We start from the raw sequence: 243,793 nt of genomic DNA on the forward strand, positions 1-243,793 counted from the left end.
ATCACTGACGGTTCTGTATTTCCTAGCCGAGATGGGGCACAAGGTGTCCCCTTCGAAGCTTCAATTCTGTGTCCAGCAAGTGGTCTACTTAGGACACTTACTGTCCAAGAGGGGTAGGCAGTTGACACCAGACCGTATCCAGTTAATAGCGAGCCTTCCTCAGCCCAAGACCCAGAAGGAGGTACGTGCTTTTATCGGCCTTACTTCTTATTGCAGACAATGGATTCCTCAGTATGCATTCCTAGCCAAGCCACTGATACAGTTACCGACACAGGAGGCAGCCGCACCGACTGTTCTCCCTTGGACATCTGAACATACACTTAGCTTCAATGAGTTAAAGAAAGCTTTATGTCAAGCTCCAGTTCTAGCTACACCGAACTACAGTAAGCCTTTTACACTTTTCGTTACTGAACGTGAAGGTACAGCATTATCTGTTCTCACACAAGATCAAGCAGGACAATACAAGCCTTGTGCTTATTTTTCGAGCACACTAGATCCCGTAGCCCAGGCTCTGCCTGCGTGCCTCAAGTCAGTTGCAGCCACAGCACTAGCTATCAGACAAAGTGATTCCATAGTATTAGGACACTCCCTGACAGTACAAGTTCCACACTCCGTGGAAGTTCTTTTAAACCGAACACAGACTCAGCACTTGACAATTGCACGTTTAACAGGTTATGAATTAACACTGTTTCAGCCACACATAGAAATCAAACGCTGCAACGTTCTCAATCCTGCTACACTGTTACCATCAGTTACTTCAAATCCTGCCACACATGACTGTATGGAAGTAGTTAACACTATGACTAAGCCAAGACAAGATCTGACCGATATTCCGTTACCAGACCCTGACCTGACACTTTATGTGGATGGTTCATGCATGAGAACAAGTACAGGAGATCTAGTAGCCGCGTATGCAGTGACCACTGACACTGAAGTTATAGAGACACACCGTATTGATACTCTGTCCGCTCAAGCAGCAGAGCTAGTTGCTCTGACACAAGCCTGCATACATGCCAAGAACCTGAAAGTTAACATTTACACAGATTCACGCTACGCATTTGGAGTCGTACACGACTTTGGAGTGCTCTGGCAGGAGAGAGGTTTCATGACTTCTCATGGAACCAAGATTCAGCATGGTCTCCTCATTCAAGCTCTGTTAGATGCAATACATTTACCGACAGCTATCGCCATCATGAAGTGCAAGGCACACACGAAAGTCACTGACATTATTTCTCAAGGTAACGATCTAGCAGACCGCACAGCCAAGCTCACAGCTCAGACTCCAGACATTCCAGTTAACATGACACACACTCCAGATCCGACTACATGTATGACAGTTAAGGACCCTACTCAAGAGGTCATAGATATCCAGTTACATGCTACTCCCGAGGAAATCAAGAAATGGTCCGAACAAGGAGGGGTCCAGACAGATCAAGGATGGGTGACGAAGAGAAAAGCCACATGGTTTCTCCCCGACTCTATGGTTCAAGTCATTATCAATACCGCACATAGTCCAGCACATTTAGGGGAAAAAGCTATGTTAGATAGTATCCAGAACATTTGGTTCAACAAGCATTTACGAGCTGCAGCCAAGCAGAAAGTCCGTACCTGTATGATATGTTGTCAGTTTAATCCAGGTAAAAGTATCCCGGTGGAACAAGGGGGATTCCAGCCTCCTGACCACCCTTTTGAAGTCCTCCAGATGGATTATATTCAGATGGAGCGATGTCGAGGTTTCAAGTATGTTCTTGTAGTTGTATGCGCTTTGTCCAGGTGGACAGAGGCATATCCAGTCCCAGATTATACAGCCGCGACCACTGCCAAGCAGCTGGTTCGTGAGTTCTTCCCCCGTTACGGACTCCCTAGGGTCGTATATTCTGATAACGGCCAGCCATTCTCATCTGAGTTGATGAAACATGTTTCCCTTTTGTTAGGGTACCAGTGGAAGTTCCATTGTGTACGCCATCCTGAAGCAGCAGGTCTCGTAGAGAGACATAACCAGACCCTGAAAATTCGCATCGCCAAAGTATGTAAAGAGAAAGGTGTGGACTGGCTAGTAGCTCTGCCAGTCGCTTTGTTCTATATGCGCATGGTCGCACATTCCAGATCAGGTCTGTCCCCGTACGAGGTCGTATTCGGCCGCCCCCCTAATATGTGGGGTACACCTAGACCCCGAAGTATTACCGATGTTTCAAGTAATATGCTGACAGATTACCTAGCTTCCTTGATGTCTGCCCTCAACTCTTGTCGTTCACAGGTTGCCGCCGCATTTCCCGACAATACCGAGGTGGCACCGCATGAAATCGTTCCCGGATCCATGGTCCTAGTGAGAAATTTTGATCGATCAAGTCCGCTGGAGCCTCGCTGGAAAGAACCCCGACAGGTCCTCCTAACCACCCGTACAGCCGTGAAGTTGGAGGGACGAAAAGGCTGGGTGCATCTTTCGCATATCAAGAAATTTTATGGATTGAAGCCCGTTTCAAAGAACATTTCCGGGCATTTGAAAGACTGCCAAAATATTGTTCTCAAGGACTGTCCCGCAAAAGACAATGATACTGAACCCTCCCTGTTAGAGAAAACTCCGCAGCAGGAGTATAAGTTGAAACTCCGGTCCAGTAAAATAAGTCAGCCAGTTTGATTGTCTAAGTCCTCCCCTAGGTGAAACGGTTAGACTGTTTCTGACATGTATAAAATAGACCCCCATAGTGAGAGAGTTAGTCAAAACTCAATCCGATGTATCGTTTTCCTAAGTTTCATATTGTTTCTCAGCATTATGATTTCCTGTACAAGTTATGCATTTTATCTGTATTTTCCAGTTTCTCATGTAAATAAGTCTACTAATGTTACGGTAGAGCACACGTTTAGTGATCTGCCCCCTCATGAACTCTCTTACCGCCTTGCTATGCGCAATAATTCTTTTATCCGCATGTTACATTACTCACACCAGACCAGCAATGCCACTAATTGTTGGGTATGTGGTCGACTCCCCCCTTTCCAGACACCGAAGGGAGTTCTGCCACTCTTTCCTTATCCGTTTTCACATAATGGTTCGTGTGGAGCATGGTCCACGTTAACGTCATCCTCAACAGATATGTCCCTTCTAAACAGTACCTGTTTTCCAGACAAGCAAGGTCTTTCCCATAGAACCGGGTTAGATCTAGAAAATGAAGTGTATAATTTAGGTAATTATTCTTCGAATTTTATGGTCCTGAATGTTCAGTCTGATACTACTCCAGACTTACCTGCAATTTCAGTACTACCAGTCAAAGGCGAATTATGTGTCCGAAAGAATGGTTCTGCACATGTAGGACATAGTGATTGTACTACTATTGTCAGTTATAGTGACAGTGGGAAATCTATTTTCAAAGCTTCACGTCATTCATATTTTATTTGTGGTCAGACCGCATATGTTCGTCTGCCCCTCGATTGGGAGGGTACATGTTACATTGCCTTCCTACTGCCACCAGTTTTTCTAGCCCCATCTGATTATCATAGAAACACACATCTAGTACACATTAGACATAGAAGGGAGATCGAGTCCCCGATTGTCGATCAAACTGAAACCAATCTAGAACAGTATACAGACTTTAATAAAGGATTCTTCTTCTTTATAGGACCTATCCAGAATAGTAAGCTAATCCGTAGATTAACCAGAACCCTTGAAGCAGTAGTGAATGAGACTACTTCTGCTCTAGGTAACTTAACCGAAGAGCAATCTGCTATGAGATTTGTAGTTTTACAGAATTGTCTCGTCCTTGACGTCATACTGGCCGATAGGGGCGGGGCATGTAGAGTCATCGGATCTAGTTGCTGCATTTTCATTCCAAATAACGCGCCGTCTGTTTATTCAGCTATAACCAGACTTCATAAAATTGCCCATATGTTACACCAGAATCCAGGCACCTGGACATGGTCCGGTTGGCTCTGGAGTATAATTTCCGCCTGGGGATGGAAAGTATTGTAATTTCTAGGTATTGCAGTAGCGATCATATTCAGTTGCTGCCTCTGTATACAATGTGGCCCTGCGATTTGCGGCATTTGTGCTACATCCTGTATTCCTAGTATAATTCCTAGTCCCAAGTCCCGTTCTAAATCCCGTTCAAAAAGAATTCAAGACGAGCAAATGATACTGTATGAAATGATAGATGGTATCATGAATATTGATGTTTCCTGATGGAAACGTAGTGACAAGGAGGGAATGTGGAAAAGTAAATTTTGCCATGTTCTGTGTCCCTACGTGTCCTCCGTCTCATGTTATGTGTGCATGATTAATATGCATATGTTATTCCCCATGTTTGATTAAAGACGCAATTACAGTTGTGTCCATCTCTAGTATGTCAGTCTCCCGTTCTCGTGAATAATACGAGTATTAGGCCTCTGTAAAGTTATGTTGCCACGTTTCACAGTGTGCACGTTAATGCATTGAAAAGTCCCCGTTTCTAGGCCTCAAAAGGGCCTGGACATCAGATTCAGCTTCTGTCTCCTGAACCCTTGTTGAGGAGCGATACAGCCCCCACCTGTATCCTCGACCCTTCACTTACTTCCTGCTTCACAGTGCCCGGTTCAGCCTGGCTCTGCCTTCGAGTCTGCCAAGAGTATGTTATGATTCTAGTTATCAGTCCAGCCCTCCTTCTCTGCATTCCTAAAGCTACTGAATCGCATCAATAGTTTCCGTCATTGTCTAGCCTTTACGGCTCCATGTAAGAGAAATACTGTATTAATGGTCATTTAATATTCTCCATCACGCACTACATGTAGAATAATGTATGCTCCAGTCTTAGTGTCTGTTAGCCTTTCCCCTCCTGACTTCTAGTTTATATCAACATGTTCTCTAAACATCAGATACTAGATAGGGTTTAGGTACATGTCGCCCTGACTCTCCAGACTTCAGTCTCTACTCCTAGCACAGAGTTCATAGCCCCCAGCTTCTCCTAGTAACACGTCATTTGCTAGTTTGCGCGCACCATTAGGTTAGAGGTCCCGGCTCCTTAGGTAGCCCCCTCCATTGTTTCCGCCCCATTCATGACATATTCTGTTACGTTCGCATCACATGTCTATGTATACGCCCTGTTACACCCTCTTTCACCCTTATCTTTCGCGACTGCTACGCGTCACGCCTTCTGCTCCACCCACTGCTACGCCTACTGTATTCGCTGTAATGCTATTGTTTTAGTATATATATGTTGTACATTGTTATTAAAAGTTGCTAGCCATTCGAGAGTCATTCCAGATCCTGCCCCCGGCAGCGCTGCCATTCTGTTCCCGTGCAGGTTGTCCTGTTCCTGTCCTTTATGCTGTATTAAAACCTGCAAACTCCTACTACCTCGAATCTTGACTCTTATTTATTGAGCTATCTGTTATTGCTATGTCCAGACAAACCTAGATCCGGAATTATTTATTTATATACCACAGGGTTCTATTTGTTGTTTGTTTTATGGTTCTATGGCCCTTTTGTATCTCTTTATAGTAATGCCGCGTCCGTCCCTGCCTCCCGTGGTGTGTTCGGAGTGGGGTGTGTGGCGTTGTTAACCCTCCTTTTATGGTTCGGTTGCTTTTCTTCTCGATTGCTGTACCCTCGCTGGTGCTGATACTCCTGTTTTCTCCTGTACTCCCGCCACGGGACGCCTGTGTCGGCGTGTCTTCTTTCTTTCGTTTTTGTATTTCATTTCTTTTTCTCATTGTTCCGCCTTGTCCTCCTCCCCCCCCCCCTTTCCTCCCTCTTCCCCCTCTTTTCCTCGCCCCCGCCCCCCTCCCTCCTTTTTCCTAGAGGTCACTATGACGGGTTAATTTTGATGTAACGTTTATCCGATCCCTCTGTTCTGGCTTAGCTGTGGTTTGGGTGGTGGGCCTGTAACGATGATAATGCTCAAGTGTCGATTATGTCTAAATTATCCTGATCTTCCTGTGTAAATTGTGTTGCCTCTCCTGTATTGCAGCCCCATACCCCCTTATTGTCGCTGAGGCTGGTTCTGGGACTTCGGACGTCTCTAGATTGAAAGTGAGCCTGTCGTACGCCTTATCCCCGTATTATAAAATTAACCTTTTTTGCTCCTGTGTCTTGGCCCTCTGGTTCCTAGGTATATTCTCCCCTTTTTACGATTGTATTGCCTCTGCTTCTTGCTGATTGACTCTGTAATGTTTGCCTTGGAACTTCTGATTGCTTTACGTATTGAGGCCGGCCGATTTGGTTGTAGGCCTAGACTTGTAAATCCTTTTGACGCTAATAAAGGTTTTAAAAAAAAAAAAAAAAAAAAAGTAGTTCCATATCCGCTCACGTTCCAACCTACATATGCAAGTATCTCATCATCCGGAGTATCTTCATAAGAAGTTACTTCCCTAATCATGTCAACTATACCTTTGACTAGGGCGCTAGTCTTGAGGTTGTCCTTTACAGAACGCAGGGGTTGGACTTCTCGTGCGTATATGAATATTGTTCTGTATGCCCACACAGAACCATTGCGGCTGAAAGGCAGAACCAGATAAGGGATACCTTTATCCGTAGTGTGAGGCATAAGGCCACACACCCAACAGTTAGTCGTGTTCATTACTAGTTGGTGTTGGTGCAAAAGCTGAACGAAGGAGTTATTAATGAACTCTAACCTTCTACTGGATTCGTGGTCAGGCAGAGGGTGGAAAGAATGAGAGGAGACAGTAGGAGGAGGTATGGGTGATGCAGTGGGCGCAAATGTTACATGGAAAGAGAATAAAACATAACTTATCAAAAAGATCATTACGCTGGATAGCATAAAAATACACAATATTATAAAACTTTTCTTTGTCATCGTGTTACACAGTCTCTGCTTAAAGTTCATTTGCTTGGCAGGTCTCTCCACATCAGGAAACTCCATCCTCTCTAAGGTGCTGCCCGCGGTGGTAGGTTGATTCTGCTAAAGGATGCTTCCGTCAGTCTAGGGCAACTCCCTTGGACCAGCCAGAACTACCGACCTAACGTCGTCAGCTGCACCCCAAAGACTTTTAATCAACCGCGGCCCTAGCAGCGGAACCCGGATGGCGGTTCGAAAAACAAAAATAAGCAAGTTTCCTAAATGGGAGAGCTGCATTTTCAAAAAGAGTACTTGGGAGGAAAAAAAGATTTTATTTGTCCATAGGTCTTGGTTTCAAATCATAAAAAGGAATCAACTCTTATCAGTTCGTTTTTCTCGGTCTCAGATTGTAACGTCTTTTTCCTGGTACTGTCTGGTCCTGAAACAGGAGTTCAGGCTCCAAAGAGTTCAATCGTTCTGATGGTGGCACAGTCTCTTGAAAAATGTTCTCGCTTTCACATTCAGGGTTAGTTTCTTTTACACGGTCATCGCTGAAAGGTATGACACGTGGCACAGTTGTAAGTTCTGGGTCAGTGACACCCTTCTGGACCCACTGGTCATGTGGCGGAGGTGAAGGGATTCTTTTGCAGTGGACCCCGTGGATCCAGTTGGCCTTCCCCTCCACTCGAACGGCTGACCTCGTGGAAAGAAGGACGAGGTGTGGCCCGGTCCACCTGGGCTGGTCGTTCTTGGTTCTCTGGAAGTTTTTCACGAGTATCCAGGAGCCAGGGAGAATGGAATGGCCTGGAGTCTCAGAGACCGGAAGCAGGGTGTTGTGGACCTGTTGATGCAAAACACGCAATTTAGCCGTCAATTCATACAGGTAATCAAGCAAAATAGAGTGTTGTAGCTCACTGAACTTCGTGGGCCTAGGCACTCCCCATATGTTGGCTGGCCGGCCAAAGACAATTTCATAAGGGCTGAGTTTCACTCGCGAATGCACAGTCATTCTGGTGGATAGGAGTGCTAAGGGTAGAGCGTCAGGCCATTTAAGACCTGTGCTCGCTTGGATTTTGGCCAATTTAAGTTTTAAAGTGCCATTGTAACATTCTACTAATCCAGCTGATTGGGGGTGATTTGCAGCGTGGAACTTCTGCCTAATGCCTAGCCCTTCACACACTCTTTTCATCACACGACCCACAAATTCACTTCCGTTGTCAGACCAGACCATTCTAGGCATTCCGAACCTGGGGAAGTACTCTTTTACAAGGGCTTTTGCTGTGGACAAGGCAGTATTGTCTTTTAGGGGATAGGCTTCTATCCATCTTGAGAAGGCACAAACAACAACGAGCACGTATTTTAAGTTGTTGCACCTCTCCATGTGTATGAAATCTAGCTGCAAAACCTCGAACGGATACGTAGGAGGTGCAAAATGACCAGCTGGAGTTGGGGTTCCCCTACCAGGATTGTGTTTCAGACATACCATGCAATTCTTGACAACATTCTCTGCACACTTGGGAATCCCTGAATTCTTCCACACTGGGGCCAACAACTCGCAAATCCCTTTCACGCTGATATGAGCCATTCCATGAGCCATTGTAACCACTGCAAGCACATATGCATTGGGTAACAACCATCTCTGGTGCTCTGCCAATTCAATCCAACAACCATTTGCATCCATTCTACCAGTACTCTCTCTCCACGTGCTCAACTCTTTCTCTGTGGCCTCAGCTTGGATGGACTTCACACTCTCTATCGTGTCCTCACATATTCCAACATCACCAGTCCATCTTTCAGGGCCTGCAACATACATTCGGCTCATCACATTCTTTGCCGTCTCTCTCGCGATCTCATTAGCAAATGCATTTCCACGACCTACATCATCAGTCACCTTCTTGTGAGCACTACGTTTCACAATCGCCATTTGCAGAGGCAAGGTCAGTGATTCAAGAAGCTCATTCACTAACTGACCATGCTGAATCTTAGCTCCATGCGAAGTCAGGAACCCACGCTCTCTCCACAATCGTCCGAAACTGTGAGCCACGCCAAAAGCATACTGGCTGTCGGTGTAGACATTCACTTCCATTCCTTTAGACAATACACATGCTCTCGTGAGTGCGACTAGTTCTGCAGCTTGAGCTGAACCATGTGGTACTCGTGCAGTTTCGACAACTGTGTGCAAAGTTGTGACACCATATGCTGCAGTCACGTTTCCATTTGGGAGCTTGAAGCATGAACCATCCACCTATAATGTACCATCACATTCAGCAAGAGGGGTGTCAGATAAATCTACTCTCTCTTTTGTCTCTTCCTCTGTTCTGAGAAAACAATCGTGCTGTTCTGAAGCATCTGATTCCTCTGCGATTGGCAACAATGTGGCTAGATTTAAGGTACTGCACCTTTTTATGTGCACATGACTTGCTAACAGCGTTAATTCGTAACTTGACAGTCGAGCACTAGTTAAGTGCTGTATCTTGGTTCTATTTAACAATGTGTCTACTGCATGTGGGACCATCACGATTAGTGTATTATTCATTACTAGACCAGCAGACTGTCGAATAGAAACAGCTGCTGCTGCTGTGGCCCTTAAGCAACTTGGCAATGCTTTAGCTTCCAGATCCAAAGTGGACGAAAAATAGGCGCATGGCCGCTGTCTACCTCCAAATAACTGAGTCAGCACAGACAATGCACAGCCCTCCTTCTCCTGGACATACAATGTGAAAGGCTTACTGTAGTTGGGGGTACCTAACACAGGAGCCGAACATAATGCTGTTCGTAATTCGAGAAAAATTTTCTGACACTCATCAGACCAGGGAATGGGATTGGGTGTATTTTTACACGTTAATGCCACCAAGGGTTTGGCCAATAACGAAAAATTTGGGATCCACTGTCTACAGTAGGATGTAATGCACAAGAAAGCACGCACTTCTCTCTGTGTTCTTGGCACATATAATTTCGCTATTGCCTGAATTCTTTCTGGGGTCAGTTTCCTTCCCTCCTTCGATAAGAGGTGACCTAGGGAGGTCACTTCTTGTCGGCAATATTGAAGCTTGGAAAGTGACACCTTGTGATGTAAATCACACAGATGACGCAATAATGACAAAGTTGCCTTTTTACAAATTTCCTCAGTATCTGCAGCGATGAGCAAATCATCCACATACTGCACAAGAGTAGCACCTGTAGGTAAAACAATCGTATCAAGCTGTGTTTTTAGAGCTTGACTGTATATTGATGGACTTTCACAGTAGCCCTGAGGAGCGCGTTTAAAGCGGAAGCTGCCACCTCCTAAACTGAAGGAAAAAATATCCCTGCTTTCCTCAGCAATCGGGATACTGAAGAAAGCATTCTTCAGGTCAATCACCGAAAACCAGGAGGCAGAGGCTGGAATCATAGTCAATAATGTGGTAATGTCGGGGACAACTGGGAATTGTGGCACAACTATTTTATTCACCTCTCTAAGGTCAATCACAAATCTGTACACAGGTGGCTGAGCAGGGTCAGTTCGTTTTAAAACAGGCAGAACAGGACTATTGCAAACATTGCCTCGAGTTTCTTCAATTACATCTTTTTTAATCAATTCGTAAACGATCGCTAGCAAAGCTTTTTCACCCTCATTAGATATTTTGTATTGGGGAATTCATGGCATTTTGACATTGGACTTTAATGTTACAACATATGGTGGAATTTCTAGAAGACCTACATCATTAGGACCAGTGGCCCAAAGAATATCTGGGAGAAGTGACAATTCTGCTGGAAGTGCATCTCTCGACAAATACATGGGAGAAACTACTTTCTTACCTAGAGTAAGTTGTACTCCTGAAGGAGAACAGTACAACGTCGCATACAATCTTTTCAGCAAATCCAAACCTAACAAATTTTCACCACAACCCGTTGTCAGAATAAGGGGTGCTTCGAATTCGCAGGGACCAACAGAAAGAGACAAAGGGTCAGAAATTGGATTTCTAACTGGGGCGCCAGAAAAACCTACAGAAACGTTCATTTCGCCAGACAAAGGTGCGCCAGGGAGTTTGGAGTGCATAATAGACTCTTTGTAATAACTCTTTGTAGCACCAGTATCCAACAGAAAAGGCTCTGACACACCTGATGTAATCACCTCAACATAAGGTTCACTCTGATCTACTGAAACTGAAACAACTCCCTCTCTTTGTCTAAGGCTGTCCTAGCAATCATTACCTTCCCAATGCTCATCTTCTGTGTAATAATCATCAACGTAGTATTGAGCTGTCCTGTCAGATACGTTATTTTGCTGATCAAATCTGTTCATAGAGTTTTGTGGTGGAAGAGGACGTGTGTTCTGAGGGGCGTTTCCACGCCCTCTACCTCTAGGTGCTTGCTGACTGCCACAACCTTTCACACCAGAAACTCCATTTGCACGTTGTAATAGAATAGGACAATTATACTTGAAATGACCCTCTTGTTTGCAATATAGACACTGGTTGGGGCCTACATATACACGGGGTTGGGTATACTCGACTCTCTGCGAGTTCCTCTGATACTGTTGAGGCTGCTGAAAAGTATTTTGGTAGTGATTCTGACCATTATTATTTTGATTACCACCACCACGTGGCGGATAGGCTTGCTGTAGCAAAACCTTCGTTTTCAGTTCTTTAGTTTTCTTTTCTACTCTATCTTTCTCGTCTTTGTCTCTATTTTCATAATATTGGGCAGTAGCCAATATCTGGGCTGAAGATGAGACTGCCCAGGAACTTTCTGAATCTTTTAATTTTTTACACAATTCTGGAAGCAGATTGTGCACGAATTTATCGACAAACAATCTCTGACCACCTTCTGTGGTCATATCTTGACCGCTGTGGTCAACGAACGTTTCTTCAAATCTGGTGAAGAAATCTGAAACGGTTTCTTCTTTCTTCTGCTTGCATGCAGACAATTTATCCCAATTTACGCGTATTGCAGGCATTATCGTTTTCATGTAATCTACTATTTTACCAGGGAGTTCTGCTATCAAAAGCTCAGGCTTGGCACCACCAACTTGTCGGGCATCTGCAGCAGTAATATTAGCCCATGTGTCACCTAATTCCTGGTCATGATCTATATGACGAATTTTACCCCATAAAGGCTGTGGAACAACATTTCCAAATAACATATCGATGTCGGCTAAATTCATTATACATGACCCAGCAGTTTGCGACAACTCTTTATAGTACCCTGCAGGATTTTTACGCGGATCGGGTAATGTTTGTTTGAGTGCAAAAACTTTAGCTCGCTTCCATGGGACATGTACCCATACACGTTGGAAATGTGGCAGAATAGGTGGGACAGCAGTTGTGTCACCCTATCTCCATTGTGGGGGAACTTCTCTCATAGGGTATTGTCGCACCTTTTTCCTACTAGATGCACTAGGCTCAGATTGTGACTCAGAACTGCTCCCCTTACTCCGATATGATAACAATAGTTCAACTGCTTTCTCCACATCTGGACCTACAATCATACCCTCTCCGAACTTAAACCGCACACGACACATCTCTTGTGGGATGCATTCCTGATCATTGTCTTCTAAATCCTCGCAAAGGAAAACACACATCTGTTCGAAAACATATCTCTGTGTCGCTGCTTCCCATTGATGGAAGACTTCCATGACAGACTCTATATCATATTTTACCGTGTCCATGACCCATTTCCGTGCTAAACTATTCAGTGAATCTCTCTCTTGATAATCAGGCAGTCGACTTCGCAACTGTCTTCTTCCCATGTTAGGGGTCGTAGAAGGCGACCCGAAAAGAGGTAAAAGAAGGTTAGTAACAGTGTTGGCCATTTTCTGCCGAATGGAAGGTGAAACTGAAGGGAGGACGGATGGAAAAACGGGGTGAGATAGGGCAGGGGCAGAGATGGCAGAAGAGGTATCAGGGGAAATAGAGGGGGCACTAGGCAAAATCGTAGAGGGAGTATTAGACGACGTGGAAAATACAGTAGGCAAAATCGTAGAAAACACAGGTGAAACAGAGGTGGTCGGTGGGCCTGGAGAAGGCTGCACCGAAGAAGTAGGAGCCAGCTGAAGAACAGCTGGTGGGTGCTGTGGAGGAGCAGGAGGCGTAGTTTGCGCAACTAAAGGTTGCGGGGGTGCTGTGGCATTCTGCGCATAGGGGGGTGGTGAATTTAAATGCGACATTAATGGGTCTTTTTCACGCTCTTTTGCTGCCTCTTGCTGAAGAGACGGCAAAACTGGATAACACTTATCTATTGCCATTTTACGTTGCCTGTGCAACTGCTCATTCATCTGCTCTTCTTCATTGTCTTTAAACTGCACAGCAGCTTGTATTACTGAAAGTCCCCCTTCTCTCTTATTTTTCTTAGCTAATTTGATTTCCTTTTGCTTGGCTTCTTTACGCCATAGGCGGAAAGAGTCAAACATCGCCGGCCGGGCTTTCTTTTTAAAGAGTTTTACTTCAAGGTTGTCTAAGATTTCGGAATCAAAGCTACCATATTGGGGCCATTTTAGAACACCATCTTTTCTGGTGTATTTAATCCATACTTCATTGTAGGTGATGGGGCCTACCCCGTGTTTCACATATAGCTCGTAAGTTGGAGTTCCAACTGGAGGAACGGGACAAGAGTCCTCCAATTGGGAGTCCCTATTATTACCACCAAGACAAAACAAATTCCCAAGTCTAAGACCAGGCATCTTCGCTCTCTAGTCTAGTTCCAAACTTCAAAGGATTATCGATTACGATATTTCTTGTGAATACATGAGTCCTTCGGTTTTGGTGCTTGCAAGTACCAACACAAAACTTTTTTATCCCAAGGATACCAAAAGTAAGACCAACGAAGGTCTGGGAGACGCTCCACTTATACTTAACTGAAATATCGTTGACGTCACCAGAAGACTCGTCTTAGTGTTTCGCTCTACCAAACTTCAAGGGTCCAAATCAGGGCGATAGCCAGGGCAGCAGTCCTTGTAGCCGTCGGGAAGCGGGGAACCTCGCAGCAAAGACCTTCGGACCACGTCGACATGCAGGGGTCGATGAGGTGGTTGGCCGTCCTCTGGAATTTCCACAAGAAGCTCCTCACGATCTTCTGGCTGACTGGTACCACTGGAATCGCCCCAAACGTTGGGCGCCAGCTGAGGTACTGGGTTTTTAAGAACCGGCACAGAACCGGTAACCCAGCTGTGTCAGGGTACACCCAGAGACCTCGGGTTCCTCCTGATCCAGACCAACAGAAACTCAGAGACTTCTAGGTGAAGTCAAGGATCGATTTATTGGCTGCAACCAAGGTAACAAGTGTCCTAGAATACAACACACGGGGAAGTATATTCTCAGGAGACTGCTCGCCTTTGCAAAATCAGGCGTCTCATACACAATTTTGGGCTTCAGGCAAAACATTCTTGGTTGTAAAGTAAATCGTTAACATATTTTTAGTACAAAGAAAAAGCAGAGTCATGATGACATGTCCATATTTCACTTTGTGCTGCCTACAACAAATCATTTGGCAAGGCCCAACATTTCATCAGATATCACTGGACCCCTAATAAAAACAGGCACCTCCCCACCATAAAGTAAGTGAAGCAAAAGAGTGGAGATAGATGTGAGTCGAGATATGGCAGGTGTGCGTGCTGAAATGGTTTTATGGTTTGTTGAGCCTAGATGCTATCTTGCTCGGCCACTGGGAGGGGAACTGACCTAACGAGTTCGGCCTGGGGCAATGGTTCCAACTTGTACAGGTCATGGAAAAGTCGATTAAGGAGTATGTGTCCTTGTGGAATTGAATTCAGCTGGATTAAGGCCTATGTAAAGGGCAACACATAAATGGGAGCCAAGGGTTTAGAACAAAAATGACGATTTCTAGGTGAAATCGTCACTCGAATATGCTGAAAATATAGGTACATGATGTGCTCGTCATTCTCGGTCTTTTGATACCAAATTCGTCATGTTTCGACGAAGTTTTAATTCTCGAGTCCAGAACGATTATACGAATCCAGATTTTCAGAACCACAGTGTACAGAACGTGGATCAGTTGGCCCGCTCAGAAAGTAAATTCCTTAAGGACTTAATGGGCCTCCCTTACAGCACACCAACTCTTCCTCTTCTTTTGGATATGGGCACCCGTCCTATTAGTGATCAGGCGAGGCTGCGCCCACTCCTCTTGTGGGCACGTATCTGGAGAGTCCCAGACATGTCCAGCTACGCAGAAGGTTTAAAAGAGATCCTCCTAATGACTGGCTGGGCTAAGGTCCATTGGCTAAGGGATGTCAAGCGCCTTCTCATTGACCTGGGCCTTGAAGACGCCTGGATTACTAGAACCGCCCCGCCCAAGTCAATTTTGAAGAAGCTATTTTGGAGTTGGGTGATTGGTGGCAGGAATAGTAATCCCAACTTGTGCAGGTCCAATGTGGAATTTCTCTCGGTCAAGGAGGTGCATTTCTGCGAACCATATTTGGATGCTATCTTAACTACTTGGGACAGGGCTCTATATTTCAAATTTAGGGTAGGCGTACTTCCAGTGGGTAAACGCACTGCCAGTTGGAAGGTCCCGGTGCAGACAACTCCCTTTTGCCCTTGTTGCTTGGACAGAATAGAGACAGTTCCGCACTTATTGTTCGAATGCCCGGCCTATGCAGCCCCTCGCCGCAGATGGCTGAAGCCACTCTGCAGAGAACTCGGGACTAGATCCCATAAGGAGGCCTTAAGAATTTTCAAAACGGACCCTCGGCCCCTGTTTGCAAGTGGACTGGCGAAATTCTTAGGCTGGGCATGGCGCATTAGATTTAACAGACTCTCATACATTGTTTGATATGTATCTTAGATTGTTTTTATGCAATTTCCATGTAATTTGCTGTCTGAATTGTATGTTATTACCTATACACTGGTTTTACTGTCTTTTAACATACATGTTTTGCTCTGCACTGGTTTTTACTGTTTTTTAATATACAAGTATTGCTTTTTATGATATGAATTATATCGAAATAAAGCTATTACTACTGCTATTACTACTGGTTACAGACTCTCTTCCAAGGGAAGACACAGTCATCCAGGATTCACGTGCTTTTAGTCTTCGCACCTCACATATTAACTCTTTCATGTACAACACAGGCAAAATTATGGCATTTCCTCCTTTTTAGGAACACCTAAAAACTCCAGAATGCCCTCCCAACACACATGAAGATTTCAATCTTTTAACAAAAGTCTCAAAGCCACTTTCTCATTAAATTCACTTAATCTATATGCCTGGGAAAATGAATGTTTCCTTGTATAATGTGAGTGGCGCTCGTTTAAAGTGCTGCGATACATCAGGTTGAGTTTACGAAAAAGAAAAAATAATACTGCCAGTATGTGAGAAGTTTGAATGTGATGGAAGCATGTTCGAACGGGGGCAGCTGCAGTTGCACCTTCGTGAGGTTGAAAGGCTGCGCCACACTGCAGGAGCAACAGTGAAATGATTGTGCCACATTTTGGAAGTGAAGGTGAAAAGATATGTTTTGGGCTCGGCTGGTCCCCGGGCTCTAATAGCCAATTCAGAACCTTGGCTCGGCCCTGGTTCGGCTCGTTTTGTCGGCTCGCGCACCTCTACACATGACACATCGCTCCCTGTGTAACCATTGCCACAGCGCCCCCAACAGCTGACAAGCTTTCACCTTGCGCGTGTGTGACATCCGCACCTCTTCATGGTGTTTGTGTGACATTTAACACCTTCATGTGACGCTGCCAGGAGATGATCAATGCAGTCGCGTCCATGTGAGGGGTTCGGATATTGCCACCGTGTGATATTATGGCAGAGAAATGACCTTGAAACACTGCCCAGGCTCCAGGAGGGCTCACGCACGGTCAGGTACATCCCTTCTGTGCGTGCTCAGTACCTTGCATCCTTGGAGCTTTGTTCTGTTCTTTGTTCATAATGGGTAAAAGCCACCAGTGGCTGTGGCTGGTACAAGCACCACTGATGCTGATGCTTTTGTAACATGTCCAGGCAGTGGTGTTTTGTTTAAGCCAATGGCGCGGTGCACTCTGGGGTTTGTGAGCGCCTGTTACACGAACTCTTGACAACTTAGGCTATTAACACTTCAGACGTTGCTACTCAAATGAGTTTTTATTTTAAGGAACGGCTGCAGTTGTACAGAAGGGTCGAGGCAGCAGCAGGTGCCGGGCATTTTAAAGGGGGGTCTCTTCTTAAAAATCAGCAAACGTAAACACCTAACGCTAACTTTAGTGACAACAAAATGCAGGGCGACACAAAATGCATTCCTGGTGAGACCCGGGTCCAAGGCCATATTACGGAGGGGACGGGTCCTCGGCCTCAACTAACTCAGAGAGGGTCCCAGACACGCCCTATGCCCAGCAGTTCACCCCGACACAGCTGTGTCATGTTAAAGACACATGGCCCAGGCATGCAAGGAAGTAACTATCATGGATTAAACAAGTGACAGTAAGCCATTGAGAGGAAAGCTGTCGGGGATGGTGACTGAGCAGAAATTACAGTGATCCCACGCCCCCCCATCTAACTCCCCCAATCTCCTCTTTCCTTCAGTGTAAAACCACCTTCCTCTGGGCCTTCTGGTTGTCAAGGCAACATGTGGGCATGTCATTCTGAAGAAGATTCTATGGAATGTTGGAGTTGAAACTGTAGATGACAGTTGAGGGGTCACTGGAATTACTGCCCCCCCTCCCCTGCAAGCGTCTCTGCTTGTGCTCCTGGAAGGAAGGATGAGGGGCTGAAGCTCCCTGCAGCTGTCACACCAGCCTCAGCTCCGTTCCTCCCCTGTAGGGGGTTGGGAGGGAAGGATGAGAGTCTGAAGCTCCCCGCAGCTCTCACACCAGCCTCAGCTTTGCTCCGTCCCAGAGCCAGAAGATCGGGAAGAGCCTCTCTGTGAAGGGGGCCTGCGGGAAGGAGTAGAGAAGCTCCATGGAGTCAGCATTGTACAGGGACAGCCGCCCCCCCTCATAGTCCAGATACACCCCCAGCTTCAGGGGCTCCTCACGAGGGTACAGAGAGGTCTGAGGGGAGGTGAGAGCCCTGTACCGACCGTCACACCCCTCCACAGCCCAGACTCCCCCCTCAGGTGACCGTGTGATCTCTCCCTTCCTGTTCACAGACTCCGCTGCGACCCCCACCTCCCACCCATACCCCTCCCGCAGCAGCTGCACCTCCCAGTAATGTCTGCCGGAGGTGAACCCCTCGCTCCCCAGCACACAGGGGTCGCAGGTGAATCTCTTGGGGGTGTCCGGCAGGGTCCGTGCTGTGTCCTTCCATCTCACTCGTCTCCCCCCCTCAGACACGAGGAGCCGACGATGAGCTGTGTCAGGATCCAGAGTCACCATCACTGCAGAGAAGAGATTCACAAATAGAGATTTAATGACACAAAGAAAGGCTGTAATTACTGCTTCTGTTTTACATATGACTGATTTACAACACACCTAGAAGGAGCACGCAGCGCTAGAGAGCACAGCACTAGACTGCTGACTACACTAAAGCGCGCATTCATCTAGAACACACACTGCACCAAACAACACAATGCACTACATAGACAGGATATTCAACTACACACTACACTGCACCAGCATATTACATCACACACACTGCGCACATTGCACTACACAAAAAAATTGCAGCAGACAGGACACTGTTCTAGTCCGTACACTGCATTAGATGGTACAGACTGACAGAACTACTGGAAGGTATACTGTACTAGTCGGAAAACTGCATTAGATGACAGAGTAACAGAGCTACTAGAACGTGTACAGTACTACTCAGTGCATTGCATTAGATGGTACAGATTGACAGAGGTACTGGAAAGTATACTGTACTAGCAGTACACTACATTACAAGGCACAGAGTGACAGAAGTATTGGAAGATATACTATACTAGGCATTAAGCTAAATTAGATGGTACAGAGTTACTGAGCTACTCCTAGGTATACAGTACTAGTAAGTACACTGCATTAGATGGAACAGAGTAAGAGAGCTAGTAGAAGGTATACTATACTATTCAGTACACTGCTTCAGATGGCACACAGTGACAGAGCTACTCGAACATATACCGAGATAAGAGTGACCGAGCTAGTGGAAAGTGTACTGTAAGAGCACTACACTGCATTAGATGGTACAGAGTGAAATAGCTACTAGTAGGATTACAGCCCCACTCCAAAGTACTATTCAGTACTCTAAATTAGATGGCATAGAGAGCTACTCCAGGGTATACAGTACTAGTCAGTACACTGCTTTGGATGCTACAGAGTAAGAGACCTGCAAGAAGATATACTGTACTAGTCAGTACACTGCATTAGACGGCACTGAGTGGCACAGCTAATCCAAGTTATGCACTACTACTCAGTACAATGCAATATATGGTACAACGTGACAGAGCTACTAGAAGGTATACTGTACTAATCAGTACACTGCAGAGAGACAGAGTTACTCCAAGGTAAAGAGAAGTACTCAGTACATTGAATTAGATGGTATTGAATGACAGAACTGCTCCAAGGTATACAGTACTAGTCAGTGCACTGAATTAGATTGTACAGAGTGAGTAGAATGTGTACTGTACTAGTCAGTACACTACGTTAGATGGTACAGAGTTACAGAGCTCAGTGGCAGCTCCTCCGTATTGGCGGAGGCGCGTCGCCCCACTGCCTGGCTCAGAGCCAGCAAACGTAAAATAAAACAATGTTCTTGCATCATTTTCTTTTACACTTGCTGGTTCTTAGCCAGCGGTGTTGGGAGGGGCGGGCCGACCAAAACAAAAGAGCGCACTTAGGTTTTCTCCAGCCCAGCTGCATTGAGCTGCCCGGCAGTAGAAACCCCACAGACTACCTGGTCTGAGCAGGGCATCTTAGCCCAGGTATTGGACAGGGAGTCTGTTCCAGGGGCTGCTGGGATTAGCAGGCAAGAAGAGGAGAGGCAGCGTGAGGAGACGGAACGCTAGAGGAGGCAAAAAGTAAGCTGTGAGTTTATTATTATTTTTATATTGTATTCCCACCCTCCCCACCTGGCGATGCCACCAGCGTGACGCCTCCCATGCGACCACAACCGCCCCACCACCCTTTGTTTATGGTGGCTGCCGATGCCAGACCTACTTGAAGGTGTACTGTTCTATTAAGTACACTGCATTAGATGGCACAGAGGGCCAGAGCTACTCGAAGATATACCACACTAGTCAGTACACTGCATTTGAAAGTGCACAGTAGCTACTAGAAGGTATACAGTACTAGTCAGTACACTGTATTATATGGCACAGAGTAACAGAGCTATTTGAAGGTCTTGGTACTAGTCAGTACACTGTCATAGGAGTAGCAGAGCTAGACGAAGGTATATTGTATAAGTCAGTACACCGCATTAGATGGTGCAGAGTGACTAAGCTACTAGAAGGCAATAATACTAGTCAGTACACTAAATTAGATGGTACAGAGTGGTGGAATTACTCCATGGTATACTGTACTAGTCAGTACAGCACATTAGATGGTGCAGAATGACAGCGCTACTAGAAGGCAAAATGTACTAGTTTGGTGACCCAGGTAGAGTCCATCCTTTAGGGATGCTTCGATTGGTTAGCATTGGCAGATGTAGTGAGTGTAGATACAGCTGTGATTCCAGATCGAAGTCCACATCAGGTAAACTCATGCAGTCACCACTCTGCAGATCTTGCTGTTGGTCCCCATCTGTTTTAGATTCCCACAGACTTTGCAGACACTGCCTTTGGGTTTAGCAGTCCAGACACTGGCTCCCTATCCCTAGTAGACCTCAGCCAGGATTTGGGGATCAGAGTTAAGGTTCTGATTAGACGTTGTGTAGACAAGACAAATTTGGTTGTGACGTGAAGGCCAGAAAGACGAGGTCCATCTCTTGGGATGTCCGATCTCAGGTCCGTGTTTTCAGGGCCCCTGTCTAGTCTTAGGAATGTCTAAGAGGGAATAAATATTTCTACCTCAGTCAGTGCTGCTAAGAGAGAGGGTCGTTTTAATCTGATTAACTTCCAGCAGGTGCCGGTCCCAGGTTTTAGCTAAGCTCTAGTTAAGACAAGACTAGTTTTGTGTGGGAGGGTTTTCACTTTGCCCCAAAAATGTATTAAAAAATGCCAGTATTTAGAGAAATAAAGCACCGGACATCATTTGTAGGTTAGAAAGTTACAGTGGGAACAAAGCAAGATTAAAATTTGGGTTTCTGATTATTTACAAACATATTGAGGCCGGTTATCTTGTAGAAATACTACAGGGGCTGAGCCAGAATATCTTACTGAACTCCACCGCCCTATCAGAAGCCACAGCCCAAAGATTCCTATTTGCAGTTTTGTGCCAACACCAATTTGACAAAAAGCTGTAGTTTCTACCTAACTGGTATTCCAAGTTACACAATATTACCACACACAGTATAACCACATGTAGTATAACCACATGTAGTATAACCACATTCAGAATTACCACATGCAGTGTAATGACATGCAGTATAACCACAAGCAGCATAACGCACTCGGCGACTCCAATAACCTAATCCTTGGGGATCTGAATCTTCGCTGGAATGAGACACACAATCCCCTAATCCAATCGTTATCCAGCCTCCTTCATGATAACAACCTGCAACAACATTGCACCGAGGAGACTCATTACAAAGGAGCCACACTGGATGCTATCATCTCACAAAAGAAATCAATCACGATCAACCACATCCTTCCAGTCGACTGGTCAGACCACCACATGATCCTCTTTCATATCAATCACCCCATTACCTCACATAAACCCCCCCAAGACCCCCCAAATGGACGAGAAACCTCTCTCAAATACCCCTGGATATCCTGGATGATCAGTTAAGCTCTCTTCTTCCGGCCAATAAATCGCACCTTTCCACCAATGAGCTCCTCGACTGCTACAACTCCGAGCTAGTGTCCATACTCGACAAACTTGCGCCACTAAAGCTCAAAAGAAGCAGAGTTATCCCTTCCAGAACGTGGTTCAATGCTGACCTCAACGCAGAAAGGAGAACTCTAAGAGCCAAGGAAAGAAAGTGGAGAAACAACCCAACGGCCATCCTTCGTGATCAACTGAAAGCAGCCCGAAGGAAATACAACAACCACATCAAAAACAAAAAATCCAGCTTCTTCCGCGAGGCTCTGGACAAAGCCAAAAATAGACCGAAGGAACTTTACAGCATCATCAGGCAACAAACGTCCAAACCACTGTCTTCTTCTGTGCTAGCGTCCAAAGATCTTTGTGACAATTTCGCCCACTTCTTCAATGAAAAGATCACAAAAATTGAACTTTCACTTGACCCCAACAATTCACACCCCAATAAGACCAGTTCGGCTGCTCCTCAGGCTCTCTCTCCCGGCTCTTTGAGCACCCCCTGGCTTAGCTTTCGCCCCGTCCCAGACGCAGAAATAATCTCGCTGATCTCGTCCTCCAAACCATCAGCTCATATCTCTGACCCCATTCCTCCCTCACTAATCATGAAAATGAAACACTCCCTTGCACCTATATGGGGCAACATCATAAACAGCTCCCTAAAAAACGGAGTGGTCCCTGACTGCCTAAAAATTGGGCAAGTTACCCCCCTGCTGAAAAAAACAGGTCTTGACTCAACAGACCTGAACAACTTCAGACCAATATCTAACCTCCCTCTACTAGCCAAAACATTGGAACGCTGTGTACTCCTGCAACTGACTCATCATCTGGACAACATCAATCTCCTAGACCCCCTCCAGTCTGGCTTCAGACAAGGATGCAGCACAGAAACAGCGATGCTGAACATCATAGACGATATCCACCGATCTCTGGACTCAGACAAATGCTGCCTCCTCATTCTCCTTGACCTTTCTGCGGCATTCGATACGGTGGATCACAAACTCCTCACCAAGGCTCTTCAAGAAAGAGCTGGCCTCGGCGAAGTAGTTCTCAAATGGTTCTCCTCATTCATACACAACCGAACACAAATAATAAAAATCAAGAATTTCACCTCCGAAATCCAACAGGTCAAAAAGGGCGTCCCCCAAGGTTCGGTGCTCTCGCCTCAGCTCTTTAACATCTATATGGAACCACTCTCCAAGCTACTCAGAAAAGCCAACATCCGCTTTCACCTCTACGCGGACGATACACAAATCTATCTGGAAACTTCCTCTCTCACTGACATACATAGACTAAATGATGTCCTGAAAGATGTTCAACAATGGCTGACAAACAATCACTTGAAACTGAATCCAGACAAAACTGAGACACTCCTCATCTCGAACAAGAAAGACAACCCTCAAATCACCGAATGGCTAAAAGCTATCGATGCGCTTAAAGGAAATCTTACTCTAGCCGACTCTGTTAAATCTCTTGGCATCATCATAGACCCCAAACTAAACATGGTAAAACACATCAAGAATGCAGCCAAGGGGGCGTGGCTAGCAGCCGGCTGGAATGGCTGCCTAGCTGAGGAGCTCTGTGGTGAACGAGACCCCATCCCCTTAATCCGCCTATTAATCCGTGATATCTGCTGATTTACCGATTGCTCTGCTAGGCGTCTCCAAGCGGCAGCCCCTGCCGCAACTCCGGTGTTCCTCCGACGCCGGAATCAGCCCGTGCTGGAGTGCCTGCCTGCGGCCTGCTACCATCGAGGCTGCACCGGCCTGGCCTGGAGCACTGTCCGGCCGGAAGTGGAGGACTCTCGGGTGACCAGACCGGAAGTCCCCGCGTCGCAATTTTGACCGTCGCCCGGAGGGGTTTTCCGGCATCGGACGACGGACATCGCCGGTGGCGGCGCTCTACTGAGGTGGGTCGGCCCCCCCCAGAGACCCACCCCCCTCCTCCTCTGGCGTGGGTTGGAACGAGGGGGCCGGTAAAGTACTCCCGAAGGACGGGGACCCGGGGACGTCTTTGACGGCGGGTGGGACCGCCACTGTGACTTCAGGCGGGCACCCGACACACCACCCATCGCCACGCCTGCCATTGCCTGTGCCGCCGGAGGGGGAGAGACACTCACTTGCTGCAGAGTCGGAGCGGCCCTGCCCCTTTCCTGCCGGGCGAGTCCTCCCTCCTGAGGCTCCGACCCCGCTTGCGCTGCTGCTGCCCACGGGACCACGCCAGTGAGGGGACGACTTCCCGGGCATTCACCTGGGATCGAGCGAGTGCCGGTGCGCCCCAGACGGGGGCCACCGACGTGTGGGCCCGGTGGCACGGTTGCCTACATCTACGGCGGACTGGTTCTGGCTGGGAGGGGGTACATTGGACCAGCGAGGTTACCAAGTACTGACTATTGTGTGCACCCTCATCCCCCCGGGACTAAGATCACCCAAGGTGACAGTGGGGCCGCTATGGCATAGTGGCCTGCAAACCACCAGACGACCTACATTGGGGTTCCCCTCTGCCGGCGCCTCCTCTCGCCCCGATCTGTCTCCATTCACAGCACTGACCGGCCTGGGCATTGGAGGTCCCGCCCGCTGAGCCGTTCTTGGAGCCTGCCCCAGACGCCTGATTGGAACGGCCTCCTCGACGGCCCATCGTCCTTGAGCGGCCAAACCTGAGGGGATCGCGACGCATTGGGACTCCAGCCGTAGCTGACACGCCTGTCGGCCCACGAAGGAACGGCGGAATGGCGGGGAAGGGAACGCGACACATCGCTGCCCAGTCACGACTTGAAAAATTCGCGTTCGAGAAGAACCCCTCGCAACACTCTGATGGACGCGCGTCTGTAGGCAGAAGCCCCGAAGGTGACGGAGGGAAAAAGGTGACGCTCGAGGATTTGATGAAGACGCTCACTAATGTCCAAACTACAGTGGGGGCCATCTCCTCGGATGTCGGCTTACTGAGGGCGGACCTTCACAAAATGACCGAGAGGGTGGCGCAGGTTGAAGTGGTCGTGAAGTCCCTGGTTGAGGACACCTCCGAATTGCAGCAGGCCATGGAACGAATGGAAGCGGTCACAAAGAAATTGCAGGACAAGCTGGACGATCAGGAGGGGCGGGCTAGGCGTAACAATGTCCGAATCCTAGGAATTCCGGAGTCGGAGGGCAAACGGGCAATGGACCTTTATATAGAGGACCTTATCAAGACCGAACTGAAACCAAAAGGTCTATCGAACTTCTTCTCAGTGGAGAGAGCGCACAGGGTCCCGGGTGGAACACCGAAACCGGGGGCAGCACCGAGACCTGTCTTGGCCAGGCTGTTTAATTTTCGAGACAGGGATGTCATACTCCAAGCGGCCAGAAATGCCCCGCCCATCAAAATACAAAACTCTACGTTGGCCTTCTTTCCTGACTACACGGCCGAGGTGGCCCGGCGCCGCAAAACTTTCCTTGAGGTAAAAAAGGCCTTACGAGCAAAGGAATTGCCCTACTCGATGCTGTTCCCGGCGAGACTTAGGGTCGTGGATAACCATAAAGCTTGGTTTTTTGATACCCCGGAAGCGGCGTGGGACTGGCTGGATGGTTGGCGTCAGGTGGCAGGAAATGGACGCGCGGGCAGAGGCCAGCGTAATCACCGCTTCGAGAGTGCAGGGACTCCTCCAGCGACGGCCGGAGAAAATCACGACAGGGAGCTGGAGGAAGGACCGGAAGCCGACGAACTGGGCCCTGATGTATAGGTTCCTTCTTAGCACAGTCTTCTCCACAGATGGCCAAATGAGATGGCGAGGCTGCCGTTGATCTATGAACAGGAAGAGCAGAATGTGACTGATGGGGTCACTAGTACCACGGAACACTTACCCCGCAAGCAAGTACATTGGGGGGAAATGGGTGCAGGCACTCTGCTACGTTGGGGGAGCGGGCGGTTTTATGTCCGTATAGCAGGGCGGCAGGGAGGGGGGATGGGTGGGGGGGGTTGTTTACCAAGTTTTATTGTTCTTTTATGAGTCTCATGTTTTTCCTAGGGTTATATGTACACACGACCTCAAGACACTTACTCTGGAACCAGTGTACACTGCTGGGTCCTCCACGCCAACAGGGGCAGGTCTGCCTGGTGCGCCTGGTGTTCTATATGGGCCTCCTGGCCCGACAGGGAGAGGGTTTTGTAACCACTACGTTAGTTAGGTCCCGAGGCCTCAATAGTCGCAGATTCCTGTATGGGCTGGCACAGCACACTAGCACGGGACACTCCCTATGTGGTTTCTACACAGGACTAGGCACTCTTTATCACGGCAGTCAAGGCTTCCCATACTCCATGTTGCGGGTCCCCGGTCCGAATACTATATCCGAAGTTCCAGACACACGAGAGCACCTGCGGTCATGGCTAACCAAGACCTTTTAATGCCTCCCCCACACTCGCAACCACTGGTAACTGCCCCGCTTACTGTCATCTCTTGGAATGTCAATGGGCTGGGCCACAAAATTAAACAGGGCTTGGTCCTCCAATTCCTTAAGAGAAAGGCCCCGACCATAGTTTTGCTCCAGGAGACACATCTGGTGGGAACAACCTGTCAGGCCCTTAACCGCTGGGGATTTAAAATGGTCACACACGCAGAGTTTTCCTTGGGTTCACGTGGGGTTGGTATCCTGGTTTCCAAAACTGCACCCCTACTTATCAAGCACACATGGGCTGATGACCAGGGGCGCTTTGCAGCGATCAGTTGCCAATGGGAGGGACGGCCATATAATATACTGACGGTATACATCCCCCCAGCGTTACATCAAGGAGCCTTCCAAGACCTGGGTAACTTATTGCTTGGACTCCCAGAGGGGGAACTGATTATTGGTGGCGACTTCAATGCGGTGCCGGACGCAGCTGTGGGCCGACAGCCTCCTCGTGAGGCTACCAGAGCGGACCACCTGTTCCGGGAATTCTTAGATGCCCTGGGACTGGTGGATGTATGGAGGCTCAAGCACCCCCGGGATCGACATTACACATTTCTTTCAGGGGTACATGGTAGTCTTTCCCGGCTGGACTACTTACTGACACTAGCCGTTCCCCCAGAAAAGATTGTATCCATAGAACATCTACCGCGGGGGATCTCAGACCATTCCCCAGTGCTAATCACCTACGCAATGCACCCCACCAGACGACAACAAATTTATCCGATCTATCCTGGGTATCTTAGATATCATGCCATTGCTAAAGCGCTCAAAACAGCTACCACAAATTACTTCGAGGACAATGTGGGCTCGGTCGACTCACCGTCGGTACTGTGGGAGGCATACAAAACAGTGGTCCGGGGTCAAGCCATCTCCACTATCACCAGGCATAAAAGGGCACAGAAGGCAACCATAGAATCGCTCGAGACAGCGGTCCAGACCGCGGAGTTGGCACACGCCTCTGAACCCACGGAGGACACAGCACACACGCTGAAGTTAGCTTCCCAAGAATTCAGATCGTACGCAGAAGACATGACAAAGGCAAGGTTAACTGACACATTACACAGGGTCTATGAATTAGGTGATAAGACTGGGAAAATGCTCGCATGGATTGAAAGGAAGGAAAGGGCGAGTAGGTGGATAGCCGCATTGACACTCTCGGACGGTACTTGCACGACCTCTCCCCCTGCCATAGTGGAGGAACTGGCTTCCTACTATGAATCTGTGTATACAGCTCGCGCGGGAGTGTCAGAAGACGACTGCACGCGATTCCTCCATGACATTCCTCTCACCACACTCTCACAGGAAGTTGCGCAATCCCTAGAGGATGATCTGACGGGGGAGGAGTTGGGGGTGGCCCTAGCAGCCCTAAACACTGGAAAGGCGATGGGACCCAACGGTCTGCCGATCGAACTCTATAAGACACTGTCGTCGACCCTTACCCAGCATATGCTTCCCATGTACACTGACTGCTTGGAGCGTGGCTCCCTCTCGCCGGATCAGAGGTTGGCCACTATTGTCACTATACACAAGCCTGGTAAGCCACCGGACCTGGCTTCCTCATACCGGCCGATCTCACTGATGAACGCAGATGCAAAAGTGCTAGCGAAACTCCTGGCCCTGCGTCTACAACCTCACCTCACAACTCTAGTGCACCCAGACCAATCAGGCTTTATGCCTGGGCGTAATACCTCCCTTAATTTGAGGAGACTAAACGGAATACTACACCGCATTCCCCTACTCCGGGAAGATGCCGCAATTCTCTCATTAGACGCTACCATGGCGTTCGATCTGGTGGAGTGGCCGTTCCTTTTTGCGGTGCTCAGGAAGATGGGCTTTGGCCCTAACTTCTGTGGCTGGGTTCGACTACTTTATACAGCACCCTTGGCACAGATCATTGCGAATGGGCACACGTCACGCGTGATCACATTGGGTCGTGGCACCCGCCAGGGCTGCCCCCTGTCCCCACTATTATTCGCCCTCATACTTGAGCCGCTAGCAGTGAGAATCCGTATGGATCCACAGATCCGAGGCATCTCGTGGGGAGAGGGATGGGAAGACCGCATCTCCCTCTATGCGGATGACGTCTTGCTGTATTTGACGTCTCCAACCTCGTCCCTAGCGACGCTAATGGCCGTGCTTAAGACCTATGGTGACGTCTCGGGGTATACCATTAACTGGGCCAAGTCGCTCCTGTATGTATTACGTGGTCCGACGCCCATGCTGCCACATGGCTGCACCTTGCAAACGGTATCCAGAGGGTTTAAATATCTCGAGATATACATCACCCCAGAGGAGACAGTCTTTATGGAAGAAAACCTACTGAAACCTCTACAGAGGCTGAAGTCGGATGTGAAGCACTGGCGTTCCCTTCCCTTGACTCTACTGGGCAGGGCGGCCCTCTTTAAAATGCTCTCACTCCCTAGACTCCTCTATGCATTACAAAACACCCCGTTTCCGGTCCCTCTCACATATTTAAAGTCGATCGATGCTGAGATCGCCGCACTGCTATGGGACGGTAAACCGGCCCGTATAGCGCAGGCTAAATTATCACGCAGTTGGTATGACGGAGGCATTGCCTTGCCGAACGTCAAGCTATACTACTGGGCTGCTCAACTTATGGTGGTGAACCAATGGCTGCACGCCCCGCAACAAGATCCGGCCTACGCCCTTGACAGGACCGTTCTCCCTCCAGACAAACTTCTGAAGGCGCTATACTCAGACAAACGCCGGCACACACTCACGGGCCCCACGGCACACACGATCAAGATTTGGCATGCTGCACAGAGAGCACTGGGATGGGAGGGAGTCCTTACGCTGTCCACACCGTTATGGGATACCCCCAAACTTGGCACACTGTCAAACTCAAAAGGTTTCAGGCAATGGGAGCTAATTGGCATATCGACAATCGGGGACCTATGGATACGGGGGGGGGGTATTTCATTCCCAGCCCTGCGAGAGAAGTATGGAATGGGGGAGAATGAACACTATAGATATGCACAAATTAAACACGCCTTGCAGGGAGCCATCCCTTCTGACTCAATCCTTGCCGCATCATCCCCCCTGGAGGATAGACTCCTCACTGACCACTTAGATAAGAAGGCGATCTCCCTTACATATCGGAAACTTGTCAATAATCTCCCTGACCCCACGGTAGTCCTCCGTAGCAGATGGGAGGTGGATCTGGGGGACATGGCTGATGAGGACTGGTTACATGCACTGGCCTCGCCCAGGGAGACCACCATACCTTCACGACTGAAACTGGTCCAATTAAAAATACTACATAGGGTGTACTATTCCCGTACTCTACTACATAAACTGGGGCGGACCCCGGAACCTAACTGCCTCAGAGGTTGTGGATCCCCTGGGACTTTTTATCATACTTTATGGGATTGCCCCAAAATACAATCTTATTGGGAGGAAGTGTTGTTTGAGATCTCGGAGGCGACGGAGGTTGTGCTCCAGAATGAACCTAAGTGTTGTATACTAAACATTTGGTCTCCTACCGATATGAACAAGGGACTGCAACTCTGGGCGGCACTGGGTATGGCCATTGCAAAGCGTAACATTGCTAGGAGGTGGGGATCTGGTGTGAAACCCTCATGTACTCGATGGTGTGCTGATATGGACTCGGCAATGGTAGCAGAAAGGGCAGTATATGTGCATAGAGGGTGCCCTAAGAAATGGTCGAGGATATGGAAAAATTGGAATGAATATCGAGGGAACCTATGTGAGCCCCCGGAGGAACTGCTTGAACCTGATGATGACCCATAGGGGGTGTGCTACAGTGTCTTTGCTATCGGATGGCCTTCTGTGAGTGGGTTGTTTGGGATATGGCGGGGACGTCTTTGGAATGAGTATGCTAAGGAACGATTTACGTCCCTACGTTCTATACTGGTTAACTTGGAGTACATCTGGAGGAGGGTCGTGGTTGCAATTATGAGATGTGCCGTACTAGGCGGGGGAGGCGCGGGGAGTGCCGGGCAGGGCTAGTGATGTAGCTTATGAAGGGGACTGTCTCCATGATATGATGTTGTGCTTAGGACCCTATAGAAAATGCTTGTATAATGTAACCCTGTAGGATGCTGATATTGAATGGTACAATCCTGATTCTCTATGAGACAAGTTATGGTTGTTTATTATAAAATGAGACGGATTAGGTCAGTGAACACTACTATCCGAAAGTTTTCAGATGTTATTTACACGATTTATGACTCGGCAAGGATGACCGTTACCACTGATTTGATGTTTATATACTTTACGTGTGATAAATAGCGGCCAGCCTCCGGGTTGTGTGCAAGACGCTGTGTATTACTGAAGCTTTAATAAACGTCTTTTAAAAAAAAAAAAAAAAAAAAAAAAAAAAAGAATGCAGCCAAAGGTGCTTTCTTTAACCTCAGACTGTTGAACAAGATCAAACCCTACATTCCTAACAAAGATCTCAAACTGGCCACTCATTCTCTGGTATTGTCAAGGCTAGACTATGGGAACGCAATCCTAACAGGCATCCCGAAATCAAACTTGGCACCGATCAAAACAACACTACATGCTGCAGCTAGAATGATTACCGGCATAAAAAAATCGGATCACATCTCCCCAGCGCTCAAGGAACTCAAATGGCTCCCAGTAGAAATGCGTAGTAACTTCAGAACGGCCTGCCTAACACACAAAGCCCTCCATACCGGCAAACCCGAATACCTGGTAAATAAACTCAAAAAAGCAGGCCAAGCCAGGAATCTGAGAAGCTCTAACTCCTTCCTGCTCATCCTACCCAAAACCAGAAAGAAAAGAACAGCGGACTGCTCCTTCACTGGAAATGCCCCCAAAATCTGGAACTCCACCCCCCCGCACATCAGAACTATTCCTTCTTTTGTGGAATTCAAAAGGCAACTCAAATCCTTGTTCCTGATCCGCTCCCTTGGCTGTGGGTAACCGGGGTCTGCAAGCAACCCCTGAACTATGTGACTACAGTGAATCCCATAACCAAAGTAGCTCGGCAACTCACCCATGTTCCGCTTACAATGTCACTCATTGAATGCTTATACATTACATATGTTATGTTCATGTTTATGTTATGTATATGTTTATACAGATTTTTGTCAGTCTATTACTGTAAAGCGCTCTGCTACCTCCGGGTCTTGACAGCGCTATAGAAAACTTCCTAAATAAATAACGAATAGTTTCTTACCTGTCGGTGTAGTTTTGCAGCTTGAAGATCTTTCTGGATTCACTAAGCTGTGCATATTCTGCAATCTGGTGGTTGGGTCCGGATTCATAGTCTTTTTTCTCTCTTTTTTTTTTTTTGTCGTAGCCCAGGTGGGCGTCGACGTCCCATCATTTGGTGTACCTTCGGTGACGTCGGCGTGCTTCCGGCGGAAGCTACCACCCTTGGGCGCCATCTTCGGATTCTTTTTTTCTGTCTCTTTCTCCTTTTCTGTTTTTGTAGTGAATCCATGGCTTTGTTTGTTAATCCTTTTTTCAACGTAATTCTTTTCACGTATCTTTTCACGTATCTTCTAAGTTTCAACTTTCTTTCTTTCTATGTGTTTCCACCTTCTTCTCCAGCCTCATCTTTCTGGCGGAGGCGGGTGGGTTCGCTAGTGAATCCAGAAAGATCTTCAAGCTGCAAAACTACACCGACAGGTAAGGAACTATTCGTTTTGCAGCGTGAATCTTTCTGGATTCACTATGCTGTGCATAGATTTTGTAGCGGTTTTCCTCACTTTTGTGGCGGTTGGGTGGAAGATGAGCGTTGGTTGTTGAATATATGTTGAAGCACTTTCTGTCCTACTTGTGCTTCTTTGTTCATCTGTACATCCACGCAATAGTGCTTAGTGAAAGTGTGCACTGAAGCCCATGTTGCCGCCAGGCATATGTCCTGGATTGGTGTGTTGGCCAGAAAGGCAATTGTTGCTCCTTTCTTCCTGGTGGAGTGGGCCTGTGCCCCTCCAGTTAGCTCCTGGCCAGCTTGTTTGTGGCAGACTTGTATTGTCTGTGCGATCCATCTCGCTATGGTGTTTTTAGTGACTGGTTTGCCCATGTAACTGTTTGCGAAGGATACGAAGAACTGTTTAGTTTTCCTGTGTTCCTTTGTTCTCTCAATGTAGTACATCACAGCCCTTCTAGCGTCTAGGGTGTGGAGTGACCTCTCTGCGCTTGTAGTGGGGTTTTGGAAGAAGCTAGGTATCTGAATACTCTGGTTCATGTGGAACCTTGACACCACCTTTGGCATGAAGTGTGGGTCTGTTCATCACGACCCTGTCACTGTGTATCTGGATGTAGGGTTCATGCAGTGTGAGTGCCTGCAGTTCGCTCACCCTCTGTAGCGAGGTGATTGCTACCAGAAAGGCCGTCTTCATTGTTAACATTTGCAGTGATGCTTTGTGGATGGGTTCGAAAGGTGCTTTCATGAGCTCCGTCAGTACCACATTTAGGTTCCATGCCGGTGGCGGCATTCTTTTTGGCGGCGCTATTCTTTTAGCTCCTTCCAGGAATCTTTTTACGACTTGGGATGTGAAAAAACTTCTCCCTGTTTCTCCTCTTGTGTATGCCACAATCGCTGCCAGGTGCACCCTCAGCGAGGATGAGCTTAGCTTAGCCTTAATTAGGTGCGTGAGGTACCTTAGCACCGTGGATTCCTTGGTCAGCTTCCTTTGGAGCTGTTTTTTGCAACACCACTGAGTGAATCTTTTCCATTTTTCCCCATAGCACTTGCGTGTGCTGGGCCTTCTTGCCTCTCGCAGCACCCGCAGGGTGCTCTCTGGTAGTTTTAGGTGTGCGAATTCTAAGTCCTCAGGAGCCAGGCTGAGAGGTTGAGGCTCTCTGGTTCTGGGTGTAGGATATCTCCGTTTTCCATGGAGAGTAGGTCTCTTCTTTTTGGGAACTTGTGTGGTGGCCCCTGCGCCATCTCCATTATCTGAGAAAACCAGGTCTGTCTGGCCCATTGTGGTGCCACAAGGATGAGCGTCATGTTGCTCTTCATGCATTTGTTGAGAACCCTCGGGATCAGTGGTATCGGGGGAAAAGCGTAGGCAAATGTTTTCGACCAGCTTATCCATAGGGCATTCCCCTGGGACAGTGTCTCTGGTTGCCTGGATGCAAAGTACTGGCATTTTGCATTCCGGTGTGTTGCAAATAGGTCTATTGTTGGCGTGCCCCATTTCCTGAATAGTCTCTCTGTTTTCTGAGTATTGAGTTCCCACTCGTGGGACGCTGAAGTCTGCCTGCTGAGCCAATCTGCTTCTACATTGTCCTTCCCTGGCAGGTGTATGGCTAGCAGGTCTATTTTTAGTGGTATAGCCCATTTCCAGATCTCCTGTGCCAGGTTTGACAGAGGGAACGACTGAGTTCCCCCCTGTTTGTTTATGTAAAACATTGTTGTGGTGTTGTCCGTTTGTATTAGCACCTTCTGGTTGTACAGGTGCTTCTGGAAAGCCTTGAGGGCTAGCAACACAGTTTTCAGTTCCAGGTAGTTGATGTGCCTGACTGCATCTGTAGAGCTCCACAGACCCCTCACTCTGAGCCTGTTCATGTGCGCGCCCCACCCCTTCTGGGATGTGTCTGTGGTGATGGTCACTGTTGGGTCCGGTGGTGTTAGAGGTTTTCCTTCTGTTATTCTCTCCCTGGTCCACCACCTTATCTCCTCCTGCACCCTGTGCATTACAACCACTAGATCCTCCCAATTTCCTGTAGCTTGTGACCATTGCTGTGGTAGCCACTCTTGGAGTGGTCTCATCTGTAGGCGTACATTGGGGACCAAGTGTATGCATGATGCCATCATCCCCAAGATCTTGCTCACAGTCCTCACTGTCAGAGCTCGCCCCTTCTGGTAGTGACGTTTCTCCCTCAGTAGGCTGAGCGTTCTCTTTTCGCTCGGTAAGACTCTGCATCGGACGGTGTCGATCTGGGCTCCTAGGAAGATCTTCACTTGCTCTGGTTCTATTGAGCATTTGCCCCAGTGTATGGAGAAACCCAGGCTTGCTAGTGTTCTTGTCACCTGTTCTGCATGCTCTTTGCATGTCCTGTAAGAGCTTGCCTTTACAAGCCAGTCGTCGAGGTAGGGGTATACGTGTATCCCCTCTCTTCTTAGGTGTGCGGCCACTGCCGCGAGGCATTTGGTGAACACCCTTAGTGCGGACTTTAGGCCGAAAGCGAGGGTCGTGAATTGGTAGTGATCCTCGTTTACTGTGAACCTTAGCATGTGCTTGTGCTGCCTGTTCATGGGGATGTGCAGGTACGCGTCTTTGAGGTCTATGGTGGACAAGAAGTCCCCTGCCTTTATCTGTGATATGACCTCTTGTAGGGACATCATTTTGAATTTTTGAGTTTTGACGTATTTGTTTAGGAACCATAGGTCCAGGATGGGTCTTAGACTTTCGTCCACTTTTGGCACTAGGAAGTAGTTTGAGTACACTCCCTTGTTCCGTTCTTTGAAAGGGACTCGTTCGATGGCCGCTTTGAGGAGGAGTTCTTTGGCTTCCTCTTGAAGTAGTTGCATCTCTCTTCCCGAGTGCTGTCTTTTCTTTGGTTTTCTGTTTGGTGGCCTCTTTTCCAACTCTATGCAGTATCCGAACTGCATAATATTGAGTATCCACTTGTCTGTTGTTATTTTTCTCCACTCCTGGAGAAAAATTCTCAATCTTCCTCCTACCGGCGTTACATGTTCCTTTGTGTCTTGTCCGTGTAGCCCTCTCCTCTTTGTTTTTCCGTGCTCCTCCCCCGGAGGGTTTGGGTGATGGAGCACCTTCTCCCGTGTGAAGTCACTTAGAGGGTGGTTGTTCACCGCCTCTCCTTCTCTGGCCCCGTCCATTTCCTCTTGACCGAAAGGACTGGCCCCTGCTTTGGTAGTTCCAGCCTTGCCTCTGCTGGCCCTGGTGGCCTTGGTTGTCACTCTGTTGCCACTGGTGGAAACTCTGGTGAGAATCTCCTCGCTGACTTCCACCTCTGTCGTTCGGCCTCCGTGTAGAAGTGCCTCTTCTCATCCCCCTGAACTGCAGGGCCCCCATGGACCTTGCTGTCTCGTTGTCCTTCTTCAATTGTGTGAGCTTCTCATCAACTGGGGCTCCGAACAGTGATTCCCCTTGAAGGGTGTGTTCAGGATGTTGTTCTGGACCTCAGCCTTGAAGCCTGAGATCCTGAGCCAGGCTTGCCTTCTCTCAGTGATGCCTATAGCCATCAGTCTGCTGGATGTTTCTGCCCCATCCAAGGCTGTCTTCAGGCACGAATTGGTGATGCTCTTCCCCTCTTCCACAAGGTGTGATGCCCTCTCACGGTATTGTTCCGGGAGGTGCTTGAGCAACTGTCCCATCTCATCCCAGTGCTAGTATTGATGCCTATTCAGGAGGGCGTTGGAGTTCGCCATCTGCCAGTGTGCTGCGGCGTTCCTCTCAATTTTCCTGCCAGTTAGATCCATCCTCCTGCTTTCTTTGTCAGGTGGGGGTCCAGACGTTGTTGGGACGTTTCCCCTTTTCCTGGCCGTTGCAGCGATTATAGAATCTGCTGTAACGGATCCCTTGATGTAAGCCGGGTCTTGGGAGGAGAATTTGTATTTTTTCTCCGTCCTCGGCGTTACTGATCTGCACGTAGCCGGATCCTTGAAGGCTTCCTTCCCCTGGTCTGTGATACTCTTGAGCATGGGCAGGAACTGACTTCTTGTCTGTATGGGGAGCAATGTCTCGAGCAAGAAGTCTGCTTCTGGCTTCTCCTCCTCCATCTTAACTCCATAAGCTGCTGCCGCCTTTCTGACCACCTCATTGTATGCCCCAATGTCATCGGTGGTGAAGGCCTCGAGGGGTATGTTTCTACCGCCTCCTCTGGGTTTTCGGCCTCGATGTCCTGCCATTCCTGTTCTTGGGCCGTCGAGGAACCTGAGCCGTAGCTTGACTGCTGCTCCCCGTAATCCCCTTCTGTGTAGTAGAGGTCTTCCTCCTCTTCGTGCTCCGAAGGCTCCGGAGTTTTCGGCGGCTCTTCGACGTCGAACTCCTCGAGCTCCTGTACCACAGCGACGCTCGATGTCGGCTTCGAGGGGATCTTGTAACTTCTCATTTTTTCATCGATATTCTTCCTTCTCTGAAGGATGTTCTCCATTTCGGCCTTGAGCCTCTTTCTTTCTCTGCATCTCTGCGGCCTGTTCGTCGTCGAGCGTTTCGGCCGCCCTTTTCGGCGGCGCCGTCGACGTCGAAGCTTTCTTCGGCTCCTTTTCTTTCGACGTCGAAGTCGAAGGCCCTTTTTCGGGGTTCTGCTTTGATGACCTTTGCTTTTCGCTGGTCTTCGGCCTCCGGGAGTCCTTCTCGGAGGATCCGCTGGGCTCTTTTTCGGAGGATGCAGCTTCGGTCGTCGATTTGTTCGGCGCCGGTGCTCCTTTCGAGGCTCTGGGCTCAGACTTTCGAGAGTCTGCCTCTGGTTTCCGAGGCCCTGTGGGAGTTTTCGGGGTCGTAGACTCTCCTACCTTATCAGGCGTTTTCTTATCGGTCTCAGCGACCATGAAGTCATCTGGGCCTTCGGCGATGTTGTCCTCGTCGTCTGTGGAGAGGCCAAGTTCGTAAAGCGTCGGGGCTTGGCCCTTGCCCTGCATTGTGTGGTGAGCCGTCCTCGGTCTTTCTCGAACTCGGAGTGTCTTCGGCTTGAAGACGGAGCAGGCGTTGCAGTCTCTGCTCTCGTGGTCGATAGGCAGGCACAGGTTGCAGACTGGGTGCTGGTCTTTCTGTGCGAACTTGTGGTGGCAGTTCTTGCAGAATTTAAAGGGCGTCTTGTACATCCCTGCGCTCAGGGGGCCCCCTGTGTGCGCATTCCTTTCAAGGACGTCGAAAATTTCGAAATTCTCTCCTTTCTTCGTCGTCTCTTCTCTAAAGGTCCTCTTCTCCCGATCTTCTCAGGTCTTCTCTGTTGAAGATTTGCTATATTTTCTCCTTTCCTCCTGCAAAACTCCTTGAGCTTCACGCGACGATCCAGACCCAACGGCGGAAAAAAGAATCTGAAGATGGCGCCCAAGGGTGGTAGCTTCCGCCGGAAGCACGCCGACGTCACCGAATGTACACCAAATGGTGGGACGTCGACGCCCACCTGGGCTACGACAAAAAAAAAAAAAAAAGGAGAAAAAAGACTACGAATCCGGACCCAACCACCAGATTGCGGAATATGCACAGCATAGTGAATCCAGAAAGATTCACGCTGCAAAACCACGTGTAGTATTACCACATGCAGTATAGCCACATGCAGTATAGCCACATGCAATAAAGCCATGTGCAGTATAGCAATGTGCAGTATAGCCACATACAACATAATTGTGTGCAGTATTATCACATGCAGTATAACCACATGCAGCATAACCATGTGAAGTATTACCACATGCAGTACTAGCACATGCAGTATTACCACATGCGGTACCACTGAACCAGATATTATCGGAGACACATTCCGCTTTGGTTGAATTGGCACAAATTATAGCAGGAAAATGACATGGAATTTGGGTATTATCTTCAGAAATCAGTGCAGCAGTACTCTACTGTCGTCTTTTATTGTGAGTGTGTGTGTGCCTGCATGAGCGCAGATGTGTGTGATGCTGCGGGCCTCGGTGTGGGTGCAAGGTGTGAGTGTAGACTGTTAGGGAATATCTTATAAACTATATGCGTGCACTAGGTCAGTGTAGATGCATTTGTTGGGTCATTGAAGATGCATGCACATGGTCATTGTACGTGCATGTGTTAGGTCAGTGTAGACGGATGTGTGTGTTAGGTCAGTGTAGGAGCATGCACTAGGTCAGTGTAGGTGCATGCGCTAGGTCAGTGTAGGTGCATGTGGTAGATCAGTGTAGGTGCATGCACTAGTTCAGTGTAGACGCATGCGCTAGGTCAGTGTAGGTGCATACGCTAAGTCAGTGTAGACGCATACGCTAGGTCAGTGTAGACGCATGTGCTAGGTCAGTGTAGATGCAGACACTAGGTCAGTGTGGATGTAGACACTAGGTCAGTGTAGGTGCATGTGCTAGGTCAGTGTAGGTGCATGAGCTAGGTCACTGTAGGTGCATGTGCTAGGTCAAGGTAGGTGCATGTGCTAGGTCAGTGTAGGTGCATGTGCTAGGTAAGTGCAGGATTATGTGCTAGGTCATTGTAGGTGCATGTGCTAGGTCAGTGTAGGTGCATGTGCTAGGTCAGTGTAGGTGCAGACACTAGGTCAGTGTGGATGCAGACGCCAGGTCAGTGTAGGTGAATGTGCTAGGTCAGTGTAGGTGCATGAGCTAGGTCACTGTAGGTGCATGTGCTAGGTCAGTGTAGGTGCATGAGCTAGGTCACTGTAGGTGCATGTGCTAGGTCAGTGTAGGTGCATGTGCTAGGTAAGTGCAGGATTATGTGCTAGGTCATTGTAGGTGCATGTGCTAGGTCAGTGTAGGTGCATGTGCTAGGTCAGTGTAGATGCAGACACTAGGTCAGTGTGGATGCAGACGCCAGGTCAGTGTAGGTGAATGTGCTAGGTCAGTGTAGGTGCATGAGCTAGGTCACTGTAGGTGCATGTGCTAGGTCAGTGTAGGTGCATGAGCTAGGTCACTGTAGGTGCATGTGCTAGGTCAGTGTAGGTGCATGTGCTAGGTCAGTGTAGGTGCATGTGCTAGGTCAGTGTAGATGCAGACACTAGGTCAGTGTGGATGCAGACGCCAGGTCAGTGTAGGTGAATGTGCTAGGTCAGTGTAGGTGCATGAGCTAGGTCACTGTAGGTGCATGTGCTAGGTCAGTGTAGGTGCATGTGCTAGGTCAGTGTAGGTGCATGTGCTAGGTCAGTGTAAGATTATGTGCTAGGTCATTGTAGGTGCATGTGCTAGGTCCATGTAGGTGCATGTGCTAGGTCAGTGTAGGTGCATGTGCTAGGTAAGTGTAGGATTATGTCCTAGGTTATTGTAGGTGCATGTGCTAGGTCAGTGTAGATGTACACACTAGGTCAGAGTAGACACATGTGCTTGAAACAAACTAGTCCGCTTTCGTCCACTTTTGGCACTAGGAAGTAGTTTGAGTACACTCCCTTGTTCCGTTCTTTGAAAGGGACTCGTTCGATGGCCGCTTTGAGGAGGAGTTCTTTGGCTTCCTCTTGAAGTAGTTGCAGCTCTCTTCCCGAGTGCTGTCTTTTCTTTGGTTTTCTGTTTGGTGGCCTCTTTTCCAACTCTATGCAGTATCCGAACTGCATAATATTGAGTATCCACTTGTCTGTTGTTATTTTTCTCCACTCCTGGAGAAAAAATCTCAATCTTCCTCCTACCGGCGTTACATGTTCCTTTGTGTCTTGTCCGTGTAGCCCTCTCCTCTTTGTTTTTCCGTGCTCCTCCCCCGGAGGGTTTGGGTGATGGAGCACCTTCTCCCGTGTGAAGTCACTTAGAGGGTGGTTGTTCACCGCCTCTCCTTCTCTGGCCCCGTCCATTTCCTCTTGACCGAAAGGACTGGCCCCTGCTTTGGTAGTTCCAGCCTTGCCTCTGCTGGCCCTGGTGGCCTTGGTTGTCACTCTGTTGCCACTGGTGGAAACTCTGGTGAGAATCTCCTCGCTGACTTCCACCTCTGTCGTTCGGCCTCCGTGTAGAAGTGCCTCTTCTCATCCCCCTGAACTGCAGGGCCCCCATGGACCTTGCTGTCTCGTTGTCCTTCTTCAATTGTGTGAGCTTCTCATCAACTGGGGCTCCGAACAGTGATTCCCCTTGAAGGGTGTGTTCAGGATGTTGTTCTGGACCTCAGCCTTGAAGCCTGAGATCCTGAGCCAGGCTTGCCTTCTCTCAGTGATGCCTATAGCCATCAGTCTGCTGGATGTTTCTGCCCCATCCAAGGCTGTCTTCAGGCACGAATTGGTGATGCTCTTCCCCTCTTCCACAAGGTGTGATGCCCTCTCACGGTATTGTTCCGGGAGGTGCTTGAGCAACTGTCCCATCTCATCCCAGTGCTAGTATTGATGCCTATTCAGGAGGGCGTTGGAGTTCGCCATCTGCCAGTGTGCTGCGGCGTTCCTCTCAATTTTCCTGCCAGTTAGATCCATCCTCCTGCTTTCTTTGTCAGGTGGGGGTCCAGACGTTGTTGGGACGTTTCCCCTTTTCCTGGCCGTTGCAGCGATTATAGAATCTGCTGTAACGGATCCCTTGATGTAAGCCGGGTCTTGGGAGGAGAATTTGTATTTTTTCTCCGTCCTCGGCGTTACTGATCTGCACGTAGCCGGATCCATGAAGGCTTCCTTCCCCTGGTCTGTGATACTCTTGAGCATGGGCAGGAACTGACTTCTTGTCTGTATGGGGAGCAATGTCTCGAGCAAGAAGTCTGCTTCTGGCTTCTCCTCCTCCATCTTAACTCCATAAGCTGCTGCCGCCTTTCTGACCACCTCATTGTATGCCCCAATGTCATCGGTGGTGAAGGCCTCGAGGGGTATGTTTCTACCGCCTCCTCTGGGTTTTCGGCCTCGATGTCCTGCCATTCCTGTTCTTGGGCCGTCGAGGAACCTGAGCCGTAGCTTGACTGCTGCTCCCCGTAATCCCCTTCTGTGTAGTAGAGGTCTTCCTCCTCTTCGTGCTCCGAAGGCTCCGGAGTTTTCGGCGGCTCTTCGACGTCGAACTCCTCGAGCTCCTGTACCACAGCGACGCTCGATGTCGGCTTCGAGGGGATCTTGTAACTTCTCATTTTTTCATCGATATTCTTCCTTCTCTGAAGGATGTTCTCCATTTCGGCCTTGAGCCTCTTTCTTTCTCTGCATCTCTGCGGCCTGTTCGTCGTCGAGCGTTTCGGCCGCCCTTTTCGGCGGCGCCGTCGACGTCGAAGCTTTCTTCGGCTCCTTTTCTTTCGACGTCGAAGTCGAAGGCCCTTTTTCGGGGTTCTGCTTTGATGACCTTTGCTTTTCGCTGGTCTTCGGCCTCCGGGAGTCCTTCTCGGAGGATCCGCTGGGCTCTTTTTCGGAGGATGCAGCTTCGGTCGTCGATTTGTTCGGCGCCGGTGCTCCTTTCGAGGCTCTGGGCTCAGACTTTCGAGAGTCTGCCTCTGGTTTCCGAGGCCCTGTGGGAGTTTTCGGGGTCGTAGACTCTCCTACCTTATCAGGCGTTTTCTTATCGGTCTCAGCGACCATGAAGTCATCTGGGCCTTCGGCGATGTTGTCCTCGTCGTCTGTGGAGAGGCCAAGTTCGTAAAGCGTCGGGGCTTGGCCCTTGCCCTGCATTGTGTGGTGAGCCGTCCTCGGTCTTTCTCGAACTCGGAGTGTCTTCTGCTTGAAGACGGAGCAGGCGTTGCAGTCTCTGCTCTCGTGGTCGATAGGCAGGCACAGGTTGCAGACTGGGTGCTGGTCTTTCTGTGCGAACTTGTGGTGGCAGTTCTTGCAGAATTTAAAGGGCGTCTTGTACATCCCTGCGCTCAGGGGGCCCCCTGTGTGCGCATTCCTTTCAAGGACGTCGAAAATTTCGAAATTCTCTCCTTTCTTCGTCGTCTCTTCTCTAAAGGTCCTCTTCTCCCGATCTTCTCAGGTCTTCTCTGTTGAAGATTTGCTATATTTTCTCCTTTCCTCCTGCAAAACTCCTTGAGCTTCACGCGACGATCCAGACCCAACGGCGGAAAAAAGAATCTGAAGATGGCGCCCAAGGGTGGTAGCTTCCGCCGGAAGCACGCCGACGTCACCGAATGTACACCAAATGGTGGGACGTCGACGCCCACCTGGGCTACGACAAAAAAAAAAAAAAAAGGAGAAAAAAGACTACGAATCCGGACCCAACCACCAGATTGCGGAATATGCACAGCATAGTGAATCCAGAAAGATTCACGCTGCAAAACCACGTGTAGTATTACCACATGCAGTATAGCCACATGCAGTATAGCCACATGCAATAAAGCCATGTGCAGTATAGCAATGTGCAGTATAGCCACATACAACATAATTGTGTGCAGTATTATCACATGCAGTATAACCACATGCAGCATAACCATGTGAAGTATTACCACATGCAGTACTAGCACATGCAGTATTACCACATGCGGTACCACTGAACCAGATATTATCGGAGACACATTCCGCTTTGGTTGAATTGGCACAAATTATAGCAGGAAAATGACATGGAATTTGGGTATTATCTTCAGAAATCAGTGCAGCAGTACTCTACTGTCGTCTTTTATTGTGAGTGTGTGTGTGCCTGCATGAGCGCAGATGTGTGTGATGCTGCGGGCCTCGGTGTGGGTGCAAGGTGTGAGTGTAGACTGTTAGGGAATATCTTATAAACTATATGCGTGCACTAGGTCAGTGTAGATGCATTTGTTGGGTCATTGAAGATGCATGCACATGGTCATTGTACGTGCATGTGTTAGGTCAGTGTAGACGGATGTGTGTGTTAGGTCAGTGTAGGAGCATGCACTAGGTCAGTGTAGGTGCATGCGCTAGGTCAGTGTAGGTGCATGTGGTAGATCAGTGTAGGTGCATGCACTAGTTCAGTGTAGACGCATGCGCTAGGTCAGTGTAGGTGCATACGCTAAGTCAGTGTAGACGCATACGCTAGGTCAGTGTAGACGCATGTGCTAGGTCAGTGTAGATGCAGACACTAGGTCAGTGTGGATGTAGACACTAGGTCAGTGTAGGTGCATGTGCTAGGTCAGTGTAGGTGCATGAGCTAGGTCACTGTAGGTGCATGTGCTAGGTCAAGGTAGGTGCATGTGCTAGGTCAGTGTAGGTGCATGTGCTAGGTAAGTGCAGGATTATGTGCTAGGTCATTGTAGGTGCATGTGCTAGGTCAGTGTAGGTGCATGTGCTAGGTCAGTGTAGGTGCAGACACTAGGTCAGTGTGGATGCAGACGCCAGGTCAGTGTAGGTGAATGTGCTAGGTCAGTGTAGGTGCATGAGCTAGGTCACTGTAGGTGCATGTGCTAGGTCAGTGTAGGTGCATGAGCTAGGTCACTGTAGGTGCATGTGCTAGGTCAGTGTAGGTGCATGTGCTAGGTAAGTGCAGGATTATGTGCTAGGTCATTGTAGGTGCATGTGCTAGGTCAGTGTAGGTGTATGTGCTAGGTCAGTGTAGATGCAGACACTAGGTCAGTGTGGATGCAGACGCCAGGTCAGTGTAGGTGAATGTGCTAGGTCAGTGTAGGTGCATGAGCTAGGTCACTGTAGGTGCATGTGCTAGGTCAGTGTAGGTGCATGAGCTAGGTCACTGTAGGTGCATGTGCTAGGTCAGTGTAGGTGCATGTGCTAGGTCAGTGTAGGTGCATGTGCTAGGTAAGTGCAGGATTATGTGCTAGGTCATTGTAGGTGCATGTGCTAGGTCAGTGTAGGTGCATGTGCTAGGTCAGTGTAGATGCAGACACTAGGTCAGTGTGGATGCAGACGCCAGGTCAGTGTAGGTGAATGTGCTAGGTCAGTGTAGGTGCATGAGCTAGGTCACTGTAGGTGCATGTGCTAGGTCAGTGTAGGTGCATGTGCTAGGTCAGTGTAGGTGCATGTGCTAGGTCAGTGTAAGATTATGTGCTAGGTCATTGTAGGTGCATGTGCTAGGTCCATGTAGGTGCATGTGCTAGGTCAGTGTAGGTGCATGTGCTAGGTAAGTGTAGGATTATGTCCTAGGTTATTGTAGGTGCATGTGCTAGGTCAGTGTAGATGTACACACTAGGTCAGAGTAGACACATGTGCTTGAAACAAACTAGTCCGCTTTCGTCCACTTTTGGCACTAGGAAGTAGTTTGAGTACACTCCCTTGTTCCGTTCTTTGAAAGGGACTCGTTCGATGGCCGCTTTGAGGAGGAGTTCTTTGGCTTCCTCTTGAAGTAGTTGCAGCTCTCTTCCCGAGTGCTGTCTTTTCTTTGGTTTTCTGTTTGGTGGCCTCTTTTCCAACTCTATGCAGTATCCGAACTGCATAATATTGAGTATCCACTTGTCTGTTGTTATTTTTCTCCACTCCTGGAGAAAAAATCTCAATCTTCCTCCTACCGGCGTTACATGTTCCTTTGTGTCTTGTCCGTGTAGCCCTCTCCTCTTTGTTTTTCCGTGCTCCTCCCCCGGAGGGTTTGGGTGATGGAGCACCTTCTCCCGTGTGAAGTCACTTAGAGGGTGGTTGTTCACCGCCTCTCCTTCTCTGGCCCTGTCCATTTCCTCTTGACCGAAAGGACTGGCCCCTGCTTTGGTAGTTCCAGCCTTGCCTCTGCTGGCCCTGGTGGCCTTGGTTGTCACTCTGTTGCCACTGGTGGAAACTCTGGTGAGAATCTCCTCGCTGACTTCCACCTCTGCCCTTCGGCCTCCGTGTAGGAGTGCCTCTTCTCATCCCCCTGAACTGCAGGGCCCCCATGGACCTTGCTGTCTCGTTGTCCTTCTTCAATTGTGTGAGCTTCTCATCAACTGGGGGTGTGTTCAGGATGTTGTTCTGGACCTCAGCCTTGAAGCCTGAGATCCTGAGCCAGGCTTGCCTTCTCTCAGTGATGCCTATAGCCATCAGTCTGCTGGATGTTTCTGCCCCATCCAAGGCTGTCTTCAGGCACGAATTGGCGATGCTCTTCCCCTCTTCCACAAGGTGTGATGCCCTCTCACGGTATTGTTCCGGGAGGTGCTTGAGCAACTGTCCCATCTCATCCCAGTGCTGGTATTGATGCCTATTCAGGAGGGCGTTGGTGTTCGCCATCCGCCAGTGTGCTGCGGCGTTCCTCTCAATTTTCCTGCCAGTTAGATCCATCCTCCTGCTTTCTTTGTCAGGTGGGGGTCCAGACGTTGTTGGGACGTTTGCCCTTTTCCTGGCAGTTGCAGCGATTATAGAATCTGCTGTGACGGATCCCTTGATGTAAGCCGGGTCTTGGGAGGAGAATTTGTATTTTTTCTCCGTCCTCGGCGTTACTGATCTGCACGTAGCCGGATCCTTGAAGGCTTCCTTCCCCTGGTCTGTGATACTCTTGAGCATGGGCAGGAACTGACTTCTTGTCTGTATGGGGAGCAATGTCTCGAGCAGGAAGTCTGCTTCTGGCTTCTCCTCCTCCATCTTAACTCCATAAGCTGCTGCCGCCTTTCTGACCACCTCATTGTATGCCCCAATGTCATCCGGTGGTGAAGGCCTCGAGGGGTATGTTTCTACCACCTCCTCTGGGTTTTCGGCCTCGATGTCCTGCCATTCCTGGTCTTGGGCCGTCGAGGAACCTGAGCCGTAGCTTGACTGCTGCTCCCCGTAATCCCCTTCTGTGTAGTAGAGGTCTTCCTCCTCTTCGTGCTCCAAAGGCTCCGGAGTTTTCGGCGGCTCTTCGACGTCGAACTCCTCGAGCTCCTGTACCACAGCGACGCTCGATGTCGGCTTCGAGGGGATCTTGTAACTTCTCATTTTTTCATCGAAATCCTTCCTTCTCTGAAGGATGTTCTCCATTTCGGCCTTGAGCCTCTTTCTCTTTCTCTGCATCTCTGCAGCCTGTTCGTCGTCGAGCGTTTCAGCCGCCCTTTTCGGCGGCGCCGTCGACGTTGAAGCTTTCTTCGGCTCCTTTTCTTTCGACGTCGAAGTCGAAGGCCCTTTTTCGGGGTTCTGCTTCGATGACCTTTGCTTTTCGCTGGTCTTCGGCCTCCGGGAGTCCTTCTCGGAGGATCCGCTGAGCTCTTTTTCGGAGGATGCAGCTTCGGTCGTCGATTTGTTCGGCGCCGGTGCTCCTTTCGAGGCTCTGGGCTCAGACTTTCGAGAGTCTGCCTCTGGTTTCCGAGGCCCTGTGGGAGTTTTCGGGGTCGTAGACTCTCCTACCTTATCAGGCGTTTTCTTATCGGTCTCAGCGACCATGAAGTCATCTGGGCCTTCGGCGATGTTGTCCTCGTCGTCTGTGGAGAGGCCAAGTTCGTAAAGCGTCGGGGCTTGGCCCTTGCCCTGCATTGTGTGGTGAGCCGTCCTCTGTCTTTCTCGAACTCGGAGTGTCTTCGGCTTGAAGACGAAGCAGGCGTTGCAGTCTCTGCTCTCGTGGTCGATAGGCAGGCAGAGGTTGCAGACTGGGTGCTGGTCTTTCTGTGCGAATTGTGGTGGCAGTTCTTGCAGAATTTAAAGGGCGTCTTGTACATCCCTGCGCTCAGGGGGCCCCCTGTGTGCGCATTCCTCCAAGGACGTCGAAAATTTCGAAATTCTCTCCTTTCTTCGTCGTCTCTTCTCTAAAGGTCCTCTTCTCCCGATCTTCTCAGGTCTTCTCTGTTGAAGATTTGCTATATTTTCTCCTTTCCTCCTCCAAAACTCGTGGAGCTTCACGCGACGATCCAGACCCAACGGCGGAAAAAAGAATCTGAAGATGGCGACCAAGGGTGGTAGCTTCCGCCGGAAGCACGCCGACGTCACCGAAGGTACACCAAATGGTGGGACGTCGACGCCCACCTGGGCTACGACAAAAAAAAAAAAGAGAAAAAAGACTACGGATCCGGACCCAACCACCAGATTGCGGAATATGCACAGCATAGTGAATCCAGAAAGATTCACGCTGCAAAACCACGTGTAGTATTACCACATGCAGTATAGTCACATGCAGTATAGCCACATGCAATAAAGCCATGTGCAGTATAGCCATGTGCAGTATAGCCATGTGCAGTATAGCCACATACAACATAATTGTGTGCAGTATTATCACATGCAGTATAACCACATGCAGCATAACCATGTGAAGTATTACCACATGCAGTAGTAGCACATGCAGTATTACCACATGCGGTACCACTGAACCAGATATTATCGGAGACACATTCCGCTTTGGTTGAATTGGCACAAATTATAGCAGGAAAATGACATGGAATTTGGGTATTATCTGCAGAAATCAGTGCAGCAGTACTCTACTGTCGTCTTTTATTGTGAGTGTGTGTGTGTGCCTGCATGAGCGCAGATGTGTGTGTTGCTGCGGGCCTCGGTGTGGGTGCAAGGTGTGAGTGTAGACTGTTAGGGAATATCTTATAAACTATATGTGTGCACTAGATCAGTGTAGATGCATTTGTTGGGTCATTGAAGATGCATGCACATGGTCATTGTACGTGCATGTGTTAGGTCAGTGTAGACGGATGTGTGTGTTAGGTCAGTGTAGGAGCATGCACTAGGTCAGTGTAGGTGCATGCGCTAGGTCAGTGTAGGTGCATGTGGTAGATCAGTGTAGGTGCATGCGCTAGTTCAGTGTAGACGCATGCGCTAGGTCAGTGTAGACGCATACGCTAGGTCAGTGTAGGTGCATGCGCTAAGTCAGTGTAAACGCATACGCTAGGTCAGTGTAGGTGCATGTGCTAGGTCAGTGTAGATGCAGACACTAGGTCAGTGTGGATGTAGACACTAGGTCAGTGTAGGTGCATGTGCTAGGTCAGTGTAGGTGCATGAGCTAGGTCACTGTAGGTGCATGAGCTAGGTCACTGTAGGTGCATGTGCTAGGTCAGTGTAGGTGCATGTGCTAGGTCAGTGTAGGTGCATGTGCTAGGTAAGTGTAGGATTATGTGCTAGGCCATTGCAGGTGCATGTGCTAGGTCAGTGTAGGCGCATGTGCTAGGTCAGTGTAGATGCAGACACTAGGTCAGTGTGGATACAGACGCCAGGTCAGTGTAGGTGAATGTGCTAGGTCAGTGTAGGTCCACGAGCTAGGTCACTGTAGGTGCCTGTGCTAGGTCAGTGTAGGTGCATGTGCTAGGTCAGTGTAGGTGCATGTGCTATGTCAGTGTAGGTGCATGTGCTAGGTAAGTGTAAGATTATGTGCTAGGTCCATGTAGGTGCATGTGCTAGGTCAGTGTAGATGTACACACTAGGTCAGAGTAGACACATGTGCTTGAAACAAACTAGTCAATGTTCCTATAAGGAGGAAAAACATCCATAGAAAAGGAGAGATAACTTGAGTCGTTCTACTACTCAATGTGCAGATGTGAGTTCTGCAGTTGTAACGGCTCCTTTATTCTCGAGTTACAGTCTTGAGTGACCCACAGACCGATTTTCATGGGGCAATATCCCCGCTCTCAAGTGATTACTACTCCTTGATCTTTCTCGTGGCACTAGATTAATTCAGGACATTGGACTCTTTCTTTCCTAAATAACTTTATTGATTGGTCCTGAAGAAGCGCTTTGGATCTCCTCCAGAGACCGTGAGATAGCACAAAACATGTTGACCTAAAGCATCCAATTAGGGCTATACTACATAACTAGCTACAGAGGGACATAACACCCCTCACAGCAGCACTCATTTCTTTGCATCTTTTTAATAATGACAGTGGGATCACTTCTTTAATAAAATGTCCTATACTCCCTCCAGTCATTTTATAACCACACATTTAGGACTTCACTGCCACTTAACCCCATGCACCCAAACAGCTTTATCAAAAGATGTCCGAAAATTATGTTTGACAAAAAAAATTATGTTTGACAGAAGATGTCCGAAAAAGTGAACCTTCGGGGGACCCGTAGGGCTTTGCAGCGCCGGACCGACGAGGAGCACCAGCCCAATGATGAAGCATGATATTCTTCGGGGCATCATGATAAGGACACACTGTCCCCCACACACAGAGTAGTAGAACGACTCAAGTTATCTCTCTTTTTCTCTGGACGTTTGTCCTCCTTATAGGAACATTGACTCTAGTTTGTTTAAAGTATCTACTTGGGAGCACGTGTCACTGGACCTCCCAATCGCTCCCTGTGTCCCCCCTCTTTGTTTAAATAGTGATACATGTGCTTGGTCATTGTAGTCACTAGAACTCTGGAACACAGAATGTATTATGCGGTAAATACCGAATTCTGAGGTAATTTCCCATTCAATAGTGTAAACCTTAGAATACTTCAATAACTGTGTTGGCCGCAGTTTTCAGTCCTAGCAGTATCATTAATTTAAGGTGTAAAATTACTGCATCTTAAATTCCAATAAACTTAACATGAATGATTTAAACAAAGGAAATGCTGCAGCACATCTACAGAATGAAGAAGTAAAAATCTTGAAAAGTCTGGAAAAGACACAAATCAAGTACCTGTACCCTGACTTGAGTGCACATTACAATTAAATAACATACCATATCCTTATTTACGATACCATGATCCCACCCCATAGCACACCACACCATCCATCCCACATAACATTCCATTCCATACCATACATGCCATACCATTCCATAGCACACCACACCATCCATCCCATCATAATGTTCCATTCCATACCACCATAGCATTCCATAACATACCATACCACTATAACATTCCATACCATACCACACATGCCATAGAATTTCATAGCACACAACACCATACCATACTACCACATCCCATTTTCATGAACAGTAACACACAGAGCTAGTCATCACAATGACATTTACCTTTATAAGTCTTCACCACCTCTGGACACCGAATCTTCACATTATTACACCTGTAATACACACATCATCTTTGTATTAAAGAGCAATGACAGCCACAGGAACAAAGGATGAACATCACATAAGACTTGTATTTCAAATCAGATTCAGTATTAAGAGCAGTGGCTGAGGACTAGTGCTCAGTGTGTGTGACTATTTATACACAACCATTAAGATGAAAGGGGTCACCCTGTATCCCTCGGAACCTGGGTTAATAGTTATAAAGCTACAAGCGGTTCCGTTGGGTAAGTACCACGGGGTACTGGTTCAGAACCCGATTATTTCTTTCTCAATCAATTCTATAAATGTACCACACCTCAGTAAGTTTTAATCAAAAAAGATATTTATTAAATTATTTGTTCTGTTTTTCTAATTTTCTTGCCAATTGTGTAAACAATTCTATACAATAAGATGATACCAATGGGGGATGTCTGACAAATAAAACACAATAACAAATACACAGACAATTCAATGGGTGACTGTGGTGACATATAGTGCAAAGGGATGACCTTTCAAATTCAAACAATAAACAAGACAATAATATAAAATCTCCGTCTTTGTCATGTCTTTCACTTTAGCTAATCCTATTTCTTAAATTAATTGCTGTTGTGAGCCAGGACACGAGGTGGTTGTACGTCGAAGTTTCAACCCAGTATATATATATATATATATATATTACCTACTGGCGGTCGCCAGTAGGTAGTTATAGTTAGGATTGTTTTCCGTAGGAAATCCGCAACATTCTATTGGGAATAACTTTGGCGCCGGTGGACGAATCTTCTCAAAGAAGATGGCCCGCTCCGCTCTGCTCCTTCCCTGAAAGTTTGGGGGAGATTTGTCAAGCGGGGGCCGAGATAAAAGGGGGGTCCCAAAACGTGTTTTCCCCATGTTAATTTCCATAGGGCGGTTGGACTCACTTTTAGCCCGAACGGCTGAATGGATTTCCACCAAACTTGGCAGAATTGTAGGGACTGGTAGCCCGATGTGCTTTTGCTATGTCTCAAGATATGCGCTCCAGTGGATTTTAAGTATATTAGGTTAAAAAAAAAAAATATATCTATAAGCGCGCCCCGGTACGCGCACCGGGGCGCGTACCAGCGCGCGACCCGATTTCGCGAGCGGAAAGCTGATTGGCTCTCGGGTGTCTGTCAACATTCCAAACAGTCCGGAGCGGCCGCCATCTTGTGTCTCGGTAGGATCGAGACACAAGAGGTGGCAAAAACAAAGGGGGAAATGACCAAAAGGGGGCAGAGTAGACACCCCCTGACCCCCTAGGTTTTCTGAGGTGGGCCTAGAAGGATTCTTAAGGGCAAAAAAACGTTTTTTTTTAAAAAAAAAATTAGTGGGGTAAGCGCTGGGTGCACTCACAGGTGCGCGCTCCGGTACGCGTACCCTGAGCGCACCACGGGGAAAAACTGTAAAAAATTAGAGTGAAAATACAACTCTTTTTTGAGAATTGGAGGTAGTTCTGAAAATAACTTTTTTCTTCTTTTTTAAATATTTTTTTATACTTTTATATATTTTTGGGATTTTTTTCAGGGGAAAAACAAAAACAGGGATTCCAAAACTGCTCAACAGGAGCAAAAAATTTTGAAAAATTAGGGACGGGGAGGGCAGCGGTGTTCCTGTCTCTTCATAGCAATGAGTTCAACGCTCTGCTCCCCATAACAGAGCAGTTCATCACAGTCCACGCATAGAAATTTTATGCATGCAAATTAATTAATTAATTGTGGGTTTATATAGCGCTAGAATCGACTCCCGTAGGAGTATCTCCGCGCTTCGACCGCTGGGGAACCCGTCCTGGCTCACCCTGAGAGATGGTCCCTAATGGGTATCTCTAAGATGCAACCAAGCATCCCCGGCGGTCTGGGGGGGCCGTTGTGAATATGAGGCAAGCTAATGCCCAGAGTTGCCGAGTGTGGTCCCTGACTGGAGTAGGCACCGAGGCGAGAATTATCGAGCCCGCTGACCCTGGTCCACGACCCTGCTGCGTCGGGAATCGAACCCTGGTCCCGGGCCGTCCTCTGCTTACGGGTCTGCCGCCTCTAACCAGTGAGCCACACCACTCCACTGACCGGCTGCACGTTAGGGACCATTCTTCCACGTGGTGTTCCTGAAGGTGTTGCTCCACCAGTGGAGGTGCTGCCGCCATCTCTTGGTAAATTCCGTGCCAGGTCCCTGACACTCTCCCTGGCATAGTTATTTGGATGTATTCTCTGGACATGCATAATTAAAGTAGCATTTCCAAAGCTATATTTCCTATTAGGATTGCCTCTGGATAAAATAGAGCCACTTATCTTGCAGGTTACCTTAGCAGCATTAACCTTTTTTTTCCTTCAGGGATGTCAAAACATTTCAAAATGAAGTGGTCCTTTGTTTTGTGGTGAGGAGGGTCCTCAGGCAAAAAACCATCAAAATCATTGCTCGATGACTCCCTTTCAGTCATTGCTGTAGATCAGGAAACTTTGAGAAGCAGATAATGCACAGAACACCTCTTGCTCTCTCCAAGTACAAAGCAATAGTGAGAGAAATGGGTGGGTTTCTCAATATTTGGAAAGAAAAATGTTCTGAACCAATGAAAAGTTTTATTTTAAAGTCACATGGCTTGACGCGCTTACGCTACGCGCTCCGGAGCGCTTCCGGGGGCGCTTACGCGGCGCGAACGTAGGCGCTTCCGGGGGCGCTTACGTTGCGCGATCGTATGCGCTCGGGCGCATCGGTGATGTCATGAGTGATGTCACTGACCATGTCATGAGTGATGTAATATGTGACGTCATCAGCAGTGCATTGCACGCGCAAGTTATAGTGAGTCCAACTAACTATAACGTGGGAATTTCAATGGTTTTATGCAAGTAAAATTTCCAGCTAACTATAACTGGTGTGAAACCTATGGTTTTTTCAGTGAATATATATATATATATATATATATATCTATATATATATATATATATATATATATATATATATATATATATATTTGTAGATACATCATGTAGGGTCTTCTTCAGGACAAAAGAAGAAAGCACGAGTAGTAGTGACTGACCGTTAGATGGTGAGAGACATTCGAGAATACAGTATTTTACGGAGGTGTGGGAAGTAAGCACTCCTTGGCATCAATACATGACGATCTCCAAGGACTGAATACAGCGAATACCTTGACCCCACTAGCCCCTGAAGGCCGATTAGCACATCCAGAGGGGTACACAGCTAAAGTATGAACAGCTGGTTGATTGATGATCCTTGAATAAGAACTCCTTCCAGGCTCAGAGGAGTTAATAGATTGAATCTTGTGAATTCCCAACCACCAAGTCCTGAAGAAGACCCTACTTGATGTATCTACAAACACCCTCGATTGCAATTGGTTGTTATCTGTGGCATTCAGAAATGCTGGCATGGTATTAGTGCATTTTTGGCACTGTCCCTCCTTTGTGTTCTTAGCTCCCTCTCTAGCAATTTCACTCAGAGAACATTTTTGCTGGCCATCACACTGTACAGTATGTGATGGCCCCTTCCTCCTTGTAAGGAGGAGGAAAGCGGGGCAGACCGGAAGTGGACTATGACTGTGCCGCTTCAGTCCAACCGAGAAGCAGGCAGCAGTCTAGTTGTGGACCCTGCAAGAGGGGAGGAGTCGCGAACAGAAGCAGACGCGGGACGCATAAAGCATCCAGAGGAGACGTTGAGGGTCTGCGGTATCTGAGGACGGAGAACCCCGAAGAAGGCGAGAGCGGAGCAGGAGAAGGCGAGAACGGAGAGGAGGAGGACACGAACGGAACGGAGGAGGACAAGAGCGGAGCGGAAGACGGGGGTACCAAGGCGGAGCAAAGAAGACGGAGCCAGGAGAGCATTATCCTCAAGGGGACGAAGGGGAGAGAAGATGCCCCGGGTCCCAATGCCAAGGTCCGAGGCACGGGCCGTGGCTTAAAGCAAGTGCCTATCAGGGGACCATTTGGGTGGGGGGGTGGGGTGGGGACACAGGGAGGTATGGCACTTTAGTGGTGGCAATACGATGCAAAACTCCCCACAAACCCCTCCTGCACTTTATCTCCGGTGGTGGTAGCACAGACTGACCAAAACTAGTATCGGTACTGACCCCAACCGATTTTTGTTTGCTTTCCTCCCTTCCCTCATCTGACGAGCATACCTACTGAAGACCAAGATCCCTCAAATTCAAGAAAGACCCGAAAGAGGAAAAATCTGGCTCCTGACTGATTATTTTTGTTTTGTTATTTTGGCCTGAGCTACATTTGAGAACAATCTCGGAATACAACCCCTGCCCTACCTTTAAGAAGCACAATAAAGGTGGAGCCAATACATAGCCCCTCTCTTGGCCGGGGAGCTCCAAGCTTCCTACCAGGCCGTCAACCCCGCTGGAACAACCGCATACGAGGATGTGAAAAAAGCTATCCTAGAACGGTTAGGATGCGACCAGGAATACTACAGGGCCAAATTCCGTAAAGAAAGGTGAACCACTGGAGATAATCCGCGCGCTCTATATTACAGGATCAGGGATCTGGGAAACCGCTGGCTGACTCCTCATGTGTCCACTGTGGAAGAAGTGACTGAAAAGGTGTTTGTTGGACTTGGCCCATCTGGCAGGTTCGCACCTGAACTTTTTGACTTTTAATATTACATAATGATAGTGATTTCTGGCTTCTGCGCACTTTAGCACTGTGGCCCAGTGTAAAGTGTGTGCGCTCTCTGAGTGCATGGGGCAAGATTGGCCTGCCCTCCCATAGGAATGCATGGGGGATATGAGTGTCCATGGTAGTTCCTGATGAGAGAGGAGTGCAGGGTCGAGTTTGGTATGTGCAAACTCGTGAGATTAAATGCTGCGCGACGGTGTGCGCAGATTTAATGTGTCTAGTGTAGAAGTGCCACTTTTAGAAGTTGGCATTTCTGTGTGCAGTGAATGTGAATTGAATGTCTGGCTAGTGATTGACAGGAGCTGGCTGGTGTGCTTGGCTCCAGGAGTCAGCATGGGTCTGCCCGGTGGTGAATAGGGAGATCTGCATGTTGATGGGAGGGAGGAGTTGCACCCGGGACCTGAATAGGGCTGGACCTGAATAGGGCTGGGCCTTCCCTCCACAATACTGGCACCACCCCCTGTGGTGTGTCTGCTGTCCCTGGCCTGTCCTGTGAATAGAGAGGGGAGCTGAGCACAACAAAGTGCTCCAGTACCAGTTAGATCTGGTTCTCCCCTTGCCTGCACCTTTGGAGACAAAGGAAATGTGTGTATAAAAAGGGGCAGTGACCCCATGTAAAATGTTCTTGTTCTCCTACTTGAATCTACCAGGGGCGTGCTGCTGCTGCTGGGGCCCAGGGGAAGGCTTGCCTCCCTGGGCCTTGCTCTGCCCCTGGATGCCTGGAAGACTTCTGCCTGGGGCTCTTTTGCCCTGGAGGGCTTTCCTGTGTGGGGAGCAGTCTGCTCCATTCCTTTGCCCAAGTCTTGAACTGAGTTCCTTGTGTTCCTAGGAGGGCTGCTTTCGCTTTGAGAAGCACCTGGTTCTTCTTTTTTTTTTATCTAAAGAAAAAACGCGCTGCCGGCGTTCCCCTGGGGCACTGGAGCTTTGCTGCCCTGGGGCTTCACTGCGCTGCTGGAGGGGGAATCCCCAGCGTGGGGACTACCCTGTGATGGCGGTCTTGCGGGTGCCACCTCCCTTCCCTCATCTGACGAGCATACCTACTGAAGACCAAGAGCACGGAGGTCCAAGAACCCTCAAATTCAAGAAAGACCGAAACAGGAAAAATCGGACTCCTGACTGATTATTTTTGTTTTGTTATTTTGGCCTGAGCCACATTTGAGAACAATCTCGGAATACAACCCCTGCCCTACCTTTAAGAAGCACAATAAAGGTGGAGCCAATACATAGCCCCTCTCTTGGCCAGGGAGCTCCAAGCTTCCTACCAGGCCGCCAACCCCGCTGGAACAACCGCATACGAGGATGTGAAAAAAGCCGTCCTAGAACGGTTAGGATGCGACCAGAAATACTACAGGGCCAAATTCCGTAAAGAAAGGCGAACCACTGGGGATAATCCGCGTGCTCTATATTACAGGATCAGGGATCTGGAAAACCGCTGGCTGAGTCCTCATGTGTCCACTGTGGAAGAAGTGACTGAAAAGGTGTTTGTTGGACTTGGCCCATCTGGCAGGTTCACGCCTGAACTTTTTGACTTTTAATATTACATAATGATAGTGATTTCTGGCTCTGGGCACTTTAGCTCTGTGGCCCAGTGTAAAGTGTGTGCACTCTCTGAGTGCATGGGGCGAGATTGGCCTGCCCTCCCATAGGAATGCATGAGGGATATGAGTGTCCATGGTAGTTCCTGATGTGAGAGGACTGCAGGGTCGAGTTTGGTATGTGCGAATTTATGAGATTAAATGCTGCGCGACGGTGTGCGCAGATTTAATGTGTCTAGTGTAGAAGTGCCACTTTTAGAAGTTTGCATTTCTGTGTGCAGTGAATGTGAATTGACTGTCTGGCTTGTGATTGACAGGAGCTGGCTGGTGTGCTTGGCTCCAGGAGGCAGGATGGGTCTTCCCGGTGGTGAATAGGGAGATCTGCATGTTGATGGGAGGGAGGAGTTGCACCTGGGACCTGAATAGGACTGGACCTTAATAGGGCTGGGCCTTCCCTCCACAATACTGGCTCCACCCCCTGTGGTGTGTCTGCTGTCCCTGGCCTCTCCTGTGAATAGAGAGGGGAGCTGAGCACAACAAAGTGCTCCAGTACCAGTTAGAACTGGTTCTCCCCTTGCCTGCACCTTTGGAGACAAAGGAAATGTGTGTATAAAAAGGGGCAGTGACCCCATGTAAAATGTTCTTGTTCTCCTACTTGAATCTACCAGGGGCATGCTGCTGCTGCTGGGGCCCAGGGGAAGGCTTGCCTCCCTGGGCCCTGCCCTGCCCCTGGATGCCTGGAAGACTTCTGCCTGGGGTTCTTCTGCCTTGGCCCTGGAGGGCTTTCCTGTGTGGGGAGCAGTCTGCTCCATTCCTTTGCCCCAGTCTTGAACTGAGTTCCTTGTGTTCCTAGGAGGGCTGCTTTCGCTTTGAGAAGCACCTGGTTTTTATCTAAAGAGAAAACGTGCTGCCGGCGTTCCCTTGGGGCACTGGAGCTTTGCTGCCCCGGGGCTGCACTGTGCTGCTGGAGGGGGAATTCCGAGCGTGGGGACTCCCCTGTGATGGCGGTCTTGCGGGTGCCACCTCGCTTATTTGCCTCCTGATCTCAGGTGCCCACCCAGCATTATTGCCACTAGTTGTATATTTTACGTAGCAGGAGCCTACCCTGCTTTTTAGCCCGATTTGGAGGGAGCCTACCCCTCATTTCGCCTTTTTAAACTAATTAAAACAGAAGCGGGGGCCCACCCCGTGCTTTCACCGCCGCAGCCTGGGTGAAGCACCGGAAGGAGATGTTCGGCCTGCTGCCTGATTGAGGACGGGGCCGACGACACAAGCCAGAGTCTCGCGGGCTCCACTTCCGCTTCTCTCCCTTGCCGGGGAGAAGCCGCACCGAGCCTCGCGGGCCCCACTCTAAGTCCCGGTCCCGAAATGGGGAACCGGGTGAACCAGGGCACTGACGGGCGGGGCTCCCATGAGTAGGGAGAGCCCCGCATGCCACCGCTGACAGAGGACTTCTGCCTCCCCCCCCCAGCCGGTAAGTTCAGCCAGGGAGTCCGGGTGGGGAGAGGCAGAGTGGGAGCGGGACATAAGAGCGTGGCACAAGTTCCTTTTAGTTTTGTACGAGCGGACCCGCCGTTGCGGGCCGCTCCACCGATGCCCATCTTTTGTTTCAAGGGCCCTGTGGGGGTCCTGAGGTCCCGGGGGCCCTGGTCACCCCAGAGCCAGTGCGATTCACCGTTCACGGGGATACCAAGTCATACCCCGTGGCGGAGGGCTTGCTAGACATTTCAAACGATCCCCAAATGCAGAAATTAGGGGTCATTCCATAGTTACCAGAGGCAGTCATTATCGGTAAAGACCACCCCATGTTTGAACACTATTTAGACGAGACAAAAAAAGATATGCTATCTTGGTTACACGAAGCGCCCTTTAGTGACAGTGCCTTGGAGGATAGAACAGGCAAGAACAGGAAAAGTAAAAATGAGAGACCGAGAGCGAAACATCTGTATACCCAGAACCAGAAATCACACCATGCTTTTCCCATCTCCCTGCCAGACCCAGTTGAGGCAGCCCCGATTAGCTTCCGTTCAGCCCAGAGGGATGATAAGACCCTTGTCCATGCCTGGGAGCAGGTACAGGAGCAAGAACCAGATAAGGTAGGACCATATTTTTTTGTTCACAAGGGTTTGCTATATCGATCTGTGAAGGAGGGGGAGCATGTAAAAACACACCTATTAGTGCCCCTTTCTTTTTGTGGCCACGTAATGCAATTAGCCCACAATCACACAGGGTGGACACTATGGGAAAGAAAACACACTGAAATACCTTTTGTGCAGATTTTATTAGCCGGGGTCTATAAGGATGTGGCAAAGCATTGTGCGTCCTGTGTAAGATGTCAATACCCCAACCCCGAAGGGATAAAGAAGGCCCCTCTGTTCCCCTTACCTATCATAAAAGTCCCATTTAAGTGTGTCGGCATGGACTTGGTAGGCCCACTTACTCCCTCCGCTAGAGGCCATAAGTATGCCTTGGTCATCATAGACTATGCTAGCAAATATCCAGAGGTTTTTCCGTTGTCCACAATGACCTCCCCTGCTGAGGCTAGGGATATGGTTTCTTTCTTTTACCGGGTGGGGTTTCCTTCCAAGATACTCACTGACCAAGGAACCCTTTTCATGTCCCGTTTAAAGGCACAGGTGTGTAAGATCCTAGGTATCCGTCAACTCCGAACATCTGTTTACCATCCCCAAACAGATGGCCTTGTGGAGCGCTATAATAAAACCATCAAAGGCATGCTCCGCAAGGTCATCTCCGAGACTGGAAAGGATTGGACCAGAACCTACCCCTTATCCTCTTCGCAATACGGATGCATGAGCAGAAATCAACAGGGTATTCCCCGTTTGAGTTACTGTTCGGGGGAAAACTCCAAACACTGCTTGACATGGCAGCAGAACAATGGGAAGGGGAGGATGAGAAGGGACAACCAATATCCAAATATGCAGCCGGTTTAAATTCCGCTGTATCCAGGATTTGGGGTTTGGTGCACGAGCACATAGAAAAAGCCCAAGCCACCCAAAAAGATATATTATGAGCGAAATAGCAAGTTAAGAGAATTCGCTCCCAGAGAAAATGTTCTTCTCTTACCCCCAACGACGGAGAATAAACTGTTGTCCAAATAGCAGGGTCCATATGTCATTGAAAAAAGAATAACCCCAGTCACATACAGTGTTCTATAGCCTCTGCGGGCCAGGGGCAAGCAAATTTACCATGTTAATCTTCTAAAGAAATGGGAGGATCCCGCTTTGCCCGATAGCACAGGACAACAGGCTCTTATAGTAAATACCGAAGGCCCCTAGAGTTATCCACAGCAGGTACACAGGAAGCCCTAGACTAGAAAGCACCTGTTGGAAACATAATGTCCCCCAACCAGTAGACCCAATTATCTTCCATGCTAGATCACTTCCCTGGTCTCTTCCTCTTCCACCCCTGGGTTGACCTCCATGGTTCAACACAATATCATTTCCCTAGACAAGACTATTTTAATACAGAAGCCATATCGCATTCCAGAAGCAAGGAGGGAGGCAGTAGAGCATAGGTCTTCGAACTGTGGGGCGCGCCCCCTGTGGGGGCGCAGCATCCCCTTGGGGGGGGGGGGGGGGGCGCGCACTCCCCCCCACCCCACCACTTCGCTTCCATTGTTGCTTTCAGCGCGAAATGCCAGTAAGGCTCAAAGTGCTTAACCCCCTGCAGTCGTGTGTCTCAGCTCGAGCTGCTGCGACCAGCTGGGGGCTTGGCTGGGCAGTGTCTGGAGTCTTATCTCCAGCACGCCTAGGCTGTGCCTGCCTGGCTGGATTTCCTCAGCACTCCCAAACTTATTCATTTATATGTTCATTTTTATAAAGCGCAGACATTACCTGAAGCTGTCAGAGCACTGTACAATAGAGCCTGTTACATTACAAAAGAACCGTAGAACACAACAAAACATTGCATAGAAACACAATAGTGGTTTACAATAGAGCCAGTAACGTTACAAAGGAACAGTGGAACATAATAAAACATTACAAAGAAAAACAGGAGACTTAAAATGAAGTTTACGTAGACATAAATTCTGATTAAGCACGCAGGAGAGAGGAATATACAGATAAAATTTAAAAAAATACAATGAGGACCGAACTTCCAAGAGGGGCCTGAGAATGAAAGTATTAGAGAGGGTGGAAATACATGTTTTCCAGGGAGGAAACATTCCTAGCAGGAAACTGTACCAGGAAGGCGATCAAAGGCAGGATTCACACCAGTGGGGCTGGAATCTTGCAAACTATTCAAGAACTGTTAGTCTTTCCTTCTTAGTGTTTTATCATCTGCACCATTTGATTTTCTTAAAGGGAGAATCTTACAAAGAGACATCAAAAATTTCACCGGGTTCCCCTCAATCTGGGAACTTTTTCTCTCTGGATTCTGAGCAGACCTGTCTAGCAGAGCTTTTTTCACTACTGTTATAAAACATTTAATTAACGTTCCCCAGTAAACATGTCACTCCTCATTCTAGAGACAGTTAAGTGTATCGTTTAGCCTACTAGACAGCACATTCTTAATAGTGCATTAGATGCATTGTTTTCAGCATATGATAAGGACTCTTTGGTTTAGCTAGGTGCCATCTTGGAAATAAGGCTTTCCTCTCTAACAGCAACATGTTTTGCATTATGAGCAAATGTTAAATATGTAAAAGCTCAATATTATTGGTCATTTGTTTTTTTTAAATAAAAAGGGCCTCATTTATGAGGTTTTGCCGTAGGGAAGCGCAGCAGGTCTTCCTGTTGTGCTACCCTATGGCAATAGAAAAGGGCAGGAATGCGCCGTATGTATAAGATACAGTGCATTCCTGTCCTTTTCCCCTGCGCTGGCGCACAATGGGCTGCCTGCGCCAATGCAGGCACCTTTGCACCATGGTGCAAGGGTGCCAGCATTGTGGGATGATTATTTTTGTACAGGAAGGGAAACCTCTCTGTACACAAATAATCACAAGAGGCTTTTCCTCTTTCCATGTGTGCTGCAGAATGCAGCATACATAGAAAAATGAAAAACAAGGAGAAAAAGATATTTCTCCCCGTTGTGCCTCCTTTACGTCTGCCCTGGGGAGGCGTAAGCTTTTGGCACTGCCTCAGATTTACGATTTCTCGTAAATCTGAGGAAGTGTCAAAAGGCCATGGATGTTTCTGGGAACGCCCCCAGCAACACTCATTGCACGCCCCTTTAACGTAGAACACTGATATTTATCAGGCAGCATTAAGCCAAAAAAAGTGGCTTAGTGCTGCCTGATAAATATCACGCAGGCTTCTGCGCCACGGAACATCACAAAAAGGTCACTTTATTTAATATTATTTGCCCTATATGACCTGGGCTCTGCAGAAGGGAATGGCCATCAATGATGCAGAGTACAAGCTTCAAGAACATTTTTGTCAGAAGGTGGTGGGGGGCTCGATGTGTAAAAAGGGTTAGATGGGGGGGCTCAGCCGACAAAAGTTTGAAGACATCTGCAGTAGAGAAAGAGGTAACAGCCATGTTGCAGGCAAACATCATAGAACCCTCCACAAGTAACTGGTGTTCACCAATAGTGATAGTACCGAAACCAGATGGGAGTCTGCGTTTCTGTATTGACTTTCATCAGGTGAACTGTGTCACTAAAATTGACTCCTATACGATGCCTTGCATCGATGAACTAATTGAGAAACTAGGGAATGCCAGTTATATGACAACCCTCGACCTTACCATGGGTTATTGGCAAATCCCACTGACCCCTCAAGCCAAAGAGAAAACCGCCTTCTCAACCCCCTCCGGACTCTATCAATTTCAGGTGCTCCCTTTTGGCCTACATGGGGCACCGGCAACGTTTCAGCGCTTAATGGATCGCTTGCTGAGGCACCATACAGTTTATGCAGCCGCCTACTTAGACGACATAGTCATTTTTAGCCCAACATGAACAGACCATTTACGCCTACTTAGACGACATAGTCATTTTTAGCCCAACATGAACAGACCATTTACAACACTTAGCTGCTGTATTTTCAGCCATCCAGGAGGCTGGTCTGAAAATAAACACCCAAAAATCCCTGCTGGTCACCGATACCATACAATATCTTGGGTACACGATAAAAGGGGGTCTGATAAAGCCACAAATGAACAAAATCGAGGCAATCAAGTCCCTTCCTACCCCCAAAACCAAAAGCGACATACGTTCTTTTCTTGGGTTCATCGGGTACTATAGGAGATTCATCCCAAACTTCTCTTCCTTGGCCAGACCCCTAACAGACCTCCTAACCAAAACCTATCCATCCTGAATAGAATCCTGGAAAACGGAACACAAGCACAGCTTTCAAACTCTAAAAGCCGCCATATGTACAGCTTCCGTCTTACACTGCCCTGACTTCCACAAACACTTTGTCCTCCAGACCGATGCTTAAGGTCTAGGTCTGGGTGCCGTGCTACATCAGCCTGGCTCAAGGGGTGATCTCAAGCCTGTTATATATATAAGTAGAATGTTATTCCCCAGTGAAAGCCATTACTCCACCATCGAGAAGGAATGCCTGGCAATCAAATGGGCAGTTGAGGCACCTCAATATTACTTACTAGGATGCCCCTTCACTATACTCACAGACCATGCTCCCTTAACATGGCTTGTGAAACACAAGATTCCAATCAACGCATACTCAGGTGGTTCATGTCTCTGCAACCTTTCTTATTTCAGACCTAGAACATGCCCGGTGCCAGACAAGGCTGTGCGGACTACCTGCCCCGGAATCCCTCCACTGAATGGCCCGACGTCCTTTCCTAGGGGTGGGGGAGATCTGTAAGGAGGAGAAAAGCGGGGCAGACCGGAAGAGAACTATGACTGTTCCGCTTCAGTCAAACCTGGAAGCAGGCAGCGGTCTAGTTGTGGACCCGGCAAGAGGGGAGGAGTCGAGAATGGAAGCAGACGTGAGACACAAAGCATCCAGAGGAGACGTTGAGGGTGTGCGGTATCGGAGGATGGAGAACGGTGCACCCCGAGGAAGGAGAGAGTGGAGCAGGAGAAGGTGAGAATGGAGAGGAGGACTAGAACGAAACGGAGGCGGAGAGCAGAGCGGAAAGAAGGTGGAACCAGGGTGGAGCAGATGAGGCGGTGGGGTGAAAGTAGGAGAAGACGCCCCGGGTCTCAACTCCACGGTCCGAGGGACGGGCCGTGGCTTAAGGCAAGTGCCTCTAAGGCGACCATTTAGGTGGGGGTGGTGGGGTGGGGACACAGGGAGGTAGGGCACTTAAGTGGTGGCGATACGCTGCAAAACTCACCACAAACCCCTCCTGCACTTGATCTCCGGTTGTGGTAGCTCAGACTGACCAAAACTAGTATAGGTACTGACCCCAACCTATTTTTGTTTTCTTTCCTCATCTGACGAGCATACCTACTGAAGACCAAGAGCACGGAGGTCCAAGATCCCTCAAATTCAAGAAAGACCCGAAACAGGAAGAATCTGGCTCCTGACTGATTATTTTTGTTTTGTTATTTTGGCCTGAGCCACATTTGAGAACAATCTCGGAATATAACCCCTGCCCTAGCTTTAAGAAGCACAATAAAAAGAGTAGTTACGCATTCCTGAACCTCGGGTCTTGTGGTCCATCTTCCCATTGGGAACCCTTATATCCGACACTCCTTCTTCTGTAACTTGTTTTGGTTTGCCTGCCCCTGCTGGTGTTTTTGCAGGCCTCCAACTTCCAAGCTCTCAGCACTGGCTACTCCAGCCCCACACTCACACTGAGGTATGCAGACTGGGTTTAAAGTCGTAAATTGAAATAATGGCAGAGCCAAATCACAGGCTGTCTCTTCACAACACAGCAGATGGTCTGCCCTAGTGCTGTGTGACTCATCTCTGCCATCATTTCAATTTACAACACCAAGGTTGTGATTGTTTTTGTTTGGTTACATCTTTTACTGATTTCAGCTGTAATGGGTCTCTGAATGTCCGTGGAGGTTAAGCAGCAGTGTCAGCACTCGCCACTCTCAGGGTTCCTTCCTAAACATTTCTCACTGCTAATTTCGGTGTCACCCTCATTTCTTTTCAATCAATTGCTTTTGAGCGTCTTTGTGAATGGCTCTGATGTGTGCTTCAATTACTGTTTCAGCCTGCAAACCTACGGGGAAGCTCAACATCAGATTCATTTGGAAACAAATGCTCTTTACTAGGCCTGGGAATTTTCTTTGGCACAACAGAGAAGTGAAAATATTGCAAAGATCCACATTTAGCATTGCCTCACCTCCATTAAATGTTGGCAGTTCGCACCAGTTTTTTACAGTTTACATATGTTTGGGCGTGTTCACCAGTTCATATGTGGATGACATTGCTTAAAAAGCATGACATCCGTCCAGCAGAACAGATTCAGGAACAAACTTAGAAATAATTCCTAGAGTGAATGTGTACATAGGTGGATTTTGAAGAATTTCGCCAGCCACTGCTCTTTACTACAGGAAATGTTTTTTTTCTCACAGAATTACACAAATGTATCGATCACATAGGGAGTTGTTTTACTAGCTTTGACCCATTATTTCGTTTTGTGTAAAGTGTCACAACCTCTGCCGCTGATTTAATTTTTTATTATTAGTTTAAAATGTAATTGTGTCCCGTGTAAGGCCTCTCTGATGCTTTGGAATTCGTCCGTTCCTCATTCTGCTGGCACGAGAGCGAGTTAATCGCGCAGTGTCGCATAGTGTGATCTGCATCACATAAGTTAGAATCCCAGATCGCTGACACAAAATCCACTGACTTTGAATGATGCGCTGTTACATTAGGGGGCAGTCACCCTGTTACTTACTACAAAACGGCAAAAATGCAGTATGTCCTTTTCAAAGATACAAGGTGAAGCCGTAAATAGCGCAGGCCTTCTCAGCGCCTATCACTCAGTGCTTTGCATGGGGAAAAGTAAGTGCAGGTACTCATTAAAATGAGCTAGAGGTGTAGTGAGTGGGCGGGGCTAGGGGCGGGGCTAAGGGCAGGACATGATGATACTTCACGAATTATATAATAGTTGCAGCACACAACAAACCACATGATAAATGTGTTTATATAAACAAAGCAGGTTAACTCGTTACACAAAATGAAAGCGAAATGCAATAATAAGTTAACATTTCCTTTTTTTTGCAATAGTTGCACCTTCTTAATGCCATACTGTTAATTGCTGCTGTTTGGCACAAAACCATATATTTTTGAGCAAGTGAGTAGGAAGAAACTGAAAATACTCCCACTTCGAACGAAAGTTCTTACGCACCAAGCAAATCATCATGACCCTCCCCAGAAGATATCTCTAGCTCTTCCATCGATCTATCAATTCATCCTTTCATCCAACCATTTACCTGCTGATGTCCACCATTTACCTTTTACATTCTGTTGTCTATTCAGTTTTTCATCCCTCATTCAGTTGATTGACTCATTCCGTCTGTCCACCCTTCATATCCAAACCTATCCATCCATCCTTAAACCTATCCATTCATCGTTTCACTCATCCAGCTCTTTATCCACCTTTCACTCATCCATCAATCCTTTTGCTCATCTATCCATTAACCCTTTCACTCCTTTATACCATCCACTCTTTCATTCCATCCACCCTTTAACTCAATCCCTCCTTTCACTCATCCATCCTCCCTACTTTCATCCATCCTCCCTCCCTTTCATTCATTCAATATTTCACTTATCCACCCATCATCCGCCCTTTTATCCAATCATTCATCTTCTTTCACCAATCCATCCATTCACTCATCTATCCATTCATCCATCCATCAGCACATCCACCCTTGCTCACTCATCCATCCACTCACTTACTCCCCAAACCTCCCTACTACGTTATTTATGAACCTTTGTCACCGAGCAGACATGTACACACAAAGGGCCACCCATTTTCCTTAAAATACCTCCTGAGAGTGTCTTTATTCTCTCTCTCTCTCTCACTTTTTTCTTACAATAAACAGGCATACAAATGCAGGCAAACGCACAAACAAGCAGACACACAAATGACTTCGGTATGTTAAAAGCCATGTTATAGTCTTCACCATGGCTTTTTTAATTGCCACTGCCAGGGGACTACCATGATTCCTGTGTTTGCACAAATGCAGAGGATAGTGTGAATGTGGTTGACAGCAAATTGCCTAAATGGACCCCATAGCTGCCAAGGTTTCAGATTGCTACGTGTGACATTTTCATATTTTCATTGTAATTATGAGTGACATTTCAATGATATACGTGACACTTTCTCGCTAGCAAATTGAGGGAATATTATAAATATCAGAAATGACACTGATTTGAGTATAACTGCTAATTTTTCAGATTGCTTATGTGTGACATTTTCATAGATTCAGTTGATTTACAAGAGTCAGGCAACAACTAGATGTGTAACACTTAGAGTGGCACTTTCTTGCGACCAAAATCATGGAATGAATTCAATGTAAATAGATAAATATCAGCAATCACACTCGTTTGAGCAACAAGGAAGTCAAACACTGCAGCAGCTGCTTTTGAAGCTATTATTTAATTTCTATAAAAATCAGCACCCTCTACCCCAACCAGCTTCCGGTACGGCTGAACCACATGTAACGAAGGGATCTCTGTGACAAAAACAGCAACTCACTGAGCTATCCACATACAATACAGAACAATACCATATGCTTTTTTGAAGGAGGCACATTAATCCTCTACGCTACTTAATGGTGAGAGTGAAAACTGCCAGTAGAGAAAACTCTGAACTCTTTCCAGCGGGAACAATATTCACATGACTTACCTCTGACTTAGCAAGTCTAACTGTGCTGAGAAAATAACCCCCGCACTCTGCCCCACTCCAACATGCATTTGCTATCACATTTCCTTTCAGGACTTCCCCTCCGGACAAGAAAGCCACTACACTTTTTCGTCTCGCGGTGGTCATTTGTTGGGCGCAGTTTATTAGGGTTACAAGGAAACATGTATATCTTTCACTAGTTATGTCATTATATATTTCCTTGATATTGTCTCTAGGCCCTTCTGGGCAGGTTCTTTTGTAGGTTGGAATTTTCTTGCGATTCATTTGCACGGGAAGGGGGTAGCCATTGTCCCAGAGTTAGGCCGCCTCACTACCTTGTCTGACTTTGTTGTGCCTTGCCATCCGCCGGGGGCTGGGCTGCGAGCGCCGTCTCTGTTTGCTACCCCTTCCTTTGGTAGCCATGTAACCCAGCCGTGACGCATCCCAGTGTCGCTGTCCTTAGGCCACCTCACCCAGCCGTGCGGCATCTGACGGTGAGTGTACCTATACTGGCGCAACGCCCTCTGGTGTGCCTCCGTACCAACCGTTCTCAGAGAACTCCTTCGCCACGCCGTCAGGGAGGCTGCCGTCTTCCTGCGGCTCCCCCCACTACGTCCTGACTTGTTATTGACAACCAGCCAACACAATGGCGCCCCACAGGTTGCTCCAGAACATTGAAACACACGAGAGGTACTAACAGTCTGAAACCAATGAATTTGCTGGAACCTAATAGTGTCCCACTTTATACTAAGACCACAAAGTTGATCTAGAGACATAACATTGTTATCCCAAAAGACATGAGAAGGAGAAGATACAAAGTCTGAGGAGCTAGAAAAAAGTACCCATCAGCCCACTCAAAGGTGGAATCTCGTCATCTGGGTTTGTTTGTGTTAGAGAATGGTGTCCTATAGGCTCCTCCCCAAGGAGAGTTCCCAAGGTTGCCTAATTTTGGACCCAATGATCAAACATTCAACCAACAGATGGCAGTGTGTGAGCGGAAGGGGCAGAAGTTGCAGCGCTCAAAAGAAGAAGGAAGATGATCCATGTGATTTAAAAATACCTACTTTGATGTCATAAGAAACTTTATTAGGTCTGCCCATCAATGTGGTATGATTAAAAAGCAGTATAGTGATAGCATGCAAGGAATTGCTATCCACCATGTATGTTATTTGGTCAACATGTTTCAGCCATAAACGGCTTTCGTCAGGACCTATGATGTGCTACTGCAGCACTTATTTGAAGTAATGTGATCTATACCCACTCTCCAAAAGAAAAATGGTGTATCTTCTCCTATATGTACACACAATGTGGGAAACAAAAACAAGACAGGATTACAAGTATACACATTTGTCGCATATATCTCATATCTCTGTATGAATTCTACATATTTTCTTAAATGATTATCACTCACCCTAGTTGTAGGGAGAGAAAACCTCACCTCACCTGGCAACTGCTCAGGATAGAAGGAGGCCACGCACTGGAAATAAGCGCATAAGTCTGAGATTAACTTCAGAATCAGTCACACAAAATTGAATTTTAAAACTTAAAAGCATTTTCATTAGTGATACAAAGGAGGCAAAAATGGCTAGCCTAGATTCTGATTGCATAAGGACGAAGTAGCGTCTAGCTAGATGAAACCCTGACTTGGCTTAATTACGCTGCCTCGCATAATGACTAGAGCAGCTGAGTAAACAGATGTCAGGGACCTAGGACGCCTTCTCCTATGCTGTGAAGTAGTTATTTGCCAGTCTTAGTTCTCTAAGCCATCTATCTGAATAGAGCCAGACCGCAAACACTCACCTCTCCGTCGTTGCCTCGGGTCGAGAACTGGGCCGAGGGGGAGGTAGTGATTCAGAGTTGTACACGGGATTATGTAGGTGAATAGCGGACCTGAGAGGGAACTGGCAATAGAAATGTTCTGATTGGTTTACTGTGTATCAAAGGTCTGGGCCAATGGCAGCTGGCCCTCGGTTCAGCGATTCGACAGGGGCTGTCCACAGCAGTGCTACAGATTGGTTCAGCAAGGACCAATCAGAGCAGTTAGCTAAAAGTCCACTTTTTGTTAGCGCATAGCGAACTTGAAAGTCTGTGAGTAGCGGACCTTCGAAGAAACTGTTAGATGACTCAAGGAAGTGCCGTACACGACAGTAGTGTAATTAGTTAGGCGAGGGCCAATAGGACCGGTTAACTAAAAGGCCATGATGTTATCAGCGCATAGCGCGTAGCGGGCTAGAGACTGCAAGTAGCGGACCTTAGAGGAAACTCATGAGAGAGACACGCTCTGATTGGTTAAGCGAGGGCCAATAGGACCGGTTAGCTTTAAGGCCATGATGTTGTCAGCGCGCAGCGCGTGGCGGACCTTGGAGGAAACTCCTGAGAAAGATGCTCTGATTGGTTACCTCTTCATGGTCTGGGCCAATAGAAACTGTACCTTAGATAAACAAACGTGTGTCACAGTGTTCCTTAGAGAGACGGACGTTACCAGTCCCTGAAGTAAACAAATCAATAGGAACGAAAACAATGACACATGCTCATACAGTCTCTGGGAACTGATACCTATATATGTTGCTGCACACATGTTTATGTTTAGAGGCACATATAATTGTGAGAAACTAGCGTTGTGAGAGCAGTAGGATCAGTAGTAAGGACATGGTAATTTATGCAAAATAGTGCAACAATCGCCCGTTTCTCAGAATATAGGTGGTCGAGACATAGTTGTTCTAAAATTCAACGACATAGCAGAGAAAGCATAGGTGTGGCGCTAGGTCGCACAGATATGCAGAGTGGTCTAATAGTATTCAAGTGAACCCCTGGTCATATAAACATAGACGGTGGTCTCTCATGTTAGTGGGTGACTGGGGAGATTAAAACAGTTGTGCCACCTGATTTCCAGAGACCTTAGTGGAAAGTGTTGTGAAACACGTGGGGCTACTCTGTTGATCTTGAGAGTTAAATTGCGCATCCAAGAACACAAGAGCACAATTAGGCGCAACAAGCAGGCGACCCGTCTCACCACTCACTTTCTTGATAAAAAACACAATCCTGACTGATAGAGATTACTCCTTTCACTCGACGCTGCACGCTCTACATGTCAGAATAGATTCCATATTGTGTAGCGCCCACATAGCAGCCATGGTGACCCATACTGAATATCTTGCTAGTACCATCTCGGACCATAACCCCCTGCTGGTGGCGATCAGATGGCGGAGGGCAAGATCTGAGATCCCGACCTGGAGGCTACGGCCGGACACTTTAGAGGACCTGGGGTTTGAGGGAACGGTTAGACAGGGTTTGACGCTGTATTTCGATGACAATGAGGGCTCGACTGCAACAAGATCGCTGGAATGGGACGCAATGAAGGTGGTGGTGCGAGGTGTGTGCATGGGTAGCTTCTCGAATGTACGGACGTCCGTCCTGGTGGATTTGGGTAAAGCGGAATGTGTGCTGAGAGACATTGAGCGGAGTAGGCCGGAACGACCGGAGTTGCAAGAACGACTGCTGGAAGCAAGGGAAGTGGTGGCAAGGGAAACAGAGAGATTGAGATGTTATGATTATAAGCTATACCTCACGAAGGTCCATGCGGAGCGGGATAAGGTGGGCACGTTGTTGGCGAGGATTGCTGACCCAGCACCGAGGAGTGGCCCGATTATGTGCATCAGAACCGAAACGGGGGAGGTGGTCCATTCGCCAGCGGCCATTTTGGAGCGTTTTCGGCTGTATTACACGGATCTGTATGATTCTCGGTTGGAGGCGGGTCCCTCGGCCATAAGTGATTACTTAAGCGAGGTACAGCTCCCAGTGCTAGACGAGGAGCCGGCAAAGGATTTGGGGGGTCCGATCTCTCTCATGGAGATCCGAGGGGCCATTAAACAGATGGCCAGGAATAAGACGCCGGGGGTGGATGGACTGCCTATTGAGTTTTATGCGAAATACGTGGATGTACTGGCGCCCAGATTGTTGGCGGTGTACTCGGAGGCGATGGCCCTGGGGCGCCTTCCCGTTTCCATGAGAGAGGCGCTGGTGGTCCCGCTTCTGAAACCGGGTAGGGATGCACTGGAGGTGACGTCGTACAGACCCCTGTCTATGCTGACTGTAGACTACAAAATCTTGAGTCGAGTGTTGGCTACCAGATTGCTCCCGCATATGACCATGTTGGTACACGGTGATCAAGCGGGGTTTATCCCTACTAGAAACACCGCCATTAACACACGTAGGTTGATCGGTATATTGCAGGATGCATTGGGCTCGGACGGCGCGTCAGCTGTTCTGTCAGTGGATATCGAGAAAGCCTTTGACAGCCTTGAGTGGTGTTACCTGGATGCGGTGCTGGAGAGGTTCGGACTCGGTGACGGGTTTGTGCGCTGGACGAAAGTTCTATATTCGTCGGCCACGGCCATGGTGCGGGTGGGGCCACTTATATCGTCCGCTTATCCGGTGCGTAGAGGGACTAGGCAGGGCTGCTCGCTTTCTCCCCTTCTGTTCGCTCTGGCGATGGAACCGCTGGCGGCACGGGCCAGGGCGGGGGACTCCTTTCTGGGAGTCCGGTGCAACGGGACTACTCATTACATCTCCTTATATGCCGACGACCTGTTGCTGTATTTGGAGGACACGGAGGTGGCTTTGCGTGGGGCCATGAGGCTGCTCTCCTCCTTCGGCGAATTGTCGGGGCTTAAAGTGAACTGGGATAAGACCTGTGTTTTCCCGCTGCGAGCGGATGTTCAACGCCCTGCTCTTGCGGTGAACGTGGTATGGGCGGACAGGTGCTTCACATACCTGGGAGTCCGGATCTACCATGATGCGGTGAGCCTACTGGAGGGAAATGTGGGGCGGTGTATCAGGGGATTGCGTGGCTGCATGTCCTTCTGGGCTACCCTCCCTTTGTCAGTGCAAGGACGGGTGGCATTGTTGAAAATGGTGGCACTCCCTCGACTGCTGTATTATTTCAGGACCCTGCCGGTCTGGATCCCGCAGCGGATTTTTCAGGAGCTGCGGTCAATGGTTATTGAGTTCCTTTGGGGGCTTGGCAGACGCAGGGTGGCGTTGCATACCATGATTCGTCCCAAACTTGAGGGAGGGATGGCAGTGCCGGATTTTGAATTATATTACCTGGCAGCCCAACTCCAGATTCTGACACAGAATGTGGCCAGGGAATTTAGGGGTCCTGACCGGGTCCGTGGGATGGGTATCCATAGACACGTCCTCTCCTACATTGTTATGCAACAAGGATTGGCATTGCGGGAGCTTACCTTAGAAGAAAAAACCCTCCGACTCTGTTGGAATAGGAGCCTGAGGCGAGCACGAGCAGTGCGACCGTATGCCCCGGAGATCCCTATAGGGATGCTGACGGCTCTGCCGCATGGGGGAGATTGGTCTCCGCTGGCGGAATGGGAAGAGTTGGGGCTACAGGTGGTGGGCGATCTGTTTGTGGAGGGGGTGTTGGCCCCGTTTGCGGTGCTCCAGGAGCAGTTTGGTCTCCCGGATGGGGATTATCTCCTGCACGCGGCGATATCTGCGGCAATGCAGAAGCACTGGAGGGGGGGACTGACGGAGCCGAGCACGACCATGGCCTGCCAGTATGTGATGATGGCCGCGGGTACAATCAAGGCGGTGACCTGTCTCCAATCGCGGATGTTGAACGATGGGCTGGAACCGCTCGCGGTGCTGGAAGCTAAATGGGAGGACAGTGTGGGCAAGCCTATTCCGGACACGGAGTGGGGCCACATACTGGCTCGGACATGGAAGGGTAGCAGGAATGCCAGGTTCCAACAAATACATTTCTTCCTCTTGCACAGAGCATATCTGACTCCGGGGAAACTCCACCGGCACTTTCAGGTGCGAGACGCGGCATGCCCGAGGTGCTTAGCCCGTGAGGTCGAACTAGACCACATGATGTGGGGTTGCCCGAAGCTGGGTACGTATTGGCCCGAGGTGGGCGCCCTTCTGAATGCGGTTACGGTTAGGGAAGTGGACTTTGACATGGCGGCATGCCTTTTACTATGGTTTCCCCACACAGCAAAAACGAAAGTCACGAGCAAGTTCATTGATTTGGGGCTTATGTTGGCGCAGAGGGAGATCACCTGGCGTTGGAAAACTAAGGAAGGCCCGGCGGTGGGAAGATGGACGAATGAGTTGTTGAAGTGGTCGAGGTGCGAGAGTGTACTGAGATTGCGGCAGGCCACCAAACTGGGGATGGAGAAGAGCTTAGAGGCGGCTAGAGCATGGGAAACGATTGTGCAGGCTTTGTGTGATTACTTGACGGTAGAAACGGAGGAGAGACTCTCGGAGACTGAGTTCCAGGAGACTAGAAGCACGAACATTTGACCAATATTGACGACGCACTACTATGTCCAACGCACATCATCACCGCCCACATCAGCAGCAGTTAGAGGGAGGGAGGGGATAGAGGAGTGCGTAGACTGCCCTGTTAGAGCTGAAATATGGTTGGCGCAGAGTATTCACCGGGTGGGTTGTCATGTTGCTGTAGGAGCGGGACTAGGCTTTGTGGACCTAATGAGCTCGAGTGTTGTTAGTATGGTAGGTACGACCCCTCTAGGGGGTGTTTGGGGGGGGGGGGGGGGGGGAGTTGTTGTTGAGGGAACATAAAATGCGGAAACAGGATTGTGTTGTTGACCAGACGTCCCTATGTACCATATTGGGAGACCTTTCTTGCACATTGCTTTAACGCCGCCCTGCCTCCGGGATGTGGGCTGATGGGCTGTGTACCAATTTAGGACAAATGTGGTACCTCGTATGAGGACGGGGCTGATGGTTGTCATTCCCGATGTTTTGTCTGAAATTCTGCAATAAAAACATACTTTCCAAAAAAAACAGGTCCCTTTTTACTTCCGCCCGAGCCGGACGTGGTGGTGTTTATAGGTGAGGCCACGTGTCAGCTGTGTCAACCGCCTGGCGAACACTTTGCATGCTGGGATGACCCTGGTTGCGAAATTCAATTTTCCTATGAGCTGCTGTATGTCCCTCAGTGTGGCTTTCTCGCGCCCTCATAGGCTCCTGATGTCCTGTCTAAAGTCCTCTATTTTCTCGGGGGGTAGCCTAGATGTCCCGGCGACCGAGTCCAGCTCGATCCCCAGGAATGTGATTTTTGTGGTTGGTCCCTCTGTCTTGTCTTTGGACAGTGGGATCCCTAGCTCGCCTGCTAGCTTAATGAATGCCCTCGGGGTGTCCTTGCACTCAGGGGACGCAGCTGGGCCGGTAAACAGGAAATCGTCTAGGTAATGCAGCTTCCCGCTAGCAGGGTGGCTATCATGTAGCGCCCATTCAATGAATGTGCTGAATAACTCAAAATATGCGCATGACACTGAACATCCCATTGGCATTGATTTGTCATGATAGTATTGTCCCTCCCACTGGAAGCCTAACAGGTGGAAGCTGTCGGGGTGAACCGGGTGTAGGCGGAATGCCAACTAGATGTCTGCCTTTGCCAAGAGAGTCCCGCTGCTTGTTGCCCTTATCAGGTCTATTGCATCATCAATCGTGGAGTAGCTCACCGAACACACCTCCGACTCGATCCCATCGTTTACTGACATGCCATCTGGGAATGATAAGTGGTGGACCAAATCGAAATAGCCCTTGTTCCTTTTTTGGTGCCACCCCTAGTGGTGAAATGACCATCTCCCCGCCTTTTGTGGCTGGGAGGGGGCCCTCGATCCTGCCTAATTGCCTCTCCTTCTCTATCTTTTTAGTTACTACCCCTGGGTGCTGCATTGCTGATTTCAGATTTCTCTCGCAGCTGGGGGGAGGCGGCCTCTGAAGGGGATGGAAAAGCCTTTCTCAAATCCGTGCACCAGTATCTCTGCGTCTGTTTTATTATGGTATCTGTTGGCTAGTGCGCGTAGTCTTTGGGTGTTAATGGGGGACCATGCTAGCGTGGCGATTCCCTGTCTCGCCATCCCCTCACTGACCCCCCGGCCTGCCTCATTGCTTCTTTTTCTCCCTTTTATCCCGCTTCGTGTCATCCTTGCGTCTGCATCCTGCCGCAGGGTGCCCTCCCATTCATGCTGAACATATGTGTTGGAATTTACATGCTGCCCCGTATGTGCATTCGTTCGCTTCAAATTTCCAACATATTGTTGGTGGGCAGCTCGAGTGTGCTCCCCTCCCTGCGCGGACATGTTTGTGTCTTTTGAAAGGCCTCCCTTTCCCTCTTTGAAAGGACCCTCGAAAGGAATGATCGCTCCTCCCCGCCATGACCTGACCTCCCTCGCTACCATCATCTTGTGGATGAAGCCGGACACGTGCTCCTCGTTCCACTTCATCTCTGGATGTGTCTGCATTTTTAGCCTGAACCCTTTATCATACTCTAGCCACGCGCCACCTTGGAACTGCCTCTGTGCGCGGTGTATGTTCGCCTCATAGAGCCATAGGTCGGCTGCGCAGCGTGGGAACTTTTCTACTATGATGCATGCCATGATCCTGAATGCATCCAAGCAATTATCAAAGGTCCTCTCTTTCCGCTCCCTTCTCCTCTCTCTCCGGTCTTCCTCTTTTTTGTCACAGGTTGTCAAGTCAAGCCCTTCTAGCTGTATCTCAAGTAATGAAAAGATGTCTATAAATTCTTTCCGCCATATCCTCTCTTTGACAGCTAATGGAATAAGGCTTGCTAGGCGTGTGTGTATCGGGTACATCTCTCCCTGGGGTATGTATACTAGCTGGCTGGGGATTCCCCCACGCCGCAGAGGGTGCCCAGCCTCCCCCCTTGCTCCTGCCGCGGCCTGTTCTCCTATCCGGCGTTGCCGCGCCAGGCCGGGGTCGAGCAAGTACCATGGCAACCCTAAGGTTTCCCCTTCCCCCTGGGCACTTGTGTCTTCCCCCCCCCTGTAGGGGCCCCTGCCCGCTAACTGCCTGTGCCTTTTCTGGTCATGCACCCTGTGAGAAGTTGGCCCGATATGCAACGTTCGCTATTCTAGCGACCGCTATGTATCGTTCCAACGACCCTTATGGTGTTTGGTTGTAAGTCAACCTATAGCCCAGCTATCCTAGTAGCGTGGATACGAGCAGTCTAAGGCTAAAGACTCGAGAGGGCGCGTTAAGCCAGCTGTTTACCACACATGTACCCCTTGAACACCCAGTGAAAGGACACCACACAAGTGTTATGAAAATAAACAGTATATTTATTAAGAATCACAACAGCCCTGTACTCTTTATGAGGACAGGGTACTAAGCACAAACCAAATCTCTTTAGCAAATACTTCAAGTGCACAATTAAAACAAGTGTCCGAGGACACGGAAAGGTTAAGGCAAGTCGGAAGCGAGGGACACGGGACCCTGGAGTAAGGAGGCTATGCAGGCACCGAAATGCCGAGTTACCTAGCCACGAGGGCTGCGGCTGCACAAGTCTTACAGGCGTCGGGGTCTTCGCTGACGAGCCAGGAGCCGGAAGAAAAGGAGTTGCTGGCCGGCGACCAGTGATGAATAGTTCGTAGAGATCCAAGCCTGGATCGGAGATTGATGAAACCTGAAAGCAGAGGGGACCAAGTTCGTACTACTAGCCAGTAGTCAGAGGGTACCAGGAAGGCACCGGTTGGCCGTCACCTCGACCAGGTGAGTGGGCGACGCTAGGCTCTGCAGTCTCACGGACCAGGAGGCGTTGTCGGCGACCACGGTGGAGGTGCGAGCTGTCCCACGGAGGATGATGCTGTCGGCGTCGCTGGGCCCAGGATGGGGCAACAAGCCTTGGCAGGTCTCAGGGCCACGTGGTGGGCCTAAGATGGCGTCTTGAGTGGACCAGGAGGGTCCGGGGTGCTTCTCGCAAAGATGGAAGCAAGGGCCAGTCTGGAGCAACCAGACCAGCAGTGATGTTTGTCGGTCGTCGTCAAGGAAGGACACAAGCCAGCGGCTAGTGACCAGACAACGTGCTGAGCAGCGAGCAGAAGGGCCCCACGCAGATCGTGGAGATGCTGGGAGACTGCACTTCGGTGCTGGAGCGGCTCAGGGTCGGGGCTTCTCGGACCCCAGAGCACTCACCAGAGAGTTACCTCGATGGTCGTGCTGGTTTTAAGAGCGTGCAGGTTCTGATGATGACCGGTCCCTCGAGGTCTCGTCGCACCCACAGATCACAGCTGAGCTGATGACGTGGGTAGAGGTCAGAGGTGCCAGGGAAGCCGGTTCTCGTCGAGCTGGGCCGTCGGATTTCCTTGAGGAAGGACTTACAGCAAACCGCAGAGTTCTTAGATGGTGCCCGCTGATGCAGGGTGACTACTCCTTAGTCACAAGGGAGAAATCTTGAGAAGAGTCTTGAAGTCCTTTCGTAGAAAGTATTCTTGATTCAAAGATGATCTAATTTGGAAGGGTCCCCGCTCCGGCCTTTATTCTAAAGAAAGGGGTGGGTACATGACTAGGTCCTGCCCTAAGGGTGGGACCAGGAAGGGGGGTAGTTACACCCCTCTCCCCTGCCGGACTTTCCCCAGGCCAGGGCTGTCGCCCCTGGAACTGGTTCTAACCGGCAGATGCGTAGTGAGCACCGGGGTGCCACTCCGCAGTCACCTTCTCGCAAAAGCCCTACCTACCCAGAATACACAAACCCTGTCTGGGACGGTGCGAACACCGCCCTCGACAGGAAACCCTTTGTCCAAGCGCTCCTCGCTGGAAGGACTCCCAGCAGCAGGAGGTCAGACTCGTGTCTGTGGTGGTAGCATCCATTTTGTGGAGCTGAGGCTTTCGTTAACTTTAACCGGGGTTCACAGTTACGTACATGTCGTGTCCCTCTAGAAGGGCGGAATGCTAACCTCGTCGCCAGGGTTGGTGAGAGGGCAGCACCCCGATTCGTATGACACCTTACTCGACATGTCTTGATAACGCGACACCGAAGTTACCGATGTGGTACGCGTTATCCTGGAACAGCCATTGGGTCTTTTCTCCGCAAGCTGCAACCGGCTCGGCTCGGGCCAGAACACAGTTTCACACGAGCCCATGCACTCTGCCTTCAGGATTGTCAAGGCCTGCCATAGGAGTGACTGATAGGAACTCGGGTGTCCATTTTATGGTTAGATATAGAGCTACTATACCTAAAGCAAAGGGTGATTACACGACTTCGCCCCAGCTGTCATGCAGCCAGTTGTGTCAAATTTAGGAGGCCAGCCAGGGGTGGCATAATACATGCTGCAGCCCCTGGCGGCCCTGGGTACACCTATGCCCTGAGTTACAGGGTCTGATAAGGTGGCCCAGTACCAATTGGTAAATGCACCTAGGGTACATATCGTAATTTAGAAAGAGAACAGCCAGGCTGTGGGTCTGATTGGCAGGCCCACAGCCAGAGAAAGTCGTAAACCAGTGAAACAAAAGCAAAAAATCTGGGTGATCATAGGATTGCAGACCCTACTCTCCTAAATGACCCCCCCCCCCAAACGTCGGAACAATAAGCTAACCTTGACCAGGTGAGTCTTCTTGTTCTAAGTGGAAATATCTGGAGAGCCCATCGGCATTGCCATGATCAGTACCAGGTCTATGTTCCACTGTAAAGTCCATCCCCTGTAGGGAAATGGACCACCTAAGCAGTTTGGGGTTTTCACCCTTCATCTGATTTAGCCACAAGAGGGGCTTATGGTCGGTCTGAATCTTGAAGTGAGTGCCAAACAAGTATGGCCTCAGCTTCTTCAGGGCCCAAACCACAGCAAAGGCCTCCCTCTCAATAGCTGACCAATTCTTCTCTCTAGGGGTCAGCCTTCTGCTTATAAAAGCAATGGGCTGGTCTTGACCATCAAAATTCAGTTGAGATAGAACAGCTCCCACACCCAACTCAGAAGCATCTGTTTGGACAATGAATGGTTTGGAGTAGTCCGGACTCTTGAGGATAGGCGCCGTGCACATGGCCTGCTTTAGGTCATCGAATGCTTTTTGACAGCTCGCTGTCCACTGAACCTTTTTTGGCATTTTCTTACTTGTCAGTTCATTTAATGGTGTCACGATGGAACCATAGTTCCTGACAAACTTCCTATAGTAACCAGTCAGGCCCAAGAAAGCTCTAACCTGAGTCTGGGTGGTTGGAGGAGCCCAGTCCCTGATTGACTGTATCTTGCTCTCCAGTGGCTGAACCTGGCCTCCACCTACAAGGTGGCCCAGGTATACAACCTGTGTCTGCCCTATCTGGCACTTGGTGGCCTTGATAGTGAGGCCTGCTGCTTGCAGAGCCTCCAACGCTTTCCGCAGGTGGACCAGGTGATCCTCCCAGGTGGAGCTAAAGACAGCAATATCGTCTAGATACGCCACACAGAAGTCATCCAGCCCAGTAAGGACTTGATTCACCAACCGTTGGAAGGTGGCAGGTGCATTTTTCAGACCAAAGGGCATCACCACGAACTGATAATGCCCACCAGGGGTTGAAAATGCGGTTTTAGGCTTGGCTTCCTCAGCTAACCTGATTTGCCAATACCCAGCTGTTAGGTCAAACGTACTTAAGTAGTTAGCCGAAGCCAATCTGTCGATAAGCTCGTCTGCCCTTGGTATTGGGTGGGCGTCAGTCTTAGTGACTGCATTGAGACCCCTGTAGTCTACGCAAAACCTCATCTCTCTCTTACCAACCTGGGTGTGAGGTTTCGGTACTAGAACTACGGGACTAGCCCAGGGGCTATCCGAGGGTTCAATGACTCCCAGCTCCAACATTTTCTGCACTTCACTTTTGATGCAGTCTCTAACGTGATCAGGCTGCCTGTAGATTTTACTCTTGACGGGCAAGCTGTCACCAGTCTCAACCTCATGGGTGCACCAATCGGTCTGACTGGGTGTTAGAGAAAACAGATGTCGGAACGACTGAAGAACCTGTTTACAGTCGCTCTGTTGATGTTCGGAGAGGCTGCCACAAAAGACAACACCATCTACCGAGCCATCGTCAGGATTCTGAGTGAGCAGGTCGGGGAGAGGGTCACTCTCCTCTTCCTGTCCCTCATCTAGGGCCATGAGCAAACTCATGTCCTTCCTGTCGACATATGCTTTTAGCCTGTTGACATGAAGCACCCTGTGGGGGCTCCGGGGAGTTCCCAGGTCGACCAGGTAGGTGACCTCTCCCTTTTTCTCCAGGATGGTGTGGGGCCCGGACCATTTGTCCTTGAGTGCTGCTGGGGCCACTGGCTCCAACACCCACACCTTCTGTCCGGGCTGATAAACAGTCAAGACAGCCTTTTGGTCACGCCAAGCTTTTTGGAGTTCTTGGCTGGCCTTAAGGTTTTCAGATGCCTTTTCCATGTATTCAGCCATCCGCGAGCGGAGGCCAAGCACATAGTCCACTATGTTGGCTGCAGGCTTTTTGAGAGGTCTCTCCCATCCTTCCTTCACCAAACACAGGGGTCCTCTTACAGGATGCCCGTACAAAAGTTCAAAAGGGCTGTAGCCAACCCCCTTCTGTGGGACTTCTCTGTAGGCGAACAAGAGGCAGGGGATCAGGACGTCCCATCTACGCCGAAGCTTTTCCGGTAGTCCATGAATCATCCCTTTTAGGGTCCTGTTGAATCTCTCAACAAGCCCATTGCATTGTGGATGATAGGGTGTAGTGAACTTGTAGTTGACACCACATTCCTTCCACATAGCAGTTAAGTAGCTCGACATAAAGTTTGCACCTCTGTCGGAGACGACCTCCTTAGGGAAGCCCACTCTGGAGAACACTCCAACTAGGGCTCTTGCCACAACAGGAGCTGTAGTGGTCCTAAGGGGAATAGCTTCAGGATACCTGGTGGCATGATCCACTACCACCAGTATAAACTTGTGCCCTGATGCTGTCGGTGGTTCCATGGGACCGACGATGTCGATCCCCACCCGTTCAAAGGGCACCCCCACCACAGGCATTGGTATAAGGGGGGCCTTTGTCGTGCCACCTGACTTACCACTGGCTTGGCAAGTGACACAGGAGCGGCAAAACTCCTTGGTATCTTCGTTCATGTGAGGCCAGTGAAAGTGCGAGACAAGCCTGTCCCACGTTTTCGTCTGGCCTAAGTGACCTGCTAAGGGAATCTCGTGGGCCAAGGTAAGTAGGAAACCACGCTGAGACAAGGGTACGACCAGCCTCCTGGTCATGCCAGGCTTGGGGTCTCTTGACTCAGTGTACAGGAGTCCATCTTCCCAGTATACCTTGTGGGTACCTGTGGCGTTCCCAGCAGCCTCAGCAGCAGCCTGCTGTCTGAGGGGTTCAAGAGAAGGGCAGTCTAACTGGTCCTTCCCCAGGTCCTCCCTTGAGGGTCCCCCCGAGCCCAAGAATTCAACTTGATCAAGTTCGAACTCCCTAGGCTCAGTTTCCCTCAATTCCTGTAGGTCAGCCTCCTCTGAGACTTGATCCACGACCTGGGGCAAGGGGGAAGGCGCAGCCTTAACCCTACCGCTCTTTTTCTTGGGAGGTGTCTGGTCCGTTGTTCCAGGATCCAGCACCTGTTCAGTGGGGCATTTCCTGACCTGTGACCTAGTCACAGCGAACACATGTGCTGGCAAACCTAACATTTCCATGTGAGTCCGGTGCTCCACTTCTGACCATTGTGATGACTCCAAATCATTGCCCAACAAACAATCCACTGGGAGGTCTGGACTAACTACAACCTTCTTTTGGCCAGTTACCCCTCCCCAGGAGAAAGCTACAATTGCCATACTGTGATTGGTAGTGACATTGCTTGCATTGGTCACCAGGAATTCTGTACCTGGCATGATCTGTCCAGGGTCCACAAAGTTAGGCGTTACCATGGTGACGCTGGCACAAGTGTCCCTATAGGCCTGAGCCATATTTCCATTTATGAAAGGCGTCTGTCGGTATTTGCCCAAAGTATTGGGGCTTACGTCAGGGGACACGTCCACGTCCCCTGTACTGACAAGGACAGCCTGAGTGAGTGTGCCAACTAAGTTGTCACGCCCCTCAGAACCCAGGGTTAACCCTACTAAACCCTTGGGAGGCGCACTACCACTGCTGACTGTACTAGGGGGCACAGGTGCCTTAGGGGCTGCAGTGGCAGGAGTCTGCCCTCCTCCTTTCTTGGTGCACTCACTAAACCAGTGAGATTTACTTTTACAGTACTGGCACCATCTTTTGGATTGGCCTTCTTTCTTCTTTTGGGGAGCCTGACCCCCACCCTCTTTGGGTTGTTGGGGACCTGTCGAAGACTTCTGGTCATTTTGTTCCCCCTTAGAATCTTTACCCTTCTGGTCTGCTTTCTTCTGACCACCTTGATTCTGGCCCTGGTTCTGTTTAACTCTCGTACGAACCCATCTGTCTGCCTTCTTTCCCAATTCTTGGGGAGAGGTCAGATCCGAGTCGACAAGATGCTGATGCAACAACTGGTTCTGACAATTGTTTAAAATTTGTTCTCTCATCATCAAATTATACAATCCTTCGTAATCAGTAACCTTACTGCCCAGCAACCAGCCCTCAAAAGCCTTAGTGGCACAATCGACAAAGTCAGACCAATCTTGAGACTGCGTTTTCTGGGTATCCCTGAACAGCACCCTGTACTGCTCAGTGGTTAGGCCGAACCCTTCAACGAGTGTATGAGCCACAAGATAGCTGCCCACTGACTCTGGGGAACACCCTGCACAGTGCAGGCCCTCTCCAAAGCAGTAATCCATTTGTGGATGTCGTCCCCTTGTTTAAAGGGGGGCACTATCTTCCCAAGGTGTTTTGTATCGAAACTCTTTTCCCTATTACTAGGTACATTGCTGCCACCAGTGGGGACTACCCCACTTAACTGTTGCTCTCTAGCAAAGGCAAGCCTTTCTTTGGCCAGGGCAAGTTCTTCCCTTTCGATCCTCAGATTAGCTGCCCTTTCCTTCGCTTCGTACACTCTCCTCTGAGGGGACGTCATCCCTCTTTGAGAAGAGTTGTGAGAGCCATTGGTTTGAAGGGATCTGCCAGAGCCTCTTGACAGAGATCTGGCTCGTCCATTCCCAATGTTAAGCGGACCTGACAGTAGCGCCGGGGTTCCCCCCGTACCACTATCATGTTTGCTTAAGTTGGACCGTGTTAGTCTGATGACTTCTACCTGTCCCTTATCTGCCTCGTCCCCAGAGAGATCCTCATCCTCATCCTCCTCCCCATCTTCGTTCTCAGTTGCGAGGTGGATGAGGTCAGGATCGTCCCGGGTTCCCTCGAGGGGAGGCATGTCTCCTTCTGGATTAGAAGAGCTACGAAGTTTCTCAGCTCTTCTGGCATCATAAGTCTCCAAGAGACCAATCAGAAAGGACGTTGTGGGGTTAGACCCCTGCTGAATCTTCCTGGAGTGACCCAGCCGTCTTAACTCCTTGAAGCTCAGCACAGTATATCCTGAAGGGATGACCTGTGGAGGGTCAACTGACACAAGGGGAGACCCAGAGTTTCCTCCTTTGTCCGACATACTGTTTCTAGTGTGGTGTAAGTGATGCACCTACCTACACTATGTGTTTACCTACTGTTCCCTTGCTAAGAGTTGTAGCCAAGGTGTGCTAAGCCTTGAGGAGCTACAACAGCTGGTTCAGTAGAACTCAGAGTATTCTAAGCTTTTAGTTATATGTACTAACAGTACTTGTGCGATCTTTCAGCAAGATATTCTTAGGATACGTGTGGTAAAACAACAGCAAGCTCAAATCCCAACCGCTGCTCACCAATGTGAGAAGTTGGCCCGATATGCAACGTTCGCTATTCTAGCGACCGCTATGTATCGTTCCAACGACCCTTATGGTGTTTGGTTGTAAGTCAACCTATAGACCAGCTATCCTAGTAGCGTGGATACGAGCAGTCTAAGGCTAAAGACTCGAGAGGGCGCGTTAAGCCAGCTGTTTACCACACATGTACCCCTTGAACACCCAGTGAAAGGACACCACACAAGTGTTATGAAAATAAACAGTATATTTATTAAGAATCACAACAGCCCTGTACTCTTTATGAGGACAGGGTACTAAGCACAAACCAAATCTCTTTAGCAAATACTTCAAGTGCACAATTAAAACAAGTGTCCGAGGACACGGAAAGGTTAAGGCAAGTCGGAAGCGAGGGACACGGGACCCTGGAGTAAGGAGGCTATGCAGGCACCGAAATGCCGAGTTACCTAGCCACGAGGGCTGCGGCTGCACAAGTCTTACAGGCGTCGGGGTCTTCGCTGACGAGCCAGGAGCCGGAAGAAAAGGAGTTGCTGGCCGGCGACCAGTGATGAATAGTTCGTAGAGATCCAAGCCTGGATCGGAGATTGATGAAACCTGAAAGCAGAGGGGACCAAGTTCGTACTACTAGCCAGTAGTCAGAGGGTACCAGGAAGGCACCGGTTGGCCGTCACCTCGACCAGGTGAGTGGGCGACGCTAGGCTCTGCAGTCTCACGGACCAGGAGGCGTTGTCGGCGACCACGGTGGAGGTGCGAGCTGTCCCACGGAGGATGATGCTGTCGGCGTCGCTGGGCCCAGGATGGGGCAACAAGCCTTGGCAGGTCTCAGGGCCACGTGGTGGGCCTAAGATGGCGTCTTGAGTGGACCAGGAGGGTCCGGGGTGCTTCTCGCAAAGATGGAAGCAAGGGCCAGTCTGGAGCAACCAGACCAGCAGTGATGTTTGTCGGTCGTCGTCAAGGAAGGACACAAGCCAGCGGCTAGTGACCAGACAACGTGCTGAGCAGCGAGCAGAAGGGCCCCACGCAGATCGTGGAGATGCTGGGAGACTGCACTTCGGTGCTGGAGCCGCTCAGGGTCGGGGCTTCTCGGACCCCAGAGCACTCACCAGAGAGTTACCTCGATGGTCGTGCTGGTTTTAAGAGCGTGCAGGTTCTGATGATGACCGGTCCCTCGAGGTCTCGTCGCACCCACAGATCACAGCTGAGCTGATGACGTGGGTAGAGGTCAGAGGTGCCAGGGAAGCCGGTTCTCGTCGAGCTGGGCCGTCGGATTTCCTTGAGGAAGGACTTACAGCAAACCGCAGAGTTCTTAGATGGTGCCCGCTGATGCAGGGTGACTACTCCTTAGTCACAAGGGAGAAATCTTGAGAAGAGTCTTGAAGTCCTTTCGTAGAAAGTATTCTTGATTCAAAGATGATCTAATTTGGAAGGGTCCCCGCTCCGGCCTTTATTCTAAAGAAAGGGGTGGGTACATGACTAGGTCCTGCCCTAAGGGTGGGACCAGGAAGGGGGGTAGTTACACCCCTCTCCCCTGCCGGACTTTCCCCAGGCCAGGGCTGTCGCCCCTGGAACTGGTTCTAACCGGCAGATGCGTAGTGAGCACCGGGGTGCCACTCCGCAGTCACCTTCTCGCAAAAGCCCTACCTACCCAGAATACACAAACCCTGTCTGGGACGGTGCGAACACCGCCCTCGACAGGAAACCCTTTGTCCAAGCGCTCCTCGCTGGAAGGACTCCCAGCAGCAGGAGGTCAGACTCGTGTCTGTGGTGGCAGCATCCATTTTGTGGAGCTGAGGCTTTCGTTAACTTTAACCGGGGTTCACAGTTACGTACATGTCGTGTCCCTCTAGAAGGGCGGAATGCTAACCTCGTCGCCAGGGTTGGTGAGAGGGCAGCACCCCGATTTGTATGACACCTTACTCGACATGTCTTGATAACGCGACACCGAAGTTACCGATGTGGTACGCGTTATCCTGGAACAGCCATTGGGTCTTTTCTCCGCAAGCTGCAACCGGCTCGGCTCGGGCCAGAACACAGTTTCACACGAGCCCATGCACTCTGCCTTCAGGATTGTCAAGGCCTGCCATAGGAGTGACTGATAGGAACTCGGGTGTCCATTTTATGGTTAGATATAGAGCTACTATACCTAAAGCAAAGGGTGATTACACGACTTCGCCCCAGCTGTCATGCAGCCAGTTGTGACAAATTTAGGAGGCCAGCCAGGGGTGGCATAATACATGCTGCAGCCCCTGGCGGCCCTGGGTACACCTATGCCCTGAGTTACAGGGTCTGATAAGGTGGCCCAGTACCAATTGGTAAATGCACCTAGGGTACATATCGTAATTTAGAAAGAGAACAGCCAGGCTGTGGGTCTGATTGGCAGGCCCACAGCCAGAGAAAGTCGTAAACCAGTGAAACAAAAGCAAAAAATCTGGGTGATCATAGGATTGCAGACCCTACTCTCCTACACACCCTGCAACCCCAACCCCTGCAGTTACAGCAGCGACATAGTCCTGCAACATTCTTGAATGATCGCGCTAATATACTCACCGTTAGCTGCAGTGTCCTTGGTCCCCAGGTCTGGTCCTGCCGCCGCCGTGATGGCTGCAGGTACCTGTGGGGCCTTCTTGGGTTTCTCCGCGTCCACGAGCTTCGCTGGTGCCCTTCTTTTCCTCATGGCTGCAGTGCCCTGTCGTCCCGCTGTTGTCCGCTTGTTCCTTCTCCTGCGTCGAGCGCCATGTGAGGCTGCAGCCAATCATTCCCGTGCACTTCTGAGGCCGCCCTTATCCTTCTCAGTAGGTCGTCCTGACCCTTCAGTGTGTTCCCCTTTCTTGGCATTCTCTTGTGCGCTTTGTAAGCAGGGTGCTGTCGCCGCTATTTTGCGCCCCAGGCGTCTGTTCTGGGCGGGGTGCTGCCGCCAATGATCTGCACCAAACTTGTCACCTGTGTTTTCTGTGTGCGGGGTGCTGCCGCCTCCGTATTCACCAACTTGTCCCCCTTGTTTTCTTCTATTGTGGTTGCTATTGGGGTTGCTCGCTCACCCCGCTGCCAGTCTCTTTTTTGCGGGGTGCTGCCGCTCGTTGCCTGCACCAAACTCATGCTCCCCTCAGGCCCCCCCTTTTTTTTTTGGACCTGCCCAGTCTAGCCAGTCTCGGAAGGGGGGGGGGCGGAAAAACCTGGGCGCTCTGTGCCCTGTCCTGCGTTTAGCAGGGGAGTCCCTTGTGTCCTCTTCGGGCAGTTCTATTTACCTCGCGCTACTTCACATGCGCGGGCCGCTGCACTCTGTTCGGCAGCTCCCACGCCCCGCCTGAACTATCCCCGCTGGCTCGGCCGGGTAATCCCAGGACCCAGCGCGAGGTGAGTCTTCCTCCTTGCCCTTAGTGCTGCCGGCTCGGAACTTCGCTATGCTTCTCCCCGCTGCCGGTTGTGAACTCGCGCTCGACGGGTAATGCACCAGTCCGGTCTCCTCAGTTGCTGCCAGGTGGGCACCAGCAGCGGCTCCGCAGCTCGCAGCGGGGTAGGCACCCGCCTGGTCTTCTCCTGCGCTGCCGGGTGGGCTCCGGACGTGCTCCTGATCCACGGGCGGGGTCGGCACCCGCCCGGTCTTCACGTTCGCTGCCAGGTGGGCTCCGGCAGTGCTCCTGAGCCAAGCGGGGTGGGCACCTGCCCGGTCTTCCCCTTTGCTTCTGGGTGGGCTCCGGCAGCGCTCCTGAGCCACGCGACGGGGTAGGCACCCGCCCTGTCTTCACCTTTGCTGCCGGGTGGGCTCCGGCATTGATCCTGAGTCACGTGGCAGGGAGGCACCCGCCCGGTCTTCTCCTGCGCTGCCGTGTGGGCTCCGGCAATGCTTCCGAGCCACTCCGCGGGGTAGGCACCCGCCCGGTAGCCCTTGCTCGCCGCCGACTTGCTCGTTGCCGGGGGGGCTCTGACCCCACTCATCGCTCCCGCCGCCGTGCGGGGGGATATCGGCACGGTGATCTAGACGGCGTTGATGGGTCGTACCCATTTCCGCTGGCCTGCCGTCCACAAGCTCGTAACAAGATCTGCTGCTTACGCCGTGCTGCTCCCTCGCTCCTTGAAGATAGGAGCATACCTGAGGGAGCAGCGCTTTTATGCCCCCCGGCTTGCCATCGTGCTTCGCGCCCCCCCGCCATTGGGGGGTTTGAATCTCGCCTGCACCCCCATTGGCTGAGGGGGGGGGGCCTTAGGGGGCTTCCCCTGCTGTTTGTTTGGAGAACCCTGTTTTCGTGCCAAACTGGGTCCACCGCCCCCTCCTGCCTGGGGGCTCGCGTTGGGTTATGACGCCGGCTCCTGAGCCTCCTTCGGGGGCCCGCCTCTGCAATAAAGGGTGGGGCTTTGTAGTGTCACTGTCAAGCAGGGATGTTAAATACTTTGCACTGCTAATAAATCAGCGAAACTGCTAGTTTAGACAAAACCTAGCGCATTTTCAGCACAGACAGACAACTCTAGTGTGCCCATTTGCATGGCCCTATGCACTGATGGAGCCCCCTAATCCTTTTCATAACAAACATTTTAAATGTCAGCTCAGGCGATTATTAAATGAATATCTGACTTAACCTGCATCTCTTTACAGCTGTCAGAACGCTCTACCAAGAGCTTCTTCAGAGAGTTAGACAGCGAGCCCTGCTGCAGTGTCTCAGCCTGTGCCATCTGCTCCCACTATGAGACTCACGCTGGCGTGGTGAGTCTGGGGCAGAAGTTGGGCTCTGCTGGGCTGGGCACAGCAATAGCACATCATGTCGAGGTCAGGAGGAGGTAAGCAGGCGATCAAGTCTCGAACACCAGCTTCCTCCTTTAACTCCATGCAGCAGGGGAATTTCATAGGTGCACTGGGGCCTGGGTGGCAGGCAGGAAATGTAACATCCTGCCACAGCATTGGCATATAAGAAACAGACCGGCCAATTGAAGCATTTGGCATTAGGAAGGTGGGCCCCTCAGTGTAGAAAGCAATTAGATTAGCGATCCAGGGGCCTCTTCGATCGCATTGTCTGAGCATTAACCCTCAGCTTAAGAGAAAGGACGTGTGCGATTCTGCTGCCCTTTCCTCTGATAACATTTATATGTTCAAAGTGTTACCCAGCACAAACTTTTCACTACCTGAAGTGCTGTGCTATGAAAATTACTTGCGCACACTAGCAGGTAAAATGATTCTCGACCCAGCGCTGTCAAGCACAGCATGACGGCAAGCACCGAACATTATTCAAAAGAGCCCTGCTGGAGCTCAGCTGGGGGGCTGCTGAAGCGGCGCCCTGGCTACCAGAGACACGTCCGACTCCTACTCACCAGCACAGCCAATGAGCCTACCTTTTCATGAGTACCAGTACTCTCCTCGGAAGAAGAGAAGTGCCGGTACTCAGAGTGATAAATTTAAGAAGTGCCGGTACTCAGTACCGGTGAGTACCAACCCATTTATAACACTGCTATCACTCACTGTTGACCTCTGCCTTCTACCGTGGCCTGTACTCCTAGGCCTCTCAGCTAGGTTTGTGCAATATAAATATCACATGCTGTATTTATTGGAGAAACATAATGTGGTTATTGTGAATTGTGTATTAAGTACAAGAAAATCATAATGCCACAGACTGTAATTTGTTTATATAGTTAAAGGCATACTTAGTGTTTGACTATACAAACCAATGAATGGCATCCTTCAGTCACTATTAGAACGGGTGAATTAGAACAGGGGTGGTCCCACCAGTGTCCTACTAATCGTGTATATGCCGCCCCCTTTCCTATCTGCTTTCCCCACTAACGCTTAGACAGGGCTAGAACGCATCCCACAACGGGCAGCAAAGAGCCTTACCAATGTAGAGCCTGCAGACAGGAAGCGCCTGACTTGGAGCGTTGCATGCACCAGTGCAAGAATGGATCTTGCAATAGGTAGTCAAAAGACTGCAGACAGTAAGTGCCTCCCGATCAACGCCCCCACCCACATGTTCTCCACCCCCACCCAGTTGCCAGTTTTAAAAGCACCTTGGCAATTTTAGAGTTCATTTAAAACTAATAAAAAGATGAGGCACTTTGCAGTTGTTTTTAAATATAAAGCCCTTTTATAAAACCAACTCCTTATAGTAAAAAGCAGCCTCCGATATATTCATATTGCTAAAGGCAACATATATTGTATATATGTAACTACAATAGAGTGATCTTAAGAACGCAGTCTAACCCATAAAACAATTGGTTTGTTTTATATTACAGATCTATTACATTTTTTATTCAATTGTTTTTTTGTGGATTCATATATGTATATTCAGCTAATGCTATCCACACAATATGAACAATATTTCTGTAAATGTAAGGTATTTAAGTGCACTGGTGACTTAAGCCCATCTTACCCCACCCGCTCCCTTTACCAACACACACAACACTACCAGGTCTATTCACAGGAGCTTGTGTTACTCTTTTATATGGCTTATGAGTTGATGGGAAAACATCTAAAATTGGCATAAAATGGGAATCTTCAAGGACAGTGATATACACTTAGTACACATACAAAGTACTGTGCGTTCTTTGCCCTATTTTTCCCTGTATCGCTACATCTAAAATTGGCATAAAATGGGAATCTTCAGGGACAGTGATATACACTTAGTACACATAGAAAGTACTGTGCGTTCTTTGCCCTATTTTTCCCTGTATCGCTCTCCCCAGTTTTCATGAGCACACATGTTTTATATCATGCCAGGACTTAGGGCTTCACATATAATGTATTTATGTGGTAAACAAGCATTGAGTCTGGTAGAAATGTATGTAAAAGATCAAAAGCAGGAAAGATAAATAAATATTCTACAGAAGAGAGAGCAAGAGCTAGAACTGAATTTGAAACAAGACTCGCTTGCATGCTCGTGTGCTTAACAGACATCGCAATGAGACTCTTGAGTATTTCTCTCGTTTTAGAACCCTGCGCTGGGAACTGCACTCATGCTTCATGTGTAAACTGCCAAACACGTGAAGCCCGGGTCCTGAAGACCAGTAGGTCCAGTGGTGTGGCTCACTGGTTAGAGGCGGCAGACCCGGAAGCAGAGGACGTCCTGGGACCAGGGTTCAATTCCCGATGCGGCAGGGTCGTGGACCACGGACTCGATAATTCTCGTCTTGGTGCCTACTCTAACCAGGGATCACACTCGGCAACTCTGGGCATTAGCTTGCCTCATCTCCACAACGGCCCCCCACATACGCCGGGGATGCCTGGTTTCACCTTGGAGATACCCAGTAGGGACCATCTCACAGGGAAAGCCAGGACGGGTTCCCCAGCAGTCTACAGCGCTGAGATACCCCATGGGGTGATACATGCGCTTTACAAGACATCATTACATTACATTACATTACCGACACGAGCGGCAGAGACTATTTAAGTCGCTCGCATCAGTGCTCGTGCGCCTGGTCTCGTCACAGCGGAGGCAGCGCTAGCACATACCTGCTTCTCTTTCCGGATCGAGATAACGGCCCAAGCTTCCCGGAACCTTTCACTTGGTCGCATCTGAGCAGCGGGCCCTCGAGACTCCTCAGCTTTCCCCGCTTGGCTGCTCTCAAGAGGTTGGCTCCTGTTGTCTTCATTCCGACTTTTTCTTCCATTCCCGACATCAGCAACTTCCTTTTTCGGCTTCCCCACACATCCGGTGACATTCTAGAACGCATCCTGACCCTGCAAAAAGAAAAGAAAGACAAGTGCAGATAAGTTTTAAGTGCTCACAATCTCTCGAAGGCGTTGTGAGTTATATTTTGCCTTTTCAAGATATAAGAAGTTATAAAAGACGCATTTGTTTATTGAATCTTGTAGAGGTTATCCAAGAGAAGGCAGTGCATATTATGAACATTGAACTTGACAGATACAAGGTTAACAGTCTAAATTGTGGTGCCAAAAGACTAAGACTCTGTGCTTATTTTTCAAGGAACTTTGTTATTTAATCTTTGAGCTTTTATTTTCCGAGAACATTATTATTATTATTTTTTTATGTGCAGAGGTAACCAAAAGATGTTAAACATTCATTAGTTATAATTTTCAATGTCAGGAATTAGAAAGTGAAGTAATGATTTGTTATTCCTTGTAGCTTAAAGAAAGAATCCAAAAGTCAGTGCAAACATATGTACAGAATACAAGAGAGCTAAACAGAGAGCCCTAGATTTAGGTACATATATTAATAATACTAATAGTTAAATGCTTAATGTCATGAAACCTACGTCATAATACCCTGTACATAATTACTTACCTTTCTTACCTGTGTGTTTCTTTAGATTGCATTAGCCAGTGTACCTGACGATACTACCTCTCATACAAATTAACTGAAGCAAGTCTCCTGATATGCAAGAGATTCCAGTCACCTCAGGAGGACTCTCTCTCTCTCTCCCATTCCCCCTTTCCCTTCGGGAGCTTCCTGGGAGACAGAGGGTCAATTCTTCTGGCTCTTGGGGAACTCTTGGGAGGATTGGGCTCACTCGTCGTCATCAAGAGCAAGGAGATTCAGGTGGGTGTCTTACCTGACTGAATCTGACACCAGTCCACCCAATCCCAAAATAATTAATGCTATATTTCAGTCTCTAACCGCTATCCTTCCTACTAAATTCTAATACTATAATCCACTCTATAACACTATACTCCCTCAAAAACAATTTACAACACTTTAATCTACTTCCTAAGATTACTCTTCAATAATATCAGTGTAAAACTCCACTATACAGCGAGACCTATTTGCGTTGCTAATGCTTGTTTTTAATTGCTTTAGGATTTTATTAGTGTTGTGTTCTCACTAGCGGCTGCCCTCTGTGGTGCGGAACTCTGCGGACACACTAATGCAACCACTAATGAAAAAACAGAAAATAATTTCATTAGATCTGTGCTGGAGTTTCCACGAAACGCCCCACTAACACCAATGCGCTTAGATCTAGGCATGAAGAGTGTTGCCTACGCAATTATCCTACGGCCTCTAATTATTTGGATGTGCACATGGGTAAATGAGTCACCACTGCCAATGAAAGAATCGCTACAAGAAATATTATCGCTGGACACCAAAGGTAGTGTCCAGTTACTCAACCACATTAAGAAATGGTTGGGCAAACTTGGCATGAGTGACCTATGGCTATCCCCCGAAAATTATTTTAAAAAATCGGAAAATTTCCTCAAAAATAAATATTTGAGCTAAGTAGAGGACACCTGGTTAATTGGGAATAGTGCAGGGGCATTAACAATCTTATTCCTCAAAATTAAAGACAAAATGCAGCAAGAAAATGTCTTGAACCGAATAGAGCCACCACTCGCAAGATTACTTTATCTAAGATTTAGGTATGGCATCCTTCCAGTTAAAGGTTTGGTTAGTAGCTGGAATGGTGCCGACATCCCACCCAGTTGTCCAGGGTGTAAAGGTGTTCTTGAATCAATTTTCTGTCCCATGTACAAACAAACAAGAAGGACCTGGCTAGTCCCAATCTGTCGAATTCTGGCAGCTAATCGTTTAATAGAATTGTCAGAAATTTGAAAGTGACAGCAAAGAATATCTAGTCTGTGGCCTGTCCAGATATTTGCTCCATGCATGGATGACACGAGGTAGAGCATTAAAGAACACCGAACAAGCACGGACAGGGTAGTGAGTATGCTAAATGCAGGGAAGACTATTCTTCTGCATGGATGAGTAACATTCAAGAGATTGTAACAGAAAGGAACTGTGAAATATATTAGTTTCCCACTATCCCATTTAAAACATCCCAGATATACGTTTTCTTTCTTAATGCATCGACGCACCAACGATCATGATATGATTTTAGCACGGGATGGCTTAACTTATTATGCTGTTATTTTTATGGTTAACTTTATTTATTTTATATACTAGTGATGATAAGATTAATTGTGATTTTATTGTATATATTCTAATTTTCATATGACTTGTTCATAGATGTTTTAAATGAATAAGCACTAGGCACTTAATCAAATATTAGCATAAGCACGATAGCAAACAGAATGCTACCGTAAGGCCTAGAGGTACTTACAAAAAAGAAACAGCCAGCAGGGAATGTTAACATGACTGAAGGACAATGAAAAGGTGTCACATAATGCATCTAATAGCATATTTTCTGAGGAGCACCTGGTGTGGCACTTGTTTCTCTTCCTTCCCCTCCCCACTACCTGTTTGGAAATGTATATACTAAATGTAGTGGTGACGATTGGGGGCTGTGTCAGTCGTATCACCATTTTGTTGGAGACCTTTTGGAGACCTTCTGTTTGCTTGACCACGCTGTGTGGGGCCCGAGCCGGGTCCAAGGATTCCCATTGCTGCCTGTAACGACCCGCCCGCCCTTTCACCACAGAGCGCAGGACTGCCCGGGACCACAATTCCCAAGAGGCAGTGCACTCTCACAGGATCTCGTCAGCCCTTGAAATGGTCAGCGGGGCTACCGCGGTGCGGGACACGCGCGGGTTCACCCGGGCAAAGCCCGGGCCAAGGGCGGGCCCGTCTGTACCCAAATGAGACCGGGCAGGGCCCTTTCTCTTGGCTGTAACAGGGAATATCTGCATAAGAAACAGTAAGACTCTTAATATTATATAAAAACTTTTGGACTTATCGCATCTGTTTTCCCTCTGGAAATTGTTTTGGTTTGATTTTGGGGCCGGACTTGCATTTCTTGTCCATATATTGTGAGCGATACTGCTACCATTCCATCTTTATTAAGCAAACTGCAATCTAAGGTTGTTGTGGGGATATTATAAGAAGAAGGCCTCATTGAACTACTGGACTCCTGTTTTTATCCTACTGAACTATTGACTAGTTGTCTGAACTACAAATTAGCAATGGGTAAAAGGAAGCTAATGAGCCCAAAATCTGGAGGAATTACTAGAACAACCAGTGACACTCAACAAACTTTATTAATCATCTTACAGGGGCAAAGGGGGCGCTAGATAAGCAGATATCCTCAGTGGTAGAATCACTGGAGGCAGGTACATCAACTGCAGCCCCTGATCCCGAACAACCCGAAATTCCAGACCCTGTGAGCCATAAACGGTTGCATCCAGATTCTCCCGCAGGAGATTTTGTCTAGTGATTCTGATTCCCTGCTCCAACCACCACAGAAAAAGCAAAGGAATCCAGTGATAGGGGGGGGGGGGGGGGGGGGGGGGGGGGGAGAGAAAGTTGGTGAACAGTCTACTAGTGAAGGAGAGAAAAAACAATCTAAGCCCATCCCTCCTACGGCAATAAGAAAAGATCATCAAGGGAAGAAAAAAGTGGGAAATAGGAAAGGCTCATACAAGGGGAAGGAAGATAGTAATAGAAGAAATAAAATCCATAATGCCGATTTGAAGACCTTAACAACCCTGGTAGAGAGATTGGACTTACACGTGAGAATTACATTAGACCAATTGGGCGTTAGATTGACACATACTTAAAAACGTATAGAAATGAAAATTAGTCAAGACAAGGACAGGGATTTCTTAGCTAAGGAGAACTGTCCCGTAAATATAGATAACAATACACAAATCAGACAATCTACCATAGTTGACATTAGGTCTAAGGAAACAAATGCCCTAAAGCTGCCTATCCACCCAGACAGAACATCTAATACTGGGAACGCCCATCTCAAACTGGGGCAGGTAACTCCTTAAACACTATAGAGGTAGAGAATGGGTACAGGGATATCATGGATCCAAGAATCCAAGAAATGTAAATAGTTTTAACATTCCCCACCACGCTCCAAAGAGCTCTCGTTCCTTACTACCTTCAGTTCCATCCCAAGTCTTTTACAAATATCCAATAGACTAACATCTTGACCTTCCACCTAAAGTAACCCCCTATGTAGTGATTCTGGCAAACGTGCCCAAAAAGGCCCCATTAGAAAAACATGGGAGATGCGGAGAAATAAGTCACTACACTGGTTGGGAAGGAGGACTGGATTTTCGCAACAGCTTTTTTCTGAATTTAAAATGTCAAGAAGAGGTCAGTGGGTCGGGCCTCGAGAGAAAATATTTCCAGGTGACTGTATTATTTTAACATTCAAAACTCCAGCACTTGTGAATAACATACTTTGGGCAGAAGGTAATAGTTTGCTACTAGAGGGTAGGATTAATCTTTTACCGTTGAGATTTTTTTATCCACCTTGTACTATACCCACGAATACTTATAGCACCAACAGAACAGGCCCCACTCATGGTCAATGGAATAACCCTCAAACACACAATAGGTTTGATGTGTTGTCGGGTCTGGAAGAAATAGACTGTCTAAATCAGGGGTCTCCAAACCAGTCCTGGAGGGCCGGATCTATGCCAGATTTTTAAAATAACTACATGTATCTCAATGGGGATATCCCAAAAATCTGGCATGGATCCGGCCCTCCAGGACCGGTTTGGAGACCCCTGGTCTAAATCTAAAGCCAAACAACACATGAAGCAGAATCAATTTACTGGTGCTGGTCCCTTGTACACTGAAATGTATTTAAACTCTAAACAACTATCACCCACCGGGACAACTTCCTTTGATCTCGAACCCTGGTGTCGGTTAGACAAATTCCTAGTATAGCGAAGGGTAACCCTCCATTATTGTACAATACTACTGCCCCAGAAGACAAAAACCTGGGGAATGAAATTAATCAGGACGATAATGGGAGGCCTAATAGAAATATTCTCCAGAAAGGATCTTCCAGTGAGCCCGGGTTAAACATTGTTTATTGGAACATAGCAGGGCTGCGTTCTAAATTAGTTAACAATGAATGGCATGGCTTCACTGGAAAGTTCAATGTTCTTTGTTTACAGGAGACCTGGGCTACCTCCGCTGTACACCTGGAGGGTTATAAGACCTATTTTTCCCCGCTATTCCCTCGATTTCAGGGAGAGCTAAGGGGGGATTGACAACATTTATCTCCAATCTTGTAGAGTTTAAAGAAATAGTTCCAGTTAAATTGGAACCAAATTTCCAAGTAATCACCCTTGGCATGACTAAACACGATATCTATGTGCTGGTTAACTTTTATAATAACATCTAAAGACCTAAGTTAATCACTGTCTTAAAAGAGATTTGTCATACTCTAATGGAACTTAAATATAAGAACTCTAAAAATATATTTATAACTTGAGGAGGCGATTTTAATCTAACACCGTGTGGCTATAATAATAACAACCTGTGGCGTGGTAGACGAAGACGGGAACAATTTAACACATTTTCCGCATTCGGAAAGTGGGAACAGATTAAATAATATACTTTCTATCTTGGAACTTGGTTTGGCTAACGAACTAGTAGTACCACCGGTCCCACTGACTCGGACTTTCAATGGTAGAGGAGCGAGTACTATCATTGATTTGATATTTGTATCAAGGAATGCTGCGTCTCGCATTCTAAATTTTAAAGCCCATGACAACGTTACTAGCGATCATTTCCCTAATAGCGCTAATCTATTATATCCTAATTAAAACCAGTAGGAGGGAACCGGACAGAATATTAGGACAGAAAACCCTCTCTCTAAGTAGGCTGAACGGGTACTCACTTAAGTGGGACAGAGTTCACCCCCTTCAGATCACAACTGAGGTGATAAATAACTCCCGTAAATCAATAGAGATAGGTTTAGATGCTGCTTCCTCTAATCAAGAAATCGTAGCCAATTTTGAGGCCATAACACGAGCAATAGGAAGCGATCTGAACTGCCAACAGAAAAATAAGGAGACACCTAAAGGATGGTTTAACAGAGCATGCACCAAAGCATACTCGGACTTAAAACTTTCCCTTCATAAAGATGTTAGGGCTAAAAAAAAAAAGAGCTCTTCTTAGAAAAGAATATAACAAGGTTATTAAAAATAGGAAAACTGAATTAAAGAATAAGATATGGGAACAGTTACATAAAAGCTGCAAAGAGAAGGATAGCACGGCTTTTTGGAAATGTGTTACATCTCCTTTTTTATCTGAAGCTAGTGATGTTCCAAATATTGAAATAGCCATAGATGAAAATCTATGGGTGAACACTTCTCGAAGATATTTGGGATCTGTGATAAGAAAAAGAGTTCTCAAAGTTCCAAAAGTTTAGGGGAGCGAGTAAGCCCCCATACTAATTTCTCTGTTTTTCCTATCACCCTTGATATCTCTCTGTTGGAAGTCGAACACGCTTTATTAGCTAGTAAAGGGGGTAAGGCCCCCGGCCAAAACGGGGTACCAGTAGATTTGTTTAAATATAATAAGGACCTCTGGACCCCAATCCTCACAAGGGTTTTGGAAGCCTCCTGTGCAGTGGGCCTTATTGATTCATGGTCCGAATCAATCCTGGTCCTGATATTCAAAAAAGGAGCTCGACAAAGTCCATCCTGCTATCGACCTATCTCTTTGCTAGATTCTTTAGGGAAGATAGCGGGACGGATCATTCTCAACCGTTTACATCAATGGTCTGAGGATAATAATATATTGTCGGATCTACAGTTTGGGTTCGGGGAAAGCATGGGCACCACGGAACAAGCACTAAACTTGACACTACTGATGGGGAAGTATAAATTTGCGAAGGGGGGAAACCTATTTATGGTTTACATGGATCTAACAGCAGCCTTTGACTGCGTAAACCATTCTAAATTATGGACTATCCTAAGTGAGATGGGTATAGGGATCTCTGTGCTAAATTTCCTACGAGAACTATACACAAATGCTACGGCAAGGGTGCGCTTTGGAACAGGTGGGGAACTCACAGCTTCTTCTAACGTGGAGAGAGGGGTAAGACAGGGTTGTGTCCTGGCACCCTTTCTCTTCTCACTTTACACTAATGGCCTGGAACAAGCGATGCTAGAAGGGTGCCACGACCTACTGTGTGTGAAAAATCATCTAATTCCTGCTTTATTATATGCGGACGACGGTGTGATAATAGCAAGAACTCCACTGGAACTCCAGCGCGCCCTCAGTAGGTATCAACGTTACATGGCCGACTTAGATTTAAGGAACAATATTAAGAAAACCTTTGTTATGTCCTATGAAACAACTCACAAGAAAATGAGGAGTGTTTTTATAGTTGGAAAATACTATCACGTATCCATATCTTGGAATTTTAATTGATAACAAGTGTTCTTGGAGACAGGCTATATAGGCCAGGAAATTATTGTTTATAAGGACTACCACTGCGCTAGTTAATTTTTCACACCGGCTGGGCAGGAGGTCACCTGAAGAGATGTTACAAATCTACCGAGCAAAATGTGTAAGCGCAGTGATGTATGGTGCAGGGGTGTGGGCTATGGAAAAGTAGATTCCATTCAAATGGTTGAGAATAGCTTCTTGAGGTTCCTTTTATCGGTGCTGAGAAGCACCTCCACCTTTAGTTGCCATCTGGAATTGGGCCTTTCATATGTCACCGACTTGGTGTGGCATCAAACTTGGACCACCCCCAATTTGGCTTTTAATAGAGAGCTTTTAAACGACTGTATCCCTTGAAAACTCACATAAGATAGGTTGGCTTTTATATGTCAAAAAATTCCTGTTTGACTTGGGTCTGGAAAAGCATTATCATGAGCCCTTATCGATTCAAGAGATTTCAAGGAAAAACATAAAGAAATGATGTTTGTTATACTTGGAGGAGTTGCGACTGACCTCTGAGTCATCCAAAAGTTCAGTCCAACATATCCTCCAAGTACAAACTACTTTAACCATTCAGCCCTACCTGACCTTTAAACTGAGTTCTTATGATAGGTTTGTTCTCATTAGATTAAGAATGAACACATTTCATCGCCTGTTAACTTTCCTTAAAGCTAATGACTGGTCTCACTTGCTATCACCGTGTCCTTGTGACGAAATGTCTAGCCAGTCTACGATGCACGTGGTCCTGTTCTGCAAATTTTATTATGAACCGAGGAAGCTATGGGTAAAACAGTTAATGAAAATCTTGGGTTTGCGACAATGTCGCACTGCTTACCTCGTGATCCAATATCTAGAAGAGGAGTGCTTTGCAAGGAATATTGCTATGTTTTTGAAACTCTGCATAAAGCACAGGTAAAATTTGGATCTGATGTAAATATAGTAAAATGCTGTTCTGGTTTTTGTACACTAATTTCTTTATTCTTGATTAGACCGTATTATGAAATTTGTAATTATGGCTGGTAAATATTGTCATGGATTAGATATTAGCTGTGTTTTTCTAAACCAATCTATTGCTTCGAGAAATGTAATTGTATTTATGTTCTCAAGTGTTTTTAAATGAACTTTTATGGTTTTTGTACTCCTAACAACCGAATAAAGGAATAGGATTGATTGATATGCTTTTATGGCCATTACAATAACATTGAATAAAGATATCTATCTATCTATCTATCTACTTGCTGTTTGTGTGCTGCATAAATACTCTACACATTGCCTCCAAGTTAAGACAGGCTGTTTTTGTGCCAAGCTACCAGGGGGTTAAGCACTGATCAATTCAGTGATTTTTGTGGTTCACTCTGTCAAGGATTGTGGTTGTTGCTTGAGTGGGGCTCTCACTCCCTCAACTAATCACCCAATTTCTTGCAGCTACAATAGAGTGAGACTTAGTGAGACCACAGGAGGAGGTAGAACAGTGAAGGTACTAGAGAGACTACAGCAGGAGGTACAACAGAGCAAACCAAGCAGGAGGCGTTATAACAGTGTGACAACACAGCAGAAGGTACAACTGAGAGAGACCCAATGAGAGGACAGGAAGCATAACTGAACGAGACCTAGAGATCACAGAAGGAGGTACAACAGACCCAGGCCTTGTGAGGCCACCGGAGGGGGTCAGCAGAGCCAGGCCTGATGATAGCACAGGAGGGTACAACAGACTCAGAGCGCATAAGGATTTTAGGAGGCACACAACAGAGCCAGTCCTTGTGAGAGGCATGAAAGGAAATCAGAGCCAGGCCTCATGAGACTAAAGGAAGGTACAACAGAGCATAGCCTCATGAGGCCACAGGAGGGTAAAACAGGGGCATACCTTTTAAGATCAGAGTAGGTGCACCGGAGACAAGCCTGGTCAGACTACAGGGGAGTATAACCAAGACAGGTCTTGAGATCACAGGAAAGGACAGCAGAGCCAGGTCTCAAGAGACAACAGGAGGAATATGATGGAACGAGAACAGTGATACCACAGCTAGGCCTTACAACACCACAGGAGTGAGAGCATAGCCAGGCCTCAAGGCCACAGGAGGGTACAACAGAGACCAGGGCAGGAGACTACAAAAGGGGTAATAACAGAGACAGGGCTCATGGGATCACAGGATGTCTACAAACATCAAGAAGATTTTACAGGAATCTGTCCTTCTCTGGACTGGCCCTTACCCTCCGAATCTCTTTCCATGTAAAACCTCAATTCAATGATCCTGACACATGTTCTATGTTCTACTGCTCTCAGATCACATCACTCCTCAATTGATGAATCCGCGTTTCTAATAAAAGACCAAGCTCCAAATCTGTCCCCTCTCCCTAGTAAATAGTTCAAGCCCACCCTCTCTTTCGTTCACTGACAAGTCAAACAATCTTAAGCGCAGCAGCAGATGTCTGTAGTACTTATGGAAGTGCAACTGTGAGTCTAAATCAAAGCTGGAATAAAAGCATGGGAACCTGCCTCCTTCTCTTATTTTTTTAAAAACCAGGGCTAATTCTTCTTAATACTTTTAACTTTTGTTCTGCGTCTCATTTGCTGGCAGCTGCAAAAATTAGTGAATTAGCAATTTCTGCACTTTTCTAGAATCTCACACCGCCTTAGGTGACACATTTCGCCCAAACCGAAAGACCAGAACTGTTCTCCTTGCAGTGCTAGATGATCTTAGAATGGCTGTGGATGTCAACACAAAAGACATGAAGAACTTATGTTTGTTCGCTATTAAATGTAAGAAACTGGTGGTGCCTACGTGCACAGGGTCGGACCAAACACACTCACTGATGGCTGCTGTAAGTGGCAATGATGATTCAAAGAGTAAGCCATTTTGAGAAAGTGTCATTTTGTGGAAAATTATCATTTTATTAGAATAACTAGCAGCCCATCCCGACGTTGTCCGGGTATGAAATAGAATGTGTGTAATGTGTGTATTTGGCAAGGGCAATTAATTTTAAAATCTCGCGTTAGACAACATTTTTTGTTTCATTAGAATCGGGACGGAGAAGGCCCAGCTGCAGCCCTGGTTGATGTTAGCAGGCGCGTGTAATTGGTGTAGTGATCCGCCGCCTGAGCCCGGCTACAGCCCTGGTTGATGTTGGCAGGCGCGTGCAATGTCGTTGAATGAGAGAGTTATCAGCCGCAGGTAAATCCGTTTAATGAGAGAGTTGAGTGACAGCGAGTAGGAGAGGCTGCAGTAATTGTCCCCGCAGACACGCTCTTTTGCGCGTTCCCCCGCTTGAGGCCCAGATGCAGCCCTGTTTGATGTTAGCAGGCGCGTGTTCCCCCGCTTGAGGCCCAGCTGCAGCCCTGGTTGATGTTATCAGGCGCATGCAATTAGTGTACTGATCCGCCTCTGAGCCCGGCTAGAGCCCTGGTTGATGGTAGCAGGCACGTGTAATTCCGTTGAATGAGAGAGTTCAGTAACAGCGCGCAGGAGAGGCTGCAGTAACGTTACTTACCACGCCTTCAGCTGAACGCGCTTGTCACGCCCCCAGCACACGGCCACAGCAGACGATCTTCTGATTAATGTACGACCCACATGGCGTGAAGGGCGGAACGTAGCACACGCACCCCAGCGTTTCTCACACCCCCAGCGTGCCCCTTGATGCGGCGCAATTGCGTTCACATGGCATGAAGGCTGGACACACGCCCCCAGCGTTTCTCATGCCCCCATCGTTTCTCATGGCCCCATCGTGCCCCTTGATGCTGTGCAGCAACGTAATTGGCGCTTGTATGTACGACTCACATGGCATGAAGGGCGGACACACGCCCCCAGCGTTTGTCACGCCCCCAGCGTTTGTCACGCCCCCAGCACACGCCCACAGCCCACGATATGATGGCCATACCACACGCCCCCAGCGTTAGTCATGCCCCCAGTCCATGCCCACAGCACAACGCAGACACGCCCACAAGGGACTACTTTTGCTGGCACGGTTCTTTTTCCTTTTAAATGCATATGGTGGCCGTCTGCATAGCCTATGTCCTTCTGCTGCAACCGTCATTTCCAATGCGATATTGGGTGTTGTGATTGGTGCTGTGGTTACTGAGATTACCCGCCTCAAAGCTTAGGGCTCTCTCTTTATAATATTAGTATGGATATGGATGGATAATGCTTAATATAGGTATGGTTCAAGTGGCATAACTAGACTCAGCCTGGCTGCATTACGTAAGGGGCTTGTTTAAATGTTGTGCTATTTTATGGTTTTCTATCCTCTTTAGAAAATCTTTAAAATTCAGCTTCAGCCCCTGTATTCCTCTGTATGTGCAAAGCATCTCTCCCCAAGCTTGCTTGGCCGAGGGTCATGCATTGAAACGAGGTTATTGAGCTCAGCCTGTATTTCCACCCTTGTTGTTATAGCTGTGGAACAGTCCACTTTAAGATTAATTTCTCTTGTATGATTTCCTTGCGCAACTAATCATGTGGTTAATGACCAATGAGAATCATTTGGAAGTAGGTGTTGTTTGGGGTGGTTTGGAAACTAATAGTTTGATCGGCTCGCTATGCAAGTAGCATTTTATTTCCACTTTATTGTGTAGTGTGATGCCATAAATCTTTGATGAAATGGCTTGTATTGATTTCTTTAATTCTAACTATTCTTTTCAGGTTGAGCCTAGGCAGTGCACATTCGCTGTCTGTAAGACCTGCAGTATTCTCTACATGGAATATAATGCTTGCCAATGGTTCATTCTCCCGTTGCTCTTTTTTAGTTGCTCCGTATTAGTTGTTGGTTCCAATACATCATTTCCGTTTTTTACTGAGCAGCACCAACCAACTACAGTTTACTTACACTGTAAACTGTTTATGTGGTCCTTTAGGGCCTATTTTTTTATTTCCTGCTAGCCATGGCACCAGTTTCATGTGCCACCATGCGCAGAATTTAGTATGGACTGGTGCTGCGCGTGATGTTTTAGCACGGCGCCCATTTTCATGATTATTTTTTCTTACCAGGAGCCGCCATGCGCGTAAATATTACATGCGCAGGTATACCAACTTATATATTAGCAGGGCGTCCTTTCATATATGTAACATGGGGGGTGCTGCATTTGGCAAGTAGTTTTAATTTGTGGAGCCAAGGTTGCATTCACTATTTCCCCAAATTTTATTTCACTTGAAATCATGCAACTAAGTTTCTTACGTTGAAATGAGGGGTAGGCGCTTTTCTAGTGGAGTGGATGTGGCATACGGCTACGGTGGCCGACTTTGAAGCTGGGAACCAGGTTCGAGTGTGGGGGGAGCTCGAACATCCTGTGATTGTAGACAAACCACAATCTACCGGTGCTGAAATAGGTCATTTTCTGCCGGCCCTTATCAAGGAGGCCTACGTCTTTCCAACGTCACAGTGTTCTTATTGAGTGACGATTTCACCGGACCTTTTTGAAACCATTGGTCACGTTTTCACCGCTACATTTCATGACGATAATTTCACTGTTGACAAAGAATGACTTTCTGGTGACCCTGGATCTTCGGGAAGCGTACTTTCTTGTATCAATAAACCATTCCAGTCAGCAGTTTCTTCGGTTTGCGGTACAAGGTCAACATTTCTAGTTTCAGGCTCTGCTGTTTGGATTCGCCACATCACCAACTCTCTTCCCCAAGGCCCTGGAGGACCTGGAGATGGTGAAATCAGCCCTTCAGCTTCTGGGGTTCATGGTCAACTATAAGAAGTCCAGTCTTCACCCATCACAGGAGACGCTGTTTCTGAGAGTGCTCTTCAACACTCAGTTGGGGAGTGTGTTCCTGCCATCACCAAGAAGGGAGTCCATTCTTAAGAGCATCTGTCATCTAATAGTTATGTTTTAAATGGCTGCCTTAGTGGTCCCCTCCACGTTGTTTTACTTCCCTGGGACAATAATTGGACATTGACCAGACCTTGAACCTATCCCCTAACCTGCTCACACATCAGGACTTTGAACTTGTGGACCTTACCCCAGACTGTGGAGACCAAGTGATTTGGCTGATCCCCTGTGGTGCTACCAGATAGCTAAAGAGGAGATTGGTTCTGGACTGCCCCCCCCTGCCGTCACCTACCCAGCCGGACTTTGGGCAGACTTTCCCTTACCCTATCCCCTTACCCTTCCTTGCTCCATTCACTTGTCCCCTATGTCCTTTAAATGCTTTTCTTGATACTTATGTAACTTTTAACTGATGTAAATTGCAACGTTATTGTTCCTCATGTAAAGCGCTCTGATTCCTTTGGGTGTAGCCAGCACCATATAATAACTCATTAATTAAATATGTTACCATTCAGTACTCTTTCTCTCTTTGTCACTTCCCTAGCTCCTATTCCCTCTCTGCTGAACGCGCAGCTGGGACGCCGTCGCATGCCGGAGTCGTGCCTGAGTCCTGCCAGTCTGCGCCCGTCCGCGCCTGGACGCGCTGGGCGTTGCGGGCAGTCGGGATCCTGGTGAGTTGGTTCTGGCTCTCGTTACCATGCTGGTGTACTCTGGCGATACTCTGCGGGGTATAGGACGCTCAATCGGGAGTTGTACCCTTCCCCCAATACACCCACTAGCGGGCCCCTTTCACTGTTCATGTGGAAGGTGGTCCTTGGATCCCCCTACCCTGAGCTCACACGAAAATCCTGCGGTTTCCCTTAGTAGAAACCTCGCCGGGCACTCCCTCCGCATCTTTAGCCTGAACGCCAGGTCTCTGGTGCTGCATTACCAGGCCGTATTTGACCTGATACAGGAAGAGGCCCCGGACATCGTAGCCATCACCGAGACGTGGTTGAAGGATGACGATGTGGGCATTATCAACTTGGCTTTTCCCTCTGATTTTTCGGTTTTTACCCTTAATCGATCTACCAGAGGAGGGGGTATTGCGTTGGCCTTGCGACCTGGCCTTACTGGTAGTTGGTCTGGTCTGACCATTGCGGGATGTGAAAGTGCGGTGTTTAAAATCTCGGTCACCCCTCAGTTCACACTCTCGGGGATGGTGGTCTATCGCCCCCCTGGGAGTGATGTGGCGTTTAGAGCGGCCCTCCCCGACATGGTTAGCTCCTTGGCAGTAGGCTGCCCCAATTTTTCGATCCTGGGAGACCTCAACTTACACTTTGAGAACCTCACCTCCCCCTCGGTTAGCGGTATTCTCGCTGACCTGGAGGCCCTTCAATTGGTGCAATTGGTCCGACAGCCTACTCATACAGGCGGCCATACCTTAGATCCTTTCTTCACTAATTTGGCAGACGCTGCTGTCTCCGCCGTCACACCTCTTGGCTGGACGGACCACTCTCTGGTTTCCATTTGTACCCCTCTGCCGGGAATGATTGTTGTTCCCCCGGCTAAGATGGTTTTTAGGCGGCAATGGAGTAAACTACGGCTGGAGGACCTACATCGTGCCCTCGCCGAGGAGCCTTTACATCTTCCGCTGCTGGTGGACTCAGGCTATGAGAAGTTCTGCTCCTGGATTTCCAAGGCGCTCGACGCCCTTATTCCACTTACCGCTTGCAAAGTTAGCTCCAGGGACTCCAGCCCATGGTACGATGGCGCCCTACGTTCACTCAAGGGTAGTTGTAGGCGAGCAGAGAGGGCTTGGCGGAAGGCGTACGATACCGGGAAAAAGGCTATTTATCTCGCCTCCGTCAAAGTGTACCATCGGGCTGTTTGCCAAGCTCGGGCAGCTTATTATGCTACTGAATTCGGCAACAGCTCTAACCCCTCTAAAACCATCTTTAAAGTGATGAAGGATCTCCTGGCAAAGCGTGCCTGTACCACTACGACTGGCTCCACCACTCACTGTGAGGCTCTTGCTTGTTTCTTTTTGGAAAAGGTCCAAAACATCTATCGGACGTTCCCTTGTACAGAGCCTCCAGTTGAGACCCCGGTTAACATCTATGGTGATTCCACCCTGCACGTGCTGCCCCCGCTGACATCTGAGGGGTTTGACCTTCTGGCTCTGCAGGTCAAATCAGGGTCCCCCGCTGACCCACTTACTGCGACTCTCTTTAGGGAGCCGTCGTTTGTGGGACGGGCCGTGGTTCACTCCCTGATTAACATCTCTTTGGAATCAGGCACGGTACCTGCTAGCTGGAAGCGGGCAGTGGTCTCTCCCATTTTAAAGAAGCCATCTCTGGATCCAGATAAGCCTGAAAACTATCGGCCCATCTCCTTACTCCCGTGGCCGACCAAAGTGTTGGAGGCCCATGTCAACAAAGTTCTGTCGGCTCACCTTACCCATGCTAACATCTTGGATCCCACCCAGAATGGGTTCCGTGCTGGACACAGCACGGAGACCGCCCTCCTCTCCATGGCTGAACACCTTCGCACGGTGCTGGATGCGGGCCAGACAGCAGCGCTCGTCTTATTGGACTTGAGCGCTGCGTTTGATACTGTCTCGCATCCTATCCTGTTGCATCGCCTGGAGGAGATTGGGCTGGGTGGATCTGCCCTCCAGTGGTTCCGGTCTTTTCTAAACGATCGTTTCTTTAGCGTTGCTGTCCCACCGTTCCAGTCCCAATTCCATCCTTTGAAACAGGGGGTGCCGCAAGGATCCTCGCTGAGTCCCACGTTGTTTAACATCTACGTGAGACCGCTGGCTGAGGTCGTCAAGCAATGGGGCATGACTATGGTCTCATATGCTGACGACACTCAGCTAGCGGTTACGATCAGCGGGGATGCGGACCGGGATGCCCCCAGGTTTCAGAGTGGCCTTAGGGCGGTGGCGAGCTGGATGAAGAACAACTGTCTCCAGCTCAACGCTAAGAAAACTGAGATCATGATCGTAGGCAAGAGATCGGAGCTTTGGGGGGACAGATGGTGGCCTACGGAGCTGGGGCCGGCCCCCGCCCCGGTCACGGAATTAAAGAACTTAGGAGTATGGATGGATCCTTCCCTCAGCTATGTTGGCCATACGAAGAAAATTGCGGCCTGTTGCTTTGGCATCATACGGTCGCTTCGCCCGGTTTTGAAGTTCTTTGACCATCGCACCAGGCAGCTGATAGTCCAGGCTACAGTGTTATCCCGCCTGGACTATGCCAGCTCTCTTCTGGTAGGGTCCAACGTGGCTGAGGTTACCCGCCTCCAACGCGTCCAGAACGCTGGGGCGAGAGCCATTGTTGGCCTTCCCCGTACTTGCTCTGCCTCCAGCACTTTGAGATCACTGCACTGGTTGCCTATCAAAGCCAGAATTCAGTTTAAAGTGCTGTGTATGGCGTTCAAGATTTTGAAGGGAGCAGGTCCCCCCATTCTTGCGGACCTTCTGTCATGGTATGTGCCCACTCGGACCCTGAGATCCTTGGGTCAGGCACTTACTGTGGTTCCCCGATATAGGCTGTGTCGAGCTGGTGGCCGTTCCTTCCGGGTCAGAGCAGCCGAGCTCTGGAACTCCCTTCCTGTAGAGTTGCGACTGTTAGATGATCTGCTAGTTTTTCGTAAAGCCTTGAAAACCGTTTTGTTTTAATAAATTCACTTTTTTTCCCTCTGTTCTGTTTCCTGTGGTGTTGCATCTTTACCTGCCATGCGCCTGGACGCCCCTTAGCTGGGGCAGCAGTGCGCATTACAAATGTATGTAACATAACATAACATAACATCCCCTTGCCTGCTACTCTGCCTAGCCCCCGTTCCTTTGCGCCCTTTGACTAAGCACTCCTTCTCCCCTTGTTGGGGAAAGATCCAATATTTATCCTCTGGAGTCTCAGCGAGCCCGCTGAGAGTCCACTGCGCCAAGGGAGCCACTCACAGCGGAGGTATGGTATGGCACCCCTTGCCAAAGCACTCCCACTCCCCTTTTTGAGGAAGGATCCAGTATGTAGACTTTGGAGTCTCAGAGATCCGCTGAGAGAGTCCACTGCATAAAGGGAGCCTCTCGCAACAAAGATAGGGAAGTGATACCACTTCCCCTGGGATCACAGCTTACTGGACTTTGGACGTTGCTTTGACTCGTCTACCGGTTTGTGTTTCTTCATCGCCCTTCCCCTCCTCTTTCCATGCTGTGTCTCTCACCCTCCCATCCTCTTTCCCGCCTTCATTATCTGTCTACTTCCCCTGCTCCTACCCCTCCTCCCCCTGAATCTCACCCCTTGCCTGCTTTTCACCTTACGTATTTGTACTTATTGTTTATCTCGCCCTTACAAGTAACTATGCTGTCATGCTCTAATAACTGTGTAACCTTTGTAACAATGTAACCTCTAACTATGATCTGATGCTCATGTAAAGCGCTCTGATACCTCCGGGTCTAGCCAGCGCTATATAAAATCTTTAAAATAAATAAAATAAAATAAATAAAAAATAAAAAGTAAAGCGTGCTGATAGATAAGGGTCGAGTTCACGCTATATAAAAACAAGCATTGTCAATGCAATAGATATCGCATTTTTGAGAGTTAGAGCTAATGTTGTTGTAAATGACAATTTGTTTTACCAATGTGTTTTGGTTTGGAGTGTAGTGAATGTTTGAACAGAGACTCAGCTGCAGCACTGCCCAGAGGACTGAGAATGAGGAATTACCGATGGGACCAGAGAAGCAGCTGCAGCACTGTCCAGGGGACTAAGAACGGGGAATTAAAACTGAGAACAGAGACAAGGCTGCATCACTTGCAAAAGGACTTGGAATGGAGGAGTTACAACAGGACCAGAAAAGCAGCTGCAGCACTGTCTAGGGGACTAAGGATGAGGAATTACCGCTGGGAAAAGAAATGCAGCTGTAGCACTGCCTAGAAGACTAAGAATGGGGGAGTTACTGACGGGAACAGAGAAGCAGCTAGCAGCACTGTATAGAGGGCTAAGAATGAGAAATTACTGTTGGGAGCAGAGAGGCAGCTGCAGCACTGCCTAGAAGACTTAGAATGGGGAGTTTCTGACGGGACCAGAGAAGCAGCTAGGAGCATTGTCTTGAGGACTAAGTATGATGAATTACCACTGGGAACAGACACAGCTGCAGCACTGCCTCGAGGAGACCAGATAAGCAGGTAGCTGCACAGTTTAGAGGACTTAAAATGTGGGAATCCCGACGGGACTAGAGAAGCAGCTGCAGTACTGTCTAGAGGACTTAGAATGAGGAATTTCCATTGGGACCAGAGAAGGAACTAGCATCACTACCTAGACAACTTAAAATGAAGAAGTACCAATGGGACAAGAGAAGCAGTTGCAGCACTGTCTAGAGGACTAGGAAGGAAAAATTAACACTGGGAACAGAGACAAGTCTGCAGCACTGTCTAGAGGACTAAGAGTGAGGAATTATTACTGGGACCAGAGAAGCAGCTGCAGCACTGCCTAGAGGACTAAGAATGAAGAGTTACTACTGGGACAAGAGAAGCAGCGGAGCTGCAGCACTGTCTAGAGGACTAAGAAGGAGGAATTATTACTGAGACCGGAGAAGCAGCTGCAGCACTGTCTAGAGGACTAAGAATGAGGAATTACTACTGGGACAAGAGAAGCAGCGGAGCTGCAGCACTGTCTAGAGGACTAAGAATGAGGAATTACCACTGGGACCAGGGAGGCAGCTGCAGCACTGCCTAGAGGTCTAAGAACAACAAATTGCGCATCAAAGGCACTGGACAACCTTATTACAAATCCATCATACCTTGCTGCTCTGCCACAGTTGTGTGCGAAAGTAAACATCCCTATGTGAAGCCAGGCCCCTTTATCAATGATGCTTCTGCTGGAGGCGCTTCCAAATGGGCCGGGCTGCAATTCTTGCTGAAAATAGGGATGACCTGTCCAGACCGAAGCAGCAAGCACATACCATGCATCTAAACAAAACGCACGCAGCAAAGTAAGTGCAGCATACTGTTAATGTAGACTGCATCTTCTGAGCCAATCCTGCGCTTTTCTAATGCAAAGATGGTCTTTGAACCTGATCAGGAGCATAAATTCGATCCCGACATAAATTATCTTCAGATAAGCAGCCATCAATTACTGAGTTTTCTGTGAAATAGAGACACTTTTTTGAATTGCTGGATAGCATTGAGGGTTGTGAAAATGAATTATTAAAATAGGATTAAATAGAACAAATTGCTGTGTTTGAGGAACAGTATTTTCACATTTCAGCGACAAACCATGCCTAATTTAAGTCACTTTCCCGTTTTCAAGATGAGAGCTTTCACAAAAATGAATGTAAATGCCAATGTCAGTTTAAAACAAAAAAACATGAGTCAAAACTGTAGAGGATCCGGTCTTAGCACATATGTGTCTAAAAACACGTCAGGACAGTAACATGTATGCTGCACGTAAAGTAAATTGGTTTCCTGCCGGGAGGATGGATATGGGGCATTATTGCTTATTTTTTGATTTTTTTTGTCGATTGTAGGTCACCACCATTCAGAGGGGGAAACACTGCCAACAATTGCTTAAGTGCCTATATATTGGTGCATTTACTGTGTGCTATATTATCATTGCATGGCTACAAACTTATGAGGTCCACAATGCAAGACATATTGGCTATGCCAATGCTTGTTTAGGAGCAGCAGACACAGAGGGGATCTTACAGAAGCAGCTGGATCCTAACCATGGGGTTGGGCCCTGGATAAGCATGGGGATTGCCAACTCTCTCACTGGGCCCCAATCAGAGCTTCTTACCCTGCCGGAGAAGGGGAGCCCACCCGGGGACCTCTGGAACCCTTTCCTGGGCACTTAGGGACACAGTGGCCAGAAAACGGAGCGCAAGCACACTTGGTGCGGGTTCAAATAGTGGGAGCCCATTGTATCCCTATGCCTTTGAACAGGAGGCCAAAAAACTAGCCCTTGGAGTCACTTCTGATAGTCCTGGGTGCAGGTGTAGATGCAGGGCTTAGAAGCAGGGCTGGCCTTGGGGTTCAAGGCAGGCTCCAGGCAGCAAAGCAGTCCTTCAAGGTCCAGCAGCAGTCTGGCAGAGTGCACAGCAGGTCACAGCAGCAGACAGTCCTCTCAGAGGCCTTCCAGGTACAGGAGCCGTCTGGCAGAGTGCACAGCAAGTCACAGCAGCACAGAGTCCTCTGAGAGTCTTTCCAGGTACAGCAGCAGTCGGGCAGAGTGCACAGTAGGTCACAGCAGCAGATAGTCCTCTCAGAGGCCTTCCAGGTACAACAGCAGACAGGCAGAGTGCACTGCAACTCACAGTAGCACAGAGTCCTCTGAGAGTCTTTCCAGGTACAGCAGTAGTCTGGCAGAGTGCACAGCAGGCCGCAGCAGCAGGTAGTCCTCTGAGAGTCCTTCCAGGTACAGCAGCAGTCCGGCAGAGTGCACAGCAGGTCACAGCAGCAGGCAGTCATCTGAGAGTCCTTCCAGGTCCAGCAGCGGTCTGGTAGAGCGCACAGCAGGTCGCAGCAGCAGGAAGTCCTCTCAGAGTCCTTGAAGGTACAGCAGCAGTCTGGCAGAGCGCGCAGCAGGCCACAGCTGCAGGAAGTCTTCTGAGAGTCCTTCCAGGTACAGCAGCAGTCTGGCAGAGTGCATATCAGGTCACAGCAGCAGGCTGTCCTCTGGGAGTCCTTCCGGGTACAGCAGCAGTCTGGCAGAGTGCACAGCAGGCCGCAGCAGCAGGTAGTCCTCTGAGAGTCCTTCCAGGTACAGCAGCAGTCCGGCAGAGTGCACAGCAGGTCACAGCAGCAGGCAGTCATCTGAGAGTCCTTCCAGGTCCAGCAGCGGTCTGGTAGAGCGCACAGCAGGTCGCAGCAGCAGGAAGTCCTCTCAGAGTCCTTGAAGGTACAGCAGCAGTCTGGCAGAGCGCGCAGCAGGCCACAGCTGCAGGAAGTCTTCTGAGAGTCCTTCCAGGTACAGCAGCAGTCCGGCAGAGTGCATATCAGGTCACAGCAGCAGGCTGTCCTCTGGGAGTCCTTCCGGGTACAGCAGCAGTCTGGCAGAGTGCACAGCAGGTTGCAGCAGCTGGCAGTTCTCAGAGTCCTTCGAGGTGCAGCAGCAGTCTGGCAGAGTGCACAGCAGCTATTAACAACATAAGAGAGCCTACAAATTGTGAATTGTTAAACGACAATGTCTAAAATGAGAAACAACAACACAGTGAAGAATTAATTAATTGAAATGGTCAAAAAACAAGGGTATTTAGTGAAGAAAGAAGTTATTTTCTAAGAGAACCCTCACTCACCCTAGTGGTGACATGCTTCATCATGGGGTTCGGTCATAGATGGGGCAGACTAACCCCACCTATGTGCTTACACGCCTGCGAGTGCAGCGGAGCAGGTATGTGAAAAAGAAGTGGTAGAAGTGATCTGTGGTGAAAAGGTCCTACGGGGGTCCACACACACTAAGGCGTGTCCACACCGTTAGGACTCCAAAGAAATGACAAAAAAAGGGGGATTATACTCTCCTTTTCTTGACTCACGGTTTTACCCGTCTTCAGTGTTCCTGCTAATCGTCAGGGTATATTAGTGCTTCTGAATTCGGCATGCCTCATGGATATGCAGAGGTAAGCATATTTTCACTCCTAGCTCCGTTGTGTGCCGGGAGTCTCGCCGCCTGGAACCTAGTGTGTTCCTCTCTGCAAACCGGACACGCCTTAGTGTGTGTGGACCCCCGTAGGACGTTTTTCCTTTCTTTTGTTTTTCCGGTCCTGATGAAAGCTGAGTCACAATGACATTAACCAGCAGAAACATGTTGACCATTCACATCAAGTCACTGGAATTTTAATATACATTCTAGTAACTTCACTGTTTTTATTGTGAACAACTGGCCTTTAATAAAGTTTGTTGAGGCACAGCTGTGATCTTTTAATACACACCTTTTCACCACAGATCACTTCTACCACTTCTTTTTCACATACCTGCTCCGCTGCACTCGCAGGCGTTTAAGCACATAGGTGGGGTTAGTCTGCCCCATCTATGACCGAACCCCATGATGAAGCATGTCACCACTAGGGTGAGTGAGGGTTCTCTTAGAAAATAACTTCTTTCTTCACTAAATACCCTTGTTTTTTGACCATTTCAATTAATTAATTCTTCACTGTGTTGTTGTTTCTCATTTTAGACATTGTCGTTTAACAATTCACCATTTGTAGGCTCTCTTATGTTGTTAATAGTTATGAATTTTGGGGTAGGAGAGTAGCCAAGTGTTCCCTTCCTCTCTTGTTGTATACACAGAGTGCACAGCAGGTCACAGCAGCAGGCAGTCCTCTCAGCGTCCTTTCAGGTACAGCAGCAGACTGGCAGAGTGCACAGCAGGTCACAGCAGTAGGCAGTCCTCTGAGCGTCCTACCGCAGGTCATCAATAGTCTGGCAGAGTGCACAGCAAGTCACAGCAGCAGGCAGTCCTCGGAGAGTCCTGCCAGGTACAGCAGCAGTCCGGAAGAGTGTCCGGAAGAGTGCACAGCAGGTCACAGCAGGAGGCAGTCCTCGGAGAGTCCTGCCAGGTACATCAGCAGTCTGGCAGAGTGCACAGCAGATCTCAGCAGCAGGCAGTCCTCTGAGAGTCCTTCCATGTCCAGCAGCAGTTTGGCAGAGTACACAGCAGGTCACATCAGCTGGCAGTCCCCTGAGAGTCCTTCCAAGTACAGCAGCGGTCCGGCAGGGTTCACAACAGGTCACAGCCGCTTGCAGTCTTCTGAGAGTCCTTCGAGGTACAGCAGCAGTCTGGCAGAGTGCACCGCAGATCACAGCAGCTGGCAGTCCTCCGAGAGTCCTTCCACAGGTCCAGCAGCAGTCTGACAGAGTGCACAGCAGGTCAAAGCAACAGGCAGTCCTTTGAGAGTCCTTCCACAGATCCAGCAGTGAACTGAGGAGTGGGTATGAAGGTCGGATTTTTATACTCTGGTGCCTTTCTCCTAGGAGGTGTGAGAAGGTTCTGGAAAAGTTCACTGCAGTTCTAGGAACTTCCCTGCCCTGACTAAGCTGGCTGCAGTGACAATGCAGGGTTGTTAGGCCTATTGTGAGAAGACATGGCACAGCCTATTCAGGTGCAAGTGGGGGTGTGCTCAGCTCTGCCTCCCATCAATTCAGTTAATGGCCCATTGAGGCAAAACTAATCCCACTATTGTGTGACTGTCTGGGAGGAATTCACAAAGTCTGTCAGCTAAATCCAGTCACGTGACCCAAGACAAGCTGCATGTACAAAGGGCTGAGGGCAGAATAATGCAGACTCTAAAAGTGCCATTTTTAAAATTGTAATAATCAATTCAACGATAGCCATTAACAAGAATTTATCATTACAATTTCATAGGTACTGAAAATAAAATATCTACCTCCTCTCATTTAGGAATTACAGTTTATTAAATGAATATGAAATGTTATCCAATGGGAGGGGTAGTGAAAAAACAAAACTGGGTGTTTCCACTACCAGGACATGTAGAACTTAAAAGTACATGTCCTACATTTTAATTACACAGCACCCTGCCCTATGGGCTAACTAGGGCCTACCTTAGGGGTGTCATATGTAACAAAAGAGGAATTTAAGGCTTGTCAATGGGGCTAAAATGCCAAGTCAACATAGCAGTGTGACACTGCAATCAGGCTGAAATGGCAGGTTTGAGACACGTTTTAGAGTGCTACGTAGGTGGGTGGCACAATCGGTGCGGCAGGCCCACAGGTAACATTTAATGTATAGGCTCTGGGTATATGGTATACCACTCCACATGGAACTTACAAGTAAATTAAATATGCCAATTGGGTATAAACCAATTTGACAATATTTTAGGGAGAGAGCACAAGCACTTTAACGCTGGTTAGCAGTGGTAAAGTGCACAAAGTCAGCTCTTGACATCACTGCAACACAGGTCACCACTCTGCTGCTACAAACATGTGGCCTCCCTGCAGTATCGCCAAAGTAGGCATCAGCCTCAAGGTGTGACTCTGACTACCAGCCTGTTCCTCTCTGTGTGCTCACATCCAGACCACACAAGATGTCTTCCATCCTCGCTATCAATCCATTCATGATCTCTTGGGCATCCTCTTCTCAGGCACCTAAATGGAAGGCGTGGCTGGACAGGATAGAGATGTATTTCGCAGGCACCAGTGTTCGGAAGAGAGACCTCCAAATTATCACACCCCCTTGTCGGGTCCGGTCGGTCCCCCACTCCATACTGAGTGCTTTGAATTAATATTTTGCACCCCTGGCAAACCCTAAATATGAAGATTTCATACTCTGTCAAATGAGACAGAACCTTGATGGATCAGTGGATACGTTTTATGCCTGGCTAAAAGACCTATCCTGTGTGTGCATATTAACTGATGAAGCTGGGGACACCAGAGCTCAATCCATACAGGATTGTTCATCTATGAAATTAAGGTGCAGAGAATGAGAAAAAGTCACTGCGTGAGATTCTAACAATCTGGCGCTCCATCAAACTCTCCAGCTCCAGGGCCTTCCATATGAAGGTGGCCCTCAGAAAACTTTCAAATTGGAGCCTGTGAACATTACCAGATAAGACACCCAAACAGGCACACAAACCAACCCAGAGCCCCTCATGTGGGCATTGGGGAGGACGTTTACTCCAGGCAGGTGCTTGTCCAGCCCTGGGAAAGAAATGTGCATCCTGCATCAAATTAAGTCAAATAGAGACGGTGTGTTGACAGTGTGTTGATAAGCCACCCTGTAGTGTAGTTCCTATATTCCCAATAGGCTCTGCGCATTGGAATAATATAAACAGCAGTGTAGACGTAGGACTAAGGTCGACTAGGTCTCTACTGACTATATTAGACTTAATTAGTTTTGCCAGCTAGCTCAGAGGTCACTAGAAACTTTCTCGAATGTTCAGGAAAGAGTTAACTCTCCGGATTTAGACAAGAAGGGATTAGTTTCTGACAACCGCATAAACATGACAACTTTGCTCCCTCAGAATAAAGAGTGTATCTCTAGAGTCGTGTGAAAACAATAGACGGTTATTTCACTCAGTCAATCGTGCAAACTTAGTTTCACCAGAGTGCAGAGAAATAGAGAGACGGGCGTTTTCAATAAAAGGTGTTATTTATTGAGCAGTCTTCTTTCTCATGCAAGAGAAATGAATTGCCACAATTGCAATACTTATAAAGTAAAGTGCGTACAGTAAAAGGAGTATTATAAAATAATACTGTAAAAGCATTGATATGGTTTCTTAGCCATATGATACTTTAAAATGGATAAAATATATACATACATAAAAACATTGACTAACGTACTCAACTGGTGCTTCTGAGATACGCCTACCCCGGTGTACCTGACCTAAGCCTAATACGTGGGAAGGAGTAAGTAAGTTGCAGTTTAAGTTAAGTTGGTTTTTTGCCAAGGAATCTGAATCAAGAATTCTCTTAAGGATTTAGTCAGCTCGGTACCATGGTAATAGAATGTAGGAGGTCTTGTATATCTCTCTCAGGACTCGATATCCCAGCAACCCGCAAGGGTGACTGGAAACACCGGAGCTGGAATTTTCTCGGCTGGAGAAAAAGACAACGTCTTTCTCAGTGCGTCAAAAGGGAGGGTCGGATTCCTTCGGCTCTCGCATCAGCTGGGCTTCGGGCAAGTAAATAGCCGCTGTGCTCCAAACCACCGTGTGTTTGCTTAAGGCAACGTTGGTATATTTATACCTGAAAGGTGCCGGATTTGACGCAAGGTTGGACATAAGACCTCACTAAGAACTAACAGTTCTTTCTGGACTCTAGGAGTTCTTGTGCAAATCAAAACAAGAGCAGGGGGATTTCCCGGGCTGCTTGAGGCTTGGTTTGTTTAAAGAACGCGTTGTACTTTCTAGGAGTCTAGGGGAGTAGCCTTGCCGTACTTGGACTGCATGGGCTATTACTAAATATGGATATGATTCTTATGCCTTTATAAGGATATTATTTATTATAACCATACAAGGGCATAAATCGGGAATATCTAATTAGGGTCCTAGATAGAAACACAACACTCACTCCACGTAGTAATGTCCATCATTACTAAAAACTAAGCAATATTAAACATATAACAATGCATGTGTGTTTTCCAACCCACCCCAAAATACATAATTCGCATTTGAAATGGTATATGGTAAGTACACGAAAATGAGTATTGGTACTGTACGCTTGTCAAGCAGTGTCATCATTCAGTTAAATGCATATATATATCAGCTGAATGAATTGCGAAAATTACACATGAAATGGCTCTGTATACAGAAAAGAAGGTCGAGACCATTTCATCACATATTTATACAAATGCTGTACATGTGCTAGAGGCTGAGGTAAAATATTGTCTCTAGAGTTCCTAAAATAGAAGCTCTGTTCTCTAAGAATAGTTCTACTTTAAGCAGAGTACCTTGTGCCAGAAAAAAGGGTAAATATTTTGGAAGTGAAAAAATAATAATTTTGCTTTCAGAGGAAAAAATAGTTCCAAATGTTTTTCAGTAACTTTTGTTTATCAAAACTGAAGGCCGAATTCAGAGTTCAGGGAACGCTGTGTGCTCGTTGTTTTTAAAAGTTATTCTCGTTGTTCACGGGAGAACATCATATCAGACAGGCTTGCAAAAAATTGGTCTACAACATCAGGTGAAAGTTCGACCAAGTTCGAAATTGTGCATATGTGAGAATGATTGCTATCATCGATGTCAGGATCAGCAATGCTCACAGAAGGTTGTACCTGTGTGGTGCTGCTTTCATCTCGTACTCCACCGCCACCTACTCGTAGTGGTGAAGTCTCAACGAATGCCGTCATCAGAATAGGTAGCCGCTGGGGACAACACGATGCATGAGTCGTTACCGGAACTAGCAAGGTATCGATATCCATTGGTACTGCTGATGGTAGTGTAAGACAGATGTCCAACACGCATTCTTCTCCGCATAGCATACATCGAAGCACAGGTAAGATGCAATCTTGCCAGATTGGTCTGAATGAAAGAAACCAAGTTGTACTTAGATCTCTTAGCCGGGCTAATCCGAGGACTTTAGTGATGCGGTCTCAGTAGCGTATAGCTAGGATTGTTTCTCCCATCGTTGCTGGAGTCTTGTCTGTGGCTTGGCTTGCCATATCGGAGCAGAAGGATCAAAAATTAAATTCCTGCTACGAGTCCCAAAAGAAGAGGCAGGCCGCCAAATAACGAATGGACAACATTCGGGCAAATGCCAAAGAGTGCTAACAGTCCCGAAAAAACTGTCTTAAATACATGCGCAATGCCACTGGTATCAGACATGTTTAAGATTTGACTTAACATTTCTACGAAATGGACGGGGCAATTTGTTGATAATAGGGAATGTATCTCTGCCGCTGTCCTTGCAACTTGCAGATCATACGTCTCTTTTGACGAGGTTAAAGGCACAGTTGTCTGTAAAAGAATTGACTTCATTCTGCTTAAAGTATCAATTCGAATAGAAGAGATATTCAAAGAAGGCCATAATGCAGCCTCCATGTCTGGATTGCTGTGTGGATACAATACTTGCATACAGCAAATGATCCTGGAAGTAACAGTTACGAGATAGGGTTTTCCTGGCACCATGCCACAACAGCTGTGGTCACTTATTAGAACATAACTGCTGTTGGAAAGCTGTCTGAAAAATGGCTCTATCTGTTTTGCAGGAGTGCCATTCAGGTGACATGAAAGGTTGTTTGAAGACCCTTCGCAGGCTCCATGCAAGACCATACCTTGACACAGAAGTGTACCACTTAGTGATTTTTCACAATGGTTACCACTAAGGAATATTTCCTTTTTTCCTTCACTATAACAATTGTGTGTGTAAGGTAAGTCCCAGGTTGATTTGATGTATCCTTTACCCAACCTTTCATACTGGCCTGCTGGTATATACTCTTGGCAATATTTAAACTGGAAAGTTGTTATCGGAATTGTAATTGTTCCGTGTATTATCCATTCAATGACAGGTCTTTCTGACATTGTCAATGGTAATCTCTCAAATTTTTCAATGCTCAGAATCGTATAGTCTGCTCCTTTTTGTGCCAAACTGATTTGTTTATCAGTAAGGTTAAAGATAGAGAATAATGACGTTATGTTGATTAGACGGCATGGCACATAGCCTGAACGCAGATTTTGCAACGTCCAGCCAAGCTGTACAATAGAACGCAATTGGGACTGACCATGTTGTAACATTAGCAAGTCCTGCTCTATTATATCAATAGCAGATGATACAATGCTGTCCAGTGAATATATTCTGGAGGACAGATTCATTAACCCATTGTCCACTACAGAAAGTGATTTTTCCAAATTAATACGATCAATTTCTCGTATTTTTTCTGCTGTTTCAATTTGTGTTTCTTTCCAAACTTCGTTGTATGCAGCGTATATACCGGCCGCTATGAAACGTTTTTGACGCTGTTTCCGAGGTCCCAGTATGAAATCTCACAAGTCAGCACCGTCTTTAAGTAAAGTCAAGTGTTGCTTAATTTCAGCCAGTGTGGATTTTTGTAGCCATTCGAGGCATAGTTTCCCTACACTGTATGTTGTAACTATCCCTGGATGTTGTCTCTGAGAGTATCTTGGGTCTGGCCTGTTCTGTTTGAACCCCTGTGTTTTGTTCAGGAATCTATCTTGGCAGTTATTAGTGTCTGTGGGCCAGATCAACCATTTTTTCCAATCAGGATTTGTTCTGTTTTGGTATAAAATATGGGATACGTCTATCTCCACATCTGTAGTGCCATTACTATCAGGTATGGGCTTTGGAATAGACGGTTTATTTAAGTCTTTTATCTTAGCTAGGCCAAGACAAGTAATTTGTTGAATTGTGTCATTCAGAAATATTATTTGTTCTGGGATCATGCAGGCCCTAAATAATGCTTCTAGGCCTTGTACCTGCCAGTCTTTTGAACCCCAGATGGTTTTTGTTTCAATATTGTTTTTCCAAAATTCAAAACCAAATGTAGACATTTTGTCATAACATTTTTCAGAATAAATTAATTTAGTATTTGTCAACATTGTTTTCATTCCTGTCTTATTTAACATTTTGAAATAAAACGTTTCTCGATCACTGTTGTTAAAACCTGAGAAGTATTGGAATTTCTCAAAAAATGTTTTCGAGCTGCCTTTTGGCGGAGTTGGACAATGTTCCCATTGGTTTTAAGTTAAAACATTTCTAGACTGAGCAGTTTTATGCAAATAGTGATCACCAAAATGATTATAACAATATAACTCTTCATAATTTGATGAACCCTGTAAATAATCATGTTCTGTGAATTTAGCTGACATTACTAAGTCTGACATCATAGTATTAATGTTTTCAAAGTCCCAATCATCAGAGAAAGTACTTGGTGTCACAAAGTCACTTAAGGAAACCGTAAACTGGTGTGGATATTTCAAGAGCTCAATCGGGCCATAGATTTCATAATCCGTTTTGTCCCATGCTACCCCACCGGGTATTGGATTGGCTGTGATGTTCACTGATGACAGTTCTCTTTTCTCGATGTGAGAGGATGTGTGAGGCTTTAGGACCAAGTTGATGTTCTGACTTGCTGTGTCCATTGTACTATATTTTCCATCAATAAATCTACCCAAACATAAAACCATGATGAGCCAAAGCAGGAGGAAAAGTACACCTAACACAATCCAAAATTCAATCCATGGTGAAATCAGATATGTTTCTTTTAGTTGGTGAAAAAGTTCAGTCACTTTGTCTTTGAAAGTTTTTGTTGCTGGAGTTTCTTCATGCTCGCTTGGATGTTCAGAAAAGTAATCGAAATTGATGAAGTAGCCAGATGCAGTTCTGTCAATTGTTGGAATTGCTTCAGGATTTTCAATTGCCTTTGGGTCTTTCTTTGTTTCATCAGCATAGTCTGAGGCTACATCGTTGTAGATTGGTGTTTCTTGACGAACTGTTGCAATTTGGGTTTCAAGAAGCACAAGTTCCATGGCTTTGTTGCATAGTCCTTTTTTTATTCACTGCAGGTTTATCAAATGTGATTAGTCTCTCAGTTTGAACCTCTTGGATTGTAGCAAAATTTGGTCTTCTGCTATTTCTTGGGAGTCCACTGGGCCTACTACTTATTATTGGCCACATGATTGTGGTTTTACCAGGTCGATGGATACAACTCGGTTCTCCTTTTTACCAGCAAGGGGCGGTAGTACTACTGAGCTTGTTCCGTTGATAGCTAAGACAGGTACTGCTTTTCTGTAAGAAGGCCCAAATTCCTTCTTCACCGCGATCTTTTCTCTGACCAGATCCCCAATCTTTGGAATCCAGACAGGTCTTGCTGGGACAGGTGGTTTTTCTTCAGTGGCTGTTGGCTTTAACTTTATATTACTCAGACTTCTTCTTGTTTCATTTAAGTCCTGTAAAACAGCCAAATGGTCTTTGATATCAAAGGCTTTTTCTTCTACCACTGAAGTGTGACTATCTAAGTCCTGAATGTGCATTCTAGTACCGAACAATAGTTTGTAGGGAGTGAAACCTTTTAGAGAATTTCTTGGCAGATTGTTAAGACTACGTTGGACACTTGTTAAATGTTTGACCCACTCATCACCCGAACCTAATACCCTCACCGTTATAGATTGCTTTATGTCACGCTTTTTTCTTTCCACTACCGCATTTCCCTCAGGATGGAAGGGAGAAGAGTACCGCAATGCAATGCCCATGCTGGCCATGGCCTCCTTGTAAGCCCGAGAGCTAAACGCAGGACCCTGGTCAGAATGTAGCATGCCAATTGCGTATGTGCCGATAAAGACTCGCAAATCTTTTATAACAGTTCTGGCGTCAGCCGAGCGCTGGAGCCACATCCAAATTAATCTCGTGCAGGATTCCACTGCGACCATGATATATTTATAGTTGCCATCCCTTTGTAAGGGACCACAGTGGTCCAGGTAAACACACGCTAATGGTTTATCTGAGATTAGAAGGGGCGTCTGTGCTGGTCGTTTCACTGTTGATACTTTCATTCTTTGGCATATTTCACATTCTAGAACATAGTTCCTAGTTTGTTTTCTCATGCGCGGCCACCAATATCTCTGTTTTAAGAATGATATTGTGGCAGAAACACCAGCGTGTGCAGAAGCGAGCCTTTGGTGTGCCGCTAAAATTAGTCCTAACCTGTGTTCCATGTTTGGAATTGCCCTATCCCCCACTCCAGGGATTCGAGCAAAAGGAACATTATTTGCATCAGCTATGTATGAGTACTTTACTGGAAAGCCTTTCGGGAGTGTTTTTCTATCATCTTTTACTGAAGCACTGACAGCTTGCATTATATCGCTGTCTATTTTTGTTTTTGACCAGGTGATAGCAGCTACAGAAGCAATTTGCACAGCTGCCTTCGCGGCTTCATCAGCCAATGAATTCCCCGCAACATGAACGCCATCACGTTGATGACTCAGTGTATGTATCACGTGAGTCTTTTGTAGTTCTTTCTGTAAAAGAACTACTTGTTCCCAAAGCGTTTTATGCTTGATTGTGCCACCTTTTGCATCTCTGAAGCCGTTTTGAACCCAGTTCTGCAAGTATTCATTATAAGACTGAACGCAGTAAATTGAATCGCACACTATTAGGCCCTCATTAGGATAGCGGTTTTTCCGCATCCTCCGGGCCGGCGGAAGAGTCCGCCGGCCCGGAGGATGCGGAAAAACTGCTGCGGAGCCTTCACGGACCCCCCGCCAGATTAGGATGGCTGGGGGGTCAGGAAGACCGTCCGCAGCTTTTCGGCCGCGGTCGTTTTCCGACCGCGGTGGAAAAGCTCTAACATGTCTGGCGGTGTCTATCAGACACCGCCAGGCATATTAGGATGTCAGCATTTCTATGCCTTTCCACGGCGGTATTTCCGCCGTGAAAAGGCATACGGACTTTTGTTTGGGGGCCCGTTGCGGGCCCCCAGGGGTGAAGGTGGGGTGGGGGGTGCACATGGGGGGTACCTATGGTACCCCCCTGCATTTGCGTGCACAAAGCGGCAGGCACCTCGAGGTGCCTGCCGCTTTGTGCATGCAGGTGCCTGCCGCTTCGTGCATGCAAATGCACTGCTTTCATTTTTAACCTTGCGGCGGGTGCTGCTTGAAGCAGCACCCGCCGCAATGTTAAAAATACAGGATGTGACCGCCAGGGTGGCGGTCACATCCTAATTGCACTGGAGGGACCGCCGCTGCCCCTGCGGACGGTCCCTCCTACTCTGGGGTGGCGGACGGACGCAGGTCCGTCCGCCATCCTAATCGACCCCTTAGTGTGGGGAATTCACGATCAGTATTTTCAAGCGCCATCTTAAATGCTAGTAGTTCAGCTCGCTGAGCTGTACAATCTCCTAGAGATTGGGTTTTAGTGACCAGTGGTCTAAATTTTCCTTCGTGCCAACGACCTTTAACAATCGCGCACACAGCTCTATATGCTTGTTTACCCCCAACTGCGGGTTGTGCTGATCCCTCTGTATATATTATACAGCCATTAATGTTCCAGAGGCAGGATTTCGGTCGGCAGAGGACATTCATATTCATATTGGAGAAATTCTTGTGTTTTTAAATTAGGATCAAATTTGTATATTACGTCTGTTGCAGCAAGATAATTAACCCATTGTATCCATCTCGGATGTAGTGCTTTAGCATTTGGAATGCTTGCTTTTGTTACTGCTTCTAGGGCAGGTACTGGTGTAACGATTATTATTCATTTACCTTGTGCTAGGGCTCTTTCTTTTGCTACAGCAGTTTGAACCGCAGTTAGAATTTTTTTAGTAGAACTGAATTTCATTTCAGCTTGTGTGTACAAGTGTGATTTGTACGCTATTGGTACCGTTTCTCCCTCATTAGCGGTTAGGTACGTGAATCCGCATCTTCCTGGGACGACTCGGATTACAAGGTTGCGTACGTTTTCGCGAGTTTGCAATTTTGTTTTAGCTAACATGTCTGTTTGTAATTATCTTAAAATTTCTGTGTGTTTCTGAGTCCAATTTATTGGTTTGAAATCAGGTTTTATTAATTCATAGAGAGGTTTAACCCTCTCTGCATAATTTAGAATGTATGTTCTTCCGAAATTCAGGAAACCTAGTATTGATTGTAAGTTCTTCAGCGTTTTAGGTGCTTGGAGTACAGCATACTTCTCTAAGAAGTTGTCTGCTAGGCTCTTGCCTTCACTTGATAATTCATATCCCAAAAACAGGACGATTAGATGGGCAATTCGTGACTTTTTAAAGTTGAATTTGTACCCTTCAGCTGCAAACCCAAGTATTATGGTGTTCACTCTTTTCAAGTGTGTCTCCAGGTCATCATCTGTGAGATAGATGTCATCGACATAAGATAATGCCTCATCATCATATATTTGTAGTAACTCTGTTACCCTTGCTGAGAATAATCCTGGGCTATTCTTGAATCTCTGTGGGAGTGTTTTTGTGATCCCATTACTGAGAAAGCGGTCAAATACCTGCTTTCAGGTGCAATGTTTTGGCATAAGAATCCATTAGAGATATCTAATGTTGTTTTATATTTTTGCGCACGATGTTATTCATTAGTGCTGCACTGTGTGAGTTTTGCAACAGGAGTTTAAGTGTCTGTAACTAGACGATATGAATCGTCTGGCTTGGAGACAGGAAACAAAGGATTGTTAATTTGTGAGGTGCATGTTTCAATCATCCCCTGGTATTCAAGTTGATTTAAGATCTCCCTGACTTGCTTTTTAGCTTCTTGTTTAACTGGGTACTGCCTTTGTGCAGTGGGTTGATTTTTTAACTGGATTTTGTGAGGAGGAGAATCCTCATCCCATCCTACATGATTTTTATATAATGCAGGAGCTTGGGCTACTGCCCATTTTCTTGCAAATGTATATTTTTTATGTATTGAAATATGATTTGAGAAGGCAGGCATAATCATTTCTTCGCCATGAGGGCACTCCCTGACAAACTCTGGTGGCCAGTCTTTCTCAGCTAACAGGATGTCATAGCCCTTCGAAAGGTTATCCCAAAAGAGACCCCTTACTTTCCTAGTCTTGTCCCCCTCTATACGCAATGTTATTTCGTATAATTTATGGGGCTTGCTAACTCTGGTGTCTGCAGTTTCCACTTGAATGTATTCATTCGTGTCCACTGTCTCCAGAAGATTCATCAGGATCTTGCGAGCTATTGTCACTTCTGCTGCGCGGTCTAGCATTGTCTGGGCCCACTCTCCGTTTTTCAGTTGTGTCCTCTGTTTCCTCGGCATGTTTTATTCTAATACTGGCTACCTTCTTTTTTGGAAATTGTAATTTTTTACTTTGAAATGAAATGAAATGAAAAGATAATTTATATAGCGCGATGGCTACCCTGAGGCGTCCCAGCGCTGTAGAGGTTTGGGCTAAGGCAGAGTTGCTGGAACTTATACCGGTTTATTAAAAAGCCAAGTTTTAAGGAGCTTTCGGAATGTCAGCAATTTGGGCTCTGATCTGATTGTGAGGGGGAGCATGTTCCAGATCTTGGCCAGGTTGTAGGAGAGTGAGCTTTGATGAGCAGGTTCCTTGTCTTTGGACTCGACGTGCTCTTCTTTGTGTTCTGACCGTCCTCTTCTTTCCGATTTCTGTGAGGAAGTCTGAAAAGATCGAGAGGGACGTGTATCAATATCTTGATATCTATCAGGTTTTCTCAATTTATCCCTATCTCTAAGGTTGTATCTTTTCTCAGAGGGCTCCCTCTGGGGAGACTTGTTTCCTCGGTCCGGAGATCTTTCTCTCAGTTGAGGAGACCTTCCTCTGGACTGGAATCGTTTTTCTCTGGGAGTGGATTGTTTATTACCATCCCAACTCTTTTTTGGAGTATTCAGATTATTTTTAATAAAGGTTTTTTCAGGATTTTCAGTTAATTGGGGTTTTACTGGTTTCCCCACCCAAACTATCTCTACCTAGTTCTTCATAGGATTTTTCTATGATTCTAGCAAGTTCAAATGGTTGTTCTGCTATATCTGTTTCTTTCAATTTCTGGAAGTATGTTATATCGTTCATTGCCAATTGAACTAATTCTCTATATGCCTGTGTTAATTCTTTTAGTTTAACTAAAAGTTCTTCGCTTGACATTTTACCTATGTCGGAATGTGGTGTGGGGCTGGCTAGAACTGGCCACGTGGCTCCTGGTCTACCTAGTGGACCGAGCCTGGTGATGTGATTTTGATGTTTTAGGGCGCCTTTAAACCAGAGCAGGTGCTCTTGGTAAGTTAGTGGGATTTCAACGTCCTCAAAAGGAGTGTATTCATCCGGAGGTTCCTCTATTTTGTAATAGTGGAAAATCTTGTGTTACAGCGTTTGCTGCTGGAAAATGTATCCATGAATAGAATACCTCTGTCTGCCGATATTCATGGGCCTCCACCACAAATATGACTGTACCACCTCTTGGTGATAGTCCATTTGCTATAAGTTTAAGAGTTATAGTTCTTCTTACATTGACCGGAATGAGTGTAACATTCGTGTCATTTTGCTGGATAGTTGTGTCATCCGCTAGGAGTTGAGCTGCTATTTTAGCTCTCTCCCTTTCGTCGTCACTTTCCCCAATTTTACTGAAAGAAAGTTTTGTTGCAGATCAAATATCAAGGAAACAAAGATTAAGTGCACAATATTTTGGAACACTGTATCCTTCAACGTTGACTAAACCAAAAACTATACATAGGAATCTCTTCCTACTAAGTTCCGGCGGATTTTAACCTTTACCCACTCCAGACGTCTATTGGAGTTTTTACGGGAAAAAGGGTCTGTGTGAAAAAGCACGACTGAGTTACTCTAATGTCTTGCATTAGATTATCGCCTTACCAAACGTTGGGCGCCATGTAATGTAGTTCCTATATTCCCAATAGGCTCTGCGCATTGGAATAATATAAACAGCAGTGTAGACGTAGGACTGAGGTCGACTAGGTCTCTACTGACTATATTAGACTTAATCAGTTTTGCCAGCTAGTTCAGAGGTCACTAGAAACATTCTCGAATGTTCAGGAAAGAGTTAACTCTCCGGATTTAGACGAGAAGGGATTAGTTTCTGACAACTGCATAAACATGACAACTTTGCTCCCTCAGAATATAGAGTGTATCTCTAGAGGCGTGTGAAAACAATAGACGGTTATTTCACTCAGTCAATCGTGCGTACTAAGTTTCACCAGAGTGCAGAGAAATAGAGAGACGGGCGTTTTCAATAAAAGGTGTTATTTATTGAGCAGTCTTCTTTCTCATGCAAGAGAAATGAATTGCCACAATTGCAATACTTATCATAAAGTAAAGTGCGTACAGTAAAAGGAGTATTATAAAATAATACTGTAAAAGCATTGATATGGTTTCTTAGCCATATGATACTTTAAAATGGATAAAATATATACATACATAAAAACATTGACTAACATACTCAACTGGTGCTTCTAAGATACGCCTACCCCGGTGTACCTGACCTAAGCCTAATACGTGGGAAGGAGTAAGTAACTTGCAGTTTAAGTTAAGTTGGTTTTTTGCCAAGGAATCTGAATCAAGAATTCTCTTAAGGATTTAGTCAGCTCCGTACCTTGGTAATAGAATGTAGGAGGTCTTGTATCTCTCTCTCTCAGGACTCGATATCCCAGCAACCCGCAATGGTGACTGGAAACACCGGAGCTGGAATTTTCTCGGCTGGAGAAAAAGACAGCGTCTTTCTCAGTGCGTCAAAAGGGAGGGGCGGCTTCCTTCGGCTCTCGCATCAGCTGGGCTTCGGGCAAGCAGATAGCTGCTCTGCTCCAAACCACTGTGTGTTTGCTTAAGGCAACGTTGGTATATTTATACCTGAAAGGTGCCGGGTTTGACATAAGGTTGGACATAAGACGTCACTAAGAACTAACAGTTCTTTCTGGACTCTAGGAGTTCTTGTGCAAATCAAAACAAGAGCAGGGGGATTTCCCAGGCTGCTTGAGGCTTGGTTTGTTTAAAGAACGCGTTGTACTTTCTAGGAGTCTAGGGGAGTAGCCTTGCCGTATTTGGACTGCATGGGCTATTACTAAATATGGATATGATTCTTATGCCTTTATAAGGATATTATTTATTATAACCATACAAGGGCATAAATCGGGAATATCTAATTAGGGTCCTAGCTAGAAACACAACAACCCATCCAAGGAAAACAAGTGCCAAGGCAATCACATTAACATCAGCAGACGTCCCACCTGAGGATAAAGGATATGTATCAGTCCATGTGGTATACGCCATCGACCACGAACACCACCAAAAGTGTGCAAATCCCCACTGCAGTATCCTGGTAGGGAATCAACTGGTCCAAGCACTTATCAACATAATCGGTCAACGTCATATCAAAATTACCACTCAGCCAACACGAAAATCAATGAGGATAAAACTTTATGCCTACAGACATCCAAATACACTACCTTTAACAGGAGTCTTCAACATAGGAACTCACTCATGAGAAACAAGCAGTCAGACCACAGGTGCTCATTACCAAAGAGTGCAGGAATGCTCCTAAGCTGCCAGGTAGCCAAAAGGCTTCAGCTGCTTCAGTTTGTCTACACTGCTGAGCTGGACAATCTTCTGCAGGAATACAACAGCCTGTTTCATGGCATTGGCCATTTGAAAGGAAAGACTGTGCATCTGCAGATCGATCAATCTATAGACATCACGAGTGGCGATTCATCTTCAGGCAAAAGCGGAAAAGGAGATTTGAAGGCTGGGAGAGGATGTCATAATCGAGCAGGATTATGGACCCACTATCTGGGTTTCCATAACTGTTGTCACAAAAAAGCCCAAACAGCCAGGAGAGGTGAGGTTGTGTGTGGACATGCACCTCCTGAATCAGGCAATCAAGAGCCACACCTATGTGGATAGATTAATAAGTGGGATCAATAGAGCTGGCTTGTTTTCCAAAATAGATCTTAAATCAAGGTATAATCTGCTGATGCTCGACCCCACTTTTTGATATATCACAAACTTCTCCATACACCTGGGTACGAAACGAGCTACAGTCGATGTTAGTTCCACCTGCCTAAGAGCTGTACTATCATAAAAACAAGAATGGGGAGCGTGGGCTACGGTGACCTTTGCCAGCAGAGCTTTGACAGATATGAAACAATGCTACTCTCAGATGGAACACGAGGCCATTGCCATCCACTGGGGAAGCAGACAGTCTCCGTCCGCACTGATAATAAGCCTCTTACTCCATTGTTTCAGGGATTGGCTTCCAAGCCTTTCCCAGTGGATCCGCCAGCTACAGGAGGATACTTTCTCAGTAATCTATCCACCAGGATCCAACAACCCTGCATATTAGCAGTTGTAATGTCTGGATTTTCTGAGTAGGTGGGATCAGCCCCCAGGGGCCCCTCCAACCTAGCCAGAACGTACTCACCTTCCCTCCTCAGGACTCCTCTATATCCAGGCACCTGGTACCTACCTGAGGATGGGGAACTCGCAATATACAAGCTCATATTATTAAAAACACCACTAAATCTATAGGGATACTAAGAATACTCACTGATTACTAGGGATATCCATACCCTACACCACACTTATTCACATCAGTTGGTCTCGCGGCCACCCTGACCCAGACCGTTCTACCCTAGGGCAGATATGACACACAATCCGGTGTGTCTACACACGGGCCTGCAGAACCCAATGCTCCCTTTTCCAAACTGTTCGCAATCCTGCGAAACTACACACTAGTTCAACTACCTAGTGCTCTCATTTACTCAAGCCACAATCCTGTGGGTATCGGCACTGGTCTCCCACCCAGTGTTCTCACTAACGCCGCATATCAACGACGACCACATTCCTATGAACACCTATACATATATATATATATATTGGGAAGTCTCTTCACTAAGGGTCTGCTACTACAATAATATTATGGGATGGTGTACTAACTTAGTCCCTTGGTTGCAAGTCTCCTCTCTCCCTCACTATTACTTACCCGATCAGGGGTAGCATCTGTTCAAACAGTAATACTTACCAGGAGTGAGTAATCTCACTGTATGGGGATAAAGATATACACACTATGTGACTGAAGCACTTCCTGATTTAAGCGCTCCTACCCCCCTTTTTGAAGCCAGGATAACTTTTTCATAAAAGAACTCATGCACACTAATTCACTAATTAATGGGGTCATTTATTATTAGTACAATATAAACCTTCACACAGATTTGACAAAGACTATAGGTAGAACACACCGCTTGAAAGAGAAGGATTACACATAACAGGAACACTCCGCTGAAAGGGAAAAGATTAGACATAAAGTGTAAGTGTAGCTAATGTGATGAAAACAATATCACCTGATTAGTGTGAAGTCTTGTTCTAGCTGTCATCTGGGTTCCTCTCTCGTCTGTGCCTTGGCTCATCTCAGACTCTCTCTCTCTCCTGCACTCTTGGGTACACCTCTGCGCTGATCACTCTGTCTCTGGACTCCTCTCCCCCACACGAACTGTCTCTCCACCTTCCGTCTTCAATCTTAATGGTTCCTGCCGCTCTGATCACCGTTCATTCCACTAGCTTATTCACTCTGTCTCTGCGCCAATGTCCAATTAACTCCATCTGCTCCCATAGGTTAGTCCACGAGCTCTCCTCTATCTCTTCTAAAAGGCATTACTTCAGACTCCAGCTATTCACACCTCCTCCTGATAAGCAACTGCTTCTGACTGCTTCCTTCAGTTCCAGCTCACTCTTCAACTCAGCTCTTCTCCAGCTTGAACCCTCTCTGCTTGACTCCCTCTGCTCGACTCTCTGGCTGACTGACCCTCTGCTTGACTCTCTGCTTGACTGACTGACTCCGCCTCTGCACTTCACAAATATAGAATGCTGTTTCCTCATGGAAAGTTCCAGCCATCAGCCTGCCGCCCACCAGGTCTCTGCATCACCTCGCATCAAGGACACACACCCAGCTGGCCGGCCTTTTGTTGTGTCTTCTACACAGAGAATAATACAGCCTACCGATAAGGGCTGGCCCAGACCGGTTCTCTCCAAGTGAAAAACAGCCTTAACTATAAACATTGCCTTTGCCCTGAAAAGCCTCTCAGCTTTCATCAAGATGGAGTCCCTCTAGCTCTAGGCCTGTAGGCCTGAAAGGGGTGAAATGCTCCTTAGCTCTGTCAGAATACCTACATAAACCATACCAATGTGTCTAATATGTCAAAGCCAATAGGCAATAGACAGGTTAAAGTCAAGAATAAAGGCATATTAAGCAGCTATCCTCTTCTATATCTGGAAAAAAGGGCTTAAAAGGGCCAACACAGGCTAAGAATACCTATACTAGATGCGAGCAAGACTAATGATCTATATCACTGCTAAATAAAGCCAAAAACTCTGCCATTACAGCAGTTGAGACACCCAGGCTACAACCAGCGAAAAAGAGAGGCATGTTCTTTAGATACGGAAGGGAAGGTCATGATGGTGATGGAATGATCATGTTTCCTCTAATGTCCCTGAAGACATTGTGACTGCCATGAACACCAACAATTAACTCTAACTGACCATCCAAACAAGCAAATAAACAAAAAGTGGGGATAACCTCACAACCACACTTGTCACATATTAACATCATTATATAATGTCAGGAATCGCCTGATCTCATCATCAGAAGGTTATCTCCTTCAAGACAATCAAATTGTGATTCTCAAGCATTGGCGATGCAAGAGTACAACTGGTCCATGTGGGCAATCAAAGGCTTGTGGAAACAAAAAAAAAACCTCCTAAATGTATGGTTCCTGCAATTGGATGTCCTTGTGGAGAACACAGTGAAAGAATGCTCACTCTACCAAGCATCGAGCAGGCCGGAGCCCTCACAGCCCATTTTCACTGAAGACAATCTGAATGCTACTTGGGTCTGAGTGAGTGCTGACTTTGAGATTTTACTTGACCGGCGCCTCACACTGATGAGCCTCAACAATTACTCAAAATATCCAAAGTTCCAATAGAGAGGGCCACGTCAGCAGAGAAAAGAATACCAAAGGTTGACAAATAATTGGGAGTCCTCATCCTCTCTAGTGAACTGAGAACAGACAATGGACCTTAATTTCAGGGACAACAAATGGCTGATTACTTGAACCAGTTTCACATGAAAAATATAAATGAGACACCTCAATGCCAATCGGATTATGTGGACCCTCGCAAACGTAACGCAAATTGCTCTTGCAGAACATTGATCGTGCCATCTACTCAATCTTGCGGGTTTACTTGCTGATGCCTCACACTATGACGGAACAAGCTCCAAGCCAACTGCACATGGGGAGAGAGGTGGTGGACAACACCCCCTGCCATCCAAGGTGGACATCAGCCCCAGCAGATGATCATGGCTAGGAGAATCAAGGACAAAACCGAAGCCCGTTGATGACATAGCGTCAGTCACTCTGATCTGTGTGCGAACGATTTGATGCAAGTCAAGGACTGTCAGCCGAGGAGCAAGTTCTGACTCCCCGATTAAAAGAATGTGGCCGTGCAATCACACTTGCACTCAGGAATCTTATGATATGTTAAAAAGATTTCTAAAGCGCATGGCTGCCCCCAGAAGGGGGCTTACTGGGGCCAGTCACAGGTAAGACAACTGCAGGCAGGCTAGGTTAAGGAGTAGAACAACCAGGTCTTTAGTGGCTTCCGAAAATGTAAGTGGTTTAGAATCTTTCTTAGTTAAGACGGCAAAGGGTCCCATGGGGTTGGGAAAGGACACGAAAAGAACGTCTGTCCATTCTAGCCAGATTAAAGTCTGCAGAGCGAAAGACTCTCACAGGGTAATAATACTGCATCAGAGCAGTAAGACTTGGAATCTCACTTCTCTACTAAAACCTCAAGGAGCCACACTCTATATTTTAAAATCTTGTTCACATATAAATGTTGGTCAGCATTAAACAGTTTGTTCCTCCAACGCCGCTTGATCTTTCTTACATTGCAACTTTTGGCCACAACAGACAAATAGCCAGGTTGCACATCCCTTGTGAAACTGACTGGAATCTCAGTTCTTGGATCAGTGTTGAAACCATGTGCAATTAGTTTGTGTTGTTCATCGCCAACTTGGATTTTTTCATTAAGTGATCCAGAGGGGGTGTACCTGTTAAGACTTAGAGGAAATTACATTGTTAGCTTCACAACAGAATAGATCATTGAGATGTACAACGTCTCTTTAAGCTCTGTTAATAATGAGTTAGCAAGACTAACCTATAAACAAGCAGCACATATGTGTATGTCATCTCATGGTGAAGGTTTGGAAGGAAAATGCTACTTATCCAGTATGCATCTGTTCTTGGCATATAGAGCTGTAGTCATATGCTCGGCATAGACTGCCATGTAGTGTTGGGTCCGGATGTTTGCACTTTGTTTTTATTCGAAGAAGTCTTTCCAGTCACAAGGCCAGTGACTCCTCCTTTCGGTGTTAGTGCGCATGGGCATCCACTCCATTGTTAGATTGTTTTCCCGCAGAGGGTGATAACGGAGTTAGTAAGAGTAGTAGAATAGAGATGTCCATGTCTATGTATCTAAGTAAGATATCACTGCAACAGGTATAGGTACCCAGGGAGCTTGGTGGGCGAACGTGAATCTACAGCTCTACATGCCAAGAACAGATGCATACTGGGTAAGTAGCATTTTCCGTTCGAGGCGTGTGAGCTGTAGATCACATGCTTTGCATAGACTAGAAAGCAGTAATCTCCCAAAGCGGTGGCTAACCTGTAGCTGTTGCAGAGGTTTGAAAGAGAGTACATAGAACTGCTTGGCCCACACTAGCTTGCGGTCTTGCTAACACATCTACACAATAGTGCTTTGTGAATTTGTGTAGTGTAGACCATGTAGCAGCTTTGCAGATGTCATCTATAGGAATGTCTCCTAAGAATGCCTTAAATGCCCCCATTCTACGAGTGGAGTGCACTCTAGGGGGAATTGTTAATGTTCTTTTTGCTTTTGCATAGCATGTTTGAATGCATTTGACTATCCACCATGCAATACCTGATTTTGTGAGCAAAAGCTACAAAAAGTTGTTTTGTCTTAAGGAAAGGTATTGTCCTTTCTATGTAATAGAGTAATGCTCTTTTAACGTCTAAGGTGTGTGGAGCACGTTCAGCCACAGAATCTGGTTGAGGGAAGAACACAGGCAACTCAACAGATTGGTTGATATGGATGGCAGAAATGACTTTGGGTAAGAACTTAGGATTATTCCGAAGAACCACTTCGTTTTGGTACATTTGTAAAAATGGTTCCTGTATGGTTAGTGCCTGGAGCTCACCTACTCTCCTCAGTGATGTAATAGCTATGAGGAAAGCAACTTTACAGAAATTGCAGCTCCCATTGTGCAACGTTTGTTATTTATTTTATAAAGATTATGCAAAAAAGGATTCAGGTGCTCACAAAGGTAAGTGACACCAAGCGTGACGTGATAAGTGAAGGTGACTTTAAAAACATAAACATTGAATTGACAGCATATAGGGAAACCCCTTGAGAAGTTATATAAAGTGTAGCGAGTTCCTGCTGTAGGGGTTCAACGCTGTTTCGATCTCAGCTATTCGAGATCCTCTTCAGGAAATAGCAATTTGGAGCAAGCTGAATTCAAACATAGACTGAGCCGGGGAATTAACTGAACAATAGAGCAAAAAATCGCTGAAAGTCAGAGAGGAAAGCATTGGGCTAATCCGATAGTGTCCGTCCAGGAGGTGCTCTTCAAACACGGACTGAGCCGGGGAATTAACTGAAGAACGGGCCGCCAGGAGATTTCTGATTGAAGGCCATTGAGTCGAAACGATACGTGGAAAATGGGCAAAGCGATCAAGAAATAACACCGTCGAGGGTAGTGGATTGCGTTTCAAAGGGAACGCGAGAAACGGTGCCGGACCAGAGCGCAGCAATTCACATCCGAACCCGATGGCAGAAAAAAATAATCTAACAATGGAGTCGATGCCCATGTGCACTTTCACCGAAATTGACTGGGAAGACTACTTTGAAGTAAAACAAAGTGCAAACATTCAGACCCAACACTAGTGGCAGGCTATGCAAAGCATGTGATCTACAGCTCACATGCCTCGAACACTTATTTACAGATTTAAGGATTGACATGAGTCCAATGGCAGGATCGCTCAGGATTGGAGACACTCCACAGGAAACTGAGATGTGGGAGGCAGTTTCTGCAGGTGAAGAAAGGTAGGCTGAGATGGCTTGAGTCAGACCCCCCCATAGCCCACAGGAATGGAGACGTGTGTGGACATACACCCTGGCAAACGGTGTAACCATTATGCAATAGTTGTAAAGAAATGTCTCTTCATCTTATTTTAGAATTGAAAATGACAATGAACTGATGCCCCCAAACGATACTTCATGTTTTCATGATACACAACATGTAACTGATGATGCTGAACCACTGATGTTTATTGTTTGAATCTGTATTGTTACCAAAAAATTATAATTAAAGACCTTGAAAAAATGGATTGAAAAGAGGCTTTGGAAGACACACTAGGAAGTCTCTGAGGATTTGAATAAGGATTCGGAGTCTGGAATGAGTGTTCAGTGACTCGGGCAGAGGTTTGAGGGTTAAAATGAGGCTTCTAAAGACTCAAGATGATACTACGAACTGGAGGGAGGTCACTGCAGACTGGAGAGAGATTTCTTATGATTAGGGGCAGATCTGAGGATTACAGTGAGGTTTATGAGAACTGGATGGACGAGACCTCTTTTTCTTTGAGGGAATTTACTAAAGAATGAGGCCAGGACTGGTGGCTTAGTGGACTAATGCATCTATTGCAGTTGCCTGAGTTACACCTCATGGTCACAAGTTAAAATCCTGGCAGGTCTACTCAACCTCTCATCCTTTCTGACGTCGATAAAATGAGTACCATTGAGTTGGGTAACAATAAACATCTGTTATTCAGCGCCAAGATACCCCTTATGGGGTGAATGTGGCTTTACATATACACATTTTATGTTATTATATGACTTTAATGACATATCAATGATGTTTGGAGGCACCGAGGGGACACTTTAAAGACTGGCTTCATAGTTCGGAAACTTTGAATGAGGTTCTGCACAACTCCTAATTGTGGAAAACCAGAGAGGAAGTTTCCAGAATGTGCTTGAGATTTATGTGTGCTCAGGGTACTTTTCTGAGGACTTCCAGTAAGTTTTATAAATACAAATTTGTTTTGTGAGGACAGCAGCTCAGTTCTGTAGCAATTATTTCAAGACTCAAAGGAGTTTTAGTATGACTCTCGGGGATTTAAACATATTTGAGAGCTTCCTGATGACACAAGGGAGTTTTCGGAGGACTTAAGTTTACAGAGGAATAAAAGGTATTTTCTGAGGATTTAAGAGGGTTTCTAAGGATGCAAATTGATTTTATGAGGATATGAAAATTTCCTAGCATTTTGTGTGAGCTCAGTAGTGGCATTTACACACTGCAGCAGCGAGAACTGCTCCTTACACACAGAGAAGTATAATAAACCAGCCTTACCTGCTTAGGGTGCTTCTGACATCCTGCCAACAAAAAAACAAACACAGTGAAATCAGTTTCCAGAGAAGATGTTAAAGTTATGGAAGTATTTTTAGGAGTGAAACACTTCTATCTATGGTTAGAAAACAGAGACTGGAGTCACATAACACAGCACATTCTGTGGTATTGCATGACTAAGCACTGATTGTGATATTCTGAATGAGGTCACATGACATAAGAAACTGATATTCCCAATGGTAATGACATAGCACACTGTCTCCCTGACCTCAACACTTTGGACCCAAGAATGATTGTAGTATAGAGGCCGTATAAACTATTAAGACCCTATACTTTGCAAATATAGTAGGACTATCAAAATTGCATTTGAAGACTGATGAAATTATTGTCATGTATGCTATGTTTAATTGTCACTGTACATAGAGTCTTTGCAATTTGTCTATTGCAAAAGTCATTGTCATGTTTATACAATAGTCTTCTATGTTTTGAAAAAGAAATCTAATGAAAAAAAGAAATGAATATAACCCCGTCTTGAACATTTTGACTTTTTAGTTTTGTCTACCCAAATCAACAATTGTATGTTTGCTCAAACCATTTCTCAACAAATTTTAATTGTATTAAATATTGTTTACTAATCAAAATTTACCTGCAGGCAAAATAGATGACCTGTGGATAAAAAACGTATACAGTATTGATGGACCAAGAGGCAATTGTTCACTGCCTAGATGTTGTATGTAAAAAAAAATATTGTAATGTATGAGTGTGCGCGATTGTGGGTTAGAGTGTGTTTGTGTGAAACAGAGCATGTGTTTGTGAGTGTGTGTGTATATGTGAACATGAGTGTGTGAGTGAAAGAAAGTCAGTGACAGCTAGTGAGTGAGAACCACTAAAAGGTAGTGAGTGAGAATAAGTGAGATCGATTGTCAGTGAGTTGTCAGTGAGTAGGAGTGAATCAGAATGAGTGAAAATAAGAGTGGCTACACATGAGTGAGATAGTATTATTGAATAAGAGTTAGAGTGAATGTCAGTGAGTGTGAATGAAGGAGAGAGAACGAGTGAGTGAGCGTGTGTGAGAATGACAGTTAGTGCAAGTAAGTATAAGTAAGTGTTAGATTTTGAGGCGCTAGGGGGCGCACAGCGGAATGGCTGCCTGAACTGCAGCTCCGCCGGGCGATATCACACGATGTGATTCATTGCCACTAAAGCCCCACCAACCCACCCTGCGCGACCACGATCAGGTGCAGGAAGATGTGGAGCACAGTTGGATGTTTGCGGAGGCGGCCGCTTCCCCTGCATCGCGGAGAAAAACCGAGGTCGCTGTAACCCGCACCGGACTGCCTGACAAGATGGCCGGCGGCCGACCGGAGGTGGGTCGCGAGCAACACACGACTGGTGGCAGGCAGACCGCTTAACCCGACATCGGCGCCCATCATTGCTCACGGACCGCCAGGGCCAGGGAGCACGTCCACACCGCTGCAGGCCTGTGCACTAGCGGCGGTGTCCGCTTCCACATCGGCCGGTTTGCCTGACAAGATGGCGGCACCCCCTCCCGGTACGGCGATCGCGGCGGACTGACGCAGACGGGCCCCTGCTCGTATAACGAGGTGCTCTAACGGCGATCCGGCGGGTAGTGGAACTGGGCACACTACCGCGCGCATAACATCAGGGCACAGTGTATTGGAGGCCTTCTGACATCCGCCGACTCAGAGATCCAGGAGCAGGGGACTGGGGAGCGGACAGGCACCGGGGGCGAGGAACCACACGAACAAGAGGCAGAGGCTCCGGATGGACTGACTGCAGGGGGCCCTATCCACACAGGCACGTGAGCAACCATCTCCCTCGTCTCTCAACGCTGCGGCGCTGGCCGGTGCACGTCACGTCCATAGTCCTGCTGGAGTACTACAACCAGAGAGTGCCGCCTTGGGACCGACCTAGCCATCGAGTGCATCTGCTGACTACCACCAAAACGAAAACACAGCGAAGTCGACCAGAGTAACGAGGGCGACCAGACCCCAGTTGTGCAAGGTGCTTTCACCGCCCGCCACCATGGGCAAGCCAGACAAACAGCAGCCAAAACTCTCCTTCGATAATAGGAAGGGGACTAAGCCAGTGGATGACGCAACGGAGGCCGGCGGGTCTTCGATCTCGCCACTGTCTACCAACATGGAGCAGATCCTGCTGGCGATTCAATCAAATCTACAGGACATCAACGGGAAGTTGGACAATCTAACGTACAGGATGGATGGCATGGCTGCCCGACAAGAAAAGCACGGCGAACGACTGGATGAGGCCGAAACCAGGATCTCGGCGGTCGAAGATGAGGCGCGCGCGTCCACCTCAAAATGCGCGGGAATGGAGCGCATACTGGAGGTAATAAAAGCAAAGGAGGAGGATTTGGAAGCGCGCTCGAGGCGAAATAACGTGCGAATAGCGGGCCTGCCAGAATCCACCAACACAGGCCGCATGGAACAGTATGTCGAAGGGCTCTGTAGGGATATCTTTGGAGCAGAAGCCTTCTCGCAGATCTTCATTGTGGAACGAGCCCATAGATCGCTAGGCCCCAAACCACCATCAGGTGCTACGCCCCGACCGATAGTAGCGAGGATCCTGAATTACAGGGACAGAGACGTGATCCTCCGGCTTGCGAGGGAGAAGGGCAAAATCACTCACCAGGGCAACACTCTGGAATTTTACCCCGATCACACGGTCGCTGTTCAGCAAGCACGTAGAGAATACACCGCGGTGAAGGCCAAGCTGCGAGAATTAAACGTTGGGTATTCCATGTTGTATCCTGCCCGGCTGCGTGTGGTGTGGAGGGAGCGGACGATAGTGCTACCAACTCCTAAGGCGGCCCTCGACCTTGTCAAGAAAATACAGCAAGAGGCGAGGTCGGAAGCCAGACGAGACCAGAACGGTGACTCAGACTGAGGCGCCTAAAACACTCAAACTTCACACAGCGGTAGAGACTTCTGCTCAAATTACCGCGAGGGACTGCTACACTGCCACTTTCGGCTGTCCATGCAAGGTTTGTTGATAAGAACTACCTGAGGTGAGCTGCTGGCGTTTTATATTTTGATTGTGCATTGTGCGGTGTAGGAGGGGGGAGCGGCTGACATAACTGTGACTGTAGCCCTATCCTGCCCTGACCTATCACAAGCACTCATGTCTGTACTAAACTACCAGGCCTTCCTCATGGGAGTTCAGAAACCACGGCCCTGTTGCAACTGCTCCTGCCGCTCATGAGGGCACTGGGTTGGGTCTTTTTGTGTGCCTTGCGCTCGCAAGCCCTCCGATCTGGAGGGGGAACAACCTAGAGGGTCGCAGAACAGTGGACATTGTGCTCCGACCCACATTACTAGATGTGAACTAATGGATGTGTCTTGACCGCACAGGCTGCTGAGGTCCAGATTGGGTGTGGCCGGACAATTATTCAGTGCGGGGAAAGAGATACGCTGCATTGAATGGGAACGGCCCCTTCCCTACGCGGCTGTGCATTGCGGAATGGGGTTCTGTTTTCTCTATGTCTGCCTCACTGCCTGCACCCAGAGAAGGGGTGGTAATGGGAATGTGGGCTTGTGGTTTAATGGACACATATTTTGCGTTTTAGGTTGATTCAAGTTCATGTCGCCTGCACCTGTATATCGGGTGAAGTGCTGTGCCACTAGCGGTCCTCCACGAGGGTACAACCCTACACAAGTTTTGCTATGAGCACCAAGTTGTTGGTTACACTGTTGGGGGAGTTGTGCTCTGTAAGGGTGAGGCTTCGGCAGATTGGGGTTGCTGGAGTGGGAGGGTCCTGGGGAGGGGGGATGCTTAACTGTTTACTAAGGCCGAAAGCATTGCAAACCAGTACATTCTACATTTTGGCCCTGCTGGGGCTTGTGTGTGCAAGTGGTGATCATGTAGCTGGATGGGGTCGGGACTGGGGCGGACTGCTTGAGTGTTTAGGAATGAATGGTACTGTATCAAATAGGTGCGCCAGGCTCTAGAACTGATAGCAGGAACGGACTAAACATCCTTACGTGGAATATACGGGGGTTCTCACGCCCACAGAAAATCAGGCAAGTGTTTGCCAGTCTCACCAGATGGAATATTGACATTGCATTCCTGCAGGAATCGCACCTAGCACCGCATACTCACGCTACATTGGGGTCGAAATGGGCGGGATCGTCCTACAGAGCCTCATATTCTTCCTATTCCCGGGGGGTGCTCATCCTGGTCAGGAAAGGGGTACACTTCGAAGAGAGACATGTGGCACAAGACCCGGCTGGCAGATATGTGCTAGTGTCAGGCAAGCTTAGGGGGCAACACATAACACTCCTCAACATATATGGCCCGAACATTGATGAACCTGGCTTTTATCGGGAGCTCTGGGGACACTTGCAGGACCACACTGGCACACACATTTTATGTGGGGGGGACTGGAACGTAACATTGCGGGACGGGCTGGACCGGTCTTCCCAGTCAGTGGAACAACACAAGCAGGCGAGGCTTATGATAGACCACATGATGAGCGATCTAGCGTTAGCAGATATATGGAGACTGCAGCACACCGATGATCCTGGCGCTACTCACATCACAGCATCACACAATAGTTGGTCCAGACTGGACTACTGGCTAGGGTCCAGGGATGTTGCACTATGGGCTCGTACGGTAAAGGTGCTCCCACGCACATTGTCGGACCATAATCCGGTTCTGTTACAGCTGGACATTCCGCACTACACCCCCCCCCCCCCCCCTTTCACTGGCGATTTAATTCCCAGGCCCTCACAGACCCTGTCTATGTCGACACCCTGACTAAGGCGATCAAGGACTACTTCGCTAATAACTCTCAAACTACGGACGACCCATGTCTACTCTGGGAAGCCTTTAAGGCCACGATAAGGGGCGTCTGCATTGGCACCACCATAGGTGTACTAAAAGACATCAGGAACCAGATCCGCCGCTGCGAAAGTCAGATGAGGGATCTTGAACTGCAATATGAAAACTCACAGGACATACTGTTATTACCCCAACTGCGAGACTTACACACAGAACATGCCGAATTCCTGGCGTCAGAAATCAAATATCTAGATCGCAAACATTCAGCCAGGGCTTTTGGAGAAGGGGGCAGGCCAGGGCGTGTACTGGCGCAGAAAATATGTGAAGGGCGGGGGCATTCGGCTATCCTTCGGGTCAAATCAGGGGCGGGTGTAGTTCAAACGCACTCGGCAGACATAGTCAAATGTTTTGCTGACTCTTACAGCACACTATACCAATCTCAACCAACGGCTACAGCGGAGGAAACTTACGAATACCTCCATGATGTGGCGATTGGCTGGCTGTCAGATGCCCATCGGGAATATCTGGCTCGGCCGATCACGGTAGAAGAGGTCACTGAGGTGATCGCGTCGCTCCCAAATGGCAAGGCACCAGGCCCGGATGGATACACGTCCGAATTTTACAAGAAGTTTGTGGATATACTTGCCCCATATTTGGTGGACATGTACGGTACCTCCTTTGAGGGTTCGCAGCTCCCCCCCACTCTGCGGGAAGCTATGATCATTGCACTCCTCAAACCGGCCAAAGACCCGGACAATTGCGATTCCTACAGGCCCCTATCCTTAATAAATGTGGACTCAAAAATACTTGCAAAGTTGCTAGCTGTCAGATTGTCCCCCCTGATGACTCGCCTAGTGCTCCCGGACCAAGCAGGGTTCGTCCCCACAAGATCCACCTCACATAACACAAGGTCCCTGTTTGCTCTGGCGCACTATCTAAAACCCTCGGTTAAAGCTGTGGCTGTACTACTCGACGCCGCCAAAGCGTTTGATTCAATCGAATGGCGTTACCTGTTGACCGTCCTTAATAGGATGGGCTTTCCTAAAAGGTTTGTTCAGTGGATTTCCTTGTTGTATACCAAACCGTGTGCGAGGGTTCGGATAAATGGGTACGTTTCGGCCCCATTTGACATTGGTCGGGGAACAAGACAGGGTTGCCCCCTGTCACCCCTGCTCTTCGCACTGGCGTTGGAGCCACTGGCGTGCATAGTGCGTCAGAATTACAGGGAATCGGCGTTGCAATTTGTGTCCAGACCACTGCACATATCACTCTACGCGGACGACATGTTGCTTTATGTTCGCGATCCGGAAACACATTTAAACCCGCTCCTCAGGGAGTACATCCGATTTGGGGGCCACTCGGGGTTGGCGATAAACTGGTCCAAGTCCTCACTGATACCCCTCACCGATTCCACTGATTCCTTTGCACTAGATTATCCACTAAAGTGGCAGTAGGAACCGATACGCTACCTAGGAGTCATGTTCCATAGGGACCCAGACGAAGTCATGCGTGCGAATTATGGTGTGGTAATCACCAAACTGGAAGATAAAGTCCGTCGCTGGATACACCTGCCATTATCCATAGCTGATCGAATAGCGATCGTCAAAATGAACATCTTGCCTAAGTTGTTATATCTCTTTAACAACATTCCCATCACGCCTACACGGGAGGTCTTTCGGCGCATAAAATCACTAGTACTAACCTTGATCTGGGCGGGTAAACAGGCTCGCATTGAACTACAGACCCTAACGCTCCCGGTAGCAAAGGGCGGTTTCGGGGTGCCCGATTTTCTCCTGTATTACCTCTGTGCCCAGGCACAGTACGCAGCGTACCGGTACCATGAGGTCCCTTACGTCACACACGTGGCCAAAGAGGAGGGAGATGCCCATCCAGTCCCCCTGTCGGCGATATTGTCACACACTAGAACCCCGCTCCATTCAAAAGACATCAACACGGTAGACACCACGATCAAGGCATGGAATAAACTAGGACAACTGGCCCACAAGACCCCATTATATGCACCGAACATGCCGCTACAGCACCATCAGGCTTTATCAGTCACTAGCGAGAAAGTGGGGATGTCGCTACTGTCCAGAGCTGGGATCGACAAAATGAGCGACGTATTTCAGGGAGGCACGTTTATAGAACTTGATCGGTTGGATTATGTACAAAATCAGACTCTTATGTTCCGCTTCACATATTACAGATTGACGAGGGCATTAAAAGGACATTACCCTTCATTCCCAGAGGAGCCGGAAACACTAGCGCCATTACAAATGCTGATCACCACGAGTGATCGGTCTCACTTGGTATCCAAACTTTACACTGCTGCACAATCTGACATAGCAGGCCACGCACTTAAAGCCAAGGAAAGATGGGATGCATTACTGGAAGCTCCACTGACAGAGGTAGAATGGTACAGTTCATGCGCACTGACACAGATACTGACACCAAACGGGAATCTGAGGATTATCCATTTCAAGTTCATCCACCAAAGCTATTACACACCGGTGAAGCTGCGCAGATACGGGCTTCAAGAGGAAGACAAATGTAAGCGCTGCAACAGGGATGGGGCGGACTTTGTACATTTAGCATGGAAGTGTGAGCGTGTAGCGAGTTACTGGGAGGAGGTCACTGCCGCGCTATCGGTCATGTTGGAAGACGAGGTGCACTGCACGCCACGGATCTGCCTGCTCGGTATTATACCCCAATTCAGAGCGCTGAAGCGCAAATTCTGTGCTATCGCACTCCTGTTAGCCAAAAGACAGGTGGCACAATGCTGGCACAGCCGTAAGGTACCGACTGCAAAGGTGTGGATGCATAGCATGTCTACTTGTAGGGATAAACTACAAACGTATGAGGAGGACTTGCCTGTTAAATCTAGGCCTAAGGATGTGTGGAGCTTTTTGACAGACTATCTGAATTCCTTACAGGAGAATGGGGAGGATTAGTTGAAGTGCGGGTGACGCTGCGAGGTGAATGACTGCCGTGGGGTTGTGGCCCCTGAAGATTCTTTGGAGGAATTATGGAACACTGCTTAGCTCACTGTATAGGATGTAACTGAGAGCAATGAAAGGTCTTGAGTTGGGGAAGTTAGAGTTCGGTTGATATAATTACAAACTGTAAGACTCATGTCGATTGTACAATGCGTGCCCTGACTGGAGAATACCGGATGGTTCTATCTATCGTTAACATGTGGCTCGACATATTTATCTACGATTGTACTGATCTAACATGGGGAAGTGGCGAGCCGGCCTCAGGGTTGTAGGCTCATGCTGTGTATTCTGCTTTATGTTAATAAAGGTCTTACGCAAAAAAAAAAAAAAAAAAAGTAAGTGTTAGATTTGGGGTCTCTAGTTGGCAGAGGTAGGTAACTTTGACCAAATAGGGACCCTTGCGTCTAGGCAGCGTAAGGGGGTACACTCCTAAAATAACCCCTGCTCACCCCCTTGGTAGCTTGGCACGAGCAGACAGGCTTATCTCGGAGGCAGTGTGTAAAGTATTTGTGAACACTACAGATGGACACCACACAAGTTGTAGTATAAAAATAAGTATTTTTATATAGACTTAACACAAGACCACAAACGACAAAAATCCTCAATACTCTACTTAGAATGGTAAAATTAGCTTAGTTCTCTTTGATGTTAAAATGCGACACTTTGAGTCAATGTAGCTTAGGATGCATACCGCTATACAGCGAAAGTGTTGCAGGGTAGGTGATGAGTCAGTTCCTTACACGCAAGAACAGTGATGCGTCGGGTCCCTACTGATGCGTAGGGGATGCGTGGTTCTTCTTGGCGTGGGGAGGTGATGCGTTGGCTTCTTACTGCGCTTCCGTGGAGATGCGACCAGCTGCGCCGTGTTGCGATGAAGATCCGGTGCAATGAAAAAAATGGCGTCTTCTCCTTGATGCGGCACGATGCGTGCATGCCTGACGGCCAAGCGGCAACTCAACGATTCTTCTGTGCCACAATAGACCCTGTAACACGCTTCCGGGTGATGCGGCGGCGTCTGATGCGACGTCGATCCTCTTCTCTGGCGATGCAAGGCGCTTCGGTAACAATGCAACAGCTTGCAGCGGCGACACGCTTTCCCAGCGATGCACGACAGCGGCTGCGGCGGAGACACGCTTCTCCGATGATGTGGCGGCATCTGGTGCGACATCGATCCTCTTCTCCGGCGATGCGAGGCGCTTCGGCGTTGTGAAGCGACTGCAGCAGTTCGGCGACACTCTCCTCCTTCGTGAGTCGCAATTCCAGCTCTTTGCGACATGCAGTCCCTCAGAAAGCCCCACACAGCTGCAGGCACTTCCAAAGAACTCTTGGGGAGCTGATGGTTGATGTCTGTTGTCCCTGAGACTTCAGCAGGAGGCCAGCTCTGTCTCAAGCCCTTGGAGATCCTTCACAAGTTGATGAAAGTAGACACAAAGTTCCTCTCTCCTTCCTTTGGCAGTCAGGCAACCACTGCAGGCCAATCCCCCAAGCAGCACTTCAGCTTAGGGATAGTCTCTCCTCGGTATCTCTGGTTCCTCTCCTCAGCAAAGGTTTCTTCTTTTTTCCCAAAAGTGATCTAAAGTTCTGGGGTCTGGGTCCCCTCTTTTATACACAGTTTCTCTTCATTCTCTGAAAGCAGGGAGGCCTTTGCTTAGTCCAAACCAGTTCTGGTCAGTCCTGGAGAACTCTGTTTACATGACTCCTTATTTCGTTTCACTGTGCAGGGCAGGGACATCAGATGCACCACAGGAGGTGGAAACAGCATTGTGGAGGGAAGGCACAGCCCAATTCAGGTCCCAGGTGCAACTCCTCCCACCCATCTGCATGCAGATCTCTGTATTCAGCCCTGTGCTGTCTCACTCTGTCTCCTGGAATCCCCCAGCCCCTTTCAATCAAACTCCAGACAAGGAATACACAACCTAGCAGAGGCAAGCTTGGATAGTTAGGCAAGAAAGTGCCTACTTTCTAAAAGTGGTATTTACAAACATAGAATGTTAAAACCAACTTCACTAAAAGATGTATTTTATCATGCTGAGTTCAGGCATACTAAACTCGAATTTCTACCTAGTTCCCTGAGTCAGTTAGGATTATAAGATGTAATAATCAAACTGCCCATGCTGGCCTATGGGGAACAGAGGCCTTGCAATAGTGAAAAACGAAAATGGCTGTAATTCACTATTAGGACGTGTCACACGCACCAGGGCATGTCCTACCTTATACTTAAAATGCACCCTGCCCTTGGGCCTACCATAGGGGTGTCTGATATGAAGAAATGGGAAGGTTTAGAGACTGGCAAGCGGATGCACTTGCCCAGTCAACGTAGCAGTACCAGACTGCACACAGGCTCTGCAATGGCAGACCTGAGACACACTTTTACTGGCTGCTTCTGTAGGTGGCACAACCAGTGCTGCAAGCCCACCAGCAAAACACACAGCAGCATTTGATTTACACGCCCTGGGCACACTCAGTGCACTGCACTAGGGTCTAACAAGTAAACCAAACCAGCCAATCATGGAGTCACAAATCCATACATCAATTTACAATAGGGAGAGTATATGCACGTTAGCACTGATCAGCAGTGATAAAGTGCCCAGAGTCATAAAACAGCCAACAACAGGTCAGAAAAAAGTACAGGCGGAAGGCAAAAAGTTCAGGGATGACCCGGCAAAAAGGGCCAAGTCCAACAGTAAGAATGAGTGAGAGTGAGTTAGACTGAGTGAGAATAAATGAGTGCTAGTAAGAATGAATAATTGAGTGTTGTTGTATGTAAATATGAGTGATGCTTGTTAGTCTGCCATTGGCCCTTATATACTGAAGGTAATTTGTGGATTATAGAGGGAGCCATGGAAAACCTCTACCACTGGCATACTGGAGGCAATTGTTAGCACGGCAGGCACCTGTGAAGAATATTTTAAGTGGCATGCTGAAGAAATTTCTTGGCATAATGGGAAACCATTGAAAAATATTGGCACACTTAAGAAATTTGCTGCATAGGGGGCACCCATGACAAAATGTTGGCACCAGCTCATTGGAGATTAACTTCTTGGCATAAGGGAGGAAAACCATTGCATATGGGAGGACAAGCGGGGTAACCATGACAACATTCTAGCACCATTCTAGATATAATTTTACCGAAGTGTAACCTAAGGTATGTGTTGGCATTAATTGCAAAATTCTAACATTGGGATATTGTAGGTAACATGTGGCATAAAGGAGAACACATTGCATACAAGGGGCACCCCTGATAAAATGCCGGCCCTGGCACAATGGAGGTGATTTTGACCTAAGGGGCATCCATAGCACATTCCGAAAACAATGGGATGAACTCCTTGGGAGGGTCAGGTTTCATTGGCTTGTCCCACCTTGAAAGTATTTGAATATAAATGAGTGCTTTTTCAGAAACCGCTGGCTTTTTAATAAGCTTATGTGAAATTTGTGCTTTCTAATACACTATTAGCTTTCACTTAAAAAAAATATTTGCCCAGCCCCGCCCCCAAGCATACGAGAAGAGGTCTGGCTCACTACAATTCAGGGTAAGTATTACATCCCACCACTTTCAAAGATCAGGTCTCCACCCTAATATAGGTGGTTTCTAAAATGGGCATTTTGGCTGGGTTACTAATACTAACCATGCAGTTAATACAGAACTTCAGTGATGTCAATTATTGGAACGTCTTCAGAGTTAAGGTCGTTTGACACGACTTCCAGGGGACATTTAGGATCAAAGGTCATATGATATCACTTCCTGGGATGTGATTAAGGTCAAATAATATGTGTTGTCACTTCCAATACCACTGGCATTTTGGTAGTTCAACGTCCTTGGTCACACAACACTGCAGTGGGTGAATATAAATGAGTTCATATGACACAATCTGCAACATTCTGAATGAGGTCACATGACCCTGCATTGTCTGTTGTAGTCTAATCTGTGTCACTTGACTCAGCACATGGCGAACTTCTCATAATATTACAAATCATGAATGAATTCCATCCGTAGAGGAGACATTTTCCAAGACCTACAGGTGATATCACACACACTGAGAGCACAGGCAGAATGGCAAACAGAAATTAGTTTCTACCCCTAAACCCTCCCTATTTTACATTCTGAATACAGGTATTTGGACCTCTGCAGTGACATGAGCCTTCCTAATGAAGCCTCATCTACTATAATCTTTGTTATAATTGAGCTACTAGCTGTAATCTGTAGCGCCTAGACACCTACAGAGAGAGTGCATGTTACATGCGTGCTGCATGTGGGGGTTAAGGTGAGCATGGAGTGTGTGTCTATTGTGATTTAATGTATAGGGTCAGGACTCCATTTTTGATCCCCTATGTGTGAATAGTACATATGATGGAGGATGGAGGGAGCCTGCCAGATAGGGAGGTAGATTGTGGAAACCTTCCTGAGGTCTTTGAAGCAGACCAGACGTCTGTGAAAGGAAAGGAATAAGGGAGACAAATGATGCTCTGAAGGACATTCACTGCCCACTTCCTGCATGCTTCATCCCCAGAAGAGTTAATGCAGTTCTGTGCAGCAGCTGAGTGGAAAGGCCTCTCTTCTGAGCCTTCGTCTCAGATTCCTATGTCACGGCGCACCCAGCTCCACTCTCTCTTCCTGCCAAGATTGAGTGACAAAGACTTTAATCAGACCAGTCTGTGCTAATAAATAAAACATTCGAACTGCCTGAAATCAGCTCCAGAGAAGGAGATATCAAACTTTCATCAGCATCTAAAAAACCTAGGACAAATATTAGTGAGAAACTCAGGCCACAGTGCCAGGAGTCTCTTTGACCAGTGTCAAGACCCACAAAGCGCAGATGGAGATAGATATTTCAGTTCTAGAGCCAGGACCCTTGATTGCCGCTTCCTTACAGGGGAGGACAACCTGGAAAGGACCCCTGCAAGGAGACGTGTAGGGTGCCTATACAATAAAGGAGACGTCTGCTGGAGAGAGGCGGTTGGCGAATTACAACCCCAAGTGAGAAGCCGGCCTTGTGAAGTCATCAGCCCATGTGACTGCTGAGTAAGGAGTGGTGCAAGGGACTTGGGACCTAACCCTGCTGACGGAGCTGGATCTACTTTGGTGGAAGAGACCAACTCACTGAGCAGAAGATGCACTGGAAGCGTGGCCAGGAGAAGGAGGTACGAGCAGAAGAGGTACTGGAAGTGTGCCCAGGAGGAAGAGGTACTAGAAGAGTGCCTGCAAGAGGAGGTATGAGCAGAAGAGATACTGGAAGCATGCCTAGAGGAAGAGGTATGAGCAGAGGAGGTACTGGAAGTGTGGCCAGGTAGAGGTATGAGCAGAAGAGATATTTAGAAGAGTGCCATGCAGGAGGAAGTATGAACCGAAGGGGTACCAGAGTGTTCTTCAGAAGACGGAGGTAGGAGTTACTGGCAGAAGGGGTTACCTATCAGTGGCCTACAGGAGAAGGAGGTACAAGCAAAATGGATCCTAGAAGAGGGCCCAGCAGGAGGAGGTACAGGCAGACGGGGTACCATAAGAGTGCACGTAAGTGGAATCCATCAAAGAGATGATGTAACAGCTGTCCAGGAAGAACAATTAAATGTGACCACCTCTTGTGCAGTTATGGACCTTTAAAGGGTCTGCTTGTGTGAAGCTCCCACCAACTACTGGCTTAATTAATCCCAAATGGGGTGAGCTGTAGGAGAGAAGAGGCTGAGATGGGAGACTCTCTATTAAAGTTTAAAGAAGAACCAGGCAAGAGTAAAGGATTTTGAATATTGGACTTTTTATGACAAGTTGTCTATGACCCACATGCGGCGTGGCTAAAGTTCATGTCAGTATAGGGACTCAAATGTACTGTTTAGAGGGTGACGCCAGGTTCACTGCTGGCAAATGGAACATGTCCTAATAAGAAATAGAGAATTACCAGAGAGTATGTAAACTATTAACGAAATAATTGGGAAGGATTTTGGGTTCAATGGTTCCAACCGCGAAACATGTGTTGGCTGTAGTGGCTACATTGATTCGCAGCAAATGACTACACATTGATGACCACTCTCAGAAGACCAGCATTTGTGATATAATACTCTGCAACATCAGAGCTTTTAGGAAGAATTGAACATAGGACTACTATAGTAATTCATGCCCATCAATGACGTAAATGGGGTTTTTGATTCAATATATTTCAGAATGTGTTAAAAATATATATCTTTCTAATAAACATAGAATTTGTTCTATATTAAAAAAGTATTGCCTGTTATTCACTTGTTTCTCTGAAATTCTAATGTCTTTGAAGGTACTGCTGTATTGTCTATTGCTGGGGTCTCCAACCTTTTCTGTAATAAGAGCCACTAATGATAAAACAAAAGCATCCAAGATATTATTATTTGTGTCCCAATAGTGACCACAACGGACAAGATTACAGTACTGGTCATACCAACAATTTGAAATACCTCCGCAAGAGTAATACATACAAGCAGTAGGTGCAATGCCCCCTGCCCATGGTAATATTACGTCTCTCCAAAGCTGCATGAGAAATACATGACTGCAGTAGCAGCAATGCCCCTGGACAATGGTAATAATATTAATAATACTTCTCTCCAAAGCTGCATGAGTAATACATGACGCCATAGGTGCAATGCCCCTGGACTATGGTAATAATATTAATGAATATGCTACTTACCAGTATGCATCTGTTCTTGGCATGTAGGGCTGCTAACATTCATATCTAGTGCATAGATCGCCGCCTAGTGTTGGGTCCGGATGATTGCACATTGTTGTCCTGGAAGAGTCTTCGAAGTATCACGAGATAGGTGGCTCCTCCCCTGGACTACAGTGCGCATGGGCATCGACTCCATCCCCAGATTGTTTTTAGCCATTGTGGCAGAGATGGAGTGAAACAGTGTACAGGATGTCCATGCTAATGATGAATGCAAGAGAGTGTCTGCAGCCGCTATGGGCACCGGGGAGGAGGGCGGGCGATATGAATGTTAGCAGCCCTACATGCCAAGAACAGATGCATACTGGTACGTAGCATATTCAGTTCGAGGCATGTGGGCTGCTAAATTCATATCTAGTGCATAGAATACACAGCAGTCCCTCCATTAAGGGCGGTTGCCCGTGCCAGCTGCAGAAGCTTGAAAAAGTGTCTTGAGAACAGCCTGTCCTACAGCTGCTTGCTGTTTGGAATGCACATCTACGCAATAATGCTTGGTAAATGTGTGTGGTGTAGACCATGTGGCTGCTCTACAAATGTCTTCTAAAGGAATGTTCCCCAGGAAAGCCATGGAGGCCCCCAATTTGCGTGTGGAGTGTGCCCTTGGGGGTATTGTTAAAGTGCGTTTAGCCTTTTGATAACAGATTTGAATGCATTTAACAATCCATCTGGCTATTCCTGCTTTGGAAATGGGGTTGCCTTTGTGTTGTGCTGAGAAGGCAACAAAAAGTTGTTGTGTCTTCCTAAAGGGTTGTGTTCTGTGAATGTAGTACATTAGCGCCCTCCTAACGTCTAATGTGTGAAGCATTCTTTCTGCTACCGTTTGCGGGTTTTGGAAAAATGCAGGCAGGTCAATAGTTTGGTTGATATGAAACTGTGACACCACCTTTGGAAGGAATTTGGGGTTAGTGCGGAGCACTACCCTGTTAGAGTGTATTTGGATGAATGGCTCTTGGATTGTGAGCGCTTGCAGCTCGCTAACACGTCTGAGCGACGTGATAGCAATGAGAAAAGCCACTTTCCACGTTAGAAACTGAAGTTCGCATGAGTGCAGTGGCTCGAAAGGTGGGCCCATCAGCCTAGTGAGGACCACATTGAGGTTCCACACAGGAGCTGGTGGAGTTCTAGGAGGAATGACTAGTTTCAGTCCCTCTAGGAATCTTTAATGGCAGGCACTCTGAAAACAGAGAGGTGCTGCCGATTCTGGAGGTAAGCCGCTATGGCGGATAAATGTATCCGAATGGAAGCGTACGCCAGATTGCATTTGTAAAGATGTAACAAATAGCAGATGATGTTAGGAATGGATGCATCTAGCGGGTTGATATTGTTGTCTGTACAGTAAATGACAAACCGCTTCCATTTTGCAGCATAGCAAGCTCTGGTCGTGGGCTTTCTTGCCTCACGGATGATGTCCATGCATTCAGGAGGCAGGTTGAGGTAGCCAAATTCTAAGACCTCAGGAGCCAGATCGCCAGATTGAGCTGTTGCGGATCTGGATGCTGAATGTCGCCATGGCTCTGCGTCAAGAGGCTGGGTGTGAGATGCAGCCTTTGATGCGGTACCACGGAAAGTTCTAGAAACGTGGTGTACCATGGTTGGCGTGCCCATGTTGGAGCAACTAGGATGAGAGTCATCGAGTGTTGCTTTAGCTTTCTTGCCACCAGCGGAATGAGAGGCGCTGGGGGAAAAGCGTATGCAAATTTGCCTGCCCGGATGAGGGAACCTGGCGGCAAAGCTTTGGCATTTTGCGTTTTCCCTTGTGGCAAACAGGTCTATCTCTGGATGACCCCACTGCTGGAAGTACGGGTGGAGCACTGATGGATGTATCTCCCACTCGTGCATTTGATGGCTGTACCTGCTGAGCAGATCCGCCATCTGATTGTCCTTGCCGGGGAGGTGTTCTGCCATGAGGAAAATGTTCCTCTGAATGGCCCACTTCCACATGCTCTGAGCCAGATGAGACAGCTGTGGTGAGTGAGTACCTCCTTGCTTTTAGATGTAGTACATGGCTGTCATGTTGTCCGTCCGGATCAACACGACTTTGTTGCACAAATGTACCTTGAAGGACTTTATCGCCATGAAGATTGCCATCAATTCCAGGTAGTTGATGTGCAACTTCTGTTGTTGAGTGGACCACAGTCCCTGCACAGTGTAGTGGAGCACATGAGCTCCCCATCCTTGGAGAGATGCGTCCGTCGTCAGGATAATCTGTGGCACAGGCTCTTGGAACGGTCGTCCCTTGCAAAGGTTGTGTGGATTCCACCAATGCAGAGAGTTGTATGCCCGACCGGTCACCAACACTAGGTCCGTCAGTTGTCCCCGAGCCTGTGTCCACTGATTTGCTAAGCATTCTTGGAGAGGACGCATGTGCAACCTCGCGTGCGGGACTATGAAAATGCAGGAGGCCATCATGCCTATCAACTGCATGAACACTCTCGCTGGTAGGGAGTGTTGCGGTCTGAACCTTTGGATTAGTGACTGGATGCTGTTGATCCTGGCTGGGTTTGGCTGAGCCATAGCAGTCAGGGTGTTTATTGTCGCGCCTAGATACTGCCGCACATGGGCTGGTTGAAGGTGCGACTTTGGGTAGTTTAGCGAGAATCCCAGACTGTGAAGGAGTTGAATAGTGTGGGACATGTCCGCGGCGCATTGTTGTTCCGACTTCGCTTGAACAAGCCAGTCGTCTAGGTACGGGTAGACATGTATGTTCTGCCGTCTGAGCTGCACCGCTACTGTCGCCAGACACTTTGTAAACACTCTGGGGGCAGTAGTCACCCCGAAGGGTAGGACTTTGAACTGATAGTGTTTGTTCTGAATGGTGAACCTGAGGTACTTTCTGTGGGATGGGTGGAGTGGGATGTGGAAGTAAGCATCCTTGAGGTCTAAGGTTGCCAGGAAGTCCCCTTGGTTTAGCAGGGGAAGAATTTGTTGCAGTGTTAGCATGTGAAAGTGTTCTGACAGTATATACATGTTGAGGGGGCGTAGATCCAGAATAGGTCTGAGGGATCCGTCCTTTTTTGGGATGAGGAAGTACAGGGAATAGACCCCTGTGCCTTCCTCCTCTATTGGTACGAGCTCTATTGCGCCTTTTTGCAGCATTACCAAGACCTCCTGCTGCAATAAGTGCAAGTGCTCTGCCGACATAGGACGGTGTCTTGGGGGAATGTTGGGAGGAGTGGATGTTAACTCCAAACAATAACCGTATTGGATTAGTTTTCTCACCCACCTGTCTGTGGTGATGGATGTCCAGACTGGCAGGAACTGCTGGAGTCTCCCCCCGACAGGTGTTGGATGGTCGGCGGGCAGTGACAGAGAGTCACTGTTTGTTGGCGGCAGAGGAACGGGAGTTTTTGTTCCCTCTGCCCCTGCCCTTGGCACTGTTACCTCTGTAACCCCCTCTACCTTGCTTGGGGTAGGAGGATTGTGCACCACCCTTTGTAAATTGTGATTGTTGACCCAAGTGTCCTCTGGTAACACCACGCGCTCCTGAGCGACGAAAAGTGTTTCCCCTGAATTGTTGTGACTGAAGTGCCCCCATGGACTTAGCAGTCTTGTTGTCCTTTTTATTCTTTTCAAGTGTGGTGTCTACATCTGGGCCAAACAGTCTGTCAGGATTGACGGGCTGGTTGAGGATTGTAGTTTGGATGTCAGGCTTAAATCCAGATATACGAAGCCAAGTTTGTCGTCTCAGCATGCCGCTAGTGTTAATTCCCCTAGCCGCTGTGTCTGCCACATCAAGTGCACACTTTATTGCAGCGTTTGATATAAGCTTCCCCTCTTGTATGAGCATTTTGGCTGCTTCCTTATACTCATCAGGTAGATGTTGAAGGAGCTGTTCTAGGGTGTCGTAATGCGCCCTATCGTAACGCGCCAATAGTGCCTGTGTGTTTGCTATACGCCATACATTGGCAGCCTGCGCAGCCACCCTCTTGCCGGATACCTCAAGCACTTTCGACTCCTTGTCAGGGGGAGGAGCTTCACCCGTAGTTTGGGAGTTTGCCCTCTTGCGGGCATTGGCGACCACCAACGAGTCCAGAGGCAACTGTCCTCGAATATATGCAGGATCTCCAGGTGCTGGCCTGTATTTTTTCTCGATACGTGGGTTCACCACTCTTGCCCTGGTAGGTTCCTTAAAGATCTCTGGGGCATGTCTAAGGACACCTTTGAGCATAGGAAGTATTTTAACAGTTCTTTCTGAGACAGAGAAAGTGTTAAACAAAAAGTCTTCCTCCACCGGGTCAGCATGCATGTCTACATCATGATTTGCTGCTGCCCGTTCGATTAAAGCATTAAATGCTGCAGAATCCTCTGTTGGAGATGTACGTGCCCCAAAACCTTGTGGATCTTGTACCATCTGCTGTCCACCTTAGTCCCCAGTGTCGTCATATGTGTCCTGCTGAACATCAGGGTCATTGTCCACTGGGAAATTGTATTGGTCGTCTTCCTCATCATCCTCTCCCCCTGATTGGTTTGGGGAAGGTGATGGACTCCTTCTTGGTGGTGGTAGAATAGGCTCAATAAGGGCAGGACTGTCCTGTGCTGTCCTCTTTTTCTTCAGTGGAATAACAGAGGATTCCAGTGGTTGGGAAGTGATCTTCCTTTTGTAAAGGGTCAGTTTCCCTGTGTGGGCATCGATGTAATGCTCAGATTGTTCATCTGAGGCTTGAAGCGCCGAAGGAGCCGAAGTCTTTGGCACCGATCTAGGTGCAAATGCCTTTGGTGGCACCTTTGGTGGAAGAGTGTAAAGAAGCTTGGCTGATGACTTCTGAGGAGTGTCCACCTCTTTTGGAGCCGACGGCGTGGGAGCCGTCGTCGACAAAGTCTTTTCCCGAATCCGTTTCAGGGAGTCGGTGACCTGTGTAGTGAAGGAGGCGGAGGGTGTGATAGCCGACGGCCGGTGTCCGGTGGCGTCCGAGTCCCTCGGTGTCGACGGTATTTGCGTCGACGAATCTTCAGCTGCAACGTGGCGCGGGTCCGTTGTAGACTTTGGCGCCGACGCCGATGCTGCAGATCCGACATCTTTGTGCCGATGCGTAGTGCCTGCGGCCTTCGGGTCGTGGCTTGTAGTCGACTTTTGTTCGACTGGGCGTTTAGTTGGCTGCGCCGTAGGAGCGTCTGAAGGCGTGTGAACAGACTTCGACGACCGTGCCGGAGTAACAGAGGCCGACTCTTGACGGACGGCCTTCTTGGAGGACGAGTCCTTGTGCACCTTCTGCGGCGCTGTTGGCTCGACAGCCTTCTTCGACTTCTGTGGGCCGGAGGTGGACGGAGCCGATGAAGGAGCAGGCTTTGATATTGTTTGTTTGACGTTGGCCATTTTAGGTGTTGTCGCGTCCGGTAGTTTCGTTTTCGATTTTGCCTGGACGTCGGCCATTTTGTGTTTTGTCGAATCCGTTGGTTTCAGTTTCGATTTTGGCTGGACGTCGGCCATCTTAGGTGCCGTAGAGACCGAAGGTTTCGTTTTCGGTTTCGATACGGTCAATGGCGGCTCCGCTTGAGTGTCCGCGGCCGGGCGAGAAGGCGGGGCCGGGGATAGCGGTGCGGGGTCGTGGGTAAGGCCGAGTGGCGATCCCGTGACCTGAGCCTGAATTATATAGACTTCGGGGCATAGCTCTTCCTCCGAGCTATCTTCCGCGGCCCCATAAACTTCTTCGTCGTCCCCTACCTCCTCGACGTATTCAGTGTCCTGGCCGTGTCTTTCGACGTGTTCCTCGGCATCGGACTGGACCTCCGTCGTCGGAGGCGAAATTTGGAGATGATGGCTACTGCCTTCCACCGCGGGGTCGTCGAATATGTTGTCGGGTGCCGGTGTTGCTCGCTGGGCCTCGAGGCGTGCCGCGCGCCGATGCTTGAGCGTCTTCTTTGACCTGAATTGAGAGCAGGCCATGCAGTTGTCTTCGTTGTGGTCCGGTGACAGGCATTTATTACAGACCGGATGCACATCGATGTGTGGATATTTGGATCCACAGATGGGTCAGAACTTAAATGGGCTCCGCTCCATGGTAAGGTTGTCGGGTTTTGCTGCGACGAGAGGGCCTCGATGTCTGAAGAGTAACTTGACTCCGTAGATTTCCGGCTCCGAGAGTCGGACGACGCTCGAGACCGTGCGCAAACAATACCGACGCTGGTAACGAAGGCCTTTTGGCCTTAAGAACAAAGTTTATCGGTTCCGACAAGGAGACGTCGAGAACCACATCTGAACCCAATGGCGGAAAAAAACAATCTGGGGATGGAGTCGATGCCCATGCGCACTGTAGTCCAGGGGAGGAGCCACCTATCTCGTGATACTTCGAAGACTCTTCCAGGACAACAATGTGCAATCATCCGGACCCAACACTAGGCGGCGATCTATGCACTAGATATGAATTTAGCAGCCCACATGCCTCGAACTAATACTTCTCTCCAAAGCTGCATGAGTAATACATGACACCATAGGTGTAATGCCCCTGGCCCATTGTAATATTAATAATACGGCTCTCCATGGCTGCATGAGTAATACATGACAGCCATAGGTGCAATGCCCCTGGACTATGGTAATAATATTAATAATACGTCTCTCCAAGCTGCATGAGTAATACATGACGTCATAGGTGCAATACCCCTGGACTATGGTAATAATATTAATAATACGTCCCTCCAAGCTGCATGAGTAATACATGACAGCCATAGGTGCAATGCCCCTGGCCCATGGTAATAATATTAATAATACGTCTCTCCAAAGCTGTATGAGTAATACATGACGGCCACAGGTGCAATGCCCCTGGACTATGGTAATAATATTAATAATACGTCTCTCCAAGCTGCATGAGTAATACATGATGTCATAAGTGCAATGCCCCTGGACTATGGTAATAATATTAATAATACGTCTCTCCAAGCTGCATGAGTAATACATGACGTCATAGGTGCAATGCCCCTGGACTATGGTAATAATATTAATAATACGTCTCTCCATAGCTGCATGAGTAATACATGACAGCCATAGGTGCAATGCCCCTGGCCCATGGTGTTATTATTAATAATATGTCTCTCCAAAGCTGTATGAGTAATACATGACGGCCACAGGTGCAATGCCCCCGGCCCATGGTAATAATATTAATAATACGTCTCGCCGAAGCTGCATGAGTAATACATGACGTCATAGGTGCAATGCCCCTGGACTATGGTAATAATATTAATAATACGTCTCTCCAAAGCTGCATGAGTAATACATGACGCCATAGGTGCAATGCCCCCGGCCCATGGTAATAATATTAATAATACGTCTCCCCAAAGCTGCATGAGTAATGTCACGATCTGTCTCCACAGGATCAGGGCGATGCTCAAGGGGGTCCACCTCCTGACTGCCCGAAACTCTGACAGCTAAGTACACAGAGCCTCTAGGAAATCAGGCGAGGGAAAGGTAAGGGAAGGGGCTGAAACGGAAGGGACCACTGAAACGAGAAAAAAATAAGACACCACGTTATAGCACAAATCACTGGCTACTCTCATATTCTTCTCGCTAGTGGAACACCTACCCCAGTTACTCCACTGGATGCAACCCCTTCTCTGGACAGTAAATGATAGATACTTCTCTATCCTGATACCTGATAATCAGAAAGACACAAACAATATTATTCCTGGTTGAGGCACACTTAATCCGGTAATTCACCACAAACACACCATACATACCATTCCCATTTTTGTACACAACTGAAAATAATTCCTTCTCCAGTAACCGGTTATTGAAGGAAGCAGTATAAGGTAAACCAATGTCAATAAGTAACCAAGGATAATAAACAACTCAGGAAGTTCCAATGTTCCAATGCAAACAAAGTCGGTATGCCAGTAACCAGTACAAGCAATTTCCAAGCACAAGTTCCAGATTCGGGTAATAACAGATCAGCAAACAAAGTAGCAAAGGTACTTATCTCCCTCACTGGGTTTTGAAGAAAGAAAGAAGCCGCCCGCTTCTGAGTAGCTGAGGCAACGTCTCAACCGAGAACTCTTGCGGGCAAAGGCCGCCACAGCCGTAGGCGGATAAATCCAAGGTAAGATTGCTTCTTGAAGAAAGGCAGCCGCCCTTCTTCCGTGAGAGGATTCTGAGCGTCTCAGCCGAGAACGCTCCCAGACGATGTCCGCCGCAGCAGCAGGCGGAATTACAACAAAGGTGCGTGCTGGAAGGAAGAGAGACAGCCGTCCCTCCTCAGAGTACCAACACAGAGCGTCTCAGCCGAGAACGCTCACAGGCTAGGTCCGCCGCAGCCGCAGGCGGAAAGAACTCCGAAACAGTCCAAGGCCCGACAGAGAGCAGCCGCCCTCTCCGAGCAATTGTCCAGCGCCTCAGCCGAGGACGCCAAACCAGGAAGAATCCAATGATACAATAGCAACAGCAAAGCACTCAGGAACCGTTCCGAAGGGAATCACGTACAACTAACGCCTGCATCCCAGAAGCCTTTATACCAATGACTCCTCCTACTACCCGGCCTCCTGGGAGTTGTAGTCCGTAGGCGCAACCTGGCAAACCGTGACAGTATGCCCTCCCCCCAAGCGCCTCCTAGCTCCAGGCTTGCCCGGACACCGGGCATGGAAACAGCGCACAGCACGCGGGGCATGGACACCTGAGCTCGGCTCCCACGAATCGTCCTCCTCCGTGTAGCCCTTCCAAGACACCAGGTACCAGAGCTTTCCCTGCCGATAGCGGGAATCGAGGATCCTACGCACTTCGTACTCCAACTGTCCATCCCGCCTCACCGGAGGCACCACTTTACGACGCGCAGACTTCGCAGGCTTCAGAAGGCTGCAGTGGAACACCGGGTGTATCCGCAGGGAGGCTGGAAGCTTCAACTTGTATGCCACGGGGTTGACCTGGCGCACCACTTCGTAAGGACCGATGAACCGTGGATGGAAGATACTGTGGAACCGGAACCGGATGTTCCTGGTGGACAGCCAGACCCTGTCACCAACTCGATACAGCGGTCCCACTCGCCGATGCCTATCCTCCCTTCTCTTATAGGACGACTTGGCCTTTTCCAGTTGAGCCTGGACCTTCCGATGCATCAGCAAAAGAGCCTTCACCTGACCCAACACCGTGGGATGATTCGCCAGCTCACTAGGAATTGTCAATGGCAGGGTGTCAGCATGGTAACCAGTATTGGCTTGAAACGGCGAAACCCCCGTGGAACTATGCCAAGTGTTATTGTACGACAGTTCTGCCAACCATAACAACGACACCCACGAGTCAGCAGCTTCCTCCGCATAGCAGCGGAGATACTTCTTCAGGGTCTGGTTCAGTCTCTCAGTCTGACCATCAGACTGTGGATGAAAACTGGTTGACAACGCATCCTCGATATGCAACGCCTTGCACCACATGTGCCAAAACCGAGCCACAAACTGAGGACCCCTATCGGACACTATGATCTTCGGAATGCCGTGTAACCTCACCACCTGCGTTAAGATGAGTTGCGCTGTTTGAGCCGCCGTAGGCAGATTCCTACATGGGATGAAGTGTCCCATCTTCGTGAAACTGTCTATCACCACCAGTATCGCGTTGCTGCCCTTGTCCATAGGTAACCCAACGATGAAATCCATGCTTATGACCTGCCAGGGGCGTGAAGGCGTAGGAAGAGGCATTAGCAACCCCTTGCTCTTGGCTTGTTCATTCTTCGCCCGGGCACACGTTTCACAACGGTCAACCCATTGCCTCACATCCTTATTCATTCCTTCCCACCAGAACTGTCGTTGCATGGCGTTGATAGTCTTTTGCTGCCCTGGATGACCAGCCACCATCGCACTGTGACACCAGTTGAATGCCAACAACCGCAAGGCGAGGGTGGGGAGAAACAGCCGGTTCTGATACAGCGGAATGCCATGTTGCAAGGAACGGTGCGAATCCACCTTAGCCCACTCCTCCCATTGCAACGGAGACCTATTCTTGGACACCTCCTCCAGAAACGTATCAACAGTACAGGCACACACGACCTTCTCAGGGGGCAGTATGGATCTAGGTTCCGCAAGCAACGGGGTAGCCAGGTCTGTCTGTCTAGAAAGGGAATCAGCCTTTCTATTCTCAGCACCAGGACGAAAAGTGATTGTAAACTCATATTCCGAGAAGAATAACATCCAGCGCATTTGCCTTTGGGACAAATGCCGGGCGGTTTTCAAGAACTGCAGGTTCCTGTGGTCTGAATACACTGTCACCGGATGTTGGCCCCCCCACAAATAATGCCTCCATTCTTGAAAGGCCTTTTTCACGGCCAGAAGTTCCTTTTCGGCGATAGTGTAGTTGACTTCGGAGGCAGTGAGTTTTTTAGACAAGAAAGCCACGGGATGGAGCTGTCCTGTTTGCTTGTCCCTTTGTGACAACACAGCCCCTATCGCAATGTCCGACGCATCTGCTTCCACAACAAATGGCACATCCATCTGAGGATGTCGGAGGATGGGTGCAGAGCAGAATGCTTCCTTCAACTGGTTGAACGCTTCCATAGCCTCCGTTGTCCAACAAAAAGGCGCCCCCTTCCTCAACAACCGGGTTACTGGAGAGATCAGCTGAGAGAAATGAGCAATAAACCTCCGATAGTAATTGGAGAAGCCAAGGAAGCACTGCACGTCTCTCACGTTCTTTGGTGTTGGCCACTCACTCACAGCTGTCACCTTTCGCTCTGCCATTCGAAATCCGCTAGGCGTTAATATAACCCCCAAAAACTCCACTTCGTTGACACTGAACTCGCACTTGCTGAGCTTACAGTACAATCTGTTGTCCTGTAGTTTTTTGAGAATCAACAACACCTGACTAACATGCTGGGCAACCGTTTTGGAGTAGATCAATATATCGTCAATGTATATTACAACGAATTGATCGATATACTCCTTCATGATGTCGTTTAAAAAATATTGGAATGCCGCCGGGGCGTTGCACAACCCGAACGGCATCACCAAATATTCGAATAACCCAAAACGAGTTTTAAAAGCCGTTTTCCACTCATCCCCAGCCCGAATTCTCACCAAATGATAGGCCCCCCGGAGGTCTAACCTGGTGTAAATGGTCGCCTCTCTCACCTGGTCCAACAGGACAGGGATGAGTGGAAGTGGGTATCTGTTTCTCACTGTGACCTTGTTCAGCTGTCTATAATCTATGCAGGTCCGCAACTCTCCATTCGCTTTAGAAATAAAAAACAAAGGAGAAGCTGCTGGTGACCGTGAGGGGCGTATGAAACCAATAGAACAAAAATGATCCAGATAGGACTTCAAATGAGTGGTCTCGGACTCAGACAAGGCATACACCCTACATGAGGGTACCACCGCCCCCTCGATCAGGTCGATCCGACAGTCGTATTCACGATGAGGCGGAAGGACCTCGGCCATCACCTCACTGAACACGTCCTCATACCCTGCATATTCTCCCGGCAAGACCACCTCCTTTTCCGCCGCAGTAGCGACCTGATAGGCTTGAGCCAAGGATACCGTAGGTGAGGTTTGTGTTTTCATACATTGAGCGTTGCAATACTCGGATTCAAACAACATAGTTTTTGTTTTCCAATCCATCGTCGGATTATGGTGCCATAACCACGGCATCCCTAAAATCACCTCATACTGAGGAGCCTCGATAATGTTCAACACAATGTCCTCCACATGTCTCAACGGATAACCAGGCACAGTCAACTCCAAAGACTCAGTATGTTCCACTACCGGCCCTGATTTGAGAGGAGTGCCATCCACGGCCAGAACAGTTTCAGGCTGAAGAGTTGGCACCTTCCTCAACCCCAATCTCTCCACCAACCCACTGTCGATGAAATTGCCGGTTGCCCCTGAATCAATCATGCACAATGCCTGGCTTTGTTGAGACCCTTTAGCCAAGAACATGGAAATCACTACATGCGATTCTGTGTTGTTACACACCGCAACCTCTAAGGATGGGATTTTCCACTCCTGTTGAGCGAGGCCAGCCCTTTCCATTGTGTTAGGGTCCACCTGTACCTCAGGAGTTGAAGCCGGAGACAGAACCGCTACCTGTTTCCCTGCATAGAAAGAAGGTCTTTTCTTTGGTTTAATGGTGCAATCCTTAACATAGTGTCCTTTTTTTCCGCAGTACATGCAGAGACCCTGCGCTCGTCGCACCTCCCTTTCTGCTTTAGACAATGGAGGACGCATGGCCCCGATATCCATCGGTTCTGCCACACTGTCTTTAGGTTTGTCTTGACCAACTTGAGCCATCCCACCTCCTGCTCTATCATGTCTCTTCCGTTCCCCACCTCTTTCAGACATGCGATGATCTAAGCGCAACGTAAGGTTAATGAGATCCGTGCATGTCGTAGGTTGTGGATCTATTTGAGCAAGGACGTCCTTTATGTCCTCGTTCAATCCCTGATAATAGAGCGCCATCCTTTTTTCCTCTGGCCAGGCCGTTTCTACAACGAGCCTGTTAAAAGTGGTCATATAAGTCACTAGGTCGCTCTTTCCCTGCCTCAAACTTAGTAATTCACAGTCAGCGCTCAAAGTGGTCGCACGTCTATCAAATACTCTCTCGAATTCCTTTCGAAAATCATCCCAATCTGCCAACAATGGGTCGTCGTTTTTTACTAAAGGAACCGCCCAATTGGCAGCATCCCCCGTAAGGTACGAGATGGCGAATGCCACTCTCGACAGATTAGTAGGAAAGGAGGCCGGTCTACAAGAGAAATGCAGGGTGATTTGTGTCAGGAAGGTCTGGATTTTTAAGGGATCGCCTGAATACCTCTCAGGACTGGCCAAGGGTATAGGTGGAGGAACTGACACCTGTATTTGAGGTACTCCTGCTGAGGCATCAAAAGGGTTTCTGCCTTGCCTATCCAGCCTGTCTTTTAACGCAGCTGTTTCTGCTTTAGACGTAGCTAATTCCTGTTGGACCAAAACCAGGGCCTGCAATACATCATCTAAAGTGGCCATCCCTTCAGCAACCCCTGACCGGGTGGAGTCGACTACGTGGGTACGTGATTCTGTCACGATCTGTCTCCACAGGATCAGGGCGATGCTCAAGGGGGTCCACCTCCTGACTGCCCGAAACTCTGACAGCTAAGTACACAGAGCCTCTAGGAAATCAGGCGAGGGAAAGGTAAGGGAAGGGGCTGGAACGGAAGGGACCACTGAAACGAGAAAAAAATAAGACACCACGTTATAGCACAAATCACTGGCTACTCTCATATACCTCGCTAGTGGAACACCTACCCCAGTTACTCCACTGGATGCAACCCCTTCTCTGGACAGTAAATGATAGATACTTCTCTATCCTGATACCTGATAATCAGAAAGACACAAACAATATTATTCCTGGTTGAGGCACACTTAATCCGGTAATTCACCACAAACACACCATACATACCATTCCCATTTTTGTACACAACTGAAAATAATTCCTTCTCCAGTAACCGGTTATTGAAGGAAGCAGTATAAGGTAAACCAATGTCAATAAGTAACCAAGGATAATAAACAACTCAGGAAGTTCCAATGTTCCAATGCAAACAAAGTCGGTATGCCAGTAACCAGTACAAGCAATGTTCCAAGCACAAGTTCCAGATTCGGGTAATAACAGATCAGCAAACAAAGTAGCAAAGGTACTTATCTCCCTCACTGGGTTTTGAAGAAAGAAAGAAGCCGCCCGCTTCTGAGTAGCTGAGGCAACGTCTCAACCGAGAACTCTTGCGGGCATAGGCCGCCACAGCCGTAGGCGGATAAATCCAAGGTAAGATTGCTTCTTGAAGAAAGGCAGCCGCCCTTCTTCCGTGAGAGGATTCTGAGCGTCTCAGCCGAGAACGCTCCCAGACGATGTCCGCCGCAGCCGCAGGCGGAATTACAACAAAGGTGCGTGCTGGAAGGAAGAGAGACAGCCGTCCCTCCTCAGAGTACCAACACAGAGCGTCTCAGCCGAGAACGCTCACAGGCTAGGTCCGCCGCAGCCGCAGGCGGAAAGAACTCCGAAACAGTCCAAGGCCCGACAGAGAGCAGCCGCCCTCTCCGAGCAATTGTCCAGCGCCTCAGCCGAGGACGCCAAACCAGGAAGAATCCAATGATACAATAGCAACAGCAAAGCACTCAGGAACCGTTCCGAAGGGAATCACGTACAACTAACGCCTGCATCCCAGAAGCCTTTATACCAATGACTCCTCCTACTACCCGGCCTCCTGGGAGTTGTAGTCCGTAGGCGCAACCTGGCAAACCGTGACAAGTAATACATGACAGCCCCTGGACTATGGTAATAATATTAATAATACGTCTCTCCAAGCTGCATGAGTAATACATGACGTCATAGGTGCAATGCCCCTGGACTATGGTAATAATATTAATAATACGTCTCTCCAAGCTGCATGAGTAATACATGACGCCATAGGTGCAATGCCCCTGGACTATGGTAATAATATTAATAATACGTCTCTTCAAAGCTGCATGAGTAATACATGACGTCATAGGTGCAATGCCCCTGGACTATGGTAATAATATTAATAATACGTCTCTCCATAGCTGCATGAGTAATAAATGACAGCCATAGGTGCAATGCCCCCGGCCCATGGGAATAATATTAATAATACGTCTCTCCAAGCTGCATGAGTAATACATGACGCCATAGGTGCAATGCCCCCGGCCCATGGTGTTATTATTAATAATACGTCTCTCCAAAGCTGTATGAGTAATACATGACGGCCACAGGTGCAATGCCCCCGGCCCATGGTAATAATATTATTAATACGTCTCGCCGAAGCTGCATGAGTAATACATGCCAGCCATAGGTGCAATGCCCCTGGACCATGGTAATAATATTAATAATATGTCTCTCTACAGCTGCATGAGTAATACATGACAGCCATAGGTGCAATTCCCCCAGCACATGGTAATATTATTAATAATATGTCTTTTCAAAGCTGCATGAGTAATACATGACGCCATAGATGCAATGCCCCTGGCCCATGGGAATAATATTAATAATACGTCTCTCCAAGCTGCATGAGTAATACATGACGCCATAGGTGCAATGCCCCCGGCCCATGGTAATATTAATAATACGTCTCTCCATAGCTGCATGAGTAATAAATGACAGCCATAGGTGCAATTCCCCCAGCACATGGAAATAATATTAATAATACGTCTCTCCAAAGCTGCATGAGTAATACATGCCAGCCACAGGTGCAATGCCCCCGGCCCAGTGTAATAATATTAATAATACTTCTCTCCTAAGCTGCATGAGTAATAATGACAGCCATAAGTGCAATGCCTCCGGCCCATGGTAATAATATTAATAATACGTCTCTCCTAAGCTGCATGAGTAATACATGACAGCCATAGATAGGTGCAATTCCCCCGGCCCGTGGTAATAATAATAATACGTCTCTCCAAGGCTGCATTAGAAATACTGGACAGCCATAGGTACACTGCCCCGGGTGCATGGTAATAATATTATTAATATGTCTCTCCGAAGCTGCATGATTTATCACTCAAATAACAACTTCAAATATACTTTCGAAATCCATTTTTCCTCACAACGTCAGTTCATGAGTTCTGAAATTAAATACATATTCATTTCAAATACAGGCTTCAGAATTTTAGTACACACACATTCATTCAACCAAGCAAAAACATCTAATTGAGTAGGCTGGCTACACACATGAGCTACTTGTAGGTAGCTGGAGAGCTACCAGTATCTCACAAGCTACAAGTTGGACAACCCTGGTCTATTCAAATTATAAGTCAATAGGGTTACCGACTTAGTGGGTGGTAGCAAGCAGAGGACCACTATTATCAGATAACCCAAACACATGGGATTGTTTGAGGTTCATCAACAGGTCATGGGTCATCGCCCTGTACTTACAATAGAGGTTACATCAGAGGGTCATGGGAGATCATCCAAGAATGAGTCACGAGGTCATTCCAACGGGTCAGGGTCCATCATCCTAGCAGGAGGCAAGAGTGGTCCTCTCTTGTAAGAAGGATCATCCTCCCTTGGATTGTGGGTCTTACTGGTCCCATTTTTGATCAACACTGACACAAAACTATTCTCCAAACTTTTAGCTACATTGGTGGTGGTGGTGGTGGTGGGCTTCACCCCCAAACTGGTCACCAAATTGGTCACCCGGGAAACATAGGTTTACTATCTATCCTTTTCCTAGAAGCAAAAATGGCATTTGAACATGTGCTTAGATTAACTGGTGAATTACATGTTTGTACGAACATTGATAAGTCATGGTCACTACAAACTACTTCAACACAGGAGGGAGGGAGGGAGGGATGCTCTCTGTCACCCTTGCAGGGATGCTCTCTGTCACTCTTGGAGGAATACTTCCTGTCACCCTCGGAGGGATGCTCTCTTTCACCCTCGGAGGGATGCTCTCTGTCCCCCTCGGAGGAATGCTCTTTGTCACCCTCGGATAGGTGCTCTGTGACAATCTTGGAGGGATACTTCCTTCACCCTCAGAGGGATGCTCTCTGTCGCCCTCTGAGGGATGCTCGCTGTCACTTTCATCTAATGCCCTTTACATGGAGCTATTTCTCAAAAAGCTTCTTGGCTCTAAACTAATACTATTTGAGTAGATCATCACTGTTAAAGTGACAGCGTATGACCACAATAAGGAGGTTTATACCTCCAATCCCACCCTAAGCCATATTGGTGAGGAATTTGGTTGCCGAATTAGGGTGTCAAGATAATAAAGTAATAAATCAAATTTATTTTGCTGCCGGGCAGCAATTTGTGGACATTCATTTTGCATGCTCTGTAATATAATCAAGGGTTACCCATACTATAAAAATGCCACTATTCTTCAAATGATAGAGTTTACTGTGGCAATCTCTATCTTTATCTGAGGAATGGATATACCTATTCCAAATGCCCGGTTATAGAGCTGTTCACCCTAACAAGAGATTGTTGCATGCGGAAGAAAGTGGCCACATGTATCAGGGGAAAAGTCATCAATTTAGAACAGAAATGGTTTAAAACTTCTTAGAAAAAAAGGACATTGGTTTATTTTTCAATTCTCTGAGATGCTTGCTCACACTATGCTTCCCATTTTTATCCACATTTTCCTTCTTGGTCTCCATCTGTTAATTACTGTCACTGGAATTGCTTGGTGTGTTACATTAACTTATATATAACACTGTAAGAGGTCACTGTACATCTGGAGAAGTGTGACTCACTGGTTAGAGGAGGCAGACCTGGAAGCAGAGGTCAGCCCGGGACCAGGGTTCAATTCCCGGCTCGGCGGGGTCTTGAGTCCTAAAATGTCCATGGACTCGACAATTCTCGCTCCGGTGCCTACTCGATTCACGGGTTCACACTCTGCGACTCTGGGCAACAGCTTGCTTAATCTCCACAACGGCCCCTCGCGGCGGGATGCCTGGCTTTCACCTTGCGGATACCCTGCCGGGGTTATCTCACAGGGGAATACCAGGACGGGTTCCCTAAGCAAGCGCTTAGAAACCGCTTGGTGATTTGCGCTATATAAATTCCTGTACATTTACATCTCACTGCTTGTACATAGAATCGAGCTTTTAGCATCAAGTAGGACAATGTAAAATATCCATGTCTGTATAATGTGTGCAGCTCTCAGGGTGCGTGGGGTCACTGTGCATTCACCTGCCAAGAGACAATATGTGTTCCACTCATACATTTATTAAAGCACACAAAATATGAATATTTCACTTCCTTCTTATGTTGTATTTACCAAACAGTATCTCACCTTCAGGAGTTCCCACGCAGGCTCCTCGCACTTTTTTTCTATCTCCGTTATCAGGGCCTTGAGAGAGGTGATTTGATTGGACAGTTTGGCGATATTTGCATTTTCTACCACTGTAATTTTCTTCTCCATTTCCTCCAGTCTCCTGTGCAGTATTTGCTCATTTTCTTTCAGGAGCTGCAGCAGTTTTTTAAACTGAGATTCAATTTTACTCTTCTCAATTCTTAACTTCTCCTGTCAGAAGCAAAGAAAAGATGGTTAGATATAAAAAAAAAAGGCTTCCTACAAGCCGTCCTGATGGCGAGAGTCCAGGGGAAGGGTGGATGGCTTGTCTATTGTAATGGTCATCACCTTGCACAAAGGCTGTGTCTGAGAGACATCCCAATAATGACATTTGAAAGAGAATCTAACTAAACCAGTTTCACAGCTTTAGAGAGTGGATCAGGTTCCCTTGTCTGCAATATGAGTACAATAAAGTTGGATCCAATTCATCCCACTTTCTTCTTGACCAAGGACGGGAGGGCTTTGTATGGTACTTGGATGGCTGTGTGTCCAAGACTAATGTCTGTGTAATAACAGTCTCCCAGAGGTGAGGGAACATCACCTGAAGTCTGCACTGCTTGCTGCAAGAGCCAAGGGTCTGCCTAGCACTGAGAAGCCCCCCTGAAAAGAGAAGGAAGGACAGTGTCACGAGATAAAAGAGTAAAGAGTACAGGCTGTCAAAGAGACAAATGTGAGAAGTTGGCCCGATATGCAACGTTCGCTATTCTAGCGACCGCTATGTATCGTTCCAACGACCCTTATGGTGTTTGGTTGTAAGTCAACCTATAGACCAGCTATCCTAGTAGCGTGGATACGAGCAGTCTAAGGCTAAAGACTCGAGAGGGCGCGTTAAGCCAGTTGTTTACCACACATGTACCCCTTGAACACCCAGTGAAAGGACACCACACAAGTGTTATGAAAATAAACAGTATATTTATTAAGAATCACAACAGCCCTGTACTCTTTATGAGGACAGGGTACTAAGCACAAACCAAATCTCTTTAGCAAATACTTCAAGTGCACAATTAAAACAAGTGTCCGAGGACACGGAAAGGTTAAGGTCTCGGGCGGACCCGATAAGGCAAGTCGGAAGCGAGGGACTTGGGACCCTAGAGTAAAGAGGCTATGCAGGCACCGAAATGCCGAGTTACCTAGCCACGAGGGCTGCGGCTGCACAAGTCTTACAGGCGTCGGGGTCTTCGCTGACGAGCCAGGAGCCGGAAGAAAAAGGAGTTGCTGGCCGGCGACCAGTGATGAATAGTTCGTAGAGATCCAAGCCTGGATCGGAGATTGATGAAACCTGAAAGCAGAGGGGACCGAGTTCGTACTACTAGCCAGTAGTCAGAGGGTACCAGGAAGGCACCGGTTGGCCGTCACCTCGACCAGGTGAGTGGGCGACGCTAGGCTCTGCAGTCTCACGGACCAGGAGGCGTTGTCGGCGACCACGGTGGAGGTGCGAGCTGTCCCACGAAGGATGATGCTGTCGGCGTCGCTGGGCCCAGGATGGGGCAACAAGCCTTGGCAGGTCTCAGGGCCACGTGGTGGGCCTAAGATGGCGTCTTGAGTGGACCAGGAGGGTCCGGGGTGCTTCTCGCAAAGATGGAAGCAAGGGCCAGTCTGGAGCAACCAGACCGGCAGAGTGATGATTGTCGGATGTCGTCAAGGAAGGGCACAAGCCAGCGGCTAGTGACCAGACAACGTGCTGAGCAGCGAGCAGAAGGGCCCCACGCAGATCGTGGAGATGCTGGGAGACTGCACTTCGGTGCTGGAGCGGCTCAGGGTCGGGGCTTCTCGGACCCCAGAGCACTCACCAGAGAGTTACCTCGATGGTCGTGCTGGTTAAGAGCGTGCAGGTTCTGATGATGGCCGGTCCCTCGAGGTCTCGTCGCACCCACAGATCACAGCTGAGCTGATGACGTGGGTAGAGGTCAGAGGTGCCAGGGAAGCCGGTTCTCGTCGAGCTGGGCCGTCGGATTCCTTGAGGAAGGACTTACAGCAAACCGCAGAGTTCTTAGGTGGTGCCCGCTGATGCAGGGTGACTACTCCTTAGTGACAAGGGAGAAATCTTGAGAAGAGTCTTGAGTGTCCTTTCGTAGAAAGTAGTTCTTGATTCAAAGATGATCTAATTTGGAAGGGTCCCCGCTCCGGCCTTTATTCTAAAGAAAGGGGTGGGTACATGACTAGGTCCTGCCCTAAGGGTGGGACCAGGAAGGGGGGTAGTTACACCCCTCTCCCCTGCCGGACTTTCCCCAGGCCAGGGCTGGCGCCCCTGGAACTGGTTCTAACCGGCAGATGCGTAGTGAGCACCGGGGTGCCACTCCGCAGTCACCTTCTCGCAAAAGCCCTACCTACCCAGAATACACAAACCCTGTCTGGGACGGTGCGAACACCGCCCTCGACAGGAAACCCTTTGTCCAAGCGCTCCTCGCTGGAAGGACTCCCAGCAGCAGGAGGTCAGACTCGTGTCTGTGGTGGCAGCATCCATTTTGTGGAGCTGAGGCTTTAGTTAACTTTAACCGGGGTTCACAGTTACGTACATGTCGTGTCCCTCTAGAAGGGTGGAATGCTAACCTCATCGCCAGAATTGGTGAGAGGGCAGCACCCCGATTCGTATGACACCTTACTCGACATGTCTTGATAACGCGACACCGAAGTTACCGATGTGGCACGCGTTATCATGGAACAGCCATTGGGTCCTTGCTCCGCAAGCTGCAACCGGCTCGGCTCGGGCCAGAACACAGTTCACACGAGCCCACGCACTCTGCCTTCAGGATTGTCAAGGCCTGCCATAGGAGTGACTGATAGGAACTCGGGTGTCCATTGTATGGTTAGATATAGAGCTACTATACCTAAAGCAAAGGGTGTTTACACAACTTCGCCCCAGCTGTCATGCAGCCAGTTGTGTCAAATTTAGGAGGCCAGCCAGGGGTGGCATAACACATGCTGCAGCCCCTGGCGGCCCTGGGTACACCTATGCCCTGCGTTACGGGGTCTGATAAGGTGGCCCAGTACCAATTGGTAAATGCACCTAGGGTACATGGAATCCATTTTAAAGAGAGCAGTAGGCCTGGGGTCCTGATTGGCAGGGCCCCAGGTCGACTATGTCCAAAACCAGCTAAAACACAGGGCAAAAAGTTGGGGGCAACCATAGTCAGGATGTACCTTCCTACACAACCCCCCCCCAAACGAAAGGAGATAAGGCTATCCTTGTCCAGGTAAGCCTCTATTACCTAAGTGGCCATATAAGGAAGGACCAGCTCTGGCTTGGTTTCCCCCTGTGTCATGGTCCACTAGGCAACCCCTCACCCTAAGGGTATCTGAGGGTCTCCACCATAGGGAATCTCTGTCTCTGATGTGTCTTGGGAAAGAAGAAGGCTGATGCTGGGATGGAGTACTGAAGTGAGGCTCCTCTACCTTTGGGCTCAACTTCCTCCAATCACCATCCATCCTGTGTGCCTTCCTTTCTTTAGCTGAGATGCACTGAGCTCTCAGGGTCAGCCTCTGGCTACCTAAAGCTGGAGGCTGAGTCCCTCTGTTTGGCTTACTGGAGGGACAGGTCAGGTCTGGGGTTTTTAGGCCCCATGTTTGGCTGTGCCCAACAGTGTCCAGCTGGGGGAGTTCCCTAACTACTTTTCAGGGGGATCCCTCAGGAGTCTGTTCTATTTTCACTTGGCTAGGTTTACCAGCTTCAGTGATCCTAATCTGTTGATTAAGGGGTTCTTTTGGACAGGGGGCCCTTTGGGGTCCACCACTGGCCTCCCTGTTCTCTTCAGCCCTGGGCTGACTGAGACAGGGTAGAGAGGTGCAGGTTACCTGCTCCAGACTGGGTCCCACCTGGGAAGGGTCCACTACCATCAGGGGCTCTGCCAGGCTAGGCCTGACTACCTCTGGGGCCGTTCCTTCAACAGGGGTAGAGTCAGTTCCCTGAGGAGGCTGGCTCTCACCTAGTGTCTGGGAAGTGGAAGACTCTTCTTCCTCCTCAATGCTCTCTGTTTGAGTGGAGTGATCCATTGTTTCAGGCTTCACAACCTCACTATCTGTCTGAGTAGAGGCTGAGACCATTTCAGCATTGCCAACCTTTTCAGGAGGGCACTCAGTTTGGGTTTGGGCTGTGACTGTCACAGCCCTCCTATCCTGTTCGGTAAAGTCTGTCTGAGCCTGGGCAGTGGCTACCACTGCTCTTCCAACCTTTTCAGGGAGGAATGGTGCTTGGACTGGGGCTGTAGCTATTACTGCCCCACTAACCTGTCTGGATAGGCCTATCATTCTGGAATGAGTTTCTTGCTCCACCTCAGCCCATGCTGAGAGTTCCAGGTCATTCCCCAGTAAGCAATCTACAGGTAGGTTATCTGTCACTGCCACTCTCATAGGCCCTGTGACATTACCCCAACTGAGCTTGACTACTGCCATGGGATGCCTTCTCTTCATTCCATGAATGTCCGTCACCTGATAAGTAAAACCAGGGGTCAGTTGAGCAGAGGGGACCAGATGGTCACTCACCATGGTGAGGCTGGCCCCGGTGTCTCTGAATGCCTCAACTTTCTGACCATTCACTAAAACTTCTTGTCTATACTTGCCCAAAATGTGGGGCCCAGTAGTGAAGTTGGCAAACCCCATGCCAGTCTCACAGACAAGAGTGTGGTCAGGGAACCTGGCTAAGCCATAGTCCTGATTGCCCAAAGTAATGCCCACCACATTCTTGGGGGCACTCCCACCACCTGGGGGATTACCACTAGTGGTAACAGGAGGTCTAGGAGTATTACTTGGGGGTATGTTTTCCTTATTGCTATTTTTAGGGCACTTGGCATCACTTTTGTAATGGCCCACCTGTTTACATGTATGGCAATAAGGTTTCTTCTGTTCGGAAGGAGTGTTCTGGGACCCACCACCCTTGTTGGAGTTTTGGGGCCCTTGGGAAGTCTTCTCTGTGGATTTATCCCCACCCTTCTCTTGAGGCTTGGTCGATTCCTTTTTCTGGTCACCACCCTGGTTTTTAGGCCTAACCCTGGTTCTGACCCATTTGTCTGCCCTCTTACCCAATTCCTGTGGAGAGGTCAACTCAGAGTCTACCAGGTGCTGATGTAATAGCTGGTTCTGACAATTATTTAAGATTTGCTCCCTCATAATCAGATTATACAATCCTTTAAAATCAGTAACCTTACTACCCAGTAGCCAGCCTTCAAAAGCCTTAGTGGCACAATCGACAAAGTCAGACCAATCTTGAGCCTGCGTTTTCTGGGTATCCCTGAACAGCACCCTGTACTGCTCAGTGGTTAGGCCGAACCCTTCAACGAGTGTGTTTTTCAAGACTTGGTAATCGTTAGCATCCTCCACCCTTGTGGTGAGGAGCTTGTCTCTTCCTTTTCCTTCAAAGGAGAGCCACAAGATAGCTGCCCACTGACTCTGGGGAACACCCTGCACAGTGCAGGCCCTCTCCAAAGCAGTAATCCGTTTGTGGATGTCGTCCCCTTGTTTAAAGGGGGGCACTATCTTCCCAAGGTGTTTCGTATCGAAACTCTTTTCCCTATTACTAGGTACATTGCTGCCACCAGTGGGGACTACCCCACTTAACTGTTGCTCTCTAGCAAAGGCAAGCCTTTCTTTGGCCAGGGCAAGTTCTTCCCTTTCGATCCTCAGATTAGCTGCCCTTTCCTTAGCTTCGTACACTCTCCTCTGAGGGGACGTCATCCCTCTTTGAGAAGAGTTGTGAGAGCCATTGGTTTGAAGGGATCTGCCAGAGCCTCTTGACAGAGATCTGGCTCGTCCATTCCCAATGTTAAGCGGACCTGACAGTAGCGCCGGGGGTCCCCCAGTACCACTATCATGTTTGCTTAAGTTGGACCGTGTTAGTCTGACGACTTCTACCTGTCCCTTATCTGCCTCATCCCCAGAGAGATCCTCATCCTCATCCTCCTCCCCATCTTCGTTCTCAGTTGCGAGGTGGATGAGGTCAGGATCGTCTCGGGTTCCCTCGAGGGGAGGCATGTCTCCTTCTGGATTAGAAGAGCTAAGAAGTTTCTCAGCCCTTCTGGCATCATAAGTCTCCAAGAGACCAATCAGAAAGGACGTTGTGGGGTTAGACCCCTGCTTGATCTTCCTGGAGTGACACAGCTGTCTTAACTCCTTGAAGCTCAGCACAGTATATCCTGAAGGGATGACCTGTGGAGGGTCAACTGACACAAGGGGAGACCCAGAGTTTCCTCCTTTGTCCGACATACTGTTTCTAGTGTGGTGTAAGTGATGCACCTACCTACACTATGTGTTTACCTACTGTTCCCTTGCTAAGAGTTGTAGCCAAGGTGTGCTAAGCCTTGAGGAGCTACAACAGCTGGTTCGGTAGAACTCAGAGTATTCTAAGCTTTTAGTTATATGTACTAACAGTACTTGTGCGATCTTTCAACAAGATATTCTTAGGATACGTGTGGTAAAACAACAGCAAGCTCAAATCCCAACCGCTGCTCACCAATGTGAGAAGTTGGCCCGATATGCAACGTTCGCTATTCTAGCGACCGCTATGTATCGTTCCAACGACCCTTATGGTGTTTGGTTGTAAGTCAACCTATAGACCAGCTATCCTAGTAGCGTGGATACGAGCAGTCTAAGGCTAAAGACTCGAGAGGGCGCGTTAAGCCAGCTGTTTACCACACATGTACCCCTTGAACACCCAGTGAAAGGACACCACACAAGTGTTATGAAAATAAACAGTATATTTATTAAGAATCACAACAGCCCTGTACTCTTTATGAGGACAGGGTACTAAGCACAAACCAAATCTCTTTAGCAAATACTTCAAGTGCACAATTAAAACAAGTGTCCGAGGACACGGAAAGGTTAAGGTCTCGGGCGGACCCGATAAGGCAAGTCGGAAGCGAGGGACTCGGGACCCTAGAGTAAAGAGGCTATGCAGGCACCGAAATGCCGAGTTACCTAGCCACGAGGGCTGCGGCTGCACAAGTCTTACAGGCGTCGGGGTCTTCGCTGACGAGCCAGGAGCCGGAAGAAAAAGGAGTTGCTGGCCGGCGACCAGTGATGAATAGTTCGTAGAGATCCAAGCCTGGATCGGAGATTGATGAAACCTGAAAGCAGAGGGGACCGAGTTCGTACTACTAGCCAGTAGTCAGAGGGTACCAGGAAGGCACCGGTTGGCCGTCACCTCGACCAGGTGAGTGGGCGACGCTAGGCTCTGCAGTCTCACGGACCAGGAGGCGTTGTCGGCGACCACGGTGGAGGTGCGAGCTGTCCCACGAAGGATGATGCTGTCGGCGTCGCTGGGCCCAGGATGGGGCAACAAGCCTTGGCAGGTCTCAGGGCCACGTGGTGGGCCTAAGATGGCGTCTTGAGTGGACCAGGAGGGTCCGGGGTGCTTCTCGCAAAGATGGAAGCAAGGGCCAGTCTGGAGCAACCAGACCGGCAGAGTGATGATTGTCGGATGTCGTCAAGGAAGGGCACAAGCCAGCGGCTAGTGACCAGACAACGTGCTGAGCAGCGAGCAGAAGGGCCCCACGCAGATCGTGGAGATGCTGGGAGACTGCACTTCGGTGCTGGAGCGGCTCAGGGTCGGGGCTTCTCGGACCCCAGAGCACTCACCAGAGAGTTACCTCGATGGTCGTGCTGGTTAAGAGCGTGCAGGTTCTGATGGTGGCCGGTCCCTCGAGGTCTCGTCGCACCCACAGATCACAGCTGAGCTGATGACGTGGGTAGAGGTCAGAGGTGCCAGGGAAGCCGGTTCTCGTCGAGCTGGGCCGTCGGATTCCTTGAGGAAGGACTTACAGCAAACCGCAGAGTTCTTAGGTGGTGCCCGCTGATGCAGGGTGACTACTCCTTAGTCACAAGGGAGAAATCTTGAGAAGAGTCTTGAGTGTCCTTTCGTAGAAAGTAGTTCTTGATTCAAAGATGATCTAATTTGGAAGGGTCCCCGCTCCGGCCTTTATTCTAAAGAAAGGGGTGGGTACATGACTAGGTCCTGCCCTAAGGGTGGGACCAGGAAGGGGGGTAGTTACACCCCTCTCCCCTGCCGGACTTTCCCCAGGCCAGGGCTGGCGCCCCTGGAACTGGTTCTAACCGGCAGATGCGTAGTGAGCACCGGGGTGCCACTCCGCAGTCACCTTCTCGCAAAAGCCCTACCTACCCAGAATACACAAACCCTGTCTGGGACGGTGCGAACACCGCCCTCGACAGGAAACCCTTTGTCCAAGCGCTCCTCGCTGGAAGGACTCCCAGCAGCAGGAGGTCAGACTCGTGTCTGTGGTGGCAGCATCCATTTTGTGGAGCTGAGGCTTTAGTTAACTTTAACCGGGGTTCACAGTTACGTACATGTCGTGTCCCTCTAGAAGGGTGGAATGCTAACCTCATCGCCAGAATTGGTGAGAGGGCAGCACCCCGATTCGTATGACACCTTACTCGACATGTCTTGATAACGCGACACCGAAGTTACCGATGTGGCACGCGTTATCATGGAACAGCCATTGGGTCCTTGCTCCGCAAGCTGCAACCGGCTCGGCTCGGGCCAGAACACAGTTCACACGAGCCCACGCACTCTGCCTTCAGGATTGTCAAGGCCTGCCATAGGAGTGACTGATAGGAACTCGGGTGTCCATTGTATGGTTGGATATAGAGCTACTATACCTAAAGCAAAGGGTGTTTACACGACTTCGCCCCAGCTGTCATGCAGCCAGTTGTGTCAAATTTAGGAGGCCAGCCAGGGGTGGCATAATACATGCTGCAGCCCCTGGCGGCCCTGGGTACACCTATGCCCTGCGTTACGGGGTCTGATAAGGTGGCCCAGTACCAATTGGTAAATGCACCTAGGGTACATGGAATCCATTTTAAAGAGAGAGCAGTAGGCCTGGGGTCCTGATTGGCAGGGCCCCAGGTCGACTATGTCCAAAACCAGCTGAAACACAGGGCAAAAAGTTGGGGGCAACCATAGTCAGGATGTACCTTCCTACACAAGCCCACAATGTTCTCTATTTACAAAACACGCAGAGAAAGTTGACTGCCAGTGGGAGGGAGGACAGGAGCGATCTGAGTAGTGTGGGGTCTCCCAGTCTCCCTGAGCAGTTCCCATAGTGAGCTGTGCCAAACCATTCAAGGAGGAATCAACATTGCGTCATTGGTGCCTGACGTCAGAACAGCCCTTAGAAGACTCACCATCAAGATCACTGATCAGGGTTGGGAAGTCGCATCTGCCAAAGACAACCACTTGCTGAGGACTCTACCCTGCAGCACCAACTTTTATCACTGAACATCTGTGAGCAACGGATGTATGACGTTACAACGCATACTTTTACAACGCCTACCATTACAAAGCAGTTTTTACAACGCAGGATCCATTACAACGAAGTACCATTACAACGCATGTATTTACAACGAAAATACCTTTACAACGCATACCATTACAACGTAAATATTGGTAATTTTATAATATTTTTTTTAATGTAAATTAATTAAAATTAATATAATTTAATTTGATTTAGTTTAATTTAATTTAATTAATTTAATTTAATTAATTGTATTTAATGTAATCAATTTAATTTAATGTAATTTAAATTTAATTGTATTTAATTTTTACCCTGTATATAAATAATATATTATATATAATAAATAATATAATAAAAAAATACCCCTTTACCCAAAAACGACCCTGAACCCTAAAAATACCCCTTTACCCAAAAACCCAAAACTGACCCTGAACCCTAAAAATACCCCTTTACCCAAAAACCCAAAACTGACCCTGAACCCTAAAAATACCCCTTTACCCAAAAACCCAAAACTGACCCTGAACCCTAAAAATACCCCTTTACCCAAAAACCCAAAACTGACCCTGAACCCTAAAAATACCCCTTTACCCAAAAACCCAAAACTGACCCTGAACCCTAAAAATACCCCTTTACCCAAAAACTCAAAACTGACCCTGAACCCTAAAAATACCCCTTTATCCAAAAACTGAAAACTGACCCTGAACACTAAAAATACCCCTTTATCCAAAAACTGAAAACTGACCCTGAACCCTAAAAATACCCTTTTACCCAAAAACTGAAAACTGACCCTGAACCCTAAAAATACCCCTTTACCCAAAAACTGAAAACTGACCCTGAACCCTAAAAATACCCCTTTACCCAAAAACTAAAAACTGACCCTGAACCCTAAAAATACCCCTTTACCCAAACACTGAAAACTGACCCTGAACCCTAAAAATACCCCTTTACCCAAAAACTGAAAACTGACCCTGAACCTTAAAAATACCCCTTTACCCTTTACCCAAAAACTAAAAACTGACCCTGAACCCTAAAAATACCCCTTTACCCACAAACTGAAAACTGACCCTGAACCCTAAAAATACCCCTTTACCCAAAAACTGAAAACTGACCCTGAACCCTAAAAATACCCCTTTACCCAAAAACTGAAAACTGACCCTGAACCCTAAAAATACCCCTTTACCCAAAAACTGAAAACTGACCCTGAACCCTAAAAATACCCCTTTACCCAAAAACTAAAAACTGACCCTGAACCCTAAAAATATCCCTTTACCCAAAAACTAAAAACTGACCCTGAACCCTAAAAATACCCCTTAAAAAAACCCAAACATATAAAATTTTAAATATAATTATATACTTACCAATACTTACGTTGTAATGGTATGCGTTGTAAAGGTACCTGCGTTGTAAAAACATGCGTTGTAAATACATGCGTTGTAATAGTTTTTGCGTTGTAAAAATTTCGTTGTAATGGTAGTTCGTTGTAAAAGTTGCGTTGTAAAGGTTGTTTCCCGTGAGCAACTGTCCTGGAGCCCACACCTGTCAAAGACAAGTGGCACCGTGGAGACCTGGCAAAGTGATTAGCGCTAGCAGTCATTGGCTTGAATGAGGCTGCCCCACAGCTCCGCACAACTGAAGCCGCTGCTACAGGAACGGGTACTCCAAGCACGCCACCATCGAGTAGGTATAGCAGGGCAGAGAAACCTGCAGTCAGAGCAAAATTGTTTTCACCCACGTGAAATCTTTGAGGCAAAAGCCACTGAACTGATCTACACAGTAGCCAGTGGGGTGACCCAGAGTCTGTGCTTGATGACATACAGGGGACTATAGACACTAGAACTCTTACAGAGGGTAGAGGCCAATGCTATGCTCTTATGACATACAGGGGACTATAGACACTAGAACTCTTACAGAGGGTAGAGGCCACCAGAGGTCTGCTGCGCTATTCCAAAGAACGTACATTGGAACTCTATCTTTGTATGTTTATTGAACCGGGTGGTATTTATTTTGTCATGACCTTACAATATTTCTAACTAAAAATAAGTACTACGCTAGACATAACATTATTGTGTCGGTTGCTTGACTGTTGAGTTCTGAGTGCTTGCCCCGCCCTCTAACTCCGTCAGAAGCCTTTGACTGCTCGACCTCGCTATCCTGGGAGACAAGTGCAGAAAGGGATGTCCTTGGCCTGTTTTAAAGCCATAGTAGGACAGAGTAGACCCCAGGACACTAGAGGCAAACAATCTCAACCAACAAGATAATTAGCTCCTCTCTGACTTGTGGCCCTCCTCCCCTGATCGTGGTATGGCCATGCTCAAACCCTGACCCTTGTGTCCAGGGCTAGGATCTGGTGCACAGTGTTTGACAGCAATGAACGGACACTCAGCTGTCAGTACTATCAGGAGGTATAGCGACAAGTGAGGTAGCAACCACTACAGAATGAAGAGTGTACTTTACAAAAAAACACTACACGAAAACTGTGGGAGAGTTTATGGCAATGACCCCTGTGAGAAGTTAGCCGAGAGCATGTGAAGCAAGTTGTTTTACCAATTATAATCCCTTGCGTACCAAATGAAAGGACACCACACAAGGTACATAGCAAATATATATGTATTTAATCTAAACACACCCCTCTGCTCTTTTTATGAGGTCAGAGGCCAAAGTACATTACAAGATTCTGAATTAGCATACATAAGTTGCACAAATAAAGTTATGCCCTAGGGGCCTCACAAACCATATACTAAAATAGTGGTATAAGAACCACGTGAGAAATAGAAGGCAGGCCTGGGGCCTGTGGAATCGCTGGGGCTACTCTAAACAACCAATGGTTAGGAAGTAGTGTCCGGAACGCATTCACTGAATGCAGCCCTCACTGCCCCAATACACTACAGCCTGTCTGGGGAGGTGCTAGTGTAGTGTAGTTCCTACATTCCTAATAGGCTTTGCGCATTGGAATAATATATACTATAGAATTGACGTAGGACTTATGTCGACTAGGTCTCTATCGAATATATTAAACTTAATTGTGAGTGCCAGCTAGCTCAGAGGTCACTAGAAATTTTCTCAAATTCACAAGAAGGGATTAGTTTCTGACAACCGCATAAACATGACAACTTTGTTTCCCAAGAATAAGAAATATATCTCTAGAGTCGCGGAACAATAGATAGATATTTCACTCAGTCAATCGTGCATGCTTCGTTTCACCAGAGGTGCAGAGAAATAGAGAGACGGGCGTTTTCAATAAAATGTATTTATTGACCAGTCTTCTTTCTCGTGCAGAAGAAATGAACTGCTACAATCGTAATACTGGTTGCAAAGTACAATGCGAACAGTACGAAGAGTATTATAGAGTAATACTGTAAAAGCATGGTATGGTTTCTAAGCCATAAAATACATAGAATACATACATTAATAAAGAAGGACCTAGTGCCAGATGTAACTCACCAAATACCGGTCGGTAACGGCCTATTTCGGCCGTTACCGACCGGTATTTGGTTTGTGACATGTAGGGGGCCTGAAATGTACCGATTCGGTAAATTTACCAAATCGGTAAATCTACATGTAGGTGGCACTGAAAACAGTGCCACAGGCCCTTAAGAATTCGTTATTTACCATCAAATACTATTTACATGTATACATGTGTACATGCACATCTGTGCATGTACACCTGTGCCATGTGGCACACATACATGCCCTAAGGGCATATATATGTGTCACATGGCACACAAGCCTGAATCAGGGGTGCAACAGGGTGTCAAAGTGACACCCTGTCCCCCTTGTCAATTCGGTAATTTTACAGAATCGGTATTTACCAATTCGGTAATTGCCATTGGTTCCTGTGGGCCTCAAGGCCCATAGGAATCAATGGCAATTACCGAATCGGTGAATACCGATTTGGTAATTACCGAATATTGCCGATTCGTTAATTTATTCGGTAAATATACCTACATAGCATTTACCGATTTGTAAATACCGAATCGGTAAAATTCGGTATTTACCAATCGGTAAATACTAATTACCTATATCGGGCCCTAAAAGTACTCAACTGGTGCTTCTAAAATATGCCTACCCCCATGTACCTAACCTAAGTCTAGTACGAGGGAAGAAGTAAGTGAGGAGTAGCTTAAGTTTAGTATTCTTTTTGCCAAGAATCTATCCAAGATTTCTCTTAGGCTCTAATGAAGAAGAATGAAGAAGGTCAGGCTCAGGACTAATTTCCCAACAACCCGCAAGGGTAGCTTGGAAGCACGGGAGCCGGATTTCTCGGCAGGAAAAAAGACAGCGTCTCTCTCGGTGTGTCTGCTGGAGGGTCGGCTTCCTTTGCACTTGCTGTGGCAGGATGCGTCGGGCAAGTAGATAGTCGAACTGCTCCAAACCACCGTGTGTTTGCTAGGGCAAGTGTGGGCATATTTATACCTTGAAGGTGCCGAGTTTGACGTAAAGTAATGTCATCAAAGGGTCTCAGTTCTTTGAAAACTCCATGAGTTCTTGGACAAATCAATATTCAAGCAAGGGGAAGTCCCTAGCTGCGGAAGGCGAGTTTTCCAAGAAATCATTGTGGATTTTCGGAACTAGTGGAAGTAGCCCTGCCGTATTTGGACTGCATGCGCTATGTCTAAATATGGTAATGATTTCTATGCCTATATAAGGATACTATTTACAACAAGGGGTGGTGAGGGACAGAGTCTCTGAATTAAGCAGAATACTCTCACCCAGTCAAAAGATCAGGGCTGGATCCAACACCGTTTTTTAGCTCATTGCACCATCCCAGTTTCAGAACCTGGCTGTATGCAAATTAGTCTGTTCCTGTCCCAGTGCATGATGGGAACAGGGCAAACCAAACTACAAAAGCCAATTCTTACACTGGGAAGGAAACAAGCTTCCGGGGACCGGTTTCTGGCATTACAGCCGTCTTCGGCCCGGCTTGCTTGAATCCTGATGGTGCAATGAGCAAGGGTCTCACATCTGAGTATACCCTTCCACGCTTAGGGTGGACAACAGGGCCGGACTGGGAACTGAAAGCAGCCCTGGCAAATTTTTCCAGACCAGCCCCTGTCCAGCGCGTAGTGAGGCAGCCCCCGTCCGGCGTGTAGCGAGCGAGCGCAGCGAGCGAGCCCGACGGCCAGTAGGGGGGTTTGGGGGTGTTCTCCCCCCAAGAAATTTTTCAAAAATGACAGACCAAAATGGTGAATTTTACAGCACATTTTTCATTACATATTCAAATTGTATCAACTTTCAAAGCACAGTAAACAGTAGATGATGACCTTAAAGAACATCAGGTTAGTGAGACCAACTCCCCCCCCCCCACATGGTGTGTAGCGAGCAAGCTCTGTGAGCAACCACTAGGGGGAGTTTGGGGAGTTGAACTTCTCCCCCTCAAGAAAATTTGGGAGACAGAAAGGCCAAAACAAAGCATTTTTCAACACATTTCTCATTACATATTAGATTGTATTCACTTTTAAAGCATAGTAAATGATTACCTATAGAGCACCAGGATACCCAATCCTAAATCATAGACATTCCTACAGAGAACACTAACAAATGAAATGTCGAGCATGAAACATGAATTTAAATTTAACAATTTTTTTCTTCATATAAAATAGCATAAAGACATTTAAAAATTCAATTGCACTTTGCATTAATTTGTGTCAAGAGGGTGTTTCACAGATGAGATGTCGGAGCAAGTCCCCAAGCAACTACCCATGGGTATTGATGTAAAGCCCTACCTACTAACAAAGGTAGACCTGGATTTAAGACAAAAGCTGATGCCTTCTTGAGGTTTTCCAAGAATGCATGTATGATCTACAGTACAGCATAAATACAGTTCAGTAAATATTTTCAAGTTTTCCTAAGCATAGGATTTTGTAGTGGATGGATATTACTTGTTGTTTCAGTGCAAAACCTATGCTAGACAGTAGACATAATGCTCACAGCCTTTCACTATGGTACAAAGGTGTGTGCGTGGTGCAAAGCAGGCTCAAAGAGAGCCAACGCAAGGAGGTCAACTCTGGTTATTGGACTGCATTGTTTGATATTCATAAGTGGCCCTCAAAATGTTTACGGTAACATGCACAAGTCAAATGCTTTTCATGTCCAGAGTGCAACCATCAAAGAATATGGATAAAATAAGTGTGATACACCTCTGGAGGGTACAACAACCTGTTAATATTTGTGAATAGATGGCACTCCTAATTACCTGGAATACATCATTATTACGAAGGACTTCCTATTTAAATATGAAGAGTCTGCATATTAGGCCAAATTCCTGCTGTACCATTCCAGATCAGAGGTATGGTAAAATCGGGCACAAGGCAGAACTAAGATCCCAACATGGAGATTCACTGTTCAGGCCTTATTGAGAAGGTTGAAGGAGAATGTTAATAATACAGCGCAAATAAATAGGAGCTATTCAAAGTGATGATCTGAGGAGAGTGCATGGCCAAAAAGTATAGTAGCAAACAATAACTGGGACTGAAGAAATAGAAAAAAGATTCAGTTAAGAGAAGCAGCATCTACAATGCAACCGAAAAATGCTAGACTTGTTATATGTATACGAAAAACATGGGCTACCCCTGACAAATTGACTATTGCTACATATAGAAAACCCAGCACAGTGACCATGTAACTAGATCATGAACATATGAAATACCACAAAAGACCTGCACATTTGCTCAAAGTTGCGTGAAAAACTTTGAAATCCACAATTGTCTCAACCTTATACAAACATATTTTGACTTGAACTTATGTAGGTTGTCTATTTACCTATATATTATTGCGGGCCTCCTCTGATGTGTATGTAAAACGTACCTTTTGCCCAAAAGATTTGTACTGAATTTTGACATTCTGTCCTGAATTTTTGTCCTGAATTTTGACCCTTTGTCCTGAATTCTTACACTCACCGTCCTGAATTTGCACCAATGCCAGTTGGTCACCCTAATCATGCTGGTTACAAGGATCCTCATGAAGAAGGCTGGCTTGGCGCGGTGAGTGCAGGGGATGGGACAGGTGTGAATACTGATGGCGATGGTTTGGCACAGATGTATTAAGGGGTTGTATTGTGCGAGTGAGCGATATCTGAGGGTTACTGACTGTTTTGTGTTTTGCCTACGTTCAGGGTCCCTTTGAATTGCGATGCTGCTGTGGGATGGATCCTCCAGAGCTGAGGCCTGGAGCCCCAGTTGTAGCATTGTAGCTTGTTTCATACGGTTGTTTGCCCATCCTTGAATCTATCCCCTGCTGCCAGCCCACACTCCTCCCTTTAAGGGGTACAAATATCAAGCGTCAGCGCTCAGATTGCACACCATAAAAACGTCTAAACGTCTTATTTATCCCTAGTTAAGTCTTTCACAGCAGCACTTTCATAATAATAGCCGAATTGGGGCAATGTGACTTGTGGGCACCCTTGACCTGGTTACTCTTTCTGGAGCGGAGAAGAGAACCATACCACTACATCACCAGGCTGAAGAAGACAATGGGAGCATTGCCTGATCCATTTCTCAGCGGGCAGTGCCAGTGCAGTGCTTCCGTTTTTTTAATGCTTACAGGCAGCTTGTGTGGGATTTTGTCTGCGAGTGCAAATTATCCTCTAATTGCATTTCTAATTGAAAGAAGCAAACAGCGTGACATGAGTGACTTATGTGTATGTAACTCTCGAGCCGGGAGGTTATAACTTACAAGTTATGAGGTTCATAGTCAGTCACGTAACAAGTTTGCTTCTTTCAGTCACTCTCGGCCCCAATTATTGCATTTAGTAAGATGTGAGGACTATTCTGCAAGTGAGGGAGGCACGTTTCGAATCAGAGGTAGACACTGTGATACAATTACCCATACTGTAAAACTCTGAGCTCCTATCTTCCCCTAGACTAGATATTGCAAGTCCTAGACTAGATATTGCTGGTTCCACCATGAATGTACTGCTGTCAATCATCTGGCCTCCTCTCATATCTTTCTGTCCAGTGCTTTTGTGTTGTCTGAAGATGCCTGGTTTCCGGGTGTGTGATGCATGGTCGGGCTGTGCTCTGGGTTTTCCATCCCTGAGGGGGTTTCTCCGGGGGGGGGGGTTTCTCCAGGGATTATCGGGCTGAAGATGGTCTGAGCTGATAAGATCTGATGCTCCTGGAAATTGTGTTACTTAAAAACGACTTTGTGAATATAATGGTGTGCCTTATCATGTGTTGAGCGCATCTGTCAAGTGTGTCTTGCAAGTCTCGTGGCAGTGTTGGTCCTTGCGATCTAATTGGAATGCTGGTGTATTTGTATGCATGCGTTCTTGTGGACTCAGTTGAGTTGGCTACTCAAGAGAACTGTGTGTATGCTCACACCAAATAAATACGTACTTTAGGACTCAACATGGCGTACCTACTCTTCTAACTCTCTTTTTCAATGCAATGTGAAGTGTAGGAGATGAATTCTACACCATCTTTACCTAAGGTGCACCTAGTGCCTTAGAGCTCTTTCTTTGTTTTAAGAACAAAGAAGCGATACTGTGACAAAATAACTAAGGGCCCACTGCAGCTGGAGTGCACAGTCTTTATTGTTTATCAGCGTCTCAGGACATCAACAAAACCAATAGGCAAATTGATGAAAAAGGGACGGAATTAGTCCCACTTTGGCCCATTGGATAACCTACAGTCCTGTCAAGTATCACGCATTGAGTGTGACGCTAATGCATTTCATTGTGGTGATCCGCATCATCGCACTGAAATGCATTGTCACGCATTATAGCGCCGTTCTGTGCTGCTATAAAAATGCACATTATAAATTGAGCTACAGCACCTGTCAGTGCGGTGCGCACACTGCTCCCAGCAGGCAGAGGCTAACGGGGCTGGGCCTGGCTAGATTTGGTTGCAGCTCTGAAAAGTTAAGTACCGCTACAATGTTACAAGATGTAGAGGCACGTGGCGCCGAAATTAAACTGACGTCACTGCAGTGCCCACTGGTGACGTTAATTGACTTCCTGCCGCCCGCGCTTCTTTAAGTTCTGTGTAGCTCCTGCTCCTTCCTCCTGACATCGCCGCTCTCACCGCAGCAGGGAGGCAGGATGAGGTGATCTTGCGTATCGGCGCTTTCGTTTTCGAGAAGCAGCAAATATTTTCAAATCACTGCAACATCAACGCATAGGCCCCTGCTGCAGCCGGCTTCCCTGTTTGATGCAGAGCTGAGACGGCAGATAGAGGAGGTCTGCTTCCAGACTCCGAGGCGCGAGACCCCGGGGAGTTCAGGGCAGTGAATTTATATGGTGTCACTTACAGCCAAGGTAAGGAGACGCCGGTATGAACTTCCTGGTGGTCACTGACTTGTGTTCAAAACGGAGGTCTGGTCACGGGAGCTCTGATTTCATTATGTTTAATGTAGGACAGGAATAACGTCATTTCTTTTGGGCTCGGCGGGAACACCCGATAATTAAAGTGGTGCTTGTGCTAACAGCGTTGCTCTTCAAACTCTTTCTGTGGCACCTAATGCAGTGTAATTCCTTTACGTGTGTATAGGCTGGTAATTCAATTATTGCATTAGCAGAGGCAGGCGATCCGTGGCACAGCTCCTCCGAAGAGGAAATACACGGAAGTGCCCCCCCCCCCCTCCAAGGATTGGGGGTGCTGAGCCACAGTCTGCCATACACACCTACCCTCCCCACGAGGTGTGGGCATTACAGTGAGGCTGGCTGTCAAGGAAAAAACCATCTCAAGCCCCCCACCCCCCGCCCATCCTCACCTGAACATTCCAGCATGGGGCTTAAATTGAGTTGAAAAAGGGTTCGTAGTTATATAGCGCTTTCCACCACTTGCAAGGTATCAAGGAACTAGCCTGGCAGATAACCCAGACAACAACCCCTGGTCGCAATTGACCTGTTCATCTCTGGTAAGTACACAAACAACTCTTCCCTCTCCACTGGCAACCAATGTTGTGCCATCAAATGGCTGCGATACCAGCTTACTGGCTCTCCTTACCCATGCCTCAGTCTCGTCTGTTTTGCTTAGTAGCCACAAATCTGTGCGTTTTCATCATGCCCTGGTAGAGCTGAACTTCTGAAAGTGCAGTAGTCTTAAGTATATTAATTCATTTTTTGCCTACCCCAAAAGTCTATTTCCAAGAATATCTGCTACATTAAATCATTTAAATAGGTTTTGAAACTCTGAAAGGAAACTCACAGTTACGTGTTTTTAAAGTATATTGATTCATGTTTTGCCTAACCCAGGTAACCCTGAGCACTTACTTCCAAGTTTTTTAAGATCGAGTGTTGTTCTCAAGTGGGTGTAATTTCTAATAAGTATAGGTTTCCCACCTCTTCATTGCTGGATTTGCTTGCGAGAAAGAGTCACTCATAGTCGTTGAAATGTCACTCATAATTACAGTAAAATTATAAAAATGTCACACATGGCAATCTGAAACCTTGGCAGCTATGACCTACGTCCTTTACAATCTGGAGGAAGACGGCCATTCGTGGCAGTAACTTTATGTTCTGGTGGCCTCTTGCTTATAACTGTGAAAAATGAGCATAAGCAATATCACTCTGCGAGTGCGAACCTGATCCTATTTGCATTTGCATTTCTAATTAAAAGAAGCAAGCAGCGCGACGTGACTATGTACCTGGCTGATAAGTTATAACCTATCGGGCCGGGACTCCGCCTATCTCTCTGTCCATATATCCGTGTGTATTATCTGTAATTGCAGGTCTGGTCTATATGTGCATTAATACTTGTAAGTGTGTTTGCAGTGGTGCAGGTGTGTTGACCCCTATGTAAAGGTATACCTTGCCCTCTTTTAGATGCCTGCTGGTCTCTGTTTGAAAGGACCTGTCTGTTCTTTTGTGTTCATTGTTGTGTGTATGATTGCTTTCCTCTGTACATTGATGTCTAGCGGTGCTGGCCTTGCTGCCTGTAAGAATTTTCCCTCCCACTCATTACCATCCTTTCTTTCATGCTTACGTGTGTGTCACCTGTATAGAGTGCCTGTTATTGGGTTTTGTGCAAACATGTTTGTATCTGTTTCTATGGGTTTCTGGATGCCTTTGTGTCGATTGGTTAATGTGTTATGGATACCTGTTTATTGGCACCAAATAGAAGGAATTTCTCCGAAAACCGGACAGAAATGAAATAAACGTTGACATTTCAGTCCCTTTAATTATGTCCATTGTCGAGTGTCTGAAGGTTACTCTTGCGTTCCTGCAGTCACATTTTGAGCAGTCTCTATCACTTTGTCTGACAATCTATCTTTTTAGCCAGCCCTATATTTCCGTGTCCTTGTGTGCTGTGTGACTGCAGGAACAACGGACTCACCTCAGGGCAGGCCTGCTGACAGCTGTTGATGGCAGACACGGGGTCGGGCTAGGCGGCAGTAGAATAAAATTATGGCCCCCTGCCTTCAACTAAGTATCGACGACGTCCGTGCGCACCTCTGCTCCTTGGCTCTCGTCACTCCTGTGGCAGTCACGGGCAGTTAATTACCTAATGCGCATGCGGGTCGGGAATTAATTACACCAACCAGCTGAACCCTGGAGACAGGGGCTGCGCACAGGCACCTCCTCCTCCGTCATTTGTTTTGTTAGGTTGCACATTCAGCGATGTGTGCACACCGGACCAATCAATCAGGCTTGCTGGCACTAGTATTCGGGCAGGCCTGCTTCGGAACTGATCTCAACGAAGTGAGTGACGCTGTTGTGGCTGGGGGCCGATTTTCAGTCCGACCGTCACAGGCTGTGACGGTCGGACTGAAAACCGGCCCCCAGCCACAAAACCGGCCCCCTTTTTCGAAAACCGGCCCCCACCCCCCTCCAGCCGACCGGGGGATTGCCCGGTGCCCGGACCTCACCAGTCCGGCCCTGGTGGACAAAAATATTTACAACAAGGGGTGGTGAGGGACAGAGTCTCTGAATTAAGCAGAATACTCTCACCCAGTCAAAAGATCAGGGCTGGATCCAACACCGTTTTTTAGCTCATTGCACCATCCCAGTTTCAGAACCTGGCTGTATGCAAATTAGTCTGTTCCTGTCCCAGTGCATGATGGGAACAGGGCAAACCAAACTACAACAGCCAATTCTTACACTGGGAAGGAAACAAGCTTCCGGGGACCGGTTTCTGGCATTACAGCCGTCTTCGGCCCGGCTTGCTTGAATCCTGATGGTGCAATGAGCAAGGGACTCATGTCTGAGTATACCCTTCCACGCTTAGGGTGGACAAAAATATTTACAACAAGGGGTGGTGAGGGACAGAGTCTCTGAATTAAGCAGAATACTCTCACCCAGTCAAAAGATCAGGGCTGGATCCAACACCGTTTTTTAGCTCATTGCACCATCCCAGTTTCAGAACCTGGCTGTATGCAAATTAGTCTGTTCCTGTCCCAGTGCATGATGGGAACAGGGCAAACCAAACTACAAAAGCCAATTCTTACACTGGGAAGGAAACAAGCTTCCAGGGACAGACTAATTTGCATACAGCCAGGTTCTGAAACTGGGATGGTGCAATGAGCTAAAAAACGGTGTTGGATCTAGCCCTGATCTTTTGACTGGGTGAGAGTACTCTGCTTAATTCAGAGACTCTGTCCATCACCACCCCTTGTTGTAAATATATAAGGATACTAGCAGCCCTTCCCGACGTTGCCGGGTATGAAATAGAATGTGTGTAATGTGTGTATTCAGATACGGTCATTCGCGTGTTCCCCCGCTTGAGGCCCAGCTGCAGCCCTGGTTCATGTTAGGAGGCGCATGTAATTAGTGTAGTGATCCGCCGCCTGAGCCCCTGCGACAGCCCTGGCTGATGTTAGCAGGCGTGTGTAATTTGGTTTAATGTGATAGTTCAGTAACAGCACACATGAGAGGCTGCAGTAATTGTCCCCGCAGACACGCTCAGTCTCGTGTGCCCCCACTTGAGGGCCAGCGGCAACCGTCTAACAAATAGAATTATGTGAGTCTTGAATGATTGTTTCCCGCTGTTCTTATCCGTTGGAGCAGGGTGCCAATGATGATACTGGACATTCATCGGGTGGGATGACAACAGCCATTCAACCTTTGGTATGTGTGAGGCACCCTAAATTCCGAAAAGGGATTACTTCATTCCCTGTTTTGTCACACCCTGTAAGAGAGAGGTTCTATTGAGTTACTTTAGTTAATCACGTTGGGAAACCTTGTACTATTAATTGTTGTTTTTCATGTCATAGGACGTGTACATTGGACCCCGGTAAAAATTGTCCGCCCCCTGTTCCCCCCTTTTTTGATACAATTCCTAGCGTGCCTTCTGCACGGGAACCCATTCAGGTTACCAGTGGTGAAAACTCTTCACTGTTCTTGGCCCACCCCTAGTCAGTAGCTACTGCCTAGTCCAAATACCACTTAAACCGCACACTGCTCTGGGCGGCATAGTCCTTCGCACTATATCTGATTACGCACAGAGAATCAAGGCCTCAACATGGAGGATGTTCCGGGTCTAAGCTTCAATGAAGACACCATAGCCGAAGCATTACGATCAACTCCGTCAATATTAACCAACCTTCCTGTCTCTACATCGAGTACATCTTCTGATGAATGGACAACCTTGACTGAAATGAAAAAAGAACTTATAAGAATCACAATCCATGGTGTCATGATGACAGAATACCTGCGGAGCAATATAGCCCCACAGGGCCTTATTGTCAACCTGGTCCCAAGGCTATTTCTGGAAGACAAAAGATTCAAAGTGGACTGGTGCCAGGTATCCTGGAAGTGCACCAAGGATCTACTGGTCTTGATAAGTCAGACAGCGAAACGTCTCTCGGACGCCTTGTTGGAAAAGATCTCGGCCCTAGAGGCCTCAATGAAAAACGCAACTTCCAAGAACAATAAAACGGCATTTACCACTAAGCTCAGTGAGATTAATCAAGAAATGTCTGACCACCATGACTTCTTATAAAAACAAAAAACTACCAAACTTGAGAAAGACATTGCCAAGTTTCAGAAGGAAAAAGTTTATCCCTATCTCAAGGACGGCTTCAAAGGAAAGAAGAATAACTACTCGTCCGATGAGAACTCAGGCAGTGATAACAGACGGGGATCGACGAGTAGCGATTCGAGTGGGGGTTACCCCTCCGGAAATTCGCGAGCTCAACCACGTGCTTGGCAACAAGGTTATCAACAAGACCCAGCCTTTCATGGCCCACCCCATATGACACCACCCTGGCAATACCCCTTTTTCCCGCAAGGCCTGCCACAATTTTACCCCCCTAATCCGTCACCTTTTCAAGGCAGAGGTTGGGGCAGAGGAAGAGGGCGAAAGCGAGGCGGGCAAAAGGGAGTGCAGTGGCAGGATCAACCGCCAACATCAACATCGAGGGAGACCAGGAGCACAGCAGCCAGGGGGAGGCGAGTCTGATTGTCAATCTGTCTAAGAAAATCCTTTCACCAACGGAGAAAAGAGTCCTAGAGAAAGGTCTTGGGTTCGTCCCCACCCCAACTCCGGACAGTTTTCAAGAAACAATTGAACTAAAACAATTCTTCAGGAAAATACGCCTTCGGGCGTTCTTTGAAAATCAACCTGAGCTTCCTAGTTCAGATACTGGTTTAAGGAAACCATCCACCTTTACCCCAAGTGATGGGATGGTCCCCCCGGAAGTCCTGACCTTCGAACGGGCAGTGCTCACCAGCATGCAAAACAAACCAAAGGTGAAACCCTTCCACAATCTGACAACTGCAGAAAGAAAAGCATCAATCGACCTGGGGAGGGATGACTCCATTGTTATTAAACAAGTAGACAAAGGGGGAGCCACTGTTATACAAGATTATGAGGACTATGACCGTGAGTGCAGACGACAATTGTCGAACACTACTCATTATAGACCATTGATGGAGGACCCCACGAAACGGTTGATGACAACCATCACCAGCCTCATTATTGAAGCCGAGACCAATGAATGGATCAGCAAGAAAGAAGCTGAATTCCTAGTAACAACGGACCCAGTGACCCCGTATTTCTACACCCTCCCCAAGATCCATAAGGGGACCACCCCTGTCCCAGGTAGACCGATTGTCTCCGGCATCGGATCACTGTTGGAACTTCTGTCCCAATTTTGTGACGCCTTTTTCCAACCACTGGTGAAGCAGATTCCGTCGTATTTACAAGATACCAGAGACGTCCTACGCTTGATCGATGACATCGATGGAAGGGAGGACATCGATCTACTCCTGACCTTAGACGTAGAGGCGTTATACACGAGCATTCCGCAACAAGCCACACTAGAAGCCGTGGACTCTCTGATGCGACAGGAAGAATGGACCTCTCCCACTCCCGTTGCCTTCATCATGGAGCTTGCCCACATAGCCCTGACTGAAAACTTTTTTCGATACGAATCACAACTGTATCATCAGGTCAGTGGGACCTCAATGGGTTCGACTTTTGCTCCCAGCCTGGCTGGCATCTACATGGCGGCCTTTGAAAAGAATTACATCTACCCTCCAGAACAGAATCCCTTTCGAGATAATCTCTCACTATGGCGTCGATATATCGACGATATCTTGATTTTCTGGAAAGGTGACCGCCCCAGCTGCGAGGCCTTCTGCCTATGGATCAACCAGCAGGACCCATACTTAAAATTTACAGGCACTATCTCGGAGACATCCATACCCTTCTTGGATCTAACGATTCAATTGGATCCATCAACGATCAGCACCACTCTGTTCAAGAAGAAAACTGATAGAAACAGCCTGCTCTTGTATAACAGCCACCACACGAGAGCACTGAGGGAGAACTTGCCCTTCGGTCAATTTCTCCGGATACGGAGAAACTGCAGCTCAGTCCACGACTATAAACATGAAGCGAGGATTCTACAACACAAGCTCCAAGATAGGGGATACCCCACACGACTTCTGAAGACTTCATGCAAACGAGCACTCAACAACAACAGAGAGTCGCTGCTCGAAGTCCACACAAAAGATAAGGATGAGACGATTACATGTGTCACGTCCTACACAAGGCACTCGACGTTTATAAAGAAGATCGTGAAATCACACTGGGGGATCCTCAATACGGCTGGCATGGATTTGCCTTGCCCGCGCTTTGCATTCAAGAGGACAACGAGTCTAAAAGATACCCTCATCCACACTCGCCCGAAACAATCAAGCACCCGACCAGTCAACACTCTATGGGACCTTCCACCAGTCGTTGGACATTATCGTTGTGGATCTTGTGTAGTTTGCCCGCAAACAATCCAGGGCAAAACTATTGCACTACCTAGGGACTTCTGTTGGAATATCAACAGACATACCAACTGTAACAGCTCAAGGTGTATCTATGTACTCATATGCCCTTGCAAAATGCTCTACATCGGGATGAAGATGCGCCCAGTTAAACAACGCATCATGGAGCACAACAGTAATGTACGATGTCAAAAGACTCATACTAAACTATATGAGCACTGCAGAGAACGAAATCATGGAACTGAAAGTTTGCAATGGACTGTACTGGAATGCCATCCGTCTATGAATCAACAAACCCTCTTTAAAATGGAGCAAAGATGGGTACATCGTCTACATACTGATGAATATGGCCTTAATGATGCTGTGCCCTGGACTATGCTGTCCAGATAATACATTCCATGGATTTACAAGACATTCCATGGGCTGACTGTCCAATGACCAGTTTAATTCCCAATCATTACTATCTAACTCCTTACTGTTAATACTGGTCTGCCGATTCCCAACCCATTTCAAGATGGCGCCCATTGTCACGAGCCAGGTACATGTTTGGTAGTCCTTGCTTTCCATGTTTCAACGCGCTGCGTGTCCTAGCAACGCTGGGCAGACACGCCCCCTATGGTGCGCGCGCATTCCGCTTTGTTTAGCGGTGGAAACACGGACCGCTTGTACCGGCTTTCCTGCGGTCATACCGACGAGGGCGGGGTAGGTGACTAGAAGCCTGTGCCAGAGGCAAGTCAGGTAAGGCGTGTTTTCCTTACACGCAACACACCCGAGGCTTTGGATTTACGATCGTCATGATCCTATGACGCTTGCGACTCCATTTCATGGTAAGCTTGACCGCTCCTCAACATTATGACGAACGGTGATTCGCTTTCTTTTCTTTAGGTGCTAGCTAACCAGCACTGACCCCTCCAGGTCTGCCGGGGGGATCACCGACCAGGGACTGCGGGTGAGCTCCGCGCAGACGCTACCCCCTTGCACACAGTTTACCATTCACCATTGTTTGGGGGTATTCAGTACGATCGCGATCACTGAGGGTGCTATGCCCTGCTGGAAATAATTAGTGCGTTTAAGTGGTAATCTTTCTTAGGTTAAATTTTGGATGTGCACACACACACCTCCTTAAGCCTGCATGACACACACGTGTCACCCATTTTGGTGTGGCGCACGATATATGTTGTGATCAAACATACTGCATGCCAATTGATAACTCCCATTGGCTTTTTTGAAAGGACATAATGCAGTTCATTTTGTCCCGCATCTCTTTTCACCCTCTCTGAGTGTTATTAATTCACCGGGGCTGTGACCCCCTTCAATACTCAATCACTTGCATGCCATGATTTCATGCAATAATGTCTGTAGTAACATACAAACTATTGACTGTACCCTTTTTTTGTTTCTTTCTCTAGTCCCAGGGAGGGTTTCAATGAAGGGTTGATCCTGCGACACAAGTCAGGTCGTATACCCGGTTCCTTAATTATTGAGGAATCCTATAGCAATTTTATGAGCACTTTTGGTCCTGATGAATTGCCCCTTTGGGCATGAAACATGTCGACCACACTTGGACTGAGGGTTGAATGAGGCTTGATTACCCTAATCGTCACGCCTTAGTACCCCTCACCTTTTCACACATTTTAATGAGGCAGTGAGCCATGTTATTAAAAGTTCCCCTATTGGACTCTACTGACCTGTTTTAACCTCACTCACGCTCACTATTGCACTTCTTAGGTCCCTCACACACATGCACCCGTTGGCAAAAGGAATAAAAGATCTCCGCGAAAGTGCAGCACCCTGTGCTGCCCGACGGGCATTGCACCGCCAGCCTGCCGTTGGAGCAGGGTGCCAATGATGATACTGGACATTCATCGGGTGGGATGACAACAGCCATTCAACCTTTGGTATGTGTGAGGCACCCTAAATTCCGAAAAGGGATTACTTCATTCCCTGTTTTGTCACACCCTGTAAGAGAGAGGTTCTATTGAGTTACTTTAGTTAATCACGTTGGGGAACCTTGTACTATTAATTGTTGTTTTTTATTTTTTTATGACCCACACCGACGCTCTTCGGCCCGAGTGCTTTTTAGACGCACCCAGGCCAAGCCACACACTGCGTTCGGCCTTTTCAGATGCACACAGGCCAAGGCACACACTGCATTCGGCACCCCCAGTATTTGTGAGACAACAGGCAGTCCCCCAAGGGAGTCTTGCGAATGGTTACTTACCACGCTTCGAGATGAACGCCTTTGTGACGCCCCAGTACACGGCCACAGCAGACGATCCGATTAATGTACGACCCAGATGGCATGAAGTGCGGAACGTAGCACATGCCCCAGGCGTTTGTCTCGCCCCCAGCGTGCCCCTTGATGCGGCGCAATTGCGTAATTGGCGCTTCACATGGCATGAAGGGCGGACACACGCCCACAGCGTTTGTCCCGGCCCCCGCGTGTCACGCCCCCAGCGTGCCCCTTGATGCGGCGCAATCAAGACTCACATGGCATGAAAGGTGGAACGTACAACACGCCCCAGCATTTGTCACGCCCCCAGCACACGCACACAGCAGAACGCAGACACGCCCACAAGGGACTACTTTGCTGGCACGGTTCTTTTACCTTTTAAATGTATATGGTGGCCGTCTGCATAGCCTATGTCCTTCTGCTGCAACTGCCCTTTCCAACGCTGTATTGGGTGTTGTGATTGGTGCTGTGGTTACTGAGCTTACCCGCCTCAAAGGTTTGGGCTCTCTCTTTATAATATTAGTATGGATGGATGGATGGTGATTTATACCTATATAAGGGCATGAATCGGAAAAATTACAATACGGTCCTAAAATGCTACACAACACTCACTCCACGTTATCATGTTCATCTAAGCTCAAGCACTAACATATAATCTAGGGCATGTGTATACAACCCCCAAAAACTCATATAAAATGCATTTGAAATTGTTGTACACGGAAAAAATGAGCATTTGTATAGTACGCATTTAAAGGCAATGATTTCACTGTAAGCATATGATATATAATGCTAACCGAATGAATCACGAAAATTACATTTATGAAATGGCTCTAAGTTACAGAAGAAAAAGTCAAGACCATCCCATAGCAGAATATATAAACTGTTTCAGTTTTTAGATTAGGTCAATATTGTTTCTAAGAAATATTCAAAGAATTCTTGTTCTCTAAGAATAGTTCTACTTGGGGTGGAGCCTAGCCTGCAACAATGATGGCCGCTTAAACCCTCGGCTCCGCCGACCCTCCCGCTTTCCTCCAGCATTGCGATCTATCCTGCAAATTATCCTGACTATGAGCGGAGTTTTCTGAACGGGGAAGTGACTCCGATCCCAATGGTGTGCTCCCCGGCATGTTTCTAGCGGCGAAGGTGGAGGAACGTCTTCGCTTCTTCCCCGGCTTTTCATGGCGGCAAGACCGGGTGTTTGTGCGTGAGAGACGGCCAGCCCGACCACAATAACAGCGGCCATCGGAGACGGGGAGGAGTCGGACGGCCGGAGAGAGGTAGCCTCACTGCGTTCCCACTGCAGGGATCTACTCTGCTCCGCGATTCTGCACGTTGGGACAGTGTTGCAGTTGCGAGGGATACATCGTATCGCCTCCCCAGCCCGTAGAAGACCTGGACAGTTCTTTCATCTCTCCCTGCACTGTGGTGGGAGCCATTTTGTGTGTCGCTCACTCGGCACTTGTGACTGAAGACCCTGGGCCGCTACTGGGGGTCCAGGTGATTGCCGACATTGCTTTGTTCTCGAGTGCGGGGTACTGCGCCACACCCTGTCTCCGAACGCAGTGGACTGCCTATCCGGGTATGTACGGAGGTATTGGAGGAACGGGATCTTGCTACCGCCGCGGTGCTGACCGCGATGGTCGTGAACAGGCCTGGTGTTCGTGGATTCGTGCGATGGCTGGGAAATCGTCTCCGGATGCCATGTCCGGCAACTCCTTTGTGGTCTGATGGCGTGCCTCCCCGTCCTTTCTCGGAACCGATGTTTTTGCTCTGGCCAGCCGGCCTTGGAGGATTGTTGCTGTGCGTTGCTTCTTTTTGTACTGTTATTGAACTCACAGTGTTGGATCGGACAGACTTTATTGGACAGCATCCAATTCTGTCGTGGCCCTCCTGTTCGCCTTTTTCATCTAAGATGGCGCCTGGACGGCTAGTCTTAGTCGACGCACCGGATCGCAGGGGGCAGGGTTGAGGATGTTTTCTTGGTTGCGGTTGCTCGCACTGCTGAGATTCTGAAGGACTGGCTGGACATTGACTGGGTTGAACGTTGGTATTTATCGGTTCGGGGGTCGGGGGTTGGGCGGCTGAGAACTCACCTGTTGGTTGTCTTCCTCCTCCATCTTTTCACTGCCGGCGGGGGGTGCTGGGTGTCCGGGGGTGTATTTGTTTCTCTCCTCCTCCACTTCTTGTACTTTTTCTCTTCTGTGGGGCAGTTCCGGGGCGACAGGCATGCTGTTAGTGGGTTAGGCCGTAGCCATTACAGGGGTGCAGGGTGGCGGGTGCGGGGGGGTTTGTTATTTTAGTTTGTTTTGTTCTATGGTCCCTATCGCTCTTTTCCGGCTTTGGGAGGGTTCTTTCCTCTTTAGTAGGGTTGGCTGTCTCTTGGTCTTGCATCTTACCTCTTCTTTCGGCATCTCCACTAGCCCCTGTTTCTTTGTTCTTGGGGGTGGGCTCTCTGGGGTGATATTTAGGAACGTTGTTTACTGTAATATTGTTTGTAGTTTAATGTTACCGCCGCGGCTGCCTAGATTATATTGTTGCTATAGCCATAGCCTATCTCTGACTGCCATTGGGGTGCGTCCCCCTTGTCTTTTCTGTATATCTCTCATGTAAGGTGTTGTGTCCTTGCTGTTGCAGCCCCTACTCTTCTTCAAAATTTAAAAATGAAAACCTCGTATCCTGTGTTGCGAGCCTCACAACCGCGCCTGGTGTACTTTACCATATCCTGTTTGCTGATTGACCTGAAATTTCTCCTGTTTTTATTGAATGTATTTGCGGCCGGCCATGAGGGTTGTGGGCCTGCGCATGTATCTCCCTGTTTTTTTTTTAATAAAGGTTTTTAAAAAAAAAAAAAAAAGAATAGTTCTACTTTAAGCAGATTACTTTGTGCCCCAAAAAAAAAGTTCAATTTTGGAAAAAGTCAAATCAAATAGTAGAAAAATATAGTTCCAAAGTTAGAAGATTTGTTTTGAAAAGGCAAAGGTAGTATTTTCAGCTGAGAGAACGCTGTGTGCAACTTTCATAAGTTATTCTCGGTGTCAGGAGAAAACATTAAATCATCAAGGCTGGCAAAGAAGTCGTCTACCACAGTAGATGAGAGTTCAACCACTTCATTAAGTAGATCAATTGTACACAGATGTGAAGCATCGCCATCAGCGTCAGTCGCATTAGCAATGTTCATAGCAGATGGTACCTGTGTGCCTGGTGGTCCGCGTATCTCACCTCCAGTTGGATTTGCCGGCTGTCATCGGGATTGGTAGCCGTTGGGGGCAACACAACACATGAGCCGTTACCGGACCCAGTAATGCGTCAACATCCGTTGGCAGTGCTGATGGGAGTGTCAGACAGATATCTAACATGCATTCCTCTCCACAAAGCAGGCATCGTAGAACAGGTAAGATGCAATCTTGCCAGATTGGTCCAAACGATAGGAACCACGTGGTATTCAGATCTCTCAAACGAGCCAAGCCAAGAATCTGTGTTATTCTGTCACGATACCTCATCACCTGGAGCGCATTCTCTATGCTGACTTGGGTATTGCTGGTGGCTGGATTTGCCATAACGGAGCAGGAAGAATAAAAATAAGATCCCTGCTACAAGTACCAAAATAAGAGGCAGGCCACCGAACACAGAGTACACGAAATTTGGAAAAATGCCTAGGACTGCTTCAATGGGTGTTAACAGTCCCGCAAAAATCGTCTTAAATACATGTACAACACCGCTGGTATCAGACATGTTTAAGGTACGACCGAACATTTTTGCGAAATGTATTGGACAATTTGACGATAAAAGGTTATGTATTTTAGCAGAGGACCTTGCAACTTGCAAATCATACGTCTCTTTGGACGAGGTCAGTGGCACCGTTTTTTGTAAAAGAATGGGTTTCATTCTGCTCAAAGTATCAATTCGAATAGAAGAGATGTTCAGTGAAGGCCATAGCGGCGACTCCCCGTCTGTCTTCATTTTAGGAAACAATACTTGCATACAACAAGTGACCCTGGCTTACACGCTAACGACATAGGCTACACCTGGCTTCATTCCACAACAGCTGTGATCATTCTACATTATGTAGCTGCCATTGGAAAGCTGCCTAAAAATTGGATCTATGACCGCTGTTGGAGAACCTTGCAGGTGGCATGATAAGTTGTTTGAAGAACCATCACAGGATCCATGTAAGTTAATGCCCTCACAAAGAAGTGTACCACTTAGTGCGCTGTTACATTGTGAACCACTGAGAAATACTTCCTTTTCCCCACTCCAACATTTGTGTGTGTGTGGTAAATGCCAGGTCGACTTTATGTACTCTTTACCCAACCTTTCATACAGGCCGGCTGGTATGTGTTTCAAGCAATACTGAAAATGGAAAATCGTAACTGGCAAAGTGATGGTGCCATGTATTATCCATTCTACTGCTGGTTTCTCAGAAACGGTTAATGGCAATCTTTCCAGTTTTTCTATGCTCAGCACCGTATAGTCTGCTCCCCTTTGCACCAAAGAGATTTGTTTATATGTAGGGTTAAATTCCGTAAACAAGGACGTGGTGTTGATTATACGCCAAGGCACGTAGCCTGAACAAAGGTTTTGTAACATCCAGCCTAGCAGCAGTATAGAACGCAATTGAGACTGCCCATGCTGTAAAATGAGAAAGTCCTGTTCCATTATGTCTATGGTAGAGGATACAATGCTGTCCAAGAATAAATTCTGGATGACAGAGTTGTTAACCCATTGTCAACTACAGAGAGATCTTTCTCTAAATTAATACGACCAATCTCCCATATTCGCTCTGTAGTTTCCATTTGCGTGATTTTCCATGCTTTATTATAAGCAGCGTATATACCGGTGTCTATGAAACGTTTATGACGTGGTTTACGAGATCCTAGTAAGAAATCTCTTAATTCAACGCCATCTTTAAGTAAAGTTAAGTGCTGTTTTATATCTGGAAGTGTGGATTTCTGTAGTCACTCAAGGCATAGTTTTCCTACACTGTAAGTGGTTATTATCCCTGGATGTTGTCTCTGGATATATCTTGGATCTGGCCTAGTTACTGTAAACCCTTGTGTTTTGTTCAGGAATCTATCTTGACAGTAATTCGTGTCTGTGGGCCAGATTAACCATTTTTTCCTATCAGGATTAGTTCTGTTCTGTTGTAAAATATAGTTTACGTCTACCTCCTCATGTGGTAGTTCAATTACCATCAGGTGTGGGTTTAGGTATTGACAGTTTGTTTAAATCTTTGTCTTTGTCAGTTGAACAGTGTCATTTAAAAACATAATTTATTCTGGGATGATGCATGCTCTGAATAAGGCTTCTAAACCTTGCACCTGCCAGTCTTTTGTGCCATAGACAGTTTTTGTCTCAATGTTGTCTTTCCAAAAATAAAAACCTAATGTGGACAATTAAGCATAAAAGGCCGCAGAATAAATTTGCTTAATATTGCTCAACGTACTTTTCATTCCTGTCTGATTAACATTTTTAAAGTAAAAAGTTTCTGGATTTGTGATATTGAAACCTGAAAAGTATGGACATTTTTCATAACATGTTTTAGAGCTACCTTTTGGTGGCGTCGGACAATGTTCTCATTGATTATAAGTTAAAACCTTTATAGGGTTTGCAGTTTGTGCAAATAATGATGACCATAGTGATTAAAACAATACATTTGTTCATAATCTGATGAACCTTCTAAGGATTCATGTTTAGTACATTTTGCTGAAATTTCTAAGTCTGCCATCATTTTGCTAACAGTCTCAAAGTCCCAATCATCAGAAAATTTTCTGGGTGAAATAAAGTCACTCAAAGAAACCTTAAATTGGTGTGGAATCTTCAACAGCTCTACAGGACCATAAATGTCGTAATCAGTTCTGTCCCATGCTATACCACCTGGTATAGGAATGGCTGTGATGTTCACTGATGACAGGTCTTGTTGTTCACGATGAGATGATTGGTGTGGCTTCAGGCGCAAGTTGATGTTCTTACTTGCTGTCTCCATTTTACTATATTTTCCATCTATCAACTTTCCCAAACTTAAAAGAAGAATGAGCCAAAGTAGGAGAAAAAGTACACCTAACACAATCTAAAATTCAACCCATGGTGAAACCAGATAAGTATTTGCAAGTTGTTGAAAGAGCTCCGATACTCGGTCTTCGAAAGTTTTATTTGCTGGCGTTGTTTCGGGCTCACTGGGATCCTCAGAAAATGTATCAAAGTTGATGAAATAGCCAGAGGCAGTTCTGTCAATTTTTGGTATTGCATCCGGATTACTTGAAATCGCTGGAGCTGCTTGATCCCTTGTCATATTATACTCCGAGGCTATATCATTGTAGACCGGAGTGTCTTGACGAACTATTATTTGGGTCTCAAGAGGCACAAGTTCCATGGCTTTGTTGCATAGTCCTTTTAACACTGCAGATTCTTCAAAGGTGATGAGTCTTTCAATTTCAACCTTTTGGATTGTAGCAAGATTTGGTCGTCTGCTACATCTTTGGAGTCCACTGGGCCCATTACTTATGGATACGGACCTGTTCTCCTTTTTTCCAGCAAGGGGCAGCAGTAACACTGCTCTTGATCCATGGATTGCTAGTACAGGTACTGGTTTTCTGTAAGAAGGCCCAAATTCCTTCTTATCTGCTATTTTTTCTCTGACCAGATCCCCAATCTTTGGAATCCAGACAGGTCTTGCTAGGACAGGTAGTTTGTCTTCAGTGGTCGTTGGCTGTTTGTTGGTGTTGCTTAGACTTCTTCTTTTTTCATTTAAGTCCTGTAAAACAGCCAAACGATCTTTGATATCAAAGGGTTTTTGTTTTCTTTCACTATCAAATTTCCCTCAGGATGGAAAGGACTTGAGTACCGCAATGCAATGCCCAAGCTGGCCATGGCCTCCTTGTAAGCTCGAGAGCTAAACGCAGGACCCTGCTCAGAATGTAGAGTGCCGATTGCGTATATGTCGATAAAGACTCGCAAATCTTTTATAACAGTTCGAGCGTCAGCCGAGCACTGAGGCCACATCCAAATGAATCTTGTCCTTTTAGTTGTGGGACCGCATTCGTCCATGTTGACATCTGTGTGTAGAAAGCGTAATGCTGTCTAACAATGGTGTCTGTACTGGGCTGGCTACACTGTAGTCCGATATCTGGTGGTGTTCAAAGCTATGATCTCTGTAGCAGACATCACAATTTATTCCAAATTTGTAAATGTGGAGACTCATCCCTGGTCTCCAGTACATCTTTTCTAGTTCTCTTAGTGATTTTGAGATCCCTTGATGTGTCAGACCCTCTCCCATATGTGCTTCTTGAATCAAAGCATCTCTCTGTTTCTTGTTTGGAATTACTCTATCCCCCACTCCAGGGATTCAAGCAAAAGGAAAAGAGTTTGCGTCAATAATGTATGCATATTTGAGTGGATAGTTCAGTGGTAATGCAGCACTGTAGCCTTTCTTTGTGGCATTGACAGGATAGGATAGGATAGGATGTGAATTTATACAGCGTGAATTGCTGCCCGGAGGCGTCCAAGCGCTAAGAGTACCATGAACCCGCAAGAAAACATATAGGGAGGCTAGGATAGAGTTAGTTGGGCAGAATGAATAGACAAGTTTTCAACTGTTTGCGAAACGCAGACAGATTGGGGTTGGCTCTGAGGTGCAGTGGAAGGGCGTTCCTGGACCTGGCAGCATTATAGGAAAACGTCCTGCCTCCAGATATAGACCTTTTTATTCTGGGGGCCATTGCGAGGAAGGTCTGACTGGAATGGAGGCTTCTACTAGGAGTATAGTGGGTGATTAGGTCACGAGTAATCCTGGGCCAGTGTTCCAGAAGGCCTGGGGTGCTATACACATTGCCTTGAACATAACTCTCTGGCGCACCGGTAGCCAATGGAGGCTTACCAGTCCGGCCCTCACTGATTGTCTGCGAGCAGAATGCGTGCTGCGCAGTTCTGCACTATCTGGAGCCTTCTCAGAGTGTATTCTGGGGCACCAAGGTAGAGCATATTGTTGAAGTCAAGGCGTGACTGTATTAAGCCCTGTATGGCCACCTGTTTGGCTTCCATGGGGAGAATAGGGAGGATGGGGACAGCTAGCATTGTTTCACCATCTATTTTTGTTTTTGAACGAGTGATTGCAGCTACGGAAGCCGTTTGCACAGCTGCCTTCTCGGCTTCATCGGCCAATGAATTCCCTTAAACGTGAACGCCATCACGCTGATGACTCAGTGTATGAATCATGTGAGTCTTTTGTAGTTCTTTCTGTAAAAGAACTATTTGTTCCCTAAGCATTTTATGCTTGATTGTGCCACCTTTTGCGTCTTTGAAACCGTTTTGAACCCAGTTCTGCAAATATTCATTATAAGACTGGACGCAGTAATACGAATCACACACTATAAGTGTGGGGAATTCACGATCGGTATTTTCAAGCGCCATCTTGAAAGCCTGTAGTTCAGCTAGCTGAGCTGTACAGTCTCCCTGAAAGTGAGTTTTTGTGACCATAGGTCCGAATTTACCATCGCGCCAGCGACCTTTAACAATCGCGCAAGCAGCACTATAAGCTTGTTTACCCCCAATTGCGGGTTGTGCTGATCCGTCTGTATAAATTATACATCCGTAATGCTCGAGAGGCAGAATTTCAGTGAGCAGAGGACATTCTTGTTCGTATTGGCGAAATTCTTGTGTCTTCAAGTAGGAGTCAAAAACGTATTTAACGTCTGTTGCAGCAAGGGAATTAACCCATTGTATCCATCTTGGATGAAAAGCTTTGGCATTTGGTATGCTCGCTTTTGTCACTGCCTCTAAGGCAGGTACAGGCGTAACGACCTTTATGCGTTTTCCCTGTGCGAGTGCTCTTTCCATTGCTACTGCAGTATGAACCGCTGTCAGAATTTTTTCTGTTGAAGTGAATTTCATTTCAGCTTGTGTGTACAAGTGTGATTTGGAAGCTATTGGTACATTTTCACCCTCATTAAAGTTAGGTATGTGAATCCGCATCTCCCTGGGATGATTCGGATTACAAGATTGTGTACATTGTCGCGTGTCTGTAAATGTGTTGTTGCTAACATGTCTGTTTGCACTGAACGCAAAATTACTGTGTGATTTTGAGTCCAATTAGTTGGTTTGAAATCAGGTTTGATTAATTCGTATGAGAGGTTTAACCCTTTCTGCGTAATTAAGAATGTAAGTTCTTCCGAAGTTTAGGAATCCTAGAATTGACTAAGTGTTTCAGCGTTTTTGGAGGTTGGAGCAGCGCAAATTTTTCTAAAACGTTGGCTGCCAGGCTTTTGCCTTCACTTGAAAGTTTATATCCCAAAAATAGGACGTTGAGGTTAGTAATTCTTGATTTTTTCAAATTGAATTTGTACCCTTCAGAGGCGAATCCAAGTATTATGGTGTTCACCCTGTTCAAGTGCCTGTCCACATCATCGTCTGTTAGATAGATGTCATCGACAAAAGATAATGCCTCATCATCATACATTTGTAGTAACTCTGTTACTCTGGCTGAAAATAACCCTGGACTGTTCTCGAATCCTTGGGGGAGACGACAAAAGTGTCACTGTGTCCCCATTAATGAGAAAGCAGTCAGATACCTGCTCAACGGTGCAATGTTTTGACAGAAGAAACCGGTTGAAATATCTAATGTAATTTTATATTTTTTACACACAATATTATTCATCATTGCTGCACTGTGTGCATTTTGTACTGCAAAGGTTTTGCAACAAGAGTTTAGATGTCTGTAGTCCAAAACTAGACGATATGTATTGTCTGGTTTGGAGATAGGAAACAAAGGGTTGTTCATTGACGAGGTGCATATTTCAATCACCCCTTGGTATTCAGGTTGATCTAAGATCTCCCTGGCCTGTTTTTTAGCTTCCTGCTTAACTGGATACTGCCTCTGAGCAGTAGGTGGATTTTTTAATTGGATTTTATGGTGAGGAGAATCCTCATCCCATCCCACATGATTTTTATATAATGCTGGAGCCTGGGCCACGGCCCATTTTCTGGCATAGGTGTATTTTTTGTTAATAGGAATATGATTAGAAAAGGCTGGCATAATGATTTATTCGCCATGTGGGCACTCTCTGACAAATTTAGGTGGCCAGACTTTTTCAGCTAAAAGGATGTCATAACCCTTAGAGAGCTTCTCCTAAAAGAGTGCTCTTATTTTTCTAGTTATGTCCCCCTCTATCCAGAGTGTTACTTCATATAACTTATGGGGTACACTAACACTGGTGTCCGCAGTTTCAACCTGAATGTATTCATTCAGATCCACTGTCTCCGGATGATCTTTCAAGATATTGTGAGCTATGGGAACCTCTGCTGCGCTGTCCAGCATTGTCTGGGCCCACTCCCCGTTCTTGAGTTGGGTCCTCAAGATCCTCGGCATGTCTGATTTTAAGACTTGCTACCTGATTCTTGTTAAAGTGGGTTTTCTTATTTTTTGGAACGTGTTGTTCGTCTTTGGACTTCACACGTTCTTACTTGTGTTCTGATCGTCCTCTTCTTTCAGATTTCTGTGAGGAAGTCTGAAAGGTACGAGAGGAACGTGTATCAGTATCTTGATATCTATCAGGTTTTTTTCAAATTATCCCTATTTCTGAGGTTATACCTTTTTTCAGAGGGCTCCCTTTGGGGAGACCTTCCTCTGGATTGAGAGCACTTCTCTTTAGGAAGTGCCCGTCTAGTATTTTTCCATTTCTTTTTAGGAGTAGTTAGATTATTTTTATTAAAAACTTTTTCAGGATTTTCAGTTAGTTGGGGTTTTACTTGTTTTCCACCCAAACTATCTCTACCTAGTTCTTCACAGGATTGTTCAATAATTCTGGCAAGTTCATATGGTTGCTCAGTTACATCAAGTTCTTTTAGTTTTTGGTGGATTGCCACTGATGCTGCTTCACCTTTAATGTTAGCTAATAAGATAGCTGAGGCCTGTTTGAAATCCTTCAGTAATTTCATACCAAGATTCAAGGCCGGTTTTGGACCGTATTCATTTTGAATCTGTCTCGGAACGTCTAATATTACCGCCATAGACGGGACACCATGTGTTTTTGTGTAGATTGAAGCAAAGACTGTACCCAAGTGTGTCAGTCCTCCACGTGTGGTGCGATCCCCATTGGTAACCAGATTGTTAGAATCCTGTGTTTCTCATGAGGTGTACTATCAGGAAATACTGCCTCTATTTCAGTAATTTTTTGAGCTAACCAGAACAGAATGTGTTCCTGTTTCGTGGGTAATTTACCAATGACTGATTGTATAGTCTGTGGTGTCATTTTGTTTGTGTTCCCCTGGTGAGGGGTGTGCTGTGGAATCCTTAAAGCAGGTTGGACTGTTCGAGTCCGCATGACATATTGAACCAATTGTCTGTGTATTTTAATTATTTGTTTTAGCTGAGCTAACAGTTCTGGTCCTGTCATTCTTTCAATGTCAGGATGTGGTGTATAGCTGGCTAGTACCGGCCATGTTGCTCCTGGTCTACCTAGTGGACCGAGCCTGGTAATGTGATATTGATGTTGTGGGGCGCCTTTAAACCAGAGCTGATGCTTTTGGTAAGTTAGTGGAATTTCAATGTCCTCAAAAAGAACGTATTTCGCTGGATTTTCCTCTTCTTTGTAGAAGTGAAACACATGTGTTGTTGGATTTGCTTGTGGAAAAACAATCCATGAATAGAATATTTCTGTCTGCCGATATTCATGTGCCTCTATGACAAATATCACCCTACCATCTCTCGATAGGCCATTTGTTATATGCTTTCTATTGATGGCTTTCCATATGTTTTCCGGATGATTATAGCATCCTCGTCGGTTTATTGAAAACCTGTTGTCAAAACCCGGCTGGTTTGCATTTACTGCAGCTCCACCGGCTTTGTTGTTGTCGCCGTTAAGCGACATTGTTTAATGAAAGTTTGCAGAGCAAGTTTCAAGGAAACAAAGATAAGGTGCACAATATTTTGGAACACTGTATCCTTCAACGTTGAACAAACCAAAAACTAATACACAGGATTTTTTCATCATACTTAGTTATGGCGGATATTTTTATCCTTTAACCCACTCCAGACGTCTATTGGAGTATTTTACGGGAAAAAGGGGTCTCTGTGAAAAGCATGACTGAGTTACTCTAGTATCTAGCGTTAAATTGGTGCCTTACCAAACGCTGGGCGCCATGCACTGTAGTTCCTACATTCCCAATAGGCTCTGCGCATTGGAATAATATATACTATGGAATTGACCTAGGACTAATGTCGACTAGGTCTCTATCGAATATATTACACTTAATTGTGAGTGCCAGCTAGCTCAGAGGTCACTAGAAACTTCCTCGAATTCACAAGAAGGGATTAGTTTCTGACAACCGCATAAACATGACAACTTTGTTTCCCAAGAATAAGAAATATATCTCTAGAGTCGCGGAAACAATAGATAGATATTTCACTCAGTTAATCGTGCATGCTTCGTTTCACCAGAGGTGCAGAGAAATAGAGAGACGGACTTTTTCAATTAAAAGTATTTATTGAAGTCTTCTTTCTCGTTTAGAAGAAATGAAATGCTACAATCGTAATACTGGTTGCAAAGTACAATGCGTACACTACGAAGAGTATTATAAAGTAATACTGTAAAAGCATGGTATGGTTTCTAAGCCATACAATACATAGAATACATACATTAATAAATAAAGACTAAAAGTACTCAACTGGTGCTTCTAAAATACGCCTACCCCGATGTACCTAACCTAAGTCTAGTACGAGGGAAGAAGTAAGTGAGGTGTAGCTTAAGTTTAGTATTCTTTTTGCCAAGAATCTATCCAAGATTTCTCTTAGGGTCTGATCAGCTCTGTACCTTGATTTGGAATGAAAAAGGTCAGGCTCAGGATTCGATTTCCCAACAACCCGCAAGGGTAGCTTGGAAACACTGGAGCTGGATTTCTCGGCAGGAGAAAAGAGAGCGTCTCTCTCAGTGCGTCTGCTGGAGGGTCGGCTTCCTTCGGCACTTGCTGTAGCAGGATGCGTTGGGCAAGTAGATAGTCGAACTGCTCCAAGCCACAGTGTGTTTGCTAGAGCAAGTGGGGCATATTTATACCTTGAAGGTGCCAAGTTTGACGTAAAGTTGGACATAATAACGTCATCAAAGAGTGTCAGTTCTTTGAAAACTCCATGAGTTCTTGGACAAATCAATATTCAAGCAAGGTGAAGTCCCTAGCTGCTGAAGGCGAGTTTTCCAAGAAATCGTTGTGGATTTTCGGAACTAGTGGAAGTAGCCCTGCCATATTTGAACTGCATGCGTTATGTCTAAATATGGTAATGATTTCTATGTCTATATAAGGATATGGTGATTTATACCTATATAAGGGCATGAATCAGGAAAATTACGATAGGGTCCTAAAATGCTACACAACACTAGCACATCCCTGGACAGGAAACCTAGTGTCCAAGCCTCCCCTGCCGGAGTTTCGTCCAGCAGCAGGAGGTCAGACTCGTGTCTGCGGCTGCAGCATCCATTTTGTGATGCTGGGGCTCTGTCTAACTTTTACCTGGTTTAACAGTAACTACATGTCTTCTCCCTCTAGAAGGGTGGAATGCTACCCCCGCCGCCAGGACTGGCGGGGGGAAGTATTCCAAAGTGTTTGACACCTTACACAACATGTTTTGATAAAGCCAAACGAAAGTTAGCATTACCCGCGAGGATTATAATGCACTTAAGAGTATATGGTAGGGCTATATCATAGAACAGCTATAAGGAGATGGTGCCGAAAGCCGCAGAGGGGCTCAGCGCATGCTAGGGCACTCTCTCACATAAAACCAAGCACTCTGCCTCCAGGATTGTCGAGGCCTACCGTAGGAGTGGCTTATAGGTGTATATGTGTCTATATATATATATATATATATAGCCAAATGCCACCCAGTTGTGCTACAACGCCTGATTACAGCTGAGCTGGATTTGTGTGGTTGTGAAAAAAGTGGCGCGAATTAAAATCGTCTCTGGGAATCCTTACCAAATAAAAACTTTATTCCCAGCGGCCCAAGACCAGGTTAATAAAGGAAAAGGACAACTTTGAGATAAATTGATCTAGGTTGTCACTGTGGTTGGTCTACATGTTTCAGCCTCTTAAAAAGATGCGAGGACATTCTTCAGGACCAGGTGAATGTAGTGAGGGTGTGGCAAAAATAAGCCACGTTTTTCGTGTTATCAACACAAGCGCTAAGGTGTGTTGTGTGATGAGTGGTGTCTGTGTACTTACGGACTCACTGGAACAAACAGACTCACTGGAAAAAACACTAGCTACGTGTTACTTGTAGCCGTTTGCAGGTCCTGGGAGGGGAGCCCGTATGTAGTAACACATTTGTCAAGACGGGACGTCCGCCTTCTGCACCCATTGCGGTCTTCTCGCGGTCCTGGATGTCAATACCGTAGCACAATTACATAGCAAAATCCTTTGATTAGGAAGGGGCATGCACCAGGCTTGCCTGGTATGATAGATGGATAGATAACTCCAGATCCATTCATACACAACCCCACAGAGGTGCACGCTCATACAGATGCACATATTAATCTGCACACTCACACAAATCTTGTACAAACTCCCAAATGGATAACTTCAGTCCATGCATGCACAGACTCATAGAGACGCCCATCCATACACATATAGACTCACACACAGATGCATATAAAATCTCACAGTTGTGTAACTCTCGACTTATGCATATACATACACAATGCACACATGTATTTACACACTGACAAATGCCACCAGACCTTGTGATATACATACTCATAGGCAGGCATTCACTTATGTAGGTACAAACTCACAGCCAATAAATACGGATTAAAGCATACACAATCCTCAACCACACATGCACGTAGACATGCACATGTATTTGCATACTCTGTGTCTCAAAGTCCATAAATGCAGTCACACACAAGCACTAATCCAAGCCCATAAAAAGACAGACAAATAGATGCGCAGACATGCATGCACTCCCAAAGATAAGTCGAGGACCATCCATATATGAACACACACTGAGACACGTACACCTAAGCATGAACATACATACAAACACACACACACGCAGGTACGTACTCGCAGCCAGACAATGCCACACCTGCGCACACATGCACACACCGTGTAAGTATATAAGTAAAACCTTAAGGTCAGAAAAGTAATTCTTGTTTTTATGTATTTTAGGACGAGCCCTTGGCTGATTTCAGCTCCAATATCCAAGTGATCCAAGTGCAGTGACTCTGGTCAGTATATTTATTTGGGGGGGAACATGACCCAGTCTGTAGGGCGACTCACCAGCCTCTGTGTGTCGTGAACTATAGGAGGTCACAAAAAGACATGGGCACAGACATATACAGAGACACAGCACTGACTGCAGCCACTCACCCTCATCGTTTTATATTGTTCATCGTCCTTGACTTTAGACTCCACAAAATATTTTTCCTCTTTCTTCAGAAGACGCAGCCACTCTTGAAGTTTTACCTGCAGAGATGAGCGTGCAAAAAAATAAGTGTAGATCCGTACAGTGCGGTCTTACTTACAAAACAGAGTCACTACAGTACCTGCCACATGTACCCAAATGGTACGTACCAGTCATACATTAATAATGTAAGTACCAGCTACACAAGTCAAGTAAAAAATAAAGTTTATTTGGACCGTTTGTCTTTCAACCACATAAAAACATGACATTATTTATAATTACAAATTCATCACCCCTCGCTGTAAATCCCTAGACATCATTGCTTCAACCTAACTTACAGCCAGGCATTTCCTATTCCATAAGAAACCTTTTAACAGCCTGCATATACTTCGCAACTGCTATTGCAATTTCAAGATTTATCATATCAGTGAGAAGTTCAATTGCTTGTATACGTGACCTAGTACCATATTTTAAGAAATGTGGGCGTAAAAACTGTTTTCGCTGAGCTAACAATTTTTAACAGTTCATTAGGATGTGTAAACTATTACATTTCATACCCATCCTTCATGTGCATTTACCATCAGGTCGCATCAATTCTATTTTTATTTTACCATTTATCATAGCAGGATTGATACCAATTTTCAACCTTAGTACTTCCATTCTAAGCCATTGGTTAGGTAGTGTGTCTAGATAAGGGTAGCAGATTTCTTTCACCCAACAATTTCTCATAAACTTCACAGATTCTTTCTTTCTCAGGTACTCCATTTCGATCAATCTAGACGTTTCCTTCCCTAAAGATCTGAGTACACTCTTTGTTTCATCTATATGCAGTCTGCAGATCGATTTTCACCATCAACTTTTCATAAATGGTGTAGACTTTCTTTTTTGTCGCCTTGGCCCATTTTAATTCACTATGCTGAATCTCTTTTATACACCATTGTGACACATTCGTATCTACTCCTATCCCCAAACATTTCCAGAATCTAAGTAGACTCACTTGCACCTTTACATTCCATGAAGTCATTCCTAACTCCAATGTAATTTCCTGAATCATTGATGAGCTAGGAAGTAACAATAACGATTTTATGCATTTACGCTCCTCGCTATCCCAGGTACTTTTACTGCCTAGGCAGAGAATTTCTGCTTCATACTGACGTTGCAGGGGATTCGTTTCATTGTAGGCCTTCAACAATGGCCTATGGGACATATCACAATAACTGCAATTACATTTTTTCAGCCCACATACAGATGCTTGGGCTTTTACTTTCTGTGCCTCCAAGTGCATACCCCACTTTAGTGACTTGTCAAAACATATTCCGAGATATTTGTACTCATTGACCATATCTAATTTGGTTTGCCCCAAATACCAATTGAACTTCTGATCTCTCTTTCCTAAACACAGGATTTTCGTTTTATCCATGTTTACTGTTAGTCGTTTTGTAGCACAATTTTTACTAAAAGCATTTAGCTTCCTTGGTAGACCCATCTCAGTCTGATCGAGAATTACTAAATCTTCGGCATACAGTAGACAGTATAATTGCTTCCCATTCACTTTTGGGCTAGCACTTCTGTCAGTCACCAGAGTAGATGGCAGATCTGCTAAAAATATGGCAAAAAGAAGCGGGGCAAGTGCACAGCCCTGTCTTAGGCCATTATTATTTGCTAATACCAGCCACACACATCCAGATTCTAAGCACCAGCCCTAAGTATCACAGAGAAGGACACAGACGATGGTGTCAGTGTTTTGGCTCCGTTCTTGAATGTGTTACATCTACGTCTCATTGACTGAATAAACATATCAGAACCTCTTTCTAAACAGGTGCAAGCCACATGCAGGGTCTGTGACAGAGAACAAACACAGGAAGAGAGTAGGTACCAACCCCAGGCAGGGTCTGTGACAGAGAACAGACAGACACGGGAAGAGAGCAGGCACCAACCCCAGGGGGCAGGGTCTTTGACAGAGAACAGACACAGAAAGAGTGCAGGAACAAACCACATGCAGGGTCTGTGACAGACGCAGGAAGAGTGCAGCCACCAACCACAGGCAGGGTCTGTGACAGACACAGGAAGAATGCAGGCACCAACCCCAGAAAGGGTGTGTGACAGAGAGCAGACAGAGGAAGAGTGCAGCCACCATCCCCAGGCAGGGTCTGTGACAGAGAACAGACACGGGAAGCGTGCAGCCACCATCCCCAGGCAGGGTCTGTGACAGAGAACAGACACAGGAAGAGAGCTGGCACCAACTCCAGGCAGGGTCTTTGACACAGAACAGACATAAGAAAAGTGCAGGCACCACACACAGGCAGGGTCTTTGACAGAGAACAGACACTGGAAGAGTGCAGCACCAACCCCAGGCAGGGTCTGTGACAACAGATAGACACAGGAAGAGAGCAGGCACCAACCCCAGGCAGAGTCTTTGACAGAAAACAAACACAGGAAGAGTGCAGGCACCAACCATAGGCAGGGTCTGTGGCAGAGAACAGACACAGGAAGAGTGCAGCCACCAACCCCCGGCAGGGTCTGTGAATGAACAGACACAGGAAGAATGCAGGCACCAACCCCAGGCAGGGTCTGTGACAGAGAACAGACAACAAAAACGAGAGTGTGTGTACCAAACATGTACATGGTCTGTAACAGAGAACAGACACAGGAAGAGAGAAAACAACTCCTACAGGGTTGGTGACAGAGAATAGACACATTGAGAGAGCAGTTACCAGAGTCCTACAGGGTCTCCGACAAAGAACAGACAGAGGAAGAGTGCATGGACCAACGACAGGCAGGGTCTTTGACAGAGAACAGACAGAGGAAGAGTGCAGGCATCAACGACAGGCAGGGTCTGTGACAGAGAACAGACACAGGAAGACAACAGGACAGCAACTATCCTCATAAAGGGTCTGTGACAGAGAAAACAGAGAGCCAAAGTGACAGTAAGCACATGCCCCATTTGTGTTTGCCACAGCGAACAGACAATCATAGCAAGAGAACAGGTGCCAGCCTCATACGGGGTGTGTGAGAGAGAAGAGACAGCAGGCACCATATAGAGTAGAAGACAAGAAACAGGCAGCGAGAGAGGGTGAGCGCAGACATCAAGCTCTTTCATGGTCTATGACAGGAGTCAGACTGTTGTCCGCTGAGAGACTCTGCAACAGAGCAGGTTCCAGCCTTTACAAGGTCTGAAGCAAGAATCAGACACCCGCCTCTTACAGGGTCTGCAACACAAAACAGGCAACTGACTCATAAAGGAGTCTGTGACAAGCAACCTGCCAGACTGAGAGAGCAGAGACTAGCCCTTTACAGGGTCTGCAAGTGGAAGCAGGCACCAACCTAATACAGTGCCGCAGCTGAGAACAGGCAGGATTAGTGAGAGAGCAGGCAACTCTCTGGGGCAGAGTCTGCAACAAGGAACAGGCAGCCAAGAAAACAGGCACCGACCCCAAGCATGGAGTATGGCAGGATAGCAGCAGTTAGATTGAGACTGTGAACAGTACTGTCAAAGGTTTAGGCGCAGTGTCCATGTGACAAACTGCTTCCGTTTTACTATCCTGACCCAGGATATCTTCTCATGGAGGGGACCCGCACCAGGAGCCCCCCTGCTCTCAAACAGAGCAGATTGAGGTCCACCCAGAGTTGTCCTGCTTTTAACCCAAATGGATCTTCTTCCAATGACCTGCCCATGACACTACTAAAGGTTTGTAGCAGCCGAGTATATAGTGGGGTAGATGTTGCCTCTTACTCAGAGGAGAGTGACTAATACTACCTTCTGACTCTGTGTAGTATGTCATCTCTGGACTCCATCTGTATGTATGGCATGTGTAGCATACATGTTGTGACACAGATCTGTATAGCACTCTATTACTATGAGGAGGGCCTCAGTGCTGTCAGGCTCAGGCCCCTTCAGGCTCAGGTCTATAGGATGCAGTGCATGTGGACATGTGAGGTGAGGTTCCCATGTGCGGTGATGGGGACCTCGGTGTGTGTGAAATGCTTTCTGTTGTAGGAAGTATCAAAGTCTTAGTTGTAGTCAGTGCCTCCAGTCCCCCTTCTCGTTGTCTCACCCCGACCCCCTCACAGCTCCTCAAACTCCTGTCCTATATTAGAAGGTTTCAAGGCCTCGTACCACTGTCTGGCTCGACAATCGGTCTTGAATGGAGGAGAGATTGTTTGGGGTTCACCTACAGTTTCAAAGGCTCCCTTCAAAGATTTGGGGTGAACAATGAATCTGATTGGACAGATGGATTGCAGCCAATAATCCTGGGACAGGATATACACTGAGCTCTACTGCACATCTGATGCTCCTGATGACATCAAGGAGCTCTGCACAGCACTGAGGAGTAAGCCAAGGCCAGAGAAGGGAATCCTGGGTGCCTCCCTTCTGCAGGTAATGTAATGTAAATTGGAATTTATAAAAGCGCACGGCTACTCAGAAGAGTATCCCGGCTCTAAAAAGACCTCATGACAGAATACTGAACTATACTAAAAGAGAGAGGGGTTTTCGACTATTGCTGAAATTAGCCAGGTTTTCAGCCTCTTCCTGAAGATGAGTAAATCATGCACCTGTCTAAGTGACAATGGCAGGCAATTCCACAGACGGGAGGCCTGTACTTGGAAGGAGAGGCCACCATTGCGGGCAAGGGAAAACTTGGGAATAATCGCCTGCTGCTGCTTCAGAGTTGTACCCGGGATGCTGGATTCTATTACAGGACCGGAGGCTTCGTATTATGCTTTCTCTTTCATTTATTGCTACACACAGCAGCCAATGAAATTTTGTATGACATATCAAAAACTACATTTCCCATGATGCAAACAACACATCACATCCTGTCATAGCCCATAAGAGCCAGTCAATACCGGATATCTTCCTCTTTCTTTGCTGCTCACGCAGCCAGTTAAATACATTTACTCGATACTTATGATTATGCTAATGTATTTGATATATACCGGTTGAGCGTTATTCTACTCATTGTCGAGCTGATTATTGCTGGGTTTGCACTGTTGTTTCTTGTTATTGGAACTTTTGGCTACCAACAGCTTTGTTCTGTGCTAGTCGGCTGACCGTGACACCCCGCTGTCAACAGGGGTGTGCGCGCGGCTTGCCGATGCGTCCCTGCGGGGCCTGGGGTTTACTGAGCAGTGCGAGCATCGCGCACAGGGTTTCACCGGCCGAGTCTCTCTCGATAGGCAAGAGGGGAGCGTGACGCTCCTGCAGCGGTCTTCCCCAGATGATTCACCCGCACGGCGGGTCCTTTGCATACAGCGGCCGCTGCGGGCCGATTCCAAGTGTTAAAAATCACCGGTACCGACCCGCCGACGGCGGGGGTAATATTTATATAATTTTGAGCACAGAGGCCCCCCTCATTGGCCGGAAGCGCTCGGAGCTTGTTTTACTTTCACTTTTAGTCGGAATTCGATGTGCGTAGCCCAATTGGGCTGGTTTTTGGTAGGATTGGGCTACCACATCGCTACTGCCCGTTTTTTTATAGGTTTTCTGGCCATTCCACCTTGGATTCTTTCCTGAGCAGAACCCCTACGCTTGACAGGCTGCAAAAACGCTGGCCTGGAGGGAGCACACCTCCTGGGTATTCTTTTCACTGCTCTTTGCTCCATTTTACGCCCTGAGGTCTGCAAGAACTTGGCTACAGCTTGGGCTGAGGAGCTAGGTACCTGGTGATTGGCTTGTGCTGTGGGTTGGCTCCCCCAATTACTCCTCTCAGTATTTATTATTTACCTCATGAGCAGGTCCATTTATAAATTTGGCACCACCATGGAGGATTGGGTTACTTATGAGGAGGATGATGTTTATGAAGAGGAAGTGGTTAATCCTTCCATTGAGGAGAATATTGTTGAGGCCCTGGATGCCTCGGTCCAGGAATCCGTCAACAAGCCCCTGGAGAAGACAGTTACGAGAACTGTTCAATAAGCATTGGCAACTGCTTTAAAACCGATCACAAAGCAGTTGGAGAAATTCGCTAAGCGCCATGGATTCACTTCGCCTACAGCCCCTAAGGACGGTGCGGCTTCTGGTTCTCAAGCTGACTTCTGGCCCCATTCCTATACCTTGTCCTCACTGCCTGCCCCTGATCCCAGTAAGTCCAAGGTTCCGGACACTGATACTGACTCTACATCCACTGACACCCCTGATGAGTCTCCTCCCAGGAAGAAGACTAAGAAGTCCAAGAATGTGGAGCCCGCTCAATCTGTGTCCACTCCCTTTACCTTCAACCCTGCAGACATTGATCATCCGAGATCCTCTGTTTGGCTGCTGGTGCCGGCGGTCGCCGTATATATACATGACCACCCCCGTAAGAGTTTCGACAAGAAGGTGAGGAATAGACTCAGGTCTGAGTGCCCTATGCCAGACATTGCTGATAAAGTCGCGGAAACATCCAACATAGACTCCAGCATGTTGACCTTTCTCAAAAGTTTGCGACGGATCCTAAAAAGGGCATTGATCGTGCCTGGAGAGGGTGCCAGGATAAGCTCCTGGATGTTGTGGGGCCCCTGGCCAAAATCTTGGAGATGGCCCCGGAAGCACAAGAAACTGGTACGGTGATGGACCCGCATGTTCTGGCAGGCTGGACCCAGAGGTCGATATGCCTCTTGGGCAACGCTAATTGCGCAATATCCACAGAGCGTCGTAAGTCCCTCCTTATGAGGATGGATTCCAACCTCACCAAGCTCGCAGGTGCAGAACCTGGGCCCCTGGCGGATGCCAATTTATTCGGTGAGCGTTTTGTGAAGGACGTGGCTAATTATGTGGGTACATTCACGACTCTCGACGAAGCCTAGTCGGAAATAAAGAGAGTCTTTCAGGCTGGTGTTTATAACAGAGCTGGACGAGGCCGGGGACGCTCGTTTGGCCGCCAGTCTTTCCAAGGCCCCCAGAGAGGCGACTTAGGCCGAGGTAGAGGCGATTGGGATTCCACCCATTGGGGAATGTTCTACCCTACCAGGCAGCGCTTTAACAAGAGGCGTTTCAACAGGGGAGCCTACCGTGGTGGCTTCCAGGCCACAGAATCTTCAGGTGAGTGCACCAGACACTACCCCACTCCCTTTGGGGGGTCATATTCGTTACTTCTTTCAAAATTGGGCTCAATTGTCTCAGGATGCTTGGATTTTAGAAACTGTTCAGGGTTTTCATCTAGATTTCTTTCAGGTCCCCTCTCAGGACAGACTGCCTAGGCAGCTGTCTTTTTCCCAAACAGAATGTGTTTTCATAGATTCAGAAATTGAAGAATTGCTGCAGAAACATGCGATAGCACGTTGCGACGAGGGCCCTCGCGGTTTCTGCAGCAATATTTTTCGGGTTCAGAAGAAGGGCGGGGGTTACAGGTTGGTACTCAATTTGAAGGATTTCAATCACTAAATGGTTTTCAAACACTTCAAGATGGAGGGATTCCATCTCTTGGCGGATCTTCTTAAACAGGGGGACTGGATGGTCCGTCTGGATTTGAAGGACGTCTACCTATCTGTTCTGATTTTTCCTCCACATCAGAGGTTTCTGCAATTCCAGTGGAGAGGCCGGTGGTAGGAATAATTAGTCCTTCCTTTTGGACTTTCCTCGGCCCCATGGTGTTTCACCAAGGTGTTGAAACCAGTAGTAGCCTACCTCAAAGAGCAAGGGATTCGCATGATAGTGTATTTGGACGATATAGTGATCATTGCGCAGTCGCCAGAGATGGCGGCACAGCACCTGTGCATAACTATTGCTACACTGCAAAATTTCGGGTTTGTGGTCAACAAAACCAAATCCGTACTGCGGCCATCGCAAAAAATAGATTTTCTGGGTTTTGTCATAGATTCTCACGCGGCACAGTTGAGCCTTCCCCATTCCAAACTGTGCGACATACAGAAGGAACTACGCTCTCTGTTGTCCAAACAGACAGTCTCACTGAGAGCCATCGCCAGGACAGTGGGTCTCCTGGCGTCATCTATTCAAGCGATCTTCCCGGGCCCCCTTCATTATCGTGCCCTTCAGAGATTGAAGATTCAACACCTACAGAAGGGTCTCTCATACAGGGACCTGGTTCCTCTGTCATCGGAGGTCCGCCAGGAGCTTCAGTGGTGGCTCAGCCACGTGGAAGCATGGAACGGTAGGGCCATTTCAGGCTCCCTTCCAGACTTGTCATAGAGTCCGGTGCCAGCCGTTGGGGCTGGGGGGGCACGTTGCGGAAATATTTCCACAGGAGGTAGGTGGTCCCTCCAAGAACTAGACCTCCATATCAGTTGCCTATAGCTGCTCGCCGGCTCATTCACGATCAAGACGCTGTCACCCAAGAAAGTCTCATGTTGCATCCTTTTAAGGATGGGCAACATATCGGCAGCTTGTTACATCAACAAACTGGGAGGCACAAGATCCTCTATGTTAGTAGAGATAGCGAAGGACTTGTGGCACTATTGCCTAAGTCACCAGATATCGGTCATAGCGGAATATATTCCGGGCCAGTCGAACGTGGTGGCAGACTGGCACTCATGCCACCTCAAAGACTACAGCGACTGGAAACTCCAGCGGCAGGTGGTTCATTGGTTACAGGCAATCTGGGGACCTTGCCAGGTCGACATCTTTGCGTCCAGGTTGAATCGGCAGATGTCTCAGTTCTTCATCTGGAGACCAGATCCGTTAGCTCTGGCAACGGATGCTTTCACTCAGGACTGGTCTCAGTCTCTGAATTATGCCTTTCCCCCATTCATATTGATCCCTCGAGTGTATACACAGATAATGCGACAGAGGGCGGAAGTGATCTTAATGAAACCATAGCTAATTTTTTACTCTCTTTCTTATATAGGAGGCACTAGTGTCATGTAAAGCTTTGAAAGCCAAAACCAACACTTTAAACTGAATTCTCTTTCGGATCGGCAGACAGTGTAGGGCTTTCATGTGGGCGGCAACCCGCGCTCTAGGGCCTAACAGGAGAATCACCCTGGCTGCTGAATTCTGAGCCACTTGAAGCCGGTTCAGTAGATATTCTGGGAGGGCCAGTTACAAAACTTAGACATAGTCCAGCCTCGAAACAATAAGAGCCTGAACTACAGTTTCCTATGAGTGACAGGTAGTAAGGGAAGAAAGTTCTTAAGCATTTTTAATAGGCCAAAACATGTCCCCACTACGGTTTGGAGTTGGGCTTTCATAGTTAAATTGTCATCTAGCTTCATCCTCAGGTTCTTGACTGTGCTCACTGAGGTAACAGGGGGAGACATGTCTGAAGGCCACCATTGACGCCAGACGTCCCTGGCAGAAGACCCAAAGAAAATGATCTCCGATTTCTCAGGGTTGTACTTTAATTGGCTCAATCTTAGCCAGGAAAACACCTCTGTCAGACAATTGTTATTCTCATCTCCCCTGAAGTTAGTACCCTTTTTGCAGGTGAACAGCTGTTGGGTATCATCTGCGTATGAAATTTTTGTTGGGACATGTAGCTCTGCTAGATGGGCCAGGGGGCCATGTATAAATTAAAAAGTGTCCGGTTCAAAATCGAGCACTGTGGAATCCCGACCTTCATGGGAGGAATGGTGGCAGCAAAAGGAGGTGACCAAATTATTTGCTGTTGGGCCTTTAGAAAGGAAGCGTACTACTTAAGTACTGTGCCACCAAGTCCGCTCTCCTGAAGTCTCTACAGGAGACTGTCATGGGGCACGGTATCAAAGGCCACCTTTATCTAATATCTCTTTTATTGCCTCAGAAACTTCCAACAGGGCTGTCTCTGTGCTGAAGTTTGCTCTAAAGCCAGACTGGCTATAATAGAGCATATGGTTAACTTCCACATATTCTGTAATGACTAAATTCACATATTTCTCCAGGGCTTTTTGAGAACAAGCATTTGCAATGCAATGGTCTCGGCATCATTAAAGGTAGAGCAATTGGCATTGCTCATGACATTTCTTTTTTTTTTTTAAATCATAAATAAATGGCATTGTCATTTACATTGCCAATACACACCACTCTGCACCTGCACTCACTGCTCTGCACACTCACTACTCTGCACACTCACTACTCTGCACACTCACTACTCTGCACTCACTACTCTGCACACTCACTACTCTGCACTCACTACTCTGCACTCACTACTCTGCACTCACTACTCTGCACTCTGCACTCACTACTCTGCACTCACTACTTTGCACTCTGCACTCACTACTCTGCACTCTGCACTCACTACTCTGCACTCTGCACTCACTACTCTGCACTCTGCACTCACTACTCTGCACTCTGCACTCACTACTCTGCACTCACTACTCTGCACTCACTACTCTGCACTCACTACTCTGCACTCACTACTCTGCACTCACTACTCTGCACTCACTACTCTGCACTCTGCACTCACTACTCTGCACTCTGCACTCACTACTCTGCACTCACTACTCTGCAGTGACTGAAGACAGCGCGGAGTGAGGCTGTTGGTGAGCGAGTCCAATCAGAGAGCTTGATATGGAGTGAGCCCAGTGGTGAGTGAGCATGGCAGTGAGTGAGCACACAGCGTGAGCCTCCGACGGAGTAAACCTGCCGGCGGGAATGATTCAATCTGAGTTGGGCTGCTGGCGGGAGGGGGCAGCAGTTCATGAAAGCCCTGTGGGGAGTGTTGGCTTTCTGTGTGGACGCCCAGTGCCTCTTTTCACTATGTTAAATGCATTTTTAGGTGTTACTGAAAATGTGCAATGACTTTATTGAAGATGGTGTATGCATGTAGTTCTAAATACCATTAAAGATCCGCTCGAAGCTGGCAGGGGGCGCTGGTAGCAGGGAGTGCCCGAGCGGGACTCCCACAGACTGCGCCGCGGGGTGCCCTCCGGTGCCCGCAGGGTCGCATCCTGACCGGCAGCCGCGTGATTGGAGGGCGCGCTGTGCGCAGTGTGGTGCTGGCAGCCGTGTCCGTGGTCACTCCCTGCGTGTCTGGGCAGCAGCCGTTCTCCACCTCCGTGTGTCTGGCGGCTGGGCCTGGCACAGAGCGGGCTTCCCCAGAGGGAGTCCCCATTCCTGGAGAGGGAGGGCAGGACGCGGGTGGGGCAGGGTCACTGTGAGTGTGAACAGGTCAGCGCCTCCCTGCAGCCTCGCAGATTAATTAAAGAGTGCTAATCGGGCTCAGCAGACAGTTGGCAAGGGGAGCCTGGCAGAGAGTGCCCGCCTGTCACGGCGTGTGAGGGCTTCCAGACACTGCATTCTGGAGCTGGGCACCACGGGTATGGACACTGCCAGCCTGGGCGAGCCTGTCCATCCCACTGCTCGTGATCGCTTCCAGACACTGAGTTCTATGTGAGAGCAGGGGCGCTGCTGGGAATGGCGCAGCAGGCGCGGTAGCACCGGGGTCCGTGGAATCCTCGCTACGTCACTGAGCCGCGCAATACTGGCGGCAGTGGCGTGCATTCACCAGGGTATTCCGCGCTGAGAAGTACTGGGGTGCCCTGGAGCAGGGCGGCGGAGGGGGCACGGGCGGAAGTGAGGAGGGTGCTGGCAGTGAGTACTGAGTGTGCGGCCTGGCGGTCCAGCTGTGTGGTTTCACATCGCCCGCTGCACTGGTCTCTGTGCTGGCGCTGGTTAACTGCAGTGGCGCGTGGGTTATGGCAATGTGGAACGCGAGGTGTTGAATTATTGGCTTAATAGTGGCCTGAGCTCATACTGGTGCACACGAGGCCGCACTGCACTACACTGCAAGCCGATCCTGGAAACATGCAGTGCGCAGCTGCACGGCGGTGAATTTATTATTGATAAAGGACGAGGTGTGATGCATGTACTCCTTGTTGTGGAAGAAGACAGCTTTCCTGTGCACGTGCTCAGTGGTGTACAATCAGCGCTTTAAACTCTGAGGCACTGTCAGGCACTGAGTATGTGCACTTCTTTCATTCGCAGTGAGCGAGCCTGCACTTCTTTGATTTGCAGGGAGAGAGCATGCACTTGTTTCATTTGCCTAACGTGGGGCGGGACTGAGAAAACGAAACCTATCGTGGGGCGGGACTTCCGTTTTGTGAAGCCCGCGCCCACGGAGTGCCTGGAGGAGCACCGAGGGAGAGCCCCGCGGTCGGAGGGCCTTTGACCGGTGAGCGGAGCGGGGGGGGGGGGGGGTTGGGGGGGGGGGAGAGAGAGAGAATGCCTGTATGTCTGCGTGTCCGGAGGGCCTTTGACCGGTGAGCGGAGCGGGGGGGGGGGGGGGGGAGAGAGAATGCCTGTATGTCTGCGTGTGTGTGTGCGCGACGGCGGAGGGGTGGGGGGCGGGGTGCGACGGCGGAGGGGAGGGGTGCGACAACGGAGGGGTGGGGGGGGATGCTCGGTGCACGTGTGTGTGTGTATGCATGCGACGCTGGGTTCGCTGTATGTGTGGGTGCGTGCGTGCATGAGCGCTCGTGTGTGTCTGTCGCTGTTTCTGCGCATGCGCGTGTGGTGTAGCTGCTTCCCAGGAGACAGCAGCTGAGCGCGTTCGCGAGCGCGTGGCCAGCGGAAATCGCCTCCAGAGAGGCAAAGCGCGCGACAGACCCTGTCTCCTGGGAAGCATCGTCCCTGACATAAGATCTCGGCGGAGACGCGCTTACGCGCGTCTTTTAGCCGAGACCTAAAAAAGGGAGTAATGATATTGGCCTATAACTTGAAGCCACCAATGGGTCGGCCGAAGGCTTCTTTAGCAGAGGGAGAATTTTTGAGTTTTTCCATCTGCCTGGCACCTGCCCCTTTTCCAGCGAGGCATTGAGGATCAAATTGGCAGCAGGGTTGGTAATCCCTGCTACAGATGCCAATACTCTGGCTGGACATGGATCGGCGGGAGAGTCTGATTTCAGGGCTTTCATGATCTCCAAAGATTTTTCCTGGGGAATTGGTGGAAACTCCCTAAGAAATGACCCTGTCACAGGGGGGCCGGGAGAAGGTAGGCACTATACCCCAGGACTCAGGAAGAAACTCTGTGGCTGCTGCTGAAGGACGCCGCCGAAGAACCCCGGAGGTGGACGGCCTATGAGGAGAGGACTCGTCTGGATCACCTTGAGCCAGCAGCAGTGTTCAGAAACTTGACATGAGGAAGTCGGAGACTCCTAAACTGCCAAGATCAGGCCCTGCAATCACTGTCCAGCATGACATGCATTCAAGCATTCATCCTGAAAGGGGTCCCAGACCAAGTGTGCCTTGAAGCTGTAACTCTAGCACACCTGGCCCAGCATTTGCTGGATTCTCTGTGGTTGATGATCGTGTGAAGCTGGTGAGTCTTACTAGACGACCTGCACTGCCAGAGCCATGTGCGCCGATGTTAATGTGCACCCATGTGCCACACCCTGCATTACTGTACCTCTGGCTCTGCACGTCTTCTGCTATCTAGCATGACCGTGTGTGCCACACCCTGCACTACTGCACCTCTTCTGCAGTGTAGCATGACCATGAGACCGTGTGTGCCACACCCTGCATTACTGCACCTCTTCTGCAGTGTACCATGACCATGAGACCGTGTGTGCCACACCCTGCATTACTGCACCTCTTCTGCAGAGTACCATGACCATGAGACCGTGTCTGCCACACACAGCATTACTGCACCTCATCTGCTGTGTACCATATCCATGGGACTGTGTGCAACACCCTGCATTACTACATCTCTTCTGCTGTGTACCATGACCATGAGACCGTGTGTGCCACACCCTGCATTACTACATCTCTTCTGCTGTGCACCATGACCATGAGACCGTGTGTACCACTGCACCTCTGCGCGTACACCTCTTCTGGTGTGTATCATGTCCATGAGATCTTGTGTGCCACACCCTGCATTCCAGCACCTCTTCCGCTGTGTACCATGACCATGAGACCGTGTGTGCCACACCCTGCATTACTACAACTCTGCGTTGCTGCACCTCTTCTGCTGCCTCCCGTGACCATGTGACCGTGTGTGCAACACCCTGCATTCCTGCACCTCTTCTGCTGTGTACCATGACCATGGGAGAGTGGGTGCCACACCCACCTGCATTACTGTACCTCTGCGTCTGCACCTCTTCTGGTGTGTATCATGTCCATGAGACAGTGTGCCACACCCTGCATTACTGCACCTCGTCTGCTGCGTACCATGACCACGAGACCATGTGTACCACACCCTGTATTACTGCAACCCTGCGTCTACACCTCTTCTGGTGAGTACCATACCGATATGTCTGTGTGCCACACTCTGCATTCCTGCACCTCTTCTGGTGTGCACCATGACCATGAGACCGTGTGTGCCACACTCTGCAGTACTGTAACTCTGCGTCTGCACCTCTTCAGGTGTGTATCATGTCAATGAGATAGTGTGTGCAATACCCTGCATTACTGCACCTCGTCTATTGTGCACCATGGCCATATGAGCCCCTGAGCTAATTCTGTATTGTCACAAGTCTTGTGACACTGACACATGTGTGAGCCTGGGTGCGACACACTGCCCTACCCATTAAACCCTTTGAGTCTGTCTCTGTATCCCAAAACACCCACATACATATGACTTCTGATTTTCTGCAACTGCCTATGTGGTGCAAGGAGCACACCCTCTGATCTCGGGGCCCTGACAAGACACCCAGTGCGATCCTCTGCAGTATCTTACATAGGTCTCACTTTGACACTCACTTACAACTCGCAAACTTATCTCATGCTTATGGGCAGCCTCCTCCAGGGACCCGCGGAGACCCACTGAGTGAACAGTAATCCTTGATTGATCACAGACATACCGTGCCCTCTCGTCCAGCCCCTTCTATGAGGCCCAACTAACCTGTAATCCTAAAATTCTGATTTAAATACTGTGTATTCCTTTGTGGGACTCATAACATGTCTTTATTAGGGAACGCTGAACACCCCATCACATACCTTGTGCTCTTGGACAACCATCTTTATGGGACCCACAAGGTGCCTTTGATCCCTGAACACCCAGAGACACTGCATCTTCTGTGAGACTCCATCAGTGTATTCACTTGTGAATCTTGAGCACCCACACACACACACACACACCTTGTGCTCTTCTGCAGCTCCCTCAATGGGGTACACTGCATGACTTGTCACCTCTGAAACCTTCCACACATAGCTCCTCGTGGTCTCAAGCTGCCTCCTTGATGGGGTTCACAGAGGGCCTTGTGATCCCTGAATTCAGACAGACATACCCTGTGATCTTCACGTGTAGTTCCAGAACACCCACACACACACCTTGTGCTCCTTAGCAGGTTCCCCAATAGGACTCACAGTGTGACTTTGCAATCCCTCATTGGCCATACACATACCTTGTGCTCCTTTGCAGCCTCCTCTACAGGGCTTGCTACGTGATTTCTATGGTCCTTGGACTCCCGGCACACCAAACATATCGGCCTCTGATCCTCTGCACAGAACAGCAGCAGTGCCTGGTTATGTTTCTCACACAGATTCTCCCCCTGGGGCATCACTGGGGGCAGATGAAGCTGTTTAGCAATGTCCACCACGTCCCCCAAAAGCCTGTTGGGTCGGAGGCTTTTCCTACGAGATATCTCCCTGCACTGTGGACAGGGGAAGTTTCCATCTCTTCCCTCCCAGCTCTGAGTGATGCAGGAGCGGCAGAAGTTGTGTCCACAATCAATAATCATCACCGGGTCAGTGAAATATTCCAAACAGATGGAACAAGTGGCCTCTTCCTGGAGGTTCCCGAGCTGAGCTGCTACTGCCGCCGCCATGCTGCAGGAAGTGAAGGTAAGTTTCAGTTTCTCTCTTTGTGAAGTGTCTGTGCGTCTGCGCCCCTCACGTGAGACCTGGGACTTCCGGGTTCATGTTACAACAGTAACATGAACCCGGAAGTAACTGTAACTGTTGTAGACAGTCACGGAGCAGGAGGAGGACTGACTCCTCTGCTGCGTGTGATTTACTTTTAGTTTGACACTATTTACGCGTCATGTGGTTATTATATTTCGAGATTCTGTGAATGCAATAACTGGAGCTTGAATAAAAGATTTTTTAAATTCCTCTGTGTTATCTTTAATACGTCAATTCGGCAAGTTTGCTTTTTTAATCATTTAGGTATCACATAAACCGTTCTGAAATCCTTTCTAAAGTGTCTTCTTCCTGTATTTGCTATTTTAATTTCTGGTGCAAAGGCTGAAAAATACATACTTTTACTATATTTCTCAAAGTTTCTACTGGCCTTACCACAACAATTGTGGTCATGCTGGTCAACTAGTAGTTTGTGTGTAAGAAAGAAGACATTGATGCCTGTTATTTCCTGTTCTGTATTTCATTGACGCCTAAATTACTGTTGCCTGCACTGAATCTGTTCTGAGAGGTACCGGAAGCTTGCACTGCCGATGCCCCGGAGAACCTGTTCTTTGTGTGAGGGAAGCTTGCACCGCTGATATCCTGATGTACCTGTTCTGTGAGTGAGGGAAGCTTGCAAAGCGGATATCCTGATGTACCTGTTCTGTGAGCGATGGAAGCTCGCACTGCTGATGCACCTGTTCTGTGAGTGAGGGAAGCTTGCACTGCTAATACCCCAATGTACCTGTCCTGAGAGAGGGAAACTTGTACTGCTGATGCCCTGATGTACCTGCTCTGTGAGAGAGGGAAGCTTGCACTGCAGATTCCCCGATGGACCTGTTCTGACTGTGAGGGAAGCCTGCACTGCTGATGACCTGGTGCAGCTGATATGTGCAAGGGAAACTTGCCTTGCTGATGCCATGATGTACCTCTTCTGTCAGAGGGAAGCTTGCACTGCAGACATCCTGGTGCACTTGTTCTGTGAGGAAGGAAGCTTCCACTGCTGATGCCCTGATTTACTTGCTCTGTTAGAGGTACGCTTGCACTGCTGATACACTGATGTACCTCTTCTGTGAGGGAGGGAAGTTTGCACTGGCGATGCACTGATGCACCTGTTCTGTGAGTGTGGGAAGTGTGCACTGGTAATGCCCTGATGTAACTGTTCAGAGAGAGGGAAGCTTGCACTGCTGATGTCCTGATGTATCTGTTCTGTGAGAGCGGGAACCCTGCACTGGTGATATCCTGATGCACCTTTTCTGTGAGAGGGAAGCTTGCACTGATAATGCCCTGATGTATCTGTTGTGCAAGTGAGGGAAGCTTGCACTTATGATGCCTTGATCTAACTGCTCTGTGAGTGAGGGAAGCTTGCACTGCCGATTCCCTGATGTGCCTATTCCGTGAGAGGGAAGCTTGCACTATAATGCCCTTATATATCTTTGCTATGAGTTAGGAAAGCTTGCACTGCTGATGCCCTGATGTACCCATTCTGTGAGTGAGGGAAGCTTGCACTGCTGATGTCATAACGTACAAATTCTGAGAGCCAGGGAAGCTTGCACACCTGATGTAATGGCAAACGTGTTCTGTGAGAGAGGGAAACTTGCACTGCTGATGTCATGGCAAACCTGTTCTGTGAGGGAGGGAATCTTGCATGCTGAATTCCTGATGTTTCTGTTCTGTGAGTCAGGGAAGCCTGCACTGCTGATTTCCTGATGTACCTGTTCTGTTAGTGTAGGGACTTTGCAATGCTGATGCCCTGATGTACCTGTTCTGACAGAGGGAAGTTTGCACTGCTGATGCCCCGATGTATCTGTTCTGTGAGTTAGGGGAGTTTTCACTGCTGATTAGGCGTGGGCAGTAAACACCACTACGCTGGCAAAGTTTTTTGCAACTCTGGGCTCTGTCTGGTGTGCGAAGTTCGGTAAAGAAACTGCAACTGCAGCATGGCGGAGTTTACCAGAGCCCACCTCTACTCAAGTCATCTCTTACTGGCAGGGCCACAGCATCTTTGAAGATGACAAAACCATCCCACGGTGTCAGATTTGGGAAGGGTATATTATGGTGACTGTTTCTTTAAAAGAACAAAACTAGGACAATGAATGAACAGCGAAGTAGTACTGTCTGTTAATGTTAACAGCAACAGTGGTCACAGAAAAAGATCTACAATGATGACAGCTGTAGAAGGACTACAGTGTAGTCTAATGCATAGAAAGAAACTGAATACTATAGCAGGAAGCTCTTAGACCCGCCACGGCTGTCTCAGTCTGTCACATGTCCAGAAGTTCCGGTTAGATCTAATTCATTGAAGTAATTGAAATATCCGGGGATGGCCCGTTACTCCACACCCACAGCTATTGCTGTTTTTCGTCACCAACTGGTGCCGCCAATCTCAGTGTCCTTTTGTTTTATATAAATTTGGCGGCTTCCCACTCTGATAATGCTTCAGGATAATAATAAAAGGCCCAGGCACCAGCAATCACAACCAGGAGAGGTGACAGACTCAGAGAGACACTTCGGTGACCCATCGGCAGCAGGTTCCCAGCTGCACCACCCACTGACTGACCCAGAGACAAACTTGGTAAGTGCTGTTTATAAATGTCATCTTATCAAAAAAGTATAGCCCGGCACTCCACTGTTATACCGTCAAAGTTAGGCCTATATAGTAGAGTAGTCTTTCACCTATATTCACCCTACCATTCTCTCTATAACGGGTTTGGAATTGACCTTTTGCCCAGTTATGAGCTGAAAAATTGTCTGGTTTTGTTTTGCATGAGGATTCGCAGTACCATATCTTAATCCCCTGCACATTCTGTATAATAAGTCTGTACATAGGTCACCACCATCGTCATCCTTGGATGACAAGCATGCTGTGCATGGTTGCAACTATTGCTTTAGGGTTGCTTACATACTTGCAAGCACAACAATATTGACCGAGGTAGACCCCCTGTGGACACCTTTTGGTATTAAAGTAGCACACTGTCACTGGGCTTACAGAGGAGGAGCTTCCATGCTGATGTGGGATCCTGCATGCTGACTCACCAACATGCAGCGCTCTGACATCCCTTTGCGGGGAGTCTCACTCGAGCCCAAGATGGGGTCCTTCCTTCTCTCCCAACAGGTGATGGGGCTGGATTTCTCCCAGGGGATTCTTGGCTTCCTACACCCACATACATGCTTTTACATCCATATACATGTTAGACACATTTAGGTACATCTAGATAGGATGAACATTAGTAGGACTGCAACGATTACTGTGTTTATGTGTTCGTATATATTCACTCTGTAAAACGTCATGGTCACAATTTGCCTACTGTTTATTCTCTTGGCAATATCAATTCTTTATCTTTGCTTCTGTCTAGTGTTTGCTACAGCACATATATTTTACACTAGAATGATGCTGGCTCAATAAATCCTTATTGAACACGCTCCATCAGGGGTCAGGGTTGTCATGTTCAGTGGTTGCCAGAAACTTTCAGCTCCTCGTGAGGACCAGGGAGCTTATGGTGGCACTGTGAACAAGCTGATCTATAGGCTAACATATCCTGCGGGGGTGTCTGGAACCAGTCTTTGCACCAATCCCTCAGTGTATGTTATCCAAACGCGCAGATCCTGAGTATTCTTAGAAACTACACAACACCACGTTCATATATAATATCAAGATAACCTTTATTCGGATAATACATTATCCATAAAAGTGTGCACATAATTACATACATGGTCAAATGCAAGGATCACCAGTTAAAAACAACGACAATATATACATAGGGCATATATTTAGCAGCATATGTTAAACACATATTTTCTAGTAAACATAGGGCGTACATCCTAGTTATCGAACAATCTAGCAAAAAGGCACGATGTGATAGTACACAGGGATCAATAGGTTAATTATTAACTATATCTCTATATTTACTACAATACTGACATATAAAGGATAATTCACATAATTACAAAATAGCAGTATGGGTTTTAAAGTGCCAATGTGCAAAAGTGCAAAAAATCCTAAAGTGCCAGTGTGCAAAAAGTGCAAAGGGACCTCCTTCCGATCTTATTAAAATGGCATGGCAATATATACATAAAGCATATCTAACGACATTATATTAAACACCAATTTTCTAAAGTGCATACAGCATACATCCAGATTATGGGATTGTCTTAGTAAAGTGCATCGTAAAATAGCAGCCAGAAATCAAGAAGTTAATTGATATCTATGTCTCTATAATACTACAGTACTGGCAAGAGAAAAGAGTGTTCATATATTTACAAATAGCAGCATCAGTTTATAATGTGCAAATGTGCAAAGAAAGACATCATTCATATTTAAAATTTACAGTACGTTAAGGATAACCTTAAGTTGGTTTATCAACAGGGCGACAGATAAAAACATTTATAAATGGTTTACTTTGGATAAAAATCATATAAATCCCAAACGGATATAGGGCCGTCTCTTTTTTGGGGTGGGTAAGCTCGTAAAAGGGGGACTATGTTCCCATCACTTACCTGTGCTGGGGGGACGAGGGGAGTCCTCTTCCGCTGTCGCCACCGCCAGGAGTCACTTCAGTGTTGAGACAGCGCCGCCGCCCCGGGACTGCAACTCCCGGCTGCCTCAGCGGCGGCGCTGATTTGCCACGCACCGCAAGCGCCAGGAGGCGCCTACAAACAGCGCTCTGCTTGGCGGAGCAGGGGGGGCCATCACTTACCTGTGCTGGAGGGACGAGGGGAGTCCTCTTCCGCTGCCGCCACCGCCAGGAGTGACTTCAGTGTTGAGACAGCGCCGCCGCCCCGGGACTGCAACTCCCGGCTGCCTCAGCGGCGGCGCTGATTTGCCACGCAACGCAAGCGCCAGGAGGCGCCTACAAACAGCGCTCTGCTTGGCGGAGCAGGGGGGGCCATCACTTACCTGTGCTGGGGGGACGAGGGGAGTCCTCTTCCGCTGCCGCCACCGCCACGAGTCACTTCAGTGTTGAGACAGCGCCGCCGCCCCGGGACTGCAACTCCCGGCTGCCTCAGCGGCGGCGCTGATTTGCCACGCACCGCAAGCGCCAGGAGGCGCCTACAAACAGCGCTCTGCTTGGCGGAACAGGGGGGGGCATCACTTACCTGTGCTGGGGGGACGAGGGGAGTCCTCTTCTGCTGCCGCAACCGCCAGGAGTCACTTCAGTGTTGAGACAGCGCCGCCGCCCCGGGACTGCAACTCCCGGCTGCCTCAGCGGCGGCGCTGATTTGCCATGCACCGCAAGCGCCAGGAGGCGCCTACAAACAGCGCTCTGCTTGGCGGAGCAGGGGGGGCCATCACTTACCTGTGCTGGGGGGACGAGGGGAGTCCTCTTCCGCTGCCGCCACCGCCAGGAGTCACTTCAGTGTTGAGACAGCGCCGCCGCCCCGGGACTGCAACTCCCGGCTGCCTCAGCGGCGGCGCTGATTTGCCACGCACCGCAAGCGCCAGGAGGCGCCTACAAACAGCGCTCTGCTTGGCGGAACAGGGGGGGGCATCACTTACCTGTGCTGGGGGGACGAGGGGAGTCCTCTTCCGCTGCCGCCACCGCCAGGAGTCACTTCAGTGTTGAGACAGCGCCGCCGCCCCGGGACTGCAACTCCCGGCTGCCTCAGCGGCGGCGCTGATTTGCCACGCACCGCAAGCGCCAGGAGGCGCCTACAAACAGCGCTCTGCTTGGCGGAGCAGGGGGGGCCATCACTTACCTGTGCTGGGGGGACGAGGGGAGTCCTCTTCCGCTGCTGCCACCGCCAGGAGTCACTTCAGTGTTGAGACAGCGCCGCCGCCCCGGGACTGCAACTCCCGGCTGCCTCAGCGGCGGCGCTGATTTGCCACGCACCGCAAGCGCCAGGAGGCGCCTACAAACAGCGCTCTGCTTGGCGGAGCAGGGGGGGCCATCACTTACCTGTGCTGGGGGGACGAGGGGAGTCCTCTTCCGCTGCCGCCACCGCCAGGAGTGACTTCAGTGTTGAGACAGCGCCGCCGCCCCGGGACTGCAACTCCCGGCTGCCTCAGCGGCGGCGCCGATTTGCCACGCACCGCAAGCGCCAGGAGGCGCCTACAAACAGCGCTCTGCTTGGGGGAGCAGGGGGGGCCATCACTTACCTGTGCTGGGGGGACGAGGGGAGTCCTCTTCCGCTGCCGCCACCGCCAGGAGTGACTTCAGTGTTGAGACAGCGCCGCCGCCCCGGGACTGCAACTCCCGGCTGCCTCAGCGGCGGCGCTGATTTGCCACGCACCGCAAGCGCCAGGAGGCGCCTACAAACAGCGCTCTGCTTGGCGGAGCAGGGGGGGCCATCACTTACCTGTGCTGGGGGGACGAGGGGAGTCCTCTTCCGCTGCCGCCACCGCCAGGAGTCACTTCAGTGTTGAGACAGCGCCGCCGCCCCGGGACTGCAACTCCCGGCTGCTTCAGCGGCGGCGCTGATTTGCCACGCACCGCAAGCGCCAGGAGGCGCCTACAAACAGCGCTCTGCTTGGCGGAGCAGGGGGGGCCATCACTTACCTGTGCTGGGGGGGACGAGGGGAGTCCTCTTCCGCTGCCGCCACCGCCAGGAGTCACTTCAGTGTTGAGACAGCGCCGCCGCCCCGGGACTGCAACTCCCGGCTGCTTCAGCGGCGGCGCTGATTTGCCACGCACCGCAAGCGCCAGGAGGCGCCTACAAACAGCGCTCTGCTTGGCGGAGCAGGGGGGGCCATCACTTACCTGTGCTGGGGGGACGAGGGGAGTCCTCTTCCGCTGCCGCCACCGCCAGGAGTCACTTCAGTGTTGAGACAGCGCCGCCGCCCCGGGACTGCAACTCCCGGCTGCCTCAGCGGCGGCGCTGATTTGCCACGCACCGCAAGCGCCAGGAGGCGCCTACAAACAGCGCTCTGCTTGGGGGAGCAGGGGGGGCCATCACTTACCTGTGCTGGGGGGACGAGGGGAGTCCTCTTCCGCTGCCGCCACCGCCAGGAGTGACTTTAGTGTTGAGACAGCGCCGCCGCCCCGGGACTGCAACTCCCGGCTGCCTCAGCGGCGGCGCTGATTTGCCACGCACCGCAAGCACCAGGAGGCGCCTACAAACAGCGCTCTGCTTCGCTTCGCGGGACGCCGAGCGAAGCCCGGGCAAAGGGCGGGCCCTCAAAGGTCCGAGGAGGACGGGACGGGCCACCCCCCTTGGTGAAGCAACCTGTGGAAGTACTTTGTTTGATATATACATATATAATATCAATTATGATATAAGTCTGTCCAATAGAGAGTGTCATGAAACAAATTGGTTATATCTAGTAACAAGTATTTTAATGTTCCTTAAAGAACTTTGTTTCCTTTTCACAGGTTAAAACATACAGTACAAAGTCTTATTCACACCAGTTCAACAGACCAACCGTAATTCATTTCATTTCAATTTTTACAGAAAAAAGGTGCAAGGACCACACAATGTAATGATGGAATTGCCGAGTCCATTAAACAGCAATATTCGATGACATACAACAGTCAACACGTGTTTCGTCACTTAATTGACTTTTTTCAAGGCTGTATAACAGTGAAAAACATATGTTGAACAATATTACAGCATCTCTCATAAATTGTCTAAATGAATAATAAAATAGTGCCCGACCTAAACCAAGTGTAAAAAAAAAGAGTGTCTTTGTGAAAGCCCAAAGTGAGGAAAAACAGCTAAGTCAATGGTAGACTGACAACGAACGAAGCAATTTATCCAGATAGAAATATAGACATGCAGATAGAGTGCTAGAAAACAAACTCTTTGACCCACTTATTGGCTGGGGACTTGATCGGATACATAGAAAGAATAAAGAAGAAAAGATACACCAGCTGTGATAAGTTTAATTGATTGCATTTTTCCGATAGTCAAACCTTAAATGTACAATCTCAAAGTTGTACCGGGTATCATTCGAAGCGTACCGTGTGGTGAGAGAGAAGTCATCCAGAGAGCCTCCACATACCAGTTGTGGCTGATATTTGTGTGAAATCAAGCAAATATTAATCAGTTAGATTCAGAATTCCCTATGTCAAAGGTCACAGTATGGTGAAAACTTACAAAAACCAGAACTTACGTGTTTGCAAAATCGAATCGTCACCGAAAGTATCAAAGTAACAATCACGAGTGGTGGAGCTATCAGTCCCCTAAGCTGGAGGCTCTCAAGCTGTACTAGAAAAAGAGAAAAAGAGTAAGGAAAATGGATATGGAAATGGACAGAGTGAAGTACACCGCTTGGGCTGTACGTCACCATCTATTCTCTTATTCTTTCAATAAAGGTACCAAACCCACAAACACTGCAAAAGGATAGGTATTTACCTAATTCCTTAAAGTTTGTGTGGATAAGTCGCTGTATAAAAGCACCAAACACCGTGAAAGGATATGTATTGCCATTAAGCTTTATAGACCATATGCACAAGTCTCTATACAACAGCACCAGACTCAAGGTTAGAAAAACCTGAGTACTGAAGTACGATGCAATAAAGCAAACGTGGACTATATCCCTGTACCTAGTTTGCATGGTGCTGGAGTTAATAAGGCCATGTGACTCATTAGAAAGTCGCAGTATCCCTCCTATCCAAACAACAAGGGTCCAGTATATATTGTTTAAAAGGAGCTAACCTCATTTTGGTATTAGCGCTTCCTGGAGTTGCATTCCACAATTATTGCACTAATAAATTTCATTGTTAACGGACCATGATAAGTCCCTGCAAAGTACAGAAGGTAAATGAGACAAGGGCATCACCCGCCATCTGACCATATAACCTTAACCCGTTACATTTAAAATTGTCCCAATTTTGTACATTTAAATCAACCTCTCAAAAGGGAGAAGAAACAATTTGTTCAAGTATACCAATGGCTCAGAGAATGGGAAATGACCTGTATTTAATAAATCTCTGCCACGTAACGTTGAACGGCCGAAAGTGGTCTGCACTTATCCCTTTTAAACATACTGAGACTTTCAGAGTCCGGGGAGAAATAGAAGACAGACTAACCGTCTAAACGAGCTATTCCTTTTCAGAAATACTAGTCCAACTGATGCTCATAAAGTGCAATATGGCCGGAGCATTAAATCGTCGGACATCTTGGGCAGGTCTCAGATCCAAATAAAATGAAGGAGAGGAGTAGGATAAAACACCCAAGCATGTAAAATTTGAAAAAAACTGTGCAGACATTTGAACATGAGACTCTGTTTTTGGTTGTTCATTCTTATGAAACACAATATTCAAATTCACTGGTTACGGTTAATGAATAAGAACAACCTGTCCAATCCTTATTATGTAGCATATGTATCTAATGCAAAGGCAGTACATGACATACTAAAGTACATGACATTCCAAGGTCCATAGTACAAAGACAAAATATTTATATTAATAAAAAACACTTTGTAGTTATGTAGATATTTCATCAGAAACAGCGCATGACCTAGTTAAGGTGTTTAGAGTATAAAAAGGGACACACAATCTATGACTTTGTCACTTATATAGAACTGTCTCATGTTCATATGTGGGAGTACATTGTGCGTGCATTATTGTTCCTACATACGAAGCAAGATAAAGGAGGGATGTAGCTTGAAGATTATTCCAATAGGAAGATGTCTAACTCACGATCGATGTTCAGGCCTCTTTCTACTGCCAGTAGTTTCAGAATCCACAGGGTTTCCATTCTTCTTAGGTATAGTACCCTATCTTTTCCTCTAGGATTGTGTTGTGCTTGCATTATTCCATGAAACTGAATATTAGTCATTGCCATGGAAGGGTGAGCTGTGTTAAAGTGTACGGCAAGTGGGTAATCTGTGCTGTTGTCCCAAATATGTTCTTGGATTCGCTCTTTTAAGGGTCTGAGAGTACTACCTATATATATGAGTCCACAGTGACACTTTATGCAATATATGACCCACTTGGTGTTACAGTTGATAAATTGTCATATGTGCTGTTTCGTAGACGATTTGTATTGAAATTGTGTCAGTTTGTTGAGAGCAAATGGACAGACACTACATTGCGGGCATTTATAAAAGCCATGCGGTCTGTTTATAACCAGGACGGATCTTGTCTTATGGGCATTAAATAGCTAGGACAAAGTATGTTCCTCCAAGTTTGGCCCCTGCTATGAATAACCCTAGGTTTATGCAGAATGTATTTTGGCACTGACTGGTTCAGTCTAAGTAAATACCAGTGTTTATGTAAAATCTTATAGATGGCATGGCCCTGTGCACTATATCTGGTAATAAATTCCAGCTCCCAGTCCTTGGATTTTTTTTGTTTTCCATCCATTTTATGCAGTAGTGATTGTTGCGGTGTGGTGAGTATTTTGTTACTAGACTGATTCAATACCCTTTTGGTCATCGCATAATCCTCCGAAGTTAAATGGGACTCAGTTGCCCAAGAATCATGAAGAGCAAGAAGGGAGCCGGAAGAGGAAACACCAATTGGAGAGGACAAAATATGGGCAGCTCTCCTAAATACAATGCAATTTACAACAAAAGCCATGGAATAGCACTCGGACAAGAGGGATATACAGCTAACCCTCCTTAACTGTTTATCCCTGCATGTTACAAGCATCAACAGTAAGTTGTCGGAGCTGAACAACTTCATCAAAAGAGCTTAAACCGAAACAGCAATAATCCCTCCGAGCTGTACCTGCCATTTAATAATCGATAAACTTGCAACATTGCCCGCAGTGATGGGTGACCTCCTAACGGACTTAAAAAACACTAATACAACCAACACAACAAATATAGGTAAATCAAAATCCAATAACAACAAACTACAAGCGTTGGCATAGCCAATAGGTCTCGCCTTTGGGACCTTATAAGTGTTTAGCCAGAGATATTGACTTTGCCTATGTCTTTAAGCTGTGACTTCCATTTTATGAGGTTGAGGCGGAGCTGCTGCTTGATTTTGTATTCTTTGAAGAGTGACTTTGCAACTCCAGTTTGATGTCTTTCGTTAAGAAGAGAGAGAACCCTTGTGAACATGTTTTATTCTTAAAATGTTTTATTGTGTCCAGTTTATGATTGTCTGGGCCCTTTTATTGTATTTGAAAACTTTGGTTCGGTGTTCAGGCATACTTAGTGTCTTGCCTATACTGTAAAAAATAAACAACTCCTGTACTACTCAGATTAGCCAGGAGACGTTGACCGAGAAAGAACTGAACCATAAAAAAGTTTTTTTGATGAGCTGAAGACATACGATTGAGGCTCTTCTCCTGTATTATGTTGTTATTTTAATCTGCTGTGTACTTTTTTTTTTATACATGAAGCATTTTTATGCCAATGTGACAAGAATGCTCTGTATACGCATCAGTAAAAATGCATAGATCTTTGGGGCATAGCTGAAACTGAGTGCACTCGTACTGAGCAAATTCGATTTTGATTATGTAAAAGTACAATCCAGCTGTGAGTGGCAACCCTTGATGTTTCAGTCACAATGAATGTTGTAGATATATTGAGTGTTGCATAGAATAATGTTACTCCGCTGCAATATAGAGAGCACCATTTCTGTGGCTGTTTTAGTCAGTTTGCGTGCCTTGCATTCGCTAAGCACCCAGATATTCCTTTAGGTATCATTTGTTGTGCTATATTAAGTGTTGCTAATATAACATATGGCACTGAGACAAATCCAGGAGACTGTTGGTTTAGCTCTTGAAAAGGGAGTTCCCTCCTATGCAGGAACCAGCAATAAGAGATGCATTGTTGGTGAATGCTGTATTCCCAAACAGGTTTAAATGTCATCTTTTTGATATATTTATGCCCATTCCTCTAACATGAAAGGTAAATAAATGGTATTGGAAGCTAGTGCGTTGTGGAATCTTTCCCACATGCAGAAATAAGTACTGCAGGATTTAGGAAGCAAAGAGAAGGTCCTAGTAGAGGAAATTGGAAGCTATCAGCACAGCTGGGGACCCCTTGGCAGCTGAATTTTATTAGCGCTACAGATAAATGCTGGCTCATAGGTATCAATGGCTAATGGAGGAGGCATTTGCCTTTAAAATTGTCCCTGAATTTACCAGATGCTAAATACCAATACATCCACATGGAATAAAAGGCTTATTTACATGTATCCTTGTTTTGCGCTGATAACAAAATTGTTTGAAAAGAACTAACTTGTACATTGAAGAAGTTTATAGGAGGAATAGTACTAAAGGACCAATGAGGAAGAGCAGGTGCTAGGCTCCTGGATGGATATACCGATTTTGGTTTTAAGGTGGGTTTTAAAACTTAGCCTGTAAGAGATTTTAGAATGATCAATATTGATAATTAGTGGACGTATAGGGATATAAGATGTTTGTGGGTAATGAGGGATAGGGGAGGATTTCAGGGTGGTTAGGAGCTAAGGTCTTTGGGGAAACCTCCACTTTGTGACCTCATCCTACGCTGGAGGTACCTGCCCTCGTCTGTCTGACCCAGCACTGGAGGGACCTGCCCTCAGCTGTCTGACCCAGCACTGGAGGGACCTGCCCTCAGCTGTCTGACCCAGCACTGGAGGGACCTGCCCTCAGCTGTCTGACCCAGCACTGAAGAGACCTGCCCTCAGCTGTCTAACCCAGCACTGGAGGGACCTGCCCTCATCTGTCTGACCCAGCACTGGAGAGACCTGCCCTCGGCTGTCTGACACAGCACTGGAGAGACTTGCCCTCAGCTGTCTGAGCCAGCACTGGAGGGACCTGCCCTCAGCTGTCTGAGCCAGCACTGGAGAGACTTGCCCTCAGCTGTCTGACCCAGCACTGGAGAGACCTGCCCTCAGCTGTCTGACCCAGCACTGGAGGCACCTGCCTTCAGCTGTCTGAACCAGCACTGGATGGACCTGCCCTCAGCTGTCTGAACCAGCACTGGATGGACCTACCCTCAGCTGTCTGAGCCAGCACTGGAGGGACCTACCCTCAGCTGTCTGAGCCAGCACTGGAGGGACCTGCCCTCAGCTGTCTGACCCAGCACTGGAGGCACCTGCCCTCAGCTGTCTGCTGGGACCTGCCCTCAGCTGTCTGACCCAGCACTGGAGGGACCTGCCCTCAGCTGTCTGAGCCAGCACTGGAGGGACCTGCCCTCATCTGTCTGACCCAGCACTGGAGGGACCTGCCTTTAGCTGTCTGACCCAGCACTGGAGGGACCTGCCCTCTTCTGTCTGACCCAGCACTGGAGGGACCTGCCCTCAGCTGTCTGCCCCAGCACTGGAGGGACCTGCCCTCAGCTGTCTGCCCCAGCACTGGAGGGACCTGCCCTCAGCTGTCTGACCCATCACTTGAGGGACCTGCCCTCAGCTGTCTGAGCCAGCACTGGAGGGACCTGCCCTCATCTGTCTGATGCAGCACTGGAGGGACCTGCCCTCAGCTGTCTGACCCAGCACTGGAGGTACCTGCCCTCGTCTGTCTGACCCAGCACTGGAGGGACCTGCCCTCTTCTGTCTGAGCCAGCACTGGAGGGACCTGCCCTCAGCTGTCTGAACCAGGACTGGAGGGACCTGCCCTTAGCTGTCTGCTGGGACCTGCCCTCAGCTGTCTGACCCAGCACTGGAGGGACCTACCCTCAGCTGTCTGAGCCAGCACTGGAGGGACCTGCCCTCAGCTGTCTGAGCCAGCACTGGAGGGACCTGCCTTCAGCTGTCTGACCCAGCACTGGAGGGACCTGCCCTCAGCTGTCTGCCCCAGCACTGGAGGGACCTGCCCTCAGCTGTCTGACCCATCACTGGAGGGACCTGCCCTCAGATGTCTGACCCAGCACTGGAGGGACCTGCCCTCAGTTGTCTCAGTTCACTGATGAGACCTGCCCTCAGCTGTCTGACCCAGCACTGGAGGGACCTGCCCTCAGCTGTCTGACCCATCACTGGATGGACCTGCTCTCAGCTGTCTGACCCATCACTGGATGGACCTGCTCTCAGCTGTCTGACCCAGCACTGGAGGGACCTGCCCTCAGCTGTCTGACCCAGCACTGGAGGGACCTGCCCTCAGCTGTCTGAGCCAGCACTGGAGGGATCTGCCCTTATCTGTCTGACCCAGCACTGGAGGGACCTGCCCTCATCTGTCTGACCCAGCACTGGAGGGACCTTCCCTCATCTGTCTGACCCAGCGTTGGAGGGACCTGCCCTCAAGCTGTCTGACCCAGCACTGGAGGGACCTGCCCTCAGCTGTCTGAGCCAGCACTGGAGGGACCTGCCCTCATCTGTCTGACCCAGCACTGGAGGGACCTGGCCTCAGCTGTCTGAGCCAGCACTGGAGGGACCTGCCCTCAGCTGTGTGACCCAGCACTGAAGGGACCTGCCCTCAGCTGTCTGGCCCAGCACTGGAGGGACCTGCCCTCATCTGTCTGACCCAGCACTGGAGGGACCTGCCCTCAGCTGTCTGACCCAGCACTGGAGGGACCTGCCCTCAAGCTGTCTGACCCAGCACTGGAGGGACCTGCCCTCAGCTGCCTCACAGGACAGACCTCTACTCTGTGACCTCACTGTGCGTTGGGGGACATGCTGCCCTACAATTCACTGGGGGGGACTTGCAGGCAGTGACCTCAGCCTGCACTGATGATACGTGCCCCCGGTGCAGGGGGGCTTCTCAATCTCACACCCACTGTTTCCTTTGGCCCTGCTGGGCCTGTGAGCTGGGCCGCCAGCTGTAAACATGTTCTTAGAGGCGAGCACCTGCCCTCTGGGGCTAATCTGGGACCACCAGGGAAGGACAAGGACTCCGACTGTGACGAACATCAGCTGATGACGTGCTAAGATGAAACACTTACTAAACTCCCAATAGCGATGTTTGCACACCTTCCTTAACAATTCCTTTCATTGTCCCGCCTTGCTTGCCTGGGTGGATGTATGACGTTACAACACATACATTTACATCGCGGTACATTACATTGCGGTTTTTACAACGCAAGTCGTTACAACGACTTGCGTTGGAGGGCGCTGGACTTAGGTGTAGTAGAATTTACTATTCCAACTCCAATGTATGTACAGTAGGGAAGGAGTTGGATAGTACATTATACTATTCCTTGTCCTAGAGCACCATCCAGCGCAAGTCGTAACGACTTGCGTTGTGAAAACTGCAATGTAACAGCATCGCAATGTAATCCCAGCGTTGTAAACTATGTTTCCCTGCCTGGGTTACTCCACGTTGATGAACCCAGATTTTAAAACTATTAGTTCTGTAAGCAGACCCCCCCTCCAAGTGCATTGAAACAAAGTAAGCGCGTAAGACTGCTCTGTAAACCCAACAATGTGCAGGGGCGGTGGGCGCTAATGCTGCATGCTTAGCCTTCAGTGGGCGAACAGAGTGGAAACAGATCTAAACTGTGTCAGAGCGAGAACAGCCCCAGACACTGCCAACACCAGGAACAGAGGCAGTCACAAGCCGGCAGGACGGGCCGGAGGGATGAGATGAGAGCGAAATGGATGACATGAAATAACCGTATTTACAGCGCCTAGACCAGGGGTATCCAAACACATATACTGTACAGTACAGTTACGAGAGATTAAGCGGCGTGCATGGACAGCCCAATGGACACCTATAGTAGTCACAAGTAGTGTACCCTCCCCTGACCCTCTTCCTAAAAGTTGTATCCCGTTCAGAGCTATGGGGCCCTTTCATCCTTTTCAGGACAGACTGTGCGCACCTGCGTCAGCCGCTCCCGGGAGAACACGGCTAAATAGCTGAACATTAGCACGGTCGGTTGATGTCCCTGCTGCGGTGAGCTGAGCCTGACACCAGCTCATTTGCTGGAATTCTATCGACTCTCCTCGCAGCCTTTCACCTGTCTGAGTACAATCACACACATACCGTGCCCTCTCTTCCAACCCCTTCTATGAGGCCCAACTAACCTGTTGTAATCCTACAATTCTGATTTAAATACCGTGTATTCCTTTGTAGGACTCATAGCATGTCTTTATTAGGAAATGCTGAACACCCCCTCACATACCTTGTGCTCTTGGACAACCATCTTTATGGGACCCACAGGGTGTCTTTGATCCCTGAACACCCAGAGACGCTGCATCTTCTGAGAGACTCCATCATTGTATTCACTTGTGAATCTTGAGCACCCACACACACGCCTTGTGCTCTTCTGCAGCTCCCTCTATGGGGTACACTGCATGACTTGTCACCTCTGAAACCTTCCCCACATAGCTCCTCGTGCTCTCAGGCTGCCTCCTCGATGGGGCTCACAGTGTGACTTTGCAATCCCTCATTGGCCATACACATACCTTGTGCTCCTTTGCAGCCTCCTCTACAGGGCTTGCTAAGTGGTTTCTATGGTCCTTGGACTCCCGGCACACCAAGCATATCATCCTCTGATCCTCTGCACAGAACAGCAGCAATGCCTGGTTATGTTTCTCACACAGATTCTCCCCCTGGGGCATCACTGGGGGCAGATGAAGCTGTTTTGCAATGTCCACCATGTTCCCCAGTTGCCTGTTGGGTCGGAGGCTTTTCCTATGAGATGTTTCCCTACACTGTGGACAGGGGAAGTTTCCATCTCTTCCCTCCCAGCTCTGGGTGATGCAGGAGCGGCAGAAGTTGTGTCCACAATCGATCATCACCGGGTCAGTGAAATATTCCAAACAGATGGAACAAGTGGCCTCTTCCTGGAGGTTCCCGAGCTGAGCTGCTGCTGCTGCTGCCGCCATGATGCCGGAAGTGAAGGTAAGTCTCAGTTTCTCTCTTTGTGAAGTGGGTGTGTCTGTGCGTCTGCGCGTCTGCGCCCCTCACGTGTGACCTAGGACTTCCGGGTTCATGTTTACAGTCACGGAGCAGGAGGAGGACTGACTCCTCTGCTGCGTGTGATTTATTTCTAAGTTTGACACTATTTACGCGTCATGTGGTTATTATATTTCGAGATTCTGTGAATGCAATACCTGGAGCTTGAATAACATTTTCTTTAAATTCCTCTGTTATTTTTAATACATCAATTCGGCAAGTTTGCTTTTTTAATCATTTAGGATTCACATAAACCGTTATGAAATCCTTTCTAAAGTGTTTTCTTCCTGTATTTGCTATTTTAATTTCTGGTGCAAAGGCGGAAATATACAAA

At 47.8% G+C, this 243,793-nt stretch overlaps 2 protein-coding genes across 4 annotated transcripts; one reads left to right on the plus strand and one right to left on the minus strand.

The window, feature by feature from the left end:
* Positions 1-799: 799 nt before the first annotated feature.
* Positions 800-3,630, plus strand: LOC147710214 (uncharacterized). The gene is made up of 2 exons (XM_086919332.1): positions 800-1,740; positions 3,615-3,630. Exons 1-2 carry the CDS (start codon positions 800-802, stop codon positions 3,628-3,630), a joined length of 957 nt encoding a protein of 318 aa, XP_086775458.1.
* Positions 3,631-13,981: 10,351 nt separating this feature from the next.
* Positions 13,982-243,408, minus strand: LOC147710215 (E3 ubiquitin-protein ligase TRIM39-like). 3 transcript variants are annotated; one of them, XM_086920892.1, is made up of 8 exons: positions 242,967-243,382; positions 234,857-234,946; positions 211,082-211,177; positions 168,046-168,276; positions 135,880-135,902; positions 90,167-90,394; positions 49,227-49,276; positions 13,982-18,057 (listed from the first exon to the last, which is right to left on the minus strand). In XM_086920892.1, the coding sequence occupies exons 1-8, from the start codon at positions 243,297-243,299 to the stop codon at positions 17,546-17,548; spliced, it is 1,563 nt and encodes a 520-aa protein (XP_086777018.1). In that variant the 5' UTR covers positions 243,300-243,382; the 3' UTR covers positions 13,982-17,545. The 3 variants fall into 3 exon arrangements, with proteins under 3 accessions (XP_086777018.1, XP_086777015.1, XP_086777014.1); XM_086920889.1 differs by lacking the exon at positions 234,857-234,946 and having other exon boundaries at positions 242,967-243,408; XM_086920888.1 differs by lacking the exons at positions 234,857-234,946; positions 242,967-243,382 and adding an exon at positions 226,311-226,733.
* Positions 243,409-243,793: the final 385 nt, after the last annotated feature.

This window comes from Lissotriton vulgaris, chromosome 5 (genome assembly GCF_964263255.1).
Source record: "Lissotriton vulgaris chromosome 5, aLisVul1.2, whole genome shotgun sequence".
Lineage (NCBI taxonomy): Eukaryota > Metazoa > Chordata > Amphibia > Caudata > Salamandridae > Lissotriton > Lissotriton vulgaris.

Excerpts from the sequence above, each read along its gene's own strand:
- LOC147710214 (XM_086919332.1), top strand. The coding sequence starts at position 800 with ATGACTAAGCCAAGACAAGATCTGACCGATATTCCGTTACCAGACCCT.
- LOC147710215 (XM_086920889.1), bottom strand. The coding sequence starts at position 243,389 with ATGGCGGCAGCAGCAGCAGCAGCTCAGCTCGGGAACCTCCAGGAAGAG. Across the intron at positions 168,277-211,081 it reads AACAATATAAAACGATGAGG|GAGAAGTTAAGAATTGAGAA; the intron begins GTGAGTGGCTGC and ends TGCTTCTGACAG. Across the intron at positions 49,277-90,166 it reads CGATCCGGAAAGAGAAGCAG|GTGTAATAATGTGAAGATTC; the intron begins GTATGTGCTAGC and ends TGTGTATTACAG.